At 50.9% G+C, this 284,563-nt stretch overlaps 2 protein-coding genes across 10 annotated transcripts in view; both read left to right on the forward strand.

Moving 5' to 3' along the window:
- Window positions 1-9,604: 9,604 nt before the first annotated feature.
- SCD5 (stearoyl-CoA desaturase 5) lies at window positions 9,605-172,719 on the forward strand. 2 transcript variants are annotated; one of them, XM_070047963.2, is made up of 6 exons: window positions 9,605-10,120; window positions 96,067-96,197; window positions 122,538-122,743; window positions 138,129-138,217; window positions 168,315-168,547; window positions 171,260-172,719. In XM_070047963.2, the coding sequence occupies exons 1-6, from the start codon at window positions 9,880-9,882 to the stop codon at window positions 171,323-171,325; spliced, it is 966 nt and encodes a 321-aa protein (XP_069904064.2). In that variant the 5' UTR covers window positions 9,605-9,879; the 3' UTR covers window positions 171,326-172,719. The 2 variants fall into 2 exon arrangements, with proteins under 2 accessions (XP_069904064.2, XP_008265898.3); XM_008267676.5 differs by lacking the exon at window positions 138,129-138,217 and having other exon boundaries at window positions 9,611-10,120.
- A 65,987-nt stretch (window positions 172,720-238,706) lies between these two features.
- TMEM150C (transmembrane protein 150C) overlaps window positions 238,707-284,563 on the forward strand; it is an 86,448-nt gene continuing 40,591 nt past the window's right edge. The window contains exons 1-3 of one of the 8 annotated variants that reach the window (XM_089303175.1): window positions 238,932-238,984; window positions 240,656-240,787; window positions 245,781-245,887. The gene's annotated coding sequence lies outside the window, so the exon portion shown is untranslated. Of the gene's footprint in view, window positions 238,985-239,109; window positions 239,252-240,655; window positions 240,788-245,780; window positions 245,888-284,563 lie in introns of those variants that run through there. The other 7 variants (XM_070047971.2, XM_051819636.3, XM_051819635.3 and 4 more) reach the window with 7 other exon arrangements.

Consider the following 284,563-nt stretch of genomic DNA (forward strand, 5'->3'; position numbering starts at 1 on the left):
CGAGTTAGATCTGAAAGGCTGAGAATGACTTCATGCAGACATCATTACTCAGTAACGTCTGAGTTCTTCATTTTAATGGAGCTGTACGCCTTTCATAGTGGGCTTACAGTGAACAAATGGGAAGCAGTTAGCTGCGGAAGTCTTGTGAGATAGAGGGAAACTTCTATTTCAAAAAGATACAGGAGGGGCCAGCACTGTGGCGTGGTGGGTAAAGCTGTCGTCTGTGATGCCAGCATCCTGTATGAGCACTGGTTCACGTCCTGCTGTTCCACCTCCCCTCCGGCTCCCTACTAATGGCCTGGGAAAAGCAGCAGAGGATGGCCTGGATAAAGCTCCTGGCTCCTGGTTGCAGCCACTTGAGAGTAAGTGAGCGGATGGAAGACCTCTCTCTGTCTCCGTTGTAACTCTTTCAAGCAAGTAAATCTAAAAAAGAAGAAACTGGACTTTTAATTGTTATGTAAAAGGGCGAACGGAACGTGTGTCTGTAACACACGTCTCTACCGTTCTCTTTGGAACCATTAAAGCTGTCCCCTTTCCCAGCTCTGATGAACGGTGTCCTGGTGCTCTTGGCTTGCTTTTTTTACTTCACTAAATGCGTTGCAATGCTTTGTGCAGGTCATTAGAGACTTCTCGTCTAGTAGATGTGTTTCCAGGTAGGCAACGGAAATCAGTGGGACAACAATCATCGGGGTAGAGCGGGTTCAAATTTGAGTGGAAAATGAGAGAGTTCCAGGCCGTTTATTCCAAAGAGTAAGAGGTTAGTGAATATAACGTGTCATTTAAGGGCGCCCTCGGTGCTGTTCTGCATGGCCCGTAAGTATGCTGTGGTTAGCGACAAAAAGTCTGCAGCCTGCACTTTGACCAGTCAAGGAACCACCCCTCTAGGAGGGCTGCAAAGGAAGGCAGAGAGGGTGTGGGAGCAGATCTCAGGATTACGGAAAACGACGGTTTTCTGAAAGCCTAGGAATAATTTCTTTTCCCTCTGACTATATGAGAGGATTTCAAAAAGTTTGTGGAAAAATAATTTAAAGATAAGTTTATTATGGTGCTCCAGATTTTGAAATCTGGGTATACCATAGATCTTCAAAGAGTTCACAGAAAACGTGTTGACAAAACTGTTTGGATTTTATTTTTTATTTTTTGCACCAAAATAAACTTACCTTTCAATCTCATTTTCCACAAACATTCTGAAGTACCCTTGTGTCTCCCAATAATAGATGGCCTTCTCTGACTCTCCTTATTCAATAAAGATTTGGGGGAGAGAACAAGTCGGCTTGAACAGGCTTCCGCCCGCAGGTAAGAGTCTCCTGGACACACGGGGGGTGGCTGACGCCCGCCTGAGCTGAGCACTCACTGGCTCTTTCCTTAGGTCTCTCCTGCTCCGTCCTAACCACAGCCCAGGGAGCAGAGTGGTAAGCTGTAGGATCTGCATTCAAGCCCAAGTCTCAGCCTGCGGAGCGCATCTTGTTCCCACAAAACCACCTTTTCTCTCAAAGTAACCACTATTAGGACAAAAACAGGGAACACATGTGTCGTTGTCCATGTCCACGGGGTCTCTCCTTACAAAGTCACCGTGATTCGATCACAGGGACCCACCCTAGCAACCTAGCCCCATCGCTTCCCAAAGACCCCACTTTCAGACCCCATCATTGGATGGAGCCTCCATCCTCCCAGTACCGTTAACTTATGAGTTTGAGGATTCAACCTTGCAACCCTCCCAACCCAAGTAAAACCTATTGAAACTCTGCTGCTCACAGTGGTCACATTCATTGAGCACTGTGTGCTCACTTCTTTTCAAGCAGGCACTCTGTGTGTGGTGGGAAAAGTAGCCTCTGACAGCCCAAAGGTGAGAGAGCCTCTCAAAAAAAATACCTTTATGGTACTCACAGAGAAAACTGGTTTTTGTTCGGGGTCTCATGCTGACTGCCTGGCTGTGCCCAGAGGGGTGAGTTCCAGAACTGGCGGGCTCAGATAATGCACCCACCCTGGCATGATCTTAAGATCCACCAGGGAGGCTGGTGCTGTGGCATAGCGGGTAAAGCTGCCACCTGCAGTGCCGGCATCCCAAATAGGTGCCAGTTCGAGTCCCGGCTGCTGCAGTTCTGATCCAGCTCTCTGCTATGGCCTGGGAAAGCAGTAGAAGATGGCCCAAGTCCTTGGGCCCCTGTACTACCCACGTGGGAGACCCGGAAGAAGCTCCTGGCTCCTGGCTTCAGATCAGCGCAGCTCCAGCTGTTGCGGCTAGTTGGGGAGTGAACCAGCGAATGGAAGACCTCTCTCTCTCTCTCTGCTTCTGCCTCTGCCTCTCCTTCTCTCTGTGTGTCTACCTCTGACTTTCAAATATATGAATACATCTTAAAGAAAAAGACCCACCAGGACCAGAGGGAGTAGTTCCCCAAAGGAAAGACGCAGTTGAGATTAGTTAGGAGGCCAAAACAACCACTTACCTCCTGAAGATGTCGCTGTTTGAGTTACAGAACCAGGGTTCCAGACTGGAGGGAGGCCTGCCTAGAGGAGCAGTCATCTAGGCGTCAGTGTACTGGGTTCTAGTGTCTGATTTCCCTCTTGCTGTCAGTCAAATCATGTCACCTCTTCCTGCCTCCATCCCCCACCTGTAAAAGGAGGGGTAGGGCTAGATTGAGCTCTTAATTTCACTTCTGGCTGTGGAAGTCTCTGATCCATCGACCTTTCCCATGGTCTTCCAAAGGAATCAAAAACAAGCTTGGGTAAGCCCCGAAGGCTTGAAGAAGGACAGAAACATCTCGGAGTTGTTTATATCTGGATACCTTCTTTCTTTTGTAGAGTTCATTTGATGGCCAGTCTGGAGGAGAGAAATCAGTGCAGCACTTTCCTTGGCTGAAATGAGCGGGCAGGCATGATGAGAGTTTGCGATGTGAGGACTGGCCTCGAGGTCCTTACGCAGTGCGTCTTCCTCGTGAAGGATATATGTGCCTAGGAAATGACTGTTCGTGCACAGCTGTCACCGGCATCATCGCGGACAGCTGCACTGGAGTGGTATGGGGGATACAGTGAACCGGGTCTTCCTCCGGGACAACAAATCTGCGTCATTTCGACATTCCTGAACTCTGTTTACAAATCCCTCTCTGCGCTGGAGAACCACAGGGGCCTTCGCCTTCTAAGAGCAGCCTGTGATAAGCGCCACAGCAGGAAGAGAAAGAGATGGTTGAGATGGGGACGATCACAGCAGCTAACAGGGAGAAGTAAATAAGAACTTCTCTGAGTGTATCTGCCCTTGGATAGCAAAAGCACTATCCAATGGGAGTGGGGTGAGGGGGGAGAGGAAGGGGCGAGCTGGAAGAGAACTCAATGCTGCCTTCCTTCTGTGGCAGTAATAGGTGGTGTTGTTCATTTCAGAGAGCTGGGACTTGGGAGCAGGGAGAGGAACAGAGCGGCTGGGAGTTTGGGCTGAGGGCCTGGTTCCCAGCCAGGTGTCAGTCGAAGGTGGAGGTGATGCTGAGCCCTCCGGGACATCTTAGAGTTTGTGGTGCCTCGCAGATCTGACTTCTGTCTGCCGCCTCTTACTGGCCGGAGTCTGCTGAGCAGGAAGCTACCTACCAGGGCCCTCAAAAAAGTCGTGGGGAAATGGAATTGAAAGAAGTTCACTTTACTGCAGAAGATTTTTTTGTGGAATGCATACACAGGTTTTTGGTATGCATCTTCCAGGAACCTTTGGGAGACCCCTGGTTGTCTGGTCCATGGAGCTGAGTTCAGTGCGTGGCTGAGGGGGAGGGGGCTCCACGTCAGTGTGCACTGACTATGTGGAAAGACACAAAAGGCAGCATGTTGCCACAGGAGGCCAGTGGTCAGGGCCCGTGTTTGGTGAAGCTTCCAGGCCCCAGCTGTGCCACCTCTGATCCAGCTCCCCGCTAATGCACATCCTGGGAAAGCAGCAGGAGACAGCTCAAGTGCTTGAGTCCCTGCCAGGCACACAGGAGACCCGGATGGAGTTCCTGGCTCCTGGCTGCAGCCCGGTCCAGTCTTAGTAGTTGTGGGCATTTAGGGAGTGAACCAGCAGATGGAAGCTATGTCCTGCTGCCTTTCAAGTAAAATGAAAATCAGTCACTCAACGAATAAAAATTTTCAGACAGACAGGTGTGGGTTGGCTTCAGTATGTGCATGTGATTCCCATAAAGCAGTCTCTCTCGTGTACCTGGTGGAGCTTCAGATCTGGCCAAACCTGGAGCCCAGTGGCCCCCTGCCAGATGGCAGCACTGCACAGTAAGAGGAGCTGGGGGAGGGTCTTCAGCCATGAGGCGGGGGGCCTCTGTTAAAGGGGCAGCCTTCGCCTCTCCCCAAGAGCAAGAGAAGCATGGGGGGGTGTCCAGGCCTGCCCTTCTCCCCTGTGTGTGAACTCCAGTGGGGAAGTTTCCCAGTTCATTTTGTTCACCCCCTCTGCTCGCCTGGAACCCGGCCCATGTAAAGCCTGTGCGTGGTTCTTTCACGCTGAGCACGCGAAGATCGTTTGTAGTTGACATTTGTGTCTGTGCCCCTCACTTAACAGGCATCCTCCCCGCCCCTTTAAATCCACAGAGCTCAGAGCTCATGCCTTCTTTGTGCCAGGGGAGTTGCTTTTAATGATTCCACCTGACAGCGCAGAGTTGGGGAGTTTATTACCCAGCTCCCTTCGGAGCCTGGGAACCCTGGCTCTGCTCCATCCCTTCCCCACACGCTCTGGATCCCTCCAGACCACACATCTGGCACCCCCAAAAGTACCCCGGCTTCCTGTAGCTAGGCGCGGCCCATCGCTCAAGGATGAGAATTACATATAAATATAATCAAATAAAAGAATAAAACAGGTGCAGCAGATGATGGCTCAAGTGCTTGGGTCTCTGCCACCCAAATGGGAGACTCAAATTGAGTTCTTGACTCCTGGCTCCAGCCTGGTCCGGCCATGGCCGTCACACGCGTCTGGGGATTGAACGAGCAGACTGAAGACCTCTCTGTGTGTCTCTGTGTCTCTATCTTTCAAATAAATGTATCTAAAATTGAATTTTTAAAAGCTTTGTTTTGAAAGAGTTACAGAGAGAGAGGGAGAGACAGAGAAAAAGAGAGATCTTCCACCTGCTGGTTCACTCTCCAGATGGCCACAACAGCCAAGTCTGAGCCAGGCTAAAGCCAGGTGTCAGGAGCTTCTTCCAGGTCTCCCACGTGGGTGCAGGAGAGACCCAAACACTTGGGCCATCTTCCACTGCTTTTCCAGGCCCATTAGCACGGAGCTGGATTGGAAGTGTAGCAACCAGGACATGAACCGGCATCCATATGGGATGCTGGCATCCCAGGCAGTGGCTTAATCTGCTGCACCACAACATTGGCCCCAGTAAATTAATTTTTTAAAAGTCTGCTGCTTGGGTGGACCATGTGTCATTGTGGGTTCAGCTGCTACCTAGGATGCTCACATCCCATATCAGGTGCCTGGTTCAAGTCCTAGCCACTCTGTGCTTCAGGTCCAGCTACCTGCTAATGCGCCTGGGAGGCAGTGGAGACTGCTCAGGTATGTGGATCCGATCCTGCCACCCACACAGGAGACCTGGGTGAAGTTCCTAGCTCCTGTCTTCAGCCTGGCCCAGCCCCAAATGTTGCAAGCAGTTAAAGTAAACCACTGGATAGGAGAATCCTTTCTCTTTCTCCCTCTCTCCCTCTCTCTATCACTGTGCTTTTCAAATCAATGAACAAATCTTTTAAAAAAATAAAATAAGAATATGCTGTTTAAAATGATAGCCACTAGCCACATGCAGCTACTGAGCACTTGGTATATATTTATTTATTTTTGAAAATATTTTATTTATGGGGCCAGCACTGTGGCCTAGTGGGTACAGCCACCACCTGCAATGCCAGCATTCTATATGGGCACTGGTTCAAGATCCAGCTGCTCCACTTCCGGTCTGGATCTCTGCTATGGCCTGGGATGGCAGTAGAAGATGGCCCAAGTGCTTGGGCCCCTGCTCCCACATGGGAGGCCTGGAAGAAGCTCCTGGCTCCTGGATTCGGATTGGTGCAGCTCCGGCCATTGCAGCTGTTTGGGGAGTGAACCAGCGGATGGAAGACCTCTCTCTCTCTCTCTTTCTCTCTCTCTCTCTCTCCTCTCTCTCTTTCAGCCCCTGCCTTTCTGTAGCTCTGCCTTTCAAATAAATAAATAAAACTTTTTAAAAAGGTGTTATTTATTTACTTGAAAGGCAGAGCTACAGTGAGATGGAGAGGGACAGCAAGAAAGACAGAGACAGAGAGAGATCTTCAATCTGTTAGCTCACTCTCCAGATGGCTATAACATTCATGGCTGGGCCAGGCCAAAGCAAAGAGGCAGGAGCTTATTCTGTGTCTCCCAAATGGGTGCAGGGCCCCAAGGACTTGGGCCATCCTCCACTGCTTTCCCAGGTGCATTAGTAGGGAGCTAAATCAGAAGTGCAGCAGCTGGGACTGGAAGTAACACCCATATGGGTGGCTTTACTCGCTATGGCACAACGCTGGTCCCATACCCGCTATATTTTTTTTATCTGAATTAAAGTGCACAGTGCAGTAAGTACAAATAGGGAATTCTGAAGATAAAATAAGAAAAACATATAACATTTTAGATTTATTGGGCCAAATAAAATACATTATTAAAATTTATTGTTTCTACATTTTATTGTTGCTAATAGAACATTTAAAATTATACATATGGATTGAATCTATGGCTCACATTATATTTTTATTAGACAACACTGTTTAAAACCCTTACCCAGTAAACGTAACCAAGGAAGCGAAACACTTGTACCCTATAAACTACAAAATGTGTCTGAACAAAAAAAACAGAAAGGGACCACATCTTCATGGATTAAAAGATTTAATATTAAGATATCCATACCACCCAAAGGGATCTACATATTTATTCCAATCCCTATCAAAATCCCAACAGCATTTCTGGCAGAACTAGAAAAATATCCAGGGCCAATGTTGTGGCGCAATGAGTTAAGCCATTGTCTACAGGGTCAGCATCCCAAAAGGGCGCCAGTTCAAGTCCCAGCTGCTCCACTTCCAAGCCAGGTCCTGGCCTGGGAAAAGCTGCAGAGGATGGCCTAGTCCTTGGGCTCCTGCACCCACCTGGGAGACATGGATGAAGCTCCTGGCTCCTGGCTTTGTGGTGCAGCAGGTTAAGCCACCGTCTGTGACGCTGGCATCCCACATGAGCACTAGGTCAAGTTCTGGCCACTCGGCTTCTGATCCAGCTCCCTGCTAATGGGCAGGAGAAAGCAGCAGCTGCTGGCCCAGGTATTTGGGCCCCTGCCACCTGCATGGGAGACCCAGATGGAGTTCCAGGCTCCGGACTTTGAGCTGGTTCAGCCCAGGCCTTTGTGGCATCTGGAAAGTAAACTAGCAGATGGAAGATTCTCTCTCAAATAATTAATAAATCTTTAGACAAAATTTCTTTTTCTAATGATGGACTAGACCTTCCTACCTTCCCAGGGTCTTCACCAAGAGGTTCCATGGGCTTAAGGACTAGGAGCGGAGTACCTTTAGGGCAGGGACCATGCCTTATTTTATCTCCCGTGGCTCCTGGTCCTGGCACATGGCTGGGGCCTGATGAATCCCAAACAAACAAACGGTCAGAGTGAGAGTACCGGCAGAGAGAAAGGACAGTCTGCCCAGAGCCACAGAAAATGCCTGGACCTGGGGGGACTGGGGCGCAGAAGAGACAGGAGAAGAAATGCAGGGTGGACGTCACACCCTCCAGTGCCAACATGGATCTGGTCCCAGGCAAATTCCCTTTCATGTTATCATTTCAGCTCCATTGAGGTACCCCACCCCACTCCCACAACACCAGCCCAGTGACACTCATTGCACAAGCCACATGCCCTGCCTCACTTGTGTTTTTTTTTTTTTTTAACATTTATTTATTTACTTGAGAGAATTACACAAAGAGAAGGAGAGAGAGAGAGAGAGAGAGAGAGAGAGAGAGAGAGAGAGAGAGAAAGGTCTTCCATCCGCTGGTTCACTCTCCAGATGGCCACAACGGCTGGAGCTGCGTCAGTCCAAAGCCAGGAACCAGGAGCTTGTTCCGGGTCTCCCACATGGGTGCAGGGACCCAAGGACTTGGGCCGTCTTCTACTGCTTTCCCAGGCCATAGCCGAGAGCTGGATCGGAAGTGGAGCAGCCGAGACCTGCGCCCATATGTTGCCAGTGCTGCAGGTGGTGGCTTTTACCCGCTAAGCCACAACGCACGCCCCTGCCTCACTTATTTAAATGAGTCCTTTGTTTGGCTGATTGGACTGGCTCAGGACTTCCAACAGGAGGATGCTCCCTCACAGCTCCTCAGGCACTCCACCCTTTCTAGCTTTTCTCCTCCTCCTGGAATCCTGTAAAGGATTCCTAACAACTACTAATTTAAAGAAATGTAAAAATAAATTAACATAAGGGGCATCGTAGTGAAGTGGGTAAGCTGACGCTTGGGACCCCCACATCCCATAATGGAGTAGCTTGTCCAAGTCCCACGAAGTCTGCTTCTGATCCAGTTTTCTGCTAATGCGCCCCCTGGGGGCAGCAGGTGCTGGCTCAAGTACTTGGATCCTGGCCATCCCAGTGGGAGCCCCAGATGAAGTTCTAGGCTCCTGGCTTCAGGCTGTTGTGGCCATTTGGGGAGTTAACCAGCAGATGGAGGATGAAGATTTCTGTCTCTGTCTCTCTGACACTGTCTTTCAGAAAAACAGATGAAAGTAAGCATTGTTTTCTTTTATAAAAATTCAGATTTTTTTTTTTTTGAGCCGGTCACATAATGGCATCCTTTCAAACTCACGAAACACCTGCACGCTGAAACCAAGAGCAGACCCTCGGTCTGTCTCCAAGAAAAGGAAAGCTGTAGCCCGAGAGCGAGCCGGGCCACAGTGAGTGAACACTGGAACCCAGAGACCCGGGACTCGCAGTCCAGGTTCTTTCCCTTCCGCGGCCCACTTGCAGGCATCTTCTATGCAACCCGGGCCCTGTCCGCACAGCTCGCCACCGTCCGCATCAGGAGGGGAGAAGCAGGCGCACACACATTGTTCACGAGTTGATTTTCTTTGGAGCGCTCTGGGCGATTCTCAATTCTCAGTGGTGCAGACGGCGCAGGAGCTCACCACACGCAGAGGCGGGCGGGCGGGCGGGCAGCGCGGACAGGGCCCTGTGGGCGGCCAACGAGCCCCTCGCCGCCCGTGCACAGCCTTGCAGGCACTGCCTGAGCCCTGGCGCGTGCCCGGCCACCCAGAGCGGCGTGGCTGCGTGGCCGCCCCCTCCCCTCCACTGCCTCACTAAGCGACAGACTTAGTGACTTTGATGCCCATCGTGGGTCGAGCGTTACTTGAACTGGGTCTCTGTATTTAAGATTCTCCAACACGGGTGGCTGTGGCTCTTGGAGGGGGAGAGGGGAAGGGCAGCGAAGAGCGTAGGCCCCCCGGCCCTTCTCAGAAGGGCTGCGCACTGCCTTCCGTCTGCCTCCCGGGCGGGGGCCCCCAACTCGGGCGCCGCGGCCATCGCGCGGCAGCAGAGGCCGGGGGGCGTCTTTCTCTTTAAGGGCCCCACGGGCAGGCCTGATTGGCTGTAGCTATGCAGGTCTGTCTCCGCCGCCGGCGCCGCGCGTGCCCACCCTCCCTGCCCTCCGCCCCTCGCGCGCGCCTCCTCTGCCGGCCGCGAGTCCTGCCCCGCAGCGCGCCGGGGAGGGGCCAGCAACAGATGCCGGCCGTCCCCTCGGGCGCCCCCGGGCCACTCTGAGCGGCCCACCGCGGGAGGAGGAGCCGCGGAGCCGCGCTGGGAAGGCCGGCGCGGGCGGTGCGGAGCAGCCCGGCTGAAAGGCACGAGCCCCGGCGCCATCCGAGAGCCCCGCGCAGGCTGAGCGCTCACGTCGCCCCAGCCATGCCAGGTCCGGCTGCCGACGCGGGGCAGGCCCCCTTCTGCGACGCCGACGAGGAGCTCCGGGCCGAGCCGGGAGTCGCGGGGGGCGGCGGCGGCGGCCCGGAGAAGCCGGGCGCGCGCGGGCAGCGGCGGCAGCAAGACATCGTCTGGAGGAACGTGGTGCTGATGGGCCTGCTGCACCTGGGGGCCGTGTACTCGCTGCTGCTCATCCCCAAAGCCAAGCCGCTCACTCTGCTCTGGGGTAAGTCCCGCGGCGCCCTCCGCGTCGGCCGTGTCGCTTCCCGCGCGCGCGCACGTACGCACGCGTCCCGGGCCCCTGGGCATCCAGTTCCCCGCCCGCTGGGACGAGCGGCTATCTCTGGCCAGGTGTCTTGAACTTCTGGCCCCTTGTCTTCCGCAGTCGGCCCGAGGAAGTGCAGTGGCCGGCTCCCGGTGGGGGACGCTAGGAGCCCGGAGCCCTGCGGCGCCCCCGCCGTGCGCCCCGGCGCCCGCGGGGAACTGCTAGGCACCGGCGGGATCGGGCGCCCGGGGAGGGAGGACAGCGCTGCGGTGGTGTCTCCCGTGCGGGTCCCCGGGGCCCTCCCCTCTGCTGCCCTCCTGTTTCTCAGTCCCCGCTGCGGGCCAGGGGTCCTTGGGACCTAGTTAAGGACCTTTAGAAAGGGAAGGGGCAGGGGCGGCTAGCACACTGCTGAATCTTGGTTCTCGTGCTCAGAATGGGGGAAGACACCGGTTTCCTTCTTGTCTTTCCAAGGTCCCTCGCCCTGCCGGCTCCGTGGTCTTCTATGCCTACTGTGGCTCTCTGGCCGGGAAGTTTCTCTGCGCAAACCGAGCCCAGGGGCCGGGGCGCTGCACCCCCACCACGAAGTCCCACTGTGGCCTTACAGAGGTCTGAGGGTCAGTTCAGCTGCTGTGGCTCTCCTGCCACCCTCCTTCCTTGCACCCCCACTCCTGCTGGAAGGAAAGGGCCCCCAGGGTCCCAGGACCTCCCCAGTCAGGGCTTCGCGGCCCACTGGTGGGTTCGGGCCCCTGTGGCTGAAGCAGCCAGGACAAAGGGCACAGGCATTGACCCGCGGCTCTGACAATTGACTCCACAATCGCCTCCCCGCCCCCCCCAGCCACCCACCCTGCAGAGATGTCTGAGGAACTGGGGCGAGAGACACAGAACCTGCCTCTGTTTCCAGAGCGGAAGGGGAAGGGAGAAAGAAGACCTGTTTCTACCAAGCAGGCTGGTGGGCAGGGTGCCAGCTGCAGATGCCTAGGGAGATAACAGGGCTACTTGGGTTTCAGCCGGTCTCTTGAAACCTTTAGTCCCTGCTCTGGGAAGCAAGTCCATCCAGAAAGCGGGTGCCTCCTAGGGGGTGTGGCTCAGGGAGGGCAGTAGAGTTGTGGTCCCCAGAGCTCCTGCCGCAACCTCTCTTCCTGGTCCCTTTCTCTCTCTCTCTCTCTCTCTCTCTCTCTCTCTCTCTCACACACACACACACACACACACTCACAAACACAGCATCTTTGATGTGCTGCGGTCTAGCTCCTGGCCTGTTTTCCTTCCTGCCGGCTCCAAGTGGCAGGGCCCCCGGTACGTGCAGCCAGTGCCTACTGGGGGCACTGCCACCCCCAACCAAGCCCTCTTTGCCCAGAGCCTGTCTCCAGCTCCTCCCACCCCCAGCCGCCAGAGGCACTTCAGAGCCTGCAGCCTCTGGGGGATTGGGCTTAGCTTTAATAGCTCAAGGAGAAGTGAGCACTTAAAATATTATCTTACACGCCTGGCACTCCGCTGAGCCCTGCTGCACCCCACCCCCAGGCTGGTCAGAGTTGTCTCTGCCCTTTCTCCCTTTCCTTTCTGCCGTCCCTGGTGGAGACAGAATCTTCGCTCTGAGAGTCCTCGGCCAGGGATGTCCTGTCGGCCCCAGCCTCCCCTGGCTTCCACTGCCAAGTCATCAGCTTTGGATGGGTGGAGTTGCCAGACCCCAGCCTGGGACCTCCCTGGGCAGAAGGCTGCCTTTGCACTCCCCCAGGGCTGTTTTGAAAGGCTGATTGCCCCCTCTCCCTTCTCTCCCTCTCTGCAAAGGAAAAACAGCACAGTGGTAGATATTGTCCTTCCGACCTGCTGAGTTCGGGCCGCTGCTTGGAACCCTTCTCTCTGATGGGTATCTTCTGAAGGAAGAGGTGAGGGGCAGCCAGAGCCCAGCTGAGACTGCCGGCTCGGGGTTGCTCACAGAGACGGCCCCAATGCTGCCACCCCCCAGTGCCACCTCCACCACCGGCTCTGTCTGGCCTTGGAGCCCATTTGGCGCCTGCTTGGGCTGCTCATCCACTCAGGGAGCTGAGTTGTGGGAGAAGTAGGCTGAGCCCATCCAGGGAGGTTGCCCTGGAAACGAGGCCTCCTCAGGGTGGTGCTCCCTGCAGGGGTCCCCATTTAGGTGTGAAGCCTGGCAAGGCTTCAGTCCTACGCCAGCCACCCAGCCGCCAGCCACCCAGCCACCGCCCGGCCCCTCAGCCTGCCTGCGTGCGACTCCCCCTGTGGCCTGGGCAGCTTGTCTTCCTTCTCGGCCTCCCGTTGTTTGAGTGGCAGCTGTGGGGCTGGATAGCCCATGGTGCCCCAGGGCCGCAGGCGCTGGAGTTTCTGAGTCAAGGTCGGGAAGCAACACCAGCTGGAGGGAGCCTTGCGCTTGCTGGAGGGCCTGCTCCCAAGGTTTCCGGCCCAGCAGGCAGTCCACGGATCCCAGGAAGAGTAGAGTAGGGAGTGACCACCAAAGGTGAAAGCCCCAGGGCCGCCTCCCAGGGTGAACTTGGCCTTGACTCTCTCCAGGCTGCTGAGATCTGCTCAGTGTGCCCCATGGGGACAGCAGGTTTCCCCCCATCACGGGACAGTTTCCATGATGGTGCCCGGTAGACCAGGGGCTAGTTTGCCCTGCTCCCTTCGAGGTGGCAGCTGTCCCTCTCTCCCGCCCCAGGGCAGTTGAGACCACAGTCCAGGCAGGCCCAGGGTTCTCTGGCGCCTTTTCTGGAGCCGGGAAGTGGCAGAGACAGGCAAATCTGGGGTGGGGGGGGTGTTGGGAGCATTCGTGTAGTTGGCTCTCCAGCTTTATTCGGAGTCTCGCCCAAAGATGAGCAGCGGGCAGCCTGCATCCATAGCCAGAGGCAGTCTTTGTGTCCCTGTCCCTGTCGGGGTGCGCATCTCTTGCATATGCAGCCCTTTGTTGAGCCTCCCGCTTGCACTTGCATGGCTCTGGCTTCCGTCTCACCTCTCAGTTCTCCAGGGCTGGGTGGGCCAGGCTCAGTGGACAGGTGCATCTGAATGCGAATCCCTGCTCCCATACTCCCCCAGGGCCAGGCCTTGGCCAAGTGGACATCAGAGAACCTCTGTTTCCTCACTGTTTAAGTGGGTATCTCACACTACTTACACAATCTGCAGAATTAGCACATGTAAACCCCTCAGCACAGGGAGCGTCCCTTGCTTGGTAGTGAGTCATTCTTAGCTGTCATTATTACTGCTAGCCCTGTACTGGCTCTTTTTCTTCAGTAGAAGAATGCTCAATTAAACTAGGCGTGCACGACTCTTCCTTGCAAACCTGGTTGCAGCTCATTCTTGCTGCTGCTCTGGGGTTTTTAATGGGCAGCCGCTGACAGCCCTCCCCAAGGCCGGATTGCAGTGAAACCAGAGAGAGAATTCAGAGTGCTTTTGCTGGCTTAACAGTCCCAGCAAGTACAGGTGTAGGTTGAAGTCAACATTATTAACTCGGGTTTTTTTTTCCTAAAGCTGGTCAAGGTCACTGCAGACTGCACTGTGACCATGACATGGGAAGTTGAGCTGCAGAGTAGAAGCCAGGGCCTTGCCAATTAGCTCACCCCCCGACCCGTCCCTTTGCAAAGCGTGAGCCTCGCTCTCGGCTGTAAAATCTGGATGGTGATACTGGGCCGATGGTCATTTTCAGAACCAAGGCACGGGGTAAAGTGCTTGCCACTTGCCCAGTGCTCTCTGCTGTGAGCATTACCTCTCAAGTTGGGTGTGTGTAGGGGGAGGGGAGGCCGAACACGGAACCTGCGCTGGCTTTGCCTTCTGGGACTCGGAGAACTTTTGGCTCAAGGCACGGGATTTAAATCCAAATATTTGATGGTGACTTGCTGTAAAGTCTTTGTTCTTGCCTTGTTTAGTTCTGTGTGTCACATAAAGTTATAGCCACTGCTTGGAAAAGCCGGTGATAGATCTACAAAAGGGCGATGTGGCCAGGGTAGTATTTTGAAGGGTCTGTAAAAGAGAGTGCCTTTGGGGGCCATCTCTTCCCTGTAGTCTACCTGCCCTTCTGACCCTGTTTCTTCAGGAGTTGCCACAACGTGGGGGGTGCGGGTAATGTGAATGGGCTTTGAAGTCAGAGTCCAGCCCCCAGGGAAGGCCTTGGGCGAACCACTTGCCCGCCTCTGCCAGGGTCTCCAGCTGCACACTGTGTGTGTGTGTGTGTGTGTGTGTGTGTGTGTGACTGCAGACACCAGCGTCAGGTCGCAGCTGGAACCATGCGCACCAGTGCAGTAAGAGTGTGGCCCGGAAGCCACAGGAGCAAATGTTCACCCAGGCACTTCCTTCTCGCGGGCCTTTGCGCTTCACCTTGCTGGCTCCCTGTGTGGCTGTGCAGCTGTGCTTGGAAGGGCGAGGCTTGTGCCAGCACCCCCACCCCCCACCCCCCATCAGGAAGCCCCAGTGACGGAAAAGGTCATTGTTTCTGATTGTAGGTCTTGTGGCAACTATTGGCGGCCACAACCACAGGTGCCAGTGGGCCTCCCTCATTGTCTGTTATGTGAGTGCTGGGCCAGGAGAGAGAGAGAGGGAAAGGAAGAGGGGGAGGGGAGGGGGAGGGGGAGGGGGAGAAGAAGGGGAGGAGGAGAGGGAAAGACAGAAACAGAGAGAGAAGGAGATCCTCACAGCCATGCTGGAGTCCCGTACCCCTTCATCCACCAGTTCCTTCCTTCTTTCCATTCCAATGACTGGAAGAAATGGTTGCCCAGCAGAAGCACTCCGAAGTCTGGGCCCCACCTGGATCTACAGAACTGGAACCGCCAGGAGTGTTGCCCTGGCTGTCTTAACAAGCTGTTCAGGTGTGTCTGACCTGCAGTCGGGCTGAGAACCATGACTTAGTTTCCTTCTCCAATCATGTTTATTACCCCCCCACCCCCACACACACCTGCCAGGCACTGGCACCATCCCTGACTGTGTGGTGCTTCCTGGTGTGTTGGAGTGGCAGACAGGTGCCTGGGGATGACCGCCAAGGCGGCTCCTGTGCCAGGGCTGAGCCGATGTCCCCAGGTGGGCGGCGGCTCAAGGACTGGGGCTCCGCCTGGCAGAGCGGCTGGAGACGGCTGCTCCAGGGCCCAGGGAGATTGGAAGGACTGAGGTGGGTTTGTGGATGGCCGCCCTGGCTCTCGCCTCCTCTCCCCAGGGACTGGCGGTTGCTGGTTTCTAGGCTGAGGATTCAGGGGGTGGGCACGGAGTTGCTTCAGGGCCTGGAGCAAGGGGGGCGGGGCATAGAAGTCCAGCGGGGCTGTCTTTGATTTCAGACTCAGTCTTTGGGGTCTAAGTGTTACTAAAGCGAAACGGAAACAGCCCCTGAGGCTCCATGAGGGTTCCCCGCGCCTTGGTCCCGAAGCTGGTCCTCGCGGGCCCACCTCCCTGGGCTAGGCGTGCTGGTGCCTGGTGCCCCTGCAGGTTCTGAGCACAGGCTCACCGGGACAGGTTCAAGGGCTCTGCAGGGCCTTCGAGATGCAGATTTCTCTCTTCGCAGGCGCTGCAGAGCTTAAGAACGAACCGTGCAGGCGGTGCCCGAGCCGCAGCCGCCGGAGCCTCGCTGCTCGCCGCGCGGGGCCCTGCACACGCACCAGCTGCACTGCACCGCTCCGGAGCTCCTTAGGGATGGTGGCTCTCGCAGCCCACCGGGGTCTGTTGAGTCCTCTCTGCACTTTCACGCCTCCGGGTGACTCATCTGCACCCCGAAGTCGCTGGGGCGCCCCCCGGGCCTCAGGTCCAGCCATCAGCTGGGATGTTGCAGTTTTTCCTTCCCATGGCCTCCTCCCCTCTGATTCTCCGTCTACCCTTCTGACTCCTCGTAGCTTATTTTAGAACATTCTCTTGCCAACAAAAGGCTGCTGCTAAAATCTTTCAGCAGGCAGCAGCGATGTTTAATTCATGGGCTAGAAAATTAATTTTATTTCTGTGAATAGAGCCGCACTGCATGACCTTTGGGAGTTTGGGCTTGTCTGCTTAACAGATGAACTGGGACCCGCCGAGGAGGCAGGCGAGGGCTGCCTGCCGCCAAACCGGGAAACAAAGTGGTTTTTTTTTTTTTTTATTTTTTAATTATTTATTTATTTGAAAGGCAGAGTAACAGAGAGAGAGGAGGGTAGGGGAGAAGAGAAACAGAGACAGATTGATTGATCATTTGAGCACTCCATCCTCTATCCAATGGTTCACTCCAAAGTGGATGCAACAGCTAGGGTTGGTCTAGGCCAAAGCCAGGAGCCAGGAACTCATCCAGGTCTCCTATGTGGGTGGCAGGAGCCCAAGTCCTTGGGCATTCATCCACTACCTTTGGCACCTTAGCAGGGGGCAGGATGGGAAGTGGAGCAGCCGGGCCTCAAATCTGGCATTCTGATACGGGATGCCAGCGTCTCAGGTGGTAGTTTAACCTGCTGTGCCACAGCACTGGCCTCCCGTGACGCACAGTTGTCAGGGTGCTGTTGGCTTCAGGAATCGCAAAAACTCAGCTCCAAATGGCTTACATAATGAGGAATACTTCTGATTTCACTGATAAGCACCCCTGAGGCCGGGCCACTTCTGGGTCGGCCCAACGAGGTCATCAGAGAGCAGGTGTCTTTTCTTCCCTGGTGGATTTGTCCCAGTTAGGCTTCCTCGTGGTTCCAAGGTGGCTGCCAAAGCTGCAGGCAACACAAGGAGTTCCAGCGGGCGTCGTCAAGAGGGAGAGAGAGGCTGCTGGCTGCTTTCCGAAGCCTGGGTTCATCGCAGGATAAATCTCTCCCAGACCCCTCAGGGCCGATGATGCCGCACTTCCAGGACTGGGTGCACGCCCCCTGTTTAAGGGTGCTAGGGAACAGCCCACAGTTGTTTCAGCCTCCTGAGGTTTGGCTGTAACAGAACACCATCAGCTGGGTTGGGGGGGTCATCACTGCATTTCTCACAGGCCTACAGGGTGCTGCCTGAGGGGGTCCACAGGGCCAGGGCCGATCCTGGTGCCCTCTCACGGAGTCCTCACCTGGTTAGAGGGGTCCCGGGGGCCCCTGCACCCCTAAACCCATCATCGGTGAGGGCTCCACCCATGGAGGAGTTGCTCCTGCCCTTGGAGGAGGGTTCCTGGAATTGGATGATGAAGGCAATGCGTGAGAAGCCATGGCGTTCTTCACCCAGGTTCTCCGTGGCGCCGCTGTGGCTGGTGGCCTTAGTGTTCTGTGGATGGTACGGCGGGGAAGCCACAGCCAGCTTCCTGTAGTCCTGATTCGTGCTTCCTTCAGGGAAGGGCATTTATTTCCTCACTGGACCTCTCCCAGCAGGTGTGTTTCATTTTGTACTAACAAAGCGGCTTACTTAGGAGGAGGGTGCTAGCCGCGTGGCCAGGGCTCATGGCTGGAGACCGTGGATAGCTGTACGTGACAGCGCAGGTGTCAGGAGGGTGGACCGAGCGGGACGGCCTCGTCGCCCCTGTGTAGTCTTTGAGTCAGATTGCACAGAGCACGCCTGCTCAGGGTAAGTGCCTGCTGGGTGTTGCCCAGGCAGCACAGGTGGCGGCTGTGCCTTCCCCTGGAGGGTCGCTTGACCGTCTTGGAATCCAAGGAAACAAGTCAAATAGCAAGTGAACCTGGGAATGACAAGAGCCACGAGTGGAGAGCAGAGCTCAGGTTTCAGTTCATTTCCTTCCTGTGTCACTCTTGGATGAATATCCTCAACTCTTCGCAGTGTGAACGGTGTTGGGTTTGCCTCAGTTTGCCTGAGGAGACAATGACTTCTACACATAACACGTGGCCTAAATGGGCCCAGCCATCTCCAACTACTGTCTTCAGAATACACCTATCTGTCAAGCCATTCGTTACTCCTAGCTGTGGGCCAGGCGTTGTGTAAGAATACAGCGACCCTGTGTCTCTGCCCCCTGTGAAAGGAGCAGCTGTGCTTGTCCTCCTCTGGTGCTCTCGGGCAGGGCCAGGCAATGGAAAATGCTCTTCTTTCAAGGTTCCGTGTGTGAGATGAGAAATGAGTTTCGAGAACTCTGTTGTCTCCTGGAGCGCTTCGTGCATCCACTCCTGTAATAATAAGCATGTTGTCAGCGGCGTTTGCAGATGGTTTCGAAGGAGCTCGCTCTATTCTCGGCCTGTGACTCACCGGATGTCCTCAGAGCATTTGTTTTGCCCAGGAGTCTCTCTAAGCAAAAGGAGATCCGCCTTAGCGAGTGCGAATGGCGCCCGCGGATCTCCCACCCTCCCACCTCCACCCCCAGGTCCCCACTTGCAACGCGGGCCAGTCGCAACGCGGGCCAGTCGGCAGCATGTCTGAGCTCTGTGCGCGGGGTTCCGGGTCTTGAGGCTGGAGGAGGGCAAGAATACTTTTCTCTCTACCTTTTGTAGTTGGCTCCTCCGTGGGACAGACTCCTGCAGCCAAACGCAGGTTAACAAGAGAGTCGAGTGCGTGGATGCAGGGGAGACACCGGGAGCGGCTTGGGGTTCCAGCTGATAACAGCCTCTGTAGCAAGGAGCAGGGGCTTGGCGCCTCTGGGGCGGCAACTTGTGGGAAAGCCATGGAGAAGGCCAGGGAGTGAGGCATGTTGGGTGATTACACACACACACACACACACACACACACACACACCTGCATCCACAGCAGATGTAGGTCCTGCTTTGGGGCAGGTAAGGGGAGGGTGGAGAGCTGTCCATTCCAAAGGATCCTCCCAGGCAGGGCGGCCTCTCAGGGGCTGGCGCATGGGCGGTCTCCTACAGCTCCACCTGGAGCTCTGGGGGCGGTTAAGTCACTACCCCTGAGTGCAGCCTGGGCGCGAGCTCCCGTGAGGCTGGGGATAAGCACGACTGATAGCGCTGATGCTCCCTCGTGTGCGGAGTGCGGTGCAGTCGCGTGTGCCGCGGTCGCTCTGCTGGCTGCCGAGGGACTGAGACAGCAAATAGCCGCTGCCTTCCCTGGAGCTCCTGGAGTCCGGGAGCTAAAGGGCCAGGGCCTGGCCCAGCGGCAGGGCCCGGTGTACATCAGTTCTCGTTGCTTCTGATTGGTTGGAGCACCATGGGTGTCGTATTTTTAATATCACCTCTACATAGGCATGCTCTTGTTGCATAACCCAAAACATCTTCAGCTTCTATGCCTTTCACGGTTCTGATTCAGTGAGAACTTAAGGAGTCTGTCTATCATCCTGGCTTAAATGTATGTCCCCAAACCATGTAAAGAAAGGTGTTAGAGCCCAGTCAAAATTCTGGGCTTTAGGTCACTTGCTTGTCCCAATAGAAACTCCTTTCATGGTAGAGCACATGTGTATCTATTTTTTTTTTAATTTTTTGACAGGCAGAGTGGACAGCGAGAGAGAGAGACAGAGAGAAAGGTCTTCCTTTTGCCGTTGGTTCACCCTCCAATGGCCGCTGCGGCCGGCGTGCTGCGGCCAGCCCACCGCGCTGATCCGATGGCAGGAGCCAGGTACTTATCCTGGTCTCCCATGGGGTGCAGGGCCCAAGCACTTGGGCCATTCTCCACTGCACTCCTGGCCACAGCAGAGAGCTGGCCTGGAAGAGGGGCAACCAGGACAGAATCTGGCACCCCGACCGGGACTAGAACCCGGTGTGCTGGCGCCGCAAGGCGGAGGATTAGCCTAGTGAGCCGCGGCCCCGGCCACATGTGTATCTAAAAAGTGCTTTTTTTGTTTTTTAAGGACTTATTTATTTGAAAGGCAGAGTTAGAGAAAAAGGGAGACAACGAGAGAGAGAGAGCGAACGAGTGAGCGAATGAGCTTCCATCTGCTGGTTTACTCCCCAAATGGCCACAATGGTCAGGGCTGAGCCAGGCCAAAGCCAGGAGCCTGGAACGCCATCCAGGTCTCCACATGGGTGCAGGGGCCCAAGTACTTGGGTCATCTGTTCTCTAATATCGGAGTTCGAGTCCAGCTGCTGCACCTCAGATCCAGCTCCCTGCTGATGCACTTGGGAAGGAAATGGAAAATGACCCAAGTGCTTGGGCCTCTGCCACCCGTGTGGGAGACCAGCATGGAGTTCCTGGCTCCTGGCTTTGGCCTGGCCCAGCCCTGGCCCATTGTGGCTATTTGAGGAGTAAACCAGCAGATGAAAGATCTCTCTCTTGCTCTCGTTCTCGCTCTCACTCTCGCTTTTGTTGTGTCTCTCTTTCAAATAAATACTTTTTAAAAAGTAGGACCTAAGGACCTCTCTACTGAATTTCTCCAATTTATATCTTGTCCCTTTGCATATCCTTTTATTTGTATGTCTACACCTCTGTGTATTATTTTTCTGAACCGTTTGAGAATAGCCGGTGACGTCACACTCTTTGATCTCTACACACTTCACTGTGCATTTCCTAAGATACAACCACAGTGCGGTCATGAGAAGCAGGAAATGGAGCCTGGATGCCCGCTGATCCGCGGTGGACAGTCAGCTGTCCTCAGGTGCCCTGGTAACCTCACTGCAGCTGCAAGCCCCTGAGTACTGGGTGCTGACGGAGGTGGTTCTGCCTACATGGGCTCTGTGGGAAACCTCAGGGGCCACTCTCCCTGGGGAACTGACCCAGTTCTGGGGAGAACACCATGGAGAGGGGCAGAAATGGAGGAGGAGGGCCCAGGCCACGGCAGCCCAGGACTCCTCTGTGTGGTTGCAGACTGTCCACAGTCATCCTAGCGCTTGCTCAACACACGCCTCGGGGGGCTTGCTCAGCCCTGCAGAATTAGAGTCGTGGAGGCTGGGCCCAGGAATCTGCATTTCAGCCAGGGCTGCAGCGGTTCAGGCTGGAGCACCCCTGCCAGGCACAGATAGCCCGGGAGTGATGCTGTATCTTCTGTGTAACACCCCCCCCACTTTGTTCAGAATTGCCGAGCCCCTGCAGTCCCAGGTTGCTTTGGGTGGAAAGCAGGCACCGTTGAGGAGTGTGAATGGTGGCAGAGGTGGGGGAGCCCCCTTCCGTAGTGGTCTGCAGGATCAGTACACGGTTTCTTCCAGCACACGCTGGGATCTGAGGGGAGGGGCATGTCAGTGGAGTGGGGGTAGTGTCGGGACATTTTGTGGGGTGGGTAGGGTAACTGTCTTCTCTGGGGGTGGCCTGGGCAGAGAAGCTTGGACCATTCCTTTGATGTCTGGGAAAACCATTAGGAAGGAAGAGGTGAAGAAAGGACCCTGGAGGGGCTGGTGCCGTGGCACAGTGCATTAAGCTGCTGCCTGCAGTGTGGCGTCCCATATGGGTGCCAGTTCCGGTCGCAGCTGCTCCACTTCCGATCCAGCTCCCTGCTAGTGCACCTGGGCAATGAGCAAAGATGGCCCAAGTGCTTGGGTCCCTGCCACCCACATGGGAGACCCGGAAGAAGCTCCTGCCTCCTGGCCCAGCTCTGGCTGTTGAGGCCATTTAGGGAGTGAACTAGCTGATGGAGAATCTTTCTGTCTCTTCCTCTCTCTGTTATTCTGCCTTTTGAATAAATAAAAATACATCTTTAAAAACAGTAAAATAAGTGTTCATTAATCTCCAGGGTCTCCCGACCAGGGCATGCCTAGTGCATATTAATTGGGGTTATGAAGAAGACACAGTAGTTTAGGGTACAGAAAAGGTTCTCCAGGCACTGGTGTGATGACACTGAATATGCAGATGGGCATTTTTCCTCTGTGCTCAGATTCAGGGGCAGTGAGGGAGCCCTTTTGGGATGTGTTTTTCTGCACCTGCTCGGAGTCAGACAGGCGGGGATTTGGATGTCTCATTAAATTCTGCCCGCCGCACGTCGGTGCACAGGGCCTCACACGCGCCAGGCTCTGAGGGCACACAGATGAGTAAACTGTCATCCATCCCTGTCCACAAGCAGCTTGTGACTAGCAGGTCAATGGCAAGCTACTGTGGCCAAGGCCCACACAGAAGGCCAAGGCCTGGGGTATGGGGCTGGCTAGAGGAGGAGCATGACCAAGGTCACCTGCATGGAGGGAGTGGCACCGAGTGGCCCTTAAGAAGGTGGGTGGGTGTTCTGCAGGCAGAAGCTTCCAAGGAAGCACATTCTGAGCAGACTGAAGAGCTGCTGTAGGCAGGGGGCATGGCACTGCAGGCAGGGGGCGTGACACTGCAGGCAGGGGGCGTGGCACTGCAGGCAGGGGGCGTGGTGCTGCAGGCAGGGGGCGTGGTGCTGCAGGCAGGGGTGTGGCACTGCAGGCATGGGGTGTGGTGCTGCAGGCAGGGGGCGTGGCACTGCACCGCCATGCAGGGGAAAGACAGCCACAGGCGTCCATGTGCATCCTGAGTGCTTCCTGTATTGCAGCTCTTTCAGTGCACACGACAGTGACCCTGTGGAGTAGGCATCGGATCAGAGCATTGTAGCTCAGCTCTGACCTACACAACAAGGCTTTGAAAAGTCATTTCATAATTAACTTAGCAGGACATTTGACCCGCTGAATTCATTTGATGGCAAATTCTGACATAAACAATTTTTTCCCATTTAGTCTGAATACTGTTCATATAAAAATGTTTTACAATTTCTTTTATTTTCCTTTTATTTGAAAGGCAGAGACATGGGCTACAGAGAGAGAGAAAGGATATCATCCACCCGCTGGTTCACTCCCCAAATTCCTGCAGTAGCCAGGGCTGGTCAGACAGAAGGCAGGAGTGCAGAGCTCCATCCAGGTCTCCCATGTGAGTAGCAGGGACTGAAGTACTGGAGCCGTCGTCTGATGCCTCCGAGGGTGCATGGATTGCAAGTGGAGGAACCAGGACTCGAACCAGGCACTCTGATATGGAATGCAGGCGTCTGAAGTGGCCTGTTAGGTGCTGAGCCCAAAGCCCTCCCGATGCACGTGTGCTTGATGAGACTCACTGTGGGCGTGCCTCTCGTGCACAGGCACTGGGTTACCTTTTTACAACCTGGCAAATTCTGAACTTTGAAGCACATATGACCCCCAGGTTTGGACAAGGGACTGTGGGCTTGTCCTGGTATCATATGCGCCGTGCATGTGAGGCAGGGAGGACGCCTTTGCCCAAAGTCACTGGGCTGGTAGTGGGCAGTGACCCCTGCCGGCACTGTTAGGCCACACGGCCTGGAAATCTGACTTGTCGGAGTGCACTGGGCGCCAGACACACGGGCAGCCGGGAGCGGCGATGGCGTGGGCTTGTGTTGCCTCCGGTACCGTCCTCCTGTGACACTGGCTGGGATACAGGTGTCAGTCTTTCCCCTTGGTCCCTGTGGCCCTGGCAGACATATCATCTAATAAGGAATGGTGATTTTGTGCGTCTGCCTCCATGCTGTGCTGTTGCCTTGCCAAGAAAGCTGGCCCCTCAGCCGTTCCCCGCCGCTCCTCCCCCGACTTCTTTATTCTGCTCACATCTTAGCTGCATTCCCTCGCTCTTGGTTTGCCGTCCCCAAGGTCTCTTACACCAGTGGGAGGGGAAATGAACTTGTAAATAATTCTGGGGCTTTAGAGATCAAAACCAGGGTCAGTCAAAGGGGAGAAGTGATTTTAAGGACACAGATGTTAAAAGTTCCTCAAATTGCCGACCGCAGGTGTCCCAATGTTTGGAGCAGGGAGTCTGGCCCGGGGATGGCTGATTCTGGGGTTCCCCAAGACTCCCTGCAATAGGGTGTGATCGGGTGCCTGTCTGTGGTTCTGGTCTTCAGATTCTGGTTTAAAAATGGGTTAACGCCCTAGTCTGGGGCACCGGCATCCCATATGGTTGCCAGTTCTAGTCCCGGCTGTTCTTCTTCTAGTCCAGCTCTCTGCTGTGACCTGGGAAGGCAGTGGAGGATGGCCCAAGTACTTGGGTCCCTGCACCCGCATGGGAGACCAGGAAGAAGCTCCTGGCTCTTGGCTTCCAATCAGTGTAGCTCCTGCTGTTGCGGCCATTTGGGGAGTGAACCAACGGAAGGAAGATCTTTCTCTCTGTCTCTCCCTCTCACTGTCTGTAACTCTACCTCTCAAAAACAAACAAACAAACAAAAAACAGGTTAAGTGCTTCTGATTTGAAGCAAGCCGCATTACAGTTGCAGGCATTTTCTCCTGGAAGGGCAACTGGGGACAGCACGCTGACTTTGGTGGTATCGTTGCTGTCCCATGGTGTATCTGCCATCCGTGTAGCCACTTTCTTGCCTTATTGAGTGGATGGGACATAAGGTCCTGAGAGGACAAAGGGACAGCAGTTAGGGTGTGGCTGGCTTTTGTAGCTCTTTACGGGGTAGGTCTTGGAGCACCCACAGCCCGCAAGTGAGGGACTGGGGAACCAACAAAAAAGGAAGCCGTTTTTCATCTTATTTCACTTGCGATGGTGCCACTGTCCCCACAGTGTGGGGAGCAGGACCTGCACCTCTCTCTCTCTCTCTCTCTCTTTTTAAAGATTTATTTGGGGCCGGTGCTGTGGTGCAGCAGGTTGATGCCCTGGCCTGAAGGGCCAACAATCCCATATGGGCGCTGGTTCTGGTACCAGCTGCTCCTCTTCTGATCCAGCTTTCTGCTATGGCCTGGGATAGCAGTGGAGGATGGCCCAGGTCCTTGGGCCCCTGCATCCATGTGGGAGACCTGGAAGAAGCTCTTGGCTCCTGGCTTCAGATTGGCACAGCTCCGGCCATTGTGGCCAATTGGGGAGTAAACCAGCGGATGGAAGACCTCTCTCTCTCTCTCTCTGCCTCTCCTCTCTCCGTGTAACTCTGACTTTCAAATAAATAAATGAATCTTTTTTTAAAGATTTTATTTGAAAGGCAGAATTACAGGGGTGGGGGAGAAAGAGGGAGAGAGAGCTTCTATCCTCTGGTTCACTCCCCAAATGGCCGCAACAACCAGGGCTGGGCCAGACCCAAGCCAGGAGTCAGGAGCTTTTTCCAGGTCTCCCACGTGGGTAGCAGAGGCCCAGGCACACAGGCCATCTTCTGCTGCTTACCCAGGCGCATCAGCTGGGAGCTGGATTGAAAGCGGAGCAGGTGGGACTCCATCTTGCCCTCACATGGGACGCCTGGTCACAGGCGGTGGGTTAATCCTCTATGCTACAGCACCAGCCCCTTGTGCTGGCTCCTCTGAGACCTGGCCCCTGGCCCCTGGCCCCTGCTCAGCTCGGCGTGGGAAAGCAGCGGCGAGAAAACTGCCGATGTGGGGGTCTCATGGTTGCTGTCACAAATCATCACCAGCCGTGCTCATTTATTTCACTGCAGTTCTTTTTTTTTTTTTTTTTTTTTTTTTTTTTTTTTTTGACAGGCAGAGTGGACAGTGAGAGAGAGAGACAGAGAGAAAGGTCTTCCTTTGCCGTTGGTTCACCCTCCAATGGCCGCCGCTGCAGCCGGCGCACCGCGCTGATCCGATGGCAGGAGCCAGGATCCAGGTGCTTCTCCTGGTCTCCCATGGGGTGCAGGGCCCAAGCACCTGGGCCATCCTCCACTGCACTCCCTGGCCATAGCAGAGAGCTGGCCTGGAAGAGGGGCAACCGGGACAGAATCCGGCGCCCTGACCGGGACTAGAACCCGGTGTGCCAGCGCCGCAAGGTGGAGGATTAGCCTATTGAGCCACGGCGCCGGCCCTTTCACTGCAGTTCTGTAGTGGAGAAGCCTGACACAGGTCTCACTGGGCTACACTCAGAGCCCAGATGGGACCTTGCTCCTTGCAGGGAGCCTGGGGGTGGGCCCGTCTCCCAGCTTGTGGAGGCCGCCTGCTGCCCTTGGCTGTGGCTTCTTCCCCGTCCTCAAAGCCAGCAAGGGCAGGTGGAGTCCTTCTCCCAGGACCTCACTGTGACCTGCTGTTCTACTTCCGTTCACTTTTCTGCCCCTCTCAGGAGCCCTGTCTTTGCAAGAGCCCCTCTGGGTGGTTGTGGGTGCTCTCCCCAACTTAACGGTTAGCCATTGAGCAACCAGAATTCCCCACCATGCTGGCTCCTGGCAGACTCACAGACAGCAGGCACTGGGGTGCGCATCTTTGGGAGGCCCTCTTTCTTCCTGCCACACCCAGACACGGAAGGGAACCGGTCTGCATTGGCTCCTCTGGTTGTGACAGGTTCTGCTGTTCACGAACACTCAGTTCTGAAAAACCTTTCTTTTGAGGAGAACTTGACCTTAGGATGGGGAAATGCAGATTGTCAAAGTTACATGTTCTAGGGGCTAGCACTGTGGCATAGTGGTTATAACTGCCGTCTGCAGTGCCGGCATTCCATATGGGCACCGGTTCGAGTCCCGGCTGCTCCACTTCCTATCCAGCTCTCTGCTATGGCCTGGGTAAACAGTAGAAGATGGCCCAAGTCCTTGGGCCCCTGCACCCGCATGGGAGACCCAGAAGAAACTCCTGGCTCCTGGCTTCCATCTGGCCCAACCCTGGCTGTTGCAGCCATTTGGAGAATGAATCAGTGGGTGGAAGCGCTCTCTCTTTCTCTCTCTAAATCTCTATTTCAAATAAATAAATTAAAACAATTTTTTTTTCAGGATGGTGATAGCACCAGATTTCCTCAAGTAGGGGACACCCATGAAGCTCTCCTTGCCCAGAAATAAATTCCCTGTATGTCCTCGGCACCCTCTGACGAGTGCCACAGAGGCCTCTTCCCCAGGGAGCTGAGGGAGCCTTGGGCCTGGCTGCCTCGTCACGACACTTGCCTTGATCGCTCGCACTGGGTGTTGATGTTGTTGGAAAGCCGTGTATTCAGTTCCAGAGGGAGGGAGGGAAGGCGAGGAGGGGAAATGTGCAACCCCAGGCAAGCAGCTTCGCTCCCCTCTGCCCTGGCTCCCGTCTGCATGTGGGAGGGCCCGTTACTGATGCCAGAGTGACACCACGCTGAGAGAGGACCACAAGTGCCTGGCTGGTAGGGGTTGAAGAGGGCCCTCGCCCCCTGGCCACCCACCCACCCACCCAGGCTTGGCCAGGCCCAGCGGTCACCCTGCCTGCAGGAGAGGGGAGGGCGAGCCAGCTTTGGCGTGGCTGCTCCCGGATGCCTGCTCCCCTGTGGTCCTTGTGTGTGCCTACCCCTGCCGGTACCTGTACAGGCGCTTTCCCAGGCAGCTCCCGAGAGAGCCGCAGAGCCGGAGCCCTGAGGCTGCCCACGTGGCCTCCACCCTCACCCAGCCAGGACTTCGTGAACTCAGGAACCATCGGGACTGTAAAGCCGTGTGGCAGGACAGCTGGAGCCAGATGAATCAGAGCACGTGTACAAACTCACCGAAGGCTGCCTCTCTCCTGGGGGCTGTGGGCTGGCAGGATGCAGAGTGAGGCCTTGGGTTTGATGTTTCCCACCCTCCTGGCCCTGACCAGCAGCGACGTGGCGGGCTGGGGAGGGGGGCAGCCAGGGCTCTGCGCCACTTGGCCCAGAGTTGGGAACCTGCCAGAGGAAATTTTAGCTGCTGCAGAGGCCAAGGTGGTTCCAGCCATGGGCTCCAGGGACCTTTCTACCCCTGCTCCAGCCTTCAAGGCTCTTCTGTTGGTTGAATTGCAGATCTCTCCCATCTCAAAGCTGGGATCCCTGGCTGCGTAGTGAGATCCCGAGAGGGTGGAGGAGTGGGCAGGGTGGGAGGAGAACACAGCCGGAGACTTGGTGGCTGCTTCCCTGTTTTCCGCAAATGGGAAGTTCCCCTCGCATGCTGGGAGAAGCCAGGGCGGTGGGGCAGGGGTTGGTGGGTGTCCCTGTACCCAAGCAAGCGCCCCACACCCAGGGCTGCTCTCTCATTTTCAGGAATTTTATTTGACTTTTTTTTTTTTTTTTTAAGATTTTATTTATTTGAGAAAGGCAGAGCTACAGTCAGATGGAAGAGAGATCTTCCATCTGCCGGTTCACTCCTCAAATGGCCGCAACAACAGCCAGGGCTGAGCCAGGCCAAAGCCGGGAGCCATGGGTGGTAGGGGCCCAAGCACTTGGGCCCTCCTTTGCCTCTTTCCTGGGTGCATTAGCGGGGAGCTCGATCGGAAGTGGGGCGACTGGTACTCACATGGGATGCTGGCGTCACAGGCGGCGGCTTAACCCCGGTGTCATGACTCTGGCCCTCTGGGTTGTCGTTCTGTTGCAATGCTGCTGTTACCAACAGTGCTGTATCCTAGGATCTTCATCTTCATGTACAGCCTTGATTTCCTCAGAACAAATGATAGATGCATTTGCAAAGGACACATTCCTGTCTGCATTTTTGAGGTTTTTAACTAGAGGTTCCCAACTGGGGTGACCCTCTCTAGAGACATTTGGCACTCTCTGGGGCACTTTTGGATGTTACAGCTGGCTGGGGAGGTTGTTACTAGCATCAATGGACAGATACCCATGTGCCACTAAACACCCTACAGTTGTAGGGCAGCTCCACACATGAAAGAATGATCAAGTCCAAAAACGTGATTAGCATCGAGGTTGGGGCTCACAGGAACCGGTGCTTTCATGCTTTGTAATTTCTGTGGGGCTGGAGCGTTAAGGCGCTGACAGTCAACCCAAACCAACCCGGACCAAGCCAGCCCCACCCTACCCTCCACTTGTAGGACCTGAGCCTGAGTGCCCATGCTGATCTGGGAGAGGGAAGTAACTAATCTGTGCTCACATTCGAGAGAGAGAGAGAGAGAGAGAGAGAGAGAGAGAGAGAGAGAGAGAGAAAATGCCCTGGGAGGAGGCACAGGTGTGCGAGGGAGAAGGGGCGGGGCTGGGGAGTGGTGTTGCACAGTGCAGCCCGTGTTGGGACGGACAGAGGGTTGCACATGTTCCTTAGGGACCTCGGGCCAGTGCCAGCCCCAGGACACAGCAGGGAGGACACCGCAGTTGCAGAACGCAGCGGGAGGGAGCGGGTCAGAGGGCCTCTGTTGTCCCCCGTGAAGCTGGCATGGGGAGTGGCACGTCCTGTGTCCTGGGGTGCTGGCCAGGGCCATGGATCCGGAGTGAGCATCCTCCCCACTGCCCACCCAGGCATCGCAGTGCCGCGAGATCTGAAGTCTCCCGAAGGGAAACCTGTGGCTTTCCTCGAAGCTGCCGCGTCATTGGTTCATCTTTGGAAGGCACTGCGATCGTTCATCCGTAACCCAGGCGCTTACCCACTAGCTCCGAGGCACCACGAGAGGCCAGCTCCTGCTCTCCTGGGGGAAGTAGGCTCCAGCAGCTCGCGAAGCAGTACGAATGTCGAACGTCATGAAGAGGGACCCGCAGGGTGCTGGGGGGCAGGCGGGGGTGGCCAGAGGACAGAGCTTGTGCTCTTGTTGCTGGGACCTCTCTGCCTCCCTCTAGCAGGCAGCCTGCTAGAGAATGGCCCAGCCATCCCACCCGAGGCCCCAGACCTGAGTGGGACCATCCTGGACCCCAGTCAGAAGCTACACCCAGCCGGCCCATGGGGTTGGGAGAAATGACAAATCGTTGCCTTATGCCACTGTGCTGTGCCTTACAGCCAAAGGTAACTAATACAGCTCCTGTGCTTGTTCGAGGCGGTGGCGTGCTGTCAGGGGCCAGGCCTCGGTCATGGGCTTACTCACATGCCCCAGAGCCTCGGCTGTGTGACCGAAGGAGCTCTGGGAAATCTTCCCTAGAAGACGCAAGGCTCTGTGCCCCCGTCCAGTCTAGCGATGCATAAATAAAGTCCCACCTGTCCCTTCCCCTGTGGTCTCACCTCCTTGGGTCCAGTCCCTCCATCCCCGGCTTCAGCTCCCGCGTTCACTTAGTCTCCAAGGGCTGGAAGTCTGGAAGTCTCTGCAGGCTGGTTCTACCGTCAGAGTGACTTTTGCTTCCATCCCTGGGTGTGCTGCATCTTCTAAGGCCCAGCCTGGACTTTTCCTCCCAGGACACTTTCCTGAACCCCAAGTTAGGCTCAACAACCCCCAGAGTGCGTGCATGTGCCTTACATCTTAGCACATTCTATGTTTAAAAAATTAAGAAAAAAAAAGTTATTTGAGAGGCAGAGAGAGCACTTCCATCTGCTGGTTCACTCCCCAAATGTCTACGTGGCCCCTGCTTGGGGCTGAAGTCAGAAGCCAGGGACCCAATCTAGGTCTCCCACACAGGCTCCAGGGGCCCAGGTACTTGAGCCATCACTGCTGCCTTCCAGGGTGTGCGGTAGCCAGAAGCTGGGTTGAGAGCAGAACTGGGACTCAAACCCAGGCACTGCCCTGTGGGACGCAGGCGTCAAGCAGTGTCTGAGCCAGGCCAAATGCCCACCCCATGGCCATTCTGGTGATGGACGTGTCTCCCTAGCTGGACTGCGGGCCCCCTGAGGACAGGGACCACTCACACTACGTGACAGGATGTGGGAGTGATCATGGCCTCTGGCAGGTGAGGACTGAGCCAAGCTCCTGCAATACAGGTTTGTAAAAGTAACTTATTCAGACTTCATGATAAAGAATGAAATGAGGACTTTTCGTCCCCCAGGAATTGGGGGTAAGCTGGTCAGTAGTAGCCTGAGCAACTTATGTAATCTTGAGATATATATATATATACACACACACACACACACACACACATGTAATATATACATATGTGTATATATGATTTATTTGAGAGATAGAGTTAGAGAGGGAGAGATGGATAGATGGATGGATAGTCTTCCATCTGCTCGTTCACTGCCCAAATGGCTGCAATGGCCATGGCTGGGATAGACCAAAGCCAAGAGTCTGGAACTTCATCCTGGTCTTCCATATGGGTGGCAGGGGCCCCAGTACTTGGTCCATCTTCTGGTGTTCACCCAGATACGTTTGCAGGGAGCTGGATTGGAAGTGAACCAACTAGGACTCAAACTGGTGCTCATATAAGATTTTTCTAGTGTCAAAGGCAGCAGTTTAACCTGGCTCCAACCACAATATATTTTAAAACATTTTATTTTTTATTTATTTGAAAGGCAGAGAGACAGAGACAGATGGAGAGAGATCTTCCATCTGCTGGTTCATTCCCTAAATGTCTGCAAGAGCCAGGAGTGGGCCAAGCCAAAGCTGGAAGTCTAAAAGTCAGTGCAGGCCTCTCACATGGGTGGCAGGGAGCCAGGCACTTGAACCAGGGTGCGCATTAGCAGGAACCTGGATTGGAAGCAGAGCTGGGACTTGAACCCAAGCACTCCAATATGGGATGCAGGTGTTTTAAACATTGCGCCAAGTGCCTGCTTACTTTTCTGAGCCATCTAACCCTTTTCTGCAAAAATGGGGTCATTCTGTCGTCTCGTGGGGATGTTGTGAAAGCTGAGTGAGATAATACAGGTACGGCATCCAACAGTTGGTGGCTTCTTCCCTTCCTTCTTTTTTTTTATTTTTTTTTTTTTGACAGGCAGAGTGGACAGTGAGAGAGAGAGACAGAGAGAAAGGTCTTCCTTTGCCGTTGGTTCACCCTCCAATGGCCGCCGCGGCCGGCGCACCGCGCCTATCCGAAGGCAGGAGCCAGGTGCTTCTCATGGTCTCCCATGGGGTGCAGGGCCCAAGCAGAGAGCTGGGCCGTAGCAGAGAGCTGGCTTGGAAGAGGGGCAACTGGGACAGAATCCGGTGCCCCGACCTGGACTAGAACCCGGTGTGCCAGCACCGCAAGGCGGAGGATTAGCCTCGTGAGCTGTGGTGCCGGCCTCCTTCCTTCCTTTTAAGAAAGATCCTACCTTTCTTGCTGTGGGCTCCCCAGCTGCACTGCCTGAGAGAAGACATCAAGTGCAGTTGTTTACCGTGGAGGTGATCCCAGGAAGGAGAAAGAAAAAAGGTGATGCGGGACATCTGGGAAACCAGCTCCCCACACAGGCAGCTGGGGCTTAGGGATCTGGGGGCATCTGGGAGGTTGTGTAGATTGGAATATGCCTCAGAGGATGAGGGAGCAGTGGACTCTGGGACTCTGTCCATCCTTGGACAAGGGATGCTGTCGGGCAATGTGCGACCTGCCCTTCTGTCCTGGAGAACACTGGAGAGAGCTTGGAGGAGCTCACAGTAAAGAAGGCACTGGCAGGGGCTGGTGCTGTGGCGTAGCAGATAAAGCTGCTGCCTGTAGCACCGGCATCCCATACGGGCGCCGGTTCAAGTCCTCTGCTTCCGACCCAGCTCCCTGCTAATGCACCTGGGAAAGCACTGGGAAATGGCCCAAGTTCCTGGGCCCCTCCACCCACGCGGGAGACCTGGACGAAGCTCCTGGCTCCTGGCTTCAGATCTGGCCATTGCAGCCATCAGGGGAGTGAACCAGTGTATGGAAGACCTCTCTCTCTCCCTCTTCCTCTCTCTATCTCTCTCTCTCTCTGCCTCTCCCTCTGCCTCTCCCTCTGCCTCTCCCTCTCCCTCTCCCTCTCCCTCTGCCTCGCCCTCGCCCTTGCCCTCGCCCTCTCCTCTCTTCCTCCCTGTAACTCTGGCACACATGGGACCACTGAGAGCCTAGAACTCCACCCAGGTCGCCCACGTGGGTGCAGACCCAGGGACCTGGACCATCCTCCACCACCCTCCCAGGCACATTAACAGGGAGCTGGACCGGAAGCGGAACATCCAGGCCTCAAACCAGTGCCCACATGGGATGCCAGCATTGTGGGTGGCCCCTATTTTGATAGAATTTTATACTTGTAGAATGAGTTACCCAGACACTCCCTGTACTCAGATTAACCGTGTGTATCTTTTGCCTCTCTCCTTGTAATATGCTTGTATAAATATGTATTTTTAAACCTTTTAAGAGTAGGTTGCAGACATTCAGGCCCTTTTACTATTAACTATTTGCTTGTGAATTTCCTAAGAACATGAATATTCTTTTGCATAACCATATTCAATTATTTCTGAGCATTTAAAATTACTTTTGCACTGTTTTCAAGCCATTTCCTACTGCAGGAAATCCTTTACCCGAAACCAGGCACTAAACGGCTGACTCAGTGCGCTGCCCAGGTTGTGCTCCCAGGTTGGGATTCTAAGGCACAGGTCCAGGCTCCCAGAGCTGCAGAAACCCTCGGTTTTATTGCAGTCTGGAAAGTAAAGATGGAAACAGCAAAACGCTGCCTACCTGGCTGATACCCTTTTCCCTTAGTAGCCTGCTCCAGTGCAATGGCGTTTTACTGTTTCATAAACCGTCGTCCTGTTAAGCATGCCGAGTGCCGGAGCCGGGAGGGGTTGTGGGGAGTTTCCTAGCTCCGCTTCACAGCTAAGCCCGTGAGGCCCACAGGCACCACCCTATCGTCTCAGGGCAGCGGTTGGGACTGGAGCCGGAGGTCTTTACTCTAGACTGGGAAGGCCTCCCGGGCACTTTGGGGTGGCCCCAGGGGCTCTCGGGAGCCTTCCAGGCCCCAGAGGCTGCTGGTGAGTGGCCCCGACCTGGAGGGGTTTAAAAAGAGGCTGGTGTCCCTCAGCCAGCTGATGTGGGAGCTGGGGCCACAGCCCAGGCCTCCCACCTCCATGGTCCCGCCACCCCCAACACGCCCGGCCTCCTCTTCTCTTCAAAGGGAACACTAGCGCCCTCCAGGGACAGAGGCAGAACTTACCTAAAAAGGAGCCTTCTCCTGGAGTGGGGTTTCATTCTCCCAGTGCCTCCTCTAACGCTCAGCCCTGTGCTGCACAGGCCTCCCCTCCTGCACCTGCCCCGCCGACAGGCACAGGCTCCACTGGCATCCCCCCCGCCCCGTGCCCCTGGCTACCACTTTAATTGCAGAGAATGCGTCTCATCATGGGCGATTCATAGAACTACTGATGGTGGGACCTCTGTCCTCTGCCTTCTTTTTTTTTTATTTTTTTTTATTTTTTTTTTTATTTTTTTGACAGGCAGAGTGGACAGTGAGAGAGAGAGACAGAGAGAAAGGTCTTCCTTTTGCCGTTGGTTCACCCTCCAATGGCCGCCGCGGCCGGCGCGCTGCGGCCGGCGCACTGCGCTGATCCGATGGCAGGAGCCAGGAGCCAGGTGCTTTTCCTGGTCTCCCATGGGGTGCAGGACCCAAGCACCTGGGCCATCCTCCACTGCACTCCCTGGCCACAGCAGAGGGCTGGCCTGGAAGAGGGGCAACCGGGACAGAATCCGGCGCCCCGACCGGGACTAGAACCCGGTGTGCCGGCGCCGCTAGGCGGAGGATTAGCCTAGTGAGCCGCGGCGCCGGCCTGTCCTCTGCCTTCTCACCCAGCTTTGCTGCAGGTGAGGTCTCTTAGCTTCCGCTACCATATTCTCCCTACCTATCGGCCAGACGTTGTGTTTTATGGTCCCTTCTTTCTGTTGTCATCCTAATAACTAGTTTAGGTCAATGTCCTCTTGCTTACAGTCAGGCAGTAGCATTTCCAATTTGCTGGAGCACTCTGATAAATGAGGGATTTGGTATTAAATGGACTTAGCCACAAACTAGCACTTGTCTTAAGTCTCAGTTGACTCATCTGTAAAGAGAAATACTTGCAGTATTTATTTTATGGGATTACTGTGAAGATTCAAATGTATATAAAGTGCTTAGAAGGTTACCTGTGTAATGAGTACTCACAAGTTGGTATTTTTATACAGGAGTCATTTTTGGTGAATCTCAGCCAAGTAACTGAATCAGGTGTGGTGCAGCCATTCAGGTTTCTGCCCCTTGCGAAGCTGGCGTTTGAGTCGTGTGGTATCCTGGGAATTCTGTTTCCCTTCAAAGGCCACTGGAAGGAGTGCATTTGTGCAGCGTGCCTTGGGCGACCTGACGCGGCCACAGCGTTCTCCCTGGTCACGCACGTGAACGCCACAGCCTCTTCCAGATGCTGTCAGCTTGTGACGGACACCTTCAGGATGGGCATTCCCTTCCCTGTGCATTTAGTTATTACTACTGATCAGAGAATGAAGAGAAAGAGAAGATGTCTCAGAGACTATCTTGCAGAGAAGAGGCAAGCTAAGGGAAAAAAGAGAGAGCCAGACACTTGACAGAAAATACACAAACACTTTGCAGGGGCTGATGCTATAGCGCAGTGGGTTAAAACGCTACCCAAGATGCGATATCCCATATCAGTGTTCGTTTGAGTCCCGCTGCTCCACTTCCAATCCAACTCCCTGCTAATGAGCCTGGGAAAGCAGCAGAAGATGGTCCAGGTGTTTGAGCCTCTGCCATACACACGGGAGACCCTGTGGGGAGCAACTCGGACTAGACTAAGTTACTGGAATTAAGACTTATTCTATGCATCTGCTCTCCCACAATATGGCGCTGGGAGAGGAGGTAACAGCTTCTACACAGCTGCCTCCAGTTCAACCAATAAACTGTAGGACTTGCTCCTGATTGGAGAGCAGCGTACTCGGCGTGTGGGCAGCCGAGTTGGGATTGGCGGAGGAGGACTATAAAGGAGGAGAGAGACGGCATGCACCAGGAACATCTATGGGGAACATCTAAGGGAACCCGTGCAGCCCCCGAGAAAGCCGGCCGGCGGTGTGCCGCTCCCCTGCGGAAGTGGGGAATGTGGCCAGGGGGAACTGCCCTTCCACGGAGGTGGAAGGGATAGTAGCCAACCCGGGAAGAACCAGCAGCAAACCCGGGGAGGGCCGAGCAGACGAAAGAACAGCGCAGGGTCCTGTGTCGTTCCTCCACGAAGAGGGGGAGCGACATAATGGTGCCGTGACTCGGATATGAAGCCTAGGCAGGGTTTAGTGTCGTTCCCCCATGAAGACGGGGAGCGACATAATGGTGCCGTGACTCGGATATGAAGCCTAGGCAGGGCTTAGTGTCGTTCCTCCACGAAGAGGGGGAGCGACATAATGGTGCCGTGACTCGGATAGGAAGCCTAGGCAGGATCCTGTGTCGTTCCTCCACGAAGAGGGGGAGCGACATAATGGTGCCGTGACTCGGATAGGAAACCTGACTTGGATAGGAAACCTAGGATGGATAGGAAACGTGACTCGGATAGGAAACTTAGGACGGATAGGAAACTTAGGAGGGAAGAAACGGGAGGAAGCAGGAAAATACCGGAGAGAGAGACTAGCGAAGAGCCTGGGGGAAAGCCGGACGAGAAAGGTGCCGGAAGAAGCTATTGAAAGCCTAGGCATAGACTCGGATATGGACTGTGGGAAAGAAGTTAGGATTTAAAGCGAAAGTGAAAGCTTTCATAGACTCGGATGCGGACTATGGCGGGGAAGCTAGGAGATTGAAAGCGAAAGTGAAACCTGGAGGAGGCTTGGACTCGGATATGGACTGTGGGAAAGAAGTTAGGATTTAAAGTGAAAGCAAGAAGAAACTTAGATACGGACTGCAGGTTGAAAGTGAAAGTGAAACCTAGAAGAAACTTAGACTCGGATACGGACTGTGGGGAGAAGCCAGGAGAAATGAGGGAGGAATATTGTTGGAAGAAAACTTAAGGAAACATACCGGGTAGAGAAAAATGTTAGGGAGGATGAAGCCGCGAGTGCAGGCCGAGGCGGAGATATAAGCCACCTTGGAATTCTTCAAGTCACCCCGGGGAGCAAGAGGCGAAGATCTGGAACCAGAGGCAGAGACGTGGGCCGCCAGGTTGAAATTCGCCAGGTTAGTCCGGGGAACTTGGACTGAATGTTGGTGGTGGCGGAAACATTCGCGGAAGCCGCCGTGTGCAGAGAGAGCACGGGGCGTGAATAGATAGGGAACGCGGGGCTGGCGCGAGGCCGTGGTGCGGGCGCGAAGTGCGTGGAGACCGCGGAGCGTGCGCGCAGAGCCGGGAACCCGCCGGCGGGGCGAGGCGCCGGGAAGCCGCGCAGAGCCGTGGAGCTGCCGGCAGGGCGAGGCGCCGGGAAGCTGCAGGGATAAGAGAAATAGAAGTTTAGAAATAAAATGAGAGAAATAAGAATGCTGGGAGATAGAAGTAAAATGGGAGAAATAGGAATGCCCGGAGATAGAGAAATAGAGAAATAGAAAGGCCTCCCTACAACACTGCAATGTGAGAGCTTGGATTCGGTCTGCCTGATTAAGTGAGGCGATGAGCACCTGGGCGGCTAGCAGCTTATGCGCCGCAGGTCACCGAAGACAGGCACGAATTAACATCAGTAAGGCTTCCCCACGATACAACAATTAGGAGGCTTGGATTCGGTCTGCCTGATTTAAGGCGGTAAGCACCAGCAAGCAGCTCGACCAGAGTATGAGCTGCAGGTCACCGAAGATAGGCACAAATCAACACCAATAAGCCTCCCCACAATATGGCAATGAGAAGGCTTGGATTCGGTTTGCCTGATTGTTAGGGCTTGTAAGCCCCTGCAGGCAGAGCAGAGCATGCGCTGCAGGGCACCGAACACAGGCACGCATCAGCGCCTAAAAACCACCTCACAACATGGCGAAGAGAGGACCCGGATTCGGTTTGCCTGATTGATAGGACTTGTAAGAACCTGTGGCAACTCTAGCAAGTAGAGCAGAGTGTGTGCCGCGGGACACCGAAGACAGGCGCGTATCAACGCCAAAAAATAAAAAGAAAGGGGGATCTGTGGGGAGCAACTCGGACTAGACTAAGTTACTGGAATTAAGACTTATTCTATGCATCTGCTCTCCCACAATATGGCGCTGGGAGAGGAGGTAACAGCTTCTACACAGCTGCCTCCAGTTCAACCAATAAACTGTAGGACTTGCTCCTGATTGGAGAGCAGCGTACTCGGCGTGTGGGCAGCCGAGTTGGGATTGGCGGAGGAGGACTATAAAGGAGGAGAGAGACGGCATGCACCAGGAACATCTATGGGGAACATCTAAGGGAACCCGTGCAGCCCCCGAGAAAGCCGGCCGGCGGTGTGCCGCTCCCCTGCGGAAGTGGGGAATGTGGCCAGGGGGAACTGCCCTTCCACGGAGGTGGAAGGGATAGTAGCCAACCCGGGAAGAACCAGCAGCAAACCCGGGGAGGGCCGAGCAGACGAAAGAACAGCGCAGGGTCCTGTGTCGTTCCTCCACGAAGAGGGGGAGCGACAGACCCAGATGGAGTTCCAGGTACCTGGCTATGGCCTGGCTCAGCCCTGGGCAACAATTTGGGGAGGGAACCAGTGGATGGAAAATTTCTCTCTCCCCCCCCCCCATTCTATCTTTTAAATACATATAAAAGGAAACACTGTGCAGCAAAATCCTATGGGGAGAATGTAGCTAGACTAATTCCAGCCGAGATGAATCGGACTCAGGGTTCTGGGGGCTGGGAGTTGCTGATCAGGTGTCTCGTTGGCACGGCTGCTCTCCTCCGAGGCCTCTGCTCGGTTGGCACGTGGCTGCCCTCCTGCTGCCTCTTCGTGTTGTCTTTCCTTGGTGGATGTCTGCCTCCCCGCTGGCTCTTTGCCTGTCCAAAGTCCTCCTCTTACAAAGACAGCAGGCAGCTTGGAGCAGGGCCCGCTCCTAGCACATCTTGGCTTAATCATCCCTTAAAAGGCCCCACGTCCAAATACAGTCTGAGGCAGTCGGGTGTAGGGTCTCGACACGAGCGTCCGAGCTGTCACAGGCAGGGCCACACTTTATCAGGCCTGTGGCCTTCCGAGGGGCAGTGCAGCCGTCTCAGGCAGGTGCCCAGGAGACAAGGCCCAGCCGAGAGAGGAGGGGCCGGAGCTGTAGGGGAAAGTAGAAGAGAAAGGAAGGGACCGATGCCCACCCAGACTCCTGTGTTGCTTCTGTTGACCCTTCAGAACCACCAGGTGTGTCTCTGAGAAGTCTTCTTTGTTCACTGACGTATCACCGGTCCACTTTTCCCCTTTGGGATGACTGGAAGGGAAACCTCCAAGAAGCAGTGTTGTCGCTTCTGACATGTGCAAGAACGACCTGAGGCCGCTGGCCCTGCCACAGCCCCGGCCCTCTGTACCCGTGGCACCCAGCACAGGCAGCCCTGGCCTTCAGCACCATGCAGGTGCTGGTTCTGGCTTCAGTTGCGAGATGTCGGGAGACCAGAGGCAGCTTGTCCGTCTGGCCCCTAGGCTGAAGGTCTCTGCGTGAGGTTGGATATTTGGCGGGGAGGAGCGGCTGCGGGAAGGGGCCCCCAGCTGCCCGGTCTGCAGACGGCCAGCAGACGCCCGTCTCCATGGCAACGTCTCAGCCGACTGTCACTTGCTATAACGGGCCCTCGCCTCGGTACAGACAGAATGGTGGTGTTGTTTAGAGCAGGACAAGACACAGCAGCTTGGGCTGACCTGGGAAGGGAGAGGACGAGATGCAGGGTAGCGATTAGAGTCTCGGCGAGATCCTGAGGGACGTGGGCAGGTGCCCGCCCGCTGTGGGTTTCCAGCAGGGTGGTGGCGGCGGTTCTGAGCTGGAGTGGCTGTGGCACCTCGTTTCCTGCCTGTGGTGAAGCCAGGCCCTGTCCTGCCCTTGAGAGGCTTCCAGTTGAGTTGGGGTGATGGACAGATGGACGGGGCAGGACAAGACTGGACAACAAAACAAGGGGCTTGGTGCTGCACATTGTGGTCCAGCCAGCAAGCTCCTAGGGACTCCAGGAGCAGCCAGGCTTCCAGGGCTGGGATGGCAGGGGACAGGGGCTTGGGGGGGCGAGTGTGCCTTGACCTTTGCTTGGCTGAGGTCAGGACTTGGTGATAGGGCCGAGAGGGATGTTGAAAACAAGTAAGTGGGGAGAAGTGGTGCTGAGACCAGAGTTGGGGGGCAATACTCCTTTGGGGGGAAATGCAGTGGGGAGGGTGGGGGCAGAGTTACACAGAGAGGCCAAGGCAGAGAGAGAGAGAGGTCTTCCATCCACTGGTTTACTGCCCAAATGGCTGCAATGGCTGGAGCTGAGCCCATCCGAAGCCAGAAGCCAGCAGCTTCTTCTGGGTCTCTCACACAGGTGCAGGGACCCACGGGCTTGGGCCATATTTGACTGCTTTCCCAGGCACTGCAGAGAGCCGGATCGGAAGTGGAGCAACCGGGACATGAACTGGTGCCCATATGGGATGCCAGCACTGCAGGCGACAGCTTTGCCTACTATGCCACAATGCTGGCCCCAAAGATTAATTTATTTAATTAAAAGGCAGAGTTATAGAAAGAGAGAGAGAGAGAGAGAGAGAGAGAGAGAGATTTATCTTCTATCCGCTAGTTCACTTCCCAAATGGTTACAAAGGCTTGGGCTGGGTTAGGTTGAAGCCAGGAGCCAGGAACTTCATCTGGGGCTCCCATGTGAGTGGCAGGGACCCACATACGTGGACCATCCTCATTTGTTTTCTCAGGTGCATCTGTAGGGAGCTGGACTGGAAATGCGGCAGTCAGGGTTAGAATTGGCGCCCATCTGGGATGCTGGCATCACAGCTGACAGCCCCATTACGCCACAACACTGCCCTCCCCAACCACCACCTTTTTTGATCTGTTGAAATCTTAACCCCCAGTATCTCAGAATGAGACTGGACTTGGAGACAGGGTCTGTATGCAGTGATCCAGTACGACATGTCGTTATGAAGGGACAATCTGGACAGACACTCGGGGAGAACGCCGTGTGTGGGTGCAGGCAGAGAGTGGGTGGTGCTGCCGCCAGACGTGGCCAGCAGCCACCACAAGCTACGGGAGAGGCCTGGAACACACGGCGCCCCACAGCCTCCCGGGGAACCCCCCTGCTGATTCCAGCCTCCAGAGCCGAGCCATCCGAGATATCCGTGCAGCAGGCCATGCTGTGTTTTAACTAAGGAGCCTGGGGGACCTGTTCCCACGGCCAGCCTCCGCCCGCCATTGCTGTCTCTGCGGCCCGGGTTGCTGTTGACGTGGTGTTTTCGCTGAGAGCTCGGAGAGTCCCTGTTAGGAGTGCAGTTGTGACCGTCTGGCCTCAGCTTCTTCATGACTACGGTCAGCACCTGTGTTCCCAGCGCTCGCTTTTTTTTTTTTTTTTTTTTTTTTTTTTTTTTTTTAAGGGTTCTGCTTCCTAAAAGTGGCAAGCCCTCCAGATCTCCAGATCCACTCCATTAGACAGGCTCAGCTTTGCAGAGGGGTCAAATGGGAAAATGAATGTGTGTGTGTGTGTGTGTGTGTGTGTGGTTGGTGTTTGGCAGGACTTAGAAAATGCGAAGCATTTTAATGAACCAAGAAGCCTGTCACTCAAACTCCTGGCACAAAGAGCAGAGAATCACTTGCGCTTGCTATCAGGCCAGTAGCTGGCTCCGCTGGGACTGAGTAGCGAGGGAGTCGTGGACACAGAGGTTAGCCAAGCGGGTCCTGTGGGCACGGAGCTGATCCCTAACCTGTCGGGCCATCTCAGCTCTGGGGAGTTGAGTCCTCCTGTAGACATCGGCAGCAGGGTCACAGGCTCTGTGGGTCCCGCTCTCCATCTGTTCCCTGGCAGTGGGCAGCTTGCTCACTCTGGACTCACTGCCACCTTCTGGAAGTCTCCAGAAGCCTCTAGAATTCTCCACTAACCGAGTCTCTTGGAAATGGGCTGCAGTCACCCCATCAGCTGGTTGAATTCTTTTCTGCTGTTTAATTTTTGGAAGTCTCAGAAGCTGCCAAACGTACATCATCTCCGACATTGTCTTGGCGTAGCCTTTAGTGGATTCTGTACTGCCAATGTGTTTGAAGCCTGTGGCCAGACTGAAAAAAAAAAGCATGCTGTTGGTAGTTTCCATTCGTCAAAACTTTCTTCCTTTAGAGTTTACTCATGTGCTTAGGCCATGACAGTGCAGAGCCCAGGAGTGTGATAACTTCGCTCTTGCTTCATGGTAGGGAACATGTCCTCAGTTGGCAAGTGAGGCTCCCCAGGACACGTGACTGGATCCGGGCCATGGGAGAAGACTTCAAAGGAGTTCTTGAAGTACAGTTAACAGATATGTTTATTTTGGTACAAAATTTTGGAAATTCATGCATTTGAGGAGGTCTTCAAAAGCCCATGAAAATACATTATGAAGAAAAAAACTATACATGGATTTTAAACATTTTTTTTTGCAGTGAAATAAGCTTATCTCTTCATTTCATTTTTCTAAGAGCTTTTCAAAGTACCCTCATGTGGCCAATGAGTGCTGGAGCCATGGCGTGGGGCCAGCTCTTGGAGTTTTGGGTCCGTGCTCTTAACTGCTAAGTGCTGCCCCACACAACTGTTCTGGGTTAGAATTCCAATCCTACTGTGTGGGTTACCCACAGCTCACTCTGCATCTAGCCCCATGTGAGGTGCTGGGAGTATGAAGATACTTGGGAGGGGCACTGCCCTCAAGTCTAGGGGGTTTCTGGGTCGGACACTTAGCCTAGTGGTTGGGATGCAGCGAGGGATGCCCACACCTCATATGGGAGTGCCTGGGTTTGAGTCCCCACTCCACTTCCATTTCTGCCTTAGTTCTAATGCACACCCTGGGAGGCAGCAAGTGATGGCTCAGGTAGTTGGGCCCTGCCACCCACGTGGGAGGCCCAGGTGTGGAGTTCTGGGCTTCTGGCTTCAGCCTGGGCCAATCCTGAGTATCTGGGGAGGGAACCAGTGGATGCAAGATATTTCTGTCTCTCTGCCTTTCAAATAAAGGAAAATCAATAAATAAGTTTTTTTTTTTTTTTTTTAAAGCTCCAGGGAGTTCTCCTATGACTGGGGCTGGAGTACGCAGGAGAAATCCATGGGGCTTTGAGAAGGCAGAGTTAGGAGCTGGCCCAGGGCTGGGGTTCTGGGAAGCCAGCCAGAGGAAATGGTGACTAAGTTGGGACCTAAAGGATTTTTCCCTGGAGGAATCACACAGTCATGGCAGTTTGAAACAGCAAGGCGCTCGGTGCACCTAAAGAGATCTGACGGGAAGGAGATGGGAAGTTGTGGACAGGGCAGGGCAGGGCAGGGAGGTGACGCACACCCCGAAGTCGTGTGGCACACTCAGGAGCCGGATCGTCCACCCTTGTGGAGAGTGAAGTGCCCCCGGGAGTGTTTGGGTTGGTTTGGCGGACTGGTGTGTGCCTTCTGTGGCCGGTGAGCTGGAGGGGCTGAGACTACAGAGGAGCAGAGGTGGGGGGGCTGTTCTGACAGTGGGACAGAGACTTTGAGGTTGGCAGGTCCTGTGGTTCCGGAACAGGAATTGTTAACCAATGCTGAGTGCTTAATCTGTGCCAGGCATGGTTCTCCTGTGCAGTGTACATTTTGTTTTTAAAGATTTATTTATTTACTTATTTTAAAAGCAGAGTGATGGAGGTGCAAGGCGGAGAGGGAGAGACAGATCTTCCACCTGCTGGTTCACTCCCCAAGTGGCCGCAGTGGGCACGGCTGGGCCTGACTGCCAGGAACTCCATCCGGGTCTCTCCTGTGGGTGGCTTCTGCTGCCTTCCCAGGCTCCTTAGCAGGGAGCTGGATCAGAAGTGGAGTAGCTTGGACTCCGAATGGTGCCCTGATGTCGGATGCACGTGTAGCTAGCAGCAGCTTAACCTGCTGCCTCTCAACACCGTCCACCAACACTTGCTGTCTTCATCTCCGGTGCGGGCCGTCCTGCCTGGTCCGGGGGGCAAAGGAGCAGCTAGACGCCCCTCCCCGCTGTCACCACAGCCAGGTGCTCTGCATGGGTGCCCAGGCAGTGGTGTTGCCGACTGAGGATTCCAGAGTTGTGGCAGCTTCTGTGCTATGAAAGGGGACTTCAGAATGTTCACGGGACACTTGAATGAAGAGATAAGTTCATTTTGGTGCAAAAGTTGAAACCATGCATGTTTTTTTTTCCCATAATAGACTCTTTTTTTTTTTAAGATTTATTTATTTGAAAGTCAGAGTTACACAGAGAGAAGGAGAGGGAGAGAGAGAAGGAGAGAGAGGTCTTCCATCTGCTGGTTCACTCTCCAGATGGCCGCAAGGGCCGGAGCTGCTCCGATCTGAAGCCAGGAGCTTCTTCTGGGTCTCCCACGCGGGTGCAGGGGACCAACGACTTGGGCCATCTTCTGCTTTCCCAGGCCACAGCAGAGAGCTGGATCAGAAGTGGAGCAGCCGGAACTCAAACCAGCGCCCATATGGGATGTTGGCACTGCAGGCGGTGGCTTTACCCTCTACTCCACAGTGCCGGCCCCAACAGACACTTTCAAGAACCTTTTGAAGACTCCTAAGACACATGGGTTTCGAATTTGTTTTCCAGCAAAATAATCCTGTCTTTTGCTTCTCTTTTCCACAAACTTTATGAAGTAGCCTTGTCCGTGTTCTGCCTGAGGTCTGTGAAGAGTTGGTGAAGAACCCAGCCCAGGCCTGCCCTTCCTCCACCAGCCGAAACCGTCATGCCATTTGACATTTAGATGGCAGATTGATAAGGAAAGAAGCTGGTGGTGCGGGCTCTACAATGTCTCCTAATCTGAACTGATTGCTCCCTGCTTCCAGCTCACTGAGCAGATGACAGATGAAAAGGTGTAGGTTTGGCCAACAACAACAAAGCGTCTGTGCTCGCCTCCAGTGTTCAGACACAACGTTAAATTGAACATCAATTATGCATCTGAAGACTTGACATCATGAGGCTGGCCAGACAAATACGATTTACTGGGCGAGGTCGTGAGACGAGGAGGAGAATTCCCATGGGGAAACCATCCTAGTGCCTGGACGCGTTGGTAAGCCCTCTGATGGTGTGAAGCCACCCTTTTTGGATCCTTTTGTTTGCTCCGGCTTCCTCGTCTGACTGTTGGACCAAGGGTCCCTGATGCGCTGGCCAGGTGCTACTGCTGAAATCTGGAAATACAGCCTGTCGTCGCCACATCCTGACTACCCCTTCTTCCAACTTCCTCACTGCCCCTAATTATCTCTGCATTTCCTGTTCGTGGTTTCCTTTCTTGAACTTTTTAAAAAAATTTATTTATTTGAGAGATAGAGTTACAGACAGAGGGAGAGGCAGAGAGAAAAGTCTTCCATCCACTGGTTCACTCCCTAAATGGCCGCAATGGCTGGAGCTGAGCTGATCTGAAGCCAGGAGCCAGGAGCCAGGAGCCAGGAGCCAGGAGCTTCTTCCCAGTCTCCCACATTGGTGCAGGCGCCCAAGCACGTGGGCCATCCTCTAGTGCTTTCTCAGGCAGTCAGTAGGGAGCTGGATTGGAAGAAGAGCAGCTGGGACACCCACCCATATGGGATGCAGGAGCCACACGCAGAGGCTTAGCCTACTGTACCACAGTGCCTGCTCCCTTTCTTGGACTTTTAACCTGCACCCGTTCCATACCGGATTCCTCATTTTTTCTTGGTAATTATGTAGTCTAATTTGTGAGTCTTTAGCTTGCAGGTAAAGTTAAGGTCAGGTTCTTCCTTTAAAAAATGTTTGGTTTGGTGGCCTGTGCTGTGGCATAGTGGGTAAAGCCGCCACCTGCACGGTGCCGACATTCCATGTGGGTACCAGTTTGAGTCCCAGCTGCCCTACTTCCAATCCAGCTCTCTGCTGTGGCCTGGGAAGGCAGTGGAAGATGGTCCTAGTCCTTGGGCCCCTGTACCCACGTGGGAGACCCGGAGGAGGCTTCGGATCAGCACAGCTCCAGCCATTGCAGCCAACTGGGGAGTGAACCAGCGGATGGAAGACCCCTCTCTCTCTCTCTCTCTGCCTCTCCTTCTCTCTCTGTGTAACCCTATCAAGTAAATAAATAAATCTTTAAAAAAATTTTTGATTTTTAATCATTTATTTGAATGACAGGGAGAGATTAACCAACCTAACTGTTGGTTCACTCCCTAAATGCCAGCAACAGCTGGGGCTAGGCCAAGCTGGAGCCAAGAGCCTAGAACGCAATCCACATCTCCCATGGGAGCGCTTGAGCCATCACCTGCTATCTCCCAGGGTGCCTCTTAGCAGGAAGCTGGGACTCAAATCCAGGCGCTCCAGCATGGGCTGCAGGCATCCACATGGCGCCACGGTGCCCGCCCCTAAGATCTGTTTTTTTCCCCTGTGGTCTACACCAGGGCACGGCCCCCCCAGGCCCCCAACACCTTCTGCTTCAGCCCCTCTCTGCTCATAGTGGGGTGTGGCGGCTTCCTTGGAGTCCGCTCCGTTCTTTGTCCTGGCCTTTGAGGCCCGGCAGTCTCTCAGTGTAGGAAGGGAAATATAGGTCAGCTTCACAGATCCCAGTGTTAAAAATAAACGCTTCATCCCCGGGCTCTGCGCCTTCCGAGCCTGGCACCAGGCCCCTTCCCCCTAGTTTGTATGTCTGAATTGTTTCTCAGAGCTTCGTGTTGGCACCGCTCTTTGGAGTGGAGAGAACCTGAAAACCCAGGACTGGCGGACGGGCTCCCCCGGCGGCCTCCAGAAAGGCGCTGGTAGAAGGGCGCGCCGAACAAGGAGCTGGAAGGGGTCCCTCCGCCTCACCAGCCACCTGCAGCCCCATGCAGGGCTGCAGGGAAAGGCCTCAGTGTTTTGATGTGAAGTCGCTGCCTCCTCCCACCCCACTCCATCTCACCTTTCTCAGTCCTCGACCTTGAATTTGAGCTGTCTCAAAGCCTTTTCCTGTGATACTAAAATCCCAGGAGAGCAGGAGATAAATTTCCCTGGGCTTGACCACCCACTGTGGGCCCCACCTGGCCGCCCGCCCCCGCCCCCGCCCCCTTTCCTGGGGCTGCATTCTCAGCTTCTTTGTCTAGTGCGCCAGGCCTTGTGACCTTCGGGGCTCTTCATAATCTGTGTCTCTTCAGTGCCCTGGCAAACTTCAAGGCCAATCCGTGCCTGCCTGCCACAGCTCCTGTGGGCAGCCGCCCAGCTCAGCCTGCCGTGGAAGGAAGGGAGCGGGGTAGTTCCTGCCCTGTAACCCCTCCACAAGGGGTCTTCATTGATGCACCTGTCATGGCAGTGCGTGCCTCTGCTTCCCCATGGCTGGCGGCGGTGAGTGGGGAGGGGTTTCACTGTGCCTTGGGTGGGCCAGACTGAAATGCTGCAGGTCCTCTGGGCCAAAGGAGACGAGAAGGGGTCAGCAAGAGTGATTTGGGTGACATTTGTCAACTCTTTTCAAAAGTTTTACTTCCTGATTTGAAAGGAAAGGAGAGAGAGTGTCCATCAGCTGGGTTCGCTGCCCAAGTGTGCGGAATAGCAGGAGCCCACGGGTGGCAGAGACCCAAGAACCTGAGCCATCACCTGCTGCCTCCCAGGATGTGCGTCAGCAGGAACCTGGAGGAACTGGGACTTGAACCCAGGCACTTTGCTATGTGATGTGGGCATCCCGAGTTCTATCTTAGCTGCTGCGCCTAGTGCCTGCTCTGGGTGCATGTTTTCTCTTAAAAGCCTTACCCACAAGGACCCCTGGAAACAGACCCTCCCATGGCTGGGGGCCCCACTTGAGGGACGGCGGGGCCCATCACTCTGTGGTTTCAGATCTAGCCCTCCCCTGGCTTACTGTGTGACCTTGGGCAGGTGAGTGACCCTCTCTGCGGCTGTGTTTCTTCATCTGCAAGATGGGAGCGCTCGGGGGCAGACCACTGAGCCCTGCCGGGTGCTGTTCCGCGGCGGCACCCGTGGGCAGCTTAGCTCACGTGCTGATTTATCTGCTCCCAGGTCAGCAGGGCTTGGAGCGGAGCTGCCAGAGCCTGGCTGCTCCCCCGGTCCTGTAGCTCTATGGTACTGTTTCGGGGTCTTCGAAAGCTCAGGGAAGATGCATGTTATGAAGAACCTATGCCTAGATTTAAAAACTATCGGGGCTGAGCCGGCGCCGTGGCTCAATAGGCTAATCCTCCACCTTGCGGCGCCGGCACACCGGGTTCTAGTCCCGGTCGGGGCGCCGGATTCTGTCCCGGTTGCCCCTCTTCCAGGCCAGCTCTCTGCTATGGCCAGGGAGTGCAGTGGAGGATGGCCCAGGTGCTTGGGCCCTGCACCCCATGGGAGACCAGGAAAAGCACCTGGCTCCTGGCTCCTGGCATCAGATCAGTGCGGTGCGCCGGCTGCAGCGGCGGCCATTGGAGGGTGAACCAATGGCAAAGGAAGACCTTTCTCTCTCTGTCTCTCTCTCTCACTGTCCACTCTGCCTATCAAAAATAAAAATAAAAAAATTAAAAAAATAAAAAAAAAAAAACTATCGGGGCTGAGCGCCAGCACTGTGGCAGAGTAAAGCTGCCACCTGCAGTGCTGGCATCCCATATGGGCACCAATTCAAGTCCTGGCTGCTCCGCTTCGGATCCAGCTCCCTGGTAATGCGCCCGGGAAAGCAGCAGAAGATGGCCAAGTGCTTGGGCCCCTGCCACCCACATGGGAGACCTGGAGGGAGCTCCTGGCTCCTGGCTTTGGCCTGGCCCAGCCCTGGCTGTTGCGGCCATTTGGGGAGTGAACCAGCAGGCGGAAGTTCTCTCTCTCTGTTTCTCCTCGTCTCTCTGTAACTCTGATTTTTAAATAAATAAATAAATAAATCTTGGGAAAAATAAAACATATATTTTGCACCAAAATAAATTTAGCTTTTAATTCCATTTTCGATGACTTTAAAGAATGTTTTTATTCCATTTCTATGAGAAACAGAGCAGAGGGGGAAAAAAAGATCTCTCATCCACTGGTTCACTCCCCAAATGGCTGCAACAGCCAGAGCTGGGCCAGGCTGGCGCCAGGAACCCAGAAATGAATCTAGACCTCCACATGGGTGGCAGGGACCCGAGTGCTTGAGCCATCACCTGCTGCCTCCCAGGGTGCACATTTGCAGGAAGCTGGAGTAGGGGCAGAGCTGGGACTTGAACTTGGTGCTGTGATACGGGATGGGGGCATCCCAGGCAGCGGTTTCACCCACTGCGCCAAACGCCAGCCCCGTCCCGGCGTGTTTCAGAGTGCCCCTCTGCGGTGTTTCTGATGGAAGAGGGCAGGGGATGCAGTGGAGGACATTTTCGTGGTAAAGGGGGGAGCTCCCTTTCAGCACTGGGGCAAAGTGATGTTATTTTTGGGAAAATGTGCTGGCTAGTGTTCAGATTATACATGTTGTCAACATGGAAGTGGGTTTACTTAGGGAGGAAAAGGAAACGGAGAGAGAGCGAGAGCGAGCGAGCGAGAGAGAGAGGGAGAGAGAGGAGGGAGTGAATGAGTGCCTGCGGGGTGAGCATTCCCTGGGAAGACGCAGGACAACAAATGGATAGGCCTGTCTGGCCCGTCTTGGTGAGGAGATGGAGTGGGCTGACTCCAGCCAGCTGGGATTTAAGGAGAACACAACCCAGGCCGGGATTCTGCATCGCTCTCAGCCTTCTCTCTGCACTGCTAAGCGGCCGTGTGCTCTGTTGCTGTTGAATTACCGCCACAGCTTCAGGTCTCTGAGTCCCGGGGGAGCCCTGTCACACCTTTCCCCGCCAGGGTGTTACAAGGGCTGCTTTGTGGGGGTGCCCTCCTGTCCGCCTGTGGCCGCCCCCCTCCAACCCTGTGTGAGCCACAGACACTGCCTTGGAGCACCCAGCTTCCATTGGATTCTGCACGGCTGTTTATATATATATATATATAATCTTTTTAAATGTCAAGGTCAACCTTACAGAGATGTTGCCTGCAGTTTGCCTTCTGCTTTTCCTAATCCTTAGAGAATGATAAATTCCCCTATGTGAGCAGATTTTTCTGGATTAAGGTTGTACCTGAGGTGAAATACTTGGGCCTCACGTGCTGATTCTCCTGCCCACAGACTCAGGGGTTTCTCTTACTCTAGGACAGGGCTCTTCCAGAGCTGTGTTTTTTTGCTAAAATGCACAATCCAGGATTTTGTCACTGTCCTACTTTCAAGGATTCCTCTGACTTGTGGATTAGGGCAGAGGAATGTTTTTCAAATAAAGTATTTTTTCTTTCTTTTTAAAGATTTATTTATTTCAAAGTCAGAATTACAGGGAGATACTGACTCACTCCCCATATGGCCACAACGGCCAGGGCTGGGCCAGGCCGACACCAGGAGCCAGGAGCTTCCTCCAGGTCTCCCATGTGGGTGCAGGGGCCCAAGCACTTGAACCATCTTCTGCTGCTTCCCAGGCCATTAGCAGGAAGCTGGATTGGAAGAGGAGCAGCCAGGACATGAACCAGCACTCATGTGGGATGCTTGTGTTGCAGGCTTTACCCACTATGCCCTAAAGTATCTTTCTAATATAGAGAAAAGGGATTTTTTTTCTCTCCATGATTGCATTTAAAAAAAAAAAAGATTTATTTATTTCAAAGGTGAGTTACAGAGGTGGGAGAAAGAGGGAGAGAGAGAGAGAGGGAGGTAGCTCTTCCATCCACTGTTTCCCCAAATAGCTGCAGTAGTGGCCAGGCCAAAGTGAGGAGCCTGGAACTCCATGTAGGTCTCCCATGTGGGTAGCAGCAGGGGCCCAGGTAGTTGGGTCGTCTTCCACTGCTCTCTCTGGTGCATTAGCAGGAAGCTGAATTGGAGGTGGAACAGCCAGGACTCAAACCTGCGCTCCGGTATGGAATGCTGGCATTGGAATGTGGCAGCTTAGCCCACTGCACCACAATGCCCTCCTCCATGGTTGGTTTTTAAGCCCCTCACCACCATAGCAGGGTTTCTCTCAGCCTCCTGTGTCGTGGGATTCCCAGTTCTGCCTTCCCTGTTGTTAGGATCCAGTGAGAGAAAGGCTCTGAACTCAGTACTTAAACCGAAAGTGTTCTTCAACTTCTACTTCCCTTCCTCTAGTTCTTGTTTTTAACTCTTCCTCAAACACAGTAACTCCAGCCCTTCCTGACACTTGGATCAATCTTAGGTCGTTCAAGAAATACCTTCCCAGCGCTTGTGATGGGGCTGATACCGCGCTAGGCACAGAGCAAATGGAGTTGAGAGGCTGTCTTGTCCTCTGGGAGATGGTCCAGAAATGAAACGCAGGAGAGCCAGTGGGATGCCATGGGCTTGCCCTGGGGAGCGACACCTGTCGGTCAGCCTGGGAGAGCATGGAGGAGGCAGGGCGTGGCATGCAGCCAGTGAGGGGCTTCCGGAGGTGAACGATGGGAGTAGGCGTTTGGCCTAGCAGTTAGGATGTAGTTGGATCACTTGCATCCCATATGGGAGTTTGCGTCTGGATTCCAGTCCTGGCTCCACTTCTAGTCCCAGCTTCCTGCTGATGTGCACCCTGGGAGGCAGCAGGTGAGGACCAAAGTGGTTCCATCTCTGCCACTTGTGTGAGAGACCCAAGTTGAGCTCTTGGCTTTGGCCTGGCCCAGCCTCGACTGCCATGGGCACTTGGGGACCGAGCCAGTGGATGAGAGCTCTGTCTCCAAAAAACTTATATTAAATTAAAAAGTAAAAAAAAAGCCGGCACCACGGCTCACTAGGCTAATCCTCCGCCTGCGGCGCTGGCACACCGGGTTCTAGTCCTGGTCAGGGCGCCGGATTCTGTCCCGGTTGCCCCTCTTCCAGGCCAGCTCTCTGCTGTGGCCCGGGAGTGCAGTGGAGGATGGCCCAGGTGCTTGGGCCCTGCACCCCATGGGAGACCAGGAGAAGTACCTGGCTCCTGCCTTCGGATCAGTGCAGTGTGCCAGCCGCAGCGGCCATTGGAGGGTGAACCAACGGCAAAAGGAAGGCCATTCTCTCTGTCTCTCTCTCTCACTGTCCACTCTGCCTGTCAAAAAATTAAAAAAAAAAGTAAAAAAAGAAAAACCACATAAGTATATAAAGAGGAGGTGACTGATAGGTGATTAGCCAGCCAGAGGTGAGAGGACTGAGAGCCCAGGAGGCTGAAAGCAGTTTGCATGGCACCTGTGGAGCCAGGCAGTGCAGAGTGAGGCTGCTCACGGGGAGCACGGTGCGGTTTGCACGCCGTCTGAGCGGCTTTTCTGACCTGGCCTAGTAGGATGGCTGGTATTCTTTCAGCAAAAGCAAGGGATTTGCCCCTTGTCCTGTTCTGCTCCTGCCCTGGGGGGCTGTTCCTGGAGTTGAGCATTCACTCACGGCTCAGAACCCCCCAGCGAACGGGTGGGTGAGGAGTGCGCCCTGAGCACACTGTCCCTGGCGCAGTATCTGCCCAACGAGACAGTGAGCTCAGGGCCCTGGTACTGTTCTATAGAGAATTTTGGGTTTGGAAAGATACTCCCCATAGGAAGACTTCTCAAACTGCAGGTCACCACACATATTGTATAAACGTTGTTAAACAATCAATAGTTTGCCACCAGCATTTTAAAAAACAAAATAGAACAGATCAGCATATTACACTGCATAAATGGAGCCTAGATTATTTAGGGCAACTTTGTTGTGTATTCAGTGCAAACATTTTGTTTTAAACCATGGATCATGGGAAAAAGAGTTTGAAATACTTTGGAGAATACACTCATGGGTCAGAAAGCCAAGATGGTTCATCTTGCATTCCAACTTTGATTGGCAGTGGCTGCCTGGGATACTGTGTTAAAAACTATTCATGCTGGCGCCGTGGCTCACTAGGCTAATCCTCCGCCTGCAGCACCGGCACACTGGGTTCTAGTGCCGGTTGGGGTGCTGGATTCTGTCCTGGTTGCTCCTCTTCCAGTCCAGCTCTCTGGCCCGGGAAGGCAGTGGAGGATGGCCCAAGTGCTTGGGCCCTGCACCCTCTTGGGAGGCCAGGAGGAAGCACCTGGCTCCTGGCTTTGGATCAGCGCGGTGCTGGCTGTAGCGGCCATTGGGGGTGAACCAACGGAAGGAAGACCTTTCTCTCTGTCTCTCTCTCTCTCACTGTCTAACTCTGCCTGTCAAAAAACAAACAAACAAACAAAAAACCACAAAAAACTGATTCAGAGCGGGCCAGCATTGTGGCGTAGTGGGTTGGGCCACCACCTGTGATGTCAGCATCTGCTATGGGTGTGGGTTTGTGTCCCAGTTGCTCTATTTCCAGCCCAGCTCCCTGCTAGCATGCCTGGGAGAGCAGAGGAAGATGACCTACATGCTTGGCCTCCTGCCCTACTTGTGAGAGACCCAGAAGAAGCTCCTGGCTTCAGCCTGACCCAGCCCTGGCTGTTGTGGCCATTTAGGGGAGTGAACCACTAGATGGAAGATCTCTGTCTCTCACTCTTTCACTCTGTAATTCCACATTTCAAATAAATACATAAGTCTTTTTTTTAATGAGATAGTTTAAAACATTTTAAATTAATTTTCACTTTATTTGAAAGGCAGAGAGAGGGAAAGGTCGATCTTCCATTTCCTGGTTCATTCCTTAGATGCCCGCAACAGCCAGAGGTGGGCCAGGCTGAAGTCAGGAGCTTGGAACGCCATCCAGCTCTTCCAGATAGGTAGCAGGGATCCAAGAACTTGAGCATCACCCGCTGCCTCCCTGGGTGCCCACTGGCAGGAAGTTAAATTAGAAGTGGAGCCAGAACTTGAACCCAGGCACTCTGGTATGGGATGTGGGCATCCCAAGTGGTGTCTTAACTGCTGACCATTTTAAATGTGACATGGCCAGTTCTTAATGACTTTTAGGGCAGTGATTCCTAATACAGGCTGAGCATCCCTAATCTGAAAATCTGAATTCCAACACTCTCCAAAATCTGACACTTGTAAAGCATCAACAAAACTGCTAAGTGGAAGCTTCCACACATGACCTCATGTGACAGGTCGCTATCAAAATGTTGGTGCACTAAAAATACTGCATCTGATTACCTTCAGGCTATGTGTACAAGATGTGTATTATACAGAAGTGAATTTGGGTTTTAGAATGGAACTCATGCCAAAAGTATCTCATTACCTATATGTGAATATTCCTAAATCTGAAAGAAAAAATATCAGGAATCTGAAACAATTCTGGTCCCGAGCATTTCAGATAAGGGATACTCAGTAGGTATGTTACTGTTGCTAGTTCTCCTTGAAACATGAATCTATGGCATAGATGGGTGATTTGGAGGAAAATTGTGTGACATTGGCATTTGGACAATTTCTTTTTGTTTAATTATTTAGTTGTTTATTTGAGGGGCAGAAAAAGTTGAGGGAGAGAAGAGGAGAGAGGTGGAGAGATCTTTCCTCTATTGGTTCATTCCCCAAATGGCTACCATGGTCCAGGCTGGGCCAGACCAAACCTAGGAGCCTGGAACTCCATCCAGGTCTCTCACATGGATGCAGGGACCCAAGCACCTGGGCCATCTTCCGCTGTTATCCCAGGTACATTAGCTGGGAGCTGGATTGGAAGCTGAGCAGCCAGTTCTGGAGCCAGCACTCTGATACGGAATACCAGCGTCACAAGCGGTGGCTTGACCTGCCACCGTGCCACAACAGCGGGTCCATTTCTGGGTCTGGCATCATGGTAAACATGGCTCCTGTTCAGCAAGGTGGATGCATGTTTTTGGAACGGGAAGACTGTAAGTGTGAAACCTTGCTCATTAGGCCCAGTTGTGTTATTTACTTTTTGGTTCTGTGCACGCTTTGTTTCCTAAACAGACTGTACACCTCTGGTGAGAACAGTGTCCTTCAGTGACTCACAACAGACTGGAGGGCTGATGATGACAGAAGCCACCTCCGCCTGCTCCCTCTTTTTCCTCCAAAGAATGTTGTTCACTGAGTAGATGCCGGGCTGCCCGTTAACTCAGGCCAATTCTGCAGTCCAGTGATAAATTTAGCAAACTGGATGCCTTTTGTTCCCTGCTATTTTGTTTTCTTCTCCTGACCTCTGTGAATTCACTGGTACCATCTCTCGGGCCTCAGAGTTGTGCAGGACCACCCATCGTGCTTGACCACCTGCAGGTGGAGCAACATTTTAAATTCCACTTTCCCGGAACAATAACGAATCCATGCGACTGCTTTTGCCCACACAGCTTACAGATTGCAGCAGATGCGGGGATTTTTCAGCCAGGCAGGTGTTAAAAATAAATGCTGTGCCTTATTGATTATTTAAAACTTAAATTTAAATTCCTGGCATCCTTGGCTTGGCTAAGTAGAGATAAACACAGCTGAATTTGTTGTTCTCATTCAGCTGATCCAAAAAAAAAAAAAAAAAAAAAATCAGGTTGAAACAGAAGGTTCTTGTTTGTGTCTTCTCACCCAGCTTCCTCCCCATGTCCTGTACTCGCTCAGCATCAGATTAACCCTTGGTGCGGGGCCTGGTCAGGTCTGGAGGGCAGGTGCTGTCCCCTGGTTTCGGGACAGTGGATGGCTCCCTGTCATCGTCTCCTTTCTTCTAGTTTCACTCCATCTCCATTCTGATTCCCATCTAAGACTCTGGAAATGAAGCCATTCTCTTTTAGGTTAAAAAGGAGCTCAAGAGACTGATTAGATTGCTCCCAGCCCTAACTCTTTCACTCTTCAGGGGACCACTTCCTTCCTGCAAGAGCTGCCCCTCTAATCCCCCAGTGATTCCTTTTCCCCAGCGGTAATCTTCCTGCGTTCCACAATTTATTGAATTTGTCGTGTTTGCGACGAGCTCCGCCGTGGTCTCCGAGATCGGCTCTTCCTCTCCTCCTGCCTCCCCAGGGCTGAGCTGCAGCCTTCGGAGGGCGCTGCTTTCCTGGTGTCACTCTGCTACTCCCAGCCTTTGCCCTGGGAGGGGTGGGGTGGGGGGTGGGGTCTTGTTTTCTCCTTGTGCCAGTGGCGGGAATGAAGTGCCGTGGGAAATGCGTTTATAGAGCGAGGTGTAGTCGGTCGGCCGGGGCACAGTGCTGGCTTGCCTGCGGCTCAGATTCTCCGTATGGGATGCTGGCAGCTACTGGGAGCCTCACAAGGCCTGGCCTAGCTGCCTCGGGAGTCGGCCTCCATGTGAACACTGACTGTGTACCGACCACGTTAAGTACTTTAATCCACATCTCACTGAATTTTCACCACGTCCCGTGAGGAAGCTACTGTTAGCATCCTTATTTTAGGTAAGAGGAAACTAAGTGAGCCTTGGATAAGCTAAATAACCAGTAGGTGGTAGAGCTGGAATTAAGACCCAGTGGTGGGTCTGCTTCTAAAACCCTAGTAGTGACCAGTGTGAGACAGAGAGAGAGGCGTGAACTCTGTGGTCAGGCAGTCCAAGTTTGACCCTTGATTGGCCGTGAAGCTCAGGCAGTCCCTGGCTGTCTCAGGTGCCCATTTGGTCCCGGGCGTAGTTACAGATAATAGCATCTGCCTTTCGGAGTCTCCATGAAAAGTCTGCTCGACGGTCATGAGGTGCTTGGCACAGGGCCTGGCCCTAGCAGGCCCTCCGTCTACTGCGGTTATTGTGACACGAGCTCTGCTTCACAGTGCTGACTCTTCCCATCAGCTCCCATCTCTTCTTCAGATGCCTTCACCTTATCAGTCACCTTTGTTTTATGAATGGTTGGTTGATTGATTTGAAAGGCAGAGTTAGTGAGAGAGAGGGAGAGACAGAGAGAGAGAGAAATTTTCATCTGCTGGGTCACTCCCCAAATGGCTGTAATGGCCAAGGCGGGGCCGGGCTGAAGCCAGGAGCCAGGAACTCCATCCGGGTCTCGCATGACGGTGGCAGGGACCCAATCACTTGGGCCATGTGCTGCTGCCTTCCTAGGCACATTAGCAGAGAGCTGAATTAGAAGTGGAGCAATCAGGCCGGCACTGCGGCTCACTAGGCTAATCCTCTGCCTGTGGCGCCAGCACAGTGGGTTCTAGTCCCGGTTGGAGTGCCGGATTCTGTCCTGGTTGCTCCTCTTCCAGTCCAGCTCTCTGCTGTGGCCCGTTAAGGCAGTGGAGGATGGCCCAAGTGCTTGGGCCCTGCACCCGCATGGGAGACCAGGAGGAAGCACCTGGCTCCTGGCTTTGGATCGGCGCAGCACACTGGCCGCAGCAGCTATTTGGGGGGTGAACCAATGGAAGGAAGACCTTTCTCTCTGTCTCTTTCTCTCACTGTCTAATTCTGCCTGTCAAAAAAAAAAAAAAAAAAAAAAAAAAAAAAGAGAGAGAGAGAGTGGAGCAATTGGGACCTGAATCAGAATCAGTGCTTGTATGAGATGCTGGCATAGCAGGCAGCAGCTTAACCTGCCATGTCATAACGCCGGCCCTGTCTATACAACATGGAGAGATGAGTATATGGAGGAAAAGGCTTGTGGTAGGGAGAGGAATAACCAATTGGCACAGCTGATATACTTTAAAAAATTAAGATGGGAGCTTACTTGATCTGAAGAGGGGAAATTCAAGCAGAGGATCCAAATGTGACCTCACTGGCTCAGATGCAAGCCAAGGAGAAAGAACAAAAGGCCGAGTGTCTTTGCATCAGAGGAGGAGGATTCTCTCCAGGAAAGAAATATTGACAGCATCTTGACAAAAGCACCTTTCATCTTTTTTTTTTTTTTTTTTTTTTTTGACAGGCAGAGTGGACAGTGAGAGAGAGAGAGACAGACAGAGAGAAAGGGTTCACCCTCCAATGGCCACCGCGGCCGGCGTGCTGCGGCCGGCGCACTGCGCTGATCCAAAGGCAGGAGCCAGGTGCTTATCCTGGTCTCCCATGGGGTGCAGGGCCCAAGCACTTGGGCCATCCTCCACTGCACTCCCTGGCCACAGCAGAGAGCTGGCCTGGAAGAGGGGCAACCGGGACAGAATCCGGCGCCCCGACCAGGACTAGAACTCGGGGTGCTGGTGCCGCTAGGCCGAGGATTAGCCTACTGAGCCTTGGGCGCCGGCCAGCACCTTTCATCTTACCGGTCTGCAGAAGTGCTCATCAGCCTGAGAGAGCTCTGGCCTGGTCATCTGCAATGGCCTTTTGGGTCATTTCCTCGGTTCTCATTCCCTTGCATTATGGCATCGTGTCCATAATTTTCTGATTCAAAGACAATGGAAAGCATCCAGTTCCCCAGTTTCTCCTGTGGACTGCTCCCCCTGTCTGACTTCAGCTGTCATTGGGTGTCCGGTCTGATGTGTTGGAGTGTGGGTGACAGCTTCATAAAGCAGTTCTTAATAATAGTGAAAGGTCACACAGCACCTGTTATAAGCCAGGCACTGCACTGTGCCCTTGATAGATATTACATTGTTTATTTTCACAGCAATCCTAGGAGATAGGGACTACTATCGTCACCACTTTGCAAATAAGAGACTGAGGCATGGAGACATTCAGAAGCTTGCCCAGGTTTTTTTTTTTTTTTTTTTTTTTTTTTTTTTTTTAAGATTTATTTTGTATTTATTTGAAAGGCAGGGTTAGAGAGAGAGAGCGAGCGAGCGAGAGCATCGCCAAAGGTCTTATGGCTGGTGTTAGCAAAGCCAGACTTTGACTTTATGAAGCCTGCATTTCATGTCTGGCCTCTTAACCACACCTCTGTATGGCCTCTTACCTGCCTTGGTTATGTGCAACATTCTCTAATACTCTTTATTCTCTGTATCTGTTTAATTTTTAAAATAGTATGTGCGTGTGACTCAGGAAAAGATTTCTCTACTTTATAGAGGTCACTGATGTTTAACAGTCATTGGGCTAGAGCCTCCTCCCTGTTGAGAGACAGACTTCGCCTGGAACATTCCATCCATGCCCCAACCCCCCCTCCCCCCTGCCCCCGCAGGTCACTGCTTAGACTTTGGCCTCCCATAGAGTCTGCCTGTGGGGAAGGAATGCACTGGTTGCTGGAGTGTCCCTGTGAATTCCTAAACCGTCTCTCTGGTGTAGACCATGAGGATGGATCCGTGAATCTGCCCCCAGGAAATGGCTCCCTGAGAATCGGAATCGCGGGATCAGACTTGGGTGCCTGGGAGGCTGAGGGCTGTGCCCTGGGCCCGGGCACGACCTTCAGGGCCTTCTCTAGGATGTGTCTGCAGGAGTTCTTCCTGGGTGGTGAGTCCCAGCCCTGAGGAGCGACCGCGGGAGGAGGACTGAAACTTCCATGGCACTCAGCATCGTTTGTTCCAGTCAGCAGGAGAGCTCAGCCCTCCGTGTTCAGCTAATATGTGTCCCACAGAAAGGAAATTGATGTTGCTTTCCCAGCTCGGCGCTATTAAGCTGCATGAATAAATGCAGCATGTCACCTGCAAATAATTGATTGAAATGCGATCTCTTTCTCTCTCGCTCCAGCCAGTCTCTCTCCTAGGAGGGTACCCAGTGGGGCCACGTCTTCATACATTATGCATCTCCATGATTATGCATTAAATCCTTGAGAACTAGCAAGCGATACCTAAATTCTTCAAGCATGTTTGGTTGTGCTAAATAATTGATTGCATCTTTTCTGTATAAAAATGTGCTCACTGGGGTTTCAGATACAAGTTCTGCCAACCCATCTTCTCGTTCGGTTTCAGCTTCCCGGCATGAGGTCGAAACACTCACCTACACACATCAGTCTGTGAAAGCCCATAGGAGGGAGCCAGAAAGTGGCCCTGCACTCCCCGGTGAGGCTGGCATCTGGCCGGCAGATGCCTGTGTTGAGCTCTTCCCACGGTCGTGGGGGTGGAGCTTGCCAAGGCAGCGAGCCCCGCGGATACCCATTTCCAAGTTTACGGCCTCAGTAAATGCTGTGCCCTAAATGATGGGCAGAGAGGGACTTTCTGTACCCGGGTGAAGGTAACCCTGTGATAGGATAAATGCTAACCGTCCTGGTTTGTGTGAGTGGGAGAATGATGTTAGGTAAGAGGCACATGGAACTGGCACTGTGCTTTAGCATCCCATGTGAGCACTGGTTCGTGTCCCAGTTGCTCCACTTCCAAACCAGCTCCCTGCTGATGGCCTGGGAAACGCAGCAGAGGATGGCTCAAGTGTGTGGGTCCCTGCCATCCATGTGGGAGACCCGGAGGAAGCTTCTAGCTCTTGGCTTCGGATCGGCCCAGCTCCAGCCATTGTGGCCATTTGGGGAGTGAACCAGCAAATGGAAGGCCTCTCCCTCTCTCTCTCTTCCTCTCTCTGTCGGTCTCACAGCCAATTATACATAGGAAAGTGCGTCTTTAACCCAAGGGGTGCCTTGAGATTTCCTAGGATCCTAGCCATCCAGTGCCTAACTCCAGCTTCTAGCCACGGGGTCTCTCCCTGCCCTGGGGGTGACCCTGAAACAGAATCTAGTCTGAAGGTACTTCCATCCTCTCCCATCCCCACCAACTTTCTCATAGGAGTAGCCACACTTTACCCAGGAAACTCCAGAAAGCAGGCTGGTCACCACATGCCTCCCCACATACTGTCACTGCTGGGGGTGTGCAGTGGGCATCTGGGTCCCAGAGGGAGTTGGGAGTGTTTCAGACTTGAGAGGAAGCCAGCCCAACTCTGCCTTAGATTTGTTTATTTGAAAGAGAGAGAGGAAGAGACAGAGAGAGGGGGAGAATTCTTGCATCCTCTGGGTCATTAGAGCAAAGACAGGAACTGTGCTAGGCTGAAGCTGGGAGCCAGGAGCTTCTTCCGGGCCTCCTGCGTGGGTGCACCTTGGGCCATCTTCCACTGCTTTCCCAGGCCATTAGCTGGGAGCTGGATCGGAGGAGGAGCAGCAGGGACTCGAACTGGGATGCCGGTGCTGCAGGCGGAGATTTAATCTGATAGGCCACAGTGTGCCCCCGGTGAAGAGGCCTTAAGGTGGAGGCTACAGCCCACGAACAGCTAGCTGCCTCCACGGGAACAAGGGCTCTGTGTCTGCCCTTGACCCTGTGCACGTTGTCCAGCTAGGTGGAGCACCCGGGAGCCTGCGTTGCCTTGGCGTCTTCTCCGATTTCTATCGCTGTGGTGCGTCAGTGGAAACGCAGGCAGAAAGAGGCCCATTCTGCTATCTCATTACCTGAGCTATAAAGTTCTCTCCTGCTGCCCCTCACCCCGAAACCGAGCGGCGCACACCCAGCCCGACCCAGTTTCCGTGATCCCGAGGGCTGCCAGGCAGCTCCTCGCCCGCCTGGGCACCGCCGCCACCGGCGCGGACTCTGGCTGCAAGCTTCCGCTCTCTGTGGCTTCCTTCCCGGACACGTGAGGTGGCGGTGCGGGGGCGCCCAGGGCCAGCTCTGAGGCCTCCCGAGGCCCAGGCTCAGGAGCTGGCCGCACGGCTTCCACGTGGTCCGCGAGCTGCAGCGCCACTGCTGTACCTCCAGGACTCAGTGGCCGCTCGCTCAGCTCAACCTCTGGCGCTCAGGCTCTCGCTGCCCTTGGTTCCTCCCGCAGCATTCCGCCTCCGCCACCGCAGGTCCCGCACTTTCGGAGCAGGTTGGAGATGAAGGGTCAGCAGAGTTTGGCTTGCGTTTGGAAGGGTGCAACGTTGAGAGCAAAGGGCCTGAGGTGGCGAGGGGCGGGGAGGAGAAACAGCAGCGCCCCCTGTGGCCGACGTTGGGAAGACACTCGGGCCCCGCCTCTGGACCCTGAGATGGGGGTCCCCTCCCCCAACCCCTTTTAAAGATTTATTTATTTAGTTGAAAGGCAGAGTGACAGCTACAGAGAGGGAGATTTTCCATCCACTGGCTCACTTGCTAAATGACCACAACAGCCAGGGCTGGGCCAGGCCAAAGCCCAGTGGAGACTCCACTGGAGTCTCCCAGGCGGGTGCAGGGGCCCAAGCACTTGCACCATCTTCCACTGCTCTCCCAGGCACGTTACCAGGGAGCTGGATGGGAACCACTCCCGGAGCTGCTAGGACTGGAACCACTGGGAGCTGGGAATTATGGGCTGTTATATCCACATCGCAGGAGGCCAGAATTAGAGCAAAAGATCCTATCGGGCCTTATTTTGTGGTTCTAGAATCGGGCGACACCTCATTCCATAAAACCGAGTCAGCGTCCCAGCGGCCGGGGCAGAGCAGTTTGCGTTTCCTGCCAGAGAGGAAGCAGAAAGGAGAGCCGCCGACCGACTGGCTGTCCCTGAAAGGGCGGCGGACAGACAGCTGAGCGGGGCCCAGCAGGTGGCTTCGGGGGGCTTTCTGTCAGGGTTCACCCAGAGGGAGCTTCCCTCTCGTGCTGGCTGCAGCCCGGCTGTTCGCTTCCCTGGTTCCTTGGGGAGATCGGATGCCGACTGCATTTCCCTCTCCTGATCCGGAACCTGAGTGAGCACGGGCGTCTCCATTCTGACTCTCAGTCTGTCTGTTGGGGGCAGGTGCAAGAACCTAGTCTAAACCCTAGAGCTTTCATTGCCCGATGTCCACTGGCAGCCCCGCCCCACCACACGGGCCTCACACGTCCAGCCTTTCCTCCAGCGCTGTGCTCACGGGGAAGGCAAGCAGCAAGACAAGGTGCCGGGCCCTGGCCAAACCTCCTCGGCTTCCAGCGCAAGGCTTCAGAAGAGTGGGAGAAGCAAGGGCGCCGAGGCAGTGGCTGGCTCCGTTGTCCTGCTGTGCTGTGACTTTGCCACGTATCACACCGTCTCTGAAGTCTTCCATGCATTTATCTAGAGGCCGTGTCGACAGGGACCCCCTGGTTTGCCATAGATGCGCCCAGGAGGACCGGAGTAGAGGCTGGTGCGTTTTAGGGACAGGCCAGGCTGCTGAGAAGGGAAGGGCTGGTTGTGAGCAAGCGCGAGGGAGATGGTTGAAGCCGATAAGCCTGCTTGGGGGGTGCTGGCGGCTGTAAGGGGATGGGTGGTTCCCTTGGGGCGTCACCAGCTAAGCAGCTCCGGGCAGGAGGAGTTGCTGAGGACAGCTGTATGTACTGGGGACGCGCGGAGGAGACAGGAAGAGCGGGCTCCCTGAAGACGGTGCCTGTCTGAGGAGCAGCTTGCCGGGGCTTTCCTACCAAGGGGAGGGGCAGTGGCCAGGAGGCAGGGAGGGGTGCGTGTGAGAGCCCTTCCTGCTCAAGCTTCTGAATCTAGGTTCCAAGCCCTGACTCTCAGGGCTCTCCGCAGCTGTGCTTGTCTGCGGTGGCCTGGCCCCTCTGAGTTCAGTGTGGCGACGTCACCTTTGCTGGAACACGCCCAGGGAGCGAGCTGGCTCAGCCTCTCTGCCCTGTGTTCCTGTGCTCCCTCGCCCCGAGCCTCACTCCTCCAGCCTTGCTTACAGGGAGAAGCACAGGACCTGTGCTTGCCTTAAATTGTCCACAAGCCTGCACAATCTAGAGACGAATTTCCTTTCCATTTTTCACAGAATAGATATATTCCCCTCTGTAAGAAAATATTCTATGCAAAAAATAAATCAGTTTTTCACTGTGGCTTTTGTTGGCAACATGGTAAGCACAGGTGTTGCTACCTGCCCTGGACCCAAACCACAACCCCATCCTAAATTGTTCTGTAAATTGTTCTGTTATCCGTTTGTCCTCTTTGAAACCTTTGCTCATCTGAATCCTTGCACGATTTTTTGGCAGCCATGCAGCCACGTACAATTTAGAGCAGGGTTGGGGTGAATTCAGGTCTCCGTGGGTGACCTCTGCAAATGGCCCACAGAGTCTACCAGTCCTGACCTCCCTGAAGGGCAGTGCTGCCAGGCCACCAGTAGGGGGTGCTGCATCCACATCCTGGACACCACCCCAGTCCCTAATTGTTGGATTTAAAGCTGGAGGAGATGTTGGAAACCAGACGGTCCATAGACTTCTGTTTGCCGGGGAGGAACCTGTGGTCCAAAGAGAGGCGTTAGAGGTGGAGGTGGCGTTAACATCATGGCATTCCATGCTGGGAGCCACACCTTCCCGTCCTCCAGCCCCTGCATGGTCTCAGACACCTTCGCTGGTGTTGAGACGAAAATGACTCACACAAGTGACCATCGGCAAAGAACAGGGCAGGAACTTGGTGGTATTTGCCAGAGAAATCACAGTTGGAGGCTTTTGGCACTTGACCCCATAGATTTAGTCAACTCACAACTAGTACGGATGAGACTAAGTTTTTTTTTTTTTTTATATATATATAATGGTTAAATATAGCACATTTGTGGAAAAAAACTATAATTTACTACAAATCATTAAAATGTTGCTCTATACTACAAGAAGTGCTATGCTGCAGTATCTGTCCCAAGTTCCGCTATTCCTGGCTGGGTGATCCTGGCCAAGTTTCTTTCTTTCTTTTCTTTTTTTTTTTTTTTTTTTTATTTGACAGGTAAAGTTAGACAGTGAGGGAGAGAGTCAGAGAGGTCTTCCTTCCATTGGTTCATCCCCCAAATGGCTGCTATGGCCGGTGCGCTGCACTGATCCGAAGGCAGGAGCCAGGTGCTTCCTCCTGGTCTCCCATGGGGTGCAGGGCCCAAGCACTTGGGCCATCCTCCACTGCACTCCCTGGTCACAGCAGAGAGCTGGCCTGAAAGAGGGGCAACCGGGACAGGAGGATTAGCCTAGTGAGCCGCAGCGCCGGCCCTGCACATCATCTTGCCTCATCTATAAAATGGGGCAGTAGTGTTGGTGAGGCTTACTTGGGGCTTATAAAGTGCTTGTCTTGGGTCATGGCGTACTCTAAGTGCTAAGTAAGTGCCAGCCGCAATGCTGATGGTCACGTTAGCGGTTCAGCCTCTGCACCCTGCACCTGCAATAGACTTCTGTCTCCTACAGCGGAGAAACAAATGCCCCTTCTCACAACTGGATGTGGAGCTCCTGGGGGTAGCTTTTCTACCCTCTACCTGTAACTTCTCCAGAGACCAGAGTTGTGGCGAGGAGTTGGCTGAGGTGCGGGAGGGGCTGTGAGGGTGTCATCAAAGCTGATGAGTGAGGAAGAATTGAGAGAGGGAGGAAGCGTGTTCTTCCCATCCAAGGTCCCTTCTGTGACACTCATTCCCCTCCCCCCACCAAAAAATGAAGAAACAGATTTTTTTTCTAAGCAAAAATATTTTTACTTAAAAATTTATTTATTTGAAAGGTTAATTTAAACACACACAGAGAGAGAGAGAGAGAGAAAGAGAGAGAGAGAGAGATTGAGAGAGGGAGAGAGAAGGAGAGACAGAGAAAGAATCTTCCATCCACTAGTTCACTCCCCAAATGACTGCATCAACCAGGGCTGGGCCTATCCGAAGCCAGGAGCCAGGAGCTTCTTCCAGGTCTCCCATGTGGGTGGCAGAGGCCCAAGTACTTGAACCATCTTTTGCTGCTTTCCCAGGCCATTAGCAGGGAACTGGATTGGAAATGGTACAGCTAGGTCTTGAGCAGGCACCCATATGGGATGCCATTGCCACAGGCGGTGGCTTAACCTACCGCACCACAACCTTGGCCTCTTGGTTCCTTCTTAATAACATGATTTGTGTGATGTTTAATATTTCTTGTGTAGTTCTTTTAAAAAAATAGATTTATTGGCGAGTGCTGCAGCTCACTAGGCTAATCCTCTGCCTGTGGCGCCGGCACCCCAGATGCTAGTCCCGGTCGGGGCGCCGGATTCTGTCCCGGTTGCCCCTCTTCCAGTTCAGCTCTCTGCTGTGGCCCGGGAAAGCAGTGGAGGATGGCCCAAGTGCTTGGTTCCTGCACCCGCATGGGAGACCAGGAGGAAGCACCTGGCTCCTGGCTTTGGATCGGCACAGCGTGCTGGCGGTAGTGGCCATTTGGGGGGTGAACCAATGGAAGGAAGACCTTTCTCTCTGTCTCTCTCTCTCACTGTCTAACTCTGCCTGTCAAAAAAAAAAAAAAAAGATTTATTTATTTATTTGAAAGAGTTACAGAGAGGCAGAGGCAGAGAGAGGGAGAGAGGTCTTCCATCTGCTGGTTCACTCCCCAAGTGGCTACAGCAGCTGGAGCTGTGCTGATCTGAAGCCAGGAGCTTCTTCCAGGTTTCCCATGCAGGTGCAGGGGCCCAACGACTTGGGCCATTTTCTGCTTTCCCAGGCTACAGCAGAGGATTGGATCAGAAGTAGAGCAGCCAGGACTTGAACTGGCACCCATGTGGAATGCTGGCACTGCAGGTGGTGACTTTACTCACTATATCACAGTGCCAGCCCCTCAATTCTTCTTTTTTGTTGTTTTGTGATCCTGGAGGATGCTTGCAAAAGGTAGATAAAATTCTAGATCGTGGATATTCTTTGAGAAAATTTTATCACCTTTTGTCCATTCCGTAACATGTTTCAGATATGTAAGTCTTATTTAAATTGGTTCAATTTCATCTTGTCCACCAGGGCTGGTGTTGTGGCATAACGGGTTAAAACTGCTGCCTGTGATGCCAGCATCCCACATGAGCTTCGGTTCGAGTCCTGGCTACTCCACTTCCTATCCAGCTCTCTGCTGTGGCCTGGGAAAGCAGTGGAAGATGGCCCAGGTCTTTGGGGCCCTGCCCCAACATGGGAGACCTGGAGGAAGCTCCTGGTTCAGCAGGACTCCGGGAGTCCAGCTCTGACTGTTGCAGCCATTTGGGGAGTGAACCAGCAGATGGAGGATCTCCTCTTTCTGTCTCTCCAGCTCTCTCTCTGTAACTTTGCCTTTCAAATAAATAGGTGAATCTTCAAAAAAAAAAAAAAAAAAAAAAAACAACAACCCCAAAGTCTGTCCACAGCCCTATTTTGCTCCTTAGTCTACCCCATTGTGCCATTGAAATCAGCTTGACTTTCATTCCTGCTTTTTTCAGAGTTTGATCCGTTGTTGTAAAATGCTTCAAGACCATGAGATATAAATGTTGCAGTCAAAAGCAGAGTTGTCCAAAAAGGCAGGCATGAACATAGTACCCCAGACTTCTTTATTTTCTCCAGGAGCACATGATACAACATTGAATAACCACTAGAAGTATTTGACAAATTGAGACTACAGTTCATTAGGGGAGCTGGGGAACTTACCAACCAGGCTGCCTTCAGGAAAATGGATGAGGGGATTACAGTGTGCAGCCGCCGGAAAATAGGGCAGCGGGAACCTGGGTGGCATGGATGATGCTCTGTCCAAGCGGCCACGGGACCACAGCTGCAGAGCAACTTGCTTTAGTCAAAGTGACGTGGCGGGAAATTGCTTGTGATAAACAGACTGAAGGGAAGAAACCTACGGGAACATCTAGATCTGCAAGGGCAATGCCACTTGTACAGCATAAATGATCAAAACTATCTGAGCCGGCGCCGCGGCTCACTAGGCTAATCCTCCGCCTTGCGGCGCCGGCACACCGGGTTCTAGTTCCGGTTGGGGTGCCGGATTCTGTCCCGGTTGCCCCTCTTCTAGGCCAGCTCTCTGCTGTGGCCAGGGAGTGCAGTGGAGGATGGCCCAAGTGCTTGGGCCCTGCACCCCATGGGAGACCAGGAAAAGCACCTGGCTCCTGCCATCGGATCAGCGCGGTGCGCCAGCTGCAGCGCGCCGGCCGCGGCGGCCATTGGAGGGTGAACCAACGGCAAAGGAAGACCTTTCTCTCTGTCTCTCTCTCACTGTCTACTCTGCCTGTCAAAAACAAACAAACAAACAAACAAAAAAAACTATCTGAACATGTGGTTTGTGTCCCAGGCCTTGCAAAAACAAACCCTGGGAGGATTCAGCCGCCCTGATGATGAGAGCCACTGCAGGTACAAAACCATGCAGCACCAGTTCAGCTGCTTCAGGAAATCAGAATTAAAAAAATCAAAACCCTGCCAGGGGTTTATGAAAGCTCTGTCCTCACACTGGCGTAAAGGAGAACAATTTTTTTTTAAAGATTATTATTTATTTGAGAGGTGGAGTGACAGACAGTGAGAGGAAGAGACAGAGAGAGAGAGAGGTCTTCCATCTGCTGATTCACTCCCCAAATGGCTGCAATGGCCGGAGCTGAGCCGATCAGTCAGGAGCCAGAAGCTTCTTCCAGTCTCCCACGTGGGTGCAGGGGCCCAAGGACTTGGGCCATCTTCTACTGCTTTCTCAGGGCATAGCAGAGAGCTGGATTGGAAGGGGAGCAGCCAGGACCTGAACTGGCGCTCTTATGGGATGCCTGCACTGCAGGCGGTGGCTTTACCCAGTACACAACAGTGCTGGCTCCTCCTTCTTTTAAACATATATTTATTTGAGAGGTAGTGTCGCTCCCCGTTTTCGTGGAGGAACGACACAGGACCCTGCGCTGTTCTTTCGTCTGCTCGGCCCTCCCCGGGTTTGCTGCTGGTTCTTCCCGGGTTGGCTACTGTCCCTTCCACCTCCGTGGAAGGGCAGTTCCCCCTGGCCACATTCCCCACTTCCGCAGGGGAGCGGCACACCGCCGGCCGGCTCTCTGGGGGGCTGCACAGGTGTTCCTTCAGCTAGATGTTCCCCATAGATGTTCCTGGTGCATGCCGTCTCTCTCCTCCCTTATAGTCCTCTTCTGCCAATCCTAACTCGGCTGCCCACACGCCGAGTACGCTGCTCTCCTCCAATCAGGAGTAGGTCCTACAGTTTATTGGTTGAACTGGAGGCAGCTGCGTAGAAGCTGTTTTCTCCTCTCCCAGCGCCATATTGTGGGAGAGCAGATGCATAGAATAAGTCTTAATTCTAGTAACTCAGTCCAGTCCGAATTGCTCCCCACAAGGTAGCATTACAGATGGAGAGAGGGAGAGAGGTCTTATATCTGCTGGTTTACTCCCCAAATGGCCACAAAGGCCAGAGTTGGGCCAATCCAAAGTCAAGAGCGTCTTCTGGGATTCCTATGTGGGTGCAGGGGCTCAAGCACTTGGGGCATCTTCCATTGCTTTCCCAGGCCTTAGCAAGGAGCTGGATTGGAAGTAGAGCAGCTGGGACTTGAACCAGCACCCAAATGGGGTGCCGGCACTGCAGGCAGAGGCTGAATCTATTATGCCACAGCACCAGACCTGATAGGTTTCTTTAAAAAAAAAAAAAAAAAACCCAAGCAACAAGAAAGCCCAGGAGAGGTTGCTGGGTTTGCCATGTGGCAGGGTGAGAAGTTCGTTTTATTTTTCTGTTGCTGCGATGTTTGGTATTTACCGCTCCTTACAAGCTTAGTTGAAAACACAGTTGTCCAGGGCACCGTGTGGTCATTTGTGGAGGACGGAGAAGATGTAGCCTGTCTCTTTCCGTCGCGTGGTTTCTGACGGTCGCCCAGATCTTACGCACAAGCCGGAAGTGACAGAAGCGGCCCCTGGGTGCACGAATTCCCTGCTGATCACGCAGGGGGAGATGCGGGTTTAGCGAGGGCTGCGGGAGGCTGCGGGAGAAAACCCTGCTGGGTCAGCCCGTGTGATGCCAGAGCTGTATCCACTTGGATCTGCAGCTTGGGCTGTTTTGGGTGTTTTGGAGGCGAGCGAGGCCAAGCGTCGGCTCTTTTACCCTCTTGAAAAATGTCACATTCGTTAAGCCAACACCGCAGCGCAGCGTCCTAGGCTGCTTTTCCTTCTGGTCCGATGCCGCCCACCCCCTCCGTCGCCTGTGGTTTTTGTCCCCGTTACCCGTCTCTGACAGCCACAGTACTCTGCATGAAATACGGCCCCACATTTCCTCCGAGGAGCTAGATGCTCTTAAGGATTTAGACACTGACTTCATTTTATTTAACCTTGGCTGTTTTTCTTTTTCTCCTGGCACTTTGGTGTGAGCAGGGCCCTGCGTCTAGAGGCCCTGCCCTCATTCGGCAGAGCTGAGGCAGAGATAGCCACAGCTCTGTGCCTTGCCAGACTTCTGCTCACATGAGACAGTCCCCAGGTCAGGGGTGACAGGCCGGGGTCACCCTGTCTGCTGGAGACTCCCAGTGGGGGGATCTATATGGCCCGCCTTCAGGCAGGTGCAAGGCACCCTGTTAGTGCCGTGTTAGCAGGTGCTTCTGGAGGGGACGGGACAGGGGCCTAAGTTTTTTTCTATTTATTTTATTTTTTTATTTTTTTGACAGGCAGAGTTAGAGAGAGAGAGAGAGAAAGAGAGAAAGGTCTTCCTTCCATTGGTTCACCCCCACAAATGGCTGCTATGGCCAGTGCACTGTGCTAATCCAAAGCCAGGAACCAGGTGCTTCTCCTGGTCTCCCATGTGGGTGCAGGGCCCAAGCACTTGGGCCATCCTCCACTGCTTTCCCAGGCCACAGCAGAGAGCTGGACTGGAAGAGGGGCAACCGGGACAGAACCGGCGCCCCAACCAGGACTAGAACCCGGGGTGCTGGTACTGCAGGCAGAGGATTAGCCTAGTGAGCCGCAATGCTGGCCTCTATTTATTTATTTTTTTTTTAATAGAAAGAGCGTCCATCTACTGGTTCACTCCCCAACTGGCCACAGTGGCAGGGTCTGGGGCTGGGCCAGGCTAAAGCCAGGAGCCGAGAGCTTCTTCCAGGTCTCCCACTTGGGTGTAGGGGTCCAAGCATTTGGGCCATCCTCTGCTGCTTTCCCAGGCTCACTAGCAGGGAGCTGGATCGGAAGTAGAGCAGCGAGATCTTGAACCAGTGCCCACATGGGATAAGGCTGTGCTGCTGCGTGGGCTGCTACGTTTTTACCAGAGAAGTTACAAATCTCCCGCATAGATCGTAGGTCTTCACAAACCTGAGGCGACCTTACTGAGCGTGTGCAATCCACCCACTCACCTGTTCCATCTGCACAACCACCCTGTGAAGGGCATGAGGGCACTTTTTATCTGCATTTGACAGCTGAGCAAACAGGCACTCAGAGTCACTTGTCCAAGGTCATTAAATGGAAGCGCCAAGCTTCAAACCTGAGCACTTGGGCCCAGAGTGCCAGCTGTTGGCCACCATGCTGAGGACCCCCAACAGTGAGGCCAGCCTGGCCTGCACCTGCTCTCGAAGGGGGCCAAGGTGCCGGAGGCCAAAGCCAGAGTGAGGAGTGAGCTGAAGGACCGTGTCTGTGTTGGACAGTGGTGTGTGTGTGTGTGTGTGTGTGGGTGTGGTGTGGAGCCCGCCTCTCCTGTCACTCACTCTGATTGTACCCAGTCACTTCACCTCTCTGAGTCTCAGTTGCTTTATTTGTGAAATTAAAGAATTTTTTTTAAAGAAAGATCTATTGGGGCCAGTGGTGTGGCACAGTAGGTTAATTCTCTACCTGTGGCACCAGCATCCCATGTGGGTTCTGGTTCTATTCCCGGCTGCTTCTCTTCCAATCTGGCTCTCTACTATGGCCTGGGAAGGCAGTGGAAGATGGGCCAAGCACTTGGGCCCCAGCACCCGCGTGGGAGACCTGGAAGAAGCTCCAGGCCCTGGCTTCAGATCAGCCCAGTTTCAGCCATTGTGAAAGATTTATTTATTTGAGGCCGGCGCCGCGGCTCACTAGGCTAATCCTCCGCCTAGCGGCGCCGGCACACCGGGTTCTAGTCCCGGTCGGGGCGCCGGATTCTGTCCCGGTTGCCCCTCTTCCAGGCCAGCCCTCTGCTGTGGCCAGGGAGTGCAGTGGAGGATGGCCCAGGTGCTTGGGCCCTGCACCCCATGGGAGACCAGGAAAAGCACCTGGCTCCTGGCTCCTGCCATCGGATCAGCGCGGTGCGCCGGCCGCAGCGCACTGGCCGCGGCGGCCATTGGAGGGTGAACCAACGGCAAAGGAAGACCTTTCTCTCTGTCTCTCTCTCTCACTGTCCACTCTGCCTGTCAAAAAAAAAAAAAAAGATTTATTTATTTGAGAGAGTTACAGAAAGAGAGAGAGAGACAGAAAGGTCTTCCATCCATTGGTTCACTCCCGAAATGGCCACAATGCCTAGAGCTGAGCCAATCCAAAACCAGGAGCCAGGAGCTTCTTCTGGGTCTCCTGCATGGGTTCAGGGGCCCAAGCACTTGGGTCATGTTCCACTGCTTCCCAGGCCATTAGCGGGGAGCTGGATTGGAAGTGGAACAGCTGTGACTCGAACCTGTGCCCATATGGGATGCCAGCACTGCAGGCAGAGGCTTAACCCACTATGCCACAGTGCCAGCCCCAAAATTAAAAGAATATGAATGGTACTTAAGGCTATCTAGGCTTGTTGTGATGATTGAATGTGTTAATGACGTCCTTAGAACAGACTCTGGCATCTGGTGTTGATGCTTAGTAAGCCAGAATCATCGTCATCATCAATGTCTTTCTCCTAGACTGTGCTTTTTGTATTTTAACTTAATATTTTATTTATAACTCTTTGAGATAACATTTTTAATTTACATTATAGTCAAAGGTTTAATGGCTCTACTAAATTAAAGTAATGTTTATGAAGATTTGTTTATTTGACACCAGAGAGAGAGAGAAGGAGGGAGGGAGGGAAGGCGAGTGAGCGAGAGAGCATACTTCTATCTGCTGATTCACTCACTAAATAGCCGTAACAGCCGGGGCTATTACAGGCAGGAGCCAGGAGCCCAGAAATCCACCTGGGTCTCCCACTTGGGTGGTGGGGGCCCAAGTACTTGGGTCATCCTCTGCTGCATTCCCAGGCGCATTAGCAGGGAGCTGGATCCGAAGCAGAGCAGCCAGGACTCATACTGGCACTGCGGTATGGGATGCTGGTGTCGCAAGTGTATCTTAACTGGCTGCACCACGCTGCCAGCCCCCAGACTGTTTCCAGCAGGTGCCCAGGAGGTGCTGATGCTTCCTGCCCGGGACCCAAGGTTTGAGAACCACTCAGGTAGGAAGCTCTCCCTTTGTTAGCATCCTAAGTTTCAGTTCTTTCCCTGAGCCCTGTCCCTGGATTTTTTTTCGGGTGCTGACTTCCCCTAGAGTGGATGGCTCAGGGACTGTGCTCGGTTTGCATGGCTGTCAACAACCAGGGACAGGCGCCATCCCAGAACCTGGCAAGGACAAGGGCCAGGGCCTCGTTGTCTGCAGGTTCTGCTGGAGGGAGGCCCTGGGGCGCACAGAGATGCCTGAGGGGTTGGACCTTGAACAAAGCAGCTGGGTTTGGAAGTAACATGAAAAGATCTTCCTACCTGGAAGGAGATGTCCTTGGAGCAAAGGTGGAGGTGACGATGGGAAGTGAGGAGGAGAGGGACACGGGCCCTAGTTTCACTGTCTGTGCTAGGGACACCTCGCAGCTGATAGGAACCAACCCCGGAGGACCCTCAATCTGGCTCAGGCAGGTGGCCACTTGCCTTTCAGAGGTCAAGGACGACACTGTAGATGCAGAAAATGTGGGTGTTTCAGTGGGTTTGCCAGCCCTGGGGAAGGAGGGGGAGAGGGAGTCTGTTGGCCTGTGTGTAGCCCTGGGTTTGTGTGGCTGCCGACTTCACAGGCCTGGCCTCTCTCCAGTTCTCTGGTGGTCTCAGCGGGGTGAGTGTGAGGGGACTCCCCGTCCAGGGCTCTGAACCCTACATGGCTTGGGGGAGCCATGCTGCCACCGGCACGTGCAGAGGCCCTGGGAGGCAGAGAAGCCTCATGCATGAATGTGGCTTCTTCGAGGCCGTGGGGACTGGGCTGCAGTGGGACTCCAAGTCCAGGCCCTGTAGTCTAGACCCAGCCTAAGCTCTGTGCTGTGGCCTGGAGCTGGTTAAGCTGCTGCCTGGGATGCCTGCATCCTGTACAAGCACTGATTTAAGTCCTGGCTGCACCACTTCTGATCCAGTTCCCTGCTAATGCACCTGGGAAAGCAGTGGAGGATGGTCTGAGTGTTTGGTCCCCTGCACCCATGTGGGAGACCCAGTTGGAGTTCCAGGCTCCTGGCTTCAGCCTGGCCCAGCCTTGGCCATTGTGGCCATTTGGAGAGTGAACCAGCAGATGGAAGATTCTCTCTCTCTCTCCTTCTTCCTCCCTCCCTCCCTCTCTCTCTCTCTCTCTCTCTCTCTCTCTGTGTGTGTGTGTGTGTGTGTGTGTGTGTGTCTTTTTCTCTCTATATATAACTCTGCCTTTCAAATAAATAAGTAAATCTTTTTTAAAAAATTGCTGCAGCCATGACAGTGGCTGTTGCTGGCATCTCACAGCCCAAGCCCTGGCCTGGCCTGGCCCACAGCAGGTGTCTTGGCAGAGAGGGGAATCCAGGTGGGCTGCTCTGTGCTCACAGGCCCTGAGGACCTCTCAGAGTTGTCCCAGCCAGGCTGGATCCATGCCAGGCCTTGACCCAACAGCTGTGTTCTGCACCTTGGATTCCTGACGAAGGCGAAATAGCTGCTGCTTCCAGCTCCAACCAGCTGGCTGCTGGGAGAACTCACGGTGTGTGTGTGGGGGGTTCTGCCGAATGCTTTGGGCTCCCCAACCCTTGCTTTCTGCTCTCAATGACAGTAAACTTCTTAGTCCTCTGCTTGACAGTTACAGAGTTGGAGACGAAACTGGACTTTCATTATGGGCTGCTATATCCCAGCCTTGTGGCTGACGGCTCTGGGGCTTCCCCTGCACCCCAGACAGGAAGGTTAGACCTGTTCTGAGACTGTCGGCTCTGGGTTGGACCCTCCTCAAGAAGGAGCAAGTTTTCAAGCAACTGAGCTCTTTGTGTTTGCGGGGTGGGGGTGGGGGGAATAGTTTTTTTTTTTTTTTTTTAAAGATTGATTTATTTCAGAGGCACAGAGAGAGAGAGAGAGAAATGCAGAGAGAAAAAGATCTCCAACCACTAGTTCATTACCCAGATGGTCACAGCAGCCGGGACTGGGCCAGGCCATAGCCAGGAGTATGGAACTCTGTCCTGGGGCCATCTTCTGGGGCCTTCGCAGGTGCATTAGCAGGGAGCTGGATTGGAAGTGGAGTAGCTGGGACTTGAACTGGTGCCCCTCTGGGATGCTGGCGTCCCAGGCAGCGGCTTAACCAGCTGTACCACAATGTCTGCTCCAGAAGTTGATTCTTTTCCCTCTGCCCTCCAAGGGGCTGTAGCTGGCGTCCTAAATATTATACAAAAGACAAACTGACAAGAGAAGCACCAACAAGTTAGAAACATGGGAGCATTCAGAGATGAGTCAGAGGGTTAGAACTTGAGACTACCTTGCATCTGAACAGAGAGCAATACGTTTTTAGAGAAGCAGCAAGGTGAAGACAAAGACCTCTGAGTTTCTAGGGCGGTGCATGTGGGCAGGTCATATGGGGAGCTGGTGGAAGAGAAGGGCTGCGTAGCAAGGTTGGTGATGCGGATTCCTCTGCGCCTGACCCGGCCGATGAGTGTTTCAAGTTGTCTCTGCTGGTTGACTGTGCCTTTCTCTAGGGAGGGCAGGGGAGATATGCTTACAAACTTTTCTGCTTTCCGGCAAACAGGGGGAAGGCAGAGTTTCTTTTCAATTGTCTTCTTGTTTTTAAAAATAACCCTTATGAAGGGAAAATGGCGTAGTTTGGAGTGGTATATTCTGTCACACTTCATGTCCAGGAAGACAGAGATGTGTTTGAAATTTACTCTTAAACACATCCCTTTCACTCCCTTCTATTCCAAGAAAGCTTGCTATTCCACTGGCAAAGTCGTGTGCACTCAGCCCTGCGGGGTGCACACCTGGGGCGAGCTGCTTGCTGCTGAGGGTTTAGACCCATCTGCTGAGCGCACCATTGAGCTCATCCGTGATGACAGAAATGTAGGAAAAGGTAACTGGGGCCGGCGGCGTAGCAGGATAAGCCTCCATCTGCAGCGCCAGCATCCCATATGGGTGACTATTCATGTTCCAGCTGCTCCACTTCTGATCCAGCTCTCTGCTGTGGCCTGGGGAAGCAGCAGCAGATGGCTCAGGTGCTTAGGCCCTTGGTTAAGTTTGGACGAAAAGAGCTGTGGCTGCATTGACTGCTCGGAACTTGTAGTCTTTCTCCAAGCACTTCCATGACCTCCTTCCTCTCCTCTGGAAAATTCCCACTCCTTTTCTTTCTTCCTTCTGTTTTTTAAAGAGAGTTTTTTTTTTTTTTAAAGATTTTTTTTGTTTGCTTTCAAACTTTTATTTAATGAATATAAATTTCCAAAGTACAGCTTATGGATTACAATGGCTTCCCCCCCCCCATAACGTCCCTCCCACCCGCAACCCTCCCCTTTCCCACTCCCTCTCCCCTTCCATTCACATCAAGATTCATTTTCACTTCTCTTTATATACAGAAGATCAGTTTAGCATACATTAAGTAAAGATTTCAACAGTTTGCTCCCACACAGAAACATAAAGTGAAAAATACTAATGCAGAGTTACAGAGAGAGGGAGAGTCAGAGAAAGGTCTTGCATCTGATGGTTCGCTCCCCAAATGGCCACAATGGCCGGAGCTGGGCCAATTCAAAGCCAGGAGCCAGGCGCTTCCTCCAGGTCTCCCATGCGGGTGCAGGGGCCCAGGCACTTGGGGCATCTTCCACTGCTTTCCCAGGCCATGGGCAGAGAGCTGGATTGGAAGAGGAGCCAGGACTCGAACCTGTGCCTGTGTGGGATGCTGCTGCCACAGGTGGAGGCTTAGCCCACTACACCACAGCGCCAGCCCTGCTCCTATTGCTTTTCAACACTGGGTCAGGAATCTCATCCTCACAGGCAGCCCTGTGGCCTTTTCCAGGCAGATGCAGCCGCTGCCATCGATAGCTCTCCATCTCTCTTCTTGTTTTATATCTTAGTCCTAGTGTTCTGGGGGTCTGCCCATCAGAGACAGAAATCCCGGGGGTTGGGGGCAGGAGTTAGGTTCCCTTTGAGGTCCTAGTAGTCGTGTTGTGCTGGCGAATAACGGGCTCTATTTTGAATGGAAAGGCTTCTTCCCAGAGGTGTGTCTTGGCTTGAGAAGTGGCCTTCCAGGACTGTGGGGGTGGGAAGGGCCCTCAGCTGTGGAAGTGGGAGCTTCTGTGCTCCACGGCTGGAGAAGAGGCTTAAACATGGAACCCTGTGCTGTGAATGGGGCTGATCAGTAACGGTTCTCAACCTCAGCTCTACTTTGCAATCACCCAGAGAGCTTTAAAAATACCAACACCTGGGCCCCACAACCACACGCCCTGCCCGAACTGATCCGTGCGCAGCTTGGTTGGAAAGCTCCCCAGGTAATTCTACTGTGCCGCCCGTGTTGGGAACAGCTGCCTGATTGCTGGCTGCAGCAAGGCGACTGTTTAATTGGTAAGCCCAGGGGACAGGCAATGTCAAGGAGGACTTGTGGGCACCACAGTCTGTTCGTTAAAGAAGGCTGGAGGACAAGCAGACAAAACCAAGGCCTGCAGAAGCAAGTTCAGGATGTGACTTTTTAAAAAACAATGATTCATTTGACTTGAAAGGCAGTTAGAGATTTTTCCATCCGCTGGTTCACTCCCCAAATGGCTGAAACAGCCAGGGCTGGAACAGGTCAAAACCAGGAGCCAGGAACTCCATCTGGGTCTCCCATGTGAGTGGCAGGGGCCCAAGCGCTTGGGCCAGCTTCCACTGCCCTCCCAGGTGCATCAGCAGGAAACTAGGTTTGAAGTGGAGCATCTGGGACTCAAACCAGTATGGGATCCCAGCATGGCATTTAAATGGCAGGCCAACCATCGGTGCCTCAGTGCCGGCCCTAGTTATGTACTTCTTTTTTTTTTTTTTTTTTAAGATTTATTTATTTATTTGAAGATCAGAGTTACACAGAGAGAGGAGAGGCAGAGAGATAGAGAGGTCTTCCATCTGCTAATTCATTCCCTAGTTGGCTGCAATGGCCAGAGCTGTGCCAGTCTGAAGCCAGGAGCCAGGAGCTTCTTCTAGGTCTCCTACACAGGTGCAGGGTCCCAAGGACTTGGGCCATCCTCAACTGCTTTCCCAGGCCATAGCAGAGAGCTGGATCAGAAGTGGAGCAGCTGGGACCAGAACTGGCACCCAAATGGGATGCCGGCACTGCAGGTGGTGGCTTTACCCGCCGCGCCACAGCGCCAGCCCCTGTAATGTACTTCATAATGCAGGGCTGCGTTTGAAACAGGTAAGCAGCTGCCTCCTTAACAAGTGGAGTAAAAGTAGTCCGTCTTTCAGTCTCGGGGGTCTGACTACCTCAAGTTGGCTCAGTTGGAAAAGTCTCAACCTTCCTGTAAAAGTCCAGAGTTATTTACTTTATTTACTTATTTGTTTATGTATTTGTACGTTAGGTAAATTCCGTTCACTGGTTCACTCTCCAGATGCCCACAGTTGCCAGGGCTGGGCCAAGGGCTAAGTCAGGAGCTGGGAACTCAGTCTAGCTCTCCTCTGTGGGAACCTGCAGCTTTCCAGGGTCTGCACTGGCAGGAAGCTGAAGTTAGAGGCTGGAGTGGGGATTGAGTCCAGGCACCGTAACATGGGATGCGGGCATCTTAATTGGTGTCTTAACCACTAGGCTAAACGCCCACCCCAGAGGTTATGTTTTAGTAACAGACATGCTGGGCGCAGTGAGTAGCTGCATGCACCTCAGTGTAAGAGCCTTCCAGAGGGGCCGGCGCTGTGGTGTAGTGGGTAAAGCCTCCGCCTGCAGTGCTGGCATCCCATAAGGGCGCCAGTTCGAGTCCTGACCATTCCACTTCTGATCCAGCTCTCTGCTGTGGCCTGGGAAAGCAGTGGAGGATGGCCCAAGTCCTCGGGCCCCTGCACCCGCGTGGGAGACCTGGAAGAAGCTCCTGGCTCCTGGCTCTGGATTGTTGTAGCTCCAGCTGTTGCAGCCATCTGGGGAGTGAACCAGCGAATAGAAAACCTTTCTCTCTCTCTGCCTCTGCCTCTCTATAACTTTGCCTTTCAAATAAATAAATAAACCTTTAAAAAAAAAAGAAAAAGAGCCTCTGGAAAGAAGACATCTCCCATCACAGAGCCTCGAGGGCTCTGCGGAGGCCCCGGCTCGTCCTTGCTTAGTTTCTGATTCACTTTGTCACTAACACCCCTACCCCCACCTTGGCGCTGAGCCAAAATCTTTTTTTTTTTTTTTTTAAGAATTATTATATTTTTTTTTGAAAGAGTTACACAGAAAGGTAGAGCCAGAGAAAGAGAGAGGTCTTCCATTTCTGGTTCACTCCCCAAATGGCCGCAACAGCCAGAGCTGCGCTGATCCGAAGCCAGGGGCCAAGAACTTCCTCCAGGTCTCCAATGCAGGCGTAGGGGCCCAAGGACTTGGGCCATCTTCCACTTCTCTCCCAGGCCAAAGCAGAGAGCCAGATTGGAAGTGGAGCAGCCGGGTCTCCAACTGGTGCCCATAAGGGATGCCGGCGCTGCAGGCAGCGGCCTTACTCACTACACACAGTGCTGACCCCTCCACGAACATTTTGACATTGCCTTGGACTTGGCAAGCGTGCTTCAAGGATGGTGCTGTGTGCTCAGTATTCGTGCATCAGAAGGCGCCTGACGGCACCTGGCCCCATGGTTACTGGTGCTGTTTCATCTCCAGGCTAAGCCGTGGCTCCCAGGTGCCTCCACCATTAAAAGCCCGCCTTTCCCCCTCCTCAGTGTGTAAGCCACAAGGGCAGAGGGAGGGACACGGTGGGGACATCCTGCTTTCCTACAGTCCTCTCGTCTAATGGTGCTGGCAGACACATTAGTCTGCGCGGGCTGCCGGAACACAGGACCGCGAGTGGGTGACCTGCACCGCAGCAATGTGTCGCCTCGGAGTTCTGGAGGCCGGGAGCCTGAGATCACGGTGTCGGCAGGGTCAGTGGCTTCTGTCCCAGGCCTGTGCCCTTGGCTGGCAGGTGCCCATCTTCTCCCCTGTCTCCTCCCACCGTCTTCGCTCCATGCAAGCTGGGGCCCACAGTCTCTCTTCTGGGTGGGACGCCAGTCATGTGGGATTAGAGCCCCCTAATGACCTCAGTTTAACTTGGTCACGTCGGTAAATTCCCTATCTCCAAGTAAGGTCATCTTCTGAGACTGCGGATTAGGATTTCAACATATGAAATTTGGGGGGATACAGTTCAGCTGCTGCTGATTCTTGCCTGAATCCATCCTGTTCTGTTCTGTTCTGTTCTGTTCTATTCTATTCTATTCTATTCTGAGAGAGAGAATGAACATGAACCACTGCTTCACTCCTCAAATGTCTCAACAACAGGGCTGAAGCCAGAAGCCAGGAGCTCAATCCAGGCCAACCACATGGGTGGCAGGGACCCAGGTACCTGAGCCGTCACTCAGCTGCCTTCTGGGGTGTGCATTAGCAGGAGGCTGGGATCAGGAGCGAAGCTGGCCTGTGAATGCAGGCACTGCAGTGCGGGATGCGGGTACCCCAAGGGGTGTCTTAACCGCAGATCCTGCATTTTTTTATTTGGGTCTGCAGTTGATTCCCTGGGAAACTTTCAAAGTTGCTGCTTTTCATGCTTGTTGCTTAGGGCCGTGCCTGCCCCATCCGTGAGGGGCAGGGAAGCCCACCGATAGGGGGCCCAGGGGGGCTGCAGCGAGGCCTCCGCTTAGCTGCGGGCAGCGGGGAACTGGATGGTCCTTCAGAGATGGGCCAAAAGGAGGTAGGAGGCCAGGCCTTGGAGCCCTGTCTAGGCTGCACTTGGCCTTGGCAGCTTCCTTCTCTGATGCTTGGGGAGAGGCTGGGCCGGCGGCTGGGGGATGAGAGCCAGGGTCCTGTGGGGACGCCTGGGCATGTCTACCAGGGCCTCGGGCCCAAGAGTGTTGCAGAAGGGTGGTCTCCCCCATCTGCATGTATTTGCTGGCCCTCCTTGGAAAAGAGCTTTCCTTCGTCGACTGGGGATGGTTTCTGGTTCCTTCTAGAGAGGCAGGGCCAGTTTTCCCGTGTGAGGAGTGGAGCAAGTTAGTTGTCCTCATGCTTGCTCTTGATTTGCCTTTGAGGGTCCCTTGCTCTGTAAAAAGGGAATAAAATCCATGCTTTATGACTGTCTTAGTATAGAGGTAAATATATATTAGTTCATAGTCCTTATTATAGATCTTTAGTTCTTATAGTAGTTTTTTCCTTTTGAAGCAACATCTCATGGGCATTTGGTGCTGTGCCCCCAGTGCCTGGTGGGTAGGGTAGCCCTGGTTAGGCCAAGGGACCAGGCAGTACCAAGGGAAGAGGGCTGCTCAGAGGCGTAGACCTGTGTGGGCTGAATGGGGTGACCGTGGGGAGCCATGGAGGAGGGGGTGCTTAGCGCCAGTGCAGAGCTGCTGTGCAGGAAAGCTAGTGTTGCCAGAGCTTTCCAGTTTTCAGGAGATTCCAGAAATAGATGCTTTAAAACCTATTTATGGGCCAGCGCTGTGGCTCACTAGGCTAATCCTCCACCTGCGGCACTGGCACCCCGGGTTCTAGTCCTGATTGGGGCGCTGGTTCTGTCCCGGTTGTTCCTCTTCCAGGCCAGCTCTCTGCTGTGGCCCGGGAGGGCAGTGGAGGATGGCCCAGGTGCTTGGGCCCTGCACCTGCATGGGAGACCCGAAGGAAGCACCTGGCTCCTGGCTTTGGATCGGCGCAGCACACTGGCCGCAGCAGCTATTTGGGGGGTGAACCAATGGAAGGAAGACCTTTCTCTCTCTCTCACTGTCTAACTCTGCCTGTCCAAAAAAAAAAAAACAAACAAACAACAACAAAAACTATTTATTCTCATTTTATTTGAAAGGCAGACAGAGATCTTCCATCCATTGGTTCACTCCTTAAATGCCCACAACAGCCAGGGCTAGGCCAGACTGAAGCCAGTAGCCAGACCTCCATCCAGGACTCCCACGTGGGTGGTAGGGACCCAAGAACTTGGGTCATCACCTGCTGCCTTTCAGAGTGTGCTTTAGCAAGACGATGGATTGGGAGTGGAACTGGGACTTGAATCCTGGCACTCTGATATGGGATGCAGGCATCGCAAGCAAACCATGGTGTCCAATGTCTGCCTCCCCTCGCACCTCCCCACATCATTTTAAATGGCCCTGGGTCAAGTTTGTGAAAGATCCACGTGTTGGTTGTGGCCCTAGGGTGGCAGGTTTGAGGAGTCTGCAGACAGTGAACCTGCTGAGAGGTGGGTGGTGCCCATTGCCACACCCAGTACCACGCTGAAAACCCTTGCGTGGAAGGGGCTTGGCCACGTTTGCTGAAGAATGAGTGAATGTTTGGATGCTTGCTAAGGCTGCTTATTACAATTCAGTTGTGTTTTCTGCAACAGAACTAACTGAAATCGACAAACCCAGCCCTGGGTTATGTTGCAAAGGGAAAAAAACTCTGCCTGCCTTGGGTTGTGCATAGCACCGGAAACAGACATGCAGGAATGACAGTAGTGAAGAAGCCTCTTGAAGCTGGAGGTTGTGAACTGGATAGGGGCTGCCTAATGATGCAGTCACTAGCGGGAGAATTGAATAGGAGTTCTTGGTGCCTGGTATATTAAAATTCTAATTTTTCTATTTTTTTAAGATTTATTTTATTTATTTGAAAGACAGGGTTGCAGAGAGAGGTAGAGACAGAGAGAGAGGTCTTCCGTCCACTGGTTCACTCCCCAGATGGCCACAACAGCTGGAGCTGAGCCGATGCAAAGCCAGCAGTTTCTTCTGGGTCTCCCACGTGGGTGCAGGGGCCCAAGGACTTGGATCATCTTCTGCTGCTTTCCCAAGCCATAGCAGAGAGCTGGATGGGAAGTGGAGCAGCTGGGTCTTGAACTGGCACCCATATGGGATGCCGGCACTGCAGCCAGAAGCTTAAACCGCTATGCCACAGCGCGGCCCCGAGAGAAATTGCATTTTAGGAAAGAAAGGTGATAATGGCCCCAGTCTCCCCAGGAAATTCAGATGAGGAAGGCAGAAATGATTCTTTTATTCTTCCCCTCCTCCAAACTGGCCAAATGGGTGCTGTTTGTGATGTGACCATTCCCCGTGAGGAGGCAGGGACGGTGGTGAGCACGCACCGAGCCACTGCAGCGCAAAGCACACGCACATCCGTCTCACGTGCAAAACTCACTGCTCAGGAGGAAAGCGAGCCTCAGGAGAGGAGGAGGAGAAATCCCGCGTGCCCAGAGTGCAGGAAGCCACTCGCTTTGCACTCGCTCAGCCTGCTTCTGAGCTGCAGGAGGCACGCGGAGGGTAGGAGCTTCCCTGTGTGTGCTTGTGGGAACCCGAGCAGGCCGGGGGCTGGCCTGAGAGTCTCTCTTGAGACCCCGGCCTCCTCGGCTCTGCAGCTTCTGCCTCCTGGTCCTTGCAGTGCCTGCTCGGTGATAGGATGCACGGTGCGCTCGGTGGCGTTCATGGAGGTACCACGTGGATGTTTTCATGTGGGCCCGCAACAACCCCTTGTTTTTCACTTGTTCTATAGACAAGAGGGCTGAGAGTGTGAAGGAGTCAGTTTGTGTCCCCACCAGCTAGGAACAGCAAAGGGGCCATTCCAGAGGAGCTGGGAGAGGCCTGCCTTCCCCGGAGCTGTTCCCGGCCAGCCTCTCCTTCCTTCCTCAAGGGAAGCTTTGTGTTGTTTGAGGGAAAGGAAGAGGCGGAGGGAGCAGGAAGGAGGGCTGTGGAAAGACCCCCGCAGAGGCGCTGGTGCTGGTGACACAGCTGCTTTCCTGTCATCGTACTGAACAAACGTCAGAAGGTTTTAAAAAAAATAGCCAAATGGTAACTGACTTTTGTTTTGTTTTGGGGTTAAAATGTTGAGCGATGAGCAGCTGCAGACCCTCTTCCTTGTCTCCCGGTGGCCACACACTTTCAGAAGTGGACCGGAGGCAGAACAGGATGAGTCTTCGACCTTCGCTTCAAAACAACACAGAAAGGCCCTCTCCCTCCCTTCCCCCAAGTTTTTGGTTTGGTCCAAGCTTTCAGCGCTGTCCTGTGACAGCTCAGGTTTCTCAACTTTCTGTTTAGCAGATTCCTTTTCCTATCACGAGATTTTCTTTAAGACTTTGTCATTTTGCACCGAGGCGTGAAGCTGTGAGTCAGAGTGATGAGCCTGTCTTGTCAACAGAAGGTTCTAGAACAAAGCTCCTCAAGTAATTCTGATACAGGCAGCCCCCAAACAGACTGCAGAACAGTGTTTGGGACACTGTTTGTTTTGTTTTGTTTAAATTTATCAAGGAACTGAAGCTCAGAGTGGCTAAGAAGCTTGCCGGGGGTCTCCCATTTCCTAACGTGGACTCTGGGTGCTGAACATAACCCAGGCCAAAGCCAAGCTCAATGGTGCAGCCCACATAGGCCAGGGTGCCGGGGCACAGCGTGGTGGGAAGGGAGGAGGCGTGTCTGCAGGGGCCCATGGAGCGTGGCCAGCACAGCTTCTTGGCTTTCAGCCCCAGCACTTTGCTAGCTGTTGCAGTAATCCCATCACGTGAAATCCTTTGGTGGTGCGTTACTGTCCTCACTCCACATCAGCTCTCGGCCTCTTCCTCGTCGGGCCCCTGCCTCTCCCGCTTGTTCCGTTGCATCCCACATCCTGTCCCAGGAGCAGGACATCCGGAGGCTCGCCCCCGCGTGCCTTGCTCCTGCTGCGCCCGCTCCTGGAAGGCCAGTCCTCCCCAGGATCTCCCCTGAGCCTTGAGTCATGCCAAGGATTTCCTTGGTGCCCCTGCAGACCACCCACGGAACAGAAGGACCACTCCTGTCCTGTCCAGTCCTCGATAAGAGCAGTTTTGACTCTGATTGGAGGCCCGCAGGAGGGCAGGAGGGCAAATGCCTGGGTTGGAGAGACAGGGAGGAGAAGGGCTCTGATCAGCGATGCGTGACGAGGCAGTAGTCATGGAGTAGGATCTTGGGAGGAAGAAGAGAGGGGTGAGAGGTTTCGACACGAGAGAAACAGCCGTTTGACTGTAGGTTGTGGGAATATGAGGGAGGGGCATTGATACAGAGGGAAGAACCGATGACAAGACGCAGGGAGAACCCAGCTTAAAAGCAGGGTACACTGGCCGCCAGGGGGCAGTAGGGAGACAGTGGGAGCGAGCCGCAGGCCCAGGGTGGCAGGCAGGCGGAGGTGGCTGAGCCTGGGGGGTGTTCTGAGGTTCTCAGGGAAGCTGGAAGCAAAGCGGGCAGGTGGGGTGGAAGGGAGGTGTCATGGTGAGTGGACAGGAGCAGGTGTGAGAGAGATATGTAGGTCAGAGGGGCCGTGTCTGGACCAGGGCCATGTCCTGTGGTGGCTGGGTCACAGAGCGAGACCGGAGGGCATGGCGCAGTATTTTTCTCTGGCTGAGTTAGTTACAAGGGTACCCACGGTGACCCCTGCCTGCCTGGAGGTTGCTTTAGGAGGGAAGGTGGCATTGGACCAACAACTCCTTGTTTCCCACCACACAACCTTCAGTCACCATGTTGGGAAACACACGGGGCCAGCGAGCATCCCATGGGCGGCCCTGGTCTGGTTGAAGGATGCCACGCGTAGGCTGAATGAGATCTCGAATGACCCCAGCTCCTACCCTCTCTCTGCGTGAATCACAGGTAGTGTGGTGCTGTGGTGGGGAAATCCAAAGATGAGCTCTGATCCTGTGTTTCTTAGTGATCAGATGCGACTTTCACGTTTGTTGTCATGTAAGCTACAGGTCCACCAGGACAAGTACCATCTGCCTGGGACTACAATGCAGTCAAATGGCCCTGACCACGGACACTTGAAGGAAATAGGCGGGATGTGCAAAATGCATGAAACACATCCTGTTCTGTTTCCCTCGACTCTTCCTTGGGAGGTGGGGGTGGGGCAGGTGCGAGAGCACAAGAGTACTTCTTCCTGCAGCTCACAGGCAGCCCAGGAAGGAGGTGGATGGCATGGTTGTAGGCTATGGTTCCGGAAGGTTCTATATTTTTAATTTTTAAAATGTATTTGAAAGGGACAGAGACAGATGGAGAAAAGATCTCCCATTCATCAGCTCACTTCCCAAATACCTGCATCAGCTGGGGTTGGGCCAAGAGCCTGGCACTTTCTCTCAGGCTCCCACATGGGTAGCAGGGACCCAAGCATTTGCTGCCTCCCGGGCAGGTTAGCAGGAAGCTGGATTGAAGCGTGGAGTAGCTGGGATGGAACCAGGCACATGGGATGTGGGTCTTCCGAGGGGGCCTTAACCACCAGGCCAAATGCCTACCCCTACGAGGTTTTAACAGTAAAAGAAACCCTTTGCTTCCCAGCCCCACAGCCTCCAAGCCCGTGTGGAAATGTTCTGATTTGGGGAGAGTTGTTGAAAGCGTAGCTAGGAAGAAATTGCCTCCATCTGGAACCTGGGAAACCCCAGCCTTTAGAGGGAAGAGCTGGGGCCGTGGTTTGGCTCAATATATGAAGTCACCACCTGCGACACAGACACCAGCATCCTATATGCAAATTGATTCAAGTTCCAGCTGCTCTACTTCCAGTGGAGCTCCCTGCTAATGACCTGGGAATGCAGCAGAAGATGGCCCAAGTACCTGGGCCCTTGCCACCCACGTGGGGGACCCAGATGGAATTCCAGACTCTGGGCTTTGGCCTGGCCCAGCTCCGGCTGTTGCAGCCATTTGGGGAGTGAACCAGAGGATGGAAGACCTCTCTCTGCCTCTACCTCACTCTCTGTCACTCTGCCTTTCAAATACATAAATAAATCTTTAAGAAACAAGGGAAGACCTGGAGGTGCAAGTCGTCTCAGAGCTAAGTTAGCCCCCAGCCCTCTGGGACACCAGAGAAGTATAAAGAAGCAAGGACAGGTGCAGTGATGCTGGGGTAGGGAACAGGGACGGCTTCGGGACGAACTTTCCTGAGGAACCAGAGCCCGATTCTCCCTGTTGGCACTCTGTGCCCGGTGCCCGCAGCATCCTGCAGGTCTTGGTTTGTGAGCCCCAGAGGCGAGAGGCGAGATCCCCACTGCCTGGAGCAATGATAAGTGTCTGCCGAGGGGTTCTCCGGGCCGGGGCGTTTTCTGAGGCAGTGGAGGGGTGCTCTCAGACCTGGCAGTGTCGAGAGCCAGTGCTTAGCTAGTGGCTTCCATCCGCGTGCGCCGCCTCTTTGGTTTTTATAGCACACGCGTGGGGCAGGCACTGTGATCCCCACTTTATGGACAAAAGAAACAAGGTGCAGAGAAATCATGTCATGGAGCAGGGGCTCAGCAGGGGTTCCGTCCCAGGGAACCGTCGCGTTCTGAACATTTTGCTGCACTGCCGAGCCTCTGTGAGGATACTGCCCAAAGTTGCAGGGGGATGTGGGCATTTCACCCAGCGGGTAAGACAGCTGTGACCCACACCGAGCACCTAGGTCGGAATGCTGGCTCTGGCTCCTGACTCCAGCTTCCTGCTAATGCAGACTTTGGGAGGCAACAGTGGTTGGACTCCCGCTACTCACACGGGAGACCTGGACTTTGTTCCTTGCTGTAGGCTTCAGCCGGTCCAGGCCAGCCTCAGGTGTCTAGGCTTTGGGAGTGAACAGCAGAGAGAAGCCCTCTCCTTGTATCAGTCTGTGCCTATATCAGTCTGGGAAATAAAATTAAAAGATAAGTTCATGGCTAGCATTGTGGCACAGAAGGTTAAGCTGTTGCCTCCACCAGTGGAATCCCTTATCAGAGCGCCTGGTTCGAGTCCTGGCTGATCTGCTTCTGATCCAGCTCCCTGCTAATGTGCCTGGGAAAACAGGAGAAGACAGCCCAAGTGTTTGGGTCCCTGCCATTCATGTGGAAGACTGGGAAGGAACTCCTGGCCCCTGGCTGTAGCCTGGCCCAGCCCCAGCTGTTGCAGCCACTTGAGAGTAAACCAGTGTATGAAAAATCTGTTTATCTCCCTCTCTCTCTAACTCTGCCTTTCAAATAAATATGTCTCTTATTAAAAATACATATACATATATAGATATAAAAAAGATAAGTTCATTCTGCTGCAGAACGTCTTTGAGATCCATGCTCAGAGGCACATCTGTCCTCTCTGTGCACATCTGTCCATCTGTGGAGCTGTGGGCCTTTCCCTGTGTGTCTTTGGGGTCGGGGAAGGACTGGAGAAGGGAAACAGTCATGTATTGGCCAGAGCCCAGAACTTGCAGAGTCCTCGAGCTGGCCACCAAGCGGACATCAAAGCCCAGTCTGCTGCAGCTCCCCCCATGCTGCCCTGTCCTCAGGTGCCCTCACCCCTGCCTTCGTGTGCTACCCCTCCTCCCCTCTGCCTGGATGGAAGGCGGCTCCCCACTGATCACAGCCACCCACAGCCTGCACACCAAAGGCTCCGCTGCAGAGGGGCCGGGGGCAGCTCACACCATCAAAGGGAGCTGATGGAGACAAGGCTCCCCGGAGGGTTAGCGGGAGGGGGCGGTGGGTTGCAGAGAGCACACTGTTCCCTGGAGCTCAACTTCTCTGGGTGGAAAGGGAGGGGGCCGTGGTCTCTAAGAGGGGGAGCACTCCACAGAGCGGCTTTTCTCGGCCCTGGCTTTGGGTTCCACTCATCTGGGCCTGGGCTTGGCACGTCTGCCCTGTGAGGCCTGTGATGCCTGCCTCAATGGAGTGAAGCAAGGAAGCCAGGCCCGTTGCTAAGGTGCCCGCCTCCCTCTCTAGTCCCCGTTCTGAGGCCCTGCTGGGCAGAGCCGTGCCTCATCCCCCCATGGACGCTCCGGCTGTTCCGGCGTCTCGGCTCCTGTCAAGCACGCTGCAGCGCACGGAGGTGCGGGTCTCTGTGCGGGCCCCTGCTCTCAGATCTCTCTGGTGTTATCTCTCGAAGTGGCATTGCTGGTCAAACGGTGGCTTTCTGTTTAACTTCGTGAGAAACGGCCAACCTTGTGCACCTGCAGGCAGCCTCCTCGTCTGTCCCCAGCGGCACTGCGCCAGGATTCTGCCTTCTCCACCTCCGAGCCAGCCCTTTCATTGTCTGTCTGTGATTGACAGTCTTCCTGGTGGGTGTGAAAGGGTTGGATGCTGCCTGAATGTTGCCTCCTCGGCCTGCCTTGCTCCGCCGACTTCTCCTCATCCTTCAGACGTTATCTTACTCCTCATGTCCTTGACAAAGCTTCCTCTGGTGCCCGGAATGAAATTATCCCCCTTTTAATCTTTCATACATCACTCAGTTCATTTCCTCTGCAGCACTTGCCATGCTTTATAAAATTGCATAACATGTAATTTACATTTCCAATTCCTGTCAGCTCGGGGCAGGGGGGAAGGGCCCACGTTTGTGTAGTGGCCACATACACCCAGTTCTGAGCCCAGTGCAGACCGTACGAGGAGCTCGGTACGCTATCTGTGGAAACTTGGGCCACCTGATTGATGCTCATGGTCATGACAAGGCAAGGCTGAACCTCACGCAGAGCCATGGTGAAGGTATTGCCAGCAAGGACGTGAACTTGCAAACGTGGGAAGACAGAAGGCAAGCTCACCCTGTGAGAGTGGAGGCCGCCTCCAGGGCTCAGCGGGCAGCAGGGGAGTGCACAGTGTGGCTCCACCAGGAGCCTGGCGCCCTGACTTTCTGTCTAGTGTGCTTCATCTGTGAAATAGAGGCTGTAGAGTTACCCGCTCTTCACCCCTGGGCTGAGTGCTAAGTGAGCCACTGCGTGTGAAGTGCTCAGAGCAGAGCGGGGCGCATTGCAAGCTCCCAGTCGGAGTTCACTCCATTGCTGTAGACTCTTGGATCCTAGAGGGGGATGAGAGAGCCCAGCCACTTGCTTCCTGCTGTCTAGCACTTGGCTCTGGGCCAGGGCTGTGCACCTCCCTCTGATCAGCTCCAGATTAAGGGATTTTTAATGTTTGATTCTTAGCGTCTCTGCAGGATCACTCAGTCGTGTGGTCTGCAGGGTTCACTACAAATATTGCACCAAACGAATCAGAAGCCATGGGAGACTGTGCCTTCTGCTGTGGAGGCCCAAGCAGCTGGGCAGCCTCCCTCCTCCTGTTGCCGGGTGCTGGAGCCTGGGCTTGTGGTCCACGCGTAAGCAGGGAGGAGTTTCTGCCCTGAAGTCGGGGTCCTGAACGACGCAGGCATAGGCGCAGGGCCACACCAGTCTCTTCATGGCTGCTGTGGAAGTCAGGTCCTTGGGATGGCTCGGGCGTGTGGTGGTGGCAGGAGCCCAGGGCTGCTCGTGACCGTGGCGGTGAACTAGGCAAACTGCCGGATTCTGTTGGTTTGATTTTGTGACATGCCTATTATTACATTTTACATTGAGAAACTTTATGTCCAAACAAAATCTAATATGAATTTAGCAATTTTTTTACATGCAGGGTTTATGGAGCTATAACTCAGATACAATTTGACTATTTAAAGTATATAATCACTTGGTTTTTAAACTATATTTGTAGAATTGTGTAACTATCGCCAAAGCCCATTTTAAAGCATTCTTGTCACCCTGTATTCTCCAGACCTGCTGGCAGTTGTACCTCTTCCCCTCACCTGCATCTCTAGCCCTGTACAGCGTGAACCTGCTTCCTCTTCCTATAGATGGCCACCCATCTGCCGCCAGAATTGAGGTGTGCCTTCATTCCCTTGAGGGAAGGACCCTCCTGAAGTCTTTTTAAAATTTTATTTATTTTATTTGAGAGGTAGGGGGAGGAGAGAGAGGTCTTTTATCTGCTGATTTGTTCCCCGAATGGCTACAACAGGCAGGAGTGAATCAGGCTGAAGCCAGAAACTCCACGCAGGTCTCCCACTCGGAGACCCAAGGACCCAACAACTCAAGCCATCATCTGCTGTCACCCAGGGTGCACGTTGGCAGGAAGCTGGGTTAGAAGTAGAGATGGGCTCCATCCTAGGTGCTCTGATACAGGACGCAGGTATCTCAAATGGTGGCTTAATCCACTGTGCCACAATGCTTGCTTCCTGCTGAGGTTTCTTTTTAAAATTATGTATTTATTTATTTGAAAGGTAGAGCTACAGACAGAGAGGGAGAGACCAAGAAAAAGGTCTTCCATCTGCTGGTTCACTCCCTAACTGGCTGCAATGACTGGAGCTGGGCCAATCCAAGCCAAGAGCTAGGAGTTTCCTGTGGGTCTGCCATGTGGGTGCAAGAGTCCAAGCCTCCAGGCCATCTTCCACTACTTTCCCAGGCCATAAGCAGAGAATTGGATTGGGAGAGGAGCAGCCGGGACTTGAACCGGTGCCCATATGGGATGCCGGCGCTGCAGGCGGAGGCTTAGCCTGCCATGTCATGGCACTAACCCCTGCTTAAGTTTTGTTTTGGTTATGTTTTGTAGCAAAACAAATCTCCCCCACAATTAGTTTAATTTAATCTAGTTCAAACGTGTTTATTTTCTCCCAGTGCTTGTGGGGCAGGAACCCAGGTACAGCTTGGCCTCAGGATCTCCCAGGTGGCCGTGGGGTGCTGGCCAGGATTGCAGTCCCGTCCGGAGGCTCAGCTGGGTGGGGCCTGAGCATGCTCAGAAGCAGAAGTGGGATTTGTTGGCGAGATGTGGTTGCTTGTGGGCTATGGGAGCGTGTACCCCATTTCCTGGTTAGCTGTTGGCTGGAGGAAGCCTCAGTTCCTTGCCACAGGGGCCTCCCACGCAGGGCAGCTCACTCCATCACAGCCAGGTTAAGGGAGAATTTGCTGGCCAGGCAGAATCACAATCTTTGTAGCCTATCCCCAGAATAGACGTCCCCTCAGTGTTGCTGTGTTCTTTTGGCTAGCAGTAAGTTCCTCTTTAGGATGAGATGGCCCATGGCTGTAGATGCCAGGAGGTGGGGAGCCCTGGTGTGGTCCTGGAGGCTGCACCCCAAAAGCCTGTCCTGTAGCCCTCTCCTGGGTTTTCAGCTACTCAGGCTCTTTTTATTTAGTTTGAGTTGTTAATTTTTTTAAAGAAAGATTTATTTATTTGAAAGAGTTACATAGAGGGAGAGATACAGAGAGAGATCTTCCATCTGTTGGTTCACTCCCCAAATGGCCGCGACAACCAGAAGCTTCATCCAGGTCTCCCATGTCAGTGCAGGGGCCCAGGCACTTCTGCCATCCTCCACTGCTTTCCCAGGCCATCAACAGGAAGCTGGGTTGAAAGTGGAGCAGCCAGAACTCGAACTGGCACCCATATGGGATGGTGACTGTCGCTCCCCCTCTTCGTGGAGGAGCAACACAGGACCCTGCGCTGTTCTTTCGTCTGCTCGGCCCTCCCCGGGTTTGCTGCTGGTTCTTCCCGGGTTGGCTACTATCCCTTCCACCTCCGTGGAAGGGCAGTTCCCCCTGGCCACATTCCCCACTTCCGCAGGGGAGCGGCACACCGCCGGCCGGCTTTCTCGGGGGCTGCACGGGTGTTCCTTCAGCTAGATGTTCCCCTTAGATGTTCCTGGTGCATGCCGTCTCTCTCCTCCTTTATAGTCCTCCTCCGCCAATCCCAACTCGGCTGCCCACACGCCGAGTACGCTGCTCTCCTCCAATCAGTAGCAAGTCCTACAGTTTATTGGTTGAACTGGAGGCAGCTGTGCGGAAGCTGTTTACTTCTCTCCCAGCGCCACATTGTGGGAGAGCAGATGCATAGAATAAGTCTTAATTCCAGTAACTCAGTCTAGTCCGGTTTGCTCCCCACAGATCCCCCTTTCTTTTTATTTTTGGCGTTGATACGCGCCTGTCTTCGGTGTCCCGCGGCACACACTCTGCTCTACTTGCTAGAGTTGCCACAGGTTCTTACAAGTCCTATCAATCAGGCAAACCGAATCCGGGTCCTCTCTTCGCCATGTTGTGAGGAGGTTTTTAGGCGCTGATGCGTGCCTGTGTTCGGTGACCTGCGGCTCATACTTTGGTCGAGCCGCCTGCTGGCGCTTACCGCCTTAATCAGGCAGACCGAATCCAAGCTTTCTCATTGCCGTATTGTGGGGGAGACTTATTAGTGTTGGTTCGTGCCTATCTTCGGTGACCTGCAGCTCATACTCTGGTCGAGCTGCTTGCTGGTGCTTACCGCCTTAATCAGGCAGACCGAATCCAAGCCTCCTAATTGTTGTATTGTGGGGAAGCCTTACTGATGTTAATTCTTGCCTGTCTTCGGTGACCTGCGGCGCATAAGCTGCTAGCCGCCACAGGTGCTCATCGCCTCACTTAATCAGGCAGACCGAATCCAAGCTTTCTCATTGCCATGTTGAGGGGAGGCCTTTCTATTTCTCTATTTCTCTATCTCCGGGCATTCCTATTTCTCCCATTTTACTTCTATCTTCCAGCATTCCTATTTCTCTCATTTTACTTCTAAACTTCTGTTTCTCTTATCCCCGCGGCTTCCCGGCTGCGCCCGCCCCAAGGCTGCTTCTCGGCAGCTTTCCGGCTCTGAGCCGCTTCAGCCCGCGCCTCTCTCATCTGCGCGGCTCGGCTTTGTGCGCACACTCCGCGGTCTTGCACTTAACCTTTTCGCGTCTGAACCACGGCCTCGCGCCAGCCCCGCGTTCCCTATCTATTCACGCCCCGTGCTCTCTCTGCACGCGGCGGCTTCCGCGAGTCACACAGCGTAGCTTGCGTCTCCACCACTAGCATTCAATCCAAGTTCCCCGGGCTAGCCTGGCGAATTCAACCCAGCTTACGTCTCCGCCCCACGGTTTGGCTTCCCGTCCTTTGCTCCCCGGGCTAATCAGACGGATCCCAATCTGGCTTACGTTTCAGCTTCTGGTTTCAACTTTTCGCCCCCTATTCCCGGGCTAACTTGAGAATCCCAAAGTGGCTTTCGTCTCCGCCTTGGCCTGCCCCCCGCGGCTTCAATTTCCCTAACATTTTTCTCTACCCGGTATGTTTCCCCAAGCTTTCCTCCAACAATACTCCTCCCTCATTTCTCCTGGCCTCTCCCCACAGTCCGCGTCCGAGTCTGTTTGTTCTAGCTTTCACTTTCGCTTTCGACCTTAGAGATTTCTCCCAGCTTCCCCCCGTAGTCCGTATCCGAGTCTATGCCTAGGCTTTCAATAGCTTCTTCCGGCACCCTTTTCGTCCGGCTTTTCCCTAGGCTGTTTGCTAGTCTCTCTCTCCGATATTTTCCCAGTTCTTCCCGTTTCTTTCCTCCTAAGTTTCCTATCCGTCCTAGGTTTCCTATCCGAGTCACGGCACCATTATGTTGCTCCCCCTCTTCGTGGAGGAACGACACCAAGCCCTGCCTAGGCTTCATATCCGAGTCACAGCACCATTATGTCGCTCCCCCTCTTCGTGGAGGAGCAACACAGGACCCTGCGCTGTTCTTTCGTCTGCTCGGCCCTCCCCGGGTTTGCTGCTGGTTCTTCCTGGGTTGGCTACTATCCCTTCCACCTCCGTGGAAGGGCGGTTCCCCCTGGCCACTTTCCCCACTTCCGCAGGGGAGCGGCACACCGCCGGCCGGCTTTCTCGGGGGCTGCACGGGTGTTCCTTCAGCTAGATGTTCCCCTTAGATGTTCCTGGTGCATGCCGTCTCTCTCCTCCTTTATAGTCCTCCTCCGCCAATCCCAACTCGGCTGCCCACACGCCGAGTACGCTGCTCTCCTCCAATCAGTAGCAAGTCCTACAGTTTATTGGTTGAACTGGAGGCAGCTGTGCGGAAGCTGTTTACTTCTCTCCCAGCGCCATATTGTGGGAGAGCAGATGCATAGAATAAGTCTTAATTCCAGTAACTCAGTCTAGTCCGGTTTGCTCCCCACAGTGACTTTGCTGGCAGTGGCTTAATCCTCTGTGCCGCAGCTCCACCTCAGAGCCAGCTCAGAGCTGCTTGCCAGAGTCCGTAAGAAAACTCAAATGTTAATCTCCACAAAAAACATAGAAGAGAAGTTAAGAACGGAGAATCAGCCCTGTGGAGAGAGGAAAAATGAGCCCTGGTAAGGAGCCAGCCTGTGGATCCTCATGTACAGCCCAGGGCTTTATGGTTTCACCTCCTGTGGGATGTGACCAGCGGCTGCTTTTGGCAGAAGCAAATCATCAGAAACCTGGGGCAGGCTACCTGAAGCAGGCCCAGGGAGCTTATTGGTGCTGGTAGCTGGGAGAACACAGGGAGGCTCATGGGATCAAGAACATGGCCACTTGCCCTTCAGTTCCCATGGGCGACTCCATCATCTTCCTGTCTTACTTTCTTTGTCTCATTCTTTGCTTTTTTAAATTAAAGAACATTTACTTCTTTTATTTGAAAGGCAGAAAGAGAGATAGAAGTATCTTCCATCTACTGGGTCACTCCTGAAATGCCCACAAAAGCCAGCGCTGGCCCACGCCACAGCCAGGAGCCTAGAACTCGATCCAGGTCCCAAGACCTGCTGCCTCCCAGGGTGCACATTCGCAGGAAGCTGGAACTGGGAACAAAGCCAGGACTTGAACTCAAGCACTCCAGCGTGGGATGCAGGCGTCCCAGGCAGCATCGTAACTGCTGCACCAAATGCCTCCTCCTCAGCCTCATTCTTTCATGTTGTGAGCAGGCCTTCTGAGCTTGTGACTGTGTGACCTTCAGTAAACCCCAACCTAGGCTTTGAGCCAGACTAGAGGGTTGGGTCTTGTGTTTATTGTCATTGCCAGGAAGGTGGGGTGCTGGGCTAGGCCAGGCCTGGGCTGCATGGCTACTTTCTTGTTGCTGGAGGAAGGCCCATGGAAACCCGTAGCCACCACTGCCCAGTGCAGGCCATGACTCAAGCCCATGGTCAGTGCCCTGCTCATGGGCAGAGCAGCCATGCAAGTGATCCTGAAATTGTTGGGAGTCCCTGAAAGGGCAAGAAAAGGCCGTAGTCTGTGGTAAATGCCTGCCTGGGAAGCATGGATTGGATTAATTCCTTTTTGGATAATGCTTTCCATGAAGCCTTGCAATTAATTTGATTGCACCCAAGATCCAGTGTCTTAGTCTACCGACTAAGCCGTCACATTGAATTTTTCCATTCTGTATTTCATTTTTCCCTAACTACTTGACAGTTGCACAAAAATTATTAGTGGAGACACAAAGGCCAGGGATGACATAGGAAGTAGCTGTCTGTTTCATGGACTTCTGACCAAGGTTAAATGACCACAGCAAAGGAGGCCAGAGCCTTTTATTTACTGATGCTGTCTGATTTGCAGGCAGGTTCTTGTTTGTTTGTTTGCTTCTGGCCTTTCTACTAAGGAGTGATTTGTCAAGTTCGTGAAAACCACATGCACTCAGGGGCTCGTTCGTCTTAACGCTAAGGCTAAGTCTTGTGTTCAGAGCCATATAAATGTAGATTGAGCTCAAGATCAGGCAGTTCTGAAAGAGATAGTGTCATGCTCCTTTTAAAAGTGCATGTGGACCCCTGAGTTACCCGGTGACACTTCCAGAGAAGGGTTGCAGTGGCTCCCCTAGTGCGTGCCCTGGCTCGGGACTGTTCACACTGCACTGGGGAAGGACTTGCAGCTGAACGCTTGTCCTCTGGCCATTCTTGGGGGGACTAAACTCTAGAAGCAGTTGTGTGGAGTCTGGCTCTCCCCCCAAGAAAGCAAGCAGCTAACTTTTAAATTTAGATAGGATGAGATGGGGTGTAGAAAAGTGAAGTCAGCTTGCTTGATGTCTCCCAGGCCATAGAGGAGTGCAAACTCAGTTCTTGGTGCGGTGTTGTGGCATAGCAGGCACCCCAGGTGGCAGCATCCCATGTGGGCACTGGTTTGTGTCCCAGCTGCTCTACTTCTGATCCAGCTCCCTGCTAATAGGCCTGGGAAAGCAACCAAGGATGGCCCAAGTGCTTGGGCTCCTGCCATCCATGTGAGAGACCCAGATGAAATTCCTGGCTCCTGGCTTTGGCTTGCCCAGCCCAAGCTGTTGTGGTCATTTAGGGGAGTGAACCAGTGGATGGAAGCAGTCTCTCTCTATCTCTGTAACTCTGACCATCAAATAAATAAATCTAAAAAGAAAGAAAGAAAAAAAAAGAATTCCCACCTGCCACCTGCTGGCCATCTTCACGCCTCTGGTTAGCATGGTGAGTGTGAGGGCCTCACAGAGCGCTGCTGACCCGCTGTCAGGTGGACCTCTTCCTTGCTAGTCCCCAGTCAGACTTCATTGCCTGCAAGTCTGGCCTGATCCCAATCAGACCAAGGCCTCGCTTCAGACACTGTTATGTAAAAATACGCTCTTCACTTAATATTCGCCCTGGCATGGTGCATTAAGAGACCACACAGAAATCTATCTCAGCTCCACTGGCAGTGGATGTGCCAGACCGAATGGCAAGTGGACTCTCAGCTGCTGTGATTTTGCGTCAAGACTGACCAGAAACATTGCTGGAGAAAAGACTTGATTGATGTAGGAAAAAAAGAGCTATTTACAGGTCGAAGTTTCCTGAAGAAAGTTCTCTCTGCTTCCGCCTGGTACTGGAAAGCAACACATCATCTCGAGTTCTAGATTCTGGTTGTTGCAGACTCTTCCCCCAACATCATTTCGTGTCGGACCCCGTGTGGGAAGGGAAGGGCACGGGGTTCTGGGAAGGTGTGTGGCGCTTGCTGACCTCCCCCTATTTGTCTTGCAGCCTACTTCTGCTTCCTCTTGACCGCCCTGGGTGTGACTGCCGGTGCCCACCGCTTGTGGAGCCACAGGTCCTACAAGGCCAAGCTGCCTCTGAGGATATTTCTGGCTGCTGCCAACTCCATGGCTTTCCAGGTGGGAAGAGAAGGTCTCTACTGGGGACTCAGTGTGGGGGGGGGGGGCAGGATGGGCACACACTCCCTGACCTCAGTGCTCAGGCTCCAAGCACTCCCTAGTTTTTAGCTCCTTGTAGCCTTAGCTATAAGACTCAGGGTTGTGCACCCCAAGGCACGGGGAAAGGAGACTGCATCCAGAGTTCTTGCTGCAGACACATCCTGAAGCCACCAACAGTTGTTCTGGGGCCTGCATTCCAAGTCCTGGGCTGGGGATACTATATGCATACTGCATTCGAGCCTCACAGTTACCCCGTGGACTCCATGTTACACATACCCCCACTCTACAGATGAGGAAACCGAGGCTTAATGAGGATAGTACATCCGGGCAGGTCAGCCTGACCCAGCAGCGGGAGCTCTTAGGAGACATCGCTGAGGTTGCTGTCCAAGGTGCTGGTGGAAAGACTGGTCTGCAGAGGACTCCGCGATGGCACTGATAGTTGGCAGCCATGAGTCACTTCCTTACCTCCAGTTTTTTCATCTGTAGAGATAGGAATACAGCTTCATTCCCAGGATAGTTCTCAGGGAGCTATAAAAATAAAACAGAGGGTGGGGGCCAGCACTGTGGTGTAGTAGGTCAAGCCTCCAGCTGTGGTGCTGGCATCCCTTACGGGCACTGGTTCATGTCCTGGCTGCTCCACTTCCAATCCAGCTCTCTGCTATGGCCTGAGAAAGCAGTGGAAGATGGCCCAGGTGCTTGGGCCCTGAAGCTCCTGGCTTTCAAGCTTTTTCTTTCAAAAAATGAATAATATAAAATAAAGGTAATGAATACAATAGGATCAGGCCATATCCTTTTTTAAAAAAAATGATTTATTTATTTATTTGAAAGTCCGAGTTACAGAGAGAGGGAGAGATCTTCCATCTGTTAGTTCACTTTCTAGATGGTAATAGCCGGGGCTGGGCCAGGTGGAAGCCAGGAGCCAGGAGCTTCATCTGGGTCTCCCACATGGGTGCAGGGGACTGAATTCTTGGGCCATCTTCCGCTGCTTTCCCAGGCACGTTAGTAGGGAGCTGGATCAGAAGCGGGGCAGCTGGGTCTCCAACCACTGCCTCTATGGGATGCCAGCGCTGTATGTGGTGGCTTTACCTGCTACGTCACAGTGCCAGCACCAGACCATATCCTTTAGGATGGGTCTAGTCCTAGACCATTTGCCACCACCTTGAGTACTTCCTGATTGGGATTTTGGTTTGATCACGGATCTCTGTTTTCCCAATTCCATATCTGATCCAGGTGGGGTGGGTGAGAAACAACCTGTTTTGCCAAGGGGCTGCCCACACGTGAGTGCAGGTGATCCCAGGCCCTGGGCATTTTCACCCATGGTGAAGGAATTGTGACTCCTAAACCTGCCTCAGGGTCCCGGGAAGCAGGGACCTAAGCACCTGCATATGGCACCTGTGCCATGGGCCTCCCATTCCTACAACACAAGCTGACCTGAGTGTTTCTCAGAGTGCTCTCCTAGCTAGGAATTCATTTCCCTACTGCAGGCTTCCCTTGCACAGTTGGAGCTTTCATTAAACCAATAGGTTAGAACAGAATAGGCCAAGTAGGGAAACACAGTGGGTGGTAGGGATATATGTTGGTTATAACTCAGGCGCAGCCAGGGATTAGTACCAGGGTATAATCAGCAGCTGTTATGCACAAAGGAGTGATTGACAGCTTCCTGGCCCCAGGTTCTTCTGTTCATCATTGGCCACACGAGTCGCTCTGCACGTTATTTTGACCTCTCCCGTATTTCAGTGTTGTACTTATTTCTAGTGTCTAGCATAACCTAGAAACCCACCGACTTAGGTACCATTTAGGAAGCAATACTTTTCCTTTATTGTGTTCAAGGAATTTATGATTTTTGGCCTCTAGTTAAATACTCATGTGGTAATAAAATACCTGTATTATTGGATTTTTTCCAAGATAAATGACTTGCAACTGAGAGCCCAAAACTCTGATTTTTTTTCCTTTTCCCAAATGAAACTATTTGTTTACAACTCAATTTTTGAAACCCTAAGTTTCCTTAACAAAACATTATACAACAGATTTATCCAACTGTGATCTCAAATGTATTGGTGGGGGGGACGGGGGGCAGGGCATTGTGAAGGGAAGGATGCAGGCCCTGGAATCAGTTCTCAGCTGGGCCGTTTGCTAGATGTGGGCCTTCGTGTGAGTCTCGGCCCCTTTACGTGCAAAGCAGGGATAGTAATATGCACCTCATGGACTTGCTGAGAGGCTAGAATAATGAGTGACAGTGCGGAGCTTGTAGTAACCGTCAAGATTGGCCCCCTCTTCTCTGTTAGAACTGGCGTACTGTCCCATCCACTCCTGTGTTCCACTGCCTACTGTGTCAGACACTCCATGGTCATTAAATAAATGAAAGACGGGTGAATAGCTTTAAAAGTTTTTGTAAGAAACATCGAATGTGAGCCATGCTTACTTCTGCAGTATCCTCATTCGTGTTTTTATTATTATTATTATTCATTCAACAAATACCCAGTGAGTACCTGCTAGGGAGCACTGAGCTGGGCACGGTGGGTATAGCAGTTGCATTCCTTGCCCCCATGCCGCTTTTATGCCACCAGGGTAGTAGAATTCCCACGATTTCCCAGTGGAAATGCCCGTGCTCCATGGACCCAGCGTTTCATGAAAGTGGTACTTGTGCCTGAGTGAAAGGCGTAGTTACAGATCAGCGTGGGGCCACCTTCCGTAATAATGCGCAACAGTGTCCGCAGGAAAGAACACGGCTGTTCTGGGCCCCTGACTCCAGGAGGAGACAGAGCGAGAAAGAGGGAAACTGTGCAGTGAGCTGCCAGGCTGAGGTACTGACCCATGGCCCTGACTTAGTGCACTCTCGGATTGAGTTCCCTTTTATGTCCCTTTGATTTTTGTTGTTGTTAGGATTTATTTATTATTTGAGAGGCAGAGTGACAGAAGGAAAGGAGGAGTGAGTGAGAGAGAGAGAGAGAGAGAGAGAGAGAGAGAGAGATTGATTCCATGTGCTGGTTCACTCCCCAAATGATTCCATATGCTGGCTCAGCTCCCCAGCAGCTAGGGCTGGGCCAAGCTGAGGCCCGGGGTCAGGAACCCCATCCGGGTCTCCCTCGTGGGTGGCAGGGGCCCCAGCACTTGGGCCGTCCTGTGCTGCTTTGCCAGGTGCGTTAGCAGGGGAGCTGGATCGGAAGCCAGCAGCCAGGGCTGCACTGGCGCTCCTGCTCTGATATGGGGTGTGGGCATCCAAGCAGGGGCTTCACCTGCTGTGCCAGCAAGCCTGCCCCTGTTCTAGCCCTTCCTTGCTGTCCCTCGAGTCTCTTCTCCGCCCCACTGGGGTGGTGATAGGGAGGTGGAGTGTATGACCACGCCTCAGCCTTTGGTGCACCTCGTGTCTGTCTCGACTGGCATAGCTCTGGTACAGCCCCAGGGGACTGGCTCTGGTGGAAGTTTCTCTGGAGCACAGGCCCTGTTAAGGGCAGCAGGGAGCTCTGGGTATATTACTAAATGGTGAATTTTCTCCTCTTTCTGTGGGAAGCACAAGGAGATTTTTTTTTTCTCAGATCTTCACTGTGAGAATTCGGGAGGGATCCTGGAAGCAAAGTTCATTTAAGTTCTGGACTTCCCTAGGACTGGACAGCTTTGGGGCTTTCTTCCTCTTTTTAAAGATTTATTTGTTTTAAGAGTCAGTGTGGGGAGCAACTTGGACTATACTGTTGCTGGAATTAAGACTTATTCTATGCATCTGCTCTCCCACAATATGGCGCTGAGAAGGGAGGAAACAGCTTCTACGCAGCTGCCTCCAGTTCAACCAATAAACAGCAGGACCTGCTCCTGATTGCAGGAGAGCGGCGTACTCAGCGTGTGGGTGGCAGAGTTGGGATTGGTGGAAGAGGACTATAAAGGAGGAGAGAGACAACATGCACCAGGAACATCTAAGGGGAACATCTATCTGAAGGAACACCTGTGCAGCCCCCGAGAGAGCCGGCCGGCGGTGTGCCGCTCCCCCGCGGAAGTGGGGAAAGTGGCAGGGGGAACCGCCCTTCCACGGAGGTGGAAGGGTCGGTAGCCAACCCAGGAAGAACCAGCAGCAAACCCGGGGAGGGCCGAGCAGACAAAAGAACAGCGCAGGGTCCTGTGTCGTTCCTCCACGAAGAGGGGGAGCGACATAATGGTGCCGTGACTCGGATATGAAGCCTAGGCAGGGTTTAGTGTCGTTCCTCCATGAAGAGGGGGAGCGACAAGTCAGAATTACAGACAGAAAGGGAGAGGCAGAGAAAGGTTTTCCAGCCACTGGTTCATTCCTGAAATGGCTGCAATGGCCAGAGCTGGGCAGATCCGAAGCCAGGAGCCAGGAACAACTTCTGGGTCTTCCATGTGGGTGCAGGAGCCCAAGCACTTGGGCCATCTTCTGCTATACTTCCAGGCCATTAGCAGGGAGCTGGATCGGAAGTGGAGCAGCCGGGACTCGAACCAGTGCCACAGGGCCGGCCCCTAGTAGCTTTGGAGCTTCTAACTCTCCTGCTTGTCTGCCTTGAGCTTGCAGCAGATCATTGATCGGCTTAAAGTGTCCCTCCCCGTCCCGGCTCCAGGCTCCCGGGCCTCTGCTGCCAGCGAGCTCGGCTGCTCTACATCACTGGTCTCTCCACTTCCGGGGCAGCACTGTGCCTTGTGGCTTTAATCCTCTGAGAGGGCGAAGATTGTTTGTTGGTTTCCAGTTTGTTCAGCTTTTTTTGTTGGGATGAAAATGGAAGCAACAGCTTCCAAGCTCTTTACGTGTTGAACCACAAAGGGGACATTACAACGTGATTCATAAGTGGACCAAACTTCACATATAAGTATGTCAGGTAAATCATGGAGCCGGGAGTCACGACCTTTGACAAGAATAAATGATTACAGGGTGGCATCGTGGTACAGTGGGTTAAGTCACCACTTGGGATACCATATTGGCTTGTGGAGGATCAAGCCTCTCCTCAGCTACTGATCCAACTTCCTGCTAATGTGCCTGGGAGGCAGTGGATGATAGCCCAAGTACTTGGGTTCCTGCTGCTACCCATGTAGGAGACCCAAATGGAGTTCTTGGCTCCCGACTTCAGCCTGGCCCAGCCCTAGCTCTTGCAGGCATTTGGAGAATGAGCCAGCAAAATGCAAGATCTCTTTGTGTTTCTCCCTTAGCTCTGTCACTTTGCCTTTCAAATAAAATAATTAAAACCTAGAAATATGTATATATATAGTTGCAAAAATAATAATAAAATAGTTACTGAGACCTAAGTCTATATCAGCACTTCATTTATTATTTTACATGGTAATCTGAGAATACCCCTGGAAGATAGTTGCTATTGTTTTTCTCATTGATAGATGGGAAAGCAGAAAGAACAGAGACTGTGTGACCTGTCCAAGGAGATGCAGATTTAAGTGACAAAAGGGAAATTTGGAGGCAGGTGGTTTGAGGTCAGAGGTCACCCTCTCACCGGTTGGCCCCTCTCTGTATCAGAGTGTGTATTTGTCTTTTCACTGGGTGAACGCATGTGCTAAGCACTGTTCCAGACGCTGCAGAATAAAGCAGGTGGGTTCCCATCCTCCTAACGTGAGTGTCAGCAGGAGACGGAGCAAATGAACGCAGCAGCGTTTCAGAGAGGGGAGGAGATGACGGAGCTGACACAGGGATGCGGTGTGAGTGGTGTGGCGGCCAGGCAGCTCCTTAGAGTGGTCAGAGACCTCGCTGAGGAGGGGACAGTAGCCCTGGGACTGGAAGGTGAGGCTGGGTATAGGGGAAGAGTGTTCCAGACTGAGCAGTAACCAAAGCCAAGGCAGAGCCAGCATGGTTCAGGTAGCAGAAAGGCGGCCGGTGTGGCTGGCACCAGTGAGTATGGAGAAGATGGTCGCAGGAGAGGCCAGATGGGAGCCGGGGCCGCATAGGCACCGCGCCTCTGCCTCTGTCTGGGTAGCCTTCTGAGTGCCCTGGGAGGGGACAGGCCAGCGGGAACGGCCTCATGCATTTCACTGCTGCGGGTGCTCTTTGGGCCCTGCTCGGCAGATCCTGGAGATTGTGTGCTGGGTTCAGGGTGAGCAACCAGCCCCCGAGGCTGGCTGGCCATGGTGTGTACTCGCTGAGGAGGGAGCCTCGCCCGCAGGGCAGTGCAGGAAGTACGATGCTGGCTGTTGGCAGGGGCACGTGGCAGCAGCTTGCGTAGACAGAACAACACAGGGGCACCCCTGTGGGCTCGAGGATCCTGCACCTGGGCCGGCGTGGCGAATGCCCGGTTGGAGTCCCGGCTCTGCTCTGCATTCCAGCTTCCCGACAGCAACAGCGCACACCCCGGGAGGCAGTAGTTGGTGTCTGAAGTCCCTGGGTCCCTGCCACCCATGTGGGAGACTCGGCTGGAGCACACAGCTCCCGACTTCGACCTGGCCCACTCTGGTCAATTGTGGGTGTTTGGGGAGTAAACCAGTGAATGGAAGAATCTCCTTCTGTGTGTCTCTCTGCCTTTCAGGTAAACACAATAGATTTTTAAAAAATGTAAATAGATGAGGACCTATATTTAAAATAAAAGGAGTCCTGCTCTGTTCAGAGGTCCTGTTTCAGGCCTCGCCATCCAGCCCAAGCCCACGCCCGGGCTGCAGACTCAGAGCTCTTCTCCGCACCGGGAAGCTCTGCCTTCCCCCTCTCCAGACTGATGGATGGGGGTTGGCACTGTGGCACAGCGGGTTAAGCTTCTGCCTGTAGTGCTGGCATCCCATATGGGTGCCAGTTCGAGACCCGGCTGCTCCACTTCCAATCCAGCTCTCTGCTATGGCCTGGGAAAGCAGTAGAAGATGGCCCAAGCCCTTGGGACCCTGCACCCACATGGGAGACCCAGAAGAAGCTCCTGGCTCCTGGCTTTGGATTGGCACAGCTCTGGCCATTGTGGCCAATTGGGGAGTGAACCAGCGGATGGAAGACCTCTCTTTCTCTCTGCCTCTCCTTCTCTCTCTGTGTAACTCTGACTTTCAAATAAATAAATAAATCTTTAAAAAAAAAAAAAAGACGGATGGACGAGGTTGGTTTCTGGCTCCTAGGTATCCAGATAGCAGCAGGAGGTCCCGAGAGGCCTCCATGGTGTGACTGTGCAAGGTAGCGTGTCACACCTCACCTCTCTTCCCCCACAGCATTTCGGCCTCCTGGACACATTTGGAAGTCAAGTGGAAAGAGCTAATAGCTTGGACATTTCTCAGCCTCTGCCCCAGGAGGGTGATTTATCTGTTCCCTGAGAGCGCTGTTCTGTAGACGCGGCCATGTGACTCCATCAGTCATGGCAGGTGCTTGACAGATGGAGGGGGCGGCTCTCATGAGGCTGCTGTGCGAGGCACTTACCCGGCAGGGCTAACCACAAGCCCTACCAATGACACCGCACCCTTGAAAGTGGAGAGCATGGCTGCTCACCCAAAGAACGCCTCGCTGCCTTCTTTGAGAATGTAGGTCAGCGAAAGTAGGTGACGTGAGAGACGTCACCCACGTATTTATTTGAAAGGCAGAGTGCCAGAGATAGAGAGAAAATCTTCTATTGCCTGGTTCATTCTCCAGATGGCCACAATGGCTGGGGCTGGGCCAGGCCAAAGCTAGGAGCCAGGAACCTCATCCAGGTCCCCCAACGTGGATGGCAAGAGCCCAACCAGGCACATTAGCAGAGAGCTGGATCAGAAGTGGAGCAGCTGGGGCCGGCACTGTGGCATAGCAGGTAAAGCCACCATCTGCAGTGCCAGCATCCCATATGGGTGCCAGTTCAAGTACCAGCTGCTCTGCTTCTGATCTAGCTCTCTGCTATGGCCTGGAAAAGTAGTAGAAGATGGCCCAAATCCTTGGGCCCCTGCACCCGGGTGGGAAGATCCAGAGGAAGCTCGTGGCTCCTGGCTTTAGATTGGCACAGCTCCAGCTGTTGCGGCCAATTAGGGAGTAAACCAGTGGATGGAAGACCCCTCTCTCTGTCTCTCTCTCTCTGCCTCTCCTCTCTCTGTGTAACTCTGACTTTCAAATAAATAAATAAAAAACCATCATGGGTTGTGGGTTGCTGGCGTGGTAAGCAGCAGCTTAACCACTGTACCAGTGTCAGCCCCTTAATCCCATTTTTCACAAACCTTTGAATTCTCCTTGTACTGACTGATGGGGTTTGTCTATCTCCCCCGGTACACTCAAGATGGAGACTTTCTGAGGAAGTAGAAACCTGTATGTTGCTTCTATTCACACCCCATCCCACCTTTTTTTTTTTTTTTTAAGATTTATTTATTTATTTAAAAGGCAGAGTTTGAGAAAGAAAGAGGGAGAGGGAGAAGGAGAGAGAGAGAGAATCTTCTATCCAAATGGCTGCAATAGCTGGAGATGGGCCAATCCAAAGCTAGGAGCCAGGAACTTCTTCCAGGTCTCCCACATGAGTGCAGGGGCTCAATCACTTGGGCCATCTTTTTCTGCTTTCCCAGGCACATTAGCAGGGAGCTGGATCGGCTCAAACCATCATCCATATGGGATGCTGGCACCTTCGGCAGTAGCTTTACCAGCTAATGCCACAGTGTTGGCCCCTCCCACCCCCCTTTTAAAATGTATTCATTTGAAAGAGACAGAGAGTGAGCAAGAAAGAGGACTCCTATGCTGGTTCATGCTCAGATGCCCACAGTGGCCAGGGGAAGGAGCAAACCTGGGAGCAGAGAACTAACCCAGGTCTCTCAGGTGGGTGGCAGGAACCCCGTTATTTGAATGCAACATGTGCATTAGCAGGAAGTTAGAGTCAGGAGCAGAGCTGGGAATAGAACCCAGGTACTCCCATGTGGACCCGCCAGGCCAGATACCTACTCCAAGCAAAGACTCATTCTTCACACTTTGCATAACAGGTGTGTGATAGCTGTTTTAGGGTAATTAATAGTTTTTTTTTAAACAGATTTATTTATTTATTTGAAAGTCAGGGTTACAGAGAGAGGAGAGGCAGAGAGAGGTCTTCCATCTGCTGGTTCACTCACCAATTGGCCACAATGGCTGGAGCTGTGCCAATCCGAAGCCAGGAGCCAGGAGCTTCCTCTGGATCTCCCACGTGGGTGCAGGGGCCCAAGGGCTTGGGCCATCCTCTACCACATTCCCAGGCTATAGCAGAGAACTGACGGAAGTGGAGCAGCTGGGTCTTGAACCGGCGCCCATATGGGATGCCAACGCTTCAGGCCAGGGCATTAAGCCGCTGCACCACAGCACCGGCCCCGGTAATTAATACTTTTAAAGGCACACTTTAAAGAGTTTTTACTTAAGAAATATTTGGTAGAAGACAAATACCTGCTGGGTTCTGTGTGTTAATTTACGACTGCCTCAGTATTGCAAGAGACACAGACTTGTTTCAGATGCATTCCCAGCACTCTTGTCCACTGGGACTCTCTTGGAAAACCCAGGGGTGTGCTCAGACTGGCTCGTTCTGCCTCCTCCTCCTCATGCGGCTCCCGGGAAGGGCAGCGGCAGTGAGCTCAGCACTGTCCGTCTCCTGGCCTGGAACCGCAGGAGGTTACTGGTGGAAGCCAGAGCCTCATCCCTGTCCCAGCAGTGGAAGGAAGTGAGGCCTATAGGACTGAGCTCATTTTTGTTTGTTTTCAACTCCACAAACACTCGTGGGGGTTGGAGGAGACTTGCAATGCAATTCCTCAGCGAGCCGCTTCCTCCCCTACCTGCTGCCAGCCGTGTGGTCAAAGACCACGACTCACTTGTCCCTGATGGCCCTTTATCCTGGTGCCATCCCGCCAGACACACGTCTGGCGCTGCTTTCTAGGTTTCCCAACTCATGATCAATTTGCATTTTTGAATGACTTCTTCCCCAGCTGCCTTCATTTGCATTTCTTCCCAAATCAAACTGCATTGTGATCATTTCTATTCATATTTCTAACCTTTTTAGATCCATCTGGGTTCTTTCTCTGTCCTTAGTCATGTCTGCTGCACCTCCTAATTTCATACCCATCGGAAATGTTATTAACATAATGTGGAAGCCCAGGTCCCAGTCATTAAGGAAGATGCTTAAACCAAACGAGAGCTTGCAGACACAGAGGCCCCTTCCGATAGCAGCCCCTACCCGTCTCCCTTGTTAGACATTGAGCTGTTTCTCACCCTTGGTCCTTGTTGATCAAAGTTCAGGCTTTTCAATCGTCCTGTCCCAGTTCTCGCTCAGGCCAGCCGGAGGTCTTGTCGGAGGAACATCTCAGGGCTGCTGAGTGTTTTCTTAAGCTCCAGAAATGCAACATCTACAGGAGCTGTTGAATCGGCGGCTGTGATTAACAGTGAAGTGGAGGCCGGCACCGTGGCTCAGTAGGCTAATCCTCCGCCTATGGCGCCGGCACACCGGGTTCTAGTCCCGGTTGGGGTGCCGGATTCTGTCCCAGTTGCCCCTCTTCCAGGCCAGCTCTCTGCTGTGGCCCGGGAGTGCAGTGGAGGATGGCCCAAGTGCTTGGGCCCTGCACCCCGTAGGAGACCAGGATAAATACCTGGCTCCTGCCATCGGATCAGTGCGGTGTGCCGGCCGCAGCACACTGGCCGCAGCAGCCATTGGAGGGTGAACCAACGGCAAAGGAAGACCTTTCTCTCTGTCTCTCTCTCTCTCACTGTCCACTCTACCTGTCAAACAACAACAACAACAACACAGTGAAGTGGGTTGAATTCCACATGCCACATGGAAATGTCCAGCCTTGCTGTTCCAAACCCTTCCAGCAGGTGGAGACATTCAAATGGCTTCATCTTCCACAGCTCTTGGGTGAATCTGCTGGTGAACACCCCTTGGGGTGAGAGGCGCATGAGCTGCCATGTGCTTGTGGGGCTTCATGCATCAAGAGGTGTATAAGAAATGGCCTTTGTCATGGGGCACTTACAGAATGACAGGGCTGGCTAGACTTGTGAACATAAAGAAAGACTCCTAAGGGGCCGCCACAGTGGGTTAAAGCCCCAGCCTGCAGCGTCGGCATCCCATATGGTCACCAGTTCGAATCCCAGCTGCTCCTCTTCTGATCCGGCTCTCTGCTATGGCCTGGGAAAGCAGTAGAAGATGGCCCAGTCCTTGGGCTCCTGCACTCACATGGGAGACCTGGAGGAGGCTCCTGGCTCTGGATTGGCTCAGCTCTGGCCAATGCAGTCATTTGGGGGAGTGAACCAGCAGGTGGAGGACCTTTTCTTTCTCTCTCTGTCTCTACCCCTCTCTATAATGCTTTCAAATAAATAAAATAAATCTTGGAAAAAAAAAAAAGACTCCTAGGAGACCCGGTGGAGTTAAAGCGCTCAAAAGCCTCACACTGTCTTGGAGGGCTGCAGGAATGTGAGTGCGGGCAGGGGAATGGGAGGAAGCCTGATGCAGAGGGAGTGTTGAGCTGATCCTTGGAGAGGGGCAAAGGAGTTTTCTAGGCAAAGAAAAGGGACGGAGGGGAAACACGTGAGCAAAGACAGAGCAACGATCATTGTGGACTGTGCGGGGGTCACAGTGTGATTAGAAAATCAGCTGATGGGCCGGCGCCGCGGCTCACTAGGCTAATCCTCTGCCTTGCGGCGCCGGCACACCGGGTTCTAGTCCTGGTCGGGGCGCCAGATTCTGTCCCGGTTGCCCCTCTTCCAGGCCAGCTCTCTGCTATGGCCAGGGCGTGCAGTGGAGGATGGCCCAGGTGCTTGGGCCCTGCACCCCATGGGAGACCAGGATAAGTACCTGGCTCCTGGCTTCGGATCAGCGCAGTGCGCCGGCCGTAGCGCGCCGGCTGCGGCGGCCATTGGAGGGTGAACTAACGGCAAAGGAAGACCTTTCTCTCTGTCTCTCTCTCTCACTGTCCACTCTGCCTGTCAAAATAATAATAATAATAATAATAATAATAATAATAATAAAAGAAAATCAGCTGTTGGAAGATGGAGCCCGGATCAGCTACTTGCGGGTCATCTCCCATTGACTATCTCTTAGGTGGCCCAAATCCAGTGTGCCCCAAGCCACAGCCATTGTCCCTTTACCTCCTCCCCACAAATGCTCGCTCTCCTACTTTTCTCCACTAGAAAAAATCTAGGTGTCATCCAGACTCACGTAGAAACCTCTTCAGTTCCACCACTAAATCTTTTATTTTTTAAAGATTTATTTATTTGAAAGCCAGAGTTACACAGAGAGAGAGGAGAGAGAGAGAGAGAGAGAGAGAGAGAAAGGAAGAGAAAGAAAGAAAGAGAGAGAGAAAGAGAAACCATCCTATGGTTCACTCCCCAATTGGCTGCAATGGCCAGAGCTGCACCAATCTGAAGCCAGGAGCCAGGAGCTTCTTCTGGGTCTCCCACATGGATGCAGGGGTCCAAGGACTCGGGCCATCTTCTACTGCTTTCCCAGGCAATAGCAGAGAGCTGGATCGGAAGTGGAGCAGCCGGGTCTCGAACCGGCGCCCATAGGGGATGCCAGCGCCACAGGCGGAGGATTAGCCTAGTGAGCCACAGTGCCGGCCAATAAATAAATCTTAAAAACAAAACAAAACAGGAACAAAGACGTCAGCACACCACAGTACCTCTTGGACTTCACCTTGCCCTGGCTGCATGCCACCCCACAGTGGCCTTCCCTGAGTTCCTAGACTGTTTCAAGGTCTTCACTCTACCTGACATGCTTCCCCACGCTCCACCCTCTCTCACCCCACCGATCACCTGATGGAAATCTTGTGGTCCCCACTGCCGCCCCCATACGGCTCACATATCAGCTCTGTAGCTCCAGTCGTGGTCTGAAATGATGTCCTCATGTGTACGTCATTCCCTTTATATTCAGCGTTTGTCTCCTCCGTAAAACACGAACTCTTCGAGGACAGAGGCTTCACGGTCCTGTTCTGTATCTCCCAGCACATGGCAGTCAGTCGCTTCGTCAGATTTGGGGATAAATGCAGTGGGAGAGGTGTTAGCCCAGCAGTTAAGACGCCCGGGTCCCACGTCAGAGAAGCTGAGTTCGGTTCCCAGCTCTCGCGCCTGACTCCAGCTTCCTGCTAATGCAGACCCCAGGGAGGAGGGGGCAGACGGTGGTGGATGGCTGGGTTCCTGCCCCCCTGGGATTCCTGGGTTGAGTTTCCAAGCTCCCAGCTCCAATCCTAACCCCAGACCAGCCCATGGGCCCTTGGGGAATGAACTAGCAAATGGATTTTACCTTCTCTCTCTTATATATACACGCTGTCTCTGTCACTCTCAAACAAATTCTAAATAGGGCCAACACTGTGGCATAATGGGTAAAGCTGCCACCTGCATTTCCAGCCTGCCATGTGGGCGCTGGTTCAAGTCCCGGCTGCTCCACTTCCAATCCAGCTCTCTGCTGTGGCCTGGGAAAGCAGTAGAAGATGGCCCAAGTCCTTGGGCCCCTGCACCCGTGTGGGAGACCTGGAAGAAGCTCCTGGCTCCTGGCTTTGGATCAGCGCAGATACATTATAAAAATAACACGGGTCTCCTGTGTGCCTTTCACCTAGATCCACTGATCAATAACGTGTCACTTCATTGGCTTTATTCCACTCTCCACACGGGTTTCTATGTACAGTCTTATGTGATTCCTTTCTGAGTTGTTTGAGAAGTTGTAATTAGGCCATTTGTCCCGAAATTCCTCAGTGCACATTTCCTAGTATCAAAGATACTTGTATTTTTTTTTTTAAATTATTTGAAAGGCAGAGAGAGAGCGAGAGAGCGCGCACTTCTATCTGCTGATTCACTCCTCAAGTCCCCACCCAGCTGGGACTGGACCAGCCAGAGCCAGGAGCCCACAGCTCCATCCAGGTCTCCCCTGAGAATGGCAGGGACCCAAGTACTTGAGCCGTTGTCTGCTGCCTCCCAGAGCATTCGTTAGCAGCAAGCTGGGGCCGGGAGTGGAGCTGGCATTCGCATATACATTTCCTTGGTCTTTCTTTGATTTTATGACATGGATATTTTTAAAAATTTTTTATTTATTTATCTTTTAAAAGATTTATTTTATTTATTTGAAAGAGTTATAGAGTAGTAGAGACAGAGAGAGAGGTCTTCCATCCGATGGTTCACTCCCCAGATGGCCGCAACGGCCAGAGCTGTGCCGATCCAAAGCCAGGAGCCAGGAGCTTCTTCCAGATCTCCCATGCAGGTGCAGGGGCCCAAGGACTTGGGCCATCCTCCACTGCTTTCCCAGGCCACAGCAGAGAGCTGGATTGGAAGAGGAACAGCCAGGTCCATATGGGATGCCGGCGCTTCAGGCCAGGGCACTAACACGTTGTGCCACAGCACTGACCCCATCACTGACATTTTTTTTTTTAAGTATACCCGCTGGTCACCTTGTAGAATGTCCTTCCCTCAGTTTGGGTTTGCTCATGCGTCCTCAGAGTTAGACTGTGCAGCTTTGGCAGGAGGGTTATGTTAGTGACTTATGTCCTTCTCAGCCTCAAACAAGAGGCACGTGCTATCACTTTGTGCTGTTGCTCGTGGCATGGACTTTGATTAGGTGGTTAGAGTGGTGTCTACCAGGATCCTGCAGTCCGATTGCTATTTGTCCTTCTGTAATTAGTGAGTAATGCAGAGGTCCTAGAAACCTACATAAATATTTTATGATCATTGAACCTTGACCCAGTAGTTTTAGTGTACATTGGCAGGTCTTGCCTGAATCAGTTACTGCCATAACAGCTGCAGAATAGTGGTTTTGTAGTTCTATTCTTTCTACTATACTTGTTTGTTAACAATTCTACTGGAGAGAAGAGTGTTTACTTCTTCCTATTTATTTTTTTAAGATTTATTTATTTATTTGAAAATCAAAGAGTTACAAAGAGAGGAGAGGCAGAGAGAGAGAGAGAGAGAGGTCTTCCATTTGCTGGTTCACTCCCCAACTGGCTGCAATGACTGGAGCTGCACTGATCCGAAGCCAGGATCCGGGAGCTTCTTCTGGGTCTCCCACACAGATGCAGGGACCCAAGGACTTGGGCCATCTTCTGCTGCTTTCCCAGGCAATACCAGAGAGCTGGATCGGAAGTGGAGCAGCAGGGACTTGAACCGACACTCACATGGGATGCCGGCGTTGCAGGTGGTGGTTTTCCCACTACACCACAGCGCTGGCCCCCGTATTTATTTATATGGGCCAGTTTTTTTTTTTTTTAAGATTTCTTTATTTGAAAGGCAGAGCAACAGAGAGAAAGAGACACAGAGAGAGAATCTGTCATCTGCCAGTTCACTCTCCAAATGGCCACAACAGCCAGGGCCAGATCAGGTTGAAGCCAGGAGCCAGAAATTCCATCCAGGTCTCCCACATGGGTGGCAGGGGCCCAAGTACTTGGGCCATTGTCCTCTGCCATCCCAGAATCATCAGCAGGGAACTGGATTGGAAACAGAGCAGCTGAGACTTGAACAGGCACTCCAATATGGAATGCTACTATCACAAGTGGTAGTTTAACCTGCTGTGCCACAGTACTACCGCCTGAGGATTCTTTTTCTCATTATTAATTTAAACATACAGAGAGAGAGACAGAGAGAGAGAGAGAGAGAGGGATCTTCCATCTGTTGGCTCACTCCCCAAATGCCCACAGTAGCCAGGACTGGACCAGGCTGAAGCCAGGAGCCTGGAGCTCAGTCCAGGTCTCCCACGTAGGTGACAAGGACCCAAGCACTTGAGCTCTCACCTGCTGCCTCCCAGGGTACATATTAGCAGGAAACTAGAATCAGAAGTGGAGCTGGGATGCAAACCCAGGCACCCCAAGACTGAACACAGGCATTCTAAGCAGCGTCTTAACCACTGTACCAAACACCTGATTCTTTGGTAGGTGGATTCCAGCCTGCTGTCCTCAAGCACTTTAATGCCCAAACTGCCCGAATCTGCTCATGGAAGACGCTCAAGTGGACTCCTCCTTTTGACGCATCCCCATCATACTTTAAGTACCTCCTCTCTAGCACAACCAAATACACACACTCCCCATGTACGCCCTGCCCTGTCCTGACATCAGCCACTTCTCCAGGATCCTGATTCTTTTCGCTGGGGCATTTAAAAACCAAGTCAAGGAGGGAAGCAGACTGTTTTCTGGGCCCTTTCGGTGCCACCCCCCTCCCCACTTTTGGCTCGCGGGGCAAAGGAGATCCAACTCAAGAGGCTGTAGGAGCAGTCCTGTTAGTAGCCAGAAATCCCCTAACACCCAATCGGGAAGGTTCACAGAAGGGCAACTTGTCTACCAAGGGAACTATTCACGCTGCTTTTAAAAAGTACATTAGAAGGGAGTGGGTGGTGAGTGTCTGGCACACTGGTTAGCATGCTGCTTTGGGCACCGGCACCCCATATCTGAATGTCTGGGTTCAAGTGCCAGCTCTGCTTCCAGTTCTAGCTTTCTGCACCCCAGGAGGTGGCAGGTAACAGCTCAGTAGTTGGGTCCCTGTCACCGCATGGGAGACCCAGATGGAGTTCTAGGCTCATGGCTTCCATCTGGCCTTTTCCTGGCTGCAGCAGGCATTTGGAGAGTGAACCAGCAGATGGGAACTCTGTCTCTCTCAAGTAAATAAATACTTTAAAATGTATATTCAAATATGTTTTTAACTATAAAAATCTTAATTAAAATGCATTCTTACTGTAAGAGATGGAAACAAAGGAGCAATAGAAGAAAGTATGAAACTCGTTTCTTTGCAATCTGTCATTTTTGTCAGCAGATTCTTTTAAAACCGCTAAGATCAGCTATTCAACACTTGCCCAGCTTCTAAGTCCTACGCAAGCTGAAGGCCACAAAGGCAGGTGGCAACTTGGCCTCGCAAAGCTGGCTTGCCCGGCGGTGTCGACTGCTGCCAGGGCCCGCTCAGGGACTTTCTGAGCTGTTCCTTCAGATTGTCACTGTTATCTGGGGGAGATCAGCGCTGACTCGGGCTCAGCAGGGAGGAAAGCCCCATGCTCTTCACTGTCGCAACGGCCCAGCGTTGGCGTCTGAGCTGGAGGAGGCTGAGTTCGGCCAGGGTGCCTGACGGTTCCTAAGAAGTGGCAGCCATGCCTTGCTCTGTTTGACCGCCTTCTCAGGAGGCCTGCTCTTCCAGACGTGATGCCACCCACCCACCGCGTACACGCACGCACACCCACGTACTTTCCTCTCTAAAGCCTGCTTATTCAGGCTGGCGCGTTGACAGGTTGGTTGTACTTTCTTTGTCACCAGTCACTGGAAACAGACGTATTTCAGGTACAAATGGACTTGCCTGTGTGTTTTGGGGCCACCTGGGAAGTTCTCTGGGGGTGTTGGCAACCACAGAATCGGCTGAGGGGCCAGAATGACTGTGTTGGTGTCTGGTTGGGAGCAAACGGGTGATTCCAGGAGGCTGGGCCCAACCCTGCAGTGGTTCTGTGTTCAGATCTGCTGCATAGGACAAGCCACGTGCTGTTTGCATTTAGCTGTCAGCTTGTAACAGTGCAATGATGTGGGCCTTCGAAGACAGTTTGCCCTGTTGTGCGGATGACAAGGTCCAGGACTCTGTTGAACGGGAAAGGGAGGTGGCGGAAGCAGTTCTGAGGGAGCGAGCGGCTTCTTGAGCCACTGCAGTGAGTCCTTTAAGGTTGCTCCCCCGGGCTGCGCTGAAGTCACTGCGTTGTCCATTTCCGCCTCTGCAGGCTCTGCAGGGACCCCGTCTGGGGACATTATCCGTGATGGGCAGTGAAGTCAGAAAGACACACGGTGCACGGTGGTTAGAGCGAGCACGCTGCCACACCAGTTGTCATGTGACTGGTTGGTTAGCTATGAGAACACAGAAGAAGGGTGGAAGCGAGACCCATTACCTGGATGGATGGCTAAATGAATCTTTAAAAAACTTTTTTTGTTTGTGGAGCTGGTGCTATGGTGTAGCAGGTAAAGCCTCCACCTGCAGTGCCTGCATCCCATATGGGTGCGAGTTCATGTCCCAGCTGCTCCACTTCCGATCCAGCTCTCTGCTATGGCCTAGGAAAGCAGTAGAAGATGGTCCAAGTGCTTGGGCCCCTGCACCTGCATGGGAGACCCAGAAGAAGCTCCTGGCTTAAATAAGTAAAATCTTTTTTTTTTTTTTTTTTTTTTTTTTTTACAGGCAGAGTGGACAGTGAGAGAGAGAGAGAGAGACAGAGAGAAAGGTCTTCCTTTGCCGTTGGTTCACCCTCCAATGGCTGCCGCGGCCGGCGCACTGTGGCCGGCGCACCGTGCTGATCCGATGGCAGGAGCCAGGAGCCAGGTGCTTTTCCTGGTCTCCCATGGGGTGCAGGGCCCAAGCACCTGGGCCATCCTCCACTGCACTCCCGGGCCACAGCAGAGAGCTGGCCTGGAAGAGGGGCAACCGGGACAGAATCCGGTGCCCCGACCGGGACTAGAACCCGGTGTGCCGGCGCCGCAAGGCGGAGGATTAGCCTAGTGAGCCGCGGCGCCGGCCTAAATAAGTAAAATCTTAAAAAACATTTTTTTGTTTGTGAGTTTCAATTTTATTTTAGTGGAAAAGAGAGAGAGAGAAAGAGGCACAGAGAGAGAGAGAGAGAGGTCTTCCATCCACTGGTTCACTCTCCAAATGCCTGCAGTAGCCAGGGCTGGGCCAGGCCTAAGCCAGGAGCCTGGACCTCCATCGGAGTCTCCCACCTGGGTGGCAGGGACGGCAGGGACCCATGCACTTAGCACTGTCATCTGCCTCCCAGCATGCGTGAGCGGGGAGCTCAGTTGGAAGCGGAGCCAGAGCTCAGACCAGGCACTCCGATGTGGGATGCGGGATGTGGGCCTCCCGAGTGATGCTCCATGCCTGCAGCGCTAGCACCCCATATGGGTGCCGGTTCGAGTCCCGGCTGCTCCACTTCCAATCCAGCTCTCTGCTGTGGCCTGGGACAGCAGTGGAGTATGGCCCAGGTCCTTGGGCCCCAGCACCGATGTGGGAGACCTGGAAAAAGCTCTTGGCTCCTGGCTTCGGAACGGCACACCTCCGGCCGTTGCAGCCAATTGGGGAGTGAACCAATGGATGGAAGACCTCTCTCTCTCTCTCTCTGCTTCTCCTCTCTCTCTGTAACTCTGACTTTCAAATAAATAAATAAATCTTAAAAAAAAAAAGAGACATTTAGGCGCTGGTGCTGTGGCGTAGCAAGTAAAACTGCTGCCTGCAGTGCCAGCATGCCATATGAACACCTGTTCGAGTCCTGGCTGCTCCACTTCCAATCCAGCTCTCTGCTACAGCCTGGAAAAGCAGTAGAGGATGGCCTAAGTCCTTGGGCCCCTGCACCCACATAAGAGACCTGGAGGAGCTTCCTGGCTCCTGACTATGGATCGGCACAGCTCTGGCCATTGTGGCCATTTGGGGAGCGAACCAGCAAATAGGAGACACTTTCTCTCTCTCTCTTTCTCTCTCTCTCCCCCTGCCTCTCTGTATCTCTGCCTTTCAAATAAATGAATATTTAAAAAAAAGAAAAGCAATGAGTGTTGTGTTCAGTGTTACTAACAAAGTCAGGAGTGAGCTATACAATCGTAATAACAAGAGTGTAATTGGAAATAAGATGGATATTCAACTTTAAAAAAGAGCATTTAGTAAGTACAAGCAAACTAGAGGAGAAAATCAACAACTCACCCCCAGGCCTCTTTCCTAGGGAGAGCCACTGTAACGAGGTTGACCTGTACCCCTTCTTTCCCCTGTCTGTAAACACATATTTTCATTAAAGATGGGTTCACACTATGTGTGCTATTTTGAAATCTACTTTATACTAAAATGTTTTTTCCTTCATCTTTCCATGTCAATCCTAAAGAACCCTTTGCAATTAGTTTTCCAATTCAAAATGAATTAAATACTCTTTTTAATAATAATTTCAAAGTATAAGATAAAATGTAAAAGCATTTCTCCTCTATCTCCCAATTTCATTCCCCTAAGGTAAATACAAGACTTTTTTCTTATGATTTCCCCCCCCCAAAAGCTTTCTGTATATGTATACACACTTTAAAAATGTTTTTAGGGGCCGATGTTGTGCACAGTGAGTTAAGCCACGTCTTGTGGTGCTGGCATCCAATATTGGAATGCTGGTTTGAGTCCTGGCTGCTCCGCTTCTGGTCTAGCTTCCTGCTAGTGCGCCTGGGGAAGGCAGCAGATGGTGGCCCAAGTACTTGGTCCCTTGCCATCAAAGTGGGAGACCTGGATGGAGTTTTTGGATTTTGGCTTTGACCTGACCTAGCTCCAGTTGTTGCAGTCATTTGTTTCTCTCTCTCTCTCTGTGTGTGTATGTCGCTCAGTCACTGTGCTTTTCAAATGAATACATCTTTTTTATTTTTTTTTATTTTTTATTTTTTTTATTTTTGACAGGCAGAGTGGACAGTGAGAGAGAGAGACAGAGAGAAAGGTCTTCCTTTGCCGTTGGTTCACCCTCCAATGGCCGCCATGGCCGGCGTGCTGCGGCCGGCGCACCGCGCTGATCCGATGGCAGGAGCCAGGAGCCAGGTGCTTTTCCTGGTCTCCCATGGGGTGCAGGGCCCAAGCACCTGGGCCATCCTCCACTGCACTCCCTGGCCACAGCAGAGGGCTGGCCTGGAAGAGGGGCAACTGGGACAGAATCCGGCGCCCCGACCGGGACTAGAACCCGGTGTGCTGGCGCCGCAAGGCGGAGGATTAGCCTAGTGAGCCGCGGCGCCGGCCTGAATACATCTTTAAAAAAAATTTTTTTTTTTTTTAACTTATCAGTGAAGGAGAGAGAAAGTGCAAGTGCTTCCATCCACTGGTTCACTTCCCAGTGCTTGCAGTGGCCAGGGTTGGGCCAGGCTGAAGCTGGAAGTCAACTCAGGCCTCCCATGTGGCGGGGAAGAATCCAGTTATTTGAGTTATCACCACTGCTTCCCAGGATCTGCATCAGCAGGAAGCTGGAATCAAGAGTTGAAGCTGGGCAATCTCATGTGAGATGCAAGTATTTTTTTAAGGGCTTCATTTAAAAAATAAAAATAAAAACATTTATTTGAGAGGCAGAGTTACAGACAGAAAGAGGTCTTCTATCTACTGGTTCACTTCCCAAATGGCCACAACAGCTGGAGCTGGGCCGATCAGGAGCCAGGAACCAGGAGCTTCCTCCAGGTCTCCTGCTTGGGTGCAGGGACCCAAGCACTTGGGCCATCTTCTACTGCTTTCCCAAGCCATAAGCAGAGAGCTGGATTGGAAGAGGAGTAGCTGGGACATGAACTGGTGCCCATATGGGATGCTGGCACTTCAGGAGGAGGCTCAGCCCACAATGCCACAGCGCTGGCCCCCTAACGACTTCGTTTTTTAAAAATAGTTTTATTTATTTATTTTCATAATACTGGAAAACAGACACATAGACACACACACACACACAGAGATGTAGAAGCAGACGAAGAGAGATCTTCCATCTTTTAGTTCACTCCTCAAAGGCCCACAACAGCCAGGGGTGAGCCAAGACAGAACCAGGAGCCCAGAACTCCATCTGGGTCTTTTGTGTGTATAACAAGGACCCACGTACTTGAGCTATCTGCTGTGCTTTCCCAAAGTGCACATCAGCAGGAAGCTGGATCCAAAGCAGAGCAGTCATGACTCGCCCAGGCACTCTGATGCGGGATGCAGGCATCCAAGTGGCATCTTAACTGCTCTACCAAATGCCCGCCCCTTTAATTAAAAATTTTATTTATCTTCATTTTATTTGAAAAGCAGAGGGAGAGAAATGGAGACTGAGAGACAGAGAAAACATATAGACATCTTAACCACCATGCCAAATACCTGCTCCATGTATAAACTTTTTATGCATGTATACACACATGCATGAATAACAATATATCATTAGATACTTCATGAGATCCTCTTATGTGGAAAGTCAGGGTTTTTCCAAGTTTTTCTGCAGCAAGCACCCTTGTGGTCAGATCTTTGCACACAACCTTGATTATTTCCCAAGGTAAATTCCGGAAAATGAATTGCTAGATTCAAAGAAATGCATGATATTAAGATTTGATGTATGCTTCCCATTTACCTTCCATGAGGTTTGTGACAGTTTCACACTCGCAGCAGTAGGCACCACTGAATTCTCAGAATCTTTTAAAATTAAAGTGTAGTACACATAGTAAGAAGTGTGCAAGCTGCCAGTTAGACCCGCACCACCCAGTGCGCTGCCTGTGACAACTGTGCATTTGACATGGGGCTGGTTCCAACGGAGGCACGTGTAGGCGAAAACTGCACCCAAAATTTCTAAGATTTGATGCAGAAAAAAATAATGTGAAATATCTAATTAATAATTTTATACTGATTATATGAGGGGTCTTCAGAAGTCTCATGGAAAATGCATATTATGAAGAATCTATACATGAATTTCAAAAATTTTGTACCCAAATAAACTACATTATAATTCAGTTTCCCATGAACTTTTTCAAGTACTCTTGTATGTGGGAATGACAAGATTGGGAATGTAGTGCATGAAGTAAAACTTTAAAAATTAATTTTACCTTTTTCTTTTAAAAAAAGTTGCTCAAGAACAATTTAATCTTCGATGTGGCTTGCATTGTGTTTCCACGGGATAGCACAAAGTAGGACCACAGCATGGCCTTTTTAATAAGAAAACCAAGACCTGAGCTGTGCGTTCCTGATTTTTCTGTTCCCGTCCATCATCTCATGCACCTGCTCATACCTCAGTTATGCCCAGGGCTCTTGGAATTAACATCGCCCCTTCAACACCCCAGCCCTGCAGCAGGGGCCATGCATAAACACGTGGCAAGTTTCCACTTTGAAGGTAAAGGGGTGAAGAGTTCGACTACAATCTACCAGAACCTACTACTGTGGATGAACTCTTAAGTTATGAGTTTAAGAATCCATTGTTTGGAGGCTGGTGCTGTGGTGTAGCGGGTAAAGCCGCGGCCAGCAAGTGCCGGCATTTTATACGGGCGCCGGTTCGAGTCCTGGCAGCTCCATTTCCAATCTAGCTCTCTGCTGTGGCCTGGGAGGACAGTGGAGGATGGGCCAAGTGCTTGGGTCCCTGTACCCACATGGGAAGACCTGGAGGAGGCTCCTGGCGCCTGGCTCCTGGCTTTGGATCAGCTCAGCTCTGGCCTTTGCAGCCAATTAGGAACTGAACCAGCAGATGGAAGACCTCTCTCTCTGCCTCTCCTTCTCCCTCTGTGTAGCTCTGACTTTCAAATAAATAAATAATTTTTTTTAAGATCATTTAAAAGATCATTGTTTGATCTGTTAGAATGTGTGAATATTTAGACTTCAGGAATCGCTGCCAAGCTCAACATCACGCCCTTATAAAGAGGAGCACTGTGTGCGCACGGACAAAGCACCCCGGCCTAGGACTCAGCTCACTGATGGGTGTGCCTCAGCTCTCTACGCCTCAGTGGCTTGTGCCTTTCCCCCCATTTTCTGTGACGCACGGGTGATGGACTGGCACAGATAGTTCTAGAAAAGAGTAGTCGGCACTGTGTAAACACGGAGAGAAGGAGAGACTGTCAGGCATGGTTGGGGCCGGCTTCGGGTGCAGGCCGTGTCCTGTGGTTGCCTGCCTCCTGTGGCCTCCGCTGAGCTCTCTCCTGCTCGGTCCCCAGCTTCTCTTTTGGCTTCTACCAAAGCACCTAGGGAGTATCACAGAGCACCCCTTAGATACACAGCCTTTCACCAAACGCAAACGCTGGTCCCAGGTGGGCGCTTCCCGCCATTCCTCGGCCCACTCCCATCCCGCCCCGGGGGAGAGACGAGTGCTCAGGCCTCTGGGGGAGCCTGTGGGTCTTGCTGCCTTTTGTTGACTCACATCTTGTTCCTGGAGTCACCGATTCGCTGGACTCAGCTTCACAGCTAAAATGATGACAAAGGATTGGGGAAAAAAAAAAAAAAAGAAGCGTCTTGGAGGATTTGGGGCTCAGTTGCACTTTGATTATTTGGATGGTGGCCAAAGCCTTGGCCTCATTACCCAGTTTCGGTCAAGCGGCTTCTGTCGGGGAAGGAATCCAGGTGGAAGGGATGATAGTAAATATCTCCATTCCAACTCGTCTTCATCGTCGTGTGCTTTCTTCCTTGTGTCATGCTTGATTTGGGGGGAATAATGTTTCTAGTCCATTTAGAGTCTCCACCAAGTTGCCTGGTGTTCATTAAAGAGCCCTTATACCCTTTTAACAAGGAAAAGGAGAGTTGTCTATCAAGGACTCCCCCTGCGTTTGGAGAATGAGAGACACTTGTTGAAGGGAATGAGAACTGAGAACAGAAGCGGGTCGTCTGTGCCGGTACCGTCCGGACTCTCTGGGTGAACTTGAGGCGGTGTGCTCTAAGCCATCGTTTTGCCAATTGTGAATGGGGGGACAGAATGTTTTCCTTTGTTCCTATATCATGTTCAAATGAGCACTGCAATAAAATAAACACATGCAAAGGCACAGACCAGACCTTGGACGGCCATGGCCCTGGCTGACATTGGAAATTCTTCCCTAGCTCAAAATTCCATGATTAAAGATAATAAAATTATTTCTTTCTTCTAACCACTGTGTCTAAATACACTAGCAAAATCTAAAGACCTTTTCCTTATTATAGTAACACAGGCTAGCATACTCACCTTACACACAGCCAGATATCCCCTTTCTCTCTTTGTATTCACATCCAAGCCTGTATTTTTTTTAGGGACTTTCTATCATCCATCTTTCTGCCTCATTACCCAGGAATTAAGCTATATCTGAATTTTTTTTTCTTTGGGGTGGCGCTGTGGCGCAGTAGGTTAATCCTCCGCCTGTGGCGCCAGCTGCTTCTATTCCTGGCTGCTCCTCTTCTGATCCAGCTCTCTGCTAGAAGATGGCCCAGGTACTTGGGCCCCTGTACCCATGTGGGAGACCCAGAAGAAGCTCCTGGCTCCTGGCTTCGGATCAGCGCAGCTCCGGCTGTTGTGGCCATTTGGAGAGTGAACCAACGGATGAAGACCTTTCTCTCTGTCTCTCCCTCTCACTGTCTGTAACTCTACCTCTCAAATAAAAAAATAAAATCTTTAAAAAAGAAGATTTATTTCTTGTTCATTTGAAGGGCAGAGTTATAGAGATACAGGGAGAGACAGGCAGAGATCTTCCATCCACTGGTTCACTCTCCACATTGCTGCAGTTGCCATGGTTGTGCCAGGCCAAAGCCAGAAGCCAGGAACTCCATCCAGGTCTCCCACATGGGTGCAGGGCCCCAGCACTTGGACCTTCTCCACTGCTTTCCCAGGTGCATCAGCAGGGAACTGGGTCAGAAATAGAACAGCTGGGACTCAAACCTGCACTCTTTACAGGGTGCTCATGTCTTGGGCCAATTAAGCTGTACGCTATAACACCAGCCCCAGGTTTTGAAGATTTCAGTGACCCCGTGAGATAGACAAAGCTTACTAGCCTTGCAGCATCTTTGGGTAAACCAGAGACCAAAAACTCAGTGAACCTCCCATTGGATTAAAAAAATTATTGGAACTTTGAGAATAAAACTGTTCCTTACTTGGTTTAATCCGGTGGAGGTGGGGTTCATTGAGTTTTTGGTCTCTCCGCTATGTAGACCCTGCCAGGTGCACCAGATTCCTCAAGGAGCCAAAGTTGCCTCCCCCTCCCTTTCTGTTACACTCCGTTAGAACAGTCCTAAAGCCATGTCATTTGTGCCTTGGTATTTTGCAGTGATTGGGATAATAACTCTTCAGGGTTCTTTACTTAGCGACTTTGTGCTCTCTATAAGAACTGGACTCGATGGGCTAGGCTTGTGGTATAGTGGCGTAGTGGGTAGAGCTGCTGCCAGAAGCGCCAGCATCCCACATGGGCACCACTTCAGGTCCCGGCTGCTCCACTTCCGATCCAGCTTCCAGCTTATGGCCTGGGAAAGCAGTGGGAGATGGCTCAGGTGCTTGGGCCCCTGCACCCATGTGGAAGACCTGGAAGAAGCTCCTGGCTTCAGCCTGGCCTAGCCCTAACTACTGCAGCTGGCTAGAGAGTGAACCAGTGGATAGAAGATTTCTCTGTCTCTGTAACTTTGACTTTCAAATAAATAAATAAATCTTAAAAAAAAAATAAAAGAGTTGGACTTGAAAGCCTTCCAAATGGGAGAGGGAAGCAGAGAGATCCAGAAGCAGCGCCCTTGCCTCCTCAAGGCCGCCCCCTCCTCTGACAGCCAAGACGTCCCCGTGAGCCTCGCTCTGTCTTTTCTGCACTTCAGCAACCTCCTGGTAGACCCCACTGCCCCACGAGAGCTCAGGCCTGCCCGCTAGTTCTCAGCAAACCGGCTCTCCCACAGCATCCCCAACACGAGGTGTGCGAGAGTTTACTCTTGTTCTCGCAAACCACCCCAGACCACACTCAAGTGGTGACTCCGAGGCTGAGGTGTGCGAAGGGAACAACAGGAGGTGAATGGTAAGGACTGGTGGGGCAGGGGGAGGCTGAGAGCTTTCCAGAAGGCTTTTCCCTGAAGTGCTGCACTCTCCTCTGCAGAATGACATCTTCGAGTGGGCCAGGGACCACCGAGCCCACCACAAGTACTCGGAGACTGACGCGGACCCGCACAATGCCCGCCGGGGCTTCTTCTTCTCCCACATCGGCTGGCTGTTGGTTCGCAAGCATCCAGATGTCATCGAGAAGGGGAGGAAGCTGGACGTCACTGACCTGCTCGCGGATCCTGTGGTCCAGTTCCAGAGAAAGTAAGTGAACGGGCATCCCAGGGCGCTGTCCCCCCGGACCAGGACGGGAGACAGCACAGCCCAGAGCCCACTCCTCAGTCATCTGCTCTAACGACTGGGCTTCCAATGAGGGTTTGACTCTGTTGACTGTTTTCCTTTGCGCATTGTTTTTTTCCCATGGGTACCTTTGCTTTTTTTTTTTTTTAATTTTAATTTATCTTAGAGAGGGATAGAAATGGGAAGGAGGGAAGGAGAGAGAGAGAGGGAGAGAGGGAGAAACTCCCCTCTCCTGGTTCACGTCCCAAATGCCTGTGACAGCCAAGGCCTGGTAAGGCTGTAGCCCTCCCTGTGGGCCTCCCTATGGCTGTCTCAGGCAGACATGCCCAGCACTAAGAGCCAAAAGTTCTAGAGTGGAACCTACCAAGATGTTCTCAGCGAACAGCGGGAGGATTTGTTGATTTCGGTCTTTTCATCTGGAGAGTAAGGTGTGCGTGGTTAGAGAAGCGGCTGCAAGCTCAGAGGAGGAAGTAGAGAATCCCCCACAGCTCTCGCGTGGAAACACGGCCGTGGCGGTGAGCCTGCAGGAGCTCCCCTGTTTTTGTGCACATGGTTGATGGATCTGGCTTGCAGGCTGCCGTGCCACCTATGTCAGTGTCTCACCCCCCACTTCAGATTGCGCTTAGCAATGGCTGCAGAACAGTGCGCAGCAGAGGGCGGCGTGGTCTATCTAACCCTGCTCTGCGGCGAGCCCAGTGAACGATGCTGCGGCACCAGGAGGCAGGCTTTGGAATGCTCAGGCCTTCCATTCACTTCCAGAGCCCCGAAGAGAAGACAAAAGATCTTCTGTTTGATCAACAAGAACTCCGTCGGGTCTATCAGTCTGGGTTTCCCAGAACATAAAAATGAAACCTAATTTTTTTTTTTAACCTTAACAAATTCTGATTGGATTCATGATATATGTCCTGGTGGTGGGTATGTCCAAAGGCCATGCAAGGCAGGAGGACAAGGGCGATTTCAGCAAGTTCCCTGAAAAGTCGTGGGAGAGCAGCTGTCCTCACTGTGCCTGGGACCGCAAGGGCCGAGCCGCTCAGACACCAGCCGGTCCCGTCAGTATTCACAGATCAGCGAGCGCCTGCTGGGAATCAGTGCTGAGCGCAGCACCCCCTTATGGACTGACCTCTGGCCCCCCAGAACTTGCAAGCCAGCAGAGAGCCCACAAATTAAGATGCACACAGTTATACCTTAATGAGAGCAGCCCTGTTGCCTAGTGCAGACCACCCCGGAACTAGGAGGAGGGTCTCCTGGTCCATGCTGCGGGGACGGGGCGGTGAGGGGCGAGGGAAGGCTTTGGGAAGGAACTGGCACTGAGCCCATGCCTGGGAGATGGGAAGGGAGCCAGGGCACGGTGGGAAAAGGATGTTCAATACATCATCAGATAGAGCCATCTTCAACCATCGAGCTTGGGAGCTGGGAGGGAACTTACAAATCATTTAGCCCATGCCCTACCTTTTCCCTATGTTTTCGCATTGTTTTAATGTGCCGGTCAGTCAGGTGTGGATGCAGGAGAAGCACAGGGGAGACTCAGGAAAACAAAGTTTGTTATAATTACAGAGTAACTCTAGTCGACTATAAGAAACTCTTTAATTATTCAGTCCATTATGTAAGTAACCAGTACAGCTATTTATATACAAATAATGATGTCATATAATAAAAATATTATTATATAAATAATTATATAATATCATATAATAATATAGCATATTATCATTTGGATCTGTAGTTCTAAATGAGGCTCAGAATCACTTAGAAACAAGAGACCACGTAGGAAGCCTCCTTGGATGCAGAAAGCAGGAACAAGAGGAAAGCGAGAGTAAGGGTCATTTCTTTTTCCGGGTGTTTATGTGTTATTTTTGTTTCATTTGAAAGATTGAGATGGGGGGTGGAGAGCTCTCCCATCTGTTGATTCATTACCCAAATGCCTGCGACAGCCAGGGTTGGGCCAGGCCAAAGACAAGAGGTAGGATCTCTTCTTCACGTGGGTGGCGGGAAGCCGAGTACTTGAGCCATCACCTGCTCCCTCACGGTGTGCACATTGGCAGGAGCTGGATGGGAAGTGGATGGCATGGGGGCATGCCTGCCCCGAGGCCCAGGGTCTTTACTGACATTTCCTGGGAGAAGCCGAGAGGGGCAGGGTGAACGTTTGGATGCTGTACGAGTCTGCTCTGAGTTCGTAAGGCCCCTTGTTGTGTGGCCCAGCCCCAAGTCACTGCGTGCAGGGGTGTGAGCTGGCGGAGGGGGGGGGCGGACACATCCTGCTGTCAGCTGCATGGGTCACATCAGGTGACCTGAGCGGATGGCCTGCACGGCTGCAGGGAGGACCCAGTTCCGGGTCATTTTGGTGCCACCCGTTAGAGAGCTCTGCCCCATCTGAATCCCCTCCACCTCCCCAGCCCCCAGCCCCTGTATGGTTCTTGGAGGGCCCCAGTCCATGCCACGAGCACAGAGGATGCTACTGCTGGATCTACTCGTGACAGCTTCCCGAAGGACAGCTTGGCGGAGAGGCAGGCTGAATCCATGTTCCACTCTACCATTTAATGTGAGACAGAAGAGAGTAGCATCCAGAACAGCAGGAAAACGAGACAGGTCACGCTGTACCAGGCTAGTGTACCAAGGCTGGTAGAGCAAGTGGTTACCCAGCCGACTCTGGGCTTTGCTGCGTTAGCAAGTTGTGAGGGACGAGAAGGCTAGCATAGGAGGTGAGAGGGAGAGAAACAGTACCTGGAGCCCTGGCCACCAGGTCCCCTGCCCTAGGTCTCAGGGACATGGGGATGTGTTTTCCTGCACAGGGTAAGGAGAACAGAGGGCCCCCGGGGGATGCTACTGGAATCTTCGATGATTTGCCTTGGATTTCTGAGAGCCTAGACTTCCCCGCCCAAATGGCCTGGAGCCTGTTTCCTCCTGGGCCCCATACTGCCAGCTTCTTCCTGGGCCCTATACTCCCAGCCGGAAGTACGTGAAGCCAGGCTCCAGAGCAGCCGAGGGAACTGAAGCCCCAGCATGTCTGCCCTCTTGTCCACACGAAGTGGCCAGAGCCAGAGATGGGAAGAGAAGGCAGCAGGTCACAGGCGGGAACCCCATCTGGACTCTGGGTCCAAGCCCCCCCACCCCCCCGCCTTGGGGTGAGCCTAGAAGTGAGCCACACGTTAGGTGGGAGTGAGTCATGTTAGGAGCTGTGTTTGGCATCAGTGGGATAGCCGTGTCTTTCTCCAAAAGAACTGGAGGCAAGCAGTGCAGGGCGGGTTTGGCCGCGCCGCAGGCTCAGTAGAGAGCCAGGACTCTTATCTCTCTGCCCCACCATCCTTAGCGTGGCACTTTCATTCTCGGTGTTATTCAGGGGCCAAGTTGACCGCTGGAGCTCCAGTCAGAGGCAGGTGGGAGAGGCAAAGGGACCCCCTGCTGAGCGGGGTCAGTCACCTTCACAGAGCCTTCCCTGGAGACACTCCACCCATCCACCTACCTCTCTTGACCCCACTTGCACTCAAGGGAACTGTACTCTCTTGGATAATGCAAAGGCACTTTAAAGAGTTTGTAGAAAAATGGGAGTAGCATTTAGCCTGGCAGTTAGGACGCCCACGTATTGGAATATCTGGGTTCAATCCCTGGTTCCACCTCCTGAGTCCAGCCTCCTGCCAGTGCAGACCCTGGCGGGCAGCAGGTGATGGCCCGGGTGATTGGAGCCTGCCACTCACAAGGGAGACCTGGGTTGAATTCCTGCTTCCCGGGTTCAGCCCTGATCCATCCCAGCTCTCACAGGCATTTGGGGAGCAAACCTGCAGATGGGAGCTCTCTGTGTCTCTATTTCTCTCTCAGAGTGTTTTTAAAAGATTGTGAAAAAATGGAGTTAGAAAACAAGTTTGTCTTGGTGCAAAAAATTTTGAAATCCATGCACTTTTTTCATAGTACACCTTTCCACCAACCTTTTGAAGTCTCTTCACACGTTGCCTCCCTGAATAGCATCCTGGTTGTGTTTCTAAGGAATGAAGGGTGCCTAGATACGGGCTGAGCATTTAGCTTTCTCTGCGCCATCATCGCTCACTCAGCCTGCCTTCAGCAAGGCACTCGGCCATCACGTGTTACTCAGCCTTAGTACATTGCTCTCTGGTGTAAGTGGGTGGCCTCTCTGTCTCCACGTAGCTGCAGAGACTAAGATCGCAGATCATTTTCCTGAGATGGCAGAATAAAGCTAACATCCAGAGGTTATTTCTCCTCGTGCTTTGCTTATCCTGTTGGTTCTCATTTTAGGGAAGAGATTCCTTTAGACGTAGGATGCAAGGCTCTCTAATGTGCATCTTTGGAAGCACGAGGGAGAATGCCAGTCCAGACACTTGCAAACAAAGTCCTTGCCTCGTTGCCATGGTGATGGGGTAAACAAGACAAAAATGGATGGGATGATTCAGAAGAGCAAAGCCCTTCTGTTTTGGTGCCCTGGGAAGACAGGAGGATGGTAAAGATTGCCATGCCAGGAGAGAAGGCGACTGAACAGCTAGGATCTTTGGAGGCCACTTTTACCTTAATTTGTTCTCTCGTCTGCTGTTAATCCCCTTGCTTTTCAAGAACGCACTTCCTCTGGCTCAGTGATACCTTCCTTTAAGAAAACGAAGACTTTACTACTCGAGAGTAGTTTGAAGTCCACGGCAAAGTTGAAAGGAAAACATAGAGACTTCCCACTGACCCCACCCCCCTCACGTGCATAGCCTCCCCCTCGGATCCCTCAGAGCTGCTGGCTTACAGTGGGACTCACTGCCAGTGTTGTACGTTCCGTGGATTTGGGCAAACGTGTACTGACACACGTCCACTGCTACTGTCACACACACAACATTTACCCGGCTCAAAAAGTCCTTTGTTCTGCCTTCATCCCTCCCTCTGCCACCACCCCCGACCCCCGGGCAGCCACTGATCTTTTCACTGTTCCTGTAGTTTTGCCTTTTCCAGAATGTCATGTGGTTGGGATCATACAGGATGCAGCCTTTTTCAGATTGGCGAAGTAACAATGCATTTAAATAACCTCCATGTCCTGTCTTGGTTTGATAGCTCATTTCTTTTAGTGCTAAATAATAGGCAGAATGAGATCTGGCTGTCCTAGAGTGTATTTATCCATTCAGCTGCTAAAGGAGACATCTTGGTTGTTTCCAAATTTTGGCAACCAATAAAACTGCTAGAAGTATCTGTGTGCAGGTTTTGTGTGAACCTAAGTTTGCAACTCCTCTGGGTAAATACCAAGGTCATGAGTGCTGGATTGTAGATGATAATCCTATGTTTACTTCTGTAAGAAATGACCAGACTGTCTTCCAAAGTGGCTGTGCTATTTTGCATTCCCATCAGGAATGAATAAGAGTTTCTGTTGTTCCATGTCCTTGCCAGAATTCGGTGTTGTCAGTGTTGTGGATGTTGGCCATTCTTTTTTTTTTTTTTTTTTTTACATTTATTTATTGAAGGAGAGAGAGAGAGATATCAAGATCTTCCATCCACTGGTTCACTCCCCAATGGCCGGAGCTGAGCTGATTCAAAGCCAAAAGCCAGGAGCTTCTTCTGGGTCTCCCATGTGGGTACAGGGGCCCAAGGACTTGGACCATCCTCCACCACTTTCCCAGGTGCAATAGCACGGAGCTGGATCAGAAGTGGGGCAGCCAGGACTTGAATTGGTGCCCATATGGGATGCCGGCACTGCAAGCGGTGGCTTTATCTACTATGCCACAGCACCAGCTGTGGCCCCAGCTCTTGGCTGTTCTAACTGACTTGTAGTGGCATTTCATTGTTTTAATTTGCATTTCCTTGATTATACAGTTTCTGGAGCATCTTTTCATATGCTTATTTTCTCTATCTTCTTTAGTGAGATGACTGTGAAGACCTTTGACCGACTTTTAAATCATGCTATTTTCTTTCTATTGACTTTTGGCAACCTTCACATTTTAGATAACAGTCCTTTATCAGATAAATAAAATAAATAAAAATTCAAATAAATAAAATAATTCTTTAAAAAAAGAAACCCTGGGTCAGAACCTTAAACTAATTTTAAAAAATTATAATGGCATCCAGCTTATCAATTCTTTCTTTCATAGATCCTGCCTTTGGTACTGTAAATAAAAAGTTTTGGCTAAACCCAAGGTTATCTAGACTTTTTCATATGTCATCTTCTAGGAGTTTTGTAGTTTTTTTTATTTCATATTAGGTCTATGATCCACTTTGAGTTACTTTTTGTGAAGGATAGTGACTTCATCTAGATTCATTTTTATTCTGCTTCTGCTTCCTCTTCTTTTTTATTTTTTATTTTTATTTTGCAAGTAACTGGTTGTTCCAGCACCATTTGTTAAAAAAATTATCTTTTCTCCATTGTATTGTGTTCTTCCTTTGCCAAAGACCAGTCGACTATATTTATGTGGGTCTATTTCTGGGCTCGCTCTTCTGTTCTATTAGTCTGTTTCTTTTGCTAACACCACACTGTCTTTTTTTTTTTTTTTTAACTTTTGACAGGCAGAGTGGACAGTGAGAGAGAGAGACAAAAAGAAAGGTCTTCCTTTTTGCCGTTGGTTCACCCTCCAATGGCCGCCGCGGCTGGCGCACCATGCTGATCCGATGGCAGGAGCCAGGTGCTTCTCCTGGTCTCCCATGCGGGTGCAGGACCCAAGCACTTGGGCCATCCTCCACTGCGCTCCCAGGCCATAGCAGAGAGCTGACCTGGAAGAGGGGCAACCAGGACAGAATCCGGCGCCCCGACCGGGACTAGAACCTGGTGTGCCGGCACCGCAAGGTAGAGGATTAGCCTATTGAGCCACGGCACCGGCCACCACACTGTCTTGATTACTGTAGCCTTTTATTATTTTTTTTAAGATTTATTTGAAAGAATTACAGAGAGAGGTAGAGACAGGGAGAGAGGGGGCTTTCATCTGCTGGTTCACTCCCCAGATGGCTGCAACAGCCAGGAGCCAGAACCTTCTTCTGGGTCTCCCATGCGGGTACAGGGACCCAAGGACTTGGGCCATCCTCTACTGCTATCCCAGGCCACAGCTGAGAGCTGGATTGGAAAAGGAGAAGCCAGGTCTCAAACCGGCACCCATATGGGATGCCTGCACTTCAGGCCAGGGCTTTAACCCACTGTGCCACAGAGCCAGCCCCTACTAGAGCCTTTTATTAAGTCTTGAAGTCAAATAGTGTCAGTCCTCAACTTGTTCTTCTCCAACACTATCTTGGCCATTCTGGGTCTTTTTTTTTTTTTTTTTAAGATTTATTTATTTATTTATTTATTTATTTGAAAGAGCTACACAGAGAGAGAAAGAGAGGCAGAGAGAGAGAGAGAGAGAGAGAGATCGATCTTCCATCTAATGGTTCATTCTCCAATTGGTCGCAATGGCTGGAGCTACGCCAATCCAAAGCCAGGAGCCAGGAGCTTCTTCTGGGTCTCCCACATGGGTGCAGGGGCCCAAGGACTTGGCCCATCTTCCACTGCTTTCCCAGGCCGTAGCAGAGAGCTGGGCTGGAAGTGGAGCAGGGGCTAGCACTGTGGCACAATGGGTTAAAGCCCTGGCCTGAAGCGTCAGCATCCCATATGGGCACTGGTTCTAGTCCCAGCTGCTCCTCTTCTGACCCAGCTCTCTTCTGTGGCCTGGGATAGCAGTACAGGATGGCTCATATGCTTGGGTGCCTGCACTCACGTGGGAGACACGGAAGAAGCTCCTGGCTCCCGGCTTCAGATCTGCACAGCTCGGGCCGTTGTGGCCATCTGGGGAGTGAACCAGTGGATGGAAGACCTCTCTCTCTGTCTCTACCTCTCTCTGTAATTCTGTTTTTCAAATAAATAAAATAAATCTTAAAAAAAGAAAAAAGAAATGGAGCAGCAGGGACTTGAACCGGCGCCCATATGGGATGCCAGCACTGCAAGTGGTGGCTTTACCTGCTACGCCACAGCACTGACCCCAATTCTGGGTCTTTTGCTTCTGCATTTAAACTTTAGGATCAGTTTGTCAACATCTGCAAAAAGATACTACTTCAGATCAGTTTGAATACATCTACAAAGCAATTTCCTGGGATTCTGATTAGGATTGCATTGAATCTATAAATCAAGTTGAGAAGAAACAACATCTTGACAATAGTGGGTCATTCTCCCATGAGCATGGAATAACTCTACAACTTATTTAGTTCTTTGATTTCTTTCATAAGAGTTTTGTAATTTTCCTCATATATGTATTGTACATATTTTATTAGCTTTATACCTAAGATTTTCACTTTGGGTGTTTGCTAATATAAATGGTATTGTATTCTTAATTTCACATTTCATTTGTCTATTACAGGTATATAGAAAAGCAATTGACTTTTGTATATTAACCTTGTATCCAAGAGCCTTGTTATAATCACTCATTAGTTATAGGATTTTTTTTTTTGTTAATTCTTTTAGATTTTCCACAAAGACAATCATGTCATCCTGAACAAAGACAGTTTTATTCTTTGCCAATTTCTTTTTCTTACGTTATTGCATGGACTAGAGCTTCAGTATGATGTTGAGTACAAGTGGTAGAGGGTAAATCCTTGCCTCCTTTGTGATCTTGTGGGAAAGTTTCTTGTTACTCATCATTATGAAGTTTATTGTAGATTTTTTTTGTAATCTTTATTCATCCAGTTCAGGAAGTTCTCCTCTCTCCCACATGTACTGAGAGTTTTTAATCATGAATGGATGTTGGATTCTGTCAGATATTTTTTTGACATCTGTTTTTTAAAAAAATTTGTTCAGGGGGCTGGCTCAGTGGCATAGTGGGTAAAGCCGCCGCCTGCAGGGCAGGTATAAATCTAATAAAATATGTACAATACATATGGGCACCGTTTCAAGTCCTGGCTGCTCTACTTCTGATCCAGCTCCCTGCTAATGTTCTGGGAAAGCAGTGGAAGGTGGCCCAAGTGCTTGGAACCCTGCATCCACTTGGGCCATCTTCTACTGCTTTCCCAGGCCATAGCAGAGAGCTGGATGGCAAGAGGAGCAGCCGGGACTAGCATATGAGATGCTGGCACTTCAGGCCAGGGCTTTAACCTGCTGTGCCACCGCGCCGCCCCACCCTGTATCATTATGTCGTGCCTTTATTTATTCCTGATGGCTCTCCTTGTTTTGAAGTCTTCTTTGTCTGAAATCAGCATAATTACTCTCACTTTCTTCTGATTTTTATGTGTATGGTGCATCTTTCTCCATCCATTTTCTTCAATTCATATGTGTCTGTATATTTACTTAATTTCTTTTAGACAACATGTAGCTGGGTCTTTTTTTTTTTTTTTTTTTTTTTTTTTTTTTTTTTTTTTTTGGTCTACTCTGACAATCTCTTGTCTTGTAATGGCTGCATTCAGCCCTTGACATTCGGAGTTTTTTGCTGACAGGCCTAAATGAGTCTCTATCAAGTTTACCCGCCATTTTCTACTGTGGCCCTTGTTATTTTTCCCTTCTTCTGTTTCCACTTTTTTTTTTCCTTTTGTAGTTTTAATTCAGCATTTTATGAGAGTCTATTTTCTCTCCTTCCTGAGCATATCAGTTATACCTCTTTTTTTGGCAACGGCTTTTTAATGGTCGCCCTAGAGTTTGCAGTCTACATTTAAAATGAATCCAGGTTCACTTTCTGATAGCACTGTGCTGCTCCCGAGTAGTGTGAGTACTTTATAATAATGAAATAGTCCTGATTCCTACCTCTTGTCCTTCCTATCATTGTCCTTTGTCTCACTTATATATAAACATGTATACACTCACAAGCATACATAATCAGTTGCTTTTTCTATTATTATTTTGAACAAGCTCTTCTGTGAGATCAATTAAGAATAAGAAAAATAAAGGTTTTTATTTTACCTTCACATGTTCTTTCTCTGATACCATTTTTTTCTTTACATAGACAGTTTCTGGCCTGTCTCACTTCCTTTCTCTCTAAATAATTCCTTTTAGCATTTCTTATGAAGCAAGTCTACTGGCAACAGATTCACTCAATTTGTTTATCTGAAAAAGTCTTTACTTCTCCATTGTTTTTGAAGGATAGTTTTGGTTAGTGGTTCTTCTCGGAGACCTTTAAATATTTCAATCACTCTCTTCTTAAATGGTTTCTGAAGAAAAGTCAGTTATAATTCTTATTTTTGACTCTCTGTAGGTAAGAATTTTTTTTTCTTTTCTTCTTCTCCTTTTTTAAAAGGATTTGTTTTATTTATCTGAAAGGTGGAGAAAGAGAGAATGAATCTTCCATCCACTGAGTCATTCATCAAATGGCTGCATGACTGAGGCTGAGCCAGGCTGAAGCCCTGAGCCTGGAACTCCATCTGGGTCTCCCACATGTGTGGCAGCCTCCCAAGTACTTGGACCATCTTTTTTTTTTTTTTTTTTTTTTTAATTTAGTTTATTTATTTGAAAGACAGAGTTACAGAGAGAGAGGTAGAGACACAGAGAGAGGTCTATCTGATGGTTCACTCCCCAGATGGCTGCAATGGCCAGAACTGTGCTGCTCTGAAGCCAGGAGCTAGGAGCTTCTTCCAGGTCTCCCATGTGGGTGCAGGGGCCCAAGGACTTGGCCCATCTTCCACTGCTTTCCCAGGCCACAGCAGAGAGCTGGATTGGAAGAGAAGCAGCAGGGACCAGAACCGGTGCCCACATGGGATGCCAGCGCTTCAGGCCAGGGCAGGTTAAAACCTGCTGTGCCACAGCGCCAGCCCCATGGACCATCTTCTGCTGTTTCCCCAGGTGCATTAAAGGGGAGCTAGATTGGAGTGAAGGAGCCAGGACTCAAACCAGTATTTATATGGGTTGCTGGTGCACATATGGTGACTTAACCTGCTGTACCACAGCACCAGCGCCCCAGGCTTTTTTCCTTTATCTTTGATTTCCTGTAATTCGAAAGTGATATGCCAGCCTGCCCCGCGGCTCAATAGGCTAATCCTCCGCCTTGCGGCGCCGGAACACCGGGTTCTAGTCCCGGTCGGGGCGCCAGATTCTGTCCTGGTTGCCCCTCTTCCAGGCCAGCTCTCTGCTGTGGCCAGGGAAGTGCAGTGGAGGATGGCCCAAGTGCTTGGGCCCTGCACCCGGTGGGAGAGACCAGGAGAAGCACCTGGCTCCTGCCTTTGGATCAGCACAGTGCGCCGGCTGCAGTGTGCCGGCCGCAGTGCGCTGGCCGCGGCAGTCATTGGAGGGTGAACCAACGGCAAAGGAAGACCTTTCTCTCTGTCTTTCTCTCTCACTGTCCACTCTGCCTGTCAGAAAAATAAATAAATACATAAAAAATAAAATGAAAAAACAAAAAGAAAGTGATATGCCTGGGTGTAGTTTTCCTGGAACTTATTCTGCTTGGTATTGTCTGGGCTTCCTGGATCTGTGACTTGGTGGGTGTCTGACATTCATTTTGGGAAATTCTTGGTAGTTATTGTTACACATATTTCTGTTGTTCCTGTCTCTCTTCTCCTTCTGGTATTCCCATTGCGTGTGTGTTATAATTTTTGAGGTTGCCCCACAGTTCTTGGATGTTGTTTTGCCTTCAGTCATCTCTTTCTTTGCTTTCTACTTTTGGAGGTTTCTATTCCTGTTTCCTCAAGTTCAGAGATTCTTCCTCGGCTGTGTCCAGTCCACTTGCAAGCCCAGCAGGAGCATTCTTCACTCCTGTTCCAGTATTTTTTAGAATCCCTACCATTTGTTTTAGATTCTTTCTTAGAATTTCCATCTGCTTCTATTGCCCACCTGTTCTTACACGCTGTCTACTTTATCTATTTAGAGCCCTTTGCATATTAATCAGAGATGTTTTAAATTCCCTGTGTGCTAACGCCCATATCCCTGCCAAGTCTCATTCTGACACTCGCTCTCTCTCTCTTCCAACCATGTTTTGATCTGTTTTGGTTTTGCCTTTTAGTATGCCTTGTAATTTTCTCTTGCTGTCTGTACTTGAGGTACTGAGTAAGGGAGGAGAGGAGGTGAGGGGCAGAGGGCTGAGAAGCATTCTACTGTCCTGCACTCAGGTCTCCATCGCTTAGTGAACGTATGCCTCTGAACTGTAGACTTCACAAGTGTTTCTCAGCCTTCCTCTCCGCTCTCAGATGGCAGGGAATGGCTAGGATGGGCTGGAGTTGGCAACTTCCCCTGACATGGGACATTTCCCTTCCCCTGGTCAGTCAGGCTCTGATGCAGCCTCAGCCTGTTACGCTCTGGTCAACCAGCGTCTCCTGAGGGTGCCCCTCGTGAAACAGGACAGAATGTTCTGGCATATTTCATAGTGGTTCCGTTTCCCCTCTCCCTGCCAGAAACATGGGGGGATTTCTCTCTGCTGTTGACTGTGGAATATCCCAGAGCTGGTCAGGTGCCTACAGGTAAAACTCTCAGACTTGGCCACAGCCAGCTTCTAGCAATTCATTGATCAAGTTCAGGTTTTCGGGCGGTTTCTGCCCCAGTGCATTGTGATCTCCTCATCTGTCTGTCTGTCCAATTTTGGGATCAACACTTTACCCTGTAACCTCTGTTCTCTTGCTGATCTAAGAGCTGTTGATTTTTCAGTTTGCTCGGTTTTTCACTTGTTGTTTGAATGGCGCAGCGACTTCCAAGCTCCTTATGTGGTACTAGAATCCAGAAACTGATGCTCTCTCACTTTCTGGGCCCCTCTCTTTAACTTTCGTGTAGCCGTATCCGTGTAGACCTTAAGTGCATTTCTCTCTCTATAGCCAGGGCAGTGTAGGCAGACAAGTCCATACCTGACTCATCTTTGTTTCTGTACCGGGCCAGCTTCATCTTCTACTTTGGGGATCCTTTATGGAGTGGGGTGGGTCCTTTGGGGGTTCCCAGCCAACCTGACTCATCCCCCGTAACTAAATCCATTGCTCTTTGATCCCCGTTCTGTGTAGGAGTGTTGGGGAGTCTGGTCTGAATGCATTTGCCAAGGGGCTCTCCCTACCTGTTGCGAAATTAATAGAATGATTCTTGTCAAGATACTGGTGACTTTGAATGGCTGAGCACATGAAAGGAGAGACCTGGATGATGAGACATTCAGACATCCAAACACGTGTTTGGGATTTGGGAGAAGATGGGATGGCAGGGACTTTTAGGGACACCCAGCCTCCCCCACACCCACAAACCTCAATCAGTGTTGGGTCGATGACTGCCTGTTTCCCTTGAGTTCTTGTTATTCTTGCAACAGGGAAACCAAGCCCGGCTCCAAGGTGAGCATCACTTGGCTGCTGCCATAGGGAGGGCCCAGCTCTTCAGTGTCCCTTCTGCCGACTCACAGCGTCGTGGTAGATGCCACAGGCAGGTGGCACTTCCTCAGCTAACTCAGCTTCTTCCTCTTTTCTGTGTGTAGCAGTTATTCATTCGACAACTACGTTCAGAGCACCCACTGTCTAGTAGCCACTGCTCAAGATGCCAGGGACTGAACAATGAGTGAGAGGACAAGATGCTGGAAGACGCCTGCTCGCGCTTTCGGAAGTGCCCCTGTTGGGGCCTGGGAAGTACGAAGAGGAAACTCTTCCGTGTACCTGGCCACTGCCTGACCGCGCCCTCTCTCCATAGACACTGTGCTCCTTGTCCTTCTCTCCCTCCTGCTCGTCAGTCTCTGGCCACTCATCCGTCTGTGGTCCCTCCCTCCTGTAAGCATCCTGCTGCCCCTCCAGTCTGTGCCTTTGCTCCTGTCGTAGAGCGCCGTCCCCTCGTTTGTGGAATGTCTTCCTCACCGGTCACTCTGGGTTCTCCGTGTCACGGTGTTCTTCCTCTCCCTCAGCTGCTGTAGAGGAAACAACCGTCCAGCCTATTGCTCTGCCAGACGCTTCATTTGGGGCGAGGAGATGAGGGGGTTGTGTCCTCCTCGCTTGTCTCCACACTCGGAGGTTTTGCTCTCACTTACTCGTTCCAGATTCCTTGAGAATATACGCATGCCACTGCGTGTGGAAGGTCCCCAGTGTGGGAGGGGCAGTGAGTGACAGTGACAGAGGACAGTGAATGACAGTGACAGAGGACAGTGAATGACAGTGACAGAGGACAGTGCACAGTGACAGAGGGCAGTGAGTGCACAGTGACAGAGGACAGTGACAGTGACAGAGGACAGTGAGTGCACAGTGACAGAGGACAGAGCACAGTGACACAGGGCAGTGCACAGTGACAGAGGACAGTGCACAGTGACAGAGGACAGAGCACAGTGACAGAGGACAGTGAGGGACAGTGACAGAGGGTAGTGCACAGTGACAGAGGGCAGTGCACAGTGACAGAGGGCAGTGAGTGCACAGTGACAGAGGACAGTGCACAGTGACAGAGGACAGTGAGTGACAGTGACAGAGGGCAGTGCACAGTGACAGCGGACAGTGAGTGCACAGTGACACAGGGCAGTGCACAGTGACAGAGGACAGTGAGTGCATAGTGACAGAGGACAGTGCACAGTGACAGAGGACAGTGAGTGACAGTGACAGAGGGCAGTGAGTGCACAGTGACACAATGCACAGTGACACAGTGCACAGTGTGACAGAGGACAGTGAGTGCATAGTGACAGAGGACAGTGCACAGTGACAGAGGACAGTGAGTGCACAGTGACAGAGGACAGGACTAGGTGACAGAAGACAGTGCACAGTGACAGAGGATCGTGAGTGTACAGTGAGAGAGGACAGTGAGTGACAGTGACAGAGGACAGTGAGTGCACAGTGACAGAAGGCAGTGCACAGTGACAGATGGCAGTGCACAGTGACAGAGGACAGTGACAGAGGACAGTGAGGACCTGGTGACAGAGGACAGTCATTGCACAGGTCACAGTGGGGAAGTTGGTGTGCAGGTAACAGCTGGAACCCTGAGACCTCTTCCATCTCAGTGTCCACATCCAGTGCTGCCTCTCACCCTGTCCCTCCAAACTGTTCTCAATGAAACAATTCGCTTCCTTTGAATGATCTTCCCTGCCTCCAGCCGTAGCCGTTGGAAATTAAAATTCTGAATCCTCCATGTCTGATGACTTGGTGAAAATCCACTACACAGGCGTGGGCTGTGCTTCATTAGCCCTTTTTTAAAAAGAAAATTGGAGAAAACATCCTTTAGCTACTTTTGGGAAGCTGTGTAAAGAGACTTTGGTTGCTGTCACCAAAGAGCTGAATTGTACCCTGCAGTTAGGACAGAGATGGTTCAGTCTTGAGGTTGTGGCGTCAACACCAGAATTTCCCTGGTTCAGTGGTTAGAAGTTTGGGCGGGGAAGGGATTAGTGTGGCAGGTTCTTCAACAGCTGGTTTCGACTTTTTAAAAATTTCCAAGTCAAAATGTCGTGTGTGTGCCACAGCACGAGGTACTTTTCTTGCTGGAACTTTGGGAGACTGTGTGTGTGTGTGTGTGTGTGTGTGTGTGTGTGTGTGTGTAATATATCCACCACGCTAGCAGCTGTTTTCTCCCACACAGTCACCATCCATTTCTGTGGGCAAGAAATTCCCCTGGCACGACGAGGAGAGAGTTTCTCGAGTTTCTGGCACCCCGCACTCACTCTCACGGTGAGCACGTCAGTCATCAGTGTCAGTGTGCTCTGGGACTGGGTCGAGCGAGTTATCTGAGCTTCGCTGAGCTTCTGCACGCATCTGTGAGTCACGTCAGTAGCCAGTAACAGCTGCCGTTCCTTAGCTGCCTCCCATGTACTGCACTGTGTTCACACCCGTCACCTCTGAGCCTGTCTGCAATTCTGCCATGCAAATGGTGATACCCGGATTCTGGGCTTGAATTCTAAATGTCCCGACTCCCCATAGTCTTGGTCAGGCGAGTCCAAAGAAGAGCTTGTGTGTCTACTACATTGTTCTCTTTTCTCTCCTCTCCTCTCCTCTCCTCTCCTCTCCTCTCCTCTCCTCTCCTCTCCTCTCCTCTCCTCTCCTCTCCTCTCCTCTCCTCTCCTCTCCTCTCCTCTCCTCTCCTCTCCTCTCTTTTCTTTCCTTCTTTCCTTCTTTCCTTCTTTCCTTCTTTCCTTCTTTCCTTCTTTCCTTCTTTCCTTCTTTCCTTCTTTCCTTCTTTCCTTCTTTCCTTCTTTCCTTCTTTCCTTCTTTCCTTCTTTCCTTCTTTCCTTCTTTCCTTCTTTCCTTCTTTCCTTCTTTCTTTCTTTCTTTCTTTCTTTCTTTCTTTCTTTCTTTCTTTCGGATTTATTTATATATGGGGGGGGGATATCTTCCACCCACTGCTTCACTCCCCAGATGGCCACAACATCCAGAGTAGGGCCAGGCCAAAACCAGGAGCCAGAAGCTTCATCCAGGTCTTTCAAATGGATGCAGGGGTCCAAGCACGTGAGCTATCTACTGCTGCTTTCACAGGCGCATTAGCAGGGAGCTTGGATTGGAAATGGAGCTGCAGGGACTCAAACCGGCACCCACATGGGATGCTCGCATCCCAGGGGGTGGCTTAACTCATATCTGTATCACAATGCTGGCCCCAAAGTATTCTTTTTCTAGTGAAATACTGCTTTACTACCAAAGCTGAGAAGAAATCTTAGTTTTCAGGTGAAACATAAGTATTCATATGGTAGTAAAAGGTTAAATTTTACAGAAGGCATTTTGGTGCAAGTAGATACCGTTCTCGCTGATATTTCCATACAGAGACTTCACTGCCACTCGTAGTGCCAGCATCCCTTACGCAGGTGCCAGTTCAAGTCCCAGTTTCCGTTAGTCTAAGTCAGCTTCCTGCTAATGCATCTGGGAAAGCAAAGAGTAATGGCTCAAGTGCTTGGGCCCCTGCCACCCAGTGGGAGACCCAGATGGAACTCCTGGCTCCTGAATTCAGGCTGTTCCAGCTCTGGCTGTGGGGACCATTTGTAGAGTGAACCAGAGGGTCGAAGATCTCTCTCTCTCTCTCTGTCTTTTCCTCTCTCCCTGCTTCTCTGCCTTTCAAATAAATCTAGCCTGCATGTTTTTGTGGAACAGTCATAGTATTTGACTCTAGCTCAAGGCCCAGCCAGTAGAATGTCAACAGCACTTAAAGGAGATTTCTATTTAATCCTTGTTTATTCTCTAAAAAGTTAGATTTATTGTCATTGGCTTGTGCATCAGAGGCAAAGGTTCTTCTGCCTTTTTGTTGTCTCCTTTTAAAACAAAAAACTTATTTAATTATTTAAGAGGCAGAGAGAGACATTTATTCACTTCCCAAATGCCCATGATGGCTGAGACTGGGCTGGGGCTGGAGCTGGGAACTCAATCCAGGTCTCCCATGTGGGTGGCAGGAGCCCAGCACCTTGAGCCATCACTGCTGCGTCCCCGGGTTTGCATTAGCAAGAAGCTGGCCCAGGAATGGACGCAGGCACTCCCATGGGAGGTGCAGGTGTCCCAGCCAGTGTCTTTGTTGCTGTACCGAATACCTGCCTCTGATAATCTTTAGTTTTTATTATTTTTTAAAGATTTATTTTATTTATTTGAAAGAGTTACAGAGAGAGGTAGAGACAGAGGTCTTCCATCTGCTGGTTCACTCCCCAAATGACCGCAATGGTTGGAGCTGAGCCAGTCCGAAGCCAGGAGCCAGGAGCTTCTTCCGGGTCTCCCACGTGGGTGCAGGGGCCCCAGGCCTTGGCCCATCTTCCACTGCTTTCCCAGGCCACAGCAGAGAGCTGGATCAGAAGAGGAGCAGCCGGGACTAGAACCGGTGCCCATATGGGATGCTGGCGCTTCAGGCCAGGGCTTTAACCCACTGCACCACAGTGCTGTCCTCTGATAATCTTTATTTTACTCTCACTTTTTGCCAGACAATAAATTTTATGTTGGCAAGTTTTTTCTTTTAGTGTTTCAGAGGTGTCAGTGTTCTGTCCTGTGTTTTGCATAGTTTCTGGAAGTCTGCTGTGATTCTTAGCATCCCTTAGAGTGTACTGTTTCTTTTTTTCACTGCTGTCAAGATTTTTTTATCAGCAGTTTTCAGCAGTTTGATTGTCATCTGTCTGTTTTTCAGTGGAGAGGGACTACCCTCCTTGGGAATTCTTTGGGTTCCTTGGTTCTACAATTTGTTGTCTTTCATTAATTTTGGAAAATTCTTGACTCTTTATTTTTTTCTTTTCTTTTTCTTTCTCCTGAGACTCAGTTACACATGTTATATCATTTAATACGGTCTGACAGCTCTTGGAGATGCGATGCTGTTTAATTCACTAAGCTTGGATCATTTCTATTGGCATGTCTTCAGGTCCACTAATTCTTTTCTCAACTATGTCTGGTCTAACAATGAGCCCATCAAAAGAATTCTTCATCTCTGATACTGTTTGTTTTTGAGAGGCAGTGAGGGAGAGGAGGAGGGAGAGTGATAAAGATAAATAGAAAAAGAGAGCTCATATCCGCTGTTTCACTCCCCAAATGACCACAGCAACCAGGGCTGGCCTGGGCCAAAGCCGGGAGCCAGGAATTCAATCCTGGTCTCCCACAGGGTGGCAGGAACCAAACTGATTGAGCCATCACCATTGCCTCCCAGCGTTTCCCTTAGCAGGAGCTAGAATTAGGAGCTGGAACCGGGTGTCAGACCCAGGTACCCTGGGGTGTGACATGAGCATTTAACTGGCGACTTAACCATTAGATGAAAGGCCTAACCCTGGCAGTGTTTTCTTAGTTATAGGATCTGCACTTGACACTTTGGTAAACTCTGTTATCTGCTCATGAATGTTATTTGAGATCCCTTTAAGAAATGAATTATAGTGTTTTTTAATAGCCATTCAGTACATCAGTGATACTTACAGTCAAGGATAGCTGTACTCTCTGGGCCATGTGTGACTCCAGTTCTGTTGATTGCCTGATTTTTGGCCCCACTACCTTTGCATTTTCATGTGGCTCAATAATTTTGTACTAAATGCTAGGCATTGTGTCTGGACGAACAGAGAAACAACGATGGGTATCACTGATGGTTGAGAATGTGGACCCCACTTCAGTCGGCCATTAGCGTGTGTGTTCCTGGTGGGGAGTGGGTGTTGAGTCAGTTAATCCAGAGCTGAGCTAGGTTTAGAGTTTGTTGTTGCTACAGTTGCCTTTAATGCACCACATCCCTCAGGGTGTGGCTGCTATCACCGTAGGAGCAGCGTCTGGGCCTCCAGGAGGGTTTTCCAAGTGCTTGTACTCTACCTGCAGCTGTGCCTGCACGCTGGTAAGAAGTGAATCTCTATGCTCTGTACTATTGCTCCAAGGGTGGCCTTTTATTGCTTGTTTTTCTGTGTGTGACCTGTTAGTCTGTGGGACGTTCTTTGTTGTCCTGCTCCTACCATAGTCTTAGGTAAGCCTCACGTGCCTGACCCTTGGAGCCAAGGCTTTTTCAGTTCCTGTCTCTCCTGCAGCAGCAGCCGCCCTCTGCTGTAGAGCAGAGCAGGAGCTTGGCCCAGGAAGATTTCCTCTCTACCCGCTGGGTGTCTTTTGCTTCTACTCCTCCCTCAGCAGCCACAGCTCCTTGCCCTTGTCTGGGAGTGAGAGGGTTTCCCACCCAATCTCCCTGACACAAACAGATTTGCCTCTGTTCCTCTCCCAGAAACAGCAGGCTTTTGCCTAGTCCAGGGGCCAGAAAGGGCCGTTCTACCTTTCCCCAGTAGGTAAAGACCTTGGCTTTGTAAGAGAGGGTTCTGGGCGGAGGGGGAGGCAAGACTTTGTGCTTGTCTTCCCAGCAGCAGCTGACCACTTGCTGCATGTCTGTGTAGCTCAAAGGGTCCTGGTCCCCATCCTTGCTTGTCAGCACCCCGCGGGGGCCCATGGGAAAGAGCTAGAGAGTGAGTATAACCTCCCTCGCGTCTAAGGCTTGGAGCTATTCTATGTTGACTCACCAGTCTGCACTTTAAGAATTTGTTCACATTTTGGCTGATTTCTTCTTATCAGCATATATGGCAGCGATACACGTAGATGGCCCATGCTTTGCCAAAAGTGAAGTAGATCATGTGTTCTCTCCTTGAATAGGCCTCCAGCCCTTAGGAACTCAGTTTACTTAGTTGACTTGTTACTTAGCTCTTGATGGGCTCAAGAGAAGCTAACATTTTGTATATCATCTAGATCATTCCGGTGGGCACAACATTGTCCTGTGACTTTCTTTATCTAAGCAGACACAGGACATTGCATATTGTTTTACAATTTGCATTTTTCACCTAATAGAGTATTGTAAAATCTTTTCAGTTTAATGGCTGCTTAATATTTCATTGTAAGAGGGGTTGGCTCCGTTGCGCACTAGGTTAATCCTCCACCCGTGGCGCCGTCATCCCATATGGGCATTGGTTCATGTCTCGGCTGCTCCACTTCCATTCCAGCTCTCTGCTATGGCCTGGGAAAGCAGTAGAAGATGGCCCAAGTCCTTAGGCCCCTGCACTTGCGTGGGAAACCCGGAAGAAGCTCCTGGCCCCTGGCCTCGGATCGGCGCAGCTCTGGCCGTTGCGGCCATTTGGGGAGTGAACCAACGGAAGGAAGACTTTTCTGTCTGTCTCCCTCTCTCTCTTGCTGTCTGTAACTCTACCTCTCAAATAAATAAATAAAATTTTTTTAAAAATATTTCATTTTCGGGCCGGCACTGTGGCGTAGCAGGTTAATGCCCTGGCCTGAAGCTCCCAGCTGCTCTACTTCTGATGCAGCTCTCTGCTATGGCCTGGGAAAGCAGTAGAAGATGGCTCAAATCCTTGGGCCCCTGCACCCTCGTGGCAGACCCGGAAGAGGCTCCTGGCTCCTGGTTTCGAATCAGCACAGCTCTGGCCATTGCAGCCATCTGGGGAGTGAACTATCGGATGGAAGACCTCTCTCTCTCTCTCTCTCTGCCTCTACTCTCTCTGTATAACTCTGACTTTCAAATAAATAAATAAATCTTTAAAAAAATTTTTATTGTGAGGATGTTAGAATCGGAAAAAAAAAAGTATTAATTTGAGAGAAACAGACAAAGAGAGCTCCCCTCTGCTGGTTAACTTACTCAATATCCATGATGGCCAAGTCTAAGCGAAGGCCAAAGCCAAGAGCCAGAAGTTCAATGCAGGTCTCCCATGTAGGTGTCAGGAACCCTATTACTTAATCCACCATTGCTGCCTCCTAGGGTTTGCATTAGCAGGAAGGTAGAGTCAGGAGCTAGAAAATCATCAAACTGAGGCTCTCTGATATTGGACACAGGCATCTTAACCAGCGTCTTAAACGCTAGGCCAAATGCCTGCCTTCATAATTGTTTTGAGGGACACTTGCCATGGTTTGGACATCATCTGGGATGCTGAATACCTTCCAAAGGCCCATGTGTTAAAGGTTTGGTCCCCAGAGTCTTACATTAATGGTATCAAGAAAGTGGAAAATTTGTCTGATTATGGTATCTGAAGGCAGGGCGGGGAGGGGAGCAGCTTTGGGAAGTGATTAGATCAGCTTAGGTTGTAGGGCCCTCCTATCAAATCTCAGTGGAGAGATGCAGAGAGATATATAAGGAGAGATCTAGACTCCTGCACTCCATCTTGCCACGCGATGCGCTCTGCCTCCTTGGGACTCGGCCTGGAAGAACATTATCGCCAGAGGCTAAGTCAGTGGAACCTGTCTGATGGTGAACTGTCAGCTTCCAGATCGTGAGCCAAAGTAAGCCTCTCCTCTTTATAACATTAGCTTCTCTCAAGTGTTTGTAGTAACAAGAAGCTAGCTAATACAATGCTTAAGGATTTTTCTTTTTCTTTTTTAAAAATTTATTTATTTTGTTTGAAAGGCAGCGTTACAGAGAGAGAAAGAGAAAGAGATCTGTCCACTGGTTCACTCCCCAAATGGCCACAACGCCCAGAGCTGGGCCAGACTGAAACCAGGAGCCTCTTCCGTGTCTCCCACGTGGGTGCAGGGCCCTAAAGACTTGGGTCATTTTCTACTGCCTTCCCAGACCATAAGCAGAGAGCTGGATCGGAAGTGGAGCAGTCGGGACACGAACCAGTGCCCATATGGGATGCTGGGCGCCGCAGGCAGAGGCTTAACCTATTACGCCATAGCACGGGCCCCAGTACCCATTTCTTGTTCTTACTCTCTCCAGTGCTCTGACCTAGGATATATTACATATAAGTAATAATAGTTTAGTGTTGGTTTGCTCCATGAAAAACTTTTTTTTTCTAAAGGATCCAGCTAACACCTAGCTAGAAAAATGGCAGCATAAGAAGTGTTGTTTAAACAAGAAGCATTTGATGCCACAAATTCATATATTTAAAAGAAGAAATGCACTGGTTCACTAAAAACAAATCCACCACTTATTGTCCACCTTGTTCTTTCCATGAAATGATTTGCAAGGTTAATGCCCTCGTGACATCTATTTGGTGAAAATAGTGAGTGAGGCTGGCTCCCTTTTTAAAATGGAAAGAGTGTCAGACATATTTGTGAAATTCACATCCATTTTCTCTGCTACTAATGCAAGCTGCTGACAGCAATGTATCATGGGAACCCCCTGTCCCTTGACAGTAGAAGTGGAAATACTGTCTTAAGTAAGCCATATGTTGATAGCTGTTGCCTTACCCAGACTGGATATCTAGCCGTGTGCAGCCCGTCACGTCAGGGCTACCAGGAACTTTCCCTTTGATGTGATTCCAGCTCCTCCATCCCCCTCTCACCGTGGTATATCCTATTGAATGCTTCAAAGGTTGATTAGGTTGAGAAACAGGAGGTTTTGTTTTTGGCCGCTTCTGCAAACGCACTGGAGAAATTAGACCCTTGCTGCCCAAGCCTGTTAGAACTCTCAACTGTTTTCTTCCCTCTCTGCCGAAAGACAAGGCAGGGCCCTGGGCCAGGAGGCTGCACCGAGAGACGCCTTATGAATGACTGCAGAGAGGCCCCTTGCCTGGGGCGCCCTTGCCTGTTTAGCTTTGAGGCCCTCACCTGAACTGTCCAGAAAGTGCTGTTGGCTGCCGCATGCTCCCTCCCTGTCCCTGGAGTTCTTCTGAAGGTCAGAAGAGAGAGACCCGACAGTGAGATTTGGCAGTAACTGACACGGATTCAAAAACCATGCCATTTATTTTTATTTTTTATTTTTGAAAAGTGTATTTGAGAGGCAGAGACAGACAGACACAGACAGAGCTGTCATGTACTGGTCCACTCCCCAAATACCTGCAGCAGCTGGGCTGAACCCAGGAGCCGGGAGCTCAATCGAGGTCTCCCACCTGGGTAGCAGGAGCCCAATCACTTGAGCCATCACTGGCTGCAGATGCAGGAAGCTGGAGTCGGGGGCCAGTCAGGAAGAGCCCGTGTGCTCCAGTGTGGGTTACAGGCGTCCTAAGTGCCAGGCTAAGTGCAGGCTCTCCAAGCTATTTTTTTATCTTGAGAAGCATAAACAGAATTATAATCTATGTTAGCACCGGGCTATTTATTCATTCATGCAGCTGCAGAGTAGGAACGTATGATAAAATCCTGGATTTTTGTTTGTTTTGTGTTTTTTTTGTTTGTTTGTTTATATAAAGGGAACACATTTCACATAGTTCATATACACAGTTTTAAAAGCATGGTGATCCTTCCAGGCCTACCCTCTCTCCCTCCCTCACGCCCACCCTCCTTCCTCCTTCCTTTCTTGTTTTTCTTCTAGTTTTTACAATGACACACTTTCAGTTTACTTTATAATCACAAGCTTAACCCCCCACTAAATAAAGGTTTCAACAAATAGTGAGAGAAGAACCGCTGTTCTCAAGAGTGTAGACGACGTCTGTAATAAGCAAGATCCTTGTCTTGTCATTCTCTCTCTCCCTCTCCTCTCTACTCTCTCTCTCCCCCTCCCCCCCTCTGATTCTGTCTCCACATCTATAACATGCTTACTGGCTATATTTATACAAAATTATTAGCTGAATAAATTCATTAAAACCAGCGAAAATACAAGGGAGATCTGCACTGAATAGATGTGCTGTCCATCACCATACAGCGTGCTATAGAAGCTGTTTTATTTCTGAAGACTTAGATGCTAAAGGGCTGTTTGCAGCTTTCATTTGCACATTACAGAGGCTATGGGACCAATGGAAGATAAACAAAAGAATGCATAAACTAAGCAGAAGTGTCCGTAAGGCTAGGGTTTGAGGACCTCTTGAGTTCTGGATGCAGGATAATTACCTGGTGGGCCCAGATGCCTGCGGGCAGAGGATGAGTGGCTAAAGCTCACACCGGGGCAGCAGCTGGAGGTGTGTGTAAGCCCCCCTCTTCCTTAACGGCTTCCCCGACTCAGCATTTTTCTTTTTTACAGGTAGAGTTATAGACAGTGAAAAACAGAGAGAAAGGTCTTCCTTCCGTTGGTCCACCCCCCAAATGGCCGGTATGGCCGGCGCACTATGCTGATCCGAAGCCAGGAGCCAGGTGCTTCTCCTGGTCTCCCATGTGGGTGCAGGGCCCAAGCACTTGGGCCATCTTTCACTGCCTTCCCGGGCCACAGCAGAGAGCTGGACTGGAAGAGGGGCAACCGGGACTAGAACCCAGCACCCATATGGGATGCTGGCACCGCAGGCGGAGGATTAACCAAGTGAGCCATGGTGCCGGCCCAGCATTTTTCCTTTTATTTCCACATCATCCGTTGCTGTTATTTAGCTGTGACTTCAGAGTTTCCTCTTTGGTTTGGCCAGTCCTTGTTCCTCCCTCTTGAAGCACTGTTCACTCTGTGTCCTGAGTGTTAGGTATAGAATAGCTCAGGGTTCTGGCCTTTTGTACCCCGAGAAAGGAGACGGAGAAAGGAGAAGGAAGCTAACCTCAACAGAAACAGGTTGCTTTATTGGAAGCAAAAAGGTTGGCGACAGTCTGTTCTTGCGGAGAGACTGTGCGCTGGGCGTGTTTAGAACTCGAGTTTTTACCCGGTTAAGGAGGGAATTTGCCACAACCCAGCTGGCGGAAGAGTAGGGGCTCAGGGGACTTTGATCTGTTTCATAGCTGCCCTGTGCAGCTTACCTGCTTTGCCATTTACACTGCAAGGAGTTGAAAAGGATCTGGTTAGGCGCCAAGGATCTCCAGGAAAGGGAGGAAATGGGACCGGGGTGGGGGGTGAGGCCTGTCCTTTACTGAGGAGCCCTCCCTGCTGTGCCATGAGCACCTGTGTCGCTGGCTGTTGTCCTGTGACTGTCACTTGTGCAAAACTGTTTCTCTTTTGCTTTCCATCCTGATCGCGGGCTCCGCTTTAGCAGCCGCCGCAGACACTCCTTTTGTGCTTTGCACACTGATGGTGCCCCTGATGTTCCCAAAATATCCGGGGGCGGAGCACAGGCCCAGTGAAAGTAGCCGTGTGGGGGTGGTGACTGTGTGGCTGCTGATTCCATCTGCTGGGTGTGGGCCGCCTGGTGCCTTTTTCTCTCACTTCCTTGATCCCAGGGCACTTCCCTAAATGAAACACGTGCGGATAGTGCGCTTCTGGACTGAGGGAAGTGGAAGATGCAAAACGGTATCTTGTCATTTGGTTGGGAGCAAAGGCACACACTTGAGCAATAACCAGAAACCTCCAAGTCTGCGTATGGAAGTGGCGTGGTAGCGGGCGAATTTTTTAGGAGCTTAGGGAACGCCCAATAAAGGGGGAACTGAAGAAGCCTGTGCAGAAAGGATGGCCCGTTACACCTGGGGACAGTTTTTTGCACCTTGGGATGATCTCTCACACCTGGGGCTGACCCGTCGCACCTGGCAGGGTGAAGGCCTTCTCCTGACTCTTCATTCTTCAGGAAATTTAAGACTTCTTTCCTACTAAAGACAACGTCTGAAGTGTTCTCCGTGTAGGGCTTACCTATTTCATGTCTGATGTAGTTCTAAGTATTCTATAGTTTGTGGTGTTAATGTCAACAAGCGTCGCGGAATTCTGATGGCAGGGACGCGATGAGCAGGCGCCGAGACGCCTGACCTTCCCTCCCGTGATGTCCCCGGGCTAACAGCAGGAACTGTCAAGGTGTCCAGCCAGATGGTGCACTGCCCCCTGGCGCCCCCAGCCTGGAGAGGATGGCATCCGGGTCGTTGCTCAAGGTCAAGCTTGCAGGAGGCAGAGGACTCCCAGCGGAGAACGCCTGGCCTAGATATTTGATGTAATCCCGCCTTGGGAGATGGTTCACCTTCCTCCCACCTTCTTTTCACAAGGAAATGCCTTGAAAGATTCAGAAAATGAACAATTAAAAAAAAAGGCAGCAAAGGCTCACTCTCCTCCTGGAGAAAGGTGTTCTGGGGTCAGATTCTTAGTCTGAAAAACTGAAATTGCAAGACATTCAAAGAGAAGCCAAAGAAATCACTGGCAGTCAGCCAGCCAGCCAGCCAAGGGAAGTGTTAGAAATCAGCTCTGGACTCGCGTCCCGCCCACGTCACTGACTTCACCTCACACTGTCTATTTCGCTATGAAACAATCACAGATCTGTCATGCAGATAAAAAGAATCTGAACCTTAGATGATGTGATTTGTCCAGACACGCTCAGGGCCCCCGCCGACACGGGCTGCTCCTGTAAACCTACTCCTGCCTGGCTTCATTTTAAGGAAGATGCATGCAATGACTCAGCTGTCAGCACTCAGCAAAGAGTTAGAGGGGAAATACACACACACACACACACACACACACACACAATACAGATGTCTTCATTGGAAAGAATTTGAAAACCTGTTTAGCTACGTATACAAGATTACTTCAAAAAAATCTCATGGAAACGGAATAAAAAGATTTTTTGGTGCAAAAAAAGTTGCAATTTTTTTTGTAATATGAAGCTTCCATGAACTTTTTGAAGACCGCATGTGTGTGTGTGTGTGTGTGTGTGTGTGTGTGGCTTTCCTGCTCAACCAAGAACTCAGATTTCTGTGGCGATGGAAGCTTTCCCTTACAGCCAGAGTCAGTGTGTGCTCTGATGGCTCGAGAGAGCGACACAGCAGATGGCGACACTCGGGGCAAGAACAGGATGTGAGGAGTCCCAGGCCCCTGGTGATGCTGAGGGGATTTCTGGTCAGGAAGGGCAAGTGTTCCCAGAGAAAACGAGGAATCGAAATGGGGAAAGACCTTCGAGTGGAGGCAGGCACGGAAGAGTTTCTCGAAACTCTGGTCAATGTGCAAATGTAGTCTTCTCTTTGTGTCCTTGCTCGTCCGTGTCGGCACTGGCTCCCAGGGAAACAGAAGGTGGCGGGGAGCTAGGACTTGAACCGTTCGCATTTTGCATGGACATCTTGAGTCCAAGTTGCAGCAGAAGGAGAGAGGGTTCACCTGAGGTCCCCGGGGTCTCCACGTCCCCACTGCCTCTCTCGCCGTGGGTAGCTGTGGGCTGGCACTGCCTTGCATGTAAATGGGCAAACCATGTTGTTTTAAACAGTGCCTCTTTGGTGCTCAGTCTTTTTGTCCTTGAGAATACAAATCCCAAATTCCTTGTAAGTCTAGCCTAATCTTAGAACAACAGTAATAGCGTGCGGTTGTTTTTCTTTTGTTTTTAAGGGAAAGGGTTCATTGGTGGGGAAACCTGACAGACCGGAGGGAAGGGGTGAAGAAGGAAAAGAGGGAGGAGAGCGTAAGAGAGCGAGCGAGAAATGGAGAGACAGGGAGGTTGCTTTTTATTATTATTATTTGTACAGCATGCTTTGTTGATTTCAGTGTTCTCTGCATGTATGAAAATCATCTCTCTCCCATCTTACATGTGGTGGCATCGCGGGCTCTGAGAAACTGACTCAGGAGCATCTGGTAACTGAGGGAGCTGGATTTGAAGCCAGCTCTGTCTCAGCCTGTCCATGCTCTCCTACCGAGAGAGGTGGCAATGATCTTCACAAGGAATGCCATCTTCTTCCTCCACTTCCCCCTGCTGTCCCCCTCCTTTGCTTGTGTTTTATCTCTTATTACAGTTCTGAGCTATTTAGAATAAGAAACACACGTGTGGACCAGGGTTGTCTCCTGCTTAAAACCTTTGAGTAACTTCCCCTTGGGAAAATTACAAGAGTGAGCTCAATGGCATGGCCATAGTCACCTTGCCCTCAGCAGCTCCCACTTCAGTCACGCCATCCCCTGGCACACTAGGCTGTGCCCGACACCGCACCTGTGCTCACGCTCCTCCAAGTGTGCTTCTGGGACCAGCCACACCTGCAAGGCCTGTGGAGCCTGCTGGAAATACGGGACTGAGAGCCCCCCGACAGCAAGTGAGCTGGAAGCAGTGACTTCTCTCTCTCTCTCTCTCTCTCTCTCTCTCTCTCTCTCTCTCTCTCTCTTTTTAAAGGATTCATTTTATTTATTTGAAAGACAGAGTTACAGAGAGGTAGAGAGAGAGAGGTCTTCCATCCGCTGGTTTACTCCCCAGGTGGCTGCAACAGCCGGAGCTGCGCCAATCCGTAGCCAGGAGCCAGGAGCTTCTTCCAGGTCTCCCCCATGGGTGCAGGGGCCCAAGGACTTCAGCCATCCTCTACTGCTTTCCCAGGCCATGGCAGAGAGCTGGGTTGGAAGTGGAGCAGCCAGGACTAGAACCGGCGTCCACATGGGATGCCGGCGCCTGAGGCCAGGGCGTTAGCCCGCTCGGCCACAGCGCCGGCCCGGCAGTGACTTTTCAGAAGCCCTGACTACCGTGCTCTTGTGCTGTCTGTGCTCCCACTCATCCTTCCGTACGCGCCTCCAGGAAGCCCAGGGCAGCAGGGCTCCCAAAATGCGGGGCGAGGGCTCTGGGGTGGGAGGTCCCCGGAGCTCTTACAGGAGGTCTGGGACGCCCACCTCTTCCAGCTGCACCTCTGTGTGGGTCAGTGTTTGCTCACAGACTTCAACCCCAACAGCACAGTGCAACGGAGGCAGATGGGAGAAGCCAGCTTCTGCTACGAAGCCAGACATCCAAGAGATTCCCAGATACGCAGAGCAGAGCCCACCTTCATACTGCATATTGTTAGCCGCTCTGAAAAATACATTTCTCACAGAAATGTTTAACATATAAAACAGATTTATTATTTTAGTGAATGGATAGATTTGATATTTATTTTATATTAGTAAAGTGACATGTATATGTGACACTCATACATAGTTTTTTGTATGTTACATGTGATTTTCTATTATTAAATATAACATTCAATAGTTCATAAAGGAGCTGGCGTTGTGGCACAGTAGGTGAGGCCGCCACCTGTGATGCTGGAATCCCACGTGGGTATTGTTTCAAGTCCCGGCTGTTCTACTTCTGATCCAGCTCCCTGCTAATGCTCCTGAGAAAGCAGTGGAGGATGGCCAAAGTGCTTGGGTCCCTGCACCCACATGGGAGACCTGGAAGAAGCTCCTGGCTTTGTCCTGGCCTGGCCCTGGCCTTTCCAACCATCTGGGAAGTGAACCAGTGGATGAAAGACCTATCTTTCTGTCTCTTCCTTTCTCTTTCTCCTTTTAACTCTAGGTTGCAAATAAATAAAATGAATCTTTAAAAAAAAGTTCATAAAAATTTCTGGATTTTAATTTCCCAAACAGTATATATCAACACACACACACACACACACACACATATAAACCAAAACTCTGTGGAATTCTCAATAATAATATTTTTTAAAGATTCTTTTATTTATCTGAAAGAGTTACAGAGAAAGGCAGAGAAAGAGAGAGAGGAAGGGATAGAAAATCTACCATCCACTCATTCATTCCCCCAGATGGCTGCAGTAGCCAAGGATGGAGCAGGCTGAAGCCAGGAGCTTCATCCAGGTCTCCCACGTGGGTGCAGTAGCCCAAATACTTGGACTATCTTCCTCTGCGTTCCAGGCACGTTGGCAAGGAGCTGGATTGGAAGTGGAGCAGCCAGGACACAAAGCAGTGCCCATGTGGAATGACAGCGCTGCAGGCAGCAGCTTAACCTGTTGTGCCACAGCATCAGTCCCAGTAATGATATTCTTAAAACATAAAAGGGTTCTGAGAGCAGAGTTTGAGCCCCATCGTCCTGGGTGAGCAAGAGCGGCTCCTTAGCAGGTCTGTAACATCGTGGGCATAAGCACCCACGTGCTCATTGTTCTACATTAAAACCAGCCGCTTACAGAGCTGGCGAGGTCTACCTCCTATCCATCCTTCTGTTTCTAGAGCCCAGTACTTGGGGTCTGAGGCTTACAGAGAGCACGAGATGACCCAGAGCCAAGACCCAGCTTTCAGTGGTGGTAGTGGTACAGGGGTGCGGTTGGTGTGTGGTGCTGAGTGCGCGGCACAGAGACAGCACGGCCAGCCCTGGCAGAGTCCCATGCCCTCCGCTGTGTTCCAGCAGCATGGAGGCCCCCCTCCAGGAGGAGGCCAGAGAGTTCCATAACAACTGCCCATTCGTGCAAACAGTGATCTTCTCCAGGACTCGCGGTGCCGTCAAAGGGGCAGTGACCCTCACCGGTGCATGGAGAGGAGAGACCACAGGACCGTGGGTGCCGGCTGCCACAGCAGGAGACTCGCTTGCCTGTGTCTGCTGTGAGCTGGCCTGGGCCGACTCCAGGGTGAGAGGGAGAGGAAGTCCACAGGTCTTCCCCCAACCGAATCGTGTGTTGGCAGACCCAGGTCTACCCCAGAGAGTGGGGACAGAGACAAAAGCCATGCACAAACACTGGTCCCACCTCCTGCCCTTTGGAAACTCGGGCAGGCCTGTGGCGTGGAAAATGTGATGTGGCAGTGTCGTGGGGACACAGGCGGCTGAGTGGGAATCCAGCCCCGGGTCTCGTCAGGGGTTGGGTCCAGATGGAGCGAAGCCCTCCACACCGCCCCCTGGGACAACAGCTGCTGTGAGAGGTACCCCTGCAGTGTCTCTAGCCAGTCCACATACCTGGGGGCTTCACAAAGTTCATGGAAAATGCATGGTATGGAAGAACTACGCACGGGTCTCTAAAAGGTTGGGCACCAAAATAAAACTTTTTAGTTCCATTTTTCCATGCCCTTTTGGAAGTATCCTGTGTTTCAAACACCACTTAATCTTACCAGCGAAAATCCATTTCCCTGAGGGGTGACTGGAGATAAAAATAGCTGAAGCATGGCAGACCTCTCATGTGTGAGCTGATTGGGTTGTCAGCTGCTAACGGAGGCCGTGCCTGCAGCCTGGCTTCCTCCTGCACGGACTTCATATGGTCTGCTCTGGCTGTGCGGTGAAGAACACACATGCATGCGCGCACACACACACACACACACACACACGCACACGCCTCACTGTTTATGCCGAAGCGTCTCCACTACATTGCAGGCAACATCACAATGTCAGTAAGTTCAAGCACAAATAGTGGAGAGAAAGCTAAATATACTAGTGTCTCCCCCATCTGGAACTCAGTTATGCCATCATTCCTTTCACTGGCACGAAAGCCAGTCAACCAAGAGAACCATCCCCGTAGGTGCGGGTGCACACCCCTTCCCCGAGTCCTTGAAACTGTGAAACACGCGGTCTCCCCTTGACCGCAGCAGAAGGAGCTCTTTGAACAAATGTCAGGACCCTGCTGTATCTTCCTTCCTCGTCTCCGCACGCCCAGGGCTCGTGTGCTCTTGATTTGCACACGGATTGAGCACACCTGGCTCTCTGGTTGCCAAACCCTTCACAGATAAAAAGAAACGAGTTAGAGGGGGACAGAGAAGCTACCGGAAAGTAGGCAGAACACCGACAAGCAGAGGTGACTGCTTGTCATTGTGCCCCCAAAGGGAGGGAGGCAGCGTGGAGGGTCCGTGGAGGGAGGGGTGGGGCAGTGGGAGCTGGCAGGTACTTTCTTCAACCTGACTGCTCACGGACAGACCGTCCTGAGACCCCTACTCATGTGGTCTCTTGGAAGCAGGCTCTAGACTGAGATACCACCCAGCAGCCAACTCAGGAGTGCTCTGCTCTCTTCCCTGCCTCCCACCTTCTCCTTGCCAGGGCCTGAGTTCCTGTTATAGAACAGTGCCCTGCCTTCTGAGGAACTCAGGCTGACACTTGCCGCCATCCGGGAAGGTCAAGTTTTGTTCTGTAAACTCTGACTTTGAAGGTAGAAAAGTGGGCAGTGATTTCCATGCATTTATTTTTTTAAAAAATTTTTTAAAAGATTTATTTATTTGAAAGGCGGAGTTACATGGAGAGAGAAGGAGAGACAGAGAGAGAGGAGAGAGAGCAAGCGAGAGAGAGAGGTCTTCCGTCCACTGGTTCACTCCCCAGTTGGCCACAACAGCCGGAGCTGTGCCGATCCAAAGCTAGGAGCCAGGAGCTTCTTCCTGGTCTCCCACGCGGGTGCAGGGGCCCAAGCACTTGGGCCATCTTCTACTGTTTTCCCAGGCCATAGCAGAGAGCTGGATGGGAAAAGAGCATCCGGGACTAGAACTAGCGCCCATCTGGGATGCCGGCGCCACAGGCAGCAGTTTACCTGCTACGCCACAGTGCCGGCCCCCACACTTTTCTTTCTTTCTTTCTTTTTAAGTAATTGAATGTGTATACCCTCAACCAGCTGGAACACTCAGCTGTATATTTAAAGTGATTGTCTTCTGTAGTTTTTACAGCACAGTTGTACTGAAGGCATGATGAATGATGCCGTAATCACAGTTGCAAGGAAATCGATCAATGTAGGCCTCCTGGAGGAAATCAATTCCTAACTGATTTATTATCCTCCCCTCCCCCTCCTTCTCCTCTCTTCCCTTCCCTTCCCTCCCCTCTCCTTCCCTCCTTCCTCCCCTCTTCCTCACATCCTCTTTTCCTTCTTTCTTTCTCTGCAGAGAGAGATACAGAGAGAAAGAGAAAGAGTTAGCTCTCAAATGCCTTCAAGGTTTGGGGCTGGGCTGAGGCTAAAGCCAGGAGCCTAGAACTCAACCCAGGTCTCTCTGGTGTGGGAGGCAGGGGCCCAGTCACTTGAGCTGTCATCTACTGTCTCCCAAGGTCTGCACTGGCAGGGAGCTAGAGTCAGGAACAGGAGCCAGGAATTGAACCCAAGGCTCTCAATGTAGGATATGGGTATTTTTGTTTGTTTTACATTTTTATTTATTTTCACTCTGAAAGGCGGGGAGAGAGAGAGAGAGAAAGAAAGAAAGAATATCTTCCATATGCTGGTTCACTCCCCAGATGCCTTGCCTCCCATGGTGTGCAGCAGCAGGAAGCTGGATCAGAACCAGAGGGACTGGAGCAAGCCACTGCAGTACGGGGCGCCAGCATCTCAGGCAGAGTTTGGACCCCTGTGCCACATACCTGCTTCTGGATGCTGGCTGACTGGCTGCGCCCTCAGCTGGTGTGTGACGGCCTGGAGAGCTTTGGAAGGACGGTGCAGCAGGAACATAAGCATGGAGCCCATGAACTAGAGAGCTTGGATGTGCACGAGGGTCGTGGCTTTTACATCCAAAACAAAGCAGCTGTGTTAGACCAGCCTGTTCCGCTTTGTCCTCAGCCAGAGGGCTGAGCCTGCCTAATCAAGGCAGCTGTGGTGGCTGACCCTGATCATGAGGATGGCTGCAGTGACTCCAGTGACTGCCCCGTAGCGCCCAGCTGGCTGCTAGTGCGTGGCTTACTGTTGGCAGTGATGGAGTTTTAGAATTAAAGTGGATCCCTTGATTGGTCCTAGCAGATTGTTTGCCAGCGGTTGGTGATTGCACTTTCAGCACAAGACCTACATATATGTAGGCTAGAATGATCATATGCACACACATGGATATATACACTACCTAGTGCCGCTGTAATTCCTCTCAAGATTTTACTTCCAAAAAAAGGGGGGGGGGCTGGTACCGTGGCACAGTAGGTTAATCCTCTGCCTGTGGTGCCGGCATCCCATATGGGCGCCGGTTCTAGTCCCGGATGCTCCTCTTCCGATCCAGCTCTCTGCTGTGGCCTGGGAAGGCAGTGGAAGATGGCCCAAGCACTAGGCCCCCTGCACCCGCATGGGAGACCCAGAAGAAGCGCCTGGCTCCTGGCTTCAGATCGCTGCAGTTCTGACCGTTGTGGCCATCTAGGGAGTGAACCAGCAGATAGAAGACCTCTCTGTCTGTCTCTTCCCTTTCACTGTCTGTAACTGTACCTCTCAAATAAATAAAGTCTTTTAAAAAATGTTAGCCTATATTCTACTCCAGTTATGAAAATTACTATTGTAAAACCTCAATATAGAAAGCAAAAAAAAAAAAAAGTAGGTATGAATTTTTAAAAGAACCATTGAACTGAATGAAATTTCCTTACTTAAATCCAAGGCTAGATCCTAAAGTAAACAAAATCACAACCACAACATTAAAGAAAAGAGTAGGTGCTCTACAGATGTGCAGGGTTTTCACTTCTCTGAGGATTTGATGAGAGCCTGGAAAATGGAAACACACACGAGAGTCTGCATATCATTTCATGGCCTCAGTTCAAGAAAACTGGCTCTGTCTCCTCCCGCAAAGATCAGTGCATCTCAGACAGCAAGGGCGAGAGTGGAGCACAGCCTTAACGCAGCCACTTTGTTTAAAAACATATTTTGCAGCTGGTGTTTTTTTTTTTTTTTTTTTTTTTTTTTTTTTTTTTTTGGACAGGCAGAGTGGACAGTGAGAGAGAGAGAGAGAGAGAAAGGTCTTCCTTTTGCCGTTGGTTCACCCTCCAATGGCTGCCGTGGCTGGCACGCTGCGGCCAGCACACCGCGCTGATCCGAAGGCCGGAGCCAGGTGCTTATCCTGGTCTCCCATGGGGTGCAGGGCCCAAGCACTTGGGCCATCCTCCACTGCCTTCCCGGGCCACAGCAGAGAGCTGGCCTGGAAGAGGGGCAACCGGGACAGAAACCAGCACTCTGACCGGGACTAGAACCCAGTGTGCCGGTGCCACAGGAGGAGGATTAGCCTACCAAGCCATGGCGCCGGCCCCTGCAGCTGTTTTTAAAAGATTTATTTTATTTGAAAGAATGACAGAGAGAGGGAGAGACAGAGAGAACTCTTCCATCAGCTGGTCACAGCAACCAGGTCTGGACAAAGCCAGCAGCTGGGAACTCAGTCTGAATTATCACAGGGCCAGGTACTCGAGCCACCTGCTTGCTGCCTTCTCAGGCACATCATCAGGAAGCTGGGTTGGAAGCGGAGCAGCCGGGACTCAAACCAGTGCTCTGATATGGGAACTGACCTCATTGCTTTCACTGAAGACAAACGGATTGTCACCTTTAACTCCTTCTGGTGCAGTCCAGTAATTCACCTGCTTCCTGGACACCTGCTGCGCGAATGAGCATTTTGTGTACAAGGAGCGGCAAGCAGAACCCTGTCCTCAAAGAGCTTGCTGCCTACTGTGGTGGAAGCAAAGCTTTGAAAAAGGACAAAGGCCTCTTATCCTCCCTCACACCAGTCTTAGCAGTTAGCACGCCAAGGTGTTTTCCTGAAGCACTTCATTGTCGAGGTGGATCAACAAAGGAATTTTTAAAAGTTTTATTTTGGTGCAAATATTTTGAAACCCATGCCAGGTTTTGCATAAGACAAATCTTCCATGAACTTTCTGAAGACCCCTTGTAATATCCTTTGTGTTGAAGCCTGGAATACTTGTGCTTATCTTTGGAAAGAATGTTTGGTAAAATGATGCTCAGCTGACCTCCACATTCAAAGGTCACACCTGCACCAGGAAAAGCCAAAGCCCATTTTCAACAGAAAACACTTCTCGTGAGTCTGGAAGACATTCTGCTGGATTCCAAAGAGCGACCCCATCAGGGAGCTTCCGTCTGCAAGTACAGGCGCCCTGTGTTCCAGAGGGCGAAGCCAGAGGGGACAGGGGACGGGGGAGAGAATGTCCTGTCCACTTACAAACTGCCAGGGCCCTCACCTGTCCTCTGAGTAACTCTCTGGTAAGCATTCGCATTGTTTTGCCCGGCCCCCTAGACAATGCAGACATTGTCGGGAAAATGAATTTCTGGTGCAATCGCAAAACCAAACGTGCTTAATCAAGATGCCAGTGACAGCTCATCGCTCATCGAGAGGACCGGCTTGTGGGGCTGTCACTTCCTCCTCTCACCCATGGAGGTGTTTGCTGCTTTTCCCATTTCCTCAGGCTGGCCCCCCGCCTTGGAACCAGCAGGTCACCCCTACTTCCTTCATGCTCTGATGGATTCCACTCTCAAGATCTCACACTCCCCCAGCGGAGGCTGCTGCGTGAGGGTTAGCCAACAGTGGGGGAAATGCTTGCCGACAGAAAACAGCAATTTCTTTTTCATCCAGAGAAAAATAGTCTTGGGCTGCTTTATCACACCCTGTTGTGGAAAAAGCAAGCCTCGATTGTTTCTTCCCCGTAGAACAGATTTTTGGTCTCAAAGCGATCCGTGATGTTTCAGTGTTCCTTGTTGTGATCCAGCTTATGGAAATGAAGATGTTCTTCAAAGAGCTGAAGTTGGAAGGTTAGCTTGTGTATCTGGATTTATGTCCAGTAGCCACCGAGGCTTACTTGGATGGGGGCATCGCCGTGCCATGGTGTTGGCTCATGTGCAAACGGACTCCTTGTGCTGAGCCAAAATATCTTTTTTTTAAGCATTTATTTATTTATTTGAAAGAGTTACACAGAGAGAGAAGAAGAGGCAGAGAGAGAGAGAGAGAGAGAGAGGTCGTCCATCTGCTGGTTCACTCCCCAATTGGCTGCAATGGCCAGAGCTGCGCCAATCCAAAGCCAGGAGCCAGGAGCTTCTTCCAGTCTCCTACATGAGTGCAGGGGCCCAAGGACTTGAGCCATCCTATACTGCTTTCCCAGGCCACAGCACAGAGCTGGATTGGAAGTAGAGCAGCCAGGACTCAAACCGGTGCCCATATGGGATGCTGGCACTGCAGGCGGTGGCTTTACCCGCTATGCCACAGCACCAGCCCTGAGCCGAAACATCTTGCCAGTGATGGTGGTGGTGTGATGGGGCCACCTAAGGTGTGAGAGTGGAAAGGTCTCCAGCGTCTGTTGTGGGTCTGCCTGTGTGCACTGTGCCAGAGCTGCCCTGGAATTACCCGCAAGGCGAGTCTGAGTGCTTCCGCTTTGGTGGTTTTAGCTGGAACGTGCAGGTCTCTGGCTCCAGACCTGCGGAGCGGAGCGACCATATTCCTTGGGCCGTTCTTGGATCCACACCACCCCTTCTCTCCTGTCTTTACCCCTTTCTCGTTCCTCCTTGATGCATTTAGGAGTCTTCACCCATCCCAGCGTCAGAGGAGTCACAGAAAGACACTCTCATTCCGAACCAAGGCTGAACCTGTTAGGCTGTTGATCCTAAATGGTGTCAACACTTTGCCATAGTTGGCAGCTCGGAGAACGACCTAGAAGCTCACTCTCAGAAATCGTCCATTTAAACCGGAGAAGGGAGCCTCCCGATGAAACCCGCTGCTGGCTGGGGTCAGGTCCTGGTGAGCAAGCTCTTCGGCCAGGTTGCTGGCTGCATGGGCGCAGCCCTACGGTCGCACCAACCCAAGAGAGAGGCGTCTTAAGAAGAACTGAAAAGCAGGCTGCACGCGTGTTGGGTGGTCGTGTACTTTTGGAAGCCTTGGCATGTTATCTCTTTGGCCTACTAAAATCACTGTGGTGTTTTTACTCCCCTGGGAAGCTGAGAAGTCAGCATTTATTCCCCAAAGCATCACGTGCGTAGTCATTGCACAATGTGAGAATCTCTCTGGGAGGCTGCTGGCCTCCTGGGAATTGGGTTTCTTCTGGACTCCGGCAGCCCAGCTGTGCATCTCTGTCACTGGTCTGCTCACCCCAGAAGCTGCCTCTGGGGTGAAACCCACATTGTAGGAAGCTTCCCCGGGAGGCCCCCTGGTTCCCCATCTGTGGAAGAAGGCTTGGAAGGGGAGTTGGTCAGGGGAAGATGCTGGGCCCTGGTCGGTCTCAATGGAGGCATCAGCCAACCCCTCGATCCCCAGGCCCTACTCACTGAGTCACCGGCTGCAGTCTTGGAGGGGGGGCGGGGAGGGTCGTGACCTCTGCTGGAGGCAGTGCTGTGAGCAGCTGAGAGCGGAGTCCTTCCATCCGTGCCCACTGCAGTGTGCCAGGGTGCTTTGAGCCTCTCTACAGACAATCTCCACGCAGCTGGCATGAACAACAGAAAATTCCTTGCATCCTGTTATAAGATGTCAGATAAGATAAAGCAGCTCCCGGCCTGCTCAGCCATGCACCCAGGGCTGTTTCCCTCTGCTTGCCCCGTCAGCCTGAGGTGTGCGCTCTGTTCCTCCAGCCTCCACTTGTCACAGCCACAGGCGACTTAGCAGGACCCAGTAGCACTGTGAGAAAGAGGGACCGTCTTGGCCCCATGCTCTTTCTACTGTTGAGGAAAATTATTGCCTCAAAACAGAAAGAAAAAGTTATTTTCTTTTTCTTTTATTTTTAAAGATTTACAACAGGTAGAGTTACAGACGGTGAGAGGGAGAGTCAGAGAGAAAGGTCTTCCTTTGGTTGGTTCACTCCCCAAATGGCCACAATAGCCAGAGCTGCGCTGATCCGAAGTCAGGAGCCAGGTGCCTCTTCCTGGTCTCCCATGTGGGTGCAGGGGTCCAAGCACTTGGACCATCCTCCACTGCTTTCCCAGGCCACAGCAGAGAGCTGGCCTGGAAGAGGAGCAGCTGGGACTAGAACCCAGCGCCCATATGGGATGCCAGTGCCGCAGGCAGAGGATTAACCTACTGCGCCACAGCGCCAGCCCTGAAAAAGTTCTTTCTTATTGTGGTGAAACAGACACAACATACTAGTTATGGTGTTCCCCCCCATTCACAGGGCTGTGCAGCCATCACCACCATACACACGACTTTCTCATCATTCCCAGTAAAAACTCCATGCCCATGGAACAATGACTTCCCCTCCCCCTCCTCCCAGCTCCTGCAACTTCCATTCTCGCTTCCGTCTCTCTGAATTGGCCTATCCTTGGTACCTTGCATTAAGTGGAATCATACAATGTTTGTCCTTCTGTGCCTGGTTTATTTCAGTCAGTGTTTCCAGTATCTCTCCATGTTATAGCCATCTCAAAATTTCACTCCTCTTAATGGTTTTTGATTATATGTGTATAGAAAGTTCTTCAAAAACTTCATGGAAAGAATGGAATTAAAAGACAAGTTTTGGCCGGTACCACGGCTCACTAGGCTAATCCTCCGCCTGCGGCGCTGGCACACCGGGTTCTAGTCCCGGTCGGGGCGCCGGATTCTGTCCCGGTTGTTCCTCTTCCAGTCCAGCTCTCTGCTGTGGCCCGGGAGTGCAGTGGAGGATGGCCCAAGAGCTTGGGCCCTGCACCTGCATGGGAGACCAGGAGAAGCACCTGGCTCCTGGCTTCGGATCAGCGCAGTGCGCCAGCCACAGCGCGCCAGCTGCAGCGGCCACTGGGGGGGGGGGGTGAACCAACGGAAAAACGAAGACCTTTCTCTCTGTCTCTCTCTCTCACTGTCCACTCTGCCTGTCAAAAAAAAAAAAAAAAAAAAAGACAAGTTTATTTGGGTGAGATTTTGAAATCTGAGATCTTTAAATAGTTAATGGGAAATGCATATTATGAAAACAACAAGTGTGGATTTCAAAAGGTTTTTTGCCCTCAGACTTTGAATTTCATTTTTGTGTGAACTATTTATTTATTGACATCTATTTGAGAAGCAGAGAGAGGCATAGAGAGAGAGAAAGCTCCTGTCCCTTGGTTCACTCCACGGATGGCCTGCAATAGAGCTAAAGCTGGAACTCAAAGTTCCCAGCTCAAATCCAGGCCTTCCACGTCGGCGGCAGAGATCCACTACTTGAGCCATCACCTGCTGCCTCCCAGGGTCTACACTGCAGGAAGCTGGACTCGGGAGCCAGAGCCAGGAATTGAACCCGGGCACTCCAGTATGGGATGCGGCCATGTTAACTGGCATCCTAGCCGCTGGGCCACACGTTCTCAAGCACTGTCACACAGTGCTGTGTTCACCTGTTCACCTGTTGATGGTCGCCTGCGGTGTCCCCACCTTTGGGCTGTTGCGGATGATGCTTCTGTGAACACAGTGTAGAAATACCCGGTCACGTTCAAGTGCCTGCTCTCCTACGTAGACCTGAGTGTGGGACTGCCAAGCCCTCTGAGAACTTGACATTCAGCCTTTTGAGAAACCACGAAATCCTTTTCTGCGGCAACTGCCGCATTTTCCATTCCTGCGAGCAGTGCAGAGGGCTTCCGGTTTCTCTACATCCTTGTCAACACTTGATATTTTCCTTTTCTAAAAGGTACATCCATCCTTCCCCTCGTATCTTCTTGGCCACTATTGCCTCATATGCCTGTTCTTCAATTAACCATCAGCAAGGTGTACAAGATCACAGACTCACTGACATTCCCCAGAAGACATGGCTACAAGGTGGCCAGTTGGAAACCTGAACCAAGTCAGGACAAGAAGTACAGCAAGAAAGGGCGGTGAGGATCTAGGGAGGCTATTTGCCATGTCTGCAACGGGGAGGCTTTAAAAATGGCAGTGCTGGTTCGAGTCCCAGCTGCCCCCCTTCCGATCCAGCTCTCTTCTGTGGCCTGGAAAAGCAGTAGAAGATGGCCCAAGTCCTTGGGCCTCAGTACCCACATGGGAGACCCGGAGGAAGCTCCTGGCTCCTGGCTTTGGATCAGCCCAGCCCTGGCCATTAGAGAGTGAACCAGCAGGTAGAAGACCTCTCTCTCTCTCTCTCTGTCTCTCCTTCTGTGTGTGTGTGTAACTCTTATTTTCAAATAAATAAATAGAGCCTAAAAAATAAAAAAAGATGGCAGTGCACAGACCAGAGCTGCTGATTCCACTGGTCTGGAGTGGATTCCCAGCGTCAGTCATTTCCAAATGTTCTCTGGTGGATTCTAATGTGCAGCCATGGGTGAGAGCACTGTGCTGGCAGGTGAGACCACCCATAAAGACAGCGAGTGTGGATCTGAGATGGGGGGGTGGGTAGGAGAAGCCACCACAGGAACACTGCTCCCGGGAACCCAGGAGATCCCCTAGGAGGAGGTGATGTTTGGGCCAGTGATACCTGCAAGATTCCGTCTGCCAGGACTGGGGAGGGTGCCCTAGACGGGACAGAGAGCATGCGTGCCCTCCAAGAAGTACCTGTCTAGCCAGAAGATACAAAGTGTCTACTGCTGGCCACTGTCTTTACTCAAACAGGTGCAGCTCCGAGGTGGGAGCTGGCTCAGCTGGGTCAGCCAATTTATCTCAGGTGAGTTTCCTTCCCCCTCTCAACCTGCTCCCTGCTGGCTGAGTGAGCAACAGGTTATAGAACTGAGTTTGAAGCCTGGCTCTGCTCCGAACAGCCAGTGTGGCCTGGGGAAGTCCCATGTGACCTGTCTGGACCCGTGCAAAGGAGAGGCTGGAAGAAACAACCGGCTAGGGCTATTGTGGAGCTCAAACCAGAAACCGGGCGTGAGTGGTATCTGGTGGTAGGCGGGTGAGTTCCACACCTCTGTTCCCAGCACCAGCTCTCTGTGGCGCCTCTCTGAATTCCACACCTGCACCCTCCCCTTCTGCATATCTCCCTTAGGATGGCATGGGCATCTCCACTTAACTGTGCCCGAGGCCAGCACTCCCACCGGCTCCTCCTCCATTCCACTCCATCCCTACCGTCATCCTGTCACCACCCTTCCTCTCTAACCTCGAGTCTCTTACTAAGTCCTGTCACTCGGTTTTTGAAGTAGGAAGGATCTTTGAAAAGTCTTAGACAGGGGCCGGAGCTGTGCCGTAGCGGGTAAAGCTGCTGCCTATAGTGCTGGCATCCCTTATGGGTGCCAGTTCACGTCCCGGCTGCTCCACTTCCAATCCAGCTCTCTGCTATGGCCTGGGAAAGCAGTAGAAGATGGCCTAAGTCCTTGGGTCCCTGCACCTGCGTGGGAGACCCGGCGGAATCTCCTGGCTCCTGGCTTCGGATCGACGCAGCTCTGACTGTTGCAGCCAATTGGGGAGTGAACCAGTGGATGGAAGACTCTATCTCTCTGCCTCTTCTTCTCTCTCTGTGTAACTCTTTCAAATAAATAAATAAAAATCTTTTTTAAAATTTAAAAAATTAAAAAATCTTAAAAAAAAGTTCATGGACGATGGAATCAAAATAATTTATATATAAGTTATCTGTGGCCAGCGTTGTGGCACGCATGTTGAGTCAGCACCTGTGACCCCAGCATTCCATGTGAGCACAGATTCCAGTCTCCTCTTCCAATCCTGCTGCCTTCTAATGCACCTGGGAAAGCAGCAGAAGATGGCCCCAGTGCTTGGGCTCCTGCCACTGGCATGGGAGACCCACATAGAGTTCTAGGCTCCTGGCTTCAGTCTAACTCAGCGCTGGGTGTTGTGGACATTTGGGGAGCAAACCAGCAGATGGAAGAGCTCTCTTGCCCTGTGCCTTTCCCTCTCTTTCTAACTGTGCCTTTCAAATAAATAAAATAACCCTTGAATAAATAGATAAATAAACCATTTAAAACAAGATAAGTTTGGGGCTGGTGCTGTGGCACAGCGGGTTAATGCCCTGGCCTGAAGCACCAGCATCCCATATGGATGCTGGTTCGAGACCCGGTTGCTCCTCTTCCAGTCTGTCTCTCTGCTAATGGCCTGGGAAAGCAGTAGAGATGGCCCAAGTGCTTGGGCCCTGCATCTGCATGGGAGACCCGGAAGAAGCTCCTGGCTCCCGGCTTCGGATTGGCACAGCTCCAGCCGTTGCAGCCATCTGGGGAGTGAACCAGTGGATGGAAGACCTCTTTTTTTCTGCCTCTCTCTCTGTGTAACTCTTTCAAATAAATAAATAAATCTTTTTAAAAAAAGGATAAGTTTATTTTGGTGCAAAAAATTAAGAAATCTACGTTGTTTGTTCATTTTCCACAATGCCACAACTGTCGGGGGAGCCCCGCTAGAGCGAGAATCTGACCGTTTCTCACGGTTCAAGCCACCATCCTGCCTTACCTGGACTGCCACAGGGCTCTCCAGCCTCCTCCCACCATCCCTCCTCTCGCCCTGGGCTCCCAGCCTTCTTCCCCTTCCCCCGCCCCGCGCCCTTCTCTGAGTGGCTTCAGGGCCTTCGTGGCGTCCTCTGCCCCACTCGGCAGCGTGGCTGACTTCTCACGTCCTCGGGTCTTTACTGCAAACCTTAGCGGTCAGATCTCCTCCCCTGCCCTTCCCACGGCTCACCTTCAGTCCCTAATCTTGCGCCTTGGTGTTCACCACGAGCATGCGCAGTGTGTGTTTTGTTCATCCGCCTTCTTGTCTGCCCTCCGGGTCAGAATAAGCGGAGCAGGTGCCTCGCTCGCTGCTGGAATGCCCTGCGCCCCCAGGGCTGGCGCTGTCATCCGTCCATCGTGTTCACTTTGTGGCTCAGCGCCAGGGCAGCACAGGGCACAGTGCAGCCGCCCAATAAATCTGTCAGTGCAGGAAGTGTCGCAGAGAGAAACCTGGGGCCCACTGCTGTTCTGTCATCTACTCCCTGGGCCAGGCGGGGGACTTCAGTACCAAGTAATATTTTACTACCTAAAAACCCACTTAGCAAAAAACCAGAGCTACCTCCCAGCCTCCCACCCCACCAAAGGGAGGGCTTTTCATTGAGGGAAGTCAGCGCTGAGGCTTCGTGCAGGTGCAGTGTGGGGTCTTGGTACCGAGGGTGCCTGGGGGCTGTCCCAGCGCTGGGTCCCAGGCCCAAGGCCATGGCAGCCATTAACGGAGACAGCTGCTGATGCCGGCGGCACAGGGGCGAGGGCGGGCGCTGGGCTCTCGGGCAGAGATTGGCCAACGCTGTGGGAAGTGGTCAGCGGGGGACTTTGGGCCCCAGGTCCCTCTCTGGCAGCCCCACTCACTGAGGCTGCTAACTGTGCCTTCTCCCCTCCACTCGGCCAAGCACACAGAGAGGAGGCTGCGCTGTGTGCCAGGCAGTGGCCCGGAGCCTGGTGGCCCCGTGGCTCCGTGACTCTGTGGCCTTTCAGAGAGCTGGGGGAGTGCAGGGGCTTTGCTCTCCTTGCTTGGGGAACCACGCTGCTGGTGCGCTCCCTCCACAGGGCACAGTGGAACTTCGGAAACAGGAACCATGGCAGGCAGGTGACAGTTTAAACAGCTCAGAGTGGAGGCCGGGACCCAAGGGCTCAGTGGAGAAGCCTCAGTCCCTGGGGTCAGGGCAGAGCTGGGAGCTCAGCTTCTCCCTGGGGACGCCAGGGCCGCTGTCTCGGGCCCAGATCTTCAGTGCTACACCATATGCCAGATCTGTCTCGAGGATGATCCCGCCCAGAGCAAGCGCCCAGTACCGCCCCCACTTCTCAAACTAGACCTGGGTGGTACCCCAGAGACGAGTCCCTAAAGACATCCCTTGGCCACGTGCAGTTGCTCTCCTCCTGGGAGCCGCAGCTGGGTCCGGCCACCCCCTGGCTCTGGGCCCTTTTCCACTTGACCTTCAACTGCTGCCTGTGCATCTCTGGGAGTCTAAGCAGCCCTGGAGAGGCTGGGCAGGAAATAGCTAGGAATGGGTAGCTGCAGACTCACATCACAGCCTGTCCTGTCCAGATCCAAGGGCCATCCCAGCTCCGGAGGCCTGAGGCAGGGACCACCTCTGATCTGTGTTTGTATTACCCACACTCAGCTCATAGACCAGTACTGCTCAGGGCCCGACACATACTACATACTGCATGTTCAGTAAAATTTGCTGGAAGTATATCCAGAAATCAAACTAGTGATGCCATACACACACACACACACACACACACACACATATGGATACTTTAAAATGTTATTTGAGGGAGAGAGAAAGAGACACAGGGAAAGCTCCTGTTCACTGGTTCACCCCCAGATTCCCACAACAGCCCCAGGCTAGGGCCAAAAGCTGGGAGCTGGGAACACAGTCAGGTCTCCCTCGTGGATGACAGAGCCCAGGTTACCTGAGCCTTGATAGTTGCCTCTGAGGAAGGCGGAGCCAGAAGCAACACCAAGAATCAAACTTGTACTCTCCAATGTGGGTTACAGGCATGTTAACCACTAGGCTGAACACCAGCCCCTGGTTTGTCTTTTTTTTCTTTTAATCTTTTTAAAATTTTTATTTATTTATTTATTTGACAGATAGAATTAGACAGTGAGAGAGAGAGAGAGAAAGAGAAAAGTCTTCCTTCCATTGCTTCACCCCCCAAATAGCCATCATGGCCAGAGCTACGTCGATCCGAAGCCAGGAGCTAGGAGCTTCCTTCTGGTCTCCCATGCAGGTGCAGGGCCCAAGCACTTGGGCCATCTTCCACTGCCCTCCCAGACCACATCAGAGAGCTGGACTGGAAGAGGAGCAACCAGGACTAGAACCCGGCGCCTATATGGGATGCCGGTGCTGCAGGCAGAGGATTAGCCAAGTGAGCCACGGCGCCAGCCCCTCTGGTTTGCTTTTGAATGGTTACTTTTTGTGTGGCCATGGCCATCCTGCCTATTTTTCACACTGGTTTGGAAGGTACTCTCTGAGGGCCAGAGACTATCTTTTAATGGGGTGTTATTTACCTTTTTACCAAGCCAAGTTAGCTCAGAATTGTGTGCCTAATTCAAGAAATCCCGAATATTTCTTGAAATTATTTAGATACATCAGGTTGATTGAGTGACGAAAGAAATCTCTAGGAGCCATCTTAAGCTGGTGGCTTGTAGGATAAACTTAGCTCTAAGATAAATGAGCACCATTTCTCTACATTGCTTCATTATTCTACATTATAATTCTTCTGTAATCTGCTAGGGGGCATTACAACCTCCTGTTGTATTTTACTTGTCCCAATTCTCGTCCTGGTGTCACCTGCCTAACCCTTGTAGGTATGTAGGTTTGTGGTTCCTATACACAACAGGGTTCTCCTCGTAAAGGAAGAGTTGGGGGAGCCACGGTTTTTCCCTTGGGCTCTGTCCTGACCTTGCCTGCCTGTTCCCAGGGCCGTCAACAGGTGCCCACTGATGAAGTGACATCCTGCCTTGTAGGTACTATAAGATCAGCGTGGTGCTCATGTGCTTCGTGGTCCCCACCATCGTGCCCTGGTACACCTGGGGAGAGAGCCTGTGGAATTCCTACTTCCTGGCTGCCATCCTCCGCTACGCCGTCTCCCTCAACGGCACCTGGCTGGTCAACAGCGCTGCCCACATGTACGGAAACCGGCCCTACGACAAGCGCATCAGCCCCCGGCAGAACCCACTCGTTACTCTGGGTGCCATTGGTGAGTAGGGCCATGGGGAACCGTGGGGAGAATGGAGGCCCGGAGATGTTCCTGGTCTTGTGGAATCTGTAGAGAGAGGCAGTGGAATGGAGGCAGCCTGAGCTTTGGCCTGAGAATCCTGGCTCTTAGACACGCCATGAGATCTCTCTGGTTTCTTCTCTGTGAAGCGGGGTACAGAGCCTTCCTCACAGGAATACGCGCACTGCGTGGTACAGTGTAGTAAGTGATCGACAAATAGTAGTTATTTCTTTTTCACCATGGAAATTTTCCTGAAGAAAAAGCGGATGTTGACTTGTTCACAAACTTCCATGACTCCTGTAGCTGCAGCTGCGCCATCCTTAGTCAGACCTCGAGAGAAAAGGCCTTCGAAAACAGGAGAAGAAGCAAGACTTGGCGTCTCATGGGACCACAACGAGGTTCACAGTGAGGCCTTGGAAGCCACACACACACACACACACACACACACACCGGCTAAGTCCTGATTTTTCCGCTTATCCTCTGGGCAAGTGATCTGGCTCCTTGCATTTTGTGCTGTTATCTGTAGAGCAGAGGTAGCAGTAGCACTGAGCTCCTCCAGAGGGCGCTGTAGGGTTAGCTGAGTTCCTGCACAGTGTTGGCAGCAGTGCTTAGCTTGAAATAAGCCTTCCATGGCGTTGCTTTTGTTGCCAGCCATATGGTTTTCGGCAAGTCACTTGTCCCTTCTGTGATTTTACATCCTCAGTCTCAAACGGGGATAATCATAGCTGCTGTGCTGAGTAACCGTGAATGTCTGGTAAAGCGGCTGGCATTGTGTCTAGCGCATAGTAAGGGATTCATACATATCAGCAGTACCTTTCTAGAAGCAGCTCAGGCATCTTGGTAGGCTGAATCTTGAGCACAGAGATCAAACCCAGAGGGGAAGTGATCGTCATTAAAGCAGAAGTGGTCTTCGCATCACTTGGTGGTCTCTGCCTGCGCTTCGTTAGCATCACCCACTCATTCAGACCCCTGGGGTCCTGAGGTTCCTGCCCGCCTGTGGTGGCAGCAGTGATGCAGGGTGGCATTACACCAAGTCCTTCTGTGGAATAGCTGGATGGATGCATACGGGGCACGTGCCTTGCAAACCAGGAGGAAGAGTTTCCTGACCTGATCTACGGCGTTGCCCTCTAGCCTCCGGAAAAGGACTCTAAGGAAGGGAGCCACATTCAATATTGATCCTGAGAGTAGACAGAAGCGAGCGTGGACCATTGCCACCTTGTGTAGGGCTGGATGGTCCCGGAAGCCCAGTGGTTAGGATCGTGACACAAGCCCTGGAGAGCCGGGGACTGGTGTTCAGGCTACCCAGGCCAACACCGGACTCCCAGCCAGTTTGCTCTAGAGAGGTCCTTGGAAGGCTCTTGCTGTACTCAGCTGTGCAGTTGAGTGGGGAATTCATATGGAGCACCTGCTTCTGAAACCAGAGGGAAGAACTTCAACCCGGGAAGCACACTAAAGGGTAGGGGCGGGGGGGCAAGGTAGGGAAGACGGAATTTACAAAGATAATTGCAGTGTTCATTACAGCACACATGTCCATCAGCTAATGAATGGGTAGCCACAATATGGTATATCCACCCGGAGAAATTACTATTCAGGCCGGCGCCGTGGCTCAATAGGCTAATCCTCCACCTTGCGGCGCCGGCACACCGGGTTCTAGTCCCGGTTGGGGCGCCGGATTCTGTCCCGGTTGCCCCTCTTCCAGGCCAGCTCTCTGCTATGGCCAGGGAGTGCAGTGGAGGATGGCCCAGGTGCTTGGGCCCTGCACCCCATGGGAGACCAGGAAAAGCACCTGGATCCTGGCTCCTGCCTTCGGATCAGCGCGGTGCGCCGGCTGCAGCGGCGGCCATTGGAGGGTGAACCAACGGCAAAGGAAGACCTTTCTCTCTCTGTCTCTCTCTCTCACTGTCCACTCTGCCTGTCAAAAATTAAAAAAAAAAAAAATACAAAAAAAAAAAAAAAAAGAAATTACTATTCAGCCGTAAAAGGGAATGTAGTGCCGATACATGCTACACCACAGATAAACTTTGAAACCACTGTGGTAAGTGAAAGAAGCCAGCCACAAAGGACTACCTATTGTGTGATTTCATTTGTCTGAAATGTCCAGGAAAGCCAAATCTATAGAGAGTAGGGCTGGGAGGGCACTGGGAGGTGGTTGGGGTGAGAGCTTAAGGCATTTGTGGTTTGTCTGGGGAGTAATGGAAATGTTATAATCATTATAATGTTGACTACACAACTCAATACACTAAAAGTCGTGAAGTTACATATTTTAAGTGGATAAGTTATATAAGTGAATTCTGTCTCAGTGGATCCTCAAAACATAGGCGATTAAAAAAATCGGTGTCAGAGCAGCTTTTAGCCTGGCAGTTAAGATGCCTGCATCCAGTATCAGAGTGCCTGGGTGTGGTGCCTGCCTCCAGCTTCCTGCAGTGTAGACCTGGCAGGCAGCAGGTGATGGCTGGAGTAACTGGGTTCCTGCCATCCATGTGGGAGACTTGCACTGAATTCCTGGCTTCTGGCTTCAGTCCCAGCCCAGTGCTGGCCGTTGTAGGCATGTGAGGAGTGAACCTGCAAATGGGAGCTCGCTCTCTCTCTCTCTCTCTCTCTCTCAAATAAATAAATAAATAAATAAATACAATTTAAAAGGTGTGCAGAGAGACACAGTGATTGAATTCTTTTAATGTCTGCTCTGTCTTCTAGGCGAAGGCTTCCACAATTACCATCACACCTTTCCCTTCGACTACTCCGCAAGTGAATTTGGTTTAAATTTCAACCCAACCACCTGGTTCATTGACTTCATGTGCTTGCTGGGGCTGGCCACTGACCGCAAACGGGCCACCAAGCCGATGATCGAGGCCCGGAAAGCCAAGACAGGAGATGGCAGCGCCTGACGTGGAAGAGCGGCCCGACGGGACACCTCGCTCCTGGCTTTGTTACTGTAGTCCCTGTGTTCATTGGATCGTAGGAGGGGGGGTGGGCGGGGAGGGAACAGGATCTGTGTGATCTGGGAATTTTCTGTTGGTCTCAATGTCAAAATACAACTATCAGTGAAAAACTGAAGTCAGTATTAGTACTATGATTTAGCATTAGGATGTGGACATGTGATTTAATTGCTATAGCTCCAATATCTCAAATACACATTGTTATGTGCTTGTACCTGATGTTCACCCCGACAGGATGAACGAGTTTAATGTTCTTTCTGTGTGACTTGGGAGAGCATTTATTTTATTTTCTCCCAGTTAACCAGCATTGCTGTTAAACACAGTATCTGAAGGGCAGAGGGGCAGGGTAGGGGACAAAAGAGGGCTGTGCATCGTAGCTGAAGACTGTTTCTGTTTTGGAATTATTCCGTGGTCGGTTTTTCGTTTATCTAAATGGGATATTCAAAACCTTTAAGCAGTGAGAATATAGGGAATGGCTCTTGTATCTTGTTGTTGTTGCCCTGTTTACGGCTTGTTAATGTTGCACTGTCTTTGCTTTAGGAGATTTCTCACCACGCAGTTACTTTTGTGCCCCAAGCCATGTACCCAGCCTACCCTATAAATCAATGCCCGTATAAATGGTTGATTTTCTTCTCTTTCTCTATTGTCATTTTAAAGGTATATAACTCAGACATCAAAGTAAGCTCTCATTTAAATGTTTAGACACCTAATTTATATTCTAATTGATCCCAGCCACTGATGCATGTACTTTAGCTACTTCTGCTAAATAAGTGTATTAATTTTCCATATGAGGCCATCATATCTTAATAACCGACAGTTAGCTAGAACTCTAATGTATCTGCTGTTTCATTTGCATGCAGTCTTCATTGATTTTGCAGCAAATTATAAAGTGATCATTATGTAGCTTCTCGATCCAAAAAAAACAAATTTGTGTGTTAAGTCTCCTTGTAAAGAGCATGTTGAATTAATGAGACAGCGTGCCCTTTGTGTTAGATGTTAGAGCAGAAGGAAGGTCTCATGGTATTGGTATCCGAGTTCTTTAAGAGAGATAATTTCGAGAAAGATGTAGGATTTAAAATTTACATTTTAGAAACAGCGTTGATGCCGATCGGAAGTTGTCATAATGAAGTTCTTCATCCGGCAGGTACTTAATAGTGTTATTTTGCCATTAATTGTGTGTAAACTATGAGTGATTTACAATAAATGATAATGAATTCATTGGTGTTCTTGTCCAGATGCTTAAAAGTTGTTCCAAGAAGGTTTTCTCAGTGTCGCGACCAAGCGACTCCCATTTGACCTGGGCTCGGGACTGACTTCAGTCCTGCGACCTGCCTTGCCCAGCTGTCTTTGGTGTACCCAGCGTGGGAAGCCAGAACCACCCCTCAGCGGTGACCAGAGGTGGGGCGAGATGGACCTCTGTCTCTAGTACAGTCCTCAGGGGTGACCAGGGGTGGGGCGAGTGGACCTCTGTCTTAGTACAGTCCTCCTCTCTCGGCTCCGCCTCCGTGCCGCTGGAGTGTGTCATCAGGCGTGTTCTTAGCCTGCCCGTCGCCAAGGGGGATTGCAGCCACTGGCGGGGCAGAGCGTGTACCACCATGTAAGGACCCTTTTGCATCCACGTGCAGTGTTTCCCAGGGCTGCACGCTCCAGGCACGTATTGCTAAGACTTTGTAGGGAGGGCTGATCTTGTGTAGTTATGTTTCGAAATGAGTTTGTATCAGCATGGCCTAAAATGGCCCTCCAATTGGGAATGTTTATGTGAACCTTTGACCCCTAAAAGTTGCTTCTTGCTTGTCCATTAGTAGAAAAGGTTACATTCAGAATGACTGCTGGGACTCTTCACAAAAGAAAGATATTCCCAACTAGTCCAAGTAAATCCAGAACCTCACTCCTCCGAACCCCAGTGCCAAGACCAGTGAAAGACCCAGGAGTGGGCAGTGTTGGAGGAAGCAAGGGGCGACCAAACTAGTGCCTTCCGGACTGACCCTCTGCAGGCCTCAGTAGAAGTGCAAGGAAGAAAGTAGCCACAGGAGGCATTTCCCATGCCCAGATGAGCTAGCCCGAGGGAGGTGATGACGTTTACTGCAAGGTTTGATTTCAGTTGAGGGAACGGCTCCCCATGTCCTACTTTGCTCTCCTCTGCCCTACCAGGTTTATTTTAGAAGGACCCACCGCTGTGTCCAGGCTCGGGGAGCCCAGGAGAGCAGCTCCAATAAAGCATACACCCCTGGTGTTAAGACAGCCAGGCTGGTGGTGCCAACCCCCAAGTACATTTCAAGTCTCCAGCTGTGCCATTGGCCAGCTGCAGGGGTGGGGGAGGTGGTGGTTGATTTGTTTTGGAGAAAAATCAATCTTCTGCATCCAGTGTTTTCATTTTTGCAAGGAGAAGGAATTAAACCACTCAGCCCTAACATCCAACCAGTAGCACAGAGACAAGTACGTGTCTGACTTCAGATTTGGACCAGCTCTCAAATTAACTTTGATCTTTGTTGGGGCCTGGAAGGTCAAAATTAAGGAAATAATTGAGTCTGAACTGTCTGCAACGATAGCATATTCTTTTTTAAAAAAAAAGGATTTATTTTTATTTTGAAATGCAGGGTTATATAGAGAGAGGGAGAGACAGAGAAAGAGAGAGAATCTTCAATCCACAGTTCACTCCCCAAATGGCCACAATGGCCAGGGCTGGGTCAGGCCAAGGCCAGAAGCCCAGAAATCCATCAGGGTCTCCCACATGGGTGGCAGAGGCCCAAGTACCTGAGCCATCTTCCACTGCTTTCCCAGGCTCCTTAGCAGGGATCTGGATTGGAAGTGGAGCAATCAGGGCTCAAACCAGTGCTCATATGGGATGCCAGCATTGCAGGTGGCAGTTTAACCCTCTGTGCCACAACTCTGGCCCCAGGATAGCATATTCTTACATTGATTTCACTCATCCCAAAGACATAATCGACCATGGAAAACAACATAAAGAAAATACTGCACAATACTCTGGCTTCCTGTGGTAGCATACAGAGCACTGGGCTCAGAGTCTCTTTCTTTTTTAAATTTTATTTGAGAGGAAGAGAGACGGAGAGTCTCTGAAACAGGAGGCTGACCCCCTGTATGTCTCATCTGGGGTACCAATTATATTACCGTGTACTTATTAGTAAATTGCCACTATTAATGAGCCTGCGTGGTTTTTGCCTAATATTCAGAGAAGAATTCTGAATACTGGCATAAATGAACGAGGCAGCATGATACGTTTTAAGCTTTTATTCAGTGAGAGAAATGCATAGGAGAGGGAGGGCCCCATCTAAAACAGAGAGGAAAATCTGGATTCATACAAGTACCAGGGGCCAGCCACATGGAGAAGCATGTAGGCCAGGATGCATGGAGCAGGTGGCCCCAAGGCCGTGCGCTCTGGAGGCCCAGGGACAGCAAGCGCCCACAATGGCAAAAGGCCAAAAAAAAGGGGGGGGGGGCTGGGCCCACCATGTCCTAGGCCTTTAATCCACTTCCAAAGGAGAGTGGTTAATCAGCCTGATTGGCCGGTGGGCACACAGGTGTGGCCAGGTAGAGGCATGAGGTCACACAAGGGCGTGGTGAAGGCATGGTCTTCCAGCTCACAAACCTGATCATTTTTATCCTATATGCCTGCCTGCAACACCTCTGTCCACTGGTTCACAACTCAAATGCCCACAACAGTGGTGCTTGGGTCAGACCAAAGTTAGAAGCCAGGAACGCAATCTGGATCTCCCACGTGGGTGGCAGGAACCCAATTACCTGAGCCATCACCTGCTGCCTCCCAGGGGTGCATTAGCAGGACACTGGATTCGGAAGCAGAGCCAGGACTCAAACCCAGGCCCTTGGATGTGTCCACCCTATGGACTCACAGCCTCAAAACCTGAGTGTAGGGGCTGACGCTGTGGCTCACTTGGTTAATCCTCCACCTGCAGCACCAGCATCCTATATGGGCGCCGGATTCTGTCCCGGTTGCTCCTCTTCCAGTCCAGCTCTCTGCTGTGGCCCGGGAGTGCAGTGGAGGATGGCCCAAGTGCTTGGGCCCCTGCACCCGCATGGGAGACCAGGAGAAAGCACCTGGCTCCTGGCTTCGGATTGGCACAGCACCGGCCTTAGCGGCCATCTGGGGGGTGAACCAACGGAAGGAAGACCTTTTTCTCTGTCTCTCTCTCTCTCACTGTTTAACTCTACCTGTCCAAAAACAAACAAACAAACAAAAACCTGAGTGTAAATTCTAATCATGATTTAATTTGCTGTGCACCTAGGATGTGTGTTGGGACTCAGCCATTTGAGAGTGATATTTACTAGCTTTACAGAGCCTCTCTTAGCCCTTGTCCTTATCCACAAACGACTCCAGGAGCCCAACACAAGACAAGACAAGTCAATCCGGGAGCCCCAAGAGACATGAGCTGAGGCTGAGCCGCAGGCAGCACAGGGGCCCTGGACCGGAAGTGAAGGCTGCTTTTGCTGTCCACCAGCCCAGCCTCGTTTCTCCGTCTCTGAAGCCATCTGCGGGGATCGGGTTGTACAGTTTGCCAGGAGGCAGCACCCCCCGCACGCCCACAGACCCCTGGCAGCCGTGGGCCCTCCGTTCTCTGGCGTGTCCCTCGGAACCTGTGGCTTCCACCGGACATGTCGCGCTGTCAGCCCGTCAGCTCAGCTTGCTCCCGGTCAGGAGCTGGCTTAGGTTCATGGGTGCTATCCATCGATCTGTTTCACCGGTCCGGGATTACCAAGAGGACTGAACGCGGCCCGTCTTCAACAGGGAGGAGAGCACTATTGTCACCTTCATAATCCTACCATCCCTTTTCGTTAGCCCGCCCACCCCCAACCCCGCTTTTAGCTCCCCTTCCCTCCCCTTCCCTCCCCTTCCTGTGCGTGAGGGAAGCGCTGCAGGTGACCCTCTCTCGGCAGAGTCCCCTCACCCCCACCCCTGGGGACATTCCTGACTTCTAAATTTGCAACATCACAAGGGGAGGAAGGAAAGCCCTGGCCTCAGAGGCCTGGAAAGCAGCAGCCCCACCCTGCTCCAGCTGCAGTGGCTAGGCCCTAGCCTTCCTCCAGCCAGCTTCCTCTCCCCTCCCCTGGGGTCTCCAGCCCCCACCCCTGGAAGAGCAAAGGGCCACATCCTGCCGCCCCCACCACACACCGCTCCACCCCCCAGGATTCCAAAGGAAAACCCCGACTCACAGCTGTCTGGGCCTGGCGGGACTCAGGTCTCTGCTCTGAGAAAGGGCACCAGTCCTGACAGCGCCTGCCCTGCCTTTAGGGCGAGGGGAAAGATGGCCTTGCCTTCGGCCCCTCTCCAAACCCCTCACAACTGCACAGATGTTCCCTGGCCCTCCGTCTTTCATGTGCTAGGAGACAACCTTTCTAGTTCCCGAGAGAAATCCCTGAAGTTGCTTTTCTGCTAGAAGCACCAGCTGCTGGACAGACCTAGCACCCTCCGCGAGGAGGGAAGGTAATTTTTTTTTTTTAAACTTGAAAGGCAGAGAGAGAGAGAGAGAGAGAGAGAGAGAGGTACCTTCCATCCACTGGGCCATTCCCCAAATGGCCACAACAGCTGAAGCTGAGCCAGACTGAAGCCAGGAGCAAGGAGCTTCTTCTGGGTCTCCCATAAGGGTACAGGGGCTCAAGTACTTTGGTCATCTTCCATCGCTTTCCCAGGAGCATTAGCAGGGAGCTGGGTTGGAAGTAGAGTGGCCGGGACTCAAACCAGCATCCATATGGGATGCTGGCACTGCAGGAGGCGGCATTACCCACTACACCCCAGCATCAATCCCACAGGTGTATGTTTTAAAAAAGATTATTTATTGTAAAGGCAGAGGGACAGGAAGAGTGGGAGACACACTCACACTCACACTCACACACACAATCTTTCATCTGCCGGTTCGCTTCCCAAATGGCAGCAGCACCCAGAGCTGGGCTAGGACTGAAGTCAGGAGCCAGGAACTCCATCGAGGCCCCCATGGGGGTGGTAGGGACCCAAGTACACGGACCATCAGGCACTTAGCAGGGAACTAGATCGGAAGCAAAGCAGCCAGGATTCGAACCGGCCCTCTGACATGGGATGCTGGCATTGCAAGTGGTGCCGCAACACCAAGGACGGAGGTGTTTTTTGACCAGACCTCATGTAACCCCACATGCATAATGTAGGTCTCAGGACGCTGGAGCTGTGTATCAAGGGTGCATCCCTGTCCTGGGCTGTGTGACAAGGGTGGGTGGGGCCGGGAGAGAGGGGCTCCTTACTGGTACTTGCTGTGATGATCATCCTGGAGGACAAACTGGGCTAAGTGTGATATTCAGTGTCGGCCAGTGCTGCGGCTCACTAGGCTAATCCTCTGCCTGTGGCGCCGGCACACCGGGTTCTAGTCCCGGTCGGGGCACCGGATTCTGTCCCAGTCGTCCCTCTTCCAGGCCTGCTCTCTGCTGTGGCCCGGGAGTGCAGTGGAGGATGGCCCAAGTGCTTGGGCCCTGCACCCCATGGGAGACAAGAAGAAGTACCTGGCTCCTGCCTTCGGATCAGCGCAATGCACCGGCCACAGCGCACCAGCTGATTGGGAGGTCAAGTAGGTGGTGACCTTCTAGGCTTCAGTCACCTGAGGCAGAGGGACAGGGAAGACCCATCTCAGTTCCTTGCTGGCCCTGCAGTTGCCATCCGTGCCTGCGAGAACAGCTCTGTGGGAGCTGACTGCTCTCAGCTTGGCTCCCACCACAGGGCTCAGGGAGACCAGGGCTTCTAGCATCACACAGCACTTACTCCAGCTGTGCCGGGCAGTGAGTACATCCATAGGCACAATTCTCTCCAGTGCCTGCTGGACAGCATCCGGCTTCTTACAGCTTCTTAGAATCACTGTTACACCACAGCCAAGCAGAGGGAAAAGGGGTCTCCAAGTGGATACTCTGGCCTAGATGCTTTTAAACTGTAGGGATAGGTGGATGCACGCCAACCCCACCTGAAGTGTGTCTTTATGTAAACAGCCCGAAGTGAATACAGAATCATGAAGGTGTTTTGATGTTCATGGCCCATCATTTGGATGGCTGCATATTTCTAAGCAATCTAGCTTTTTTGTTTTTGTCTTGCTTTGTGTAATTTTTGAAAAATTCCTTTCTAAAAGATGTATGCTGTAGCCAGGAAGTTGCAGCATTATTATTACTACTTGGAAATAAGAACTTGCTTCCAAATGAGATGCGCCAGGGTCACATGCCATAATGTTTGGCTGCAAAGTCCCACACTCCACGTTGGAGCTGGCTCTGTGTGCACAAAGCTCAGAGATGATTAAAGCCTCTCCAGAAATCTTGTCTTGATTACTCTGATTGATAAAAAAGTCTTTTGTTGTAGCATCCAGACTGTTGTTGTTCCATTTGCTTTCAATTTAGCCCTGCCACATAAGAAGAGAAAGAGAAAAATAGCACAGTTTGACGAGGTGTAAAAATGCAACTACTCTTTGGAAAATTTGCATATTTATCTAGTTTTTGCTAACCCCCATCTCACCTGACTTTCCAGCTTTAAAAAGACAAAAGCCCCTGGTTCTTGGATGCACAGCGTTTCTCTAATTGAGAAGCGCGTCCCTTCTTGCAGTTTCTAGGCCAGTGATCATAGTGCATTTATGCATCAAAAAGGAAATCAAACGAAAGCAGAGTAGGCCAGTGGAACCTCGGCCCTCACCAGTCTGCACGCAGCTCCTCAAACCTCTGCAATTTTGCTCAGCACACTACTTTTAGAAAAATTAGTGAACAAAAAAAAAAAGGAAAATAGAAGGAAACAAAAAAAATTTTAAAGCTGTATCAGAATATATTTTCCCAAATTGCACTTAGTTTTGAGCACATTTGGCTCAGTTTTCTAAATCAATTATGGCTGCCTCTATGATATGGTCCTCTAAGATTACTCACCAGGGTTTCCTAAACCCACATAGCCAGGCTTGGGAGGTGGGAGGGGTTTGCTAAGTATTTGCTGGATGGATGGATGCATGCATGCATGGATGGCTGGACTGCAAGGCAGAAAAGAAGCTATTTCTCATTGCTGTGTGTCATCTTTCCTTTGCCCCATTCAATGTGAAGCCCCAGGTATCCAGGGCTCGCATGTGTCATATGCACAGTCATATCCTAAACTCCTAGAAGAGAGCTTACCACAGAGCAGGACCCTGGGAGTATTTTCAGAGCTATTGCTGTTTATGAATACAAGTAGGCTCTACTTTCAGAACGTTGTTGAACCAGAAATCCAAACTTTCAACAGTAAATAAATCAGAAGCCAATTTCCTAGACGTGTTTGCCACAGGTTCCTTTCCACAGGAGGCCTTGAAAGCACGCTGCAATGCAGGAAGCTCGTGTGCTGGAGGAGGCGAGACACCGACTGTGACTGCACAGTCCCAGGGCCACTTGCAGACAAGCAGGGTTAGAAGGCTTCCCTTAGCCCAGAGAGGTCAGCTGGTAAGCCACAACAAGAAGACTGAGAGAGGCAACAAGCAAGGAGCGTCTTCTGGGCTGAAATCTTGGACTCCTATCTCCCCAGTGCCCCAGGGTGCAACTGTTTTCACATACAAGGCCCATAAGTGAATGACTAAGTGAAAATGAGGTCATCAGGCTAAGCTCTAATCCGCTCTGGCTGGCACCCTTATAAGAAGAGGGGGTCAGGAGCCAGTGTCGTAGTTTAGGGATTAGGGAATTAAGCTGCCCCCTGCGGCCCCAGCATCCAACATGGGCACTGGTTTAGGTCCCGGCTGCTCCACTTCCACTCCAGCTCTCTGCTGTGGCCTGGGAAAGCAGTAGAAGATGGCCCAAGTCCTTGGGCCCCTGCACCCACGTAGGCGACCTGGAAGAAGCTCCTGGCTCCTGGCTCCTGGCCTCAGCCTGGCACAGCCCCTGCAGTTGCAGCCATTTGCAAAGAGGTGAACAGCAGATGGAAAATCTCTCTCTCTCTTTCTCTCTCTCTCTCTCTCTCTCTCTCTATCTCTCTCTCTCTCTCTAACTCTGACTTTCAAAGAGATCAATAAAATAAATCTTAAGAAGAAGAAGAGGGGCTCAGAGCGCAGACAGATGCACAGGAAGGCTGTGTGAAGTCCTAGGGAGAAGGCGGCCGTCGGGCCTGCTGACTCCCGGGGCTCCAGCCTCCACAATTAGGAGGAACGGATTTCTTCATTAGAGCCACCTGGGTTGTGATAAATGTTAGTCAGCTAACATGGAGGGTTATTCAGAAAGTCATAGACTTCCTTCCTCTGTTTCATAAGCTGGAAAGATAATGGAGAAGTTTCCAGGTCCAGAGAAGCCTCCCAGAGGACCAGGGCAGCAGCGCCTCCTCCCTGCTCTGCTCCCCCCCCCCCTCACTACGGCACCAGCTCCGCTGGCTGTTCCCCTGCATCCTCCACCCAGTCCATTCCCCCAGATCCCAGCGAGAGGGCTTCCTTCCCGAGCCATCATCACATCATTCCCCAACAGAAAACAGCACTGGGACAAAGCACAGCGGGAGGCAGGGACTGTCTCCGGCCCTTATGAAGGAAAAACATTCCCCTGGAAGGGAATCAAGCCTTCCCCACCTCCCATCTCATTGTCCACATACAACCACATCACTTGGCCACTTTCTACAATCATTTTTACAAACCTAAGAAAATAAGTGACTTAGTAAGTCCTGAGCCTACACTTAAGAAATTGGCCCTAGCTTATGGTGCTGCAGGCTAAGCTTCTGCTTGGGGTAGCCACAACCCATATCAGAGTACTAGTTCAAGCCCTGGCTGCTCTGCTTCTGATCCAGCTCCCTACCAATGCACCTGAAAACAGCAGTTAATGGTTCAAGTACTTGTGCCCCCGCCACCCATGTGGAAGACCCGGATGGAGTTTCTGGCTTTTGGCTTCAGCCTGGTCCAGCCCTGGCCGTTGCTTGCTCTCTCTCTCTCTCTCTCTCTTCATATCTCCCCCTGCCCCATTCTGCCTTTCAAATAAATAAATATTTTAAAAAAGAAATTGGCTCTGGACCTATTAAATAGGGGTGGAAGAAAGCCATGGGCAGTGTCATAGACAAAAAGTCACATTCTTGCACTGACAATAGGCCATGCAGCATGCAAGCAGTGTCATGCTTTGTTTCCCTCTAATAGAAGCGCAAAGCAAATGTCTCACTCAGTCAAACTTAGTTAGGCGAGCAGCCTTCTGCCAGCTTCCGCCTCAGCTCTGGCAGCCCTCTTTGGAACGCCACTGGCGGAGTCCTGTTTGTGTCATTAAAAAATTATCTCAACTGCTCGCTGCCAACAGTCATTTGCCCGGCATTGTCCACTCCTCAGAAGCACAACCGATGTTTCCTCTGGCTGTGACCGTCTGTGAAATAGCCTCCCCAGAGCATGGCTGCCGGCTGCTGGACAAAGCCAGCTGAGAGCTGTGGCCAGGAGCCCTCCGTGAAAGGTACTAACACCCAGGAGGCCTGGTGTGCCGAGGGCCACAGGCCAAACCCCAGAGCTCAGGAATCTTGAGCTGACAGCCAGGTGTAGGGGGGTCCTAAGCGGTGTCACCGGTGTCGGGTTCTGGTCCCTTGTTGCCTCCCAGCCTGATATGGGATTGCAGAAAGCAGAGCAGGGTGTGTGTGCAGGTGTGCAGTGTGTGCGAGTGAGCTCAGACCTCACTTCCTGCCTCTTCCCTGCCGTCTCCCTTCCAGCGTCCCGTTCCCCTCCTTTCCTCTCCCCCACACCCCCCTCCTCCACCTCCAGAAAGCTCTCCCATATCCCTGACTCCGCAGGCCTGTGCCTTGGCAAGTGGAGCACCAGGCAGCAACTCTGGGACGCAGACAGCTGGAGGAAGCCCAGCAAAGCCAAGGTCCACGTTTCCCTGACACAGGCCTCCTCCAAGGTTGGACGCTCTCCCTCCTGTGCTGGCTGTGTCTGCTATGCTCCCCCCGTCCCCCGCCCCCGCCCTTCCCTGGGAGCACCTGCCAGCTGGCAACCAGAGAGGGAGGTAAGGGCTGACTGCCTGGCTCCCTGACACTCACTAGCTGGACTCTCTTGCCCCGGAGGACAATCGGGCCATGGTCCCCTCTTGGAGGGCCGCCCCTCGGAGCTTCGTTCAAGAGAGAGCTCACTGCACTTGGCTGCCTGCTTCACCCTGACAGATGCAGGCTGTGGCTGCTGCTGCTCTGCCGAGCTCTTCCTAACAGCCCCAGCCAGCGACCGAGCCCCGTGGGGAGCCCGAGCCCGGCCATTTCTGCCCGACCTCATTGCTCCTGTGAGCTGTCCACTGAGTTGGCTCAGACCCCGTCAGCTCCCACTGAGCCCAGTGCTGCCTCCTCCCAGCCATCAGCTCTGCACCAGACCAAAGGCTTGCCCTGCCCATTCCTGCTGCCCCTGGCTCTGCTCTTTCCTGGGGGTTATCCCCCAAACAGCAGCCACTCCCCTGACTCCAGTCCAGCACTTGCTTTCTGCAGAATCCAGCAAGCACCTGGCTTGATTAAACTCTCCCCAAATGCCCTTGTTTGATGGGCCCCTTGCTGCCTGGGGGATGCACTTTGATATGCATGGAGCAAACTTTCACAGGCGCCAGCATGGACTGGGGCGCAGAAGCCTGGCCGGCCATGCCTGCGATTGCGCACACAGAGAAATGGAACTCGCTGTTCCGGGCACCTCCTGGCCCCGCTCCCCAGCATTTCCTCCTCGCCCACACCCATATCCCACCCACCCCCGCTCATCTGGGCCGAGCCTGAGGGAAGGGAGACACTGCCGGACTGCAGGGAGCACACAGTGACCATCACGGGAAGCTCAGGTCTCTGGCTTTTCTCATTTAATCCCAATCAATCTGAAGAAAATGTCCCCAGTCATTGAAGCAGTGAGGCAAAAATAGCATCAGAAAGGTTCTTTTTTTTTTCTTTTTTTTTTTTTTTTTTGACAGGCAGAGTGGATAGTGAGAGAGAGAGACAGAGAGAAAGGTCTTCCTTTGCCATTGGTTCACCCTCCAATGGCCACCACGGCTGGTGCGCTGCGGCTGGCACACCACGCTGATCCGATGGCAGGAGCCAGGTGCTTCTCCATGCGGGTGCAGGAGCCAAGGACCTGGGCCATCCTCCACTGCACTCCCGGGTCACAGCAGAGAGCTGGCCTGGAAGAGAGGCAACCAGGACAGAATCCGGCGCCCCGACCGGGACTAGAACCTGGTGTGCCGGCGCCGCAAGGCAGAGGATTAGCCTAGTGAGCCACGGCGCCGGCCCAGAAAGGTTCTTAGTCTATTCATTAACCCCGGTGTCTGAACCTGTTACTGACAGGGAGCTGGATGCTCGGGCCTTTCGGGACCTGGGCTGTGCCGTGGAGAGGGGACGGGGGCTACAGCGCAGCTCTCGGCACTGGGGGGGGGGGGCTGAGCTGCTTATGGTAGGACGTGAGATGCCTGACAGGCCATCGGGAACAATCTCAGACTCCCTCCACACACTGGTTCATTCTCTCGGGCAAATTGAGTGCCACAAGAATCCTAAAAACAAAATTGCCTTCGTTATAAAAAGCAAAAATGTCACGGAGAGGCTGACCACACAGTCTGCCTTTTCCAGGCCAATCTGGCATCTGAACAAAAAGGCTTTTTTTTTTTTTTTAATCAGATTGTATCTCTTCCCTGGAGCTCAGGAACTTGGGTCTTGTGGTTTACACAGCATTTTGCAGACTGGGCAAGAGACGGAGGAGAAGTGTGGTGATGGTATTCTTGAACTTCAAAAATGCCAAGATTCATTGCCATCCCATCAGTTCTTGGGTCTTTCGTGTAACGAGTGACACCCCATCCTCCTCACCCCGTGTCCCCCAGTCCCCCACATCCTTAGTCTTGCGATGATTTGTTGGTGGTGACGGGGGTGGGGAGAGGAGGAGGACATAGGGAAAAGCCACGTGAGGCAGAGAAACTTCTAGTCCCGAGCTGGCCACCCAACGGCGAATCATCTGGCGCTCCAGCCCCAGGAGGTCCTTCGCCTCAGACCTTGGCAATGAACAGTGTCAAGCAACTGTGTTGGAGTCCACACCAACATCTGTGACCAGGACTCATCCTCGCTACCTTGTGAAACATTGTCCCTGAATAGCAGCAGAAATCGGGGAGATCTTCAGGTCAGGCCCAGGTGACCCCGCTCCTCGCCCCTCCTCCAGTCTCCCTGGGTCCTGGGTCTGAGGCTCCAGGAGGCGCTGTCCGCAGTGGATTCGTGGGTACACGCTTCTGTCCGTTGCCATCTTTGGTCCCTCCCGACGGCGGCCTCCGCTCGCTGCAGCCTCCCCTCCCTTCTCAGCCCAGTGTTCTCTCCCAGTTTGTTACCTCCGACGCTCCCTTCGCTCGCTAGAGCTCTTCTGCCCACTTCAACAGCTTTTCAAACTCCCACTGGGAATCGGGGGGAAGCTGTTCCTCGCCATCACCCACAGTCTTCAGGGCCGGGGTGGGAGGTAAATGTCCTCCTACTGACCAGCTCCCTCTCCACCTCGCTTATCCATCGCTTGGCCTCTCCTCCCACCACGCGGACGTGTTCACACAGCCACACTGCTGTCACTCCAAGACACTCTCCTTCCACACGAAGCACTTTACCATCTTACTCACGTGGCTTCGTCTACTTCACCCTCCATGAGATCCTCACGGCTGTGTCACAGCTGAGCTGTTTCAGTTAGGACTGGTTTGGCTGGGGGTCGGCGCTGTGGCGTAGCTGGTAAAGCCACCGCCTGCCGTGCCGGCATCCCATATGGGCGCCAGTTTGAGACCCGGCTGCTCCACTTCCGATCCAGCTCTCTGCTATGGGCTGGGACAGCAGCAGAGGGTCCAAATCCTTGGGCGCCTGCACCCCATACATGGGAGACCTGGGAGAAGCTCCTGGCTCCTGGCTTCGGATCGGCGCAGCTCCGGCCATTGCATCATTTGACGGCTTCTCTCTCTGCGCCTCTGCCTTTCAAATAAATAAATAAATCTTTAAAAAAACAAACAAACAACAACAAAAATAGTTGGTTTGGCTGTGCCTGAAATGCCAAGGTAAGTAGTTTGCATCACAGAGAAGTCGCTCATAGAATACAAGTCCGGGAGGAGGCAGACCAGGGCTAGAGTGACAACTCCACATTATTGGGGCCATGTCTGACTTTCTGCTTCCTTTTCTAGCCTGAGTGTCCATCCTTCAAGCGGCTCATGGTCCAAACTAGCTGAAAGGTTAAAAGAAAAAGAAAAAAATGCAACTTCCCGATAGGTGCTCACTTAAAAATCTTCCTCGGCCTCCTTCTTTCCCACCCAGTGACTTTTATCTACTTGTTGCTGGCTGCTTCTAACTGCAAAGAAAGCTAAGAATTGTAGTCTTGTAGATGGCTCTGGTGTTGCTCTGAATAAAATCAAGGTTCTACCTGTGGTGAGTAGGCAGCGTTCCTGGTTTACCCTTGTACCTCCTGAGAATACCATTGACCTTTATTTGTCCTCCACTTTAGGGACCTACTCCTGTGGCCATTCTCGGCACTCTGTTACACCTAAACCCCTCGCTTCCGGGAACACCCCACCCTCCATGTTTACCACCTCCCCTTGCAATTCTCAATCCCTCTACACCTGTTCTCCCCCATGTGGAGACATCACATCAAGCCCCTCCGGTCCCCTCTAAGATGTGTGGGTTCTCTAAGAGGCAGACACTAAGATGGACTTCTCTTGGAGTAGGAAGAGCAAGGGAGCAGGAGTTGTCAGGCACGAAGGGGCATCCCCCCACCCTGGAGCAGGGTGGGCATCTGAGAAAGGAGACTGGGAAGGAGAGATCATGCAGGAAGAGTCTCGGGTGACAGCGAGCTGGGAGAGAATCTCAGGCAAGTCATTGCAAAGTCGCTGACCCAACACCGTCATTAGAGAGGTGCTGTGTTGGGCAGGACTGGCCCAGATCCACTGTTGCCTCTGTGCCCAACTTCCTGCCCTTGTTACCATCCACACACCTGCCCGGTCCCTGAGAATCCACACACCTCTCCCGTAGCCTCAGCAGAGGCTCGCCTGCCTTCCTTGCCAGGGCTTGGTGGCTTGCTTTCTATTCCCTTGCTTCATGGATGAGTCTGCCTTCTCCACCTTCTTCCACATCCTCCCAAAAAGGGGTAATGGCAGGAGTAGCACTGCACAAGGGGGTCTGGGAACAGCAAGGTATTTGTAATAAACGCTTTTACGTTTTGAGACGATAAATACATGTTTTGGCTCCTCGAGTAGACATCAACCTTTTTTTTTTCTGTAATTTTTGTATTACTACTTCAGTCATGATGCAAGGTCCCAAGGGAGGAATCACCAAGTGTGCAGGGTTCCCTTTATCACCCTGGGAGAGGGACGGAAGAGAGAGGAGTAGGGTGGAGCCGGTGCAGAGCTTCCCAGGAAATGTGCCTTTTGCCCGGCGGTCGTCCCAAGTTGAGCCCCAGGATATGGGGCACAGGTCTTGTACACAAGCTGGTATCACTGCACAGGGGGCGTCACCCCCTTTTGCGATCATTGCCCTCTGGTAGCAGTGGAAGTCTCTGGTCTGCCAGCAGTTCCTGCTCTGGTTCTGGGTGGAGAAGCAGCCATCACAGGGATGGTCTTGTAGTTCTTTGATTTTGGACTTGATGTCTTCTGCCACGGGACTGGCCCCTGCAGACACCCCTAAAGCAGCCGCAGCTCAATGCAACCCTTATCAATCAAGCCAGCCCAGGCTTCCTGAAGGCAGCGACTGTGTCCCGTTCAGCTCTGCATTCTACCTAATAACTCACAGGTATACAAAGTTGTCAAGCCGGGGAAGATGCTCTATTTGTTTCTCTTTAAGATTTATTTTTATTTATTTCTTCAAAATGCAGAGTTATAAATAGACAGGAAAAGAGAGGGGAGGGATGGAGGGGGAGAGAGAGAGAAAGAGAGAGAAATATCTTCCACCCTCTGGTTCACTCCCTAAATGGCCACAACAACCGGGGCTGTGCCAGGCTGAAGCCAGGAGCCTGGAACTCCACTCGGGTCTCCCATGCGGCCGGCAGGGGCCCGAGCACTTGAGCCGTCTTCTGCTGCTTTCCAACACACATCAGCAGGAGCTGGATCGGAAGTGGAGCAGCCGGACCTCAAACCGGCCTCTGTACGGGATGCTGGTGTTGCAGGCGGAGGCTTAACCCACTGTGCCACCATGCCAGCATCCCCCTCTCTCCACGCATTTCTTACTGTATTAGAAACAAAATTACCTTCCCAAGTTCCTCAATTCATTTACTTCCAGGATCGAAGCTGTAACATAGTCAGTATTTAATAAAGAAACGTTTAATTAAGCTGGATTGGAAATGAATCTTTTATTCTCTGGCATCACCTGCGTGTGAATGGCGTGGGATGAAGGGAAGTGAATGGGGAAAAGTTCCAATCTGTCTAACAGAAACCTGTTCTCTCGCCCAGGTCCAGCCACCTCTGATACTTCCTGTACTTGAACTGATCTTATCTCTGCCATGAGAGACGGACTCAGGACGGACTGTGACTCAGGACGGACCGCTATTACAGAGGTGCATGCGGTCAAATCATAGTCCTCCCTTTGGCCAGTGATTTTCAGGGCTTTGATGCCAGTCAGAAGCTACTGCAGGAGTAGGCACAGATCCAGAATATGAGCAAAGACTACAGCTTCCGCTGAAAACCTCAAAGCATTATCTCGAAATCAGTGGAGACAGAACTCAGTCAAGTGGCAGAAATCCAATTCCTTGAGTCATCGCTTCTGTCTGTCCAGGTCTGCATTAGCAGGAAGCTGGAGTCGGGAGACAGAGCTACCCCGACGCTCCGACTTGGGATGTAAGTGTCTTCACTTACTCGGCTGAACACCCACTTCCTGCCCCACCCCAGTTTAGAATAAGGACGTATTTTTGTTTTTATCATTAAATTTTAATTATAAGACCATAGAGATCCAGCCTGCAAGAGTGGAACAAAATTTTTCTTTTCCAATCAAATATCAGAGCATATCTTTGGATGAAGTCAGGTTACATGTGTGTAAAGTTGCTACAGAGACTCTACAAAGTGTTAGTGTATCTGAGGGTTGACAGCAAAAGGGAGCTACATCAGCGATAAGGTGGACAACATAAACTACAGGGTCAGCCCAGAGTGGGGGGTCCGCAAGGCCCTGGTTGACCTGCACGGTCCTTGGGCCATCTACCTCCACCACAGCTGTGGTTGATCAGACACTCAAAACTTAATGCTGGTGGCTACGGGGACTCTAACTTCCCTTGCTCTGATTCATGTGCAGTACTCACTTTCCTAATCATACTTTGAGTTTCTCCTATAGGATAAGAACACACAGGGCTGGCGTTGTGGCACAGCAGGTTAAGCCATCCCTCTGCAAGACATCCCGTACAAGCATCGGTTCAAGTCCTGGCTTTTCCATTTCTGATCCAGCTTCCTGCTAATGGACCTGGGAAAGCAGAAGAAGATGGCCCAAGCACCTGGACCCCTGCCACCCTCATGGGAGGCCTGGATGGAGTTCCAGGCTCCTGGCTTCAGCCTGGTCCCATCCTAGCTGTTGCTGCCATTTGGGAAGTGAACCAGCAGATGGAAGATCTCTCTATCTCTCTGTTTCTCCCTCTCTGTTAACTCTGCCTTTCAAATTAATGAAATAAATCTTAAAAATAAAAAAAAAAAACACATGGACTACTACAGATTATGTGAAGTTGCATTTCTCATTGTAATGAATGCCCCAGTCTTCGCTCTCGAGTTTCCACATCAGAGCACCTGGTTTGAGTCCCACTACTCTACTTCTGACCCAGCTTCCTGCTAATGAGCCTGGGAAGGCAACACTGATGGCCCAAGTGCTTGGGTTCCTGTCACCCATGTGGGAGACTCAGAGGGAGTTCCTGGCTCCTGGCTTCAGCCTGGATGCTGTAGCCATCTGGAAAGTGAGCCAGTGGCTAGAAGATCTCTCTCTCTCTCTCTCTCTCTCTGTCTCTGTCTCTCTCTGTCACTCTGCCTTTCAGATGAATAAATAAATCAATCTTCTTTTAAAAAATGCCAATCTGGACAAGCATTCAGCCAGCCCTGTCTCATGCACAGTATGGCTTATATAGGGGCCCTTCTTTTTATTAAAAAAATTTTTATTTATTTATTTGAAAGGCAGAGTTACAGAGAGGCAGAGGCGGAGAGAAAGAGAGTGGTCCTCCATCCTCTGGTTCACTCCCCAAGTGGCCGCAACGGCTGGAGCTGCGCTGATCCAAAGCCAGGAGCATCTTCTGGATCTCCCATGCGGGTGCAGGGGCCCAAGAACGTGGGCCATCTTCTACTGCTTTCCCAGGCCACAGCAGAGAGCTGGATCAGAAGTGGAGCAGCCGGGTCTCAAACCGGTGCCTATGGGATGCCAGCACTGCAGGCAGCAGCTTTACCCACTACACCACAGTGCCAGCCCCTACACAGTGGCTCTTCTAAGACATCACCATGGGTAAGTGTTCTGTGTGGTGGCTGAAGTCACCCCTTGAGACTCCTGCATCCTACATCAAAGTGCCCGGGTTCAAGTCCTGGCTCCACTTTCTATCCAGCTTCCTGCTAATGCACACCCTGGGAGGGAGCAGGTAAACAGCTCAAGTGCTTGGGTCCACAAGGAAGAACCGGATTCAGCTCTGGGTTCCTGGCTTCAGCCCGTCCCAGTCCTGGCTGTTACAGGTATTAGGGAATTGAACCAGCAGATGGAAGATCTCTCTCTCCCTCTCTCTCTCTCAAACAAACAACAACAACAACAACAACAACAAAACACAAAAAAATAAATTTTCAAATTTTAAAAACTATCAGGTGCTAAAGGGGAGTCTGCGTGTCTGTATGTGTCCAGAGGAAAGTGGCTTCTGAACAAGCCCAGGAAGCCTGAACAGAGGAGTTGATCCCATCAGAGACCACATGACCTTTCATTCAAGCTCGTCTTCCATGGCTAGAAGCTTCCCTAAAGTGAGTGTTGCCTGGGTGAGTGGAGTGGATGGACAACGGGTGAGGATGGGTGGTGTAACTAAAACTGAGCTCTTTAGCCTCACTTGGACTGTAACAGCTCCCGGGTATTAGCACAAAATTGCTGGGCTCCAAAATGTGATGTGCTTCTCTCTTACTACACTGGAAGCAAGATGGCTTTTTCCAAGTTCCTCATTTCATTTAAAAGATGATCTACCGAACAACAGACTATTAGGGAGTTTCCCTAAGCAAAATCAGAATGTATCTATTTAAAATCCTTACACTAGTAGACAATGGCTTAAGCAAAGGACAAGCCAAGCTGTGTGAACACAGCCCCAGCTGCGGACGGGAAGGGCGAGGAGTCTCCTCATCTGAGAGTCTTGGACTGATGTCTAGGGAGAGGCAGAAATGCTGAATCACGTTGAGACCACAACTTTCATCTCTGCAGAGCTGAAAATCCAGGTCGTTATCCTGACTCGCGCATTTATTAGGATGTTCTTTTAAATCCCTATAGAGAACCTGCGGGAGTGGTAAACTGTACACGGCATCAGGGAATTTTGCTGGGAGGCATGGCAATCAAAACCCAGCTGCAGAGCAAAATGACGGCCTCACTGTTTCAATGCCTCTTCTCGGGATAGAAAAGAATTTCCCCCACTCACCAAGTGACTCTGGTGGTTACTCAGAGTGACCAAGATGCGACCAGAATAAGCTGTAGTAAACACCCAGCACACACCGGTGCCGCAGAATCGGGGACCAGCCGCACAAACTCACACAAGAGCCCTGCTGTACAGGTTTCCTTGACAACCGTTCCCATAGAACCCATGTTCAAAGATAGGCTCCAACGAGGCAGCTAGAAAGATCCACCGAGGATCAAGCTCCTGTATCTAAAATGGCACCGAGGTCAGATGAGATGGCGTCAACTCTTTCTAAGTTCTGGGGAGCGTGGTTTTCAAACTGTACTCTTCTTACACTATCATCTTTTAGTGGAATTCCCCTTTTTTTCTCATTCCAAAATAACAAAACCCCTTTGTATTAAAAAAAATAACAACCCCAGTTAAATGGCCACCTGGGAAAAAAAATCTAACCTATGAAATCATTTTATGTTTTCACTTCAAACCAACAATCCCACCTTAGGGGCCACGAGTGAGCCACACAAAGATGAGCCCCAAAGAGGGGGCCACTTCTCGCGTGAGTGGATGTGATGCAGGCCCCAACCATCCTGGTGCACTGCCAAGTACCAGAAAGTGAATTCTTAACCCAGACTGTCACAGAGATGCCAGCGCGTGCTGAGAAATGGAAGACGACAGCTCCACGGGTTCAGCCTCTGTCTCACTTCCCGGAGGGCACAGACATGGCACTCGGCAGTATCCGCTATGCAAAGAAAGCTGTGTGCAAACAGGGGCCACTGTGCCAGGGGGTGGGGACAGGGAAGTCAGAGCGACAGTGAGGATGAAAACCAAAGAAACTCAGCATGTTGGGACAAAGGAGACCTTTGAGGTGCTCGAACCATACTGCTGAGCCAATACTGCTCACCCAAACTAGAGAGCTGGAAGATTACTCCAACCCTGAGGAGTGAGTTCACAGCCCCTGAAGCCAGAGAGAGAGAGAGAGAGAGAGAGAGAGAGAACAGCAGAATAAAGACTTACGCGAGGAGAGCTACCCTACAAAATTACCTGTCTTTTCCCTTGTTTTCTTGGTGATATTTCCGATGCTTTTCCCCCAGAGTGCAATTACCCCAGAAGAATAGAGAAGGAAACGAAATGGCAGGTTCATCCTGCAGTGAGGAAGGAGACACTACACCCAGGGCTGCAAGGCAGTTGCTAGGTTCCCGGTTCCACCCTGCTGAGCCTTAGCCATGATTTCGTGTTAGGCAAAATGGCTAACTGTTGCACGATGTCAACAACAAGAGGGCAGCACACCTGCTGGAAACGGGGCTCCTTTCGTGGTAGGAAGAGGTGGGATGCCCAGTGCCAGGTTGAACCCATGCCACCTTTGTGCTTTGTGTGGGGAGAACTGAGTCGGGGCAGTCATGGGTTTTCTTCACTGAGGACTCGGGCTTCCTGGAGGAAAGCAGTGTGTGGTGTGACCTGGCCAATGAGCTCACGTGGTTTGGGTGAGCAGATACCTGCCTGCACGCATGGCCAAGGTCAGCCTAGCTGTACAGTGGTCCTCCCTTGCAGAAACAGCTTACAGCCACACTCCCCTGCTTTCTGGGACGGGATTCTCAACCCCATCCACGTCTTCTCATTCAGTCACTTCAGGAAATTATTGATTCCTCCCAAATAGAAATCATTAGATTCAACTTTTGCGCTTCACCCCATAGCACAACGTTAGCCTCGGCATTAAGGTCATTACAAAGGCAATGATGCAGTTTTACGATGTGCGTCTTCTTGTTTGTCGCTTTCATTCACTGGACACTTTTTAAGCCCAAAGTGAAGGCGTGTGTGGAGGGGGTGGATCCTCTGTTTCCCTTGGCCGGTCTGGCGGTCAGGAGTTCAGCCCACAGATATTTCCCAATGTCTCCTTGTGTGCTGGAGGCCAGGGGCCTCGGGGGAGCCAGAGCAGGGCCCACCGCATTCTGGAGAAGGCAGGTGCTAAACCAGAGCTGTGAGTGTTAGCCAAGGTGGGCAGACAGAGCCCCCGGCATGTGGCGCTAACGGCGCTTGACCTCTTGGAGGGCTCTGGGGGCGGGGGGTTCTGAATGAGGGTCAAGAGACCACTGGCTGAGGAGGTGGAGTTGATGCAAAGTTCTCCCGGCGCGCGGGGCAGGGGGGTTAGGGAAGGGGAAGACTGTTTAGGCAGATGGCACTACAGGCAGAAAGCATGGAATGTTCCAGAAGCAGAAAGCAAGCCAGCAGCGTCGGAAGATAGGCAGAGTCTTGGCGTCTTGGTGAGACCAGGGCGGCCAGTGGGGGCTTCTTCCGCTCGGCAAGGAAGGGAGTTGAAGAGGCGGAAGTCGGGGTTGGTTGATCCGTGCGCAGGCGCAGTGGTCGGCCTGGCTCTGGCTCTGCAGCCTTGGATGGTGCGGCCATGTCCTTGTCTACCCGGCACACGGTTTCGTCAGAGCCATTCATCGCTCAGTTTCCGGGGCCGGAAGGCAATCCGGGCAGTCCGAGTGACTCCCTACCATGTTTATTTGTAGACTATAAAATGGACTTTAAATAACACCTGAAGGAGCTAATCAGAAATTGCTTAGGGACACAACGTTCTGTTTCCCGTGGAGTTTTTATCTTCTCCCATATTCCCCCACCAGGCGCCATGGTGAGGCAGGAGCTTGCAGAGCATGGAGTCTGATGCCTGAGTTCAAATCCTGGCTCTGGCTGTGACCTCCTAATGCGATCGCGAGCAGGTTGCTTCATTTCTTTTGCCTTGGTTTCTCGATTTGTGAAACAGGAGATGATAATAGGTCCTCATTTTTTCCTTGTCCACTACGGGTACAGCAGACCGCTCGCTCCATCTCCTTCTACCTTCAGGGCAATTTTAGTTCAGAAGCCTTTGCCTGGTCCTGATGTTGAGCTTTGGTTGGGGCCCTCCCCGCCAGCCCTGCCCTGAGCCACGGACTGCCCTGCCCTCCAGCACCCAGGGCCTCACGGCCTCCCAGCGTTTCAGAAGAGTAAATGAGTCATTCTCCCCGGCGAAAGGAAAATGTGTTCTGGAGGCCGGTGGTCTCCTCTCCGGGGTCAGTGAGCGCCCTGGGCTGCCTGAGCTTTACTTTTGAAACTTGCATCACTGGGACCGGCGCTGTGGTGTAGTAGCCTACGCCTGCGCCTGCGCCTGTGGTGCCAGCATCCCATATGGGCGCAGGTTCGAGTCCCAGCTGCTCCTCTTCTGATCCAGCTTTCTGCTATGGCCCAGGAAAAGCAGTAAAACGTGGCCCAAGTGCTTGGGCTCCTGCACCCATGTGGGAGACCCGGAAGAAGCTCCTGGATCCTGGTTTCAGATCGGCGCAGCTCCGGCCATTGAGGCCACTGGGCCTCTGTCATTTCCTCTATCTCTGTCTATATCTATATCTCTCAAGTAAATAAATAAAATCCTTTAAAAAAAAAGGAAAGAAACTTGCATTAATGTCATCCTATCCCATGGACTGACTGTCACTCACTCACCTTGCCCTGTATTTTGGTACATTTAGCTGATTTCCCATCATAAGTTAATTGGGATTAAAAAAAATCATTCAGTCAATAAACATTTATTAAACATCTACTTTGTGCTAATCCTTGCTTTATAGCTAGTAGGACCTTAAGGCCTTGACTTTAAAGAACTTGCACTTTTGTGACAGGGAAAGAAGACAGCAAACATTTAAATGGAAAATGCAATGCCTTCATAATTCCACTGAAGACAAACGAAGCAATGCAAGGTGGTAGAGTTACAGAGGTTCCTGTAAATAGAGTGAGAGGAGATGCTGTGTGGGAAAGCTGGTGTCTGAGACAAGCCGTCCTGTGTGGACAATTGGGGACAGTTTTTAACAAAGCTCAACAAACACTCACATGAAGTGTGGCCTTTGTTTTCTTTTGTTGTTGTTGTTGTTTTGCTAACTATATCACACACACAAAAACAAAGTAGAAATCATTCCATTAAATGAAATAACCACATAAATCGATGTATGTGCGGTTTGCACAAGTGAATGATGAATATACTGGATTTAAAAAAAAAAAACAATAGGAGCTGGTGCTGTGGAGCAGCAGGTCAAGCCACTGTTTATGATGCTGGCATTCCATTTTGGAGCATTGATTCGAACCCAGCTCCTCCACTTCCAATCCAGCTCCCTGCTGATGTGCCTGGGAAGGTGGCAGATGATGGACCAAGTGCTTGGGAGACCGGGAAGGAATTTCTGGCCCCTGGCTTCACCCTGGTCTAGACCTGGCTGTTGGGGAATGAGCTAATAGAAGAGCTGCCTCTGTTGCTCTTCCTTCTAGATGGACGATAGATGGATAGATAGATAATAGATAAACGGCTGAGGCAGGCATTATGGTACAATGGGTTATATTGTCACTGCCATCCACTTGGGAGACTTGGATGGCGTTCTGGGTTTATGGCTTCTGCCTAACCCAGCTCATTTGGAGAGTGAACTAGCAGATGGGATGTGGGGAGCAACTCGGACTAGACTAAGTTACTGGAATTAAGACTTATTCTATGCATCTGCTCTCCCACAATAGGGCACTGGGAGAGAAGTAAACAGCTTCTACACAGCTGCCTCTCGCCAACTTGACTGATGAGCTACAGGAGCTGATCTTACTCCTGATTGGAGGAGAGCAGCGTGCTCGGCATGTGGGTAGCAGAGTTGGGATTGGTGGAAGAGGACTATAAAGGAGGAGAGAGACAACATGCACCAGGAACATCTAAGAGGAACATCCGGATAACATCTGAGCAGCCCCCGAGAGAGCCGGCCGGCGGTGTGCCGCTCCCCCGCGGAAGTGGGGAAAGTGGCAGGGGGAACTGCCCTTCCACGGAGGTGGAGGGGTTGGCAGCCAACCCGGGAAGAACCAGCAGCAAACCCGGGAAGGGCTGAGCAGACAAAAGAACAGCGCAGGGTTTAGTGTCGTTCCTCCGCGAATGGGGGAGCGACAATGGGAGATCTCTCTGTGTTTGTCTCATTTCAAATAAGATGAAAATAAATAAATAATTTCTTTAAAAAATCAAGGGCAGCTCAGAAAACCTGTAACTGCCATTGTGTCTGCTCCATAAGACGGGTGTGATTCCAAACGAAAGGTCAACGTTGGGAACAGTGACAGGCAGCCCCTGAAGGAGGAGTGCGTGGGAAGTGGCTGGATCTGTTTGCAGTGGATTCTTTTGTCTTGAGACCTGAGAGGTTTTGCCCCTCAGTAGTTTCATCCACAGCTGAACTGGCACCCAATGGAGCCTGGCAGCATTACTCTGTGATTTTTTTTCTTAAGATTTGATTTATTTATTTGAGAGATAGAGCTACAGACAGAGGGAGAGACAGAGAGAAAGATCTTCCATCTGCTGGTTCACTTCCCACATGGCCACAACAGCTGGAACTGGACCAATCTGAAGCCAGGAGCCAGAAGCTTCTTCCAGGTTCCCCATGCTGCTGCAGGCCATCTTACACTGCTTTCCCAGGCCATATTAGACAGCTGGACCATTAAGAGGAGCAGCTGGGACATGAACCAGCACCAAGACAGGATGCTGACACAGCAGGCGGAGGCTTATCCTACTACACCACAGTGCCAGCCCCAACTCTGCTATTTTTCACAACCTACAATGGCCACTGACTGCCTGAATAGACCCTGTCCACCTTTATGCAATCAAGTGCCCTGAACTTCAAGTTCAAGCTTAAATATGTTTGTCACACTGAGAACCAAGTTCTTCCATTTGTACATGAGTTTTATCACAATGCAACAGTTTAGGTAGCCAGACTAAGTTCCTCACTTTTGAAGGCGTGTGCGTGTGTGCTGTGTGCTGGTGACCCATCAGAGCAGCATAACATGCTACCCCAAGCTCACTTCCCCATGCTCCCGCTCAGTGGGGCGGGCGTGCTGGGGAGGCTTCCCTGGGCAATCCTTACGCTCTGAGTCACAACACCCACGGCACTCCGTGCCGCATGGCTGGTGGCAGGGCTGGGCTGGAGGAGCCAGGAAAGCTTCATCTGCAGGCCTGGCTCCTTGCCAGGGGAGGCTGCAAAGCTGCCCCACCACCACCACCACCACCACCAATCTGTGTAGTCTCAAGAGCCGCTGCCCACGGTCTCTCCAGCAGGGGAGTCAGACTTCTAACACAGAGGCTCAGGCTCCAGCCTGTGTCCTGAGAGACAGGAGGTGGTAGCTGCCAGTTTTAAGGCCTGAGCCAGGTGTCTAGCCCAAGGTCACTGCCAATGCATTCTATTTGTTAAAATCATCACAGAGCCCGTCAGATTACACTGAAGTGACACAATCCACCCCAGACACACACCACACCTCTCAAATAGGAGGAATATTGGAGAACTCATAGCTATCTTTAATCTTCTATTATCTATTTAACTTTTTGTTATAGAAAACGTTCACCATATGTAGAAGTAGACAAAATAATATATAGGCTTATTTTTTAGAAAGTATTCATTTTGGGCCAGTGCCACCGCTCACTTGGCTAATCCTCTGGGTTCTAGTCCCGTTTGGGGCGCTGGATTCTGTCCCAGTTGCTCCTCTTCCAGTCTAGCTCTCTGCTGTGGCCCAGGAAGGCAGTGGAGGATGGCCCAGGTGCTTGGGCCCTGCACCTGTACGGGAGACCAGGAGGAAGCACCTGGCTCTTGGCTTCAGATTGGCGCAGCGCCGGCCGTGGTGGCCATTTGGGGGATGAACCAACGGAAGGAAGACCTTTCTCTCTGTCTCTCTCTCTCTCTCTCACTGCCTAACTCTGCCTGTCAAAAAAAAAAAAAGTATTCATTTTGAGGCTGGCACTGTGGCTCAATAGGCTAATCCTCCGCCTTGCGGCGCAGGCACACTGGGTTCTAGTCCTGGTCGGGGAGCTGGATTCTGTCCTGGTTGCCCCTCTTCCAGGCCAGCTCTCTGCTGTGGCCAGGGAGTGCAGTGGAGGATGGCCCAAGCCCTTGGGCCCTGCACCCCATGGGAGACCAGGAGAAGCACCTGGCTCCTGCCTTCAGATCAGCGCGGTGCGCCGGCTGTAGTGAGCCGGCCGCGGCGGCCATTGGAGGGTGAACCAATGGCAAAAGGAGGACCTTTCTCTCTGTCTCTCTCTCTCTCTCTCTCACTGTCCACTCTGCCTGTCAAAAAAAAAAAATATTCATTTTGAAAGACAGAGTGACACAGAAAGAGGTAGGAGGGAAGGAGGGAGATCGTCCATTTGCTGGTTCACTTCCCAGATGGCTGCAATGACTGAGGCTGACCTAGGCCAAAGCCAGGAGGAGCCAGAAACTCCAGCCAAGTCTGCCATGTAGGTGGCAGGGACCCATGTACCTGGGCCATCTTCCACTGCCTTCCCAGGCCCATTAGCAGGAAGCTGGATTAGAAGCTGAGCAGCCTAGGGGCCGGGGCTGTGGCATAGCAGGTTAAAGCCCCAGCCTGCAGCACCGGCATCCCTTATGGGCACCAGTTTGAGACCTGGCTGCTCCTCTTCCGATCCAGCTCTCTGCTATGGCCTGGGAAAGCAGTAGAAGATGGCCCAAGTCCTTGGGTCCCTGCACCCGTGTGGGAGACCCAGAAGAAACTCCTGACTTCTGGCTTCGGATCGGCGCAGCTCCAGCTGTTGCGGCCAATTGGGGAGTGAACCAGTGGAATAAAAGACTTATTTTTCTCTCTCTCTGCCTCTCCTTCTCTCTGTGTAACTCTGACTTTCAAATAAATTAAATTAAAATAAAATAAAATAAAATAGAAGCTGAGTAGCCAGGACTCTAACCAGTGCTCCAATATGGGATGCAAGTGGTGCAGGTGGTGGCGTAATCTCTTGACCACAATGCCCATCCCAATACATACACTTCTAGGTTGATTCAATCGCACAAGCTCAACCTAGTCCACTGGAAAATGATACGGTATTAAATGCACAGCAAATCACTTTGGAAATATTTAAACATTGAATCATAAAAACTTTTGATCAGGCACTTCATTTTCATGCTCTAAAAATCAAACAAGATGAAATGAGGAAGTCTGGCTCCCGGACCCATTCCATTCATCTCATTCCCCTACGCATGTTCTCAGCAGGGTAGCCATGTTTGTCATTTATTTATGCAAACACAGTAATTGTGAGTCTGTGTACTCCCATTTCCCCCAGACTTCACCCAGGGTGCCACTGTTCCTTTTTTTTTTTTTTTTTTAAGATGTATTTATTTATTTGAGAGGCAGAGTTAGAGAGAGAGGGAGAGAGAGAGAGAAAGGTCTTCTATCTGCTGGTTCACTCCCCAGATGACCGCAATGGCAGGAGCTGAGCCGATCCAAACCCAGGAGCCAGGAGCTTCTTCTGGGTCTCCCACATAGGTGCAGGGGCCCAAGCATCTGGGCCACCTTCCACTGCTTTCCTGGGACAAAGCGGAGAGCTAGATCAGAAGAGGAGCAGCCAGGACATGAACCAGTGCCCACATGGGATGCCGGCACTGCAGACGGAGCCTTAGCCCACCACGTCACAGCACCGGCCCCCCTTTCCATGTCTCATCTGTATTGCAGGCCTCCCCGTGTCAGTAAACAACTTTCTGATCTTTGCAAAGTTGCCCAGTATCTCAGTGTGTGGCTCGCCACTGCTTATTTAGCAACTTCCCTGCTAGTGGACATTACGTTTTTCCAGCAGACTTTTGCCATTACAGACAATGAAGCACAGGATTTGGTTCTTCTGGGAAAACAGACACCACATGCCCAAGTGCATGGGCTAGCCGGAGCCATATGACCCCTAAGGACAACAAATGAGCCCAGGGCAAGTCCGCGGCAAGACCCGAGGCAGGGATCTCAGGACTGTAGAAGTGTCCTCTTGCTTTCTGCTCTGGCAGACAAGGAGCTGGGTCCAGGACTGACTGGACTGAGGTGGGGTTTGCTGTGCTTATGTGGCTGACAGCTAAGATGGCCCCACGTCTCTCTCATTTCACCTTGTGAAACCTCACCCTGCCAAAAATTCCATCAACTACAGATTCTATTTGGGTTACGAGCGTCTCATTTTAAAGGCACGTATCTTCAATCACTCACGTCTTAAAATAAGACGATTTGCTCAGTGACCCTATCCCAACCCCGGGTGTTGCTGAATGGAATGTTCTGAGGATTGGGGTGTAGGGTCACAGGTGGCTGGGGGTGGGGTGGGCAGTGGGTCAGAGGACTCTGGGGTGCTGGTGGCTGAACACTCTGACTACCTCATCAGAGAGCAGAGACAGGCAGGAGGGAGTACACGGGACCCCAAGGGAACCTTGGCCCCTTTGTCATTTTGCTGTGGAGTAGTTCTGCTGATGGGACGCATGTACCAAGAACTTATTGGTTGCTTAACTCTGGATGGTACCTCCATGTTGTTTGCCCAGGTTTACAATTCTGGCTGTAAATCAGGATGAAGAGATGGCAGTGCAAGGTCCAACCAGCAGGTAAACATTGGCGTATGTAGCGATTTGGTTAGCAGTGTCCTTAACGCTGTGGTGTAACCACAGAATGTTTTGTTTCATAGTGTCAAAATTAGAAAATTCTGGGTTGGCGCTGTGGCATAGTAGGCTAAGCCTCCAGTACAAGACGCCTGCGTTCCATATGGGCGCCAGTTCATGTCCTGGCTGCTCCTCCTCTGATCCAGCTCTCTGCCTAGGAAAGCAGTGGAAGATGGCCCAAGTCCTTGGACCCCTACACCTGCATGGGAGACCCGGAGGAAGCTCCTGGATCCTGGCTTTGGATCGGTGTAGCTCCAGCTGTTGTGGCCATTTGGGGAGTTAACCAACAGGTGAAAGACCTTTCTCTGCCTCTCCCTCTCAAATAAATAAATAAAAATATTTTTTAAAATTACAAAATTCTCAAGCGTATCCTCACACCCACACCAAGAACACAAAGAGACAGCTTAGGCTGGCGCAAAGACCTTTAACAAGGGCTGGGGTGAGGGGAAAAGGAGGAATACACACATTTTCAAAGAACTAAGTTAATGATTTCCAAAACGACTCGTGGGATGAGAACCTCAGCTTCCTGCACTTCTCCCGACCTCTGCCCTCGCCTCTGCCAAGTCTCCCCAGGCGGCCGAAGCCTTTAGGAAAAGGCACCGCCTGCCCAGTGCAGCCACTGCGGTCAGAAGATCCTCCTCCAGCGATCCGCAAAACCCCGGCAGGCAGCAGTGTGTGTGCTGCGCCCTGCTGCGCCATCTGGGAGCCTCACAGCCTTGAAGCAGGCATCTGACGCCCCACCTTCTGCAAGGGCCCTGACCTCAGTGCCTGGTTTCTGAGGGTCCTTTAGGGTTTTTTTTTCTTCACCCCTTTGAGTGTTGCTTCCTCTGCCAGCCCTCACAAACCCTGTACGGTGATCCTTCCTCCCTTCTCCCCCCACACATCACAAATAGCATTGCTCCAACAACAGCCCACTCTGCTTCTAATTCATGCTACTTACAAACCAACTTTTAATCTTAGAATTGTTTTACATGAAGAGAAACGTTGCAAAGATAGTGGAGACGTTTTAGGTACTCACACCCAACTTCCCTGTTGTACCAGGAGGTGTGGCACAGGTAAGGAGCTGAATCAAGGTCATTAACACCCATCACTTACTGACATTGCCTTGGTCATTCATGAATGTCCTCTTGCAGCTCCAAAATCCCATTCAGGATTCCATACATTTAGTTGTCATGCCTTTTTTTTCTTTTCGAAAAATTTTTAAAGATTGTATTTATTTATTTGAGAGGCAGAGTTACAGACAGTGAGGGAGAAACAGAGAGAAAAGTCTTCCACTGGCCAGAGCTGGGCTGATCTGAAGCCAGCAGCCAGGAGCTTCTTCCAGGTCTCCCACGTGGGTGCAGGAGCCCAAGGACCTGGGCCATCCTCTACTGCTTTCCCAGGCCATAGCAGAGAGCTGGATGGGAAGAGAAGCAGCTGGGACACAAACTGGTGCCCATACGGGATGCCTGTACCACAGGCGGTAGCTTAGCCCACTATACCACAGCACCGGCTCCCTAGTTGTCATGTCTCTTTAAAAAATTGTTTTCAATTTCTTTGAAAGGCTGAAAGACAAAAACAGAGAGCGGAAGGGAAAAGGGGACAGAGAGAGATTTTCCACCCACTAGTTTACTCCTCAAATGCCCAGAATAGCCATGACTGGACCAGGCTGGAGCCAGGCACTTGGGACTCAGTCTGGATCACCTGTGTAAGTGGCAGAGACTCAGGTACTTGAGCCATCACTGCTGTCTCCCAGACTGCACATTAGCAGGGAGCTGGAATCAGAAGCAGAGCTGAGACTCAAACCCAGGTCCTCTGATACAGGATATGGGCATCCCAAGTAGTGGTTTAACTTCTGTGCCATACGCCCTCCCCAGTGGTCATGTTTTCTTAGGCTTTTACTTACTAGAACAGTTTCTGATTAACTTTTTTTTTTTTAGATTTATTTACTTATTTGAAAGTCAGAGTTACACAGAGAGAAGAGAGGCAGAGAAAAAGAGAGAGAGAGAGGTCTTCCATCCGCTGGTTCACTCCCTAATTGGCTGCAACGACTGGAGCTGCGCTGATCCGAAGCCAGGAGCCAGGAGCTTCTTCCAGGTCTCCCACATGAGTGCAGGGGCCCAAAGACTTGGGCCATCTTTTACTGCCTCTCCAGGCCATAACAGAGAGCAGGATTGGAAGTGAAGCAGCCAGGTCTTGAACCGGTGCCCATATGGGATTCCGGCACTGCAGGCGGAGGATTAACCTGCTATGCCACAGCACCGGCCCCATCTGATTAATTTTTATGATAGAGGCATTCTGGAAAAAACTGATAACAGATTTTTAAAAACATAATAATATATAATAATTACACAACTATGTTATTACTTTAACATGAACATATATAAAATAAGCATTTGCTTCAAAGTATAAACTATTCCATGTTATTTACTTTTCTGGGATATAAATACTATTATTTAAATAGCACAAAAATAGGAGTCGATAACGGGAAATTAGGAGACATCAGAGAACCTGGGGTCAACACCTGGCTCCTGACTCCAGCTTCCTGCTAATGCAGACCCTGGGAGGCAGCAGCGCAAGTAGTTGAGTTCCTGCCACCCACTTGGGAGACCTGGATTAAGTGTCTGGCTCCTGGCTTCAACCTGGCCCAGCCCTAGCTGTGTAGGCATTAAAGGAGTGAAACACAGGGTAGAAGAGTGCTCTCTGTCTCTCAAATTAATTTTTCAAAAATCTCCTTACTGATTGTCAGGGTTTTCTGTCGTGTATAGCAGAACACAACCTAAATAGAGTGCTCAGTTTTGTTTTGTTTTTATTTGACAGGTAGAGTCATAGTGAGAGAGAGAGAGACAGAGAGAAAGGTCTTCCTTCCATTGGTTCACTCCCCAAAAGGCCGCTACGATCGGTGATGCGCTGATCCGAAGCCAGGAGCCAGGTGCTTCTCCTGGTCTCCCATGGGGTGCAGGACCCAAGCACTTGGGCCATCCTCCACTGCACTCCCGGGCCACAGCAGAGAGCTGGACTGGAGGAGGAACGACCAGGACTAGAACCCAGCACCCATATGGGATGCCAGCACCGCAGGCGGAGGATTAGCCTAGTGAGCCATGGTGCCAGCCCCTAGAGTGTTCAGTTTTACAAGTGTGTTTGAGTCCTTTGACTCCAAAGGGACCACTGAGCTTGCACGCATAGGAGTCTCAGCTTTGACTCCAAGGTCCCAGGCGGTGGGTCTCCATCCTGCCCACACCTTATGATCACCTCACAGCATTCAGAACCTATCCATGCCAGGGGTTCACCCTTGCAGCAACTGATGCAATTCCTAGGAAAGGGGTCTAGGCCTTGACATTTTTTAAAGCTCCCCAAGCAGTAGTAATATGAGGACCGTTGGCCCAAAACCTCTAAGAGACATGGAAAGGGGCCTGCATCCCATATGGGCACCTGTTGGAGTCCCAGTTGTTCTACTTCCGATCCAGCTCCCTGCTAATGCACTTGGGAAAGCAACAGAAGATGATCCAAGTTCTTGATGGGAGACCTTGATGGAGTTCTTGGCTCTTGGCTTTGTTCTGGCTCTGCGCTGGCTATTGCTGGCATTTGGGGAGTGAACCAGAGGATGGAAGATCTCTCTCTCTCTCTCTTTCTCTATAACTCTACCCTTCAAATAAATAAATAAAATATTTGTTTAAAAGACTTGGAAAGACACATCTCAGAATACTTTTAACCTTTTTTGTTGGGAGTGGGGAGAGACAGAGAGAGATCTCCCATTCAGTAGTGCATTCCTCAAATGCCCACAACAACTGGAGATGGCCCCAGGACCAAAGCCAGTAGCCAGGATCTCAATGTGAGTCTCTTATGTGGGTGGCAGGGACCCAAGTGCTTGAGCCATCACCTGCTGCCTCCCAGACACGCATTAGCAGGAAGCTGGAATCAGGAGCCGGAGCCGGGTATGGAAGCCTGCACTCTGATGTGGGATGCGGGCGTCCTAACCTGTGTCCTACACTCTAGGACAAATACTCTCCCCTTTTGACTTCTCAGTGCTGCCCTGCCTCACCCCTCCTCTCAGGTACCCCATGTTGGTAGCATCTCCCACATGGAGGGCGACCATACATCTGCATTGCCTGGGATAGTCCCGCTCTGTAACTATTTGTAACAGTGACATGGCTAGCAGGAGCCAACGCCTTTGCTTTCACAAATGTTCCAATTCGGGTGGAGGGTCAGCTTCATCTACAGGGCTCTGAGCGGTGCTGGGTTAAGCAAGACTGTTCCCATCACCACCGCCCTACTTCAGGTTGGTGTGTGCCTACCCCCGTGTTGGTAGGAGCCCCGGGGGTGCACTGAGGACCTGTTCAGACTGCTGGAGTTTTCAGCAAATGCTTCAACTGCCACCTTTAGATGTAGCACACAAGAAGGATAGATTGGGGATTAGGAGAGACTGAGAAGTCTGGTAGACAAGTATTTCCTGAGTTCTTTTTATGTCCTGAATTATTTGTTAGCACTCAAGCCTGTGTGTGGTCCTGCCTGAAGGCCAGGGAATGTTCTACACGATTCCCCGCCAGGGTCCCTTGCAGCCCCAGGGTTCCCTGACAGTACATAACCTGCTGTAGCCCTTCAGCCCTGGAAAAGGAACTCACACCCTAGGAGCGCCTGTGGCTGAAGAGAGCTCTTGACTGAGGATGCTGGAGCGACGCTCACTGCAGGGAGCCGAGGCCTCCTGCAGAAGAAATTGAGAGGCCTGGAAAGCAACAACCAAAAGAGAGATGCAGAGTTCCTTTACAATGAGCTAAGGAAGGTTCTGGAAGCCTGTTTGGAACTAATAAGGCACTTCAAGTAGCAGGCAAATAACCCAGATGCAGGCAGTGGAGAAGGCCAGCCCTGTCTCCCAGGGTAGGCCAAATGAAGTCGTAATTTCAAAGAGACCTGAAGAGTCATTCAAGGAAAGACGGACAGGACTCCAGGGACCGCTAGTTGGTCTCCAGGAAGCCATGATGAAGATTCCAGAACAGGAAGGGGCCTAGGAGGCTGCTGTCTTTGTCCAGTTTCTGCGGCTAGAGCAGGATGCCTGGGCCTTGCGGTTTTGTAAAAAGAAAATGTTTATTTGGGCTCACAGTTTTGGAGGCTAAAAAGCCTCAGAGCTCCATGCTGTGTCACAGCCTGGGCCGAGCACCACACAGGCCCAGCATAGGCCAGAGAGCGACCAAGGGGCAGAGCCAGGCCAGGCTTTGTCAGAATGCACTCTCCAGGCAACCAGTCCAGTCTTGTGAGTTTTTTTTTGTTTGTTTGTTTGTTTTAAAGATTTATTTATTTGGCGGGGATGGCACTGTGGCTCACTTGGTTAATCCTCTGCCTGCGGCGCCTGCATCCCATATGGGCACCGGGTTCTAGTCCCAGTTGCTCCTCTTCCAGTCCAACTCTCTGCTGTGGCCCAGGAAGGCAGTGGAGGATGGCCCGAGTGCTTGGGCCCCTGCACCCACATGGGAGACCAGGAAGAAGTACCTGGCTCCTGGCTTCGGATCGGCGTAGCTCCAGCCGTAGCGGCCATTTGGGGGTTGAACCAATGGAAGGAAGACCTTTCTCTCTTTCTCCCTCACTGTCTAACTCTGTCAAATTAAAAAAAAAAAAAAGATTTACTTATTTGAAAGTCAGAGTTACACAGAGAGAGGAGAGGCAGAGAGAGAAAGAAAGAGAGGTCTTCCATCTGCTGGTTCACTCTCCAGTTTGCCACAATGGTTAGAGCTGAGCCTATCCGAAGCCAGGAGCCAGGAGCTTCTTCTGGGTCTTCCACATGGGTGCAGTGGCCCAAAGACTTGGGCCATCTTCTACTGCTTCCCCAGGCCACAGCAGAGAGCTGGATCAGAAAAGGAACAGCCGGGACTGTGCTCAAAGGGGATGCCAGCACTGCAGGCGGCGGCTTTACCCACTATGCCACAGCACTGGCCCCAGTCCTGTGAGTTTTGAGAGCAAGTCAGGCTTAGACTGCAGGAATTCACCCCTACTCCATGTAGCAATCTGCTGGGGACAGTTTGGCTATCAGTTAGCCACTCACATAGCTGCCAAGTTGGGCCTGGCTGTCAGTGGAGAGCTCAGCTGGGGCTGACATATGGGGTCTTGACTCTCTTCCATGTGGACTTCTCCAAGCAGCTTTGTAGGTTCTCATAGCCTGGAGGCCGGAACCCAAGGTGACAAAGAGGAAGCTGCCAGTCCTGTTAAAAAGCAAGGCTCAGAGGCCAGCATTAGGGCCCAACAGATTAAGCTATCGTCACGATGCTGGCATCCCACATTGAGCACCAGTTTGAGTCCTGGGTGCTCCACTTCTGTTCCAGCTCCCTGCTGATACACCTGGGAAGGCAGTGCATGATAGAAGATGGGAGACCAGGATGGAGTCCCAGGCTCCTTGGCTTCAGCCTGGCCTACCCTTGGCCACTGTGGCCATTTGGGGAGTGAACCAGCTTCCTCCCTGGCCCTGCTGTCACTCTTTCAAATAAAATAAATCTTTTAAAATAAATAAGTAAGAGGGCTGGCACCGAGGAGTACTAAGTTAAGCCTCTGTATGCAGTGCGGGCATCCCATATGGGTGCCGGTTCAAGCCCCCACTGCTCTTCTTCCAATCCAGCTCCCTGCTGCCGGTCTCAGAAAGTAGCAGAAGATGGCCCAAGTGCTTAGGCCCCTGCACCGACATGGGGGACCCAGAAGAAGCTCCTGGCTCCTAGCTTCAGATTGGCCCAGCTCCAGCCATTGTGGCTATATGAAGAGTGAACCAGTAGATGGAAGATCTCTCTCTCTCTCTCTCTGCCTCTCACATATGTAAATAAATCTTTTTAAAATTTTTTAAAAAATAAATAGAAGGCAAGGCTCATAACTGGCATAGGATTACTTCGACAGTATTCTACCCCTCAAAACAGTCACAAACTCAGACTACATGCAGAGGAATGGAGAATGGGACTCCACCTCTCAGTGAGGAAAGTGATAAGGGATTTGCTGCCATCTTTAATGCATTACATGGGTCATGGAAAAGTTTAACTATAGACTATCACAAAAACTGGCTATGGAAATATAACTTAGGAGCCGGTGATGCAGCTCACTAGGCTATGGCGCCAGCACCCCGGGTTCTAGTCCTGGTTGGGGTGCTGGTTCTGTCCCGGTTGCTCCTCTTCCAGTCCAGCTCTCTGCTGTGGCCCGGAAAGGCAGTGGAGGATGGCCCAAGTGCTTGGGCCCCTGCACCCGCATGGGAGACCAGGAGGAAGCACCTGGCTCCTGGCTTTGGATCAGAGCAGCGCTGGCCGTAGCAGCCATTTCGGGGGTGAACCAATGGAAGGAAGACCTTTCTCTCTGTCTAAATCTGCCTGTAGAACGAAAGAACAAAAGAAGGAAGGAAGGAAGGAAGGAAGGAAGGAAGGAAGGAAGGAAGGAAGGAAGGAAGGAAGGAAGGAAGGAAGGAAGGAAGGAACAGAGAGAGAGAAATATAACTTCAAGGTTATCAGGGTCGGTGCTGTGGCATAGTGGGTAAAGCCACCATGTGCAGTGCCAGCATCCCACATGGGTGCTGATTCAAGTCCCAATTGCTCCACTTCTGATGCAACTCCCTTACTAATGTGCCTGGGAAAGCAGTGAAGGATGGCCCAAGTGTTTGGGCCCTGGCACCCATATGGGAGACATGGAGGAAGCTCCTGGCTCCTGGTTTCAGATCAGCTCAGCTCCGGCCTTTGCGGCCATTTGGGGATAGCAGATGGAAGATATCTCTATCTCTCCCTCTCTCTCCCTGTGACCTCTGTCTTCCAAATAAATCTTTAAAAAAAAAAAAGAATTTACTGCATTATTTTTTTAACTTCAAGGTTATCAACATCTCCCACCCAATGGTTCACTCCCCAAATGCCCGCAACATCCAGCAGTAGTCCAGGCAGACCAGGAGCCCACAGCTCAATCCGGGTCTCCCACAAGGGTGGCACGGACCCATGGGTGGCCATCACTGCTGCCTCCTAGGGTACACATTAGCAGAAGCAAGAATTGGGAGTGGAGCCGGGATTTGAACCCAAGCACTCTAAATATGGGATGTAGGTGTTCCAAGCAGCATCTTAACTGCTGTGGCACATGTACATCTCAAAAGCTTATTTTCACCATCATCATTGTTACAAGTCACAGTCCCAGCAACTACTACTAAGTGTGTACAGCCAGAGGAACCAAAAAAAAAAAAATACAACACAAAATTGCCAAAAATGTAAAAAAGATTGACACAACTTAAATTATAATTTGAAAATATTAAGTTAAAAATATGCACTATGTGCAAGATAGCATAGTAGGGACAGGCATTTGGCACAATAGTCAAGTCATCACTTGACAAGCATGTATTCCATATCTCAGTGCTTGGTTCAAGTCCTGGCTCTACCACTTCTGGTCCAACTTCCTGTTCATATATACACCCCGGGAGGCAGTAGGTGATGGCTCAGACACTTGGGTCCCTGCCACCCAGCTGGGAGACCTGGATTTAGTACCTGGCTCCTAGCTTCTGCCTGGTTTAGTCCTGGCTGTTGTGGTTATCTGGGGAGTGAACCAGTGGATCCAAGATCTCTGTCTGCCTGCCTTTTAAATAAAAACAAACAAACAAACAAACAAATAAATAAAATTAAAAAGAAAAGGATAGTACAAAATTCCTAAATTGAAAATGAATATAAAGCTTTATGACAGGTCCTCAAAAGGTTCATGAAAATATGTATGATAAAAAAAATCCTGAATATAAAAAATGTCTGCAGCAAAATCAACTTGTCCTCATTCCATTTTGTTTACAAACTTTTTGAGGCACCCTTGCATGATCCATGGTTTCTCTCCTTAAGAAGCTTTTCAGTTGACATCACTGAGTGCTACTGCTGGGGAAGGCAGCGCTGGAAACTGCACCTTCCTGGGGTTCCTGGTGGAGTGGAGGAGAAATGAATGTCCACATACAAATATTAGCGCCATGTAGCAAGCACGACCCGGCCCGTGAATGATCCATTCTGTGTGTGTACGTTGGACAGAAGACTCAAAATACACAACCCAATGTGTTCATCATGGGATTAGGGGTGGGCTTTTGTTTTCTTCCTTATACTTGAAAGTTTCCCAACATGAAGAGTACAACTGAGGTAGAGAAAACATCTTTCCTAAGTGCAGGCTGGTGTTTCAGGAGAGAGGTGTCCTGGCTGCTCTGGGATCCCAGGGGAAATCTCCCGCTCCTGCTGGAGGTAATGGAGAGCTGTTTCATGAAGCCTCTTAGGGGTGGTGACACGAAGGTCACTGCTTGAAGGAAAATAGAAGCCGGGGTTAATATTTGTCTTTGGGGACTGTGACCTTGGTTAATGCACTTGCACAGGGAAAATCCTTCATGGTTATGCCAACGTGGCACAGCAGGGTCTGTACAGATTTGGCCCCTCAAGGAAAGTTCAGGAAGTAAAGGACCCGCTTCCTTCCTTCCTGAAAACTAGGGCATGCGCACAAGACCTGAAGCAGCGGCGGCTCGCGCTCCGCGCCCCAGAAGTGGAGTCTGGGGCCGGCTGGGAAGCTAGGGTGCTAAGGAGAGGCGGGTTGGATTCATCTACCAGACGTGGAGGAGTGCGGTAGTGGGATTTGCTTGCCATGTCCCTACCCTGTTGGACTTTGAGCTTCCTTGAGGGTAAAAACTGTCCTGTCCATCTTTCAGTGTCCCCAGCACTTAGAAGAGTGACTGGCATATAACAGATACGCAGTACATGTTGGGAAAGTACTGTTAGAGTAGGATCAGCCCTTTCACAGTTTGTATTGATTCTGCCTTCGCGTGGCTCTATTTTTCCATTGTGTTTTGGCAGAGCTGTCAAGCACAAGCTATGGCTTCCGAGCTGTGCTGGGTCTCAGGGTGCTGTCCGGGAGCTAGAAAGTGCCAGGCTCCTGACCCTGAGAGGACACTGTGCTATGAAACCCTGGCACTTCCCCAGAGGAAGACTGGCCACTGACTGTTATGTAAAAACACTATTAACTTCACACACAGAAAATGCTGTCACAAAGCTAAAACTCTTTTTAAAAATTTCGTCTACCGTATCATACTGCACTAAAGTAACCCATTTCATACATCCACAGACCCCATTGGTCCCTGCTTATATAAATGTGCATAACTTTTACAGGCCAGTAGTCATTCAGATAAGAAATTTTCTCTTTTATTTAACAATTCATCACAATTGTTTTGCCATGTTGCTACCAGGGATTTCTAAGTTGTAAAGATTCCATAATATCTTAATTGATTAGCTATGCATTAATTCTCTACTGTGAACACCTTCCTCCCTCCTGCTATTATAACTGTTGTTGCATTGCATGTGATTATGTAAATTCTTTTGTACTTTTAGCTTGATGCTTTTATATTTTATTTTAAAAATATGTTATTATTTGAAAGGCAGTTATTAGAGAGAGTGATATCTTCCATCTGCTGGCTCACTTTGCATATGGCTGCAATGGCCAGGGCTGGGCCAGGCTGAAGCCAGAAGCCAGAGAAACTTCTTCCGGTCTCTCACATGGGTGGCAGGGGCCAAAGCAATTGGGCCATCTTCTGTTGCTTTTCTGCACACGTCAGCAGGAAGTTGAATTGGAAGTGGAGCCGCCAGGACAGGAGCTGGAGCCCGTATGGGATGCTGAGATCACAGGCGGTGCCTTTACACGCCATGCCTCAACACCAGCCCCTAGCTTGACTCTTTTAGAATTTAATTCTGCCCAAGCCCTATTGCTAGCAGAAGGCTCTGCTTTGGTTCAACACCAAATATTTCCCAAGCACCCTACTGCATCAGGTGCTTAATGCTGAAGACACAGCAATGAAAATAGTGTCCTGGCCGGCAAAGAGTTATGTTCTCAGTGATAGACATCTGAACAGATAAACTCAAATATATGGGAAAATGTGGGACAGTTCCATGACACAGGTAAGAACAAACTCCTGGGAACCCCAGACCAACTTGTCCCAGAGAGCACTTGATTTCCTGTGCTTCTTTCTAAAGTTTGTAGGTGTTGGCTGCTCCCAGCAAGGTATAGGTCCACAAATTTCCTTGCAACCTCTCTGGCCCCAGTGTCATTACCCCAGACCTTCAAAGAAGAACATTTAAAGCTTCCCCAATTGTAATAATGATCTGGGGCCGGCACTGTAGCTTAGTGGTTAAAGCCGTTGCCTGCAGTGCCGGCATCCCCTATGGGCGCCAGTTCCAGTCCTACTGCTCCACTTCCAGTCCAGCTCCCTGCTATGTCCTGGGGAAAGCAGCAGAAGATGGTCCAAGTCCTTGGGCTCCTGCATCCACCTGGGAGACCTGGAAAAAGCTCCAGGCTCCTGGCTTCAGATCAGCCCAGCTCCAGCCATTGCGGCCATTTGAGGAGTAAGACAGCAGATGGAAGATCTCTCTCTCCCTGCCTCTATAACTCCATCTTTTAAATAAATAAATAAATATTTTTTAAAAAATGATCACTTCAATTTCAGTTCACAATTGATCATAATGAAAGGACTAAGAGTCAAAGGGAGCACATAAACAAGTCTAGTATCTGCTAACACTAACCGATAGAATAAATAAAGGGGAGAGTGATCCAACATGGGAAGTGAGATACTCAGCAGACTCATAGAATGGCGCATGTCCTAAATAGCACTCTGGCCTCAGAATCAGCCCTAAAGGCACTCGGATCTGGCTGAAAAGCCCATGAGAGTATTTCAGGCATGGAAAGCCAAGACACTCTGGCAAAAAGATCTCTGTGAGTGAGATCCCAGTGGAAAGAACAGGTCTTCAAAGAGGGAGGTGCCTTTCTCTGAAGGGAGGAGAGAACCTCCACTTTGACTATGACCTTGTCTAAACAAGATAAGAGTCGGAGAACTCAAGGGGCTTCCATAGCCTTGGAAACTCATGACTGGTGCATAGGGAGATTATTGATGCCATAAACAGGAGTGTCAATTTGTAAAGTCAACAACAGGAGTCACTGTGCACTTACTCCTCATGTAGGATCTCTGTCCTTAATGTGCTGTACACTGAGGCTTAATGCTATAACGAGTACTCAAACAGTATATTTCACTTTGTGTTTCTATGGGGGTGCAAACGATTGAAATCTTTACTTAATGTACACTAAACTGATCTTCTGTAAAAAAAAAAAAAAAAAAAGAAATTATCAATTCCCAACTTGACTCTCACTGGGATTAAACATGACAATAGGTCTGATCTGATTTCATCATCATTTAAAAAAAAAATCATCTATTATTTTTCACTTTATGTTTCTGTGTGGGAACAAACTGTTGAAATCCTTACTTAAGGTATACTAAGCTGATCTTCTGTATATTAAGATAATCGAAAATGAATCTTGATGTGAATGGAAGGGGAGAGGGAGTGGGAAAGGGGAGGGTTGTGGGTGGGAGGGACGGTATGGGGGGGAAAGCCATTGTAACCCATGAGTCGTACTTTGGAAATTTATATTCATTAAATAAAAGATAAAAAAAAAATGATCACTTACTGAATTCTTATCATGTTCCATGGGTGTATGTATCTAACACAACATAATCTTCCTAATAACAATCTAATTATTATTGTCCCATTTTACAGGCTAGGAAACAGAGGTTCTAAGATGTAAGTTGTCAGTGTCACATGGCTAAAAAGTCACAGAGCCAGGCTATAAATCCATGCCATTCAGCCACAGAACCACACTTGCTCCTGGGGCTAATAAAACATCATGATTAGCAGAGTCCTTTACCAGCTGCTGTCTTCTGCTCACTGGGAGGGGTCCCGCTGGGCTCTGTTCTCTGCCAATGGGATGCCTTCATGCCAGCAAGGTGCTTACTGGAAAGCAGTGTCTTGTACCAGAAGTTTTGGGGACACGGTCTTCAGTCTACTGAGATTCTCTCTTTACTCTCTCATCCACACCATCGGGCCCTCTTCCCTCCTTCACGGGTTAAGGCAGTGTCCGTTCTGCAGCTTAGAAGCCCATTCTGATATAGCTGAGGAGTCCCTGGGTGGACACAGGCACCGGCATCTCAAATGGGTGCCTGTTCGAGTCCTGGCTGCTCCAATTCTGATCCAGCTCCTTGCTAATGGCCTGGGAAAACAGTGGAAGATGGTCCAAGTGCTTGGGCCCCTGCGCCCTGTGGGAGACCTGGGAAAAGCTCCTGGCTCCTGGCTTCAGATCAGCGCAGCTCCACCATTGTGGCCATTTGGGGAGTGAACCAGCAGATGGAAAACCCCTCTCTTTGTCGTGCCCTCTCTCTGTAACTCTGCCTCTTAAATAAATAAAATAAATTTTTTAAAAAAATGTCCACTAGGGGAGATGCGAAGATTTGAGATCATTTTTATTTGGAAGGACTGTTTTGATAGATGTTACAAGCGAGTGCTTGATAAAGGCAGCTATTAGTTCTAGTTTGATACAAAGATAATTTTTTACGTGTAGTCAGCCAGATGGATTATACACAGGAAAAAATCATGAAAGGATCTGAGAAAACATCATAAGTTACATAGAGAAATTACAGCGTGGTAATCACTTTGCCTGTGTAGACAACTCCATACCATAAAGAGCCAGCAGTGTGGAAATCAGAAAAAAGTTCCCTGTAAGCTTGCAAGCAGGAAGAAACTATTCTTGCTCACCAGTGCTTCTTACTTTTAACTTTTTTATAGTGGAAATCTTTGAACGTGCATAAAAAGGAAGAAGACAACGCAGCAAGTCTATGGAGAGTATAATAATAAACCCAGTTTCCTCACTGATCCACTCGCAGCCAATCTTGTTTCATTTTTACCCCAGCACTTCCCTCCTTCCATATTATTTGGAAGCGAATTCTAGATTCATCCATGAATATTTCAATATGTGTCTCTAAAAGATAAGGACTTCTTATTTTTAAACTTATGTACCATCAAACTTGCCTTTGGAGTGTGTGTCGCCCCTTGAATCCTCACACACGCATAGATTCCTGTAATCATCATTACAATCAGGATACCAAACGGCCCCATCACTCTGGACAACCCTTTTTATCCACAGCTACATTGCCATCATCAGACCTTTACAAATTGACAGTAGCACTTTTCAAGATAAACATGACCTTGTTCTATGTGAAGAACTCACTATTGCTTTGATTTCTTAAGAAAATAGCTTAGACTCTTGGGGCTGAAAGAGAACTTACAAATTATTTGCTAGGACTTCCTCATTCTATGGATAACAAAAATTAACTCAGAGAAATTTAAAAAAATTACAAACAGCAGACAGGTGTTTGGCATAGTGATTTAAGACACTACTTGGGATACTCACACACCATATCAGAGTGCCTAGTTCAAGTCCCTGCTCCTCTGCTTCTAATTCTAGCTCCCTGCTGATGGGAGGTGCCCTGGGAAATAGCAGGTGACGGCTCAAGTATTTGGGTCACTCCCACCCACGTGGGAGACCTGGGAGGAGTTCCAGGCTCCTAGCTTCTGGCTGTTGTAGGCATTTGGGGAGTGAACCTGTGAATGGAAGCACACTCTCTCCCTTTCTTCCTCCCTCCTCTCTCTCTCTTCCTTTCAAATAAAATGAAAATAAATTTTAAAAATTAAAAATTTACAAAAGGCACATGGCTTGTTAGGAGAATAGTTTGGACTAAAACTGGGTCTCCCAGACTTGAGGGCTCTCGCCAAGATACCATGCTGCTGATCATCTGTTTCCCTTCATTCTTGCTCTTCCTGAGTGAGGGTTCCATCACCAGCTACATGTCCATATGCCATGAGTAGCTGTTAGGAGTACATAAAGCTACAACAACACAGACAAGGAGAAGGACAAGAAAGAAAAGGAGGAGCCCTTTAGGAAGTGCCCAGAAAGGCAAACCCTTGGGGGCAGAGGCAGATTCGTGGCTGCCCGGTGTTGTAAGAGCGGGGATTCCCCAATGTTGGGGTCGTTGTGGTGGTCGCACCACGCTATAGATGTGCTAAAATGGTATACTCAGCACAAGTGAATTTCATGGCGTCCAAGCTAAATCATATCTCAAGAAGTCCGTGCTTAATAAAACAGCTGCGTAGAGATACTTGGTGATCTCTTGTAACAAGATGTCTGGAAGTTGTGATTCCTGGCTCGGTTCTGCAGCTCCTCAATGTCCTCCCGGGTTTCTCATCTGCCATCCTCCGCGTGTTGGCTTTTGTCCTCGTGCTCAAAGTCTCCTGGTCCCGCGAGGGCTGCTGCAGCGCCAGGAACAGAAAGATGGCGTCCATGAGTGCTCAGCTCCTACCCACCTCCTTTATGAGCAAGTGGCCCAGGTGATGTCTCTGGCTTCTCACTGGGCAGAAGCAGGTCACATGCCACCCACCTCTACGTGCAGGGAAGGCTTAGCACAATCGTCTGCATGCTAGAGCCAGCCACACCACACCCCTGAACAAAAGCAAGGTTCTGTCGGTAAGAAAAAGACAGGGGCTGGAGTGGGTACAGTGGATGCGGAGCAGGCAGCTGAGAGTGGCTGCCACACCAGGAAACTCACACTGTGCTAACCAGTTGTAATTTGTTCTATTACTGCATTGCATTTAAAAGCACAAACTCTGGAGGAGACAGCCAAGGCCCAATGCCAGCTGCAGTGCTATGGGTTGAATTGTATCCCTTCCTCCCTACAAATTCCTGTGTTGAAGGTCTAGCTTCCGGTACCTCAGATTGTCATGGGAGAGAAAGCTTTCCAGAGGTGACAGTTACAGTGAGGTCCGAATCTAATCTGCCTGGGGAGCTGGCTCAGTGGAGGACTGCAGACTGTTCGTGTCTTCTCGTCTTGGGTTTGGGCTGCACCACTCCTCAGTGTGCACAGCCAGCCACCTTCACCTCTAAGTCGTGCTTCTGGGTGGGCCGTGGGCCCAGGGCTGAGTATAGGAAGTTGAGGTCTAGCAAAGGTGAGCACCCCTGACCGAAGCCTGGGCAGGCGTGTGCTGACCACTGCAGACAGGTGGGCCCCATGAAGACGGTTGGGCACCGACTCAGAGGCCCGTTTGTGCTGGTGAGCAATGGAGCCTCCTCTGGGGGGGGCTGGGACATTTCTGTCTTCAAATCTTCTGTCCTCTTTGTCCCTGCCCCCTCCTCCAGTTTCCCAGTCTCACAGTAGTAAAGGGGACACTTGTTCTACAAATTCTCACCTGGGTCTCTTCACCAATAGCTGTGATAATTGAGTACAGCTGTGTGTTGAGTTGCTGCTGATTTGACAGGGTTTTCTGAGATTCTGATGTTGTGAAAGTTATCCACATTCAGTAGAAACCAGACATCAGAGTTTGAAGTTTGAGCTTTCCCTGGGTTAGCAATGTACATGTTCTTGAAGCCGGGCAACAAGGCAGCCTCGTGATTGTGTGGGCGGTGGTAGGCAAGACGATCAACAGGGGCTGGCGCCGTGGCTCACTTGGTTGATCCTCCACCTTCGGCCCTGGCGTCCCATATGGGTGCCGGGTTCTAGTCCCAGTTGCTCCTCTTCTGGTCCAGCTCTCTGCTATGGCCTGGGAAGGCAGTGGAGGATGGCCCAAGTGCTTGGGCCCTGCACCCGCATGGGAGACCAGGAGAAAGCACCTGGTTCCTGGCTTTGGCTCGGCATGGCTCCGGCCATGGTGGCCATTTGGGGGGGTGAACCAATGGAAGGAAGACCTATCTCTCTGCCTCTCTCTCTCACTGTCCAACTCCATCTGTAAAATAAAATAAAATAAAATAAAAGGCGATCAACAGTCCATAGTGAATTGTGTTGACCACTTAGGATGTTCATTAAGTTAGGTGTATTAAATGCATTTTTAATAAATTTTATTTTATTTATTATTTTATTTATTTTTAATAATTCCACTCCATTTAAAAAACAGATTTATTTATTTATTTGAAAGGCAGAGTTACAGAGAGTGAGAGAGGGAGAAGTGCTCTATCTGCTGGTTCACTGCCCCAGTGGCCACAAGGATCCAGGAGCTTCTTCTGGGTTTCCCACATGGGTGCAGTGGCCCATCTTCTACTTTCCCAGGCCATAGCAGAGAGCTGGGTCAGAAGTGGAGCAGACGGAACTCAAACCAGTGCCCATATGGGATGCCAGCACTGCAGGCAGTGGCTTTACCTGCTACGCCACAGTGCCAGCCCCTAAATGCATTTTTTAAGGAAGTTTATCTTTATTTGAACTTAGATTAAGTAATACAATTAAGAGCTATAGAATTTGTAGATCAGAATCAGAGAAGAGGAAAACATATTAATCAAGTAGACATGTTAACAAAATAATAGATTAGTCAAGATTATACTTGAATACATTAGTAAAGGAAAATAAATACTTATTAAAAATATCTATGTTTAGGGGACTGGCGCTGTGACATAGTGGGTAAAGCTGCCCCCTGCAGTGCCGGCATCCCGTATGGGCATCAGTTCAAGTCCTGGCTGCTGCACTGCCAATCCAGCTCTCTGCTATGGCCTGGGAAAGAAATAGAAGATGTCCCAAGTCTTTGGGCCCCTGCACCCGCATGGGAGACCTGGAGGAAGCTCCTGGCTCCTGGCTTCAGATCAGTGTACCTCCAGCCATTGCAGCCAATGGGGAGTGAACCAGTGGATGGAAGACCTCTCTCTCTTTGCCTCTTCTCTCTCTGTGTAATTCTGACTTTCAAATAAATAAATAAATCTTTAAAAAAAAAAAAAATCTGAGGCCCGGCACCGTGGCTCACATGGTTAATCCTCTGCCTGCGGTGCCTGCATCCCATATGGACACCGGGTTTTAGTCCTGGTTGCTCCTCTTCCAGTCCAGCTCTCTGCTGTGGCCTGGGAAGGCAGTGGAGGATGGCCTAAGTGCTTGGGCCCTGCACCCGCATGGGAGACCAGGAAGAAGCGCCTGGCTCCTGGCTTTGGATCAGCGCAGCTCCGGCCATAGCCGTCATTTGGGGGGTGAATCAATGGAAGGAAGACCTTTCTCTCTGTCTCTCTCTCTCTCTCTCACTGTCTATAACTCTACCTGTGAAATTAAAAAAAAAAAAATCTGTGTTTAGGGGTCGGTGTTGAGGTATAGGAGGCCAAGCCTCCACCTGTAGCGCTGGCATCCCATATGGGCACTGGTTCATGTCCTGACTGCTTCTCTTCTGATCCAGCTCTCTGCTATGGCCTGGGAAAGCAGTAGAAGATGGTTCAAGTGCTTGGGCTCCTGCATCAACGTGGGAGACCCAGAAGAAGCTCCTGGCTTCGGATCAGCACAGACTCAGCCATTGTGGCCATCAGGGGAGTGAACCAGCGATGGAAGACCTTCCCCTTTGTCTCTCCATCTCACTGTTGTAACTCTACCTCTCAAATAAAAAAAAAATTAAATGTATGCTCAGTTATTTGTAAGAGAAATAGTGCTGTTTATTTTACAGACTAATTCATACATATGTCCAAGAAGTGCTCACTTCTGCTTCTCATATGGACCATAACATATCATATATGAGACAAAAATGTGCATTTTCTTTTCTTTTATTTTTTGACAGGCAGAGTGGACAGTGAGAGAGAGAGACAGAGAGAAAGGTCTTCTCTTGCCATTGGTTCACCCTCCAATGGCCGCCGTGGCTGGTGTGCTGCGGCCGGCGCACCGCGCTGATCCAATGGCAGGAGCCAGGTACTTATCCTGGTCTCCCATGGGTGCAGGGCCCAAGCACTTGGGCCATCCTCCACTGCACTCCCTGGCCACAACAGAGAGCTGGCCTGGAAGAGGGGCAACTGGGACAGAATCCGGCGCCCCGACCGGGACTAGAACCTGGTGTGCCTGCGCTGCAAGGAGGAGGATTAGCCTAGTGAGCCGCGGCACCAGCCAAAAATGTGCATTTTCAATGTATGGTATTTTCAGCTTACAATGGGCTAAGCAGGGTATAACTCCATCATGAGAGGAAGAGCATCTGTGTTTGCAGTCTCGGGTTTCTGTTTCTGAAGTGAGGGACCCTGTGAGTCTGTCTAAGGAGAGGCAAGCCCTCGGGAGCAAGTGGGAGAGAATGTTCTATGATCGAAGAGATAACATTAGGTAATAGTTTCAGAAATTAGCCAAACAACAGAACAGTAGGACTATGGGTAGAGCAGTTCTTATAAGATGAAAAATCAGTTCCATTGTTCTAGCCTGCAACCTCTTGGGGTGCAGAGGGAGCAAGTGTCCCCACATTCCCATGAGGAAAGTTTGGTTAGAGTTCCATAGGATGGCAGTGGGAAGGAAGAAGGCCACCAAGTAACCTCACCAATCAACCCGAACCAGCCTCACCCCTCCGCCAACAAGGACAATCGGTTGTCTGATGACCATGATGCTTCCTCCTTGTTTAGTGTTAGAAGCAAAAATGGCTGCTCTTGATGTTATTTCTAATTAGGCTTCATCTGTGTAAAATTTATTTCAGAGACACTTATAGATGATGACGATGATGAAGATAGATGATAGATGGATAGATAATGGATAGATGATAGACAGATTTAGTGACAGACCGACAGAGAGAGCGAGCTCCTGTAAATTAGCGGACTCCCCAAATGCCTGCAACAACCTGGGCTGGGCTGAAGCTGGGGTTCAGGAACTCAGTCCAGGTCTCTCCCATAAGTGGCAGGAACCCAATTCCTTGAACCATCACAGCTGCTACCCAAGGCCTGCAGTAGCAGAAAGCTGGTGCCATGAGCTTGAGGGACTTAAACCAAGTACTCTGATATGGAACTCAGGTGTCTTTACCACTGAGCTCGGTGCTGTTTCTTGTGTAAACTAATTAGTGAGGAAGGGAATGGGGCCCCCCCACAACATGCCTCAGCCACCGTACTGCATGGACGACCCTACATCTAAATGAAACCCAGAGAATTTGGCCCAAAGAGACCCAACCAACTAATGGCACAAGAACCTGCTTAGACTAAGTCAGTTCCCTGGCAGGAGGTTGTGAGCGGGGGTGTAACTGAGTTGGCTTGACTATCTCACCCAGTATCTGAGGGTCTACTATGCCTATCTGTAATGAAAACATCTCCTTGCAGGTTTGGACTTGCAGAGCTACACTTAGCCTCACTAAGTCACAATTAGCAAGAGAGCGTGCAGACTGAGCCAGTGGAAAGCAACACAGACAATGCTCATCACGTTGGGTGGTTCTATTACTTTCAAATACTGCGAACCAAGGGCAGCCCAGCGAGGTCCAGCTGGCACCCTTTGCAGAAAGACAGAATTAGCTCCCTTTGCAGGGCTCAGAACTCTGTGGGTTTGAAAGGGCTGTTTGGGGGGAGTTTGGAGGGTCAGCACCAGGAGATGAGATCAGTCTGTGGAGGTCAATAGTGCCGAATGCCTACCTTTCAATTAGTGCATTGTAAAGGGCCAAAGGTGAGGAAGTAATTAAGTGTGTGCATGCAGTGCGAGCTGTGTATAAAATTCTAACAGACTTGCACAGCGGCGGCTGGGGACTGACCTTCAGAAGTGAACAGTAAAAGGTGTATTATTAACTTTGTCCTGGCAGCGGGTGCCAAGGGGAGTTTGGAAACCTGGATGCATGGGAGCTTATCAGCCCACCTTCTTCCACACATTACCATGGATCCTATGAAGGCAGAAGAGCCTTTTGGGAAAAAGGGGCAGGGAGAGGAAGCCAAAAGCTTGGGGGCAGGGGGATAGGCAGACAAGCTACAGCCGTATGAGCCAGAGGCAACCCCAGCATCTTGAGCAGGAAAGATGGGCATGTTTTGCAACTCAATAAGCAATAACTGAGTAAGAACCAAGCTAGGAGATCGGGCTGCTAAGGAGAAGAGAGCAGAGCCTTCTTCCTCACAGCCCGCACCTAACTCTGTGTCTGGAACAAACTTTCTCCCTAGCACCAACTGGTTCTGCTCATCCCACTTCAGTCTTCAGCATCTTGGCCTCTGCTACAATCTCCATGAGTGTGTGTGCAGGGTGGGGGTTATTCTGGCAATTATGGGATATTAGCAAGCTGTTACAAATGACTTAGCTCCCTTTTTTGAGACTAGTATTAGCCATGATACCGAAAGCAGGCCAAGACATCACAAGAAAAATGCTATAAATTACAAGATTGTTTTGAAAGTTCTTATTCATGTCATAGGTTGACCTAATTTTTCTTTGCAATGGTTTATTTTTGCATAAATACAACTTCAAACATCTAGATTACATGTTTGCATTAATAATGGTCTTAAATTCCATTTTGTTTAACACATACTGAATATTTGCTATGCGCAAGGCATTATACATGTCTCTGTGAGAACATTTATCGCATCACATTGAAACGATGCATTTATGACTAACTCCCCTTGCTTAAAGAGAGCGTCCAACTCTTATTCCTATTTATGTCCCCACCGCCTTGTACAGGTCGTTCCCACAGGAGCAGGCAACCATACATGCTTGAGGTGTTGTGTCCGAATATGTATATAGCTGTAATGTGAGACTGCATTTCCAAGGGTGATTATAGAGAAGTGGAAACTGGGAGACAAATTAGAGGTAAACTTGGGTATGTGCGCATCTGTGGACGGAAAACAGTGATGGTAAATGAGACTGAGAAATGGGATGGAATCAGGCCAGGGCAACAGCTGGAATATCATTTTGTAGCCAATGAAGAGATGGAAAGGTTTGGGGACAATGATTTTTTTTAAGAAAGCAAATTCTGTACAGCCCAGGGTGTATCATTTACACAGATAACCTGACTTTGACCTTAAACAAAACAGGAAATTCCATGGTTTGTAAAACTGAAAAGTCCAGACCTTGGGCACCACTTGATCCAGATCCCATCTCATGTTGTTGTGGGTTCCCCAGCCTTTTCCTCCTCCACACAGAGGTATCATCTCCAGACAGAGTTCTCTCATGGCTGCAAGACTGCAACCAGCAGAAATCAGGAGCAGTTCTTGCTTTGTAACTTCACCTGACAGTCAATGGTTAGCTCCCATCCACAGCGATGCCTGTACCTTTTCGAAAGTGGCAACAGGTGCGTAGGTAACCCAAGCGTCGCACTTGTCAGGTGGATCTTCATCCTCATTGTGCTTTCTGGACAATGACACCAGGATGTGCTATGGGACATTCCTTATTCCTTCCGTCCACAAAGCTTTGTTGAGCTTGGGTCAACATGCACATCTGGAGTCCCCCATCTCCTTCGTGGAAAATTTCTGGATCTCTTCCAGTGCCCTTGGACTACAATTCCTGATGTGCTTGTGAATGGTGTGTTGTGAATCAGCATTCACCTGCACCTGCACCTGCGCCTGCACCTGTAGTCTCAAAGCTCCCCCTCCCTGAGGGCAGGATGGCCCTTCTGCAGTGGGTGACTTGGGCATTTGGTGGTGGAGTCACTCAACTAACGGCAGTGCAGGCTCCCCAGCTCTGCCCAGAGATGCAAATCACCTACCAGGGAAAACCTGTTGGTTTATGGGAAACTCACTCTATCAGAAAAATACTGCAATTACAAGTATGTTTCTAGGAGTATAATCCAAATTGCAATGGACAGGCTCTGGCTGTCCTGCTGCTGCTCCCTTGCAATCGTATGGCCACTGTCACCCTAACTAGGAATGGACTACCGCCACAAGTATACCACTCAGCTTACAATCTGTGTTGCGGCTGGCGCCGCAGCTCACTAGGCTAATCCTCCGCCTTGTGGCGCTGGCACACCGGGTTCTAGTCCCAGTCGGGGCGCCGGATTCTGTCCCGGTTTGCCCCTCTTCCAGGCCAGCTCTCTGCTGTGGCCCGGGAGTGCAGTGGAGCATGGCCCAAGTGCTTGGGCCCTGCACCCCATGGGAGACCAGGAGAAGCACCTGGCTCCTGCCTTCAGATCAGTGCGGTGTGCGGGCCGCAGTGTGCCAGCCGTGGTGGCCATTGGAGGGTGAACCAATGGCAAAGGAAGACTGTCGCTCCCCCTCTTCATGGAGGAACGACACTAAACCCTGCATAGGTTTCCTATCCAAGTCACGGCACCATTATGTCGCTCCCCGTCTTCGTGGAGGAGCGACACTGAACCCTGTGCTGTTCTTTTGTCTGCTCGGCCCTCCCCGGGTTTGCTGCTGGTTCTTCCCAGGTTGGCTACCAACCCTTCCACCTCCATGGAAGGGCGGTTCCCCCTGGCCACTTTCCCCACTTCCGCGGGGGAGCGGCACACCGCCGGCCGGCTCTCTCGGGGGCTGCACAGGTGTTCCTTCAGATAGATGTTCCTGGTGCATGTTGTCTCTCTCCTCCTTTATAGTCCTCTTCCACCAATCCCAACTCTGCTACCCACACGCCGAGTACGCTGCTCTCCTCCAATCAGGAGCAGGTCCTGCTGCTTATTGGTTGAACTGGAGGCAGCTGTGTAGAAGCTGTTTTCTCCTCTCCCAGTGCCATATTGTGGGAGAGCAGATGTATAGAATAAGTCTTAATTCCAGTAACTTAGTCTAGTCCGAGTTGCTCCCAGTTGCTCCCCACAGAAGACCTTTCTCGCTGTCTCTCTCTCTCACTGTCCACTCTGCCTGTCAAAAAACAAAAACAAAAACAAAAACAAAAACAAAAACAAAAACAAAAAAAACACATTGCAAGAGGACTCATACCATACCTGTCTTTCTTGCTCACCTCTTTCTTGTGGTGTGGTAAGTGTAACCCAGAATCTCACCACCTGTGATGCTGACTCCAGTTGGCTGCTTACTGTAACACTTTATTGCTACTCTTTGTATGAACCATCCTAAAGGATCTAACTGGAGGTATCTGATTCCTCCTACAGCAGTAATGAAAAGTCATAAGGATTAAGCTGATTGGTTTTGATCAATGGCTGCCGGTCTGTAGCCATGGTCAAACTGATGAGAAAGAAAGGCAACTAGGGAAGATTTGCCATATGTTATTAAAATCATCAAATAGAATGGTATTTGCACAGACAGCCCAGAAATATAACAGACCTAAGGTGATATTAAAATTAATTCATGGGGCCAGCTCTGTAGTGCAGTGTTAATCATCCACCTGCGGCACTGGCATCCAATGTGAGTGTCAGTTTGAGTCCTAGCTGTTCCTCTTCTGATCCAGCTCTCTGCTATGGCCTGGAAAAGCAGTAGAAGATGGCTCAAGTGCTTGGGCTCCTGCACCTGCAGAGCTTCTGGCTTTGGATCGACCCAGCTCCAGTCGTTGCGGCCATTTGGGGAGTGAACCAGATGGAAGACATTTCTCTCTGTCTCTCCCTCTCACTGTCTTTAACTCTACCTCTCAAATAAATAAATAAAATCTTTAAAAGGGGAGAGGGTAGCTACATAAAGTTAATTCATGACAAAGGTGACAATTTGATGGTAAAGAATTAGTTTATTTAATTTAAAATGCCAGTATAATTATAAATCAAGCTCTAAGGAAACCTTGACTCTAACACAATAAAGAATTCTAAATGTAGCAAAGAATTAAAAGCAAAATCCAAACAAAATCAACACATATACATACACACACACAATAAAGGCATTAGGAAAAAAATGGGAATATCTGAATAACCTTGAGTTGGAAGAGTTTTTTCCAAGTAAACCTGAAACCATTGAGAGGGAGAGAGATTTGACTTTAAAAATTAAGACTATTGGAGCTGGCATTGTGGCATCCTGGGCTGAGCCTCCATCTGCAGCGCCAGGATCCCATGAGGGCACCCGTTCATGTCCTGGCTGCTTCTCTTCTGATCCAGCTCTCTGCTTATGGCCTGAGGAAGCAATGTCCCAGGCCCAAGTGCTTGGGCCCCTGCACCCACATGGAAGACCCAGAATAAGCTCTTAGCTCCTGACTTTGATCAGCTCAGCTCTAGCCATTGAGGCCATTTGGGGAGTGAACCAGTGGATGGGAGACCTTTCTCTCTGTCTCTCCCTCTTTCTCTAACTCTGCCTCTCAAATAAATAAATATGTTTTTTTAAAAAATTAAGACTACTTTATGTTAAAATCATCAAGATCAAAGTCAAAAGAAAAGGGACAAACTGAAACAGTGCTGTTAGATACATAGCAGAAAAAGGATTATTATCGCCAATGAATAAAAATATCCCAAAAATTATCCAAGAAAAATAGTAGCCAATAAAATGAAAAGAAAGAATCAAATTGGTGATTTTTCTAGACTTTTAAAATAATGACAACAATCTTGGTAGGGTGTGAAGAAACTGATATTTCCATTCATTGCTGGCAGTGGTGCAAACTGTTTCACGTATTTTGGAAAGCTATCTGGAAATCTCTGTGAAGACTACAAATATAGAACTTTTGAGTCAGACATCTCATATTTAGGAATTCAGAAATAAAAGCACAAGTACATAAGCTTATACTCATATCCTGTCTTAGGTCACCTTTTGTTACTAGGCCTAAATTAGCTGACAGGACTTTTTGGAAAAATAAAATTTTATTGCCACTGACAGGTTGGAAATTACAGCTCAGGACTGGGCAACCCCTTGACTCTGGTGTGTGTGGAGGCCACTCCTGGCAGGTGCACAAGACACATCACATGGTGAGGCAGGAAGGGAAGAGAGAGCATGTAGGCTGAACTTGAATTCAGATAATCCATTCCCTGAGGGCAAGACCACAACAGCTGAAATACCTTCCATGGGACTGATGCCATAATTAGATCACATCTCCACTCTTAATCCATTAATCATTAAGACATCAGAATTTGGGCGGGCGCCGTGGCTCACTTGGTTAATTCTCTACCTGTGGCGCCGGCATCCCATATGGGTGCCGGGTTCTAGTCCCGGTTGCTCGTCTTCCAGTGCAGCTGTCTGCTGTGGCCTGGGAGGGCAGTGGAGGATGGCCCAGGTCCTTGGGCCACTGTACCCGCATGAGAGACCAGGAAGAAACACCTGGCTCCTGGCTTCGGATTGGCGCAGTGCCAGCCGTGGCGGCCATTTGGGGAGTGAACCAACAGAAGGAAGACCTTTCTCGCTTTCTCTCTCTCTCACTGTCTATAACTTTACCTGTCAAATAAAAAAAAAGACATCAGAATTTAAGTATTGGCAGAGTCTTGGGAAGACAGCTCCCGCTGTACCCATAGCATATCCTATATGTTGTTGGTATTGGCAAAACAATAAAAGCATCCTAAATGTTATGACTATGGTTAAATAAATTGTGATATACACATTATTGAGTATTACTAAGCTGTTAAAATGTGACTCAGCTCAACTCAGTTTTTGAAGTCAATATTATACTGATACCAAAATTAAAGACATTACAAAAAATGTAGTTCACAGATCTTATGAATATAGATACAAAAATATTCAACAACATGCTAGAAAACCAAATCCAGCAACATATTAAAAGGATTATCCACCATCACTAACTGGGATTTAAAATTTATTTATTTATTTGAAAGTCAGAGTTACAGTGAGAAAGGGAGACACACAAAGAGAGGGAAGAGAGACCTGCCATTCAGTGGTTGACTCCCAGATGGCTGTAGTGGTCAGGGCTGACCCAAGCTGAAGCCAGGACCTTCTAAGCTTCATCTGGGTCTCCTACATGGGCGCAGGAGCCAAAACACTTGGGCCATTTTCCACTGCTTTTCTCAGGCCATTAGCAGGGAGCTTGATAGGAAATGGAGAAGCTGGGACAGGAACTGGCACCCATAAGGAATGCTTGCATTGCAGACACTGACTTATCCCACTACACCACAATGCCAGGTCCCCAGCTTAGATTTATTTCAGGAATGTAAAGTTGATTTGAAACCTGAAAACCAATTAATGTAATGCATCATATTAAAGAATAAAGGATAAAAATATGATCATCTCAATAAACACAGAAGAAAGATTTAACAAAATCCAATACCTCTTCATGACAAAAGCACTCCACAGCTAAAAATAGAAGGGAACTTCCTTAACTTGATAAAGGCCATTTACAAAACGCTCACAGCCAACATCACATGCAATGATAAAATGCCAAAGGCTTTTCCCCAAAGTCAAGAGAAAGACCAGGATGTCCAGGCTTATCACTTCTATCCAACATTATGCTGGAGCTTCTTGCAGGGAAATTATGTAAGTAAAAGAAATAAAAGCATCCAGATTAGAAAAAAAAAAGAGGTAAAATGATCTCTATTTATGGAAGATTTGACTTGTATACAGAAAATCTTAAGGGAAACACACAATGGAACAAATACATGAGTTCAACAAGCTTGCAGCTTACATGACCAGTATATAAAAACCAAATATGTTTCTGTATCCTAGTAATGAACAACCTGAAAACTAAATTAAGGAAATAATTCATTGACAATAGTATCCAAAAAAATACTTAGTAATAAAATTAGCCAAAGAGATGCAAAACTGTGCTATGACAACTACAAAACATTGTTGAATGAAATTAAGACTTAAAAGCACAAGTACTTAAGTTTATGCTCACAGTATCTCACGTTCATGAGTTGGAATAGCAACTATTGATCAGGTGGCAATATTCTCTCAAATGGTCTACTCATTCAATTCGATTCCTATCAAAACAGCAGCTGACTTTTGAAGAATTTGGCAAATTGACCCAAAAGTTCATATACAGATGGTATAACCAGAACAAAATCGAAAAAGAAGAACCAAGTTGGCGGGTATCTTAGTCTGGCATGGGCTGCTTTAATAGAGTAGCACAGACTGGGTAGTGTAGGATGAAGAGGTGTTTACTGGCTCCAGGTGCTGGAGTCTGCAAAATCCAAGACTGAAGGACCAACGCCTGGTGAGGTGAGTGCCTTCTTGCTGCATCGTCCCATGATGGACAGGAAGAGAGAATGTGCGTGCACGCAGGAGTAAACAAACAGGAGAGGCCCAGACTCGTCCTTTCATAAGGAACCCACTCCCCAATAGCAGTATTGACCCATGGCTTAATCACCTCCCATGAGGCTCCACCTTCTTAAAATTGTTGCATTGAGGACTAAGATTTCCAGAACATGCTCTTTGGGGGTCCCATTCAAACCGTGACAGAGGAGTCCCATATACTGATTCCAAAACTCACTACAGTAATCAAGATAGTGTGGTTCTGGCAAAGGTAGACATAGAGATCAATGGAAAAGAACTGAGAGTCCAGAAATAAACGCTCACATTTACAGTTCATTGATTTTCAACAGTGGTGCCAAGATAGTTGAAAAGGAGGAAGAAGAGTCTTTTCAGCAAATGGTGCTGAGCCAACTAGAGAGGTACATGCAAAAGAGGGGTGCTGGACCTTTCTTCATATCCTAAAGTCATTCAAAATGGATCAAAGATCTAAATATAAGAGCTGAAACTATAAAACTGTTAGAAAAAATATAAGAGTAAATCTGGTGACCTTGATCTTGGCAAAGTCTCCCTATGTTTGACACCAGATGCATAATCAATAGAAGAAAAAAACAGATAATGTGAGACTTTATCAAAATTTAAAACTTTGTGCTTTGAAGTGTACCACCATAAAAACAAAATGATAACCAATAAAATGGGAGAAAAATGTTTGTAAAATCACCCATCTGCTAAGAAACTTGTGGCTGGAATGTATAAAGGCCCCCAACAACACAATAGTTACAGGATAACCCAATTAAAACACAGGCAAAGGGCCGGAGCTGCGGCTCAATAGGCTAATCCTCCGCCTGCGGCACTGGCACACCGGGTTCTAGTCCCGGTCGGAGCACTGAATTCTGTCCCGGTTGTTCCTCTTCCAGTCCAGCTCTCTGCTGTGGCCTGGGAGTGCAGTGGAGGATGGCCCAAGTGCTTGGGCCCTGCACCCGCTTGGGAGACCAGGAGGAAACACAGGCAAAGTATCCAAATATGTATTTCTTTGAAGAAGATATACAAATGCCCAATAAGCACATGACAAGTTATTGAGCATCATAGCCCTCAGAGAAACAGAAGTCAAAAACACAATAACACTTCAATTCACTCATTAGTAGAGTTCTAATTCTAAAGGAGTTTTTTTCCCGAATGGACAATTCCAAGCATTGGAGAGTGCTGGTGTTGTGGCACCATGGGTTAAGCCAGCGCTTTTGACACCAGCATCCCATGTGCAAGTGCCGGTTTGAGTCCTAGCTGCTCTGCTTCTGATCTAACTTCCTGCTAATGCACCTGGGAAAGCAGCAGAAGATGGACAAAGTACCTAGGCCACTGCCACTCACACGGGAGACAAAGATGGAGTTCCTGGCTCCTGTCTTTGGCCTAACCCAGTTCTGGCTGTTGTGACCATTTGGGGAGTGAACCAGTGGATGGAGGTTCTCTCTCTCTCTCTCTTTCTCTCTGTCACTCTGCTTTTCAAATAAATATTTTTTAAAGATTTATTTATTTATTTGAAAGTCAGAGTTACACAGAGAGAGGAGAGACAGAGAAAGGTCTTCCAACCACTGGTTCACTCCCCAGATGGCTGCAACGGCTGGAGCTGTGCCAATCTGAAGCTAGGAGACAGGAGCTTCTTCCAGGTCTCCCACATGGGTGCAGGGGCCCAGGGACTTGGGCCATCTTCCACTGCTTTCCCAGGCCATAGCAGAGAGCTGGATAGGAAGTGGAGCAGCTGGGCCTTGAACCGGCACCCATATGGGATGCTGGCACTGCAGGTGGCAGCTTTACCTACTACACCACAGTGCCGGCCCCTCAAATAAATAATTTTTGAAAAGATTATTTATTTGAAAGAGTGACAAAGAGAGAGGAAGAGAAAGACAGAGAAAGATCTTCCATCCACTGGTTCACTCTCCAAATGGCCACAACAGCCAGGGCTGGTCTAGACTGAAGCCAGGAGCCAGGAGCTTCTTCCAGGTCTCCCATGTGGGTTCAGGGGTCCAGGCACCTGTACCACCTTCCACTGCTTTCCCAGTTGCATTAGCAGGGAACTGGATAAGAAGTGGAGCAGACAGGACTTGAACAGGCATCCATATGGGCTGACGGTGTCACAGGCAACACCTTTATTCTCCATGCCATAGTGCCAGCACCAATAAATATGTTTTTAAATATAATAACAAGCAATGGGAAGGCTGGGGAGGAATTGGAACCCTTATACACTACTGGAAGGAATGCAAAATGATACTGAACTTTGAAAACAATCTAGGAGTTCTTGACAATTAATCATGGAGTCATCATATGGCCCAACAATTCCAGCACTGCATATATACCAAGAGAAATAAAAACTATATCCTCCTCCGCCTAGCGGCGCTGGCACACTGGGTTCTAGTCCTGGTCTGGGCACCGGATTCTGTCCCAGTTGCCCCTCTTCCAGGCCAGCTCTCTGCTGTGGCCCGGGAAGGCAGTGGAGGATGGCCCAAGTGCTTGGGCCCTGCATTCCATGGGAGACCAGGAGAAGCACCTGGCTCCTGCCTTCGGATCAGCGCGGTGTGCCGGCCTCAGCACGCCAGCCGTGGAGGCCATTGGAAGGTGAACCAATGGCAAAGGAAGACCTTTCTCTCTGTCTCTCTCTCACTGTCCACTCTGCCTGTTTAAAAAAAAAAAAAAAACTATATCCAAACAAAAACATGAACGTGGGGGCTGGGCATTTGGTGCAGCATTTAAGATGTATGGGCCACCCACATCCCTTATCGGAGTGCCTGGGGTTAAGTCCTGGTTCCTTTGCTTCTGATCCAGCTTCCTGCCAGTGTTCTCTCTGGGAGGCAGCAGATGATGGCTCAAGTACTCACAACCCACAGAGTAAACCCAGATTGAGATCCAGCTCCCAGCTTTGATCTGGTGCAGCTTGAGCTGTTGTGGGCATTTGGAAAGTGAACTAGTGGATGGAAGATCTCTGTCTCTCTGCCTTTCAAATAAATTGAAAAAAAAAATCTAAAAACCCATGAACTTGAATGTTCATCATAAAAACCAGAAACAGATGAACAAATAAACAAAATGTGGTTTCCTTATTCATTAGATGAATATTTGGTCAAAAAGAAAAAATAAGGAATTAAGTACTGAGACCCACTACAACATGGATGAATAAAGAACCCAATCACAAAAGACCACATATTATAAGATTCCATTTATACAAAATATACAGAATGGGAAACCCATGGATGGTGACTTTGCACAGAAATAGGAAATGACTGATAATGGGTATGTGATTTCTCTTTGCGGTGATGACAATATTCTAAAATTATTTATGATGATGGTTTTACAATGTAGGAATATATTAGAAATCATTGAATTATACTTTGAAGTGGATGTACTGTATAGAATGTGAACTATATCTCAATAAGACTGCGATTTCTTTCTTTAAACATGAGTCAGCTCTGATCTGTTGTTGGGAGGATGTGCATGAAATACCTGTCTTGCTAACAGAGTTTGTTCTATGCTGATATTATGTATAGCACACATGTACTATATGTACATGTACTATATGTACATGTACACACCACCTTTTCACATTTGAAAATGTGAATACATGTTTGCAGGAACATGAAAACATTTCCAAATGTTACAAATCAGTTTACATATATAACACTGGTGGTAGAAAGGAAGGGGTAGGAGACAATGGAAGAGTATCATTTTTTATTACAAAAATTTAGATTTTTTTTCACTTTTCAATTAAGCATGGAATCAAAAAAGTAAAATAAGGAAATTAAAATATAATCATTTCAAAAAGAGAGTGGGGGACAGTAAGAAATAGATATGGAAGTGGGATGAGTGGAGGCCTGGAGAAGGAAGTAAGGGAGTCGGGGATGCTGAGGGTGAACAGGACTCAGCCTAAACCAGCAGAAATGAAAAGCAGACAGCTTCCCAAGACACTGCAGAAACAGCCTTAGGAAAAAGGACTTCCAGGCTAGTGTTTAGCCCATCAGCATCCGTATCAGAGTACCCTGGCTCTAGCTCCTGACTCCAGCTTCCTGCTAATGCAGCCCCTGGGGAGCAGAGGCGATGATGGCTCCATTGACTGGCTGCCTGCCCTCCATATGAGGGACCTGGACTAAGTTTCCAGCTCTGGGCTTTGGCCTTGGCCTAGCCTTGGATACTGGGGACACTTGGGAATGAAACAGTAGATTAAAACTCTCTCTTTTGTTCCCGCTCCATCTCTCGAATAAGGAAAGAAAAGAATAGGGCTTTAATTACTCACTGACTGAAGATGGGACCACTGAAAGAGAAACAGAGCTGCGGCTGACTCCAAGACTCCAGCCCCGTCCATGGGTCCATGAACAGGAGATGCTCCCAGAGTTTGGCTTTGGATTGAGGCGGTGGCTGGCTCATTAGACAAAGACCTAGAACAGATGAGAGACTCGAGGACTCAGCTCGAAAGAAGTTACACTCCCCAGAGAAAGAGACCAGTGTGGTGAGGACCACATCCACTTACAAGACGTCCCGAGAAGCAACATGGGAGAAAGAGCCCGCGCGAAGAAGCAGATGCAGCGGGATGTGCTATCATTTCAGGAACCGAAGGACGGTGAGGTTCAAGGCCAGTGAGGTGGAGCAGCAAGATCTGCCCCCTGTCTGTGGAACCTGGTGCCTGCAAGGTCATTCATGGCGGATCCACACGGAGCAGTGTCAACGGAGGAGGTGAAGAATCCAAATCGCTGGGGAGTGGGAGTAAAGCACAGATTGGGGGGGTGGGGGTAGGACAGCAGGTAAACCAGGCTTGGCAGAAATGGCTCTTTGGAGGGAAAGGAAGAAGGGGAGGGGAGAGGAGGGAGGGCAGGGCAGGGCAGAGATGAAACAGGAGCTTGACTGAGAAAGCAAGATGGACAGAGGGTGTGCTTAGGGGGGAGGCAGTCTACAGGCTGAGGGGAAGACCCATTTGGGATGCAGGGAGGGATTACGTACCAGAGAGATGGTGGAGAGGGGCAGACAAAGAGCAACTACTGGAAGATGGAGGCTTAGGAACAGAGGAGGGCTGCATCGCCTACGGGACAGGGCAAGAGAGAGAGGACAGAATGAATCACACTCTGGTGGGAAAAGATGCGAATCTCTTCATAGCACCTTTGCCCAGAAGTGACATTTAAAATAGTTAGCAACCAGTGCAGAAAGGGCACCAGCCCATCAGCCACTGCTTGTATACCCTTTGGCTCCCAGAGGCCTTCCCCTGTGCTCTGTTGGAGCTGGAGCAGGGTGAGGGGTCAGGGTCAAGACTGGGCAGCAGAGGCAGAGTGAGGCAGTGAAACTTGAGGGCTGGAACAGCCCTTGGTTAGAACTTTAAAAGTCTGAACAGAATCACCGAAATGCCAAAAAAAAACAGTGATTCATCTTTAGCTCTCTGATTTAGAAGTTTTTTTTTTTTAAATGAAATAAATAATGAATGCCTCCATAAACTTAATGCAGGTTGGCAAAAGGTCCAAAGAGGGGATTGATTGAAATCAAAACTGTTCACACTCCTTTGGCTTATTCTCTTATGGCAAACAATAACCTCGTAGGTATCACAGGGAAATGGAACTGCAGTGAATTTCAGAACGTGGGGTCTGGTCTCTGGCAGGGTTCTCTCTGGGAACACGGATCGGCATGCTTTGAGGCTCTGAATACCCACCGGAGGAGTGGGTGAGGCCGATCAGACCCAGAACCCAAGAGGATTCAGGAAAAATGCTTGGGGATTCCCAGGTCACAAATGCTAAGCGCATAACATGGAAACAGTCACCAAGGTAATCCTTTCAGCGTCAGCCATGTGCTGGCTGCCAAAGGAAGGTACCACTGTATGTCAGTGCTTTATCCTAGAAATCCTGCCTTATCACACTCACACCAGGCAGGCTGGTCTGAGGGCTGCTTGCATGGTGCAGCAGAGTGGAGAGACTTGGCCTTGATCTCTGGGGTGCTGTACGTGGTTGTTGCCTTTTGGAAACAATTTTCTGACTGAAAGAGACCTTAGTGAATCCAGTCTGAGCCTTTGAGAGACGAGGAAACTGTGGCAGACAGCTACTCCACAGAAGCTTAGCCAGCATTGAGATGCTCAGGTCTTTTAATCCACATCCTTTACTTCTAACTTTGTTGTTGGAAAGCTTAAGTTATGATTTATATACACACTAAGGGGATTTCTTTAAAAATGATTTATTTATTTATTTATTTATTTGAAAAGCAGAGTTACAGAGGGAGAAGGAGAGAGAGAAAGAGAGAAAGAGAGAGAGAGTTCTATCTTACATTGGCTGATTCATTTCTCAAATAGCCACAAAAGTCAGGAGCTTCATCCAGGTCTCCCACCTAAGAGGCAGGGATCCTGGTTCTTGGGCCACCTTCTGCTGCTTTCCCAGGCACTTTAGCAGGGAGCTGGATTGGAAGTAGAGCAGCTGGGACTTCAATCGGTACTCATATGGGCTGCCGATGTTGTAGGTGATGGTTTAGCTGGCTTCACCACAATGCCAGGCCAGCTGGCAAGAAGGGGATTTCTAGACACTTGTGATTCAGGTAAGAATGAGAAGTCCTGAGAGGTTTTAAGTACAGCATGGAATGCAGTGTTTGAATGTGTGGGATCCATTGGTATAATCAGAAAAACAGCAGAATTCTCCTCCATCACGCCTGGGCAGACCTGCTCTGTGGGGCTAGTTGTTTCCTGCCCTGTGGGTGAGTGATCGCACAGCCCCAATGACACCTGGTCCCAGCTGACACTTTTTCTCGTGGAGGCTTGTACGGGCTGGTCAACACCACGTGTACCACCACCATCCTGCTGGGGAAGCTCTCACCACGTTCACTCTCCTGGCACAGGCAAACTCGTGCTGCCTCTCACTGTTGCTTTCGATTCTGCCCCCAGGCCCTGAGCATCTGGGGCAAACCTCTTGCCTTCTTCTGTAGGGGTCTCCTTGCCTTTCCAAGGGGTCCTTTTGAGCAGGAGCAAAGTCAGTCCCACGTTGTGCCACTGTCTTAGACCCGTGTTCTGTCAGAGTAAATGGCCTCCCCTGTGACAGCCCCTACACCACATTCAGGTCACTTTGGCCAAGTCTTGTCCTTTAGGTTTCTTTTCTTTTATTTTTTTAAAAGAGCTACACAGAGAGAGGCAAAGAGAAAGAAAGGTCCTCCATCCACTGGTTCACTCCCCAACTGGCTGCAACAGCAGGAGCTGAGCCAATCGGAAGCCAGGAGCCAGGAGCTTCCTCCGGGCCTTCCCACAGGAGTGCAGGGGCCCCAGGACTTGGGCCATCTTCTACTTCTTTCCCAGGCCATATCAGAGAGCTGGATAGGAAGTGGAGCAGCTGGGTCTTGAACCGGCACCCATATGGGATGCTGGCACTGCAAACAGCAGCTTTACCTGTTACGCCATAGTGCCGGCCCCTTAGTTTCTTTTCTTAAGATTTAAAGAGTTACAGAGAGAGAGGGAGACAGAGAGAGATCTTCCATTTTCTGGCTCACTATTCAAACGACCTTAACAACCAGGGCTGGGCCAGTAGCCTAGAATTCCATCCAGATCTCCCACATGGGTGCAAGGGCCCAAGGACTTGAAGCATCTTCCACTGCCTTCGTAGGCACATTAGGAGGGAGCTGGGTTGTAAGCAGAACAGCTGGGACTGGTACAGGCACTCACATGGGATGCTGGTGCTGCAGGTGGCTTAACCTGCCAGCCCTGGCTCTTTAGGTTTCTCAGCTATAAGCCAGACACCAGTATATGGTGTCCCCCATACTGCAGGAGACAAACACCCAACTCTCCCAGAGATCTGACTGAAGTTCCTCTCACCAGACCTACAGTGAGAGAAAAGCTCCCTTGGCTCTCTTCAAGGAGAGTCCTCTTATTATTATTATTATTTTTTTTTTGACAGGCTGAGTGGACAGTGAGAGAGAGAGAGAGAGAAAGGTCTTCCTTTGCTGTTGGTTCACCCTCCAATGGCTGCCGCGGCTGGCGCGCTGCAGCCGGCGCACCGCACTGATCCGATGGCAGGAGCCAGGTGCTTTTCCTGGTCTCCCATGGAGTGCAGGGCCCAAGCACTTGGGCCAGCCTCCACTGTACTCCCTGGCCACAGCAGAGAGCTGGCCTGGAAGAGGGGCAACCGGGACAGAATCCGGCGCTCCGACCGGGACTAGAACCCGGTGTGCCGGCGCCGCAAGGCGGAGGATTAGCCTAGTGAGCCGCGGCGCTGGCCGGAGAGTCCTCTTAGCACACCTGTGGCCTCTACAGAAAGCCTTCGCTAATGCACAACAATCTCAACTTTCATCGTTGTAAACCTTAAGGTAAATAAGAGGTGAACGGCACACTCCTTCGCAAATCCTATATTGGAGTGTGGAGTGTGTGACAGCTCTCATCTGGTGCCAAAATAATAGCTCCATTGAACACTCTGTTACCGAACATATTCGCATTGTCTTTCCATTGCCCTACAGAGTTTTCTTTAACAGGAAGATTTGGGAAAAGATCAAATGCCATTCAATGAGCTTTTTATGGGTCTGTTGTTTATCAGAGACTCCTTAAGTGACTGGTTGTTGGATAAGCGTTGGCAGTAACTTTGTTATACAGCGATGTTTATTATAAGGGCATTTATTACAATTTGACCAGCAACAAGGATTTCCAGAATCCCTGGAAATGTTACTTACTGATTGGACTTCTCAAGTTTGTTTTCTCCAAATGAATAAGGGAAGCGATTTGAGGCACAAACAACAAATTGCCTAAGAGAAAGGAAATGGGCTAGAATATTGGCTTTCTCTGGAATTCTAGATGTTTTTTAGTGGTTTCAGATCAGAAAAACCACCCACCCACCCATCCCCCACTCAGATGGGCGGATGCTTGTGCTGTTCACCAGAGTTATGTCAGCAGTCTTGGAGTGCAACGTGCTGTCACAATCATAAGGCCTCACTGTGGTCCGGTAGCATGATGACCTCCCTGAGCAATGCTCAGGGCTGGACTCTGTCTAGGCCTTAAGCCTTACTCCTTGCATGTTCTGTCTCTACTCTGTGTTGGGCTCTTTCTCATAGCCTGAAGCTTTCGGGAACAGTCAACAGATGGTTTAAAGGTACTGGATGAATTGTTATATGCATGTTTTTACCATCAGTTCTGGAGTAGTATTTTAATCTTACACCCATATATGATTTGAAATACCTAAGGTCATACTGAGTACATGATGGACAACAGATGTTCACGGATGAGATACCAATACTAATAAAAGAAAGGTAGACACAGAGAAGCTTCTGTCCTTCGTTCCCTGGAATCTTCACTAGAACTCTTACGACATTAGGGGAGTCTCCTTCCTGGCCAGCATTTTAACATACTATTTCAGTTGTCAATATCACTGTCAGGAATGCAATTCATGTCGCTCTTTGGATTTATGTCATGGAACAGTTTGGAGATGCAAGTGGCAATGATTTAGTGCTGCTGTCGAATGGCTCGGCACGGAGCCTGCTAGCCTCACAAGCTCAAGTTGGTTTCTTAAGCAAAAGTGGGCCCGGCTGTAAGCAAAAATGAAGATTTTCAAATGAATTAAACAAAGTAGAAGGCATTCTCAATCCTTCCACAGAGAACAAATTGGGGAACCTGATTTCCAAGGAAAGGCAGTGACTCAGTCCCGAGTAGGTCAGAATCACCAGGCTTCTTCGTCAAAATCCCCATGTCCTGACTCCCCTAGCCCTTCCAAGTCTGGCTCAGACACCAAGGTGGCACCCAGGCACTTGTATCTTTTGGAAGCCTTTTGGGCTGGCCTCAAGTTGCCAAGTTCAGAGGGACCACTAATTCCTTGGATGGATCTAGAAGTTTTAAAAGAGTGAGTGTATACTTTCAAGGGATCCTAGAGTAGGATTAAATTTTTGGTTTTGCCCTTTTCATTGGATGGATTACAGTCCCATTCACCAAGGTCAGAAAAATTCGAGAAGGCCAGATCCCGAGCGTCAAGAAGCTGGCAGGCTAGCCGGCGCCGTGGCTCAATAGGCTAATCCTCCACCTTGCGGCGCCGGCACACCGGGTTCTAGTCCCGGTTGGGGCGCCGGATTCTGTCCCGGTTGCCCCTCTTCCAGGCCAGCTCTCTGCTATGGCCAGGGAGTGCAGTGGAGGATGGCCCAGGTGCTTGGGCCCTGCACCCCATGGGAGACCAGGAAAAGCACCTGGCTCCTGGCTCCTGCCAGGATCAGCGCGGTGCGCCGGCTGCAGCGGCGGCCATTGGAGGGTGAACCAGCGGCAAAGGAAGACCTTTCTCTCTCTGTCTCTCTCTCTCTCACTGTCCACTCTGCCTGTCAAAAAAAAAAAAAAAAAAAAAAAAAAAGAAGCTGGCAGGTGAGTAATAGTCACCAGAAAACAGTGAGAAAGAAATCCATGTGCGCCACACATACACAAATTACAAGACTGGGGCAAGGGGAGGGGGGGCCTCTGTAAGCAAACGCTGAATTGGAAAATCAGAATGGGTTGAATGGGTTGAGTGGAGAAGATTGTTAGTTTAAATTTGGAGGCAGGTGTGGTAGAGAAAGCCCCCCCCCCCCCCAAAAAAAAAAGGAGGTCATTCCGGTGAGGCAGGTCCGGCCACCGAGCATCTACGGAGCGAGGTCCAAGTTAACCATGGGCGTGTGACCCACAAGGCACTGACCCTCGCTGCTGCGAGAGGCCCTGGACGTGATGTCACCGGAGGCCGGGGTCTGGGGTGCGGGCAGCGGGCAGCGGGGGTAAGTGCTGATGAATCCCGTTTAATGGCGCGACGCGGGCGCTGCGCGGGCGCTGCGCGGGCGGCCTTGGAGCGTGTTGTTCATTGCCAGGGTCGGAAGTTGGCCTGTGTTTGCTCAAACGAGGAGAGGAGCCCGCGAGAGCGGCGCGCGGCGAGCGCTGCCTTCCCCCGGCGGGCATGGAACGGAGCGTCCGCAGCCGGGCGCGGGCGCCCTAGGTGTGCGGCCCGAGGGCAGCCCGCCGGAAGGTTACCACAGGTCAGGCATAAATAGCCGCGCGGCGGAGGAGCCCACGTTCCGCGCTTCCTTTTGTTGGCCGAGGAGCGCCTGGCAAACGCGTCCGCAAAGGCTCGGGGAGGAAGCGGCTCGACCGTCCACACCCGCCTCCAGCCCCGGGTGACTACGCGGGGCCCCGGGGGGTGGGGTGGGGCGGGGCGTGTGGCGTAAGTCGGGGACCCGGGAGCGCTCCCGGAGAGGCCTCGCGGCGGGGACCCCAGAATAAGTCGGGGGCGGGCCGTGCGCGCGGCGGCGGGGGCCGGGCGGGCGCGGAGATCCCACCCCTTCCTGAAGGAAGCGCCCTCCCCGCCGCGACTGCCGCCGCCGCCGCCGCCGCCGCAGGTCACGGCCCCGCGAGGCGACCGCGGCCCCGCCGCACAGGAGCAGGTAGGCGCGGCGCCCGAGGTGCCTCCCCTCCGCCTGGGCCCGCCGGCAGCCAGGGGGCGTCCGGCCCGGCTCCGCGCCCAACCTGGCGGCGGAGACCCGGGGCGCTGCAGCGGGGCTCGGGCGGCGGGGTCCGCCCGGCTGCGGGGCTCGGTTCGGCTCCTTCCCCGGAACGTCCCGGGCGCGGAGCCGCCGGCTTGAGCTCCCCGCGGGCGCGTGCTCCGGAGCGAGTCCCGGAGCCGGTGCCGGCCCCTGCCCGCGCGCCCGGGTCCCCGCAGCCGCAATGCCGCCTGCCGGCCGCGGCCCCGGCTCCCGCCCCCGCCCCTGCCCCTGGACAGGTGTCCCCACGCGCCGCCCCAGCCTTTTGTTATCGGGTGGACTGGGGCGAGAAGCGGCGCCAAGTGTGACCCCCCCGGGCTCCGTGTGGCTCTCCGGTCACTTTGCCGTTAGCCAAGTCGGGCGGGCTGGGGAGGCAGGGGCTCGGGGAAGGTGGCTCTAAGTTGCTCTGCCGGTGCACCGCCCTCCGCTCTGAACGCACGGTCCGGTTTTGCTTCCCCCTCGTGCACCTTGGGAAGAATGGGATTTTCGGGTTCTCCGGAGAGGCGCCGGTGGGTGGGTTCCCGGGGCTCCACAGTCATCCATCGCAATAATTTTTAAAAATTGCTTCGCCTTGGGTTATATAGAGAGCCCTTGTTTAGTGGTTTTCCCCTCCTTTAATTGAATCTCTTGGCGAAGGAGACGGTTTTCCCATTTTTCAATGCATCTTTCTTTTCCCGCTGCTCATGCCTGTCCCCCGTCCACGCCTGCCTCTGCAGCCCTTTCTTCTATCTTAAACACTCCTCGGACCTTCTTGATCAGGTTTCTTCTGGCCAGACCGCCTTTCACGGCCAACCTGGGACTCTAGGAAGGTGCAAACATAGCCCAGGTGGCCTGACAGCTCCTGCCCCACCCTCATCGAGCCCATTGCTGCTTCCTGCATGTTGGAGAACCACATGTCATAGTGATGGGTTAAAAAGCAAAACAGCACAACAGTTCTTGGATCCGTTACAATAACAGCCTAAACAGCAAGAGTAGTTTCTATTTCATTTCTCCCCTGGAATCAAAGATTTAATAATGCAGGGCTGTAACTCCATTCCAGGCTACAGTTCCTCAAAGGCTAGAAAAATGTGCGTGCACAAACTCCATGGTAGCAGCTAATAACTTGACCTACTTAAAGTTTTCTATCTGAGGAAAAATTGTTTAGGCTCATGTGCGTGATGTTTGCAGATCAAGTAATTTTAGTCTCGGCTCTATGCGTTAAATCTCAAACTTTCTTAGATGTCCTAGAGACACTGCTTCCAGGATTAGGGATAGCTGTCATCTCTCTCTCTCTTTAAAGATTTATTTTATTATTTATTTGAAAAGCAGATTTAAAGAGAAAAGGAGAGACAGAAAAAGAGAGAGATTTTCCATCCGCGTGTTCACTCTCCAAATGGTCACAATGGCTGGGGCTGTGCCAGGCTAAAGCCAGAAGCCAGGAGCTTCTTCTAGGTCTCCCAGGTGGGTGACAGGGACCCAAGCACTTGGGCCATCTTCTGCTGCTTTCCCAGGCACATTAGCAGGGAGCTGGATGGGAAGTGGAGCAGCTGGGACTCAAACCGGCAGTTACATGGGATGCTGGTGCTGCAGGCAGTGGCTTAACCCGCTATGCCACAGCAGCAGCCTCAGCTATCATTTCTTAATGAACTTGAACTTGAGTTTACTTTTCCAAGCCTAAAACAGGGATTTTAATGGTGTCCTTTATACATTTTTAAAAATAAATGTTTTGTAGTTACCCCAACTTGGAAGCTCACAAACTGGAGGCGGTAAATGAAAGGATAGTTTTGCTAACAAACATGACTGATTGGTAGATACTACAACACTGAACATAAAAAGTATTTGAAAAATATATGTTTGTTATCATCTGCCATTAGTTAAATGCAGTCCGTTTGGATTTTTTTTTTAAAGATTTATTTTATTTATTTGAAAGACAGTTACAGAGAGAGGTAGAGACAGAGAGAGAGGTCTTCCATCCTCTGGTTCACTCCCCAGATGGCCACAACGGCCGGAACTGTGCTGATCTGAAGCCGGAGCCAGGAGTTTTTTCCGAGTCTCCCACGTGGGTACAGGGCCCAAGGAGTTGGGCCGTCTTCTACTGCTTTCCTAGGCCATAGCAGAGAGCTGGATTGGAAGTGGAGCAGCCAGGACTAGAACTGGGGACTAGAACCAGTGCTCATATGGGATGCCGGCGCTTCAGGCCGGGGCTTTAACCCACTGTGCCACAGCACTGGCCCCTGCTTGGATTATTTAAATTGGCATTAAAATGTCTATAGTAAATGCTTAATTCATGTTTTTCTCATCAAATGTCTTTTATAAGTTACTTTGTGGGAGAGACAGTTTGCTTTATGGAGGTTGTTTGTTGTTGTTGTTGGTTTTTTTGTATGAATGTATGCAACGACCTCGCAAGGTTTTTTGTGCTTACTCAAGCGTTTTGCTTTACACCCTGGTCGGAACCCCTGCATGATTCCTGTGACCTACCCCTCTGCTGTTCAGTGTCACATTAGCAGCCTGCGTCACAGAGAGGAAAGGCTAGCTGGCCCCTCTTAGTCTAAGCTGTTTGGTTTCACTAATCTGGCCATTTGAGATCAGCCCAGTAACCAATTAAGCAAGATAAACACTGACAAGATAATGTATTGCTGATTCCCCTTCCCCTTCCTGAGAAGAACCCACAGCACTCAGAATCAGCTGTGATTATATCCTTGTGGGACTGAAGGAGATAGGTGCCAGGGTTCCCAAAACATGACTCCAGGTGCCCTGGAATCTGCGTCTCAATTCGTGAAAGTTCATGAAAAGACACCAGACCTAGATGTGTCCTAAATATTTTCCCTACCTGAAGGATAAAACAGAAGTGTCCCTACTTACGTTACCATAAACTTTTATTTCTGGAACTGATGGTGCCTTATGACTTCATAGTTTTTCCTGGGTTGATCTAAGCGCTTTCAAACTAGCTCATAAGTTATTGGAACTTTAAGAAGTTATCATTCTCACCAATTATCATTTCCTGGTATGTTTGCGTTTTGAAAGATAACTTGTGGTGTGGAAAGTCTTAATGGGAAGAGATTTTAGACAGGCCAGTTGAAATGATACTTCGAGATAACAACGGCCTCTTTGGCAGTAACTGTCAGATTCAACTCATGATTTCAAGTCAAGCCATCTCAGGTAGGTAGGGCTTGGAGCTCTTTTGCCAAGGAAGAAATGAACAGTTTCCTTTCTAGCTTCTATGAATAGCCTTTTCTAGGTAAGTGCCATCCAGTAGAACTCTGCAGTGGTGGAAATGTTCCCTCATCTAATATGATAGCCACGAGCCACACATGACCATTGAGCCCTTGACATGTGGCTGATGCCATTGAGGAAGTGGATTTTAAATTTTATTTAACTTTAGCTAATTTAAATAGCCACATATATGGTAGCTGATGGGTGTCATATTGCCCTGCAGCTCTAAGTTGTCTGCACCCACTATGGAGATATCCCTCGACAATTAGCCCTTAATTGAAAGAAAGTGGAAATTGGCTTTGGTAGTACAGGAATTAAGATTTGAATCAGTAATCCTGTTGTTAGGAAAAAGCACTTGCATTTTGCTCTAAAAAAAAAAAGTGCTTTGTATTGAAGTTTACCTCTACTGTAAAACCCAGTGTCCTTTTTAAATTTCCGTGTCTGCTACCCACAAAAATAAACATCACTCCGACTTGTTCAGATGCTTGGCCCCAGTGTGTCTGTGTTCATGAACTTGGCATTATCTGCTCATCTGCACTTCTCAGTTTTTCAAGAGAAGGAGAAGGATTTGGAGAAAGGAAGTAGAGGATTATGCACTGCTGGTTTCCCCACCCCACCCCAGAGACCCTGTGAAAAGTCTGACACATGAGCGCCCCTGGCTCAGGGAGCAGCTGCGGCTGATACCTCCACATTTGTCAGGCCTTTCTAGTCCCACATTTCCCCCTTGGGCTTCAGATCCAGATCCCATGGCTCGGCCCAGCTTGTAGGTTTTACTAAACCCACTTACAATATAATTTACTGTTAGTCTCAGTCAAATTGTTAAAATGGGATTTGCTGTAGCAGCTACCATGTTGTTAGAGTTTTGAGCTAGTTGACTTAGATTAAAGCGGTTATTTTGCCACACTTCTGATTGGAGAGGGACACACTTTTGATTAGACTGTCCCCAAGACACTGCCTCTGCTGGTCCCTGGATGTGTGACTCCCTCACCTACCCTGGTTCCTAGGATGCCTCTTTCCAAGCCACAGCTCAGGGCCCTACAGCTCCCTGCCTCTGGAAGGCCTCTCCCTCCGTCAGGGATTTGGAAATTTGGAAAATGTGGGGCCAGCATTTTGTGCAGTGGTTAAGATGCTGCTTGTTACCCACACATTCCGTATCAGAGTGCCTGGGTCCGAGGCCTGTCACTGCCCCGATTCCATCTTCCTGCTAATGCATCTGGGAGATAACATGACGGCTCAAGTACCTGGGTCCCTGCCACCCGTGTGGGAGACCCAGACTGAGTTCTAGGCTCTTGGATTCAGCCTGGCACAGCCCTGGTTGTTGCACATATTTGAGGAGCAAACCCACCCATGGATGGAAGATCCTGTCTCTGTCTATTTCTGCCTTTTAAATAAATAGAAATGAAATAAATTAAAGAAAATTTTAACCTAAAAAAAAAAAACCAGAAATTTGTCAAGTGTATGTGTGCATACTAGCTAAAATATAGGTTAAAAAAAATTTCTCAGCCCTGAAGGTGTTAATATTTTTCACAAATTAATGTCCCTTCCACAAGGTAAATAAATTTAGGGGATATTCCATATAATCTTTATTTCTTTTTATTTACAGTTAACAACAGCATGGTCAAACCTCTGAGACGAGATCCATATGTTTGTTTAACTTTTTAATTGTTTTTCATGTAAGGCTTAACCTTAATATTTTTGAAACTGCATGTCTTGGGTCATAAAATCAATGAGATTTTTCCCAAACAGAACATACAGTGGAGTAGACGTGATCAGTGTGCATCCTTCTTAGTGAAGGTTACCTGTGTTAAGAAAACCTTTGTCTCAGGCTGACGCCGTGGCTCACTAGGCTAATCCTCTGCCTTGTGGCGCCGGCACCCAGGTTCTAGTCCCGGTCGGGGTGCCGGATTCTGTCCCGGTTGCTCCTCTTCCAGGCCAGCTCTCTGCTGTGGCCAGGGAGTGCAGTGGAGGATGGCCCAAGTACTTGGGCCCTGCACCCCATGGGAGACCAGGATAAGTACTTGGCTCCTGCCATCGGATCAGCGCGGTGCGCCGGCCGCAGCGTGCTGGCCGCAGCGGCCATTGGAGGGTGAACCAACGGCAAAGGAAGACCTTTCTCTCTGTCTCTCTCTCTCTCACTGTCCACTCTGCCTGTATGGCAAGTCGGAGGCCAGGAGGCAGTGGGGAGTATTGGTTAAGTGCTCTGCCCAGACCATGTACAGTAAGCTGTGCATACGATGGTCACGGTTTGTGTAATTACTATCCAAGTGTGTATTTGTATCCTGGATCATGATATAAATCATTAGCTTTGAAACTAGGCTTGGGGCCCACTTTGGGAGATGCTGCCGTGTGTGAGCCTCACCGATCTGTCGCCGTCCATCCACAGTTATGTAGTTGTGCATGATGGCGGGAACCTGGGGGAGTGTTCACCACGCCCTCCATGCCGGATGCTTTCCATATAGTATCTCATTCCTCAGCAGTCCTTTCACCTAGGTACCACCGTATCCTCTGGTCTGTGCATCCCAGTAAGCAGTAGAGACAGAACCTGAACTTGCTGGCGATAGCCCGCGTGCTCCGCCACCTTGTCTCCCATGGTGCAGTGTGACAGCCACACACGGTGACATCTGCAGACCTCTGAGGCTCACACATTGTATAGCATTGCACAGTGCAGAAGGGATTTTCTGTGGAAGGCGAGAACTGGGGGGCTGGAGGGAGCCCTTGCATTCTCAGCCTGTGGTCCCTGAAGGGTAATGCCTTTGGAGGGGCAGTGTGGTGCCCAAAGGACCGTGAGTGTCCCAGAGAATAACTGCAGATTGGGTCTCCAGACTCTTCCTGCCCTGCTGACCACTTCCTAACTCCTGCTTACTGGTCTGTAGCAAATCGTGACAGATGATCTAAATAACAATGTTCCTCTCACAAACTCCCCACTTTTTCCTGTATCCTAAATTATTTGTCTTTAAAATTACTTCCTACCTGTGAGTGCCTCATGTATTTTCAATAAAGTAAATGGAAAATAATGTTGTCCTATGCATTTTATATAAAAGGAAATATCTCACTATTGAGCCTGGAAGTCTGTTTCTTCCCCAAGGCAATCTAGAAGTTGTACTCTCGGATTTCCTTTTGGAAGGAGATGTGAGTTTTCCTTAAAGGTCAGGCAGAATGTAAGTGATGACTAATTCGTGAACTTTGGCAGGTAGAGTAGAAGAGGTAACAGCTTACCATTGAGCTTTTCTTCTTTAAACAGTATAGAGGCTGCGCCTAACGTATGAAAAACCCTGAGATATGCAGACCTGTTTCAGAACCAGCCAGCTCTGAGGACCTGATACATACGCTGTGCTGAAGACAAAGGAGGTGAGATGAACCGTCTGAAAAAACACTGGAAGTCGTGTTATACTTTCTGACAGGTGTAGACATTGCTCTAGAAGTAATTGTGCTGAACTATGGCAGGGGAGGAAATCCGCCTGCCTTGAAGTGGTGTTATTTAACTCTGAAGCAATTAGACTGATCATCAACTGAATGTAACATAAATGTCTCCAAAAATAGTGTAGCCTTACTGTTCATCAGACATTTCGTTTATGAACAAAGTAGTTGTCTTCCTGGTTTTTTTACATTTATGACAACTTGGCTGCCAAGGAAATACTTTCAGTAGCAATAATTGAAAGTTTTAAAACATACATTAAAACCGTATATAGCTAAAATGAGTGTTATATATTGGCTGTGCTGGTTAATAAAACAATTTTTTCAAATTATTTTCATTCTATTGATTCACAATGAATAGGTGTTAATTAAGAAATGTTGATAACATGAAAAACAATCCAAATAGTAATATTAATTTTTTTCTGAACTGGAAGTATTTGTAAATTAAAAGAATTCTGTAATGTCCTGGAATTTCTAATGGAAATATATCTCCTGGAATTTCTAAACTCATGTTTTTACATAAACTTGAAGTGTATTTATATAGAAACACTAGTAACTAAAATATATCCCATGCAGCAGCAGGAATGTGAATTTTAATGGGTGACAGTTTTTCAACCTTTATGGTATTCTGTTCCCACATGCTGTAGACTTCAAAAGTATGGCATTTCGAAAAGTTTTCCAGTCTTGTCACTGACAGAACAGTGTTCGCAGAACCATATTTATCTCCCTATAATTTTACTGGCTAATAGAATTGTGCTTGAAAAGCGTGTCTTTTCTATGAAATTGTGATGGGTGTCTCTCCATTGTAATTTCACCTGATAGGTGGCATAAAAATTGACTTATATGAGAAGGAGCAAGTTGCCATTTTGTGCCAAAATTTTGGTCATCTATGGATGCATATAAAAAAAAGGCAAAAATGTTCCATTAAATGATGTGTGGAAAAGATATGCTTATGATCAAATGATGGTACAGTGTGACTTTTAAGATCAAACCACGCGCAGGGCCATAACATAGCTATTCAGAAATGTGGCTGTGTTAGCTTCTGGACAATAATCTTCAAGCCTGTAGCATAGTGCCTGGCTCAGGATAACTCCTCCACCCCCTATACACTGTTCCTTCCTTCTTATTGATGACACAGGTTTTAACTCATTTTATCACATGGGAAATTAAAGTGGATTGTTCTGAATGATAATGGTTCCCCTATCGAGCGTCTAAGAGCAAGGAAAAGCCTTCAGAAGTCACATGGTTTATTTCTTAGAGTCTTGGCATGACTACAGACATCACAGAAGGACGAGACTCCATTCCCACTTTTAGGCTATGAATATTTCAAATTCACCCTTGACGTATTATTTATCCAGGCAGACTGAACAGGACTCTGCTGTTGTGCCTTAAGCTCACTTCGGTTTCATCCAGCTCCTGGTTTGCTTGCTAATTGCATAGTTTACCTTGTCTTTCCAATGCAGTCATGGTCTCTTTTGTGTAGAAATTATGTTACGGAATTTTTGGTCTAAGGATAAGTGATCTCAGGGAGGGGGTCAGCAAACCAGTTTGTAAATAAAGTTTTTTTTTTTTAAGATTTATTTTATTTATTTGAAAGACAGAGTTACAGAGAGAGGTAGAGACAGAGAGGTCTTCCATCCGCTGGTTCACTCCCCAGATGGCCGCAACAGCTGGAGCTGCGCCAATCCGAAGCCAGGAGCCAGGAGCCTCTTCCGGGTCTCCCACGTGGGTACAGGAGCCCAAGGACTTGGGCCATCTAATGCTGCTTTCCCAGGCCATAGCAGAGGGCTGGATCGGAAATGGAGCAGCCAGGACTAGAACTGGTGCCCATATGGGATGCTGACACTTCAAGTCAGGGCTTTTAACCTGCTGCGCCACAGCGCCGGCCTCTGTAAATAAAGTTTTATTAGAACACAGCCATGCCCGTTGTTTACTTCTTAGCTCAGACTGCTCTGCACTGCCTCAAAAGAGTTGAATAACTGGAGCACAGAGACCATCGAGGCCTTCGAGTGGACATCAGTTGCTGTCCAGCCTGTTCTGAAGTGATTTTGTTCAACTTTGATTAACTCAGATTTTAACAGCGTTGGGTGGCTTTGGATAGCACGGTTTGGGATTAAATGTGAAGGTGTGCTTGCCTGCAGTCCTGGTCGTTGTGTGATTTGGCTTTTTGTGCTGTCCTAAGGTGCAGTGCCCTTCCACTGGGCACTGCCCTGCCTGTGGCTGGCTTAGGCAGACACTGGAGTGAAGAAGTTCTGGAGGAGCTGCTACCTTGGACAGCACCACGGCCAGGCGTTGATGGCAGGCAAGCCAGGGCCAGAGGTTCAGAACCCTAGCTGCACCAGCGCATGCTCTGGAGAGCTGCAAAAATCCTGCTGCACCCCAGGCTAGTTAAATCAGAGTCTGTGGGGGCGGGGCCCTGGCATCAGACCGTTTTAAAGGGCCTCCTAGGTGATTCCAACATGCCCAGCTGCGTGGCAGCATCATAGGTGGGCAGGGCAGCCCGTAGACTTCAGTGTCCACCAGATATTGGAGGGCACCTGTGGGCAGGTGGATGGGGAAATGGACACATGCAAGCCAATAGAGGGGCCAGCACCGTGGCTCACTAGGTTAATCCTCCACCTGCGGCGCCGGCATCCCATATGGGTGCCGGGTTCTAGTCCCGGTTGCTCCTCTTCCAGTCCAGCTCTGCTATGGCCCAGGAGGCAGTGGAGAATGGCCCAAGTGCTTGGGCCCTGCACCCGCATGGGAGACCAGGAAGAAGCACCTGGCTCCTGGCTTCGGATTGGCGCAGCGCCGGCCGTAGCAGCCATTTGGGGGGTGAACCAACAGAAGGAAGACCTTTCTCTTTGTCTGTCTCTCTCTCACTGTCTAACTCTATCTGTCAAATAAATTTAAAAAAAAAAAAAAGGAAAATAAATCCAATAGACTTCCTGTTTTATCCTAAACAGAACCACTCTGGTATATTTTTGGTTTGGGGCTGAGCTGTTTTCCCACCTGGTTGCCCTAGCAACGAGAGCCCACTTGCTCAGTGGGGCCAAAGTGCAGATTTGTGTGTGATGGGGGTGCACTTCAAAGAAACAAAAAATGGGCTCTTCCAGTGCACGTGCCCAGCGCTCTCCATGTGTATGTTCAGAAAGCGTTTGTGGGGAGCCTGCAGTGTGTTTCGAGATATGCGGCCCTGCCCAGCCCCATGGGGAGGACAGCGGTACGTGTAATAAGAGGAAAACACTGGGGGGACCGTGGGAGCAGCGAGAGGGGTAGCTGCCTTGGTGGTAGGAGAGACATCAGGAGGGGCTTTCTGGAGGTGGTAACACCCATGCTGAGTCTTAGGGGATCAGAAGGAGTAGTCATTTGGTGGGGGGGGGGGGCAGTGATAAAAGGCAGATCAGCCAAGGATGAGGCTTTGGCTGGCATTTTCTGCCCCTCTAGACTGAGCTCCCCAAGATATGCTCCTCCTACGGAACCCCCCCAGCACCCGCTGCTGTAGCACTCATCATGTGACCCGTATCCTAAGTGTCCCTTATCATATCATTCATTCACTCCTGCATTCAGCAGGCGTGACTTACTGAGACCTTAGTACGCGCAGCTGTGGTCTAGGTGCTGCTGATAGGGCCACGAACAAAATAGGCAAGTTTCTGTCCTTGCCAAGCTTTGCATTCCAGTGGGAAGGCAGACCAGAAATAAACAAGGGAGTAGTACAGCGCATGGTTTACGTGGTATAGAGAAAAAGGCATGGTGGAAGCATCTAGGATGCTGGAGAAAGTGCTCTGAGAACCGGAAGTCACACTGCTGAAAGGCTGACCGTGGTAAACCACCTACAGCACTCCTCACCTCCACTGCCCCTCCTCCGCTCACTCCCGCAGGACCTGGCTCCATGTCCTCCAAACCTCCCTCTCCTCCCCGTAGTCACTCAAAGCCGGCGGCCGTGGCACCATAGTGTCCAACCCTGAATCAGGCTTCAGCGTCCATTGGGCCTTTGGGATGAGCTGATGGCCACCAAGGCATAACTGTTCCCAACCCGCCACCCAAGTGCTTGTCCAGCTGCCACTTCACCTTAGATGAACCTGAGATGAAGCCCATTTCCTGGCTGTGTTTCCTTCCCACTTTTGTGTATTCTACTTTTTTAACTTTATTGGGACGTCCAGTCTCTTGGCTTCCCTCAGCCACCCCAACTCTGCCTTACAATAGCAAATGGACTCACACCCACCCTATCTCCTTTCTTCAGAGGTTGTACCCATCTTCCCCTGCTTAGGACCAGTCTGTCACCTGAACTCCTAAGGCCATGGCCTGCCCCCTTGGGGACCCAGGCCTTCTGTTGTCTTGGGCTTTCCCTGCTAAACCTCTTTAAAAAAAAAAAAAGATTTATTTATTTGAAAGTCAGAATTAGAGAGAGAAGGAGAGGCAGAGAGAGAGAGAGGTCTTCCATCTACTGGTTCACTCCCCAAATGGCCGCAATGGCCAGAGCTGCGCTGATCCAAAGCCAGGAGTCAGGAGCTTCTTCCGGGTCTCCCATGCGGGTGCAGTGGCCCAAGGACTTGGGCCATCTTCTGTTGCTTTCCCAGACCATAGCAGAGAGCTGGATCGGAAGTGGAGCAGCCAGGACTTGAACCAGCACCCATATGGGATGCTGGCACTGCAGGCGGTGGCTTTACCCTACACGCCACAGCGCTGGCCCCCTGCTAAACCTCTTTAATCAACCTGTAGCTCCTGGGGCGAAACCTCTCCCTTACGTTCAGTCACTTAAGCTGGAAGTGGGTTCTATAAGGGCAAGGGAGGCCTTTATGAGCCTTCTGCAAGACTGGCTGTTCACACTTCATGTATGACTGATCCCCGTCAGGACCCTTTGGGAAATAACAGAGAACTAAAAGGGTCAGCTCCAGACGCAGCCCTTGGTGCCGTGTTTAAGCACCGGGCATTGCTGCAGCTGATGTTGTCAGCTGCACCTGCACCGGGAGCGGCGGTTAGCATGATGCAGCAGGCAACAGTGGCTCATCCTGAAGAGCAGCAGGGGGCCGTCCACATTTGCTACAACACATCTTATTTTTTTGAAGATTTATTTATTTATATGAAAGTCAGAGTTACACAGAAGGAATGGCAGAGAGAGAGAGAGAGGTCTTCCATCCACTGTTTCATTCCCCAATTGGCTGCAATGGCCATAGCTGCGCTGGCCAGAGCTGTGCTGATCTGAAGCCAGGAGCTAGGAGCTTCTTCTGGGTCTCCCACGTGGGTGCAGGGACCCAAGGACTTGGGCCATCTTCTATTGCTTTCCTAGGCTATACAGAGAACTGGATCAGAAGTGGAGCAGCCAGAACTCGAACTGGTGCCCATATGGGATGCCAGCGCCCATATGGAAGCTTTACCTGCTATACTACAGCGCCAACCCCCAAAACTTACTTTTTTAAGATTTATTTATTTATTTATTTAAAAGGCAGAGTTACAGAGGGAGGAGGAGAGACAGAGATCTTCTATCGCTGATTCACTCCCCCAAATGGCTGCAATGGCCAGGACCAGGCCAGGCTGAAGACAGGAGCCTCTTCTGCGTCTCCCACGTGGGTACAGGGGCCCAAACACTCAGGCGATCCTCTGCTGTTTTCCCAGGTGCATTATCAGGGAACAGAATCAGAAGTGGAGCAGCTGGGACACAAACTGATGCCCATATGGGATACCAGTGTTGCAGGCAGCAGCTTAACCTGTCATGCCACAACACCAGCCCCTACAACAAATTTGCAGACTGGGACATTTTCTTTCATATCAGAGTAGGATCTGTTGTCCTCCTTTATGGAGCATTCAAGAGACAGAAAAATGAAAAATAGTTTTAATCACTGTGGAACAGAGTTGATTTGGGCCGTTGTCAACTTCTTAAGCCACAAGGGTTTCTCTTGGTTTTGCTTGAGAGAAACGGCCCAGTGTGAGTGAGTGCCCCAAAGCATCTGAAATCATTTTAAGGAAAGATATCTACTGACGACAGGACATCTCATGTTTGAAATGATGCATTTTCCAACCGTCGAACAGCATCTGGCACATTGGCACAGGGAGCCTGTGCTCTTTGTGTGAGAGTCACTGCCTCTTATTTTGATGTTTTCTTCATTTGGAGTCAGGCTCTTGGGGTGCACATTTGGCTAGACTAAGTCGTCTTGGTTTTGCTGTTGTTTTGTTCTTTCATTTTTGTCTTGTCGGCTGATGCGGGCCCGCCGCACCTGTCGAACGGAACCTGAAGGAGGGAGTGGGAATGAAAAGAGGGACAAGGGTGCAGAGAATGGAGCCAAGACAAAAGTCTGATCAAGGCTCATTTATTCCAGTGTCTCAGAGATACTTATGCATAACCAGCTGCAGCGCAAGGCAACTCAGAAGTTAACAACATACACAAGCAACTTATCGGGCTTTCTGCAACACAGTCACAACATAGTTAATTTTAGCAGAGTGTTCTTGTTTGATCATTCTCCTTCAACATGGGAGTACGGGACTTTTTCATCTCAGGAATTCCACAAGCCAAGACTGACCTTGACTTGTCTATGACTTGTCTATGGGCTGCCTACAGACGGCCAGAAAAAGAAATAGTGACATTATTTGGAATAAGCATTAGACTTAGAGATGTAATGGAAGCAGTTAAGTCCTGGCCTAATTATCTGTGTGTTTGGATACGTTATTTATTTAAGCTTAGAGCTTCCATTTTTGCACAGTAAGTTGTGGGTTGACTCGTCTGTCTCGTTCTCTCGATTCTGAGTTCTTGAGAGGAGGGGTGATGGCTTGTCCCTCATTGGAAGCACAGTACGTGGGATGGGGCCTGGCAGGTAAGAATTCTCTAAGTATTTGTAGCTGAAATAAGATTCGTCCTGCCTGCTTCATCGGTTACTTTCAAGAGCAAGTTAGTTGAACAGCAACAGAGCGCAGTGGTGAGAGCCAGGTTCCACAGTTAGAACCTCTGGGGCCCAATCCTGGCTCCAGCATTCCCAGCCACATGACGCAGGGCAGACTTTTGCCATTGTGCATCTGTGAAGTGGATGTCAGTACTTGACTCCTCGAAGTGCCTGGCACATAGTAAGTGCTGTGTACAAACCAGCCATCCATGGGACATGTGGAAGTCTTCATCGAGGTGATCAATATTCCATGGGGTTCTTGCCCCATCCCCACTGTTGGATGCACTCTGAAGCACTTTCAGTACTGGTCATTGTCTCTTGTAACCATTGGTAATTCCTTTCTGCTTCATATTTTCCACAGTCCAACTACTGTGTCATTTAGAATTTTTACTTACTTGAAAGGCTGAGAGACAGACAAAGAAAGAAAAGCCAGGGGCCACCGCTGTGGTGCAGCAGGTTAAAGCCTCAGCCTGAAGCGCCAGCATCCCATATAGGCTCTGGTTCGAGTCCTGGCGGTTCCACTTCCAATCCAGCTCTCTGCTATGGCCTGGGAAAGCAGTAGAAGATGGCCCAAGTCCTTGGGCCTCTGCACCTGTGTGGGAGACCTGGAAGAAGCTCCTGGCTCCTGGCTCTTGGCTCCGGTTCTGCTCAACTCTGGCCATTGTGGCCATTTGGGGAGTGAACAAGTGGATGGAAGACCTCTCTCTCTTTCTCTCTGGCTCTACCTCTCTCTGTAACTCTGTCTTTCAAACAAGTAAAATAAATCTTAAAAAAAAAAAAAAAGCCATTCATCTGCTGATTCATTCTCCAAATGCCCATAACAGCCAGAGCTGGACCAGGCTAAAGCCAGGAGCCGGAGTTCGATCCGAATCTCCCACATGAATGGCAGGGACCCATGTGCTGGAGCTATCACTGCTGTCTCCCAGGATGCGCGTGAGCAAGGAGCTGGGATTGGAGGCAGAGTAGTAGGTCTGCTCAAGCCCAGGCACTCCCATACGGCACGTGAGTGTCCCAAGGGGCATCGTAAGCATGGTTCCAAATGCCTGCCATGCAGCTAGTGTGTCGTTCACCTGGATCCGTTTAACAACACCCATGATACCTTGATGCTAAGTATAAGGTTCTAAGAGGACCTGATCTTGAACTGACTTGGCCTGGAGCTACTGCCTACCGTCTTCTTCCATCATTTGCAGTTTAGAAATAACTGATAATTCTTATGCATTAAGATTTTGAAGATTATGTTGAGTAATCATGATTTCGTGTGCAGAAAGCTCTGCAGTCGTCTCCACGCTGATCTCTGTGCCTCTTGCCTCTAGGGCACTGGAGTCTCCCATGCACAGTGCTTCCCACATCATCGGGCCAGCACTTCACTAGCGCGAGGGCTCCGCCTTCCCAGGAGTTCCCCCGAGCAGCTTCTTACAGGCCCAGACCCACGCTACTCATTTTGGCATTCAGGGACTTTTATCATCTGAGCCCATTTCGTCTAGGCACAGTTTACTCCCCGTCCTTTCTAATCTGGATTTGCACTGCCTACGCACCTGAGCGTGTCCCGTTTTTTGTTTTCACGGTTCCTGCACTGAAATGCCTACCCCGCACCATTCTCTTTGCTTTTATTTGCGTATGGTTTTAAGGCCAACTTTTTTCATAAACCTTACCTCTTTGTGAACATTGACTGGCTCTTTCTTATGTTAAGCATTTAATTATATTTAACTGAGAGCTTTATTAGGTGCTTTAAAATTATTCTTTCTACTTTTCAATTTATTTGAAAGGCAGAGAGAGAGAGAGAGATTGAGATCTTCCACCCACTGGGTCACTCTCCAAATGCCTGCAGTAGCCAGGGCCGAGCCAGGTCAAAGGCAGGAGCCTAGAACTTGGTTTGGGTCTCCCGTGTGGGTGACAGGGGCCCAAGTATTTGAGCCACCACCTACTGCTCCCTAGAGTACCATTAGCAGGAATCTAGATTGGAAGCGGGGAAGCTGGGGCTCAAACAGGGTGCTCCAGTGTGGGCTGGAGGCATGCCAGGCATCTTGTTTGCCACTGCCAAACACCCATCCCGAGAGGCCTTTATAAAATTAGTATCTTCTCATGCAAGACCCAGACCATTAACTTGATAATGTTAAAACTACAGGTTTTCCAGTTAGGTATTCAGGAAAATTGTATTTGCTTTGTAAATATAAGGAAAAAATAAGTAGATAATAATGAGTTTCTTCTCCTGCAGCTATAAATCCACCCCCCTGCACACAGATAAAGCACTGGCCCCCAGGCCGTAGGCAGTGAAACCAAATGTAGAGCAAGGCGGGGCATCTGTTACTATTAGGGGCACTGTAAGTGTGTACTCCTTGACTTTGGAATACATGAGGCTATGCCTGTTTCAATAATCAACATTTCTTTACTGTTAAACCATGGCTAGACAATAGCATTAAGAGCCAGAACCTCACCATTCTCTTAAGTGCATCGTGAGAATTTAATCAATGTGGGTGCATTGATTTGTGGTTTATTTTTGGCTCTTCACTGATTTTGCCTGATTTGTACTTGTCAGTTCACCTCTCCGTACTGGTGTAGCACGCTCCTAAGATACTCCCATTGGTTAAAATTTAAGACATAGGGAAATGTGGTTTCATGGCTGGGGCACCAACAGAACATGCAGCCTATAAGTAGCAGTAGCAGCTTCTTCCTCTTTTGTTTTGCATATCAGTGGGCGTTTGCAGGGACTAGGAGCTGTGTGGATGTGTGGATGAATGAAACATTGCCTCTCGCTCTCTCAGAAGTCACAGCCTCCCACAGCAGACACACAGGGGAGCGACTCACTTCCATCTCACCATCAGATGGGTGAAGCAGTCACAGAAGCGGAGAGTTTTGGGAAAGAAATCAGTTAGAAAGTTTATAACTTGTCCTCGACTGTTCTCATTAGGAGGGTCGTGTGCCAAGCACTGTGCTAGGTCATAACTGTGTGACCACATCCTCCTGACAAATATTTGAGAGGGTGTGCGCTCATCACCCTTTCAAAAATAAACGAGCTGGAATGCATTGCAATGAAGTAAATGACCTCAAGTCAGGCAGCGAATAAAAAGGGCAGGCACTGAGATTCAAATTGCTCGTCTTGGAGGAGGAAGAAGATCAAGAGATCTACATATGATGGTGACCCGAGTTAATGACAATACAGTGAATAATGGAAAATTGGTACGAGAGTGTTCTCATCACAAAAAAATTCAGTATTTGAGGTAATCATGTGTTAATTAGTGCAGTTCAGTCATTCTACAATGTATACTTACACCAAACTTGTCGGACACCATAAGTAAATGCATTTTTATCTGTCCATTCAAGAATAGCACACAATAGCAACCAATCAACCTGTCTTTATATCAGTATAATACTATAATTTAACATGTAAATAAAAAGATTCCAATGGGTGATTCTTTTAAATAACCACAAAGCTTTACAAGGATTTGTATTTTCCCAGGGGAAATGAGCAAAGATAAAAAGGAACAATGTGCAAAAAAAAAAAAAAAAGAAAAGAAAAATGTTCAGGGGACAAAGAAAACCTTTCTAAGAAAACACCCTTCCATTTTAAAGCCTCTTAAGTAATTTAATGCTAATTAAAAGAACAGGTGGAGATGCTGAATGACTTTCATGAATCTCCAAATAAAACTTTCTTCAAAGGGCCTTAGCCACAAATGTTATGTAGGCGTGTGTCTCAACAGTTATTCCAGACGGATGTTAGAGACACCATCAAAGTCCAAATTAATCTCCCGCAGGGTTTGTTTTTATTGAATTCTCTGGTATCTCTAAATTCATTTGGCAAAAGTGGCTTCACTTCACAGCATTCTAATTCACCCTTCACCACCAGTACGTATTCAAGTTTGTGTGTCTCTTAGTAGACTGTTGTGGGGGCATTGTTCGTGGATATTTCTTGTTATAGATGGTTGTGGATAGTTTATGGGTTTTACTGCTTCTATTTTTTTTTACTCCTTTTTTTTAAAGATTTATTTATTTATTTTAAAGGCAGTTACAGAGAGGCAAAGAGAGAGGTCTTCCATCTGCTGATTCACTCTCCCAAATGGCCGCAATGGCCGGAGCTGGGCTGATCAGAAGCCAGAAGCTAGGAGTTTCTTCCAGGTCTCCCATGTGGGTGCAGGGGCCCAAGGACTTGAGCCATCTTCCACTGCTTTCCCAGGCACATTATCAGGGAGCTAGATCAAAAGTAGAGTAGCCGGGACTCAAACCAGCGCCCATATGGGTTGGCGGCACAGCAGGCGGCAGCTTTATCCGATGACTTTCATCTTTTATCTTATCCTTAATATTGTTGTGCCTGAATGAGTGCAAACAGAGGAGCACCACCACATGTTGATAAAATTTGGCGGTCCTGGCAGTGGAGAGACCCCAAAGCCCAAAACAACAGGGTTTATAAAGGCAGAAACCGCAGAGAGGGGAGGGGGAATACATGATTGCTAGCTTAGGGGTGCGGGAGGGATACATGGCTACTAGGGTCAAGCTCACCTAAGACCTATGGGAAACTAGTATCAAGTACAATCTTGACAACCCACACATTACAGTCTTCACATTAATCCAGGTGTAGCCTGTGTGTTTTAAGCTTGAGCAGTCATGCTAGGGAGTTTCTATGTTCTGCCAAGTGAGATGCAGTGGACTGTTCTTGTCTAAGTTTAGTCTCATGGTGGGGGGATGCTTTCTCAAGATGGTGCTCCAAAGTGGAGTCCTGCTGTCAAGGTGTCGCTTCTATATGAATAGTCATTAATTCCCACACAGGTTGAGCCTCTCTAATCTGATAATCCAAAATCTGAAACGTTTTGAGTGCCAGCAGGACACGGCAAGGGACATTTGCACACCGTGGAACTTTGTTTCACGCACAAAATTATTTAAAGATTCTGTATAAAATTATCTTCGGGTTTGTGTGAGCAAGGTATACTGAAACATTAGAAATTCTTATATAGACTTAGATCCCATTCTAAGATATGTCACTGGATATTAGCAGATATTTTAAAACAGTCAGAGCTCCTGGACAGTTCTGGCCCTAAGCATTTCAGATAAGGTCTATACTATATAATATTTTAATAAATTCCTAGTGATTATTGTTCCAGATAATAATTCTATTTCTGTATCCCTTAGAGCTCTTATTATTATTATCTTCATGAACTTGTAGAAAGCATCCGAGCAGTGCTAAGAATCATGGTAACAGTACTCATTCACCCTACTTTGGTTGCTTAGGGAAGTTCTTCCTTTACACCAAAGAATGATGCTGGCTGATGACTTGAAAGACTCATTATAGAGTCCTTCTGTTCTGCATTTTCTTAGATGTTTGTAAGAGGTGAGCTCTGAATTTTATCAGATATCATCCCAGCATCCTTGAGTTGATCCTAAGGTGTCCCGTTGATGGATTTTTCTGTTGTATTATGTTGATAATAATAATACTAATGCTAACTTTATTTCCTGGGGTAAAATATCCTGGATATGATGTACTTTCTTTCAGTACGCTGTTGCCTTTGTATGCTGCTTTCCTTTTGGGCTTTTTTCACCCGTGTTACTCATCAGGGCAGTGAGTATATAATATAATCATGTGAAATCTGGAGATCACGTTGTGTATACCCTTTTGTATCTTGAGTTTTTTTTTTTTTATAAACATCCTGTGGCATTAGAAATTCTTCAAACAATACTTTTTGAAGATGTATTTATTTACTGGAAAAACAGAGTTATAGAGATAGGGAGAGAAAGAGGGATCTTCCATGTGCTGGTTTACTCCCCAAATAGCCACGACAGCCAGGGCTGGACCAGGAGCCTGGAATTCCATCTGGGTCTCCCACATGGGTGCAGGGGCCCAAGTACTTGGACCATCTTCCTCAACTTTCCTAGGCACATTAGCAGGGAGCTGGATTGGAAGTAGAGCTGCTGGGACTTGAACCCGTACCTGTATGGGATGCCAGCATCTCAAGCAGTGGCTGTTGTGCCCGCCCCTGGCCAAGCCATACTTTTATAGATGTGTAATATAGTATGGGCACATTATAATGTAACTCATCCTCTTTTTCATAGCTTCAGTTTTTTCCTAACTTTTTGCTAAGAGAAATAGCACAAAGCAGAACATTTTTATACTATGTGTATATATATATATATGTATATAAACCTGTGTTAAATCTCAGGCTTTTTCTTTTTTCTTTTTTTAAAAAGATTTATTTATTTATTTGAAAGTCAAAGTTATAGAGGAGAAGGAGAGGGGGAGAGAGAGGTCTTCCATCTGCTGGTTCACTCCCCAATTGGCCCCAACGGCTGTAGATGCGCCAATCTGAAGCCAGGAGCCAGGAGTTTCTTCTGGGTCTCCCATGCAGGTGCAAGGGGCCCAAGGACCTTCTACTGCTTTCTCAGGCCATAGCAGAGAGCTGGATCAGAAGTGGAGCAGCCAGGACTTGAACCGGCACCCATATAGAATGCCGGCACTGCAGTCGGTAGCTTTACCCACTGTGCCACAGCGCCGGCTCCAGGCATTTTCTTAATGTTTTAATCTTCAAGGGCTGCCAGAACAAATTACCACACACTTGGTGGCCTACAGTGGTAGAGACGTATTCTATCACAGTTCCGGAGCCCAGAAATCCCACCCCCTTGTCAGCAGGCTCTGGGGGCGAAGCTCTCCTGGCCTCGTGCGGTTCTGGTGGCCCTGGCCCCTGGCTCGTAGCAGCTGCGCTCCAGTCCCTGCCTCCCTCTCCTCGTCTTCTCTGCCTGTGCTGTAAGGACGCAGCAGTCACTGGACTTGGGGCCCACTCCAAAACCACGCTGATTTCTGCTCAAGGTCATCCTCTAACTACACCTGCAAAAGCTGCTTTTCCAGATAAGGCCCCATTCATGGGCACTGGGAGTCAGACTTGGACATGTGTTTCAGAAGGGGTATAGTTCCACCCATTGCATGTACTCCAAGTCGGTGTGATGGAAACAGGGTGTCAAAGGATGGAAGCATTCTTGAGCCTCCTGATGTTTATCCCAGATTGTTTTCTGAAGCGTATAAGAGGGTCTGGCTCACCTGTTACCAGTGGTGTAGAGAATACCCATTTATATACGTCCTTACCTGCATTAGGTGTGACCTGTTCCAAATTCTTTGCTTCTTGGATCAAGTAAAACTGAAAGTAAGTGCTTTCTAAAATTTCCTTGTTTGCTGGTGAAGTTGAACATTTTTGTGTACTTAGTATTTACATGTGTATTCCTTCTGTAAAATCTTTGCCTCTTTCGCTCATTTTTCTTTTGACACACTAGTCTTTCTTATTGCTACTGCCATTATATAGGAAAAATGTAGCCTGTTGTCATACTGCTTGTACCCATTTCCCCGTTTCTCATTTACCCTTGAGTCTTGTAGAAGTTTAGTCTTATAGGGTCAGTGCTATCAATATTTCCTTTGTGACTTCCTCCTTTGTTTGCAAACTTCAGGAAATGCTTCCCTGTCCAGATATTAGTTATTATCTCCCTAAGTTTTTTTAGCCATGTAATAGTTTCAAGTTTCATATTATACTCTATTTCCCTCAAAATTGATGTGTATTTACTTATATGTATATGTTGAGGATCTAATAGATGGATCATTTTCTTCATTGAAAAATTAATATCCCCAGCACCTTTGTTAAATAAAACCTGTACGCCTCATTGATCTCTTTCAAGCAGTTGTTTTCAACCAGAGGCGACTTTGGCTCCCCCAGGGATCTCTCATAATGACAGGGGTTGGTTCTGGTCCTCACAGCAGGTATGAAGGCCCTAGGAGCTTCTAACTGGTAGAGGGAGGGATGGTGCTGTACCCACCCCACCACACACACTCATACACGGAGCATAGGATTATCCAGCTCCAAGTGCCAGTCCCAGGTCAGTGCCCACATTTCCTTGGGTTCACCCTGAAGGCCCTTCTCGATGGTTGGTCACACCTTTGCACAGGTGGTCTGCATCTCCTGCCTGGGAAGTGCATGGCCTTTCCTAGCTGTGGTTTTCACAGCGTCTCTGAAGGGGACCTCTGGCTCCCTACCCCAATTGCTTCCGTACCACGTAGCATCCGACCGTTGCAGACAAACCCTCTACCTGGGGAGAAGAAGGATGCCGCAGTTTTCTGCTGCTGCAGTAATCGACAGAGGAAAAATTGTTCTCTGACAATGTAGCAGCTTGCCTGGAGGCTGTTCATTCTGTTCTATTGATTTGTTGGTTTTCCTACAAGACCATGTGTGGGGAGCAATCCGGACTAGACTAAGTTACTCGAATTAGGACTTATTCTATGCATCTGCTCTCCCACAATATGGCGCTGGGAGAGAAGTAAACAGCTTCCGCACAGCTGCCTCCAGTTCAACCAATTAACTGTAGGACTTGCTCCTGATTGGAGAGCAGCGTACTCAGCCGAGTTGGGATTGGCGGAGGAGGACTATAAAGGAGGAGAGAGACGGCATGCACCAGGAACATCTATGGGGAACATCTAAGGGAACCCGTGCAGCCCCCGAGAGAGCCGGCCGGCGGTGTGCCGCTCCCCTGCGGAAGTGGGGAATGCGGCCAGGGGGAACTGCCCTTCCACGGAGGTGGAAGGGATAGTAGCCAACCCGGGAAGAACCAGCAGCAAACCCGGGGAGGGCCGAGCAGACAAAAGAACAGCGCAGGGTCCTGTGTTGCTCCTCCACGAAGAGGGGGAGCGACATAATGGTGCCGTGACTCGGATAGGAAACCTAGCTCGGATAGGAAACCTAGAACGGATAGCAAACTTAGGAGGGAAGAAACGGGAAGAATTGGGAAAATACCGGAGAGAGAGACTAGCAAACAGCCTAGGGAAAAGCCGGACGAAAAAGGTGCCGGAAGAAGCTATCAAAAGCCTAGGCATAGACTCGGATACGGACTACGGGGGGAAGCTGGGAGAAATCTCTAAGGTTGAAAGCGAAAGTGAAAGCTAGAACAAACAGACTCGGATGCAGACTGGGGAGAGGCCAGGAGAAATGAGGGAGGAGTATTGTTGGAAGAAAGCTTGGGGAAACATACCGGGTAGAGAAAAATGTTAGGGAAATTGAAGCCGCGGGGGGCAGGCCGAGGCGGAAACGAAAGCCACTTTGGGATTCTCAAGTTAGCCCGGGAATAGGGGGCGAAAAGTTGAAACTAGAAGCTGAGACGCAAGCCAGGTTGGGATCCGTCTGATTAGCCCGGGGAGCAAAGGACGGGAAGCCAAACCGTGGGGCGGAGACGTACGCTGGGTTGAATTCGCCAGGCTAGCCCGGGGAACTTAGATTGAATCCTAGTGGCGGAGACGCAAGCTACGCTGTGTTACTCGCGGAAGCCGCCGCGTGCAGAGAGAGCACGGGGCGTGAATAGATAGGGAACGCTGGCGTAGGCCGTGGTTCAGACGCGAAAGGGTTAAGCGTGGAGACCGCGGAGCGCGCGAACCCGAGCCGCGCAAAGCCGGGAAGCTGCGCAGATGAGAGAGGCGCGCGGGCTGAAGCGGCGCAGAGCCGGGAACCCGCCGGCCGGGCGAGGTGCCGGAAAGCCGCAGGGATAAGAGAAACAGAAGTTTGGAAGTGAAGTAAAAGAGAAATGGGAATGCTGGAAGATAGAAGTGAAATGGGAGAGGTAGGAATGCCCGGAGATAGAGAAATAGAGAAAAATAAGGCCTCCCCTCAACATGCCAATTAGAAGGCTTGGATTCGGTCTGCCCGATTAGTGAGGCGATGAGCACCTGGGCGGCTAGCCGCAGGTCATCGAAGACAAGCACGAATTAACATCAGTAAAGCTTCCCCACAATGCAACAATTAGGAGGCTTGGATTCGGTCTGCCTGATTTAAGGCGGTAAGCGCCAGCAAAGCTCGACCAGAGTATGAGCTGCAGGTCACCGAAGATAGGCACGAACCAACACTAATAAGTCTCCCCCACAATAAGGCAATGAGAAGGCTTGGATTCGGTTTGCCTGATAGGTTTTGTAAACACCTGCAGGCAGTTCTAGCAGAGCAGAGTATGCGCTGCAGGGCACCGAACACAGGCACGCATCAGCGCCTAAAAACCTCCTCACAACATGGCGAAGAGAGGACCCGGATTCGGTTTGCCTGATGGATAGGACTTGTAAGAGCCTGTGGCAACTCTAGTGTGTGCCGCGGGACACCGAAGACAGGCGCGTATCAACGCTAAAAAATAAAAAGAAAGGGGGATCTGTGGGGAGCAATCCGGACTAGACTAAGTTACTCGAATTAGGACTTATTCTATGCATCTGCTCTCCCACAATATGGCGCTGGGAGAGAAGTAAACAGCTTCCGCACAGCTGCCTCCAGTTCAACCAATTAACTGTAGGACTTGCTCCTGATTGGAGAGCAGCGTACTCAGCCGAGTTGGGATTGGCGGAGGAGGACTATAAAGGAGGAGAGAGACGGCATGCACCAGGAACATCTATGGGGAACATCTAAGGGAACCCGTGCAGCCCCCGAGGGAGCCGGCCGGCGGTGTGCCGCTCCCCTGCGGAAGTGGGGAATGCGGCCAGGGGGAACTGCCCTTCCACGGAGGTGGAAGGGATAGTAGCCAACCCGGGAAGAACCAGCAGCAAACCCGGGGAGGGCCGAGCAGACAAAAGAACAGCGCAGGGTCCTGTGTTGCTCCTCCACGAAGAGGGGGAGCGACAACCATGTTATTTAAAAAAAATAATGTAGTTTATTTATTTGAAAGGTAGAGAATGATAGAGAGATCTCATTTACTGTATCACTCTCCAAATGCCTGTAATGGCCCGGGATGGACCAAGCCCAAGCTGGGACTCAAAAACTTGATCCTGTGGGGCGGATGCTATGGTGTATTGGGTAAAGCCTCCGCCTGAAGTGCCTGCATCCCATAAGGACTCCAGTTTGAGTCCCAGCTGCCCCACTTCCAACCCAGCTCTCTGCTATGGCCTGTGAAAAGCAGTAGAAGATGGCCCAAATGCTTGGGCCCCTGCACCTGCATGGGAGACTTGGAAGCTCCTGGCTTTGGATTGGCCCAGCTCTGGCTGTTGTGGCCATTTGGGGAGTGAACCAGCGGATGGAAGACCTTTTTCTCTGTCTCTCCTTCTCTGTGTCTATGGCTCTGCCTCTCAAATAAATAAATAAAATCTTAAAAAAAAAAAAGAACTTGAGCCTGGTCTCCCATGGGGATGGCAGGGACCCAGGTGTGTGAGGCATCACCTGCTGCCTCCCAGGGTGTGCATTAGCAGGAGGCTGGAATGTGGAGTGCAGCCTTGGACTGGAACCCAGGCACTCAGATATGAGAAGCAAGCATCTTCAACAGTATGCCAAATACCCACCCCAAGACCACATTATTTTTGTTAATGAAGTTGATGATATACTTATGTTTAGGGAAATAATCTACTTTAAAACGTGTTAGGGCAGCTCCCTTCATGGCTCTTATTCCAGATGAAGTCAGAGTTTCCGTGGACTTTTAGGAAAGCTACAGGAGAGAAAGCTGTGCTTGCTAAATTTGAGTGTATATTAGCATATCAGCAAGCGTGCCGAGATGTTTTTTGAAAACTCCCCTCCCCTCACCTGATTCTGTAAACTGGGCCAAAGTCCCAGAGTCTGCACGCTAACAGGCATCTGTTGGGATTCTTGAGGCAGTAATCCCTGGGCCCCCTTTAGAGAGGCCGCTGCTGCTGTGACGTGGTAGGCACGGCATCCGCAGCCTCTGCTGTCTCCGTGGATTTGGGTCATCTTTTTATCTTGCAGCAGTTTTCCCTCGTGGGATACACCTTGCGCACTGTGAGAGACTTCTTCCTTCTGTTGTGTCTGGTGGCTGTCATTGCTAGCACGTAGGGAAGCTGTGGGGTCTTAGGTGTTTGTTTTGTATCCAGTCCTTTGCCTGGCCCTCATTCAGTCTCATAGTTTTTTCAGGTGAATCTCTTGCAGGTCTGAAATGAGGGTGTTCCTGGTAAACAAGCCCAGCACCTGGGAACAAATGCCTTTTTATGTTTCTAGTTTATATGCACTGCATTGCCTAAAGCTTCCAGCCAGAATGTTGTTAAATAAACATCAATAGCGTGCACTTGTAATTTGTTACTGATTTCAACCATAATTGCCTCTATTATGGTTTCATGGTTAAAAGTGTGCCGGCCCCTGGGAGGCAGCAGGTGATAACTTAAGTACTTGGGTTCCTGCCACTGCTGTGGGAGACTCGGAATGGGTTCTAGGCTGTCGGCTTTGGTCTGGCTCTGCTTGGGCTGGTCCATGTGTTTGGGGAGTGAACCAGTGGATGACTGCACGTTCTTTCATTGATCAGATAACATTTCTGTGGCTTAATAATTCATTTACATTAAGAATTATTTATGTGGAAGTCATAGAGAGAGAGAATGGCAGAGATTTCCTATTCACTTATTCACTCCTCAGGTGCTTGCAACAGCCAGGCTGGCCCAGGATGAAGCCAGGAGCTGGGAATTCAATCCTGGTCTCCTGCATGAGTGGTAGGAACCCAAATTCTTGAGCCATCACCTGCTGCCTCCCAAGATGGACTTGAGAACGGAGCTGGGCCTCTACCCCAGGCACTCGATATGGGATGGGCCTGCCCTGTGATTCACTGAGAGACCAGACAAACGTGCTCTGAGATCTTTGTTTTTATAGCTTTGGCTAGATACTCCTTCACCTATGATCATTTTCAGAAATTATCAAAGTACTTGCAGGCATGTTTGAGGGAGGCTGCCTGGTATTCAGTCCATGTTTTGATAAGAAGGTGCAAAAGAGAGCTTTCTGATGCCTTAGTGAATGGATCTAGGTAGCTTTGATGAAGTGTGGACACGTAGAAAAAATGGTAAAGAATTGTAAAAACTCTGTCAGTTCAGAACTGTAAGAATTGATATCTTATTTTTATTCAGAGTAAGATTGGTCCGTAGTGTTCTTTGTTGGGGGGGAGGCAGATATGCTTATCAGTTTTTGGCATCAGAAATAGTCTATCTTCAGAAACCTTTGGGTAGCTTCCCAAATCTAGCATAATTTATTTAGTGCTAAAATGAGCTTTTCTATAAAAGTTTATAACTGTTAAAGGATAATTCTCAGAAAAAGACAAATTCATGGCTCTCATATGGCTATAAAATGAACACATATTAAAGACTTTATTGCACTCATTAATCAGTGAAGGAACCAGACAGATGCTACAACCAGCTCAAAAGAGAATTCAAAAAATGGACACATTCTGGATCAACAATACTGAATTGTAGATAAACAGTACTGAAAAGAACGTGCAGATGGAAGCAACAGTGGTAATTTTGTGGGAGAAAAGGAAATCAGTTGAATTCTGTACCTCCCAGAACAGAATTTGCATTGTTTTGCATTGCTGTCTGTTACCTGGAAGTTACGTATAAACTGTATATGCCCTTATCCGTACAGCCATAGATGTATGTGTATACACACCTGTATGCGTAGTATATGTGCATACAATACACACACAAGGGTGCTTTGAAGAGTTCATGGAAATGGAGTTAAAAGAAACATTGATTTTGGTGCAAAAGACATTCTTAAAATTCGTGCATAGTTCTTTTTGTAATCTATCTTTTCCATGAGGTTTTTGAAGATACTTTGCATACACATACACACCAATCACTATAAACGTATATTGAAGGGGCTGGCATTGTGGCACAGTGGCTTAAGCTGCTGCTTGCTACAGCGGCAATGCATTGTCTGAGGCCAGCTAGAGTCCTGGCTGCTCTGCTTCCCGACCAGCTTCCTGCTTGCGTGCCTTGGAAAACAGTGGATGATGGCTCAAGTGCGTAGGCCCCTGCTGCCCATGTGAGAGTTCAGGATGGAGTTCCTGGCTCCTGGCTTCTGTCTGGCCCGGCCCCAGCTGTGGTAGCCCTTCTTTCTCACTGGCCACATAAAGGTCACATCTCTGTGTTTCAGGAAGCAGGTTTCCCCTTGACCTTTGCGTAGCTCTCCGTTCACCTGGGGCCCGGTCTGTCTGTTGCAGCCAGCCATCCCTGGAAAGCAGCCCACACCCACGGGTGTTCCTCCTCATCTCCCCTTTGCCATGGAGATTCCTGGTGAAGGCCATCGCCAGCCCACCAGTTGCAAGTGCCGCTGCCTCTCCTCCGCCCTCACCTGGGAAGCGGGCCACTCCTCCTTTCTGGGTCCGCTGACACAGCCCTGTGATGGTCTCCTGATGAGCTATTCACATCGTGCCCTGCAGCCTCCTTGCCTGGCCTTCCGGGGCCCTGTTTTGCCTCTGCCCAGCATTCCTCTGCTCTCCTCCCTCCCCTCCCACTGGCTCGCCGCTTTCCATGGATGCACAGCTTCTGCCCGTACCCACTCTGTGCCCACGGTGCTCAGGGTCCAGGGAGAAATCAGTGAGGCACCTGTGCCCGGCAAACCCCTCCCCTGACCTCCTGACCTGGACTGCCTTCTGAGCTGGTACTTGACCCAGGAAGTCCGACACGCACTGTGGGGCGTCCCAAGCAATAACAAGCTTCAGGGGCGGGGGCTGATGTTGTGGCCTCAAACGCAACATAAAACTTGGTGCAGCCGAGGAGGCGCTGGATAGAGGGGAAAGGCCAGGAGGGAGAGCCGTGGGAAAGGGAAGCTTGTGGAGAAGCTGTCAGGCTTCTCTGTGTGCAATGCCTGTGTCCCCAGCCGCACCCTAGAGCTGCTGCCCCCAAGGTGTGGTCCCCAGGCCGGGTGCACCGCCGTCTCCCATGAACCTGTTCAAAATACAGATCCTCAGGCCCCGCCCCCAGACCTACTGAAATGGAGCCATCTGGTGAGTCCTTGCAGCCTGAGTCCCTGTAGCCCCTGCAGATGGTTCTGATACCTGTGTGAGTTCGTGAACCTGGCACTTCACCTGGGCCAGCACCCACGCCACCTCCTCCCCGGGTTCCCAAGTGCAGTAGTCACCCCAGTACTATGGCACCTGCTCTACGGCAGTTAGTGCTGAGCGAGTCCTCCCTCACCGGGGTGAGGTCCAAGGTTATTTACCCCTCTTCCTGTCCCCAGCAACATCCTCGCAAGTGTTGCTTTTCTTTTTTTCTGTTCCTATGACCCCTTTCCACTCTTTTTTCTTTCCTTGAACCTGGCTTCTGGGTATGAATAAATCATGGTATCTTACCCTGTGAAGGTCATGTTTTCACCAGATTTAAGAGTCAGCAGCCCCTTCCTACCTCTCTGGGCTAGACCAGGTTCAGAACCACAAAGGGAGGTATATACGCATGCAAGGAGAATTCAGAAAGTTCACGGAAATGGAATGAAAAGATACGTTTATTTTGAGCAAAAAAAAAAAAAAAAAAAAAAAAAACTGTACATAGGTTTTTTTTTTTTTTTTTTTTTAGATTTATTTATTTGAAAGTCAGAGTTACATAGAGAGAGAGAGGTCTTCCATCTGATGGTTCACTCCCCAATTAGCCTCAACGGCCAGAGCTGTGCCAATCTGAAGCCAGGAGACAGGAGCTTCTTCTGGGTCTCCCATGAGGGTGCAGAAGCCCAAGCACTTGGGCCATCTTCTGTTGCTTTCCCAGGCCATAGTAGAGAGCTGGATTGGAAGTGGAGCAGCCAGGTCTCGAACCGGCTCCCATATGGGATGCTGGTGCTTCAGGCCAGGGCCTTAACCTGCTGCACCACAGCACTGGCCCCCACAGGTTTTTTTTTTTTTTTTTAATTATTGTTTTTTCTTCATCTGGGGTTACAAATTTTTTTCTCCAGTAACTTTTTATTTAAGGAATACAAACTTCATACATTTCATAATTAAGCTTCAGGAACATGGTGATTCTTCCCACCATACCCACCCTCCCATCCACTCTCCTGCCCCTCTTCCCCCTCTCTCTCCTATTCCTATTAAAATGTATACAGTTTTTTCATAATATGCATTTTCTACAAACTTAAAAATGTTTATTTGAAAGATCTTCTGTCTGCTGGTTCACTCCCCAAGTGGCCTCGGTAGCTAGGACTGGGCCGGGCTGCAGCCGGTCTCCATCCTGGTCTCCCATGCAGGTGACGGGGCCCAGGCATTCGGGCATCACCTGCTGCCTTCCAGGTGCATTAGCAGGAAGCTGGATCAGAAGCAGAACAACCAAGACTCAAACCAGTGCTCTCATATGGGATGCTGGTATCGCGAGCACAGGCTGAACCCTTTGTGCCTGCACCAGCACTGCTCCCCCCACCCTGGTGGGCATTGTTGCCTTGGACACCCCACATCCCATATCAGACCTCCTGGGCCACGTCCCTGCTCCTCAGCTTCTGTTGCAGCTTCCTGCTAATGTGCACTTTGGGAGCCAGAAGCGATGTGTCAAGTACTTAGATTCCTGCCACCCACATGGGAGACCCAGATTGAGTACCTGGCCCGGCCCTGGCCATTTGGAGCATTTGTCTTTCAAATAAAGATGAAAATAAACATTTAATAATTTTTAAGAGAATTTTAAAAAGACTTGCCCCAGCCTTCTAAGTGTCAAAGCAGAATGGCTCTGTATGTCTAAAATTATTCCAGAATAAGAGTTTTCCTTTTTTCTAGTGGTTGCTGCTTCACTTTCATGTCCAAATCTCACGTGAAAGTGTCTCTTGTGGCCGCGGTCACCAGAGGTGCGCAGGAAAGGCGGTTCTGGGAGGTGTATCCAGGTGAGCCACATGGAGCATTCCAGAGCCACCCCAGGATCCTGGTGTCTGATTTTTAAATACCCAAGTCTTATTCTCTCAAGTAAAAAGTCTGAAATATGGGCAGTTTGTTGCGAGAAAACCCATTACGAGCTGGGGGGTGAGGGAAGTCCTTCCTTGATTGGTTGACAGTGGAGTGGGTTCCAGGGAGATGGGTAAGACTTACACAGGGTGGCCTTGCACTTCGGACGCTCACATCCCACTTTGGTGTGCCTGGGCTTGATACACAGCCCTGGCTCCTGACTCCCACTTCTTGCTAATGCAGATCCTGGGAGACAGCAGGTGATGGGGCAAGTAGTTGGGCCCCTGCCATGCATGTGGGAGTCCTGGATGGAGTTACTGGCTCCTGGCTTAGGCCTAGCCCAGCCCTGGCTACTGTGGCCATTTGGGGAGTGACCAAGCGGATGGAAGACCTGTCTTTCTCTCTCTGTCTCTCTCTCACACTCAGTGCCAGTGAAAAGCATAGTTAAGTATACTCAGTGTATTGCCTTGGCTGAGATAGGGCGGATTTGTGATTCTATTAGCAAGAATTGAAAGGAAAGCCATCTAATTAATTAGAATATCATCTGAGCATTTCAGTTAGTTGAGGGGCGTTTTGTAAGTAGCAGGTGTCATAAAGGGTAATAAAGTTCAGAAGTATGTGGTGGTCATAGTGTGAGCGTGGACTCAGCCTCTTCCCAGCTGTGCGGCCCTGAGCACAATATGAAAGCTCTCTAAGCCTTTGTGGTCTCGTTTGCAGATTAGCAGTGAGACTGGTGTCCACCGCAGAGAGTCAATGCGAGGAATTAATGAGAGAATCCATGCAGTCCTTGCAGCACTGCCGCTGATGCCGGGTTGTCAGAGCTGTCTCACTGTTATTACTGCTCCCCTCAGAAGTACCTCCACGGGCTGTGTCTTTGGACTAGTCTTTTTTTGTTTTGTTTGTTTTCAACTTCACTCATATAAATTTTAAAGTAGTCACAGATCATTAAAAGTATTGTAGTGTAGCATTCTTAACAATTTGTTAAAGGTTGAAAACAAAGTTTGACAAAACACTGTATTTGCAGCCAAACTTGTTCACACCTTTCTTTCTCTTATTTATTTATTTATTTTTTTGGAATTTTTTAAAACTTTTATTTAGTAAATATAAATGTCCAAAGTACATTTATGGATTACAATGGCTTCCTCCCACTCACACCCCTCCCATCTCCCACTCCCTCTCCCATTCCATTCACATCAAGATTCATTTTCAATTATCTTTATATACAGAAGATCAATTCAGTATATATTAAGTAAAGATTTCATCAGTTTGCACCCACACAGAAACACAAAGTGTAAAATACTGTTTCAGTACTAGTCATAGCATTACCTCACATTGGACAACACATTAAGGACAGATCCCACATGAGGAGTAAGTACACAGTGACTCCTGTTGTTGACTTAACAATTTGACACTCTTGTTTATGGCATCAGTAATCTCCCTACGCTCTAGTCATGAGTTGCCAAGGCTATGGAAGCCTATTTATTTATTTTTTTAATTTTAGCTTCCACATGTGCAGGAGAACATGCAGCATTTTCTTTCTGTGTCTGGCTTATTTCATTCAACATTATGTCTTCCAGGTGCATCCATTTTGTTGCAAATGGTAGAATGTCATTCTTTTTTATAGCTGAGTACTATTCCATTGTGTGTGTGTACACTGCATTTTCTTTATCTAGTCATCTGATGATGGATGCCTTGGATGATTCCATATTTTGGCTGTGGTGAACAGTGCTGCTGTAGACATGGTGATGCAGGTATCCCTCTGATACAGTGTGTTCATGTCTTTGGGGTGTGCACCCAGAAGTGAGATTTCTGGATCCTATGGCAGATCTATATCCAGCTTTTTAAGAAGTGTTAATACTGTTTTCCACAGTGGCAGCACTAATTTACATTCCCACCCGCAGTATAGAAGAGTTCGCCTTTCTCCACATCCTGGCCAGCATTTGTTGCTCTGTCTTTGGATACTAACTGTTCTGATGGGGGTGAGGTGATATCTCACTGGTTTCAATGGACCATTCTTACTGGTAAGCCAGTTCCGCATACAGGCCCTAGCCCTGATTGTCAGAAGAAAATGGTTGTACTTATGTTTAATTTTTTTTAAAATTTTTTTTTTTTTGACAGGCAGAGTGGACAGTGAGAGAGAGAGACAGAGAGAAAGGTCTTCCTTTGCCGTTGGTTCACCCTCCAATGGCCACCGCGGCCGGTGCGCTGCGGCCGGCGCACCGCGCTGATCCGATGGCAGGAGCCAGGAGCCAGGTGCTTTTCCTGGTCTCCCATGGGGTGCAGGGCCCAAGCACTTGGGCCATCCTCCGCTGCAGTCCCTGGCCACAGCAGAGAGCTGGCCTGGAAGAGGGGCAACCGGGACAGAATCTGGTGCCCCAACCGGGACTAGAACCCGGTGTGCCGGCGCCGCTAGGCGGAGGATTAGCCTAGTGAGCCGCGGCGCCGGCCTATGTTTAATATATATATATATATATATATACACACACACACACACACACATACATATATATTATATATATGTTTAATATATAAGATATATCTATACATATATATGTATAGACATATATAAGATATATCTATACATATATATGTATAGATATATATGTTTAATATATAAGATATAGCCCTTATCTCCTCAGCTTCAACCCCAAAATGTATTCTTGCACTTACTTGTAAAAGTGTTTCCTTTTGCCTAGGGAATGGGTTTTGCCGCTTCTCTCTGCTACCTGACTTAGCTGATCTTGAGCAGGGATCATTTTGAAGCCTAGGGAGCAATAGCTGGAACCACAGCCACCCTGCTGGTTCATGAGGTGGCCCCTAAAAGGAGCGATCTTACATATTTTTAAAATTTCATTTATTCAGCAGTTAGGGAGTCAGAGACAGTTAGCACTCCCGTCCACTGGTCGGTTCTCTAAATGCATGCAGTGGTTCTGGACTGGGGCAAAACCAGAAGCTGGGGAAGGGGGGACAGGGCTGGTATTGTGGCATTGTGGATTAAGCCACAGTCTGTGATGCCAACATCCCATATGGGTGCCAGTTCATGTCCTGACTGTTCCACTTCTAAGCCAGCTCTCTGCTAATGGCCTAAGAAAAGCAGTGGAAGATGGCCCAAGTGCTTGGACCCCTGCCATCCATGCAGGAGATCTGGAGGAAGCTCCTGGCTCCTGGATTCAGTCTTGCCCAGCCCAGGCCATTGTGGCCATTTGGGAAGTAAACCAGCAGATGAAAGATCTCTCTGTCTGTATCTCCCTGTCTCTATTACTCTGCCTTTCAAATAGATAAATAAGTAAGTAAATAAGAACCACCAAAAATTAGGAGTTGGGAATTCAGGTCTCTCGCATGGGTATTAGGAACCCAGTTATTTGAACCGTAACTGCTGCCTCCCAGGGTGTACACTAGCAGGAAGCTGGAATGGGGAGCCGGAGTTGGAACTCAGACCCAGACGCCAGCGCTGTAAGCAATGTCTCAACCGCTGGGCCAGACACCTGCCCTGAAAGGAGTGATTTTCAACAGAGTTTAGGAACTGGTCTTGTGGGGCCATTAAAAAAAAAAAAAGACTGATGTCCATCTATCGCTGTGGGTGTTGTTTTACAACCATGGTCAGAAGCTGTTTTTCTCCTTGAAAGGACTAGATCCCTCCTCATTTTGTTAAACAATGAAAAAACAAAGACTGGAATATTATCCTTTAATTAATTAGTGATTAATTTTAATTAATTAGTGATTCTAACTGCTGGCTTTATCCTGATTGCCATTGAGTTTTCATAAATCTTTATCTCTCGTAAATCTTCCTGCCTTTCCCCATCTTTAATTAGGTTTCCTGGTTTGTGGCCACTTGAACTGGGGGAAGCATCCCTGAACTACAGTCCCTTCTGGGTTTGCTACTCAATTTCAGTATTGACGGCATCCCCAGAAGGTACTTTCTTTTACATTCCTCACTTCTAAAACCAAATTTATGGCTCCCATCAGTGCAGTACTTTTTTCCCCCTCCATTACCAAAGCCCAAACTGACTTGACTCCGAATGCATCAATTTCCTCTGCAGAATAAATTAAAGGTCTCTGTGCGTGGAAAGGCGTGCCCTCAAGGCCGCCTCCTAGCTGTGTTTTCCAGAATGCGATGCCTGCACCTCTTCCCTGTCCCCATGGTGATTGCTACGGTGCAGATACCCAGAGTCTCTGTGCGGGACTAGTGCAGAGCTTCCCGCTCCCCTAATACTGCAGCCCTACCGAAATCCTCCTCGCTGGTAAAAGCCTGCTCAGTTGGGTCGCAGTCGGATCGTGTTCCCAGGACTCTGTTCAAGCTGTGCTTCTACCCAGAATGTCCTTTTCAGCCGTGTCTGCCTGGCAAATTCCTTGCAGACCATCTTAAATGTCACCTTGTCTATTCATCTCTCATCAGCTTTCCTGGGTGAGATGGTTGCACGCCTCACGCTGGGCTCTGGAGAGCCTGTTGGCTTTATGAAAGATACCCATAAAGCGACTGCCTTTGCATCTGTGCGTATGTGGTTGTGGCTGTCGCCCCTTCTGTATGCCATGGGGGTAGAGTCCTTGCCTTGTTCTTCACGGTGCCTTCCCCATGGCCTGATACGATGTGTGACCCTGGAAAGCGACGTGGTAAATACTTGTTGAGTGAATGAGAATGTCCTCTCCTTTTTGGGTGGCTATATAATAAGACATAAAGGCAGTGACTTGTCTGTCTTTCTGAAGAGACTAGAGAAAGCTGCAGGTGATTTGTTTAATTTGAAAGAAAGGGGCTAGTCATTCACAACTAGAGAATGAAATCTGGGGCTCCCCACATACACATCTCTCCTTTTAGAAATAATGTCTACCCGAATGTTCAATGGATGTCTTTGGAGGAAGAAAAAAATAGATTTTATTCTTCTGCAAAAGATAAAATGATACTTCTGAGATAACTTTAGAAGCTGCAGCCTGGTTTTGAATTGTGGTTGTGTTTTAATCAAGTGGCTTATTTTGATACTACCCTCTGACAAAGATTCTTTGCTGGCTAAACTTTATTTAGGCTCCCGAACCTTCTCCTAAGCCCATCTGTGCACATCCTTATAAAATCCAGGTTTAGCAAGAATCCTGCTCGCTCAGTTTAGCAACAACCTCCCACGTCCAGTATCTCACCAAGCTCCTCATCCCCCTATTGAGCCTATTGAGCCATGGCGCCGGCCTCTTTAATTCTTTTGTAAAGATTTATTTTCTTTATTGGAAAGAGTGACACAGAATGACAGAGAGAGAGTGAGAGAGAGAGAATCTTCCATCTGCTGGTTCACTCCCCAAATGGCTGCAGTGGCTAGGGCTGGACCAGGCCAAAGCCAGGAGCCAGGAACTCCATCTGAGTCTCCTGTGTGGGTGGCACAGACCCAAGTACTTGGGCCATCTTCTGCTGCTTTTCTAGGTGCATTAGCAGGGAGCTGTATCAGAAGTAGAGCAGCTGGGACTTGAACCAGCACTCAGTATGAGATGCCAGAGTAGCGGGCAGCAGCTTAACCCACTGTGTCATAAGCCAGCCTCTCACTCTTTTATCATTATGTAGAACTTGAGGACTCTCCCTGTTACTGTCTGATGCCTTGCAGGGCAGTGCACACTGTGATTTCATGCATTAAGATGCCAGACTTTCTCCATAGCCCTCCAAAACCCAGAACCATCTCTTCAGCTTTGTAAATGTATCATTTAACTGAGCAGGAAATAGAATTGCAGGTGTGGCTGCCTCTCCCTGATTTCCAGAATATGTCCTGTGATGTTTTATTGGAACTTAACTTTTATTATGTCAAAAACCATTGCTTTTTTTTTAACATTTATTTTATTGATTTAAAAGAGTTACAGAGAGATGGAGAGACAGAGATCTTCCATCTGCTGTTTCACTCCCCAAATGGCTGTAACCAGGAGCCATGAGCTTCATCCAGGTCTCCCATGTGGGTGCAGGGGCCTAAGTGCTTGGGCCATCCTGCACTGATTTCCCAAGTGCTTTGACAGAGATCTGGATTGGATGTGGAGCAGATGGGATTCAAACCGGCACCCATATGGAATGCCAGTGTTGTAGGTGGTGACTTAACCCACTGCATCCCTGTGCCGGCCTCCATCAAAAGCCTTTTGAAGGTCGGCGCCGCGGCTCAATAGGCTAATCCTCCGCCTAGCAGCACCGGCACACCGGGTTCTAGTCCTGGTCGAGGCACTGGATTCTGTCCCGGTTGCCCCTCTTCCAGGCCAGCTCTCTGCTGTGGCCCTGGAGTGCAGTGGAGGATGGCCCAAGTGCTTGGGCCCTGCACCCCATGGGAGACCAGGAGAAGCACCTGGCTCCTGCCTTCGGATCAGTGCGGTGCGCCGGCCACGGCGGCCATTGGAGGGTGAACCAACGGCAAAAGGAAGATCTTTCTGTCTCTCTCTCTCACTATCCACTCTGCCTGAAAAAAAAAAAAAAAAACCTTTTGAATGGTTATTCCGCATTTTGGCCTTCTCACTTTGTTTTACTTCCATCAGTGACAGATTTGCTGAGACAGCAAGGACAGGCCACACTGAGCTTAGCTCGCAGTCCCAAGCTAGAGAAGTCCCAGGACAGAGGACTGTTTTTAGACTTTGGGGTTGGCAGTCCTGGAGCCCTCCAGCCCGGTTCTCCATCTCCTATTGCTATGCCTCTGTGTCCTTACGTTTTGGGAGGATGCTGCAAACAAGCCAGCAAATGCAACCCTCCAAATCATTATCTTCACCTTATCACTAGTAAAAGGATCTCCGGTGCTCCTCCTTTACCCAAGAATGTAGACCCCCCCTTCCTCAGTGCCCTCCCAAGTGTGCCACCCAGGCCCACAGCCTCACCTGCTGTCTCGTTTCCCCTCAGCCAGACGCCCCGCCTGGCAGCCCCGGGATAGCACCGCCGCTGCTCCCCAGACACTGCATTTCCTCTCCCAGTCATCTCTCTCGCCTGGTAGCCCGCCTTAACCTTTCAGCATCTTGCATTTCTGTTCATCATCGAAGGCCACTCTGCGGGCGCTGTCCTGAATGAGTCACTCCTGATGTCGTGTAGGGAGAGACTGCTGTTTTCAGTGTATGGATGGTAATCGCCAGGTTGTTCCTTCACCTGTCATTATTTGTGCACATTTCTGTTCCCTTGAGCCAAGGCTGTGGCTGTCGCTCTGCCGTGTGAAGCTTAGCTTCCCCAATTCCCAGTGCATTTCATTTATTCTTCTCCCAGTGTTTATCGAGCCCCCTGCTGTAGGCGAGACTGGGGAGATAAAGCAGGGGATGAAAGCCCTGCCCTCCGGAGCTGGCCTTTTGCGAAAGAAGAAAGCCAGTGAATGAGGTGGATCGGTAAGCTGCAGAGCGAGGTGCCACGGGGAGACACAGACAGGGTGGCGCCGGGGATTCTGGAGTGAGGGAAGGGGGTGCTTTGAAGTGGATCTTCAGGATACTTGGGCAGAGACCCTCGGGGCCGAGGGAGCAGCCACGTGCATTTCTGGGGAAGAGCACTCTAGAGGGCAGCCCAGTCCACGGTGGCCATGCTGGGAGCTGCCACGTGTGTGGCCACGTGGAGCCGGGAGTGGCAGGAGCCGAGGGAGTGTTCCGGGCCAAGGCAGAGCGGGGTGGCGGGCGCTCCGAGCTGGGGGCTTGGGCATTCATCCTTAGCAGGGTGTTGAGCCATACGATGAGCTGATGTGGTCCGTATTTCCACCATCTCCCTGGCTGCTGTGGTGAGAAGCGGACGGGTTTGAAGTCTGCCTTGGCTCAGGATTTCCTGGCACATCGCAGGCAGGGTGTGCAAGGCGTGGAGGCACCTAAGAGAGACGAGCCTAAGGCTTTGGGCCTGAGAAACAGGCCATCTTGATGGGGGAGGGGAGACTGTAGGCAGAGCAGGTGTTGAGAGGCCAGATCAAGAGGGCATCTGGGGTGCTGACATAGAAAGGTCCCCGCCATATACGGTTAAGTAAAAAGTTTCCCACTTCTACATACGTCGGGGATGGGGGGAGGCCTAGAAGGATATGTGTAGACCTTTGGCTGTGAACCATTTAGGGTGTGGCATTGTCAGGGATTCTCACTTCCATGTGCATAGCATCCGCAGGTCCAGGTGATGTGAAGGGAGCGAGAATCCTAACACTTAGTCCCTGTCCTCAGTGTAGGTATGAAGAAGGTGGAGAGCGGAGCTGCGTTAGGCAAAGTATCTGCGGTGGGGATAAGGCAAGGTGAGTCATTCGCTTAGGCAAATCCTTTCTCACGAGTGACTCCATGTAGAAGACTGCATGGTGTCGTGGTGAACACGGATTTAGAACAATAGAAGTGAGGATACGTCTATCAAGCAAGATGACTGTTTCTTTCCAGAAAACTGACACTAGTCCTGAAAACCAGAGCAGCCTCTGCCTGGAGAGCACTCCCCAGACTCAGTGAGAATGTCAATGGCCCGGCTTCCCTAGTCAACAAATCTGACCTTAATTCACCCAGGTGAGGAACAGTTCAAGCTCTTAGGGAGAAAATAGCTGTTGAAAATCCCAATGTTACGGATCCATTATTCTGCAGAGAGAAAACAGGCTCTCTAATAACTTCCAAATGATTTGTAACAGAAAAAATATTCCCTCCATCTATTCTTTTTTTTTTTAAAAAAGATTTATTTATTTGGAAGGCAGAGTTACAGAGAAGCAGAGGCAGAGAGAGAGAAAGAGGAGGTCTTCCATCTGCTGGTTCACTCCCCAGATGGCCACAACAGCTGGAGCTGAGCCGATCTGAAGCCAGGAACCAGGAGCTTCTTCCAGGTCTCCCACATGGGTGCAGGAGCCCAAGAACTTGGGCCATCTTCCACTGCTTTCCCAGGCCATAGCAGAGAGCTGGATCGGAAGTGGAGCAGCCGGGGCTCGAACCAGTGTCCATATGGGATGCCGGCACCGCAGGCAGCAGCTTTACCCGCTGCACCACAGCGCCGGCCCTCTCCATCTATTATTCTTCATGCTCTCCCAGATGCTGTAGGGTCGCTTTGTGGGTGAATTACACAGGGGTCATTGCTGGAAAGAAGAGGCACAGGCAGGGGGCAGCTCTGAAAAATACCGCAGTGTCCATTCTTAGGAATCGGCCACAGTGGGGAAGGGGCTGCTGGGCCAGGTAGGGAGGAGCTTGGGAGAACCCGCATATATGTCACAAGGAATGATGCTGTCCCACCCCCACCCTCCACTCCCTCCCACCCTGTTCCCCTGTTTGTCCACCTGCACAGGTCACCTAGGTTAGTGTAATCCACTGTGCCACAGAGGCAGAGGTGGGCCAAGGCAGGGAGCCGGCACTGAAGTTGGGAGAGCATTGCCTGGTGGAGGTAGCCCGTGACCAAAGCCCCACTGTATCCGTGGCCTGGTGAGAACACGGGAGCCTTGGTGAGCCACTGAGGGGCACAGCAGCCAGGGCCCCTTGTATGGAGCAGTTTCTGCAGTTTCTCAGGTTTCGCACCAGCTGCTACTTTCTAAGAACGTCTCCTAGTGTCTTCGAGGAGAGTTGGGAAACGTGTCATCTTGTTCCCATGCCTGCAAGCTGTGGTTAGGGTGTGCCACAGCACCTTGTGCTCGGGTGTATTGACCAACCGTGGGGCCCCCTTCATGGTGAGTGTATTAGAGTTTTCCAGAAAAGCACGGCCGCAGAATACGTAGAGGTGGATAAGAGGAGATTTATTATGGGAATTGGCTCCCACGGTTGTGGAAGTTGGAAGGGCCGGGACCTGCCGTCTCCAAGCTGGAGGCCTGGGGAAGCCAGCAGCGTGATCCCGTCTGAGACTGCAGGCCTGAGGACCAGAGGAGCAGGGAGTGTTTCTGTTTGTTATTTTAAAATATTTATTTATTTATTTGAAAGTGAGTTACAGAGATGCAGAGGCAGAGAGAGCAGTCTTCCATCTGCTGGTTCACTTCCCAAACAGCTGCAACAGCTGGAGCTGAGCCAGTCCAAAGCCAGGAGCTTTTTCTGGGTCTCCCACAAGGGTGCAGGGGCCCAGGAACTTGGGCCATCTTCCACTGCCTTCCCAGGCCATAGCAGAGAGCTGGATCAGAAGTGGAGCAGCTGGGACTCGAACCCGCATCCATATGGGATGCCAGCGCCACAGGCGGAGGCTTAGCCCGCTACACCACAGCACCTGCCCCACCGGTATGTTGACTCTGAGTCTGAGGCCAAAAGTCTGGGAACCTGGATGGGGCGCTGGTGTACGCCTGGAGTCCCAGGGCCACAGAACTTGGGGCTCAGATATCCAAGAGGGCAAGGTGCGTGTCCCAGCCCAAGAAAAGAGAGAACATTTGCCCTTCTTCCCCCTTCCTGCTCTGTTCAGGCCCTCTCCAGGTGGGATAGTGCCCACCCACACAGGGGAGGGGGCGTCGTCTTTTCCCAGTCCTCTGAGTCAAATGCTGACCTCTCCCAGAAAGCCCCTCACCGACACCACTGGAAGTCAAGTTTTGGAGCCATCCGGGCACCCCGTAGCCCAGTCAGGTTGATGCCTAAAACTAATCATCACGGTGTTCCCTAACTTGATCCTGATTCTTCAGACACATTCATATTCCTACCCCGTGCTCTTCTCTGTGCTTAAAATAAACATGAGGAGCCGTCATCTGTGGGAGTTGAGGGGAGATTTGAGAAGGTGGAGAAGGGTGGTCCCTTGAGGTCTGTTTCCTGTGCAAGGTGCAGTACTGAGTGAAAGCTGCATAGGTCACCTTTCACAAGGTGTGCGGAGCGCCAGCTGGCTGTGGCAGAACAGGCCTCTGGGAGCTAGCTACGGTTTCTGAGCCCCTGCTTTCCCTGTTTGTCACGCTGGTGAGGGAGTGGCCCCGAGTCGTTGATGAACTCTTCTTGCCGTGGGAAGGGTGCGGGATGAGGTGTGGCCCTCATTGGCATCCATCTAAACACTGGCAGGCGACCTCTGGGCTGGTGTATTTCATGAGCTTTTTGTCTTCTAAAGAAGGCATTGGCATAAAATAATTTCTGAGTCTATTGGAAGGATTGCTTTGTTACAAGGTCGTACCCTACTTCGGGAAGAGAACATTGAAAGCCTGTCTGCATTCTCTTTCAGGCTCCTCGCTGAATTGCTAAGCAAACACTATGAAGGTAGAATAAATCTGCACTCTGCTTGCTTTTCCTGGGCCGCAAATGGGGTGGGCATTAGTGATACTAGGAAAACTATTTGTAATAATATTAATAATAATAGCACTTGCCATGTGCTTTTCCAATAGTCTTCTGTGTTAACTCCCTTAATTTTCTTTTTTTAAAAGATTTATTTTACTTATTTGAAGGGCAGAGTGATGGAGAGAGAGGTAGGGAGACAGAGAACTGCCGTTGGCTGCTTCATTCCGCAAACAGCCACAATGGTTGGGGCTGGGCCTGGCAGAAGCCAGGAGCCTGGAACTCCATCTGGGGCTTCCTCTTGGGTGCAGGGGCCATTGTCCCTGGACCATCTTCCACTGCTTTCCCAGGTACATTAACAGGGAGCTGGATCAGACGTGAAGCAGCTGGGACTTGAAGTGGTTCTCTGATATGGATGCTGGTGTCGCAGGTGGCAGCTTCACCGGCTGAACAGTAAGGCCAACCCACCCTTAATTTTCATTGCAGCCCTAGGAAGTAGGTACTGTTATGATCCCCATTTTTTTTTTTTTTTTGACAGGCAGAGTTAGAGAGGGAGAGACAGAGAGAAAGGTCTTCCTTCTGTTGGTTTATTCCCCAGATGGCCGCCACGGCCGGCATGTGCTGCGCTGATCCGAAGCCAGGAGCCAGGTGCTTCCTCCTGGTCTCCCGTACAGGTGCAGGGCCCAAGGACCTGGGCCATCCTCCACTGCACTCCCGGGCCACAGCAGAGAGCTGGACTGGAAGAGGAGCAACCTGGACAGAATCTGGCACCCCGACCGGGACTAGAACCCAGCGTGCCGGCGCCGCAAGGCGGAGGATTAGCCTAGTGAGCTGCAGTGACAGCCATGATCCCCATTTTATAGATGAGAAAATTAAGGCTTAGAGAGGCTCACCAATTTGTTCGGCATCATCTAGCTGCTCAGTGGCAGAGCCTGGATTTGAAAGCAGAGAATCTGGGTGCAGGACGGGTGCTCATGGCTCCCGCTGTGTTCTGCATTCCCGTGTAGCGTGTAGAACAGTAACCATTTTGATTCTCACTTTGGTGTAAGGTGAGCAGCTGCCAGTTTGCTGGGAGATCCAAGGTCAGTGTTCGGAGCTGGGTGGTCACGTGCATTAGCCTAGCGTTTCTCAGTTTTGTGTTCTGTCATTAGCTACTCTTACGGTATTAGTGACATAGGAAACCATTTAACCCTCAGATGTTTGAAACCCTTTAAACTTCAACATCTGGTGTTAATAATTACTGGTGGATAGACCAGAGCTGGAGACTTGATTGACTTACGACATCTGGGAGGGGGCCCCAGTGAGAGGTCTGCGGGTCCCTGGGGGGCTTGCCCTCAGAGGGTGGTAAGAACTGAGGCACCCCTGTTGTTCCCCAGACTGAGGACACATTGGCCTGCAGTCATGGGTGACCACGCAGGCCACGTTCTCCCAGTGTCCTGTCACAGCACAATGCACAGTGGCTGTTGTGTAAGCCAAGTGTCGAGGTCTCTCTCCGCTCCCTTGCTCACCGTGTGGTGGTCCCTTTGCCCTCCTGAGGCCTTCCCAGATGCCTGAACCCATCGGGCTGTCTGATCTTGGACTGTGAACTTCCAAAACTCCAAGCTGAAATGCACCTTCATTCCCAAGGAGCTCCTGTCCTGTGTTTTAGTAACGAAAAGCTGACCAACACACTACCGAAGATTCAACCCCAATTTGCTTCGCAGATCCCCATCTCTTGAACTTGCTGGGTCTGCCTCTCCCCTGGGGATTTGAGGGGTGGTGCATTCTGGTTCTTCTCTGGTTGGTTTCACGTTTGCTTGTTTCTCCCCACTGGATCAGGCCACGAGGTGTTGATGTAAGAGCCTGGCAGGAGAGAGCCAGCACCGGACGGCTCTGCTGTGTGTGTTGGCGTTTGGAGCTGGGACTGTGGGCCAGAAAGGGTTGCTGGGATGCCGTTTGAAAGCTGTGGCCCAGGGGCCTCTGGACACAGGGATATCATTTTCCGTTATTTCATGGTCAGGCTGCTTTACAAGTTGTTTTTTGCCTTAGGGATAGGAAGGCCTGTGAAATAACTGCATGTGGCAGAAGGACTGGATGATTCTTTAGAACTGCCGAATCAGGCGTGTCAGGGTAATCACCTCAGTGTCATCTATAAAATGAAATTAGTAATGTGACCCCATCTTGTTCATACCTCCCAGATGCTGTGAGTGCCCATGTGGTTTAAGGTCCATAAAATACAGCGAAATCTTTAGGGAAAAGTGACATATGTATATTTATAAAAATCTTTTTTTAAAGATTTATTTTTTATTTATTTGAAAGGCAGTGTTACAGAAAGAGGAGAGAGAGAGAGACATCTTCCATCCACTTGTGCACTCCACTCCACAAATGGCCACAACAACTGGGGCTGGGCCAGGCCGAAGTCAGGAGCCTGGAGTTTCTTCTCAGTCTCCCATGTAGGTGCAGGGGCCTAAGTACTTGGACCATCTTCCCACTGCTTTCCCAGGGGCGTTAGCGGGGAGCTGGATCAGAAGTGGAGCAGGTGGGACTCGAACTGGCATCCACATAGGATGCTGGCATTGCAGGGGGAGGCTTAACCTACACCACAATGCTGGGCCCCTTACAAAAACTTTGTAAAAACTCTGTATCAAAGGGAGGCCACACTAATTCACCCGTGGACTGAGGGAAACCATCTAATCATGTGGAACTGGGGAATCATGATTTACCAGGGCAGGATTCTGTTCGCTTGGCATCTCTCAGGTAGCTCATAGATGGAGTGGTTTTGTCATTTTTGTAGAGGATAGCATGAGGTATCCAGTGAGATATTCGGGCTTCAGTTAACAGCCTGTCTGACTTCATTAGATAATCAGGTAATTAGAGAAACGGGTTCACTATGGTAACAACAAAGCCGACAACACTGTGACTTGAAAATGAGCTTTTCCTTTTCCTTATGTTAACAGTCCAAGGAGGGTGTTGCTTCTCAGTGAGCGAGAAGGGATTCCGAGAGCCAGGCCAGCTGCCACACAGCCTGCGTCTTCTGGGCATTGCTGACCCGCGTCCATAGCAACACTGGAATCCTGGGCGGGCTCTGGGGAGGCAGGCACCTGCCAGCGAAGAGGAGCTGGCCGAGGAGCCCCTGGTTCTGCTCCTGAGGAAGTGCGCGTGGTCCGCGGCTGAGTCCCTCCTGGCCTGCCCTCGGTGGGGGGAGGCAGGAATCCTGTCGGTTTCCTCCTTGGCCACATCAGAAGCAGGTGCTGGGGAGATGCCCTTCTTGGGGACCATGCAGCATTCGCTGCCACCGCCTGCTTGTGCAGGTTTGGCGGTGGAGCAGTCAGAGGTTTGACCCGCTTGGCTGAGGTCCCTTTGTGCACAGGGACCTCTCGGACCCTGAGCCGGCCTCTGCTCTGTTCACGTCCAGCCAGGTGCCTGCCAGTAACCTCCTCAGAAGTCTTTTCCTTTTTTTTTTTTTTTTTCTTTGACAGGTAGAGTTAGACAGTGAGAGAGAGAGACAGAGAGAAAGGTCTTCCTTCCATTGGGTCACCCCCCAAATGGCCGCTACGGCCGGCGCTGCGCCAATCCGAAGCCAGGAGCCAGGTGCTCCTCCTGGTCTCCCATGGGGTGCAGGGCCCAAGCACTTGGGCCATCCTCCACTGCCCTCCTGGGCCACAGCAGAGAGCTGGCCTGGAAGAGGAGCAACCGGGACAGAATCCGGCGCCCCAACCGGGACTAGAACCTGGTGTGCCGGCGCCGCAGGCAGAGGATTAGCCTAGTGAGCTGCGGCGCCGGCCTCCAGAGGTCTTTTCAAGATGCGGGCTGACGCCTCCTCTCTCTCTTTGCTCCCCTGCCCTCCGTGCTTCCGTTTCTCCAGTTCCTGGCATCTGAGTTGAGACCTCTGAGACAACACACGGGGGAGGGAAGGCTGTAACACCCTTCTCATCTCCAAGCTCTTGCTGTTTGAGGTGGCAAAGCCACTGTCTTCCCCGGTCCTGCAGGCTCCCCGTTTCCAACGCTTCCTCATGCTTTGGATCTGCAGAGCCGTCTGGTCGTAGCTCAGGTGGAATGTGGTCAGCCTTCCAAGCTGGTCAGGCGACAGGTGGGTTTTTTTTTTTTTTTTTTTTTT

The sequence above is a fragment of the Oryctolagus cuniculus genome, chromosome 8, assembly GCF_051225735.1.
Source record: "Oryctolagus cuniculus isolate XC-2025 breed Fujian yellow rabbit chromosome 8, ASM5122573v1, whole genome shotgun sequence".
Lineage (NCBI taxonomy): Eukaryota > Metazoa > Chordata > Mammalia > Lagomorpha > Leporidae > Oryctolagus > Oryctolagus cuniculus.

Excerpts from the sequence above, each read along its gene's own strand:
- SCD5 (XM_008267676.5), top strand. The coding sequence starts at position 9,880 with ATGCCAGGTCCGGCTGCCGACGCGGGGCAGGCCCCCTTCTGCGACGCC. Across the intron at positions 10,121-96,066 it reads GCCGCTCACTCTGCTCTGGG|CCTACTTCTGCTTCCTCTTG; the intron begins GTAAGTCCCGCG and ends TTTGTCTTGCAG. Across the intron at positions 168,548-171,259 it reads CGTTACTCTGGGTGCCATTG|GCGAAGGCTTCCACAATTAC; the intron begins GTGAGTAGGGCC and ends TCTGTCTTCTAG.